Source organism: Loxodonta africana, chromosome X, assembly GCF_030014295.1.
Source record: "Loxodonta africana isolate mLoxAfr1 chromosome X, mLoxAfr1.hap2, whole genome shotgun sequence".
In the NCBI taxonomy this organism is placed as follows: Eukaryota; Metazoa; Chordata; class Mammalia; order Proboscidea; family Elephantidae; genus Loxodonta; species Loxodonta africana.
The window spans coordinates 96566800-96855157 of NC_087369.1; the positions used below are offsets into that span (position 1 = coordinate 96566800).

The 288358-nt window shown below is 37.8% G+C and overlaps 1 protein-coding gene across 2 annotated transcripts; it reads right to left on the reverse strand.

Moving 5' to 3' along the window:
* Positions 1-14079: 14079 nt before the first annotated feature.
* On the reverse strand, positions 14080-174873 carry RPS6KA6 (ribosomal protein S6 kinase A6). 2 transcript variants are annotated; one of them, XM_003412704.4, is made up of 22 exons: positions 174740-174873; positions 129278-129337; positions 118442-118558; positions 103820-103901; positions 102145-102225; positions 100578-100657; positions 84869-84975; positions 84532-84569; positions 75019-75161; positions 72954-73024; positions 72624-72712; positions 71582-71640; positions 69826-69928; positions 69065-69195; positions 68477-68599; positions 67864-67953; positions 66005-66163; positions 61166-61327; positions 44213-44289; positions 42270-42387; positions 19249-19389; positions 14080-18814 (listed from the first exon to the last, which is right to left on the reverse strand). In XM_003412704.4, exons 1-22 carry the CDS (start codon positions 174824-174826, stop codon positions 18689-18691), a joined length of 2244 nt encoding a protein of 747 aa, XP_003412752.2. In that variant the 5' UTR covers positions 174827-174873; the 3' UTR covers positions 14080-18688. The 2 variants fall into 2 exon arrangements, with proteins under 2 accessions (XP_003412752.2, XP_023407186.1); XM_023551418.2 differs by lacking the exon at positions 174740-174873 and adding an exon at positions 172970-173204.
* Positions 174874-288358: the final 113485 nt, after the last annotated feature.

The window sequence follows — 288358 nt, forward strand, 5'->3', positions numbered from 1 at the left end:
CCATTCTTAATTTCTTCTATAACCCAGTAGTTTTTGAGCAAGATGTTGTTCAGTTTTCATGTGTTTGACTTTTTTTCTTTGCTTTTTCTGTTATTGATTTCTACTTTTATGGCCGTATGGTCAGAAAAGATGGTTTGTAATATTTTGATGCTTTGGATTCTGTTAAGGTTTACTTTATGGCCTAGTATGTGGTCTGTTCTAGAGAATGTTCCATGTGCATTGGAAAAGAAAGTATACTTGGCTGCTGTTAGGTGGAGCATTCTGTATATGTCTATGAGATCAAGTTGGTTGGTTGTGGCATTTAGTTCTTCTGTGTCTTTATTGAGCTTTTTTTTGTATGTTCTGTCCTTCACCAAAAGTGGTGTGTTGAAATCTCCTACTATTATTGGGGAGCTGTCTATCTCTCTTTCTAATGCTTTTGGAGTTTGTTTTATGTATTCAATTATGTATTCTGGAGCCCTACCATTGGGTGTGTAAATATTTATTATGGTTGTGTCATGCTGGTGTATTGACTCTTTATCCTTTGTGGTGGATTTTACTTTACTTTATTTTAAAGTCCATTTTGTCAGAAATTGATATTGCCACTCCTGCTCTTTTATTATTTTCTTGATATGTTTTTTTCACCGTTTGAGTTTGTTTGTGTCTTTAAGACTAAGGTATGTCTCTTGTAGGCAACATATAGACAAATCTTTTTTTTTTTTAATCCATTCTGCCACTCTCTCTTTATTGGTGCATTTAGCCCATTTACATTCAGCATAATTATTGATAAGCATGAGTTTAGAGCTATCATTTTGATGTCTTTTTGTGTGTGTGTTGCTGACAGTTTCTTTGTTCCACTTAATTTTCTGTGCTGAGATATTTTCTTCTTTTTCATTGCTGTTGATTTTATATTTGCGGAGTCTTTATGTTTTTCTTGTTTTTTATTTTGGTGTGTAGGATTATTATTTTCCTTTATGGTTACTTTAATGTTTACCCATATTTTTCTAAGTTTAAACCAATCTTTAATTTGTTTATATCGTCTTGACTTCTCCATATGAAAGATGTATGACTACACTTTTTTTTTTGCCCTTTTTCAATGTTTTCATTTTTTGCATATTGATACCTCTGCTTCCCTATTTTCAGTGTTTTGGCTTTGATTTATCTTTGTGACTTCCTTATCTGAGTCGATATCTGGTTGCTCTGTCCTGTGTTCTAGTCTTGGGTTGTTATCTGATGTTATTGCTTTTCTAACTGTAGGACTGCCTTTAGTGTTTCTTTCAATTTTGGTTTTGTTTTGTTTTTGCAGATTCCCTAAACGTCTCTTCATCTGAAAATGGCCTAATTTTGCCATCATATTTGAGAGGCAGTATTGCTGGATATGTAATTCTTGGCTGGCAATTTTTTTCTTTCAAGAGTTTATATGTGTAATCCCATTGCCTTCTTGCCTGTATGGTTTCTACTGAGTAATCTAAGCTTGGTCTTATTGACTCTCCTTTGCTGATGAATCTTTGTTTATCCCTTCCTGCTCTTAAAATTCTCTTTTTCTTTGGTTTTGGCAATTTTGATTATAATATGTCTTTGTGACTTTCTTTTGGGATCTACCTTGTTTAGGGTTTGATGAACATCTTGGATAGATACCTTCTCATCTTTCATGATATTAAGGAAGTTTTCTGCCAACAAGTCTTCAACAATTCTCTCTATATTTTCTGTTATCCTCCCTTGTTCTGGTACTCCAGTCACTCATAGGTTATTCTTCTTTGTAGAGTCCCACATAATTCTTGGGGTTACTTCATTTTTTTTAATTCTTTTATCTGATTTCTCCTCAAATAAATTTGTGTCAGGTGCTTTATCTTCAATTTCACTAATTCTGACTTCCATTGCCTCAGTTCTACTCCTATGACTTTCTATTGTGTTGTCTAGTTCTGAAATTTGTTGCTAATCTTCTGGATTTCTGTTTGCTGTCTCTCTATGGATTCTTGCAACCTGTTAAATTTGTCACTGTGCTCTGCTCTTCTATAATCTTCTTAAGTCCTCTATTGCATTTTCTGTGTGTTCCTTGGCTTCTTTTGCATTTTGCCAGATCTCCTTCCTGATTCCTTGAAGAATTCTGTATATTACTCTTTATATTCTACCTCCAGTAATTCCAGAAAGTTCTCTTCCTCTGTAAGACTTCTTGAATCTTTACTTTGCTGAAGCCTTCATTGTCTGCCTCTATGTAATTTGATATTGACTGTTTTTTCTATGCCATCAATAAGTTATTGTATTTATTTATTTTATGTTTGCTTAGTGTCCTAGCTTCTTGTTCCGTTTTGTTTTTATATGCCTGGATAGGCTGCTCATGTAAAGTAGTTTGATTATTGGTGCCTTTGAAGCTCTAAAGTCCTGTCACCAGGTGGCTAGATCTGTTAATAGGTTTGTGAGACCAGTTCATTTGATTTTCTTGTATGGATTCAGTTCAGGTATCCAGGTAGTCGGTCACCAAGTGTGTGGTGCAGCCACTCACCTAGAGTCCTAGAAGGGCAGGAGTGATTGGTGTAGGCACAGGTACCTGACTGCACAGGGGATCATGCTCTGAGCAAGGCAGTGGGCTGACAGCTGCCCCTGAGTGTCTGTGAGGAAAGTGTGTCCCTGATCTCTAGAGCACATAGGAGAGTGGGTTTTATGGCTGGAATGGACACCCAATGCTGTTGGCTGTAAGGAATGGGAGGCATCACTTATTCTTGGACCCCTGTCATGGGTGGATATGTAGCATGGGTAGAGCCACCAGTTCTCAGGCCCCTGATGTGGCCAGGTGAGGACCCTGCTTAATAGGCAGAGTGGTGTCAAATGTTGCAAACCTGCCACTCCACCATATAGCTGGTACAGTGAAGTTAGGCTTTAGGTAAATACCCTGTCGTACTGTACTAATGAGGACATATGCTGTTGAAACAGGCCCACACATGTCTATTCAGGGGTGCAGCTAAAGCAAAAGGAAGAATTGATGAAGTAAAAGAACTGAACAGAAAATTTCAAAGGGCCTCTCAAGAAGACAAAGTAACGTATTATAATGACATGTGCAAAGAGCTGGAGATGGAAAAACAAAAGGGAAGAACACACTCGGCATTTCTCAAGCTGAAAGAACTGAAGAAAAAATTCAAGCCTCGAGTTGCAATAGTGAAGAATTCCATCGGGAAAATATTAAACGACACAGGAAGCATCAAAAGAAGGTGGAAAGAAGACACAGAGTCATTATGCCAAAAAGAATTCAACCATTTCAAGAGGTGGCATATGATCAGGAACCAATGTTACTGAAGGAAGAAGTCCAAGCTGCTCTGAAGGCATTGGCGAAAAACAAGGCTCCAGAAATTGATGGAATATCAATTGAGTTGTTTCAACAAACAGATGCAGCGCTGGGGAAGTGCTCATTTGTCTATGCCAAGAAATATGGAAGACAGCTTCCTGGCCAACTGACTGGAAGAGATCCATATTTATGCCTGTTGCCAAGAAAGGTGATCCAACTGAATGTGGAAATTATAGAATAATATCATAAATATCACACGCAAGCAAAATTTTGCTGAAGATCATTTAAAAACAGCTGCAGCAGTATATCAACAGGGAACTACCAGAAATTCAGGCTGGTTTCAGAAGGGGACGTGGAACCAGGGATATCATTGCTGATGTTAGATGGATCCTGGCTGAAAGCAGAGACTACCAGAAGGATGTTTACCTGTGTTTTATTGACTATGCAAAGGCATTCGACTGTGTGGATCATAACAAACTATGGATAACACTGCAAAGAATGGGAATTACAGAACACTTAATTGTGCTCATGAGGAATCTTTACGTAGATCAAGAGGCAGTTGTTCGGACAGAAAAAGGGGATACTGACTGGTTTAAAGTCAGGAAAGGTGTGCATCAGGGTTGTATTCTTTCACCATACCTATTTAATCTGTATGCTGAACAAATAATCCGAGAAGCTGGACTATGTGAAGAAGAACGGGACATCAGGATTGGAGGAAGACTCATTAACAACCTGCGTTATGCAGATGACACAACCTTGCTTGCTGAAAGTGAAGAGGATTTGAAGCACTTACTAATAAAGATCAAAGACCGCAGCCTTCAGTATGGACTGCACCTCAACATAAAGAAAACAAAAATCCTCACAACTGGACCAATGAGCAACATCATGAGAAACAGAGAAAAGATTGAAGTTGTCAAGGATTTCATTTTACTTGGATCCACCATCAACAGCCATGGAAGCAGCAGTCAAGAAATCAAAAGATGCATTGCATTGGGCAAATCTGCTGCAAAGGACCTCTTCAAAGTGTTGAAGAGCAAAGATGTCACCCTGAAGACTAAGGTGCACCTGACCCAAGCCATGGTATTTTCAATCAGATCATATGCATGTGAAAGCTGGACAATGAATAAGGAAGACCGAAGAAGAGTTGACGCCTTTGAAGTGTGGTGTTGATGAAGAATATTGAATATACCATGGACTGCCAAAAGAACGAACAAATCTGTCTTGGACGAAGTGCAGCCAGAATGCTCCTTAGAGGCAAGGATGGCGAGACTGCATCTTACATACTTTGGACATGTTATCAGGAGGGATGAGTCCCTGGAGAAGGACATCATGCTTGGCAGAGTACAGGGTCAGCGGAAAAGAGGAAGACCCTCAACGAGGTAGATTGACATAGTGGCTGCAACAATGAGCTCGAGCATGACAATGATTGTAAGGATGGCGCAGGACCGGGCAGCATTTCATTCTGTTGTGCATAGGGTCGCTATGAGTTGGACCCGACTCAACGGCACCTAACAATCCTTATAGAAGCTGATCACCAGGTCTTTCTTCCATGGCACTGCTGGGTGGGTTTGAACTGCTAACCTTTAGGTTAGTAGTAGGAGCACAAACCATTTGTGCCACCCATGAACCTCAGTGTAGACCTACTGGTGACAAATTCTCTTAGTTTTCCTTTACCCAGAAATGTCTTGATTTCCTCTTCATTCTTGAAGAATATTTCACTCGAGCGTTTCTGGTTGACATTAATTCTTTCAGCACTTGAAAAATCTGCCACTTCCTTCTGGCCTCCATGGTTTCTGATGAGGTATCTGTTATCATTTTAATTATTTTTCATCAAGATGTAATTTTTGCTCTGGATGTTTTGAAGATTTTTTTCCTTTGTATTTATTTTCAGAAGTTTAATTATGATGTGCCTTGATGTGAATTTCTTTGGGTTTATCCTGTGTGGGGTTTGCTCATCTTCTTAAACCTGTAGGCTTATGTTTCTTGCTAAATGTGGAGATTTTTCAGCTTTATTTCTTTTAGTAGTTTTCTAGCTCTCTTCTCTTTCCCCTCTCCTTCCTGACTCCACTAACACAATGCTGAGATCTTTTGTTATAGTCACACAAGTACCTGGGGCTCTGTTGATTTTTTTCCAGTCTATTTTCTCTCTGTTGTAGAAATTGGGTAATTTATTTTGTTGTATCTTCCAATTCATTGATTCTTCCCTCTGTCTTCATTCTGCTGTTGAACTCATTAGTTTTTTATTTCAGTTGTTTATATTTTTCAGTTTCGAAGTTTTCATTTGGTTCTTCATATCTTCTATTTCTTTGCTGAAACTTATTTTTTTTTAAATTTTGTGTCTACTGCGTGCATAATTGTCCATGGATGCTTTAAAATTTTTGTCATATAATTTTAACATCTCTGTCGTCTAGCATCTATTGTTTGTCTTTTTTAATTCAGTTTGAGTTCTTCCTGGCTCTTGGTATGATGAGTGACATTTTTATTGAAATGTGGATATTTTGGCTATTATGTTATGAGACTGAATTTTATTTAAACCTTATGCTTTAGCTGGCTTTGTATGACACTGTTCCAGCAGGGGGAGGACAGCACCACTTCATTATTGATTAATGCCATGTGGGGGGCAGAAATCTAGGTTCCCCAATCGGCTCCCTTGACATTGGGGAAGGAAGATCCTCATTCTTGCTGGGCAGTGATATGACTTCTAGCTACCCGTTAGGACTCCATTCATACCTCCCTACCTGGGAGGAATATGAGTGCCTCATTACTGTCCCCCATGTAGAGGATGGGGTTATCACATTATCACTGGGCAATTGTAAAAGTCCTGACTTTCCACTAGGTGTCCTCCAACACTTCAGTATGGAGGGTGAAGAGTGCCTCGTTACTACCACATGCTTGTAAAACCCCAGCCTCTCCATGTGGTTGCCACTGACACCTTAGTGGGGAAGTTCATTACCATTTGGTGGGGATGAAAATACTGGCTCCCTAACCCACATTTTCTGAAACCTCCCTGTTGGGGGAATTTCAGGTGCTTCATTACGGCATGGTTACGGTTGAAATCTAAGCTCTCTACCAGGCCTTTCTAGCAGAGGTGAGGGTGGATCTGCAGCTTTTTCTGTGGTAATTGGCAGGAGTGGAGCAGTCATTATCAAAAGTTTTCTGTCTTGCTAGGTTGCCTTTCATGGTACTTTGACATAGAGAGCAGGTTTTCATTGGGGCTTTTTTCTTCTGTGCTCATTGGTATTTCTGAGTTTCCAGCTCCTCTAGAACTCAGTCTGGGATACATAAGGCAAAAAGAAAACCCAAGGAAAACTTCACCATGTTGTTCTTCAGATTCAAAAGTCCCTAGCCAGTCTTCTTCTTTCCACCTTTCAGAGTCTTCTTACGTTTGTTTTCTATATAATGTCTAGTGTTTTCAGTCGTACTGGGTGGGAGGAATAGGGAAAAGTATGTCTTCTACCTCTTCCCAGAAGAAGAAATATTTTCTGAATTTACTTTATGCATTTAATTTGGCGTAAGACCCAGGTACCATTTTGTTAAAAAAAAAAAAGGTGGATTTATCATACTTTCCTTAAAAAGCAAAATGAAAGGAAATGATCTATTTTTTTTTCCCGATTTCTACTTTTGTACACTATTTCCAGAAGACACTCCTCTAGGGTACAATGACCCCACGTGCCTTTCAGTTTGTCATACTGTGGGGGCTTGCGTGTTGTGATGATGGAAGCAATGCCACCAGTATTCAGATACCAGCAGGGTCACCCACGGAGGACAGGTTACAACTGAGCTTCCAGACTAAGACAGATTAGGAAGAAGGACCTGGCAGTCTACTTCTGAAAAGAATTAGCCAGTGAAAACCTTATGAATAGCAGTGGAACATTGTCTGATATAGTGCCAGAATATGAGCCCCCCCAGGTTGGAGGGCACTTAAAAGACAACTGGGGAAGAGCTGCCTCCTCAAAGTAGTGTCAAGCTTAGTGATGTGCATGGAGTCAAGCTTTAGGGACATTCATTTGCTGATGTGGCACTACTCAAAATGAGAAGAAACTGTTGCAAACATCCATTAATAATTGGAACCTGGAATGTATGAAGCATGAATCTAGGAAAACTGGAAATTGTCAAAAATGAAATGGAACACATAAACATCGATATCCTAGGAATCAGTGAGGTGAACTGGACTGGTATTGGCCATTTTGAAATGGACAATCATATAGTCTACTATGCTGGGAATGACAACTTGAAGAGGAATGGTGTTGCGTTCATTATCAAAAAGAACATTTCAAGACCTATCCTGAAGTACATTACTGTCAGTGACAGGACAATATCGATGTACCTACAAGGAAGACCAGTTAATACAATTATTATTCAAATTACACACCAACCACTAAGGCCAAAGATGAAGAAAATTGAAGATTTTTATCAGTTTCTACAGTCTGAAATTGATAAATATGCAATCAGGATACATTGGTAATTACTGGTGATTGTAATGTGACAGTTGGAAACAAAGAAGGATAGGTATTTGGGAAATACGGCCTTGGTGACAGAAACAATGCCAGAGATTGAATTATAGAATTTTGCAAGACCAATGACTGCTTCATTGCAAATACCTTTTTTCACCAACATAAACAGTGACTATACATGTGGACCTTGCCAGAAGGAATACAGAGATATCAAATTGACTACATCTGTGGAAAGAGATGATGGAAAAGCTCAATATCATCAGTCAAAACAAGGCCAGGGGCCGACTGTGGAATGTGGACCTTGCCAGAAGGAATACAGAGATATCAAATTGACTACATCTGTGGAAAGAGATGATGGAAAAGCTCAATATCATCAGTCAAAACAAGGCCAGGGGCCGACTGTGGAATAGACCATCAATTGCTCATATGCAAGTTCAAGCTGAAACTGAAGAAAATCAGAGCAAGTCCATGAGAGCCAAAATATGACCTTGAGTATATCCCACCTGAATTTAGAAGCCATCTGAAGAATAAATTTGATGCATTGAACACTAGTGACAGAAGACCAGACGAGTTGTGGAATGACATCGAGGACATCATACATGAAGAAAGCAAGAGGTCATTGAAAAGACAGGAAAGAAAGAAAAGGCATCCAAGACGGATGTCAGAGGAGACTCTGAAACTTGCTCTTGAACGTCAAGCAGCTAAAGCAAAAGGAAGAATTGATGAAGTAAAAGAACTAAAGATTTCAAAGGGTGGCTTGAGAAGACAAAGTAAAGCATTATAATGACATGTGCAAGGAGCTGGAGATCGAAAACCAAAAGGGAAGAACATGCTCAGAGATTCTCAGGCTGAAAGAACTGAAGAAAAGATTCAAGCCTCGAGTTGCAATAGTGAAGGATTCCATCGGGAAAATACTAAACGATGCAGGAAGCATCAAAAGAAGATGAAAGGAATACAAGAGTCATTACACCAAAAAGAATTAGTCGAAGTTCAACCATTTCAAGAGGAAGCATATGATCAGGAACCGATATTACTGAAGGAAGAGGTCCAAGCTGCACTGAAGGCACTGACAAAAAACAAGGCTCCAGGAATTGCTGGAATATCAATTGAGATGCTTCAACAAACAGACACATCACTGGAAGTGCTCACTCGTCTATGCCAAGAAATTTGGAAGACAGCTACCTGGCCAACCGACTGGAAGAGATCCAAATTTATGCTATTTCCAAGAAAGGTGATCCAACCGAATGTGGAAATTATTGAACAATATCATTAATATCACACGGAAGCATAATTTTGCTGAAGATCATTCAAACCTGGCTGCAGCAGTATATCAACAGGGAACTGCCAGAAATTCAGGCTAGATTCAGAAGAGGATGTAGAAACAGGGATGTCATTGCTGATACCAGGTGGATCCTGGCTGAAAGCAGAGAATACCAGAAGGATGTTTACCTGTGTTTTATTAACTATGCAAAAGCATTCGACTGTGTGAATCGTAACAAATTATGGATAACATTGCAAAGAATGGGAATTCCAGGGCACTTAACTGTGCTCATGAGGAACCTGTACATAAATCAAGAGGCAGCTGTTCTGACAGAACAAGGCGATACCGAGTGGTTTAAAGTCAAGAAAGGTGCACGTCAGGGTTGTATCCTTTCACCATACCTATTCAATCTGTATGCTGAGCAAATAATCTGAGAAGCTGTAATACATGAAGAAGAATGGGGTATCAGGATTGGAGGAAGACACATTAACAAACTGCAATATGCAGATGACACAACCTTGCTTGCAGAAAGTGAAGAGGACTCGAAGCACTTACTGATTCAGACCAAAGACTACAGCCTTCGGTATGGATTACACCCCAACATAAGGAAAACAAAAATCCTCACAAACGGACCAATAAGCAACATCAGGATTAATGGAGAAATCATCGAAGTTGTCAAAGGTTTCATTTTACTTGGATCCACAATCAATGCCCATGGAAGTGGAGGTTGAGAAATGAAATGATGTACTGCATTGGGCAAATCTGTTGCAAAAAAACCCTCTTTGAAGTTTTAAAAAGCAAAGACGTCACTTTGAGGACTAAGGAGCACCTGATCCAAGTAATGGTATTTTCAGCCGTATCATATGCATGTGAAAGCCGGACAGTGAATAAGGAAATCATAAGAAGAATTGACACCTTTGAATTATGGTGTTGGTAAAGAATATTGAATATACCATAGACTGCCAGAAGAACGAACGCATCTATCTTGGAAGAAGTACAACCAGAATGCTCCTTAGAGGCAAGGATGGCGAGACTGCGTCTTACATACTTTGGACATGTTGTCAGGAGGGATCAGTCCCTGGAGAAGGACATCATGCTTGGCAGAGTACAGGGTCAGCGGAAAAGAGGAAGACCCTCAACGAGGTGGACTGACACAGTGGTGCAACAATGAGCTCAAGCATAACAATTGTAAGGATTGTGCAGGACTGGGCAGCGTTTTGTTCTGTTGTGCATAGGGTCGCTATGAATCGGAACCGACTCGATGGCACCTGACAACATGACATTGCCTAAAACATGAACCAAAAAGGTCTTTATGCATTTGTTTCAAAATCATGGTAACAGACATTACCCAGTTCAATGTCCCTTGTGTAAGGTCCTCCTAAATTACTTTAAAAATTTTAGTATCAGCAAAAAGTATCTCTTAAAGCATCGGCATGATTCCTGTCACAAAATTATAGCGTAACCTGATGAGCTTCTCCTCTTGCCTTTTCTGTCAGGAAGCTCAGAGGTAAATTTAATGTTGAACTAAATTATCTGTCAGCCCTGGAGATTGGCCTACTTCTCAATTTTAAGTTTTTTTTGTGTTTCATTTGAACATCCTTATTATATACATGCTTATTAATATAAACAATCTTGTATCTCTCTTAGAAGTAGACAGAATAAAATTAGTAATAGTGTCTGGCATAGAGATACACCTTTGTTGAGAAAAAAAATGTGTCCATTAATAGGAAATGTAATTTTGTTAGAAACTGAATAAACAAAGGATGTCAAGTACAGTGTCTTACTCTAAAATACTTAAAAAAAAAAAAAACTAAAATATCTATTTTTGAAAAATATACCAAATGTATCTGAAGTCCTAAAAGTGGAAGGAGAAAGACAGTTAAAGCCTGGGTCCTAACAAATGCTTAGGCAGAGAGAGTTCTAGAGGGAGAGATCCAGAAAGAGCTGTCATATGCTTGAGTAGAGCAGGTTCTAGGTTCTAGAATTCACTAGTAAAAGAACAGAGACACCACATAAAAAGATAGGTCCCCAGCATTTTCAATCTATCGTTCAAAATTAAGAGGAGGGTATTAGCGGAATTATAGAAAACAAACAAATCATGGTCTGCTGCTTTTACTCCTCACCCTATTCTCCATGTCAACCTAAGAAAATTCAACCATGTATAGTCTGAATTATTTCAGGGCCCAACTGACCAAAACATTCATTCCCTGATTTAGTTGCTCAAAAGAAAAATACGGAATGAAGTAATACTTTAATGCAGGTAAGTTTCTTAAAGGATTATGTTGTGTATGGTGATCATATTTTACTAAGGAGTTGTGGGATGGAAGGAATGAAAGACATAGGAGCAGAATAGAGATTAAAAAGAGATGGCAAGTGGGAAAGCAATTTCTTCAGATTTCCCAAAGTTGGCCTAGTATCTGTCTAATCTCTAAGATCTACAAGATACAGGGATTCTTCAACTACAAAAAGACAAATAATCCAATTAAAACATGGGCAAAGTATATGAGGCAGCTCTTCCCCAGTCATCTTTTCAGCGCCTTCCAACCTGGGGGGCTCATCTTCCAGCACTATATCAGACAATGTTTCGCTGTTATTCATAAGGTTTTCACTGGCTAATTCCTTCCAGAAATAGGCTGTCAGGTCCTTCTTCCTAGTCTGTCTTAGTCTGGAAGCTCAGCTGAAACTTGTCCTCTATGGGTGACCCTGTTGGTATCTGAATACTAGTGGCATAGCTTCCAGCATCACAGCCACACACAAGCCCCCACAGTACGACAAACCGACAGCCTAGAAAATCCAATGGGATAGTTCTACTCTGGGGTTGCTGAGTTGCTGAATGGGGTTGCTGAATTGAAAGTCCACTTGAAAATACCTGACAGCAATAACAACATCACAAGATAATTTCATAAGGTAGATGGATAGACTGTAACTACAGAAAATGGTTTTTCTGTGTACTAGGGCTCAGCTGTCAGAAAACCAAATGGAAAAATTTGACATATCCGTAAAAACAAAAACAAAAAATTATGAAATACCTAAAATTAAACTTAATGAAAGTGTAGGACCTAGATGAAGAGAGCTATAACATTTTCTTGAAAAATTTCAAATTTCTCCTAAAATGGAAAGCCCTGTTCTTATATAAAGAGTATTATAAAAACTCCCATTTATCCCAAATTCCCAAATGTAACAAATCTAAAAAAAAAACAAAAAACTTCAATGTTATTTTTTTAAAATGAGATAAAAATAGTTTAAGTCCAAATGGAAGAATTAATGTCTGAAAATATTTAAGAAACCTATGCAAATAAGAATGTAGCAAGAGGATTAGCCTTACCAGATACTAAAATACACAGTAAAACCATCAGAATAGATAGGTAGATGATAGACGGATAGACAGAAAAATATATAAATAAGCAGGAGAGCATAATCAAGTCAGAAACAGGCCTGAGTATATATATTCAGAATCTAGTATTTGACATATGTGGTCTTTTAATTCTGAGTGAAAATGACTTTTTAGATAAATCAAGTTAGCTTAATTTGCTATCCATATGGAAAAAAATAAATACATGGCCCTATCTCACAACATAAACAAAATAAATTCAAAATGGAATAATGATCTAAATGTCAAAAAGTAAAATATACTACTATTAGAAGGAAGATTAAGTTAAAAAAAATTTTTTTTTCATCTTAAGCAAGATAGGAAGTACAGATAACATAGTATCTGTCCTGGAAAAACAGGAGAAGTACATGGAGATTTTGATCACCAGGTTCCAAATGCATTTCTGAGTCTCATATAGAATCAAGTTTCTGTGTTTATAATACATGCAGCTGTTACGATAACTAAACATAGCCTAAAATGTATATTTGCTTTTGGCTAAGTTTCTGTTATTCTCGTTGATTCCAAACTTAAAAGATTTTTGCCACTACTTAGAAACTATAGTTTTAATTTGTCCTCGCTACAGAAAAGGTCCTCCTTAACTTGCAGACACATGCATTTTTTTCTTAATATGTCCTGAAATTATTATATGTCTTCATCCTCATTTTCTTGAATTTCCTTCACTTACAAGAACATTAAAATAGTAATCTTAAAGTGGGAAAAATATTACAATTGAGGAAATATCAAGGTATTTGGACAAATAATATCCTGAAACTTTTATAATTGGCTTCTGAAGAATGTATAACAACTTTCAATAAATTGTGCAGTTAGCTATACATGTTTAATAAAAGCTGACACAAAGTTTTATATCAATAATAAAGCAAGGTCAATTGTAAAGTGTTAGAAAGTTGCAGCCTTTTTATTTAGTACCCAGAGAATGCCAGTTATTAACATGATATCTCGATAATTGTTGCTCATAGAGTTTTAACAAGAACAAAAAATATAATTTCTATGTCATCTTTGGCATGTTGTAAATTCAAAACGATAGCCATTTTAGCAGCACTGTGAGGGAATAAAAACACTGTAAAATGCACTACTTCAGATTAGGTCTTATATAATGAAAACTGTAGTACAATGAAAACTCTTTTAAAGTCAAAAGAAACAGTGCTTTAAACGAAAACAATTATAAATTATTGCATAAAATCCATAATATAGCCAGAGAAAGAAAACACCATTTAATACCATTTCTGTCTTGAGAAGTGCAATAAAATGCCATAAATATATTTTTATATCAGAAAAATAAGTATAGAAATTCCAAAGTGCTTGGGAAGTATTGGCAATTTTTTTTTAAATATGGCTATAGCATACTATGCTCTCTCTGCATAAAGCTTATGTAACTCATGACTAACACCACTACTTCCTGTTTTAAAAAATCAAACACAGAAAAAACATATTCCCCTTTTTTTGTACTCTGGAATTTAATGCAAGATAAATTTTGATTTCCAAACCATGCTGGCATTTGGATATTTAGTTAAGGTTTCATGTATAACATTTAAAATGGCTGCTCCTTGCTAGATGGCTTTCCTGATGTTAAAAATAACCTTATCATTTAAAACCACACACAACTTTTTTTTTTTGCTGTGTTATCAATTTCAGATGGAGCAAATTTGAAAAGATATTTATATCAAATGTGACCTAACCAATATTAGTTGACAGGAAAGAAAAAAGCAAATAAATCTAATTGGTCACATTAGGAATATTTATTAAACTAATGCACTGAGTACATTCTCTAGAACTGTCACTATCACATAAAATTAGATGCTTAATATCTTCTGAAGAGTAAATTAATTCAGTAACTAGACAACGAGAACGAAAGCAAAACAGACATCCAAAGAAGCTAAACTGTTTGGGGTTTATAAACGTGAATACGGAACAAACCCTAAGTTGCCAATTGTATATACGTGTATTTATTTCTAAGCATTTAGCTTAAATCTTCTGCTGCTCAATAAACTGAGAGGTACTTAATGTGCCAATAAATGTAAGCAAGCTTGAATTTCTGTATTTTAAGTTTGTTTTTATGACTTTGTTATGTCTTCGTTTTTCTCCATCTTTCAAAGAAACTTGTGCCTCTAATGTAAGACTTAGTGTACTTTCAAGTATAATTCCCCCATGCATTAGCAACCAGATTGAATTCTGGGTGAACATCAAACATTATCATTTTATTCAAATTATATGATGGACTTCATTGCATTGTAAGACTAAAACAGGAACACTACATCCATAGGAGTATAGTGTATGCCACTGTGCATAGAAAGAAAGATAGCATATTACTGATATACTGTTAATTTTAGCAATCATTGATCTTGAAACACAAGGCCAGACATGCCTGAGTAAGCTTTGACTTGTAAGCAATTGTTCTAAAGCAGTTTAATTGCAGTTGGCCAATCTATACTTAATACTGCTTTTATTCTTGTGGAGAAATAACATCACAATAAATAGAATCTCGGTCCTGAAATCTAGACAATGGATATGGAGACAGACTCTGCCGACAGTTTGCATTCAATATTCCTTTGCTCTTGTTTCTCTATGCATACAACAGAAATAGGGACTGGTGAGAAAACTCCTTGTGTTATAGGTTGTGTACTGTGAAAAAAAAGAACACAGATATATATAGGCTTAAAAACAACGTATGTAAATGACCAGGGATCTCTGCCTCCCTACACCACCATTTTGTCATAGAAGTTCATTGTGATTAAAAAGCTTAGAACTTTTTACCAGGAAATGTGCATTGAGAAGTAGAGAGGAAAGAGTTATGCAAACAAGAAAGTTTGTTAGATAAACTGACCCTGGGGCATATTTTGTAAGTTTTTTGCCCCAAAATATCTCCCTTGATAATAACTGAATTTAAAATTATTCTCATTTTGGTTACAATACCTGAAACTCCAGCAACTAGAAACTCATTTGGATTGATGGGCATGTTCCTTGAAAAAAAAAATGACAATTACCTGTTAGCCACTGACAGAAAAAATATAATTCAGTCAAATATCTTCCCTTTTACCTTTTTAGCTGAAAATATCTGCTATGAAATAATGAAAGTTCTGATCTTGGGAAGGGGTATACAGTGTAGGTCCTTCTGGAGTACAGAATCCTTCTAGGGATACGGTAAGCCTGAATGGAGTGCCGCCGTGAAGTGCTTAGATAGGTTAGCACGAGGGGGCTGGAAAGCCAGAAGAAAGAGAACGCAGAGATTGCCAAAGACAAACTTTGCCTAGTTTAAAGTTTTCCTGTCGACCAAGGCAAGCAGTTCTTCTTCTTCATATATGAAGGGCCTTTTACTCTCTGGAAAATACTATTCCATCAGCATAAATTAGTTTTTGTGGGCAATACTATTTTAACATGTTTCAATGGGAGAGGCATTAAAAATACCAAGCATCTGTTCTTAAGTTTGTGGGCTGCCTAAACATGAAATCCCTTTGAGCTAACTAGAGGTGCTATCAAAAATGTTTTACCATGATTAATTACCAATAGCAATAAATATTTAGGCATTTCTGGGCCTAACCAATTGGCTAAAGTTTGATCTTCATGGATGAAGTAAAACCATTGTTTTCTCCCCTCCCCCCACCACGATATCATCACTAGCTCTACATTCTAATTTTCTTGCAAATGGTTTTCTGAGTTTATTCACAGTAAAATGTGCTTTAGGACACAGATTGTTAGTTTATCTGAGCAAACCTGATGTTTTCCCTTTGAGTAAAATAAGTTTATAACCTCTTCCTTCCAGAATAACAATAAAAACTCCAAACTGTGGCATCGTTACATGCTACCAAGAACCCTTAACTAGAAAGAAAAGCAATGCGAAATAACTGTATGAATCCACTAGAAACCATGGTACCCTAAAGTCTTACAGAAAGGATTAACTTGTACTGGTTACACATTTAGAGAAGCTCCACTGAAAAATGCCCTATTTAAATCTACATTTGTGGCTATGGGTTTCTAGTCAAATCAGACCTGCACAGGCATATGAGAGTATAGTTTGAAGCTTTCCCTTATAATAAAGTTACCCCTTGCTGTTGTTGTCAAGCTGGTATGTGTGGACTTTCCAGCAGAAAATGGTCACACAATTATTGGGTACATCCACTAGCATACCTGTGTATCTTTTACACATTGTCCATTCACACTGGGTGATGAGGAATCATACTGTTCACTGTTCAATTCTGAGAGTGTTCCTTTCACAATAGGATTATATGACATGACCCTCTGAGCAAGTTAAATAAAAATTAATTAGGATAATCTACTTTTAAAAATCACTGATGATAGCTTGGAAAGTATTTTGCGATCATTTTCATGTCCCAATTTTACTTCCCCTAATTTTTTAAATTTTATTACTAGAAAAGTATACATGGAAATAGTATCTGTTTTGCAAATTTCAACATCAAACTGGTAATTCTGAGTTTGTCTTATCAATTCTGAAAGGAAGAAGGCATAGCAGCACAAACAAGCTAATGATAGGAGAAAAATAAGTCACAGTATATGGATAAAATTGTTACATGCAAGTACTTCCAGTACTAAAGCAAAATGAGGAAAGAAAAAACCAAATGAGGACATAAAAAGCCATAAGAAATGAAACCAATGTAACTATTTCTAAGTAATGTTTTCCAGTGGAACTAGATGTTCTTTAATGTCTTTCAAACACCCCAAAATCAGGATACATACTTTTACAGATCACACCCAAAAAACAGATCTTTGTGCATGGGGTATATATCACTTACATTATAAAGAGAGTATGTGTATTTTCTTTTATTAAATATCAAAGTTAAAGGTCTCCCAGTCTAAAATGAACACTTCAACACTCAGTAATAAACTCTCTCTCTCGCTGAATTAAGCAAAATAAAACATACAGCAAACAGAACACCTAGTACACACAAATACTTAACTTATGTTCGCTAAGCAAAACTGTGATATCTTCCAGCTTACATTCATGAGTTCCTTCTGTCAGTTGTAGTAGTAATAGTAGTAGTATTAGTAGTAGTAGTAATGGTATTTTCTTCAGCAACACAAAAAGATTATTTGAGAGTCCATCATTTAGAGAAAACAGTACATACTCAAGAACGGTTCTGAATCATAAATTCAATCAGAAGACCAATTTGACCAGATCCTTTTTTTATAAATGATTTTTAAATGTGTTTAAATTTTATGTATGCCATTAATATTATTTCCAATTTAAAATGTTAATCTACCTTCTTGAAAATGTTAGTTTACTTTGACTATGTAGATTATGTAGCATTATCTAAATTTACTGAAATGCATTATACTATATCATATGTGCTAAATGCACAAATCCACTACAGTAAAATTTCAACTATACTAGCATAGGATTCAAGTTAGATTAATCAACTGTAATTCGAAACACGTGGAAATCAGAAAAAGAACAGTGTAGTTCATTATAAATGGGAAAGATGACTGAATCCAATTGGTTACCCTGAAATTCAGCTTATATAACACCAATGTAGTGTTAACACCATGTACTTTATTTTCAAAGGCTTAATTATGACCTATTTTGGTAGATGACAACATCAATATAAAGCCTTTGGTTAAAAAATTCCTCTTTCACTACAACTCTATTAGGTGTAAAATTTACAGAAGCCTTAACTGTTTATATCTAGATGAGGCCATTTATGTAAAATATACAGGTCTCTCTGCACATATTGTCTCTAACTCAATTCTGTAAAACACTGCCACCAAGCGTATCAGGAGTTTTCACGTTAGTAAAAATGTATTTTGTTCTGGCATTGAAATATTACATCTATATTTTAGTAACTCCCCAGAACCCAGTGCCGTAACTACAGGGAGTCAAATGAATGGAGTCTACTGTTTGTGCACAATAACAAGCTTCTACAGTACTTACTTGTTCTTCTTTTTTTTAAAAGCCTATCCATCAGGATCTTGTGTTAAAAATACTGACATTGCTTGGCATTATACTATTATATATGCATCTTGATTATTGGTAATGGTTCCCCAAACCATTATTGTATGAAACCAGAAAAACTATTTAAGTATCTTTATTTGAAAAGGATTTTAGAAGTCAGTGTGCATAGAAGTTGTTAGGACCTTGCAAACATACCAAGTATATACTTAAACACTTGGGCACTACTGCAAAACAACAGAGTATAAATACTATGGACCTGTGTATATATATTTTTTTCAATCCCAATTCCCCTAATAAAGGGGGCTTAAATAGAATATTCAAGTAATGTAGCTGAAAACTATGCTTTTGGATAAATGTTTAGGCAAAAAGCCACACATTTAATCTTCTCTTCATCCAGTCTGGCTGAGGAGCACTACACATCTTATAGACCAGTTGATGTTCGCTTTTTCATGCTCCGTCGTTGAGCTAAGCTTGAAGCAGCAACAGGCTCTAGGACTGGCTGAAAGGTCTTGTGACTCAGAGCTGAATATGTGGCAACTACTGCTCCCTAAAATAACAAAAAAAAACATTAAAAATTGAATTAAAATCTCTGAAGGTAAAAAATCTTCCACATTTTATTATCAGACATTTAATAAGCACAAAACTATTCTTCCCAGGGAAATGACTGAGTACACTTGATCTGAACACTGATGCTCCCTTTATGAATTAATACCTGATTACTTGTATATTTTTCATTTTAGTAACTATGTTTCCTAATTTTTTTTTAAACACTAAAATTTTAGGCAGTAGAAAAGAAAGTTGAGAAGAGTCCATGGTTGTTATCTAAAAAATAAACCAAAACAAAAAATTTATAAATCTACCTTTAAAAAAAACAAAGATACTTTAAGGTAATTATCTAAATGTCATTAGTGAAAGACATACAATAGATTTACTAGGTATCAAGTATTTAGATGGCACATTAAAATACATTTGACGGTTTACCTTAATAATATGTGATGCATCATTTCTATTTGGCTGATCAGCCGGCAACTGGTCTCTGTGGGTTATCCATGAGTGTTTTAGTATTTGTTCTGTAGTGTACCGCAAATGTGGGTCCATATGAAGCATATGGGAAAGTAAATCCTATATCAAAATGAAATATATATACGTATGTATCTATATATAAATGTACTATATATCAGTAAAGCTTTCAATAAAATTTATCATTACACATTTTCTCAAAATGTGAAAGCAAGCTTTGCAATCTATTTTACTGACCTACACTTAGGGAAAAAAAAAAACCTATATTCTGCACAGTTAACTGCCAAAAAAAAATCCTGAAACAGATTTTCCAAAATATAGTAAATGCTTATTTATAATTTAAAAATCATGGGATGGCAAATTAGTGGAATTATAATGTGGTTAGTGAAGGAGGAGGAAAATGTAAAGCATCAGGAGTTATCCTGGAATGTACTAATGGCCAAGAAGAGAAATGAGCTATAGAATTTTACTATAATCTGAGCTCCAAGGTGAAAAGGTATGTGTATACAGGTACAAGGGAGGGTTCCAGGTGGTTAAGCCAGTCAACAACTGTGGGATTACCATATAAAATATGAAAACAAGGCAAAACATATATCCAATGTAAGCAGCTGACTGCGAATATAGCAGTGGTCAGAGTATCACAAGCTTTTCATCAAAGTAACTGTTGCTGCTGCTGTGTGTCATCAAATCGATTCTGACTCGTAGCAACCCTATAGGACAGAGTAGAACTGCCTCATAGGGTTTCCTAAGCTGTAACCTTTATGGGAGCAAATGGTCAGGTCTCTTTTCCCGTGGAGCCACTGGTAAGTTCAAAATGCTGGCCTTTTGGTTAGCGGCTGAGCGCTTAACCACTGTGGCACAGGGCTCCTAAAGTAACTGTGAATACACTTATTTTATCTACGTTATAGTAAAAAGTTGTGAATTTAACATAAATGCATAGCAAAAACACAATTTTAAATATATTAAATTATGTAATACTTCAAAAATAAACTCTCTACTGAACATCTTTCAGAGAAAGAAGTAAACTCTCCTTAACAAGCACCTTCTAATATAGAAACAAAACCATCATTTGCGAACTTTTCATCATAACAGAAGCAGTGATGCTAAACAAAAGATTTTAAGTAGTAACATCGCATTTTTGAAAACTAATGTAATTGGCTGAAACTATGTGAGGGAGTAGGACAACTGATTAAAAAATCTACTTGAAGAAGAACGATATATAAAAATAAATGAAAAAGTAATATAATAAACAACAGACCCAGAACTGACACATATATTAAAATTTGCAGTCAAGAACATTAAAACAGATATTATAACTATACCAGATGTTCAAAAAGTTAAATGGAGACCTAGAAGAGATTTAAAAAAACAAATAAAATTCTAGAGATAAAAACTAAAATATGAGATAAACTACGAGATAAATGAACTGAATGGGATTAACAGCAGATTAGATATGGTAGAAGAAAAGACTGGTGAAGATACAGCAATAAACCTTATTCAAAAAGAAACACAGGCAGTAAAGCAAACAAAAGAACAGAGCATCAGTGAGCTGTGGGAAATGTTCAGATGGCCTAACATATGTGTAACTGGAGTCCCAAAAGGAAGGTAGAGGGAGAAAAATATCTGAAGAAAACTCCCTCAAAATTTTCAAATTTGATGAAGACTATAAACCCACCTGGAAACCCTGGTGCCATAATGGTTAAGTGCTACGGCTGTTAACCAAAAGGCTGGCAGTTCAAATCCACCAGGTGCTCCTTGGAAACTCTATGGGGGCAGGTCTACTCTGTCCTATAGGGTCACTTTGAGTCAGAATCAACTCGACGGCAACAGGTTTTGTTTTGTTTTTTATAAACCCACAGATCCATGAAGTCCAAATACAAGAAACGTAAAGGAAAATACATCAAGACACATAATAATCAGAAAATATCAAAAGCAGCTGGGGGTGGGGGTAGGACATATACATCACGTATGGAGGAAGAAAAAGATTGCAGAAAATTTTACATGAGAAGACAGTGGAGCAATATCTTTAAAGTACTGAAAAAAATCAATTAGAATTTTATATCAAGTGAACATATCTTATAAAAACAAAGGGGAAATACTTTGCAAACATACAAAAGCTGAAACAACTCATCACCAGTAGACCCATGCTACAAGATATGTTAAAGGAAGTCCTTCGGGAGAAGGTATACAATTCCAGATGGAAATATGGATCTACACAAAGCAATGAAGAGCACTGGAAATGGTAACTATGTCATTTATTTCTAAATATTTAAATCTATGTACAAGGTAACTGATTATACAAAAATAACAACAATGTAGTATGGGACAGATAACATACATATAAATAAAATGTATGATAGGGCGATGGTTAATGTTATATGTCAACCCAGCTAGACTATGATTCTCAGTGGTTTGGCAGACACTGGCTTGTTCTTCCATAATGTAATATAATGTAATCAACTTCCACAATGTGGTCTGATGTGATTAGCCAACCAGGTGAGATAGATTCCTTGGTGATGTGGCCTACTTCCAGAATATAAACAGGTAATCTGGCAAAGCTCACTCTTTCTCAGTCCTGCGCTCTTCTCCTTGCCTGTCCTTTGGATCTTAGAACATAAGTCTGTAGAAGTCTCTGGCTTGCTGCCTGACCTGGAGATTTTGGAATTGCCAGCCTCTGCAACCCACGAGCCAGCAGAAGTCCTTTTCCTGACCCCGGACCTAGGACTTTGGGGCTTGCAAGTCCCCCACAACTGCATGAGCCATTTCCTTGAAGTAAATCAATGTTTCTCTCTCTACAGAGAAAGAGAGTACATGTGTGTGTTGTACACACAGATATGTTTCACTGGTTTTGCTCCTCTAGAGAACCCAATTAAGACAGACAATAATAGTATGAAATGGGACAAATGGAATTACAGTATTATAAGGTTTTTGTACCATAAGGGAAGTGCTATAATATCACTTGAAGACAGACTGTTAAAAGAGGCATACTATAAACCCTAAAGCAGCTACTAAAATTATAAAACAAAGGGTTATAGCAAGCAAGCCAACAAAGGAGTTAAAATGGCATTAACAAAAAATAATCAAAAAAGGAAGATAAAAATAAAAAAAATGGAGCAAAGAATAGATCAGGCAAAAGAAGATTGGAGTGGCTATATTACCAAAAAAAAAAAAAACCCAAACCCATTGCTGTTGGATCGATTCCAACACATAGGGACCCTATAGGAGAGAATAGAACTGCCCCATAGGGTTTCCAAGGGGTGGCTGGTGGATTTGAACAGCTGACCTTTTGCTTAGCAGCTGTAGCTCTTAACCACTACACCACCAGGATTTCCGTGTGGCTATATTAGACAATGTAAATTTCAAAACAAAAAAATATAACCAGGGATAAAGAAGGTCATTTCATAATGATAAAGAGGTAAATCAGTTAAGAGAACAAAACTTATAAACATTGGTGTATCTAACAAGATGTCAAAATACATAAAGCAAAAACGGATAGGCAGGGCAAGACGGCAGAGTAAACAGTTGTTTCCATTTATCCCCCTGCAACTAACTCACTGAATGGATAGAAACAGGTACAGACTGAGAGCTCAGAGCTCCTGATGGCAGTTGAAGCATTAGAGAGCTAAGGTGAGTCATGAAACGGGAGAGGAGGAGTGGAGAGTTTCTGGCCAAGTGCATCTGGAGGAATGGACTCATTGCAGCCATTCTGGGACAGGGATGGTAAAACCATGAACAGAGAATGCAGGACGGAGCTAAACAGAGGTAAGTGTAGCACGATTAAGGTGGCACAGATTGGCTAGGGGAGCTCATAAGCCATGCACTTGGGAAGGGGCATAGAGAAGCCAAGAGGCTGTGGATGAATGCTATTGAATCTTGTGAGACCCGAGGCCAACAGTCTCTAAGACCCCGGGGCAGCAGAACAGCTATGGGATCCACCCATCACCCAGAGTGAGAAAAATACATCAAACAGGCAACACAACAGGAAATAACTGGCCTCCTACCCACAACTAGGCATTTTGGGAGAGCCTGTTCAGGAATACCTGGGAAGGAAGGATATAAGGGGCTCCCTTCCATCAGCTCACGAAAAATGAGCACCATCACTTCTACCTGTAGCCACTGGAAAAGTCCCAAGCATGCACAATCAGTCACAGAGGGAAAGCCATACCCCAAGCCTATAAAGGGAAGAGAAAGAATCCAGCCCCAGGAGAAAGAATCCAGCTCCAGGAGTGTGACTGTCTCGTGAAGGCTTCAGCCAAATCCACCAAAGATGGGGGGACCCTCACACTAGTAAAGTCAGCCACCTTAGGGGAAACCAGCAAGAGTAAGCACCCAGAGACTTAAAGCTTTCCAAAACACCTAAAACCTGTGTTGACGAACTAGAAACCAATTAAAAACCCAAACCAAACACACTGCCGTCAAGTCGATTCTGTCTCATAGCAACCCTACAGGACAGAGTAGAGCTGCCCCACAGTTTCCAAGGAGCACCTGGTAGATTCGAATTGCTGACCTTTTGGTTAGCAGACATAGCTCTTAACTACTACACCAAACCCACTGCCGTCAAGTCAATTCTGACTTATAGTGACCTATAGGAAAGAGAACTGCCCCATAGGGTTTCCAAGGAGTGACTGGTGGATTCAAACTGCTGACCTTTTGGTTAGCAGCTGAGCTCTTAACCACTGTACCACCAGGGCCCTGAACCCAATAGTAATAGACATGAATCCTCAGAAAGATCCTCAGACAGAAATGTTGACTTAACACTGAAAGACAAAAAGTGCTAGAGTGTCCCCTAGTGAAACTTAGGAGAAAACAGTGGAGGTAAATCTAAGAAATTCCTTGAAATAAATGAAATTCTGAAATTTCAATTACCACAATAAGATATTAAAATGCCACATGGTCAAAAAATAAATAAATAAAACATACACGATCACAAGAGAAGAAGGCTCAATGAAAAGAAAAACATGAAGAAGTGGAAATTTCTCCTACAGAAAACAGGATAATGGAAAAAATAGAACAGTTCCAGACAATAGTGCTAAATGTATTTAAAGAAAGCAAAGAACACACAGAAAACAAACTAATGGAGATCAGGAAACAAACAAACAAAAACTCAAGGAGATGGAAAACAAAATAAAAAAAGAAATAATGGAACTGAAGACAAAAATAATTGAATTAGAAAACGCAAGAGAAACATTCAAAAATAGATTTGAGCAAACAGAAGATAAAATAAGTGAGCTAGAACACAGAGTAAACAAACTTATTAAGTCTGCAAAGAAAAAAGAAAAGTGAGCAAAGCCAAATGGAAATGTGGGATTCAATTAAGAAATCTAACATTACAGTTTTTGGAATTCCAGAGCATCATGATAATAATAAAGGCAAAGAAATAATTTTGCAAGAGATAATCATAAAGGATTTCCTAGACTTGAATTAAGAACCAAGCCTGCAAATGCAGGAAGCTACAAGAACTCCAAATAGAAGAAATACAAGATCCATTGCCCAAGACACATTGTTTAAAATTCTTGAAAACCAAAGACAAGGAGAGAATTCTGCGAGTAACAGGAGAAAAGCGCAATATAACATATCAAGGGTCCACCATAAGAATTAGTGTGATTTTTCCCCAAAAACCCTGGAAGCCAGAACACAATGGCGCAACATATATAAAATACTGAAGGAAAACAATTTCCAACCAAGAATTCTTTACCCAGCAAAAGCGTAATTCAAAAATGAGGGGGAAATCAACACATTCCCAAATAAACAGAATCTGTGAGAATTTGCCAGTACCAGACCACCAGCTCTGCAAGCATCACTTAAGGGATATCCCAAAATAGGAAAGAAAGAGCATTAAATAAATATTCAAATCTACACATGGGAAATAAAAGTAAAAATCAAACAGAGAGAAGGATCTCCAAAAAACGTAACAGCATAACAGCATGGGTAAATATAGGCACAAGTATACGATATTTTCAGAAAATGAGCAGAATAGTTAAGTTTCAAAAGCTGTAAAAATGGCTTGGGGGTGGTGTCTGACCTCCTCCAACCCTACAAGGGGGAAGGAGAACCAAGATCAACAGCGCAAGCAAGGCTAACTTCCCTGAGGCGGAGGCCAGACAAGCCTCCTCTCTCCACCATCTTTACCAATTCTGACACCAACCATCCCTCCCACAGCACTCTCTACTTCTTTGCTGGATTCAATAATTCATTGCAATGGCCACACGGAACTCACAGACCATACTCACAACTACAGCGTTTATTAGGAGAGTAACAGTTACAATTCAGGATCAGGAACACTCAGGACACAGTCCTTCCATCAGGATATCCTCTTCCCAACCATGCTCACAAACACGTCTCTCCCTGGCCCTATGCCTCTCTCCAAAGGCATTCAGATTTCTCTCTCCACGGGCCAGGAGGCCCACTGCACCATCTCCTGCTGCTGGGTCTCTCACGCCACTGCTTTTCACTGTCTTCAGGGTTACAACTTGCTCTTTCTTTGTCTCCTGCTCCCAGGAGCTTCTCAGCACAGGGATTCTGGGTCCAAAAGATGAGTTCTCTCCTCCTGGCTGTTCTTTCTTGGTGGTGGTAGGATCTTCCCCTCTGCTCTGGAATTGGCTCTCTTTTAAGGCAAAACTGACCAATTCCCTTGGTGGACCACAATTACCCATCACACAGTCCCACCCAATCACCTGGGTGGGAGTCACAAGATGATGGTTAGAAAGGCCACAAAAGCAATGCGACATCAAGTATGTTAAGAAGTAAGTAAAGATTAACACTATCTGATACAGGAAATATAATGATATCACTGGAGACTCACCAACAGAAAAGGGGGAGAGAGGAGTGAAATAGGAATAGTTGTACTATATTAACGTTGTATGCTACTTCTTCTTTGTATGTTAAACTTTCTTGCAATTACAAGCTGTGTAATGTAATATTTGTGGGAAACGCTAAGAAAACACCTAAAAAAATACACAAAAGAAATAATGGAAGAAAGACTCATCAAAAAAATAGCTAAAAAAATCAGAAAAATGAGAATAAAATGTCAAAGAAGATATAAGACACTAGAAAAACAATAAGCAAAATGAATGAAGTAGATACTTCGTTTTCAATAACAACTTTAAATGTAAATGATCTAAACTTCCCTTGCAAAAGGCGGAAAGTGACAGAATGGATTGAAAAAAAAACAACAAAAAACAAACACATGATCCATCCTTTTGCTTCCCACAAGGAACACACTTTAGACATAAAGACACGGACTGAAAATAAAAGGATAGAAAAAATATTCCATGCAACCAGTAACCAAAAAAGAGCAGGAATGGCCATACTGATATCAGATAAAATATATTCTAAATAAAAATCTTTTACAATATATAAAGAGGGACATTACATAACAATAAGTGGGTGAATACATTAAGAATACATAACATTTATAAATATATAGGCACCTAACATCAATGCTCCAAAATACATGAAACAAATACTGATAAATACGAAAGGAGAAATAGATAACTCCACAATAATAGTTGGGAACTTCAGTACACCACTTTCAATTCTAGACAGAACAGCTAAAAAGAAGATCACTACTGACAGTGAGGACTTAAATAAAACCATAAGCCACCTGACCTAAAGGACATATATAGAATACTCCACCCATTAGTATCACAATATACATTTTTCCCAGAGCACCTTGATCATTTTCCAGGACAGGTCATTTTCTAGGTCACAAGTCTCAACAAATTTAAAAACACTGAAATCATACAAAGCATCTTCTCTTACCACAACGGTTTGAAACTAGAAATCAACAACAGGAAAAATATGGAAAAAAAATTATGTGGGAACTAACACACTACTAAAAGCTATTGAGTTACAGAAGAAATCAAAAAGTGAAAAAAATACTTAGAATCAACCTAAAAACAAAACAGAACATATCAAAACCTTTGGGATACAGCAGAACCAGTGCTCAGAAGGAAATTCATAGCACTATAAAAAAAAATTTTTTTTTATATGTATACACTAAAAAAGAAGGGCCCGAAATCAGTAACTTAAACCAACAACTTGAACAAACAGAAAAGGAAGAATAGAAGCTTAAAGCTACGATTAAAAAAAAAAAAAAAGAAATAATGAAGATCAGGGGAAAAATAAACAAAATAAAGAAACAATAGAAGAGTCAACAAAACCAGAAGTTGGTTCTTTGAAAGAATCAATAAAATAGACTTCACTGAGGAATTTTACCAAACATTCAGAGAAGAGCTGACACCAATTTTATTCAAGCTCTTTGAAAACACAGAAGAGGAAAAATACTCCTTAATTCATTCTATTAAGCTAGCATCACTAAAACCAGGAAAAGACATCACAAAAAAAGAAAATTACCGACCAATATTCCACAAGAATATAGATGCAAACATTTTTAACAAAATTCTAGCCAACAGATTACATCAACACATCAAAAAAAAAATCATGCACCAATTCAAGGGGAATTCATACCAGGTATGCAAGGGTGGTTCAACATTAGAAAATCAATGTAATTCACTACATATAAAAGAAAGGAAAAGAACCACACAATGATATCAATTAATGCAGAAAAGGAATTTGATAAAATCCAACACCCTTTCCTGATACAAACTCTCAGCAAAATAGGAGTCTAAAGGAAATGTCTCAACATAATTAAGGGCATATACACAAAACCAATAGCCAACATTATTCTCAGTGAAGACCGGGAGCCTTTCCCTTGAGAACAGGAATGAGACAAAGATGCTCATTATCACCACTCTTCTTCAATATTGGACTGAAGGCCTAGCCAGATTAATAATGAAAGAAAGAGAAATGAAAGGTATTCAAACTGGAAAGGAAGTAAAACTATCCTTATTTGCAGATGACAGGATGGTACACACAGAAAATCATAAAGACTGCACAAGAAAACTGCTGGAACTAATAGAAGAGTTCAGTAACACTGCAGGGTACAAGATCGACATACAAAAATCAGGTGTCTCCTTTACACTAACAAAGAGTATGCCTAAAAAGAAATCAAGAAAGCAATACCATTTATGATAGCCACAAAAACAATAAAATACCTAGTAATTAACCTAACCAGGCACATAAAAGACTTAGATAATGAAAATTACAAAACACTACTACAAGAAACTACAAGAGACCTACATAAACAGAAAGACATTCCATGCCCATGGACTAGAAGACTTAATACAGTGAAAATATCAATATTAGTTAAGGCGATCTACAAATACAACACAATCCCGATACAAATCCCAACAGCATTCTTTATGGAAATGGAAAAACTAATGGCCACCTTCCTAAAGAAAGTAAAGAGGCCCTGAATAACCAAAGTACTATTGAAGGAGAATGGAACACTCCTCAATATCAAAACATACTATACAGTCACTGTATTCAAAACAGCCTGGTATTGGTTCAGTGACAGACATATAGTCTAGTGGAACAGAATTGAGAACCCAGGAATAAATTCATGCATTTATGAACAACTGATATTCAACAACATGTCAAAATTCAATCACCGGCGAAGAAACAGTCTCTTTAATAAATGGCGCTGGAAAAACTGGTTATCCACATGCAGAAAAATGAAACAAGATCCATACCTCACACCATACACAAAAACTAACTCATAATGGATCAAAGACCTATATATTAAACCAAAAACTATAAAGTTCCTGGAAGACAACTATTGAACCTAATTTTTTGTAAAAATAGGCCAACCCACTGCCATCTAGTCGATTCCGACTCATAGTGACCCTATAAGAGAGAGTAGAACTGCCCCATAGAGTTTCCAAGGAGCACCTGGTGGATTTGAACTGCCAACCCTTTGGTTAGCAGCCGTAGCACTTAACCACTATGCCATCCGGGTTTCCAAAAATAGGCCAGCAAACATAAAAATGCACGAAGAGCAGAAAACAAATTAGGTAACTGGGACCTCACAAAAATTAAACACTTATGCTCATCAAAAGACTATCAAAAAAGTAAAAATACGACCTACAGAATGAGAAAAAATCTTTGGAACAATATGTCCAATAAAGACCTAATCTCTAAAGTATACAGAAAACTTCAACTCAACACAAAAAGACAACCAATCCAACTAAAAATTGGGCAAAGGACATGAACAGACACTTCATCAAAGAGGAAACACAAGCGGCCAATACACACATGAAAAGACGCTCGAGATCGTAAGTCACTAGAGTGATACAAAACCATAATGAGATACCATCTCATCCCAGCTAAAATAGCACTAAAAAAAAAAAAAACAGACAAGTGTTGGTGAGGATATGGGAAGACTGGAACCCTTATTCATTGCTGGTGGGACTGTAAAATGGTACACCCACTATGGAAAACAGTGCGGTACTTCCTTAAAAAAATAGAAATGGAACTACATTATGATCCAGCAATCCCACTCCTAGATACATACCCTGGTGACCTAATAGAAGTGACACGAACAGACATATGTACACCTATGTTCATTGGAGGATTATTCACAACGGCAAAAAAAATGGAAACAATCTAAGCACTCTTCAACAGATGAATGGATAAGCAAAAGGTGATACACACATCACATACAACAGAATACTATACAACCGTAAAGAACAATAAAGAGTCTGTGAAACATATTATAACAAGCATCCACCTGGAGGGCATAATGATAAGTGAAATAAATCAATCACATAAGGGCAAATATTGTATGACCTCACTTTTAAAAGAAGACAAGAATAGATACACAGACCAAAGTTCATTGGTGGGTACCAGGAATGGTGGTGGTGGCGGCAGGGGGATTCACTCTCTAGACTGTAGATACTTGTTATTTTTGGTGATGGAAAAACTTCCACAGAATGTGGGTGTAATGAGCACAGCATGACCAAAGTAAATGATGCCATTAAGAAATGCACAAGAGAAAAGGATGATTGTGCTAAAGAATATGACATATATAATTTTTTTATTGTGCTTTAAGTCAAAGTTTAGAATTCAAGTCAGTTTCTCATAAAAAAAGTATACACACATTTTTATGTGACTCTAATTGCTCTCCCTATAATGTGACAGCACACTCCTCTCCACTCTGTAATTCTCATGTCCATTCAACCAACTCCTGTCCCAGTCTGCCTTCTCATTTCATCTCTGGACAGGAGCTGTCCACATAATCTCATGTATCTACTTGAGCTAAGAAGCACATTCCTCACCAGTATCATTTCATGTCTTATAGCCCAGTCTAATCTTTGTCTGAAGAGTTGGCCTCAGGAATGGTTTTAATTTTGGGCTAACAGAGTCTGGGGACCATGTCCTCTGGAGTCCCTCTGGTCTCAGTCAGACCATTAAGTCTGGTCTTTTTACTAGAATTTGAATTCTGAATCCCACCTTTCTCTTGCTCCATCAGGGATTCTTTATTGTGTTGCCTGTCAGGGCAGTCATTGCTGGTAACCAGGCACCACCTGTTCTTCCAGTCTCAGGCTGATGTGGTCTCAGGTTTATATGCCCCTTTCTGTCTCTTGGGCTCATATTTTACTTGTGTCTTTGTTTTCTTCATTCTCCTTTGCTACGGGTGGGTTTAGACCAATTGATGCATCTCAGACGGCCTCCAGCTAGCTCACCAGACACCACTCACCAATGTGGGAGGCAGAAAGTTTTCCTAATAAACTTTGTTACGCCAACTGACCTAGATGTCCCCTGAAACCATGGTCCCCAGACCCCTGCCCCTGCTATTCTGTCCCTCAAAGAGTTTGGTTGTATTCAGCAAACTTCTTAGCTTTTGCTTTAGTCCAGTTGTGCTGACTTCCACTTTATTGTGTACTTGAGCTTCCCTTCACATAAAATAATTCTTGCCTACTATCTAGTTAGTAGGACTTGAAGCACTTACTAATGAAGATCAAAGACCACAGCCTTCAGTATGGATTACACCTCAACATAAAGAAAACAAAAATCCTCACAACTGGACCAATGGGCAACATCATGATAAATGGAGAAAAGAGTGAAGTTGTCAAGGATTTCATTTTACTTGGATCCACAATCAACAGCCGTGGAAGCAGCAGTCGAGAAATCAAAAGACGCACTGCATTGGGCAAATCTGCTGCAAAGGACCTCTTCAAAGTGTTGAAGAGCAAAGATGTCACCCTGAAGACTAAGGTGTGCCTGACCCAAGCCATGGTATTTTCAATCAGATCATATGCATGTGAAAGCTGGACAATGAATAAGGAAGACCGAAGAAAAGTTGACGCCTTCGAAGTGTGGTGTTGGCGAAGAATATTGAATATACCATGGACTGCCAAAAGAACGAACAAATCTGTCTTGGAAGAAGTGCGGCCAGAATGCTCCTTAGAGGCAAGGATGGCGAGACTGCGTCTTACATACTTTGGACATGTTGTCAGGAGGGATGAGACCCTGGAGAAGGACATCATGCCTGGCAGAGTACAGGGTCAGCGGAAAAGAGGAAGACCCTCAACGAGGTGGACTGACACAGTGGCTGCAACAAGGAGCTTAAGCATAACAACGATTGTAAGGATGGCGCAGGACCGGGCAGTGTTTCGTTCTGTTGTGCATAGGGTCGCTATGAGTCGGAACCGACTCAACGGCACCTAACAACAACAAACATCTAGTTAGTGAATACCCCTCTTCCCCCGCCCCCATGCACCCTTGTAACCAGCAAAGCATGTTTTCTCCTGTGTTTAACCCTTTTCTTGAGTTCTTATAATAGTGGTCTGACATGATATTTGCCCTTTTACTACTACTACTGACTAATTTCACTCAGCATAATGCCTTCCAGATTCCTCCATGTTATGAGATGTTTCCTGGATTCATTGTTGTTCCTTATATTGCATAATATTCCATTGTGTGAATATAACACAATTGTTTATCCATTCATCCACTGATGGGCACCTTGGTTGTTTCCATCTTTTTGCTATTGTAAACAGCACTGCAATGAACATGGGTGTGCACGTATCAGCATGTGAGGGCTCTTATTTCTCTAGGATATATTCCAAGGAGTGGGACTACTGGATCATATGGTTGTTCTATTTCTAGCTTTTTAAGGAAGTGCCAAATTGATTTCCAAAGTGGTTGTGTACCCTTTTACATTTCTACCAGCAGTATATGTGTTCCAGTCTCTCCACAACGTCTCCAATATTTATTATTTTGTGTTTTTTGGACTAATGCTAGCTTTGTTGGGGTCAGATGGTGTCTCACTGTAGTTTTGATTCGCATTTCTCTAATGGCTAATGATTGTGAGCATTTCCTCATGTAACTGTTAGCAGCCTGAATGTCTTCTTTGGTAAAGTGCCTGTTCATATCATTTGCCCATTTTTTAAATTGGGTTATTTGTCTTTTTGTTGTTGAGGTTTTGGAGTATCTTGTAGATTTTAGAGATCAGATGCTGATCAGATATGTCATAGCCAAAATTTTTTTCCTGGTCTGAAGGCTGTTTTGCTCTTTTGGTGAAGTTTTTTGATGAGCTTAAGTTTTTTATTTTTAGAAGCTCTCCAGACCAGACCAAACCAAACCCACTGCTGTCGAGCTGATTCTGACTCATAGCGACCCTATAGGGCAAAGTAGAACTGCCCCACAGAGTTTCCAAGGAGTGCCTGGCAGATTTGAACTGCTGAGCTCTTGGTTAGCAGCTTGAATCCACCAGGTGCTACTTGGATACTGTGCGGGGCAGTTCTACTCTGTCCTATAGGGTCGCTATGAGTCGGAATCGACTTGACGGCAATGGGATAGGAGCTCTCGGTTATCTAGTTTCTCTTCTGGTGTTTCTGAATTGTTAGTTATGGTCCTTACTCTGTTTATGCCACGTATTAGGGCTCCTGGCATTGACCCTATTTTTTCTTCCATGATCTTTATCGTTTTATGCTTTATATTTAGGTCTTTGATTCATTTTGAGTTAGTTTTTGTGCATGGTGTGAGGTATGGGTCTTGTTTCATTTTTTTGTAGATGGATATCCAGTTATACCAGTGCCATTTTTTAAAGAGACTCTCTTTTCCCTGTTTAGCAGACTTTGGGCCTTTGTCAAATATCAGCTGCTCATAAGTAGATGAATTTACATCTGGATTCTCAATTCTGTTCCACTGGTCTATCTAATCTGTTGTTGTACCAGTGCCAGGCTGTCTTGACTACTGTGGCGGTGTAATAGGTTCTAAAATTAGGTAGTGTGTGGCCTCTCACTTTGTTCTTCTTCTTCAGTAATGCTTTAGTTATCTGGGGTCTCTTCCCTTTCCATATGAAGTTGGTGATTTGTTTCTCCATCTCATTAAAAAATGCCATTTGAATCTGGATTGAGATTGCATTGTATCTATAGATTGCTTTGGGTAGAATAGACATTTTCACAATGTTGAGTCTTCCGGTCCATGAGCAAGGTATGTATGTTCTTCCACTTATGTAGGTCTCTTTTGGTTTCTTGCAGCAGTGTCTTGTAGTTTTCTTTGTACAGGTCTTTTACGTCTCTGGTTAGATTTATTCCTACGTATTTTATCTTCTTGGGGGCTACTGTAAATGGTATCATAATTTGGAAACACCAACAATAACCCAAAATGAGTATATGGTCACATATGTCGGTGTATAGGCATATATGTGTACAGGTAGGTACAGGTAAGTACGGATGTGTGCACAGATGAAGTATCTGTATATACATGTACATACAAATATGTATGAAATGCATAGATAATCATACAGGACACAGTTACAGATACTTTCCAAATGTAACCGAACACCTTGCAAAAATGGTTTACTGAGTTTGAAAGCTTAGGACCTTAGTCTCATGGGACAACTCAGTCAGTTGGCATAATATAGTTCACAAAGTTCATGTTCTACACCCTAGTGTGGTAAGTAGCATCCGGGGTCTTAAGAGCTTGCTAGTGGCCATGAAAGATACACCTATTGGTCTGTACTCATTAGAAGCAAAAGAGAAATAAGAAAATGAAAGTCTCAGTGAACAAACCAGTCTACAAGGCTAACATCTACCCTGAGACCAGAAGAACTAGATGGTGCCCAGCTACCACTACTGACTGTTCTGATCAGTGCCACAATAAATGGACTCAGATAGAATGGGAGGAAAAAGTGTAAAATAACCCAAATTCTTAAAAAGTCTAGACTTCCTGGACCAGTTGAGACTGGAGGACTCCCTGAGACTATTGCCCTGAGATATTCTTTAAACCTTGAACCAAAACTATTCCCTGAGGTCACCTTTTAGTGAAACAACAGATTGGCACATAGAAAAAAGGATATTACCCATGAATATGGAGCTCTATTAAAAAAAATCTATATGAGACCAAAAGATCAAAAATTCCTCTAAAGCAAAGATGACAAGAAGGGGCAGGGAAACAAGTGTACTAGAAATGGAACAGAACACAATTAATGGGAATGTTGACACATTGTGAAAAACGTAACAAATGTCACTGTATAACTAGTGTAGAAATTTTCAAATGGGAACCTAATCTTCTGTGTAAACTTTCACTGAAAACACAACGTTATTTTTTTTAAAAAAGGATAGAACTGAAAGCAAAGACAAATTCATAATTATATTTGGAATCAGAAAGTAGGTGTTGCTATAGAGTCTACAGATATTAATAGGATAGGAATGAAATATTTAAAATATGCCAATAAATTCAAGAATGGACCAATTCTTTAAAAGAAAAAAATTCCAATGCCCACTCAAGGGGAAACAGATAACCTAAATAGCTATATATCTATTAAATAAATTGAATTAACAGTTAAAAACCTTCCAATAAAGAAAACTCCATGCCCAGATGGCTTCACTGGTGAATTCTAACATGTAAGAGGTAATCCCAATTCTAAATAACTCTTCCAGAAAACTGAAGAGGAGGATTATTTCCCAATTCAACTCAATGAAGCCAATAATACCCTGATACCAAAGCCAAAGACATTCCAAGAAAACTACAGAACAATATTCCTCTTGAACACAGACATAAAAATTTCTAAACAAAATTGTAGCAAACCAAATCTGGCAATATATACAAAAGGTAATGATACATCATGATTAAGTGATGTTTATACTAGGGATGTAAGATTGGTTTAACATTTTAAAATCAATGTAATTCAGCATAATAACAAACCAAAAAAGAAAAATCATGTGATCATCTCAACAGATGCAGAAAAAGCATTTGACAAAATCAAATCTAACTCTAACAAATTTTTCATCAAAATAGGAATGGAAGGGAACTTCCTCATAATTTAATTAAAAGCATCTATGTAAAACCTACAGCTAACTTCATACTTAATGGTGCGAGAGTAAATCCTTCCGCCCTAATAAAGGAAACAAGCAAACTTCACTTCTACAACATTGTACTGGAAGTTCTAGCCACTGAAAGAAAGAAAAAGAAAAAAGACATCTGTACTAGAAAGAAAGAATTAAAACTGTCTTTATTCACAGATAATATGGTTGTCTATGTAGAAAAACTGATGGAACCTACAAATTGCTGTTGTTAGTTTCTGTCAAGTTGATTCTAACTCATGGCAACCAGAAGTGTGCAGAGTAAAACAGTTCCATAGAGTTTTCAAAGCTGTGTTTTTTCAGAAGCAGATCACCAAGCTTGCCTTCTGAGGTGCCTCTGGGTGGGTTCAAACCATCAACCTTTAGCCTAGCAGTTGAGTGCTTAACCATTTGCACCACCCAGGAACAGCAAGCTACAAAAAAAAAAAAAAAAAACCTCTTTGCCGCTGGGTCTATTCTGACTAATAGCAACCCTACAGGATAGAGTAGAACTGCTCCATAAGGTTGCCAAGGCTATAAATCTTTAGGTAAGCAGATGGCCATGTCTTTCTCCAATGGAGCAGCCGGGAGGTTCAAACCGCCAACCTTCCAGTTAGCAGCAGACCACTTAGTCACTGCACCAGAGCTCCAATCTACAAATAAGCTACTAGAATTAATAAGTGAGTTTAGCACAATTGCAACATATAGTATCAATATAGGAAAAAATCAACTGTATTTCTACAAACTAGTACTAAACATTTGGAAAGTAAAATTAAAAGAAAATATCATTTACAATAGCTTCAGAAAGAGGAAACACTTAGGAAAAAAATTTTTTTTAAACTATCCTTTAAAAGATTGCAAGACCTGTACACTGAAAACTATAAAACACTGCTGAGAGAAAACAAAACAACCTGAATGTCCATCAACAGATCGATGGATGAACAAAGTGTGGTACAATACAATGGGATAAGCTTTTCAGTGATGAATAGGAATAAACTATTGAGTGTATCCTCTAACAACATTGTTGAATCTCAAAATAATTATGCTGAGTGACAGAAGCAAGACAAAAAAAAAGAGTATATACTGTATGGTTCCATTTGTAAAATTTTCTAGAAAATATAAACTAATCTATAATGTCAGACAGCAGGCCACTGGTTCCTGGTAATGAAGAGGGTGGGGATTGGGAGTTGGGGTGTAGAGCAAGAGTGAAGGATTACATAGGAGCATGAGGAAACTTTTGCGGGTGACTGATAAGTTCATTATTTTGATTGTGGTGTGTATATACGTCATAACATTAAATTAAATACTTTATACATGTGCATTTTATTGTGTATCAATTACACCTCAATAAAACAACTTTTAAAAAATCAACAATCTAGCCCAAAAGAATAGGTTCCTCTACTCCTGCTCACCGAAGTATGTTTTAACAAATAAATTAACTCTACAGGCTAAACATTAATATGAGGAAAAAAAAAAGTACTACTTTGCTAATAATTAAACCTTATCGGACCTTTTTGTACTTGCCTGAGGATTCAGAGGGATTACTGAAAGGTTCAGGTAGTGATGAAAGTTAAGGAAACTGGTGTCTGCAAATTTTGAAATATACTGCTATACTTTAAATTCTACTCATGATGGCCTTTATTGATAATGGTAAATTAAAAACTTAACATTTGATTGCCAGAGTGTTTTATACATTCTTCACAATAACACCTAATGCTTACTGAGCAGTTACTACTAATATTAACCTATTTAACACCGGTAACAACCCTGAGGAAGGTACTATTAACTGCCTTCACTTTACAGATGTGGGAACTGAGGCAGAAAGAAGTTAAGCAACGTTCCCAAGGTCACATAGCTAGAAAGTAGCAAAGCCAGGATATGAACCCAGGAAATCTCAGGATCTTGCTCTGAATTACTAAACTATACTACTTTACATTCTTCCCCATTAAACGGATTATTGATACTTGAAATTTACATAATCATTACTGCTTTTTTAAAAAAGTAATACCTATCATATGCACGCAGTAAGTACCCAATAAATATTTATAGCATTGAGCCAACATTCATGAAAAATATCAACATCCCTGTTCCAATAAAAAAAATTATAATGAAGTGTTTTTTTTTTACAATAAAGTGTAACAACATTGAGTTTTGTTATATATTCATTGAACAAATTTAAATAAAATTAAGGACAATTAAAACTAGGGTGGCCATATAATTTATGATCTAAACCAGAACAATTAACAGTGAAAGGCATAAACCATGACTGTCCCATGAAAACGGTGACGTATGGTCAACCTAGTTAAAGCAAAAATTATATAAGTACTCTTGAGGTAAAATTCAGCTAAAACTTATACACACGTTGGTAAATGTTCCACAGATGCTTTAACATTTTAACATGGTCAGTTTATACTTGCAAACAGACTGATTGCTAACATCGAAGTGGATTTTCCTGATGTGTAACTTAAAACGATAATGTAGTAAATGGGGCCATATCCTAAATTTAAAAAAAAAAATTATAATCATTGTTTCCTAGGAAAGATATGAACAGAATGTTTATTAGTTTATGATATCAAATGGCTTCACAGCAGAAATATCAACATTTAATTACTTTCTTTTAAAGAATTTGAAGTAGTTTTAATTGAACATAATTTGTCTTTTTTTTTTTTTCAACCCTCAGCAATATATAGCAAGATCTTCTTGGCAGAATGACAAGCAGAGGGTGGATGACAAATGAAAGAACAAAAGTATCATTATCTTAAGTAATATTCATTGAATTTTCTTGATAGCTAACATAAGAGGAAAATGTGCTCACCCACAAGTTCACAAAAATCTGTCACTTCCATATGAATAATTTTCTGTTTTTTTTTTTTCCAAATTGCATATGATAGTATTGGCCAGTTCTTAAAATAGAAAGATACTGAGCTATGACAAGAATGATCACTCATGTAATCAGCTGAGTGTTTGGTTAGAGTGCCTATTTGGAAGAAGGGCATTACTAGACAAACTGATTAACTTAATTTAACCTGGACCACAAAGCTCTATTAATTATATCTATTTTAATTAAAATAAGTAAAAATCCAAATACTTTGAAAATACATGAATACCTGAGAGTGGTAATTTTCTTCTTCTTCTCACAGTACTTAGATGGCACACTCATTAAAGTCTGGAAACTAATGATAATAATTCATCACCTCTATTTTCCAATTTTAATCATGTGACTAAGATAAAATTTTTTTTCCATTACAGTTATTATTCATTATACCATAATCATTTTAATTTGGGCAAATGTGTTACAATTCATACTTCCTCAGGATAACTGAGGCTCATACACACTTAAGCAACACTTTCTACCTTGATTGCAAAAAATAATTATACCCCATAATAAAACCAAGAGAAGAGTTCTAATTATTGCATTTTCTAATTTATCTTCCTGGCCTGCGTTTACACTCTGTAATCTTACTCTAGCATAATTTGGCACAAGGCATTTGAAACCTATGATATTAGAAGTACTAGCAAGATTTTAGTGTCATATTTTAGCTGTAAAACTGCTCTGTAGTAGAGAGAGTGCACAGAGTAACAAGATTCGTATATTTAATTTAAAGGAGCCCTGGTGGCATGGTGGTTAAAGTGCTTGGCTACTAATCGAAAGGTCAGTGATTTGAACCCACCCAGCAGCTCCATGGGAGAAAAGACCTGCAATCTGCTCCTGTAAGGACTGTAGCCTAGGAAACCTTATGGGGCAGTTCTACTCCATCATGTAGGGTTGCTATGAGTTGGAGACTATTATTTGGCTGAAGGGTGAACCTCAGGAGTGACTTCATTACTGAGATATAAGGGTGTCTGGGGGCCATACTCTCGGGGTTTCTCCAGTCTCTTTCAGACCAGTATGTCTGGTCGTTTTTTTTTTTTTTTTTTTTTTGTGTGTGTGTGTTAGAATTTTGTTCTACACTTTTCTCCAGCTCTGTCTGGGACCTTCTATTGTGATCCCTGTCAGAGCAGTTGGTGGTGGCAGCCGGGCACCATCTAGTGCTGTGCTTATTTTTACTATGAATCCACGCCATGAAAATTTTACCTATACTCTTGCTTCTTCTACTTTTGTTTACAAGATTTTTCTCCTTGTCTCCTCCATTTCATGAAAGAGAAGCAGCAATGCCAATGTTCTCAAAAACTGGGGTTTAGAAGTAAGGGGTTAGCTGGAACTACTGCAGCAATAAGACACACAAAGCCAATGTGACTTTTACTATCACCTCCAGCCCATTTAACTGAATGAACAAAGTCGATGAGCACTGCATGGAAATGAAGCAAATGGAATCTTCTATAGGAACTCACTAATAGCAAGAAAAGCATTCAAAAGGGAAAAGTAGCTTGTTAGGTACTAAAATTAAGTAAAACTATTATTATGAAAGGGACAGGGAATGCCATAGTTCTCACAACTAAAGGGTACTAGTTAAGGGGTTATGGGCAACTGAACTCATGGGGACCAGAATGAATCTACTCTATGGCAACTGGTCTGGTTTTTGGTAGGGGCAACTGAACACTAGTTTTCCTTTTTGACTAATTTAAAACAGACAAAAAAAAAACCAAACTGTTGAAATATACAAGAGTTTTCTTAAAACGGTTCACATAAATTCTTTCGCTCAGTAATCTGCCACCTTTTTTTCAGAAAAGCTTAGAAGATAGAACTAAAGTCACTTAATTCAGAAAAAGGGATTGCATGAAAGAAATTGTCAGATCTCAACAATATATCCCAGTATCTTTTCCTATGTGAATTTCTCCAGATTACCAGACTAGAAGAGAGGTGAGGATAAAAACAAATTTTAATGTGTACTTTTTTTTTTACTTTTAGACAGACCCAAACATAAACCATATGAACACTGAAAACAGAAAATCTAAGCATGATTCACATTACAGTCACTGTTGTCAAGGTTTTTGTTTTTGTTTTTAAGAAACATAGAGGTATCACATGCGTGGCTTTAAGCATTGGAATTGATCCTTAAAGAATTTTTCTTTTTTGAAGCACAAACTGACTAGAAAATGCGTAAGTAATGAAAAATATTAGTGGCTTCAACCACTTCACAAAGGGAAGTCTGATAAATGATAAATAAGCCAAATTACATAGAAACAGAAATTTGGAGTTAGAAGAATCCAAGGGAGAATTTAGACACCACATTTTATAGATTAGATAACTGAGGCTCAGAGAGATTATTCAACTCTTTGCTCAAACAGCTAGTTCGTAGGAGATCAAAGTACAAAATTAGTAGAAGATCACAGACCCAGTTTCCTGGCTCTAATCGGGTGTTCCTCCTACTACACCACATAGCATGCTTGTTTTATGGCTAAGATCCAAACACTAGCCCTTCTCTGTTTTTCTAATGCTTTAAAGGTAATGACAATCAAATTCCTTATTTATTTATCCTACAATGATCAGGATATTACACATACTCCTCAATACACCCTACAGATTAGGTAGTGTTCTAAGAAAATTCAGTCTAAAAGTTAGCAAATATTAACTATAAGCAATTTTTTTTGTCTTAAAATTTATCTACTTCAAATTGCAGCCTAGTTTCAGGTCCCTATAAGCCACACGCAGATAACTTTGGGTTTTTGCTTTAAAACTTACAATTTAAAAATTATAAATGTAAGACATTAGTACTCAAGTTTTGACTGACTACTTTTTTCCTAAATTATGTCAGTCCAGTTACTCTGAACCTGAACTATCCAATACAGAGGCCACTAGCCACGTGTCTACCGAGCACTGAAAATGTGGGTAGTCCAAATTGAGATAGGCTGTATGTGTAAAATTCACACCAGATTTGAAGACTTAGTACAAAAGTAATGTAAAATATCTCATTATTCTTTTACATTGATTAGATGCTGAAATTATAATATTTTGGATACACTGGGTTAAATAAAATATATTATTAAAATTAATTTCACGTTTCTTTTTAGTTTTTTAATGTGGCTACTAGGAATTTTAAAATTGCATATGTGGCTTGCATTATATTTCTATTGAACAGCTCTAAAATGTCAGTAATAAATATCTAGTTGCTACTGACAAATGGTCCATCTACAGTAGCCCCTCTCCCATCCAAAGTTTTGCTTTCCTCGGTTTCAGTTACCTGCGGTCAACTGCAGTTCCAAAATGTTAAATGATTATCTAGCACGATGAAATCTCACACTGTCCCCACCATCATTCATATAGCTTTTATTACAGTATATTGCTATAATTGTTGTATTTTATTATTATTGTTATTAATCTGTTACTGTGCCTAATTTATAAATTAAACTTTATCACAGGTATGTATGTACAGGACAACCATAGTATATATATAGGGCTTGGTACTATCCACAGTTTCAGGCATTCATGGGAGGTTTTGGAATGTATCCCCTACAGATAAAGGGAGACTACTGTATTTTCTAAGAATAAGTTAACATTGCAAAAACTTAGCACATAATCTATAGTCAATTTCTGTGCTAAAGGAGAAATCATAATATGGAAAATCAACTTTAGTTTGCTTTAAAACTGCATTTTTCCAGTAAATTACATTTTTGAAAGTAATTTATATTCCCCGAACACATATGACCTGATAAGAAAAGGAAGGTTGCCAGGAAGCACAGAAGAAAATAAGGTGCCTTTTACCTTATTTGATCCACACATGGTAGTGAGCTGACTTAATTAAAAACAAATACTAACATATGATACTGTTGGATACACTGCAAATAGATACTAGGAAAAATAAAGATATTAACAACACGAATGCAACAAAACATATTTATAATACATACCTTTGCTCCATCTGAAATATTGTCCCAGTTTCCACCACTCAAAGAGAACTTTCCATTACCTATACGCAGCAGTATCTCTTCAGGAGTATCATTGGGGCCATTAGCAAATGGAGTATAGCTATTAAAAATAAATAATTTTAATGGACATGAGGGGAGAATATACATAAAATCTGACTGAAAGTGGTAAATATAAGACTACATGCAAATGTTTCTATAGCAAATTAAGAGCATCATGTAATATCTTCCTTCACTCCTAATATCAAATTTTACATTTCAAACAATGAACTTAATTCTAACCAATTACTTAATAAAACTGACATCTCGTCTACACCTATAGCTTTTTCTTTCAACTTTGATGAGTTAATCAATGCAAATTAAAATAAGGGTGGCTTTTAAAGTAAAGCAAAACCAGGACAGAATAAAACATGAAAATTTTGTATTCTTCCAAGTGTGAGTTAGAAAACCATATATACCTACTATAAAGAAAATGTTAATTTTATATTTTCATAATGTATTTATTGTATTCATTTAAATTTACTCATTAGCATTCTATCAATACTATCAGTGGAAACAGGCTAACAATACTTTTAATTAATGTCTATGAAAAATGTGTTGGTTAAATAAATTGTTATAATACAATAAAAAAACTCTATAACCACTAAAATTATTATGTAGATCAATATTCATAGACAGGGAAGATAAATACATTATATAAAGAGAAAGCACTTAAGAAGAAGGAAATATAGAATGACAAAAAGTGATAGTTTTGGTATCATTTTAACAGACAGAACTGAAATTGCTGTTCAAATTTGAGAATGGGAAGATAGATTTATGGTGAAAAGTATGAGATGTCTTAATACCTGAATGTCCTAATTCCTTCAGGTAACAATTAAGTTGTGATGACACTACACATACACACACACACGCACACAAAGGTTTATGTTTTGTTTTTGAAGTAAGTATATGAAAGCAGCAAGCTGAAAATGGTATCCAGTGTTTTGAAACCAATAATGCTGATTGCTTTTGATACTTGTAGCTGTCTGAACTTTAACACTTGCTGTGGTCTATAACTATTTTATATAAGTTTATAATATATCTAAAAGTATACAGAATACACTGACATACATTATCACCAAGCCAATAAATAATTCAGAGTCACCATTTTATAACATATTTATAAAGCTCCTGATATGTCAAGCATATTTTAATTATACTAAATGCACCTAAGAACGTTATAATTACATTATAATTCTTCTAATTGTTAAATGTAATCATTTTGTCTACTACAGCTCTCAGAATAAATTCTACAGTCATAAGGGTTTCACTTCTAAATAAAAGTGCTACTCATTAAGAGTAAAATCTCACTTGTACTATTTGTAAATTACCAACATTAACAACATCCAATTGTTATTGAATTTTTTGATTATGTCTTTATCCTTTGAAGGAAAGGCATTCTGTGTGTTTCTGTTTAGTATTCTGTTACCATTTAGATTTGTTATAAAGTAAAAAAAAAAAAATTTTTTTTTTAACCCTATAAATCTCTGTTGCCAGGAAAGAAAAGGTTAAAGTACCGTTTTTTTTTTTTTTTTTTTAATTAACTCAACATCAACAAGTTCAGTGGGCAACTTCTCTTTGAAACATATAATTAATTTACTATCAAGTAAACATTTTAAAAAAGTAATGTACTCAATTAAAAAAAATCAAAATAAAATGTATTCTTTATTTTTAAGTTTTAGTTTCAGCTGAAAACTGCCTTTTAATACATCTAAGTCAATGGTACCTTATTATAAACCTTACTTTTTTAATTTATAAGCAAAAAACAAAATTTTCAAATATTAACAGCATTTTCCCTAAGGTTATTCTCATCTGTCCTCTTTCTAGATGAAGATATACAGGTGAAATTCAAATAACAATGTAAATACTTCTAAATATGAGTTTCTTACCCAGCCAACATTGTGTAAAAAAGGACTCCCAAACTCCAAATATCGCATGCAGCATCATATCCCTGTTGCATAAGAACCTGAGAAAAAAATACTCATTATCTGGTATGACTCAGTATAAATAATTTTCTCATCCAAATGTTCGTGATATACAATCTTAGATTCTTTTTTTAATCTTTTAGAAAATACATTAACTCAATGTTAAAGGCAAAGTTTCTGGCTGTTAGCAAGCATTGAATAAATGTATATTAATAAGATGATTAAGTAATGTGGGTCTGCAAAAAACAACCTTGTAAGACGTGATCCACAACCTCGATGAGCTTTCAGTCCTCCTCTTAGGAAAACCAGATATTCAGCCATCAAAACTTAACACTAACATGTACAGAAAGTTTAGTGACTCAGAATAAACAATTTTCTCATCCAAATGTTCATGATATAAAACCTTAGATTCTTTTAAACTTTTAGAAAATACATTAACTAAACATTAAAGGCAAAGTCTGCTACTAGAAAGCATTGAATATGTTTGATAATGTTGACACTGACTCTATGAAGTAGATATTATTACTATCATTTTAAAGATGAGGAATTTGAGCAAATGTTAAGTAACTTGCCCAACATTACAAAACTAGTAAGTGACTGGAGCAGACATTCTTACTCTAGAACTTCCTTACAACATAAGAGATGGTAAGAAAATAAACAATCTTACACAAGGTGGATAAATTTATATTTTACATATAAGACTTATGTCTTCAAAAGAGCACTATATTTCTGGACCACAAATACACTTTTGATAAATTCTGAAAGGTTTCATTAATTTTTCATATAATTTGGGTAGCTGTTTTCTTGTTATTTTGGCCAGTGTTAATAAAAATGAAATAATATCTTTCTTACATATTCATGTGAGTTTTCTCTATAAAGTTAATAGACTTTGTTAGAAAAATAGAGATGAAATGAGGCCTTTTTTTTCATTTAGAAAAACAGGCCCACTACTAAAGCCTCCAGGCATAGGAAAAAAATAGAAACACTACTAATGCATTAACACTGGGGACTGCATAACCAATAGCACGGGATTTTCATTTATAAAACATAAAAATATTAATGTTTGGCTTTGACAGTTGCCAGACATGAATAATGAGTATGCAGCTAAAGTACAATTCAATATAGAGAAATATAGTTCTGATACAGGCTACAACATGGATGAACCTGGTAAACATTATGCTGAGCAAAATAAATCAGACACAAAAGGACAAATATGGTATGGTCTCTTTTACATAAAATATCTAGAATAAGCAAATACATGGAGACCAAAGTTTATTAGTGGTTACCAGGGAAACCCTGGTGGCGTAGTGGTTAAGAGTTCGGCTGCCAACCAAAAGGTCAGCAGTTCAAATCCACCAGGTGCTCCTTGGAAACCCTATGGGGCAGTTCTACTCTGTCCTACAGGGTTGCTATGAGTAGAAATTGACTTGACGGCAATGGGATTTTTTTTTTGAGGGGCGGGGGTTAAGGGTAGGTGGGAGGGGGAAATGGAGAGGTATTCCTTAAGGAGTACTGAGTTGCTGTTAAGGACGATGAAAAACATTTGGAAATGGATAGCGGTGATGGCTGTATGACATGGTAACCATAATATACGTGTAAAAAGGAAATGGTGAATGTTTTGTTGTATACATTTCATCACAATAAATTTTTTCTAAAAAAAGAACACACATATGCACAAAATTGAGAAGCTGAGGGGGCATTCACAAAACATATATAAGTGGCGGAGACTACTACAAAACGTATATAACTAGCAGGGACTACAAAGGGTCTAACCAATAATGACGTACAGCTAAACCAGTCACATCATGGTAAACCTAAGTTGGCAAATTCTAGTAAAATATAAAACCATCCTTTTTTTCTGTATCTCTTTCCTTTTATCATATGTTACTGTCCTGGTGATTGCCATGCTTTCCCTGGTTCCCTCAGAACGACATTCTAATACACAGTCATGGTTAAAGGTCACAACTTAGGATCTCGTTAGACAGGTGAGGATTAACCAGCAAGTCAGCTATGGGTATCTTATATCCCCATAACCTTCCTCATTTATTTAATGAGAAGGGCAGAGTTGAGGAGGAGGTGTCACAATGCTTAATAAGGGGCAACCGTGAAAAACTTGTTTTAGATTTATTACGTACTTAAACCCATTTGGTATGGGAAAAGAAGAGGCAGTCTACTTTTGTTGTAAAGCTGGTTATCATTGCCCTATAATCGTAAAAAAATGCAGCAATAAAAAAACAAAAAACAAGGTAGGGCTGTGGGTTACAGAGGGTGTGTTTGACACCTTACCTGCATCAAGTTAAATACAAAGATAGAAGTCAGAATTAAAGTGATTAGTGCCATAACCTTCTCTCTTTCTTGGTTTCGCAAATAAGCAAAAGTAACACGTAGACAGCACTGGGTGGGTTAACATGTACAGAAATTCCCCACTCCCTTTGCTTTAAAGTTCAAATTAATTCACATTTGGGGCAGAACACACAGTAGCCTAGAACCAGAGCAAAGCAGGGTAATTTCATATTTATTAAAGAGCTGCAGACATAGCATTCCTCAACTTTATTTTAAGCTATTTTAATTCAGGAACATGTTTAGGTCTCAGTAGGCATTAAATATCAGTTTAATAATGTAATATAATAGAACTGTCTTTATGGAAGTATAAACTTTGAGTGGGGTATATTAACTTCTGGGACATAATGATAGTAGAAAAGCATACTGACTCAGTAAATCTTAAGAGGCTGATAGAGGAACTAATAAAAAGAAGACTCGGCAGAGTAGCAGGATACAAGATCAACATTAAAAAACATCAGTTGGATTCCTATACACCAACAAAGAGAACTCTGAAAAGGAAATCAGGAAAACAAAACCATTTATAATAGCCCCTAAAAAGACAAAATATTTAGGAATAAATCTAACCAGGGATGTAAAAGACCTACACAAAGAAAACTACAAAACATTATAGCCAGAAACCAAGAGACCTACATATGTGGAAAAACATACCATGCTCATAGATCGGAAGACTCACCATTGTGAAAACGTCAACCCTACACAAAGCAATCTATAGATATAAAGCAATCACAATCTATATACCAGCAGCATTCTTTAACAAGATAGAAAAACTAATCACTAACTATATGGAAAGGAAAGATGCCCCAGATAAACAACGCATTATTGGAAAAAAAGAACACAGTAGGAGGCATCACACTACCTGATCTCAGAACCGACTACACAGCCACAGTAGTGAAAACAGCCTGGTACTGGTACAAAGACAGATACATAGGACAATGGAACAGAATCAAGATCCCAGACATAAATCCATCTACCTATGGTCAGCTGATCTTTGACAAAGGCCCAAAGTCCATTAAATGGGGAAAAGACAGTCTTTAACAGATGGTGCTGGCAAAACTGGATGTCCATCTGTAAAACAATGAAACAGGACCCATACCTCACAGCATATACAAAAACTAACTCAAAATGGATCAAAGACCTAAAGATAAAACCTAAAACGACAAATCTCATGGGAGAAAAGGCATAAATACAATAAAAACTGTAACTAACAATGCACAAACACCAGAAGAAACACTAAATAATTGGGGACTCCTAAAAATTTAACACTTATACTCATCAAAAGACTTCACCAGAACAGTAAAACGAGAACCCACTGACTGGGAAAATTTTTTTGGCTATGACATATCCAACAAGTGTCTAATTTCTAAAATCTACAGAATACTTCAGTACCTTAATAACAAAAAGACAAATAATCCAATTAAAAATAGGGAAAAGGTATAAACAGACACTTCACCAAAGAAGACATTCAGTTGACTAACAGACACTTGAGGAAATGCTCATGATCATTAACCATTAGAGAAATACAAATCAAAACTACAATGAGATACCATCTCACCCCGACATTACTGCCACTAAAAAAAAAAAAGAAAGAAAAGAAAAGAACAAATGTTGGAGAGGTTGCAGGAGACTGGAACTCTTATGCACTGCTAGGGGGAATATAAAACAGTACAACCACAATGGAAAATGATATGGTGCCTCCTTAAAAAGCTAGAAAAGGAAATACCATATGATCCAGTAATCCCACTCCTAGGAATATATCCTAGAGAATTAAGAGCCATCATATGAATAGATATATACACAACAGTGTTTACTGCAGCATTATTCACAATAGCAAAAAGGTGGAAGGAACCTAAGTGTCCATCAAGAGATGAATGGATAAACAAATTATAGTATGTACACACAAGGGAATACTATGCAACAATAAAGAACAACGATGAATCCTCAAAACATCTCACAACATGGATGAATATGGAGGGCATTATGTTGAGTGAACTGGCAATCACAAAAGCACAAATACTGTAATAAGACCACTGTTTAAAAAACCCAAGAAAGGTTTACACACACACACACATACACACACACACAGACAAAACCAATCTTTGATGGTTACGAGGCAGGGGAGAAATGGGGAGGGGAAATCACTAACTAGATAGTAGACAAGTGTTTACTTTTCTGAAGGGAAAGACAACACACAACATAGAGGACATCAGCATAACCTGACTAAAGTTATGTCATAGAAGCTTCCTAGACACATCCATATACCTTAAGGGACCGAGTTACTGGGTGTAATGGCTGGGAACCACAGTGTCAGGGGGACATCTGCTTTAATTGGCATAACATAGTTCATAAGGAAGATGTCCTCCATCCTACTCAAGTGAGTAGTGTCTAGGGTCTTAAAAGCTTGTGAGCAGCCATCTAAGGTACATCTATTGGTCCCATCCTTTCTGGAGCAAAGGAGAATGAAGAGAACCAAAGACACAGGAAAATATTAGCCAAAGGACTAATGGACCACATGAACCACAGCCTCTACCAGCCTGAGCCTTGAAGTACTAGAGGGTGCCTGACTACTAGCACCAACCGCTCTAACAGAGATCACAATAGAGAGTCCTGGACAGAGCAGGAGAAAAATGTAGAACAAAATTCAAATACACACACACACACACACACACACAAAAAAAAAAACCAGACTTACTGGTATGATAGAGACTGGAAGAACCCCTGACAGTATGCCCCCTCGACACATTTTAACTCAGAACTGAACCCACTTCTGAAGTCCACGTTTCAGCCAAAGCTTAGACAGGCCTATAAAACAAACAATAATACACATGAGGAATGTTTCTTATTTCAATCAAGTATATGAGACCAAATGGGCAACACCTGCCCAGAAGCAAAAAATCAGAATGCATGAAGGGACAAGAAAACTGGACAAATGGACATAGGGAATCCGGGTAGAAAGGGAAAGAGGGAGAGCACTGACAGAATCTGGGGACTGTAACCCATGTCACAAAACAATTTGTGAATAAATATTTTTTTAATTTTTATTGTGCTTTAAATGAAAGTTTACAAATCATCAGTTTCTCATACAAAAATTTATAGACACCTTACTATAAACTCCTAGTTGCTCTCCCTCTAATGAGACAGAACACTCCATTCCTCCACTCTCTATTTTCATGTCCATTCAGCCAGCTCCTGACTCCCTCTACCCTTTCATCTCCCCTCCAGACAGGAGCTGCCCACATAGTCTCATGTGTCTACTTGATCCCAAAAGCTCACTCTTCACCAGTGTCATTTTCTATCCCATAGTCCAGTCCAACCCCTGTCTGAAGAGTTGGCTTTGGGAATAGCTCCTGACTTGGGCTAACAGGAGTCTGGGGACCATGACCTCCGGGGTCCTTCTAGTCTCAGTCAGACCATTAAGTCTGGTCATTTTACCAGAATTTGAGGTCTGTTTTTTTTTTTTTTTTTATCCCACTGCTCTCCTGCTCCCTTAGGGGGTTCTCAGTTGTGTTCTCTGTCAGGGCAGTATTTGGTTGTAGCCAGGCACAATCTGGTTCTTCTGGTCTCAGGCTGATATAGTCTCTGGTTTATGTGACCCTTTCAGTCTCCTGGGCTTGTAATTACCTTGTGTCTTTGGTTTTCTTCATTCTCCTTTGCTCCAGGTGGGTTGAGACCAATTGATGCATCTTAGATGGCCACTTGCTACCTTTTAAGACTCCAGATACCAGTCTCCAAAGTGGGATGCAGAATGTTTTCTTAACAGATTTTATTATGCCAAGTGACTTAGATGTCGCCTGAAACCATGGTCCCCAATCCCCCACCCCTACTGCGCTAGACTTCGAAGCATTCAGTTTATTCAGAGAACTTCTTTGCTTTTGGTTTAGTCCAGTTCTGCTAACCTCTTTTGTACCGTGTGTTCTCTTTCCCTTCACCTAAAATAGTTCTTATCTACTAATTAGTGAAAACCCCTCTCCCTTCTGCCCTCCGCACTCTCATAACCATCACAGAATATTTTCTTCTCCGTTGAAACTATTTCTCGAGTTCTTATAATAGTAGTCTCATACAATACTTGTCCTTTTGCAACTGACTAATTTCACTCGGCATAATGCCTTCCAGATTCCTCCATGTTATGAAATGTTTCTCAGATTCATCATTGTTCTTTACCAATGCATAGTATTCCATTGTGTGAATATACCATAATTTATTTGTCCATTTATCTGTTGATGGGCACCTTGGTTGCTTCCATCTTTTTGCTATTGTAAACACTGCTGCAATGAACATGAGTGTGCATATATCTGTTCGTGTTAAGGCACTTATTTCTCTAGGATATATTCCAAGGAGTCAGACTACTGGATCGTATGGTAGTTCTATTTCTAGCTTTTTAAGGAAACACCAAATCGATGTCCAAAGTGGTTGCACCATTTCAAATTCCCACAAGCAGTGTATAAGTGTTCCAGTCTCTCCATAACCTCTCTAACATTTATTGTGCTTTTTGGATTAATGCCAGCCTTGTTGGAGTGAGATGGAATCTCACTGTAGTTTTGACTGGCATTTCTCTAATGGCTAATGATAGTGAGATGCTGATAGGAAACATCATAGCTAAAAACTTTTTCCCAATCTGTGGGTAATTCTTTTACTCTTTTGGTGAAGTCTTTGGATGAGCATAAGTGTTTGATTTTTAGGAGCTCCCAGTTATCTGGTTTCTCTTCTGCATTGTTAGTAATGTTTTGTATACTATTGATGCCATGTATTAGGACTCCCAGTGTTGACCCTATTTTTTCTTCCATCATCTTTATTGTTTTAGATTTTATATTAGGTCTTTGATCCACATTGAGTTAGTTTTTGTGCACAGTGTGAGGTATGGGTCTTGTTTCATTTTTTTTGCAGATGGATATACAGTTACGCCAGCACCATTTGTTAAACAGACTGTCTTCCCCATTTAATGGACTTAGGGCCTTTGTCAAATATCAACTGTTCATATGTGGATGGATTTATGTCTATGTTCTCAATTCTGTTCCATTGGTCTATGTATCTGTTGTTGTACCATTACCAGGCTCTTTTGACTACTGTAGCAGTATAATAGGTTCTAAAATCAGGTAGAGTGAGGCCTCCCAATTTATTCTTCTTTTTCACTAATGCTTTACTTTTTACTTATCTGGGCCTCTTCCCTTGCATATGAAGTTGGTGACTTGTTTCTCCATCTCATTAAAAAATATTGTTGGAATTTGTATTAGAATTGCATTGTATCTATAGATGGCTTTTGGTAGAATAGACATTTTTACAACGTTAAGTCTTCCTATCCATGAGCAAGGTATGTTTTTCAACTTATGTAGTCTCTTTTGGTTTCTTGCAATAGTGTCTGTAGGTTTCTTTGTATAGGTCTTTTACATCTCTTCTAAGATTTACTCCTAAGTATTTTATCTTCTATGGGGCTATTGTAAATGGTATTGATTTGGCGATTTCCTCTTTGATGTTCTTTTTGTTGTGTAGAGGAATCCAACTGATTTTTGTATGTTTATCTTGTATCCTGACACTCTGCTGAAAACTATTAGTTCCAGTAGTTTTCTTCAAGATTCTTTAGGTTTTTTTTGTGTGTGTATAAGATCATATCTTCTGCAAATAGAGATATTTTACTTCTTCCTTACCAATCTGGTTGTCCTTTATTTCTTTATCTAGCCTAATTGCTCTGGCCAGGACCTCCAGCACAATGATGAAAAAGAGTGGTGATAAAGGGCATCCTTGCCTGGGTCCCGATTTCAAGGGAAATGCTTTCAGACTCTCTCCATTTAGGTTGATATTGGCTGTTGGCTTTGTATATATGCCCTTTTTTTTGCTGAGGAATTTTCCTTCTATTCCTATTTTGCTGAGAGTTTTTATCATGAATGGGTATTGAACTTTGTCAAATGACTTTTCTGCATCAATTGATAAAATTATGTGATTATTGTCTTTTGTTTTATTTATATGATAGATTATATTAATTGTTTTTCTAATGTTGAACCAGCCCTGCATACCTAGTACGAATCCCACTTGGTCATGGTGAATTATTTTTTGATATGATGTTGAATTCAACTGACTAGAATTTTGCTGAGGGTTTTTGCATCTAAGTTCAAGAGGGATATAGGTCTGTTTTTGTGTTAGTTTAGGTAAGTAGTGTGTTTCTAGAAATTCATTCATTTCTCCTAGGTTTTCAATTTTTTTAGAGTACAATTTTTCATACTAATCTGATATGATTGTTTTGATTTCAGTTGGGTCTGTTGTAATATCGCCGATCTCATTTCTTATTCAGATTATTTCCTTTCCATCCTGTTTTTCTTTTGTCAGTTTGGCCAATGGATTATCAATTATGTCAATTTTTTCAAAGAACCAGTTTATGGTCTTGTTAACTCAATCGTTTTTCTGTTCTCTATTTCATTTAATTCTGCTCTAATTTTCATTATTTGCTTTCTTTAATTGCTCTCTATTTGTTCAGGCTGCAGGGATAATTCTTTGATTTTGGCCTTTTCTTCTTTTCCTATGTGTTTATTGATATAAATTGACCTCTGAGCACTGCTTTACCTGTGTTCCAAAGGTTCTAATAGGAAGTGTTTTCATTCTCATTGGATTCTATGAATTTCTTTATTCCATCCTTTGTGTCTTCTACAACCCAGTCTTTTTTGAGCAGGGTATTGTTCAGTTTCCAAGTGTTTGATTTCTTTTCCCTGCTTTTCCTGTTACTGATTTCTACTTTTATGGCCTTATGGTCAGAGAAGATTCTTTGTGATATTTTTAGATGTTTTGGATTCTGCTGAGGCTTGCTTTATGACCTAATATGTGGTCTATTACAGAGAATATTCCATGTGTACTAGAAAAGAAAGTATACTTGGCTGCTGTTGGGTGGGGTGCTCTGTATGTGTCTATGAGGTCAAGTTGTCTGATTGTGGCATTTAGATCTCCTGTGTCTTTATTGAGCTTCTTTCTGGATGTTCTGTCCTTCACTGAAAATGGTTTGTTGAAGTCTCCTACTATTATTGTGGAGCTATCTATCTCACTTTTCACTGCTTTTGGAGTTTGTATTATGATTATTGTAGCCCTGTCACTGGGTGCATTAATATTTAATACGGTTATATTCTCCTGGTATATTGTCACTTTAATCATTACATAGTGTCCTTCCTTATTCTTTGTTGTGGATTTAACTTTAAATTCTATTTTGTCAGAAATCAATATCGCCACTCCTGCTCTTTTTTGATTGTTGTTTGCTTGATACATTTTTTTCCATCCTTTGAGTTTTAGTTTGTTTTTGTCTCTAAGTCTGAAGTGTGCCTCCTGTAGGTATCATATATAGATGGGTCATGTTTTTTTTATCCATTCTGCCACTCTCTGTCTCTTTATTGGTGTATTTAGTCTATTAATATTCAGCATAATTATGGATAGGTAGGAGTTTAGTGCTGCCATTTTACAGTCTTTTTTGTGTGTTGTTGACTGTTTTTCTCACTTAGTTTTTTGTGCTGAGTAGTTTATCTTTACATATTGTCTTTTCCTCTTATTTGCTGTGGTTGATGTTGTTTCTGCTCAGTTTTTTTCTTGTATTTTATTTTGATCAGTAGGATTGTTAGTCTCCTTTGTGGTTACCTTAATATTTACCCCTATTTTTCCAAGTTTAAACCTAACTTTTATTTCTTTATATCGCCTTGTCTTCTCTATATGAAAGATCTATGACTACATTTCTTAGTCTGTCTTTATTGTTTTAATGTTGTCTTCTTTTACATAATGACATTGCTCTGTCCCTGTTTTGAGCTTTTTTATCTTGATTTATTTTTGTGATTTCTCTATTTGGATTGACATCCAATTGCTCTATCCAGTGTTCCAGTCTTGGGTTGATATCTGATATCATTTATTTTCTAAGCAGAGAATTCCCTTTAGTATTTCTTGTAGTTTTGGTTTGGTTTTTACGAATTCCCTGAACTTCTGTTTATCTGGAAATGTCCTAATTTCACCTTCATATTTGAGAGACAGTTTTGGTGGATATATGATTCTTGGTTGGCAATTTTTTTTTCCTTCAAATTTTTATATAAGTAATTCCATTGCCTTTTTGCCTGCATGGTTTCTGACAAGTAGTCTGAGCTTATTCTTATTGGCTCTCCTTTGTAGGTGACTTTTCATTTATCCCTATCTGCTGTTAAAATTCACTATCTTTGGTTTTGGCAAGTTTAATTATAATATGTCTCGGTGACTTTCTTTTCAGATCTACCTCATGTGGAGTTTGATGAGCATCTTGGATAGTATCTTCTCATCTTTCATGATATATGGAAAGCTTACTGTTAAAAACTTCAACAATTATTTCTGTATTTTCTGTTATCCCTTCCTGTTCTGGTACTCCAATCACTAGTAGGTTGTTTCTCTTGATAGAGTCCCACATGATTCTTAGCTTTTCTTCATTTTGTAGAATTCTTTTTTCTGATTTTTCTTCAAATGTATTGGTACCAAGTGCTTTATCTTCAATCTCACCAGTGCTGCATTCCACTTGCTAAATTCTGGTCCTCTGCCTTTCTATTGAGTTGTCTAATTCTGTAATTTTATTGTTAATCTTCTGAATTTCTGATGGCTGTCTCTCAATGGATTCTTGCAGCTTATTAAATTTTTCATTATGTTTTCAAATATGCATTTTAATTTCATCAACTGGTTTATCTCTGTGTTTCTTGGCTTGTTCTGCGTTTTGCCTGATCTCTTTCCTGATCTTGTTTCTGATGTCTTGAAAAGTTCTACATATTAATCTTTTGATTGTGCATCCAGTAATTCCAGGAAGTCACCTTCATCCAGAAGATCCCTTCTTTGTTTTGAGAGCTTGTTGAAGCAATCTTGGTTGGCTTCTTTATGTGAATTGATATTGACTGTTGTCTCTGAGCCATCTATAAGTTATTGTATATTGTTTGTTTACTATACCCTAGCTCCTTGCTTTGTATTGTTTTGATCTGCCCAAACAGGTTGCTTGAGTGAGCTAGCTTGATTATTTTTGCCTTTGAAGTTCGAACGTCCTGTCACCAGATGGCTAAAGTTGTTATCAGGTATATCAACCTAGGAGTCTATTCACCCTTCTTGTATGGATTCAGCTCAGGTATCCAGGTAGCTGGTCATCAAGTGTGTGGTACAGGCTCTGTCGTACAATCTTAGAGGGGCAGGGGTAATTGGTGTAGGTACCGGTATCTGGTTGCAGCAGGGTGTCATGCTCTGAACAAGGCAGGGGTGTGACAACCATCCCCCAAGTGTCTGTGAGGAAAGTGTGTCCCTGTTCCCTAGAGCACACAGGTGGGTGGGTTTTGCTGACGTACCACAGTACCCAGTGCTTTTGGTTGTAAGGACTGGAAGGTACCAGTTATCCTTGGACCTCTGTTGCGGGTGGCTGGGTGACCTGAGTGGAGCCTCCAGTCCTTAGGCCCCTGATGTGGGAAGGTGAGTGCCCTGTTTAATAGCTAAAGCGGTGTCAAACATCAAAAACCCACCTCTCCACCACACAGCTGAAACAGTTGCAGTCTGCCAACAAGGGCCTATTCTCCTGAAATAGGCCCACACAGGTCCATGCAGGGGGAAAATGTATTCAAAGTCCATGGACCACTTATGCCTGGACAGGAACCACTTCTGTCCTGAGCTCCCCAGGTTAGTGGAGCTTGCAGATTGTCTTTTCTCCCAATTGTGAATTTACTCATTTTCCAAGGCTGGGAGAATGGTTCAAAGTGCTCAGCAGGACCTATCTCAAGCCCAGGGAAATCAACAGCCACTGAAGCCAGCTTGGGGGCTGGGGGTGTGGTAAAATATACGCAAATACTTATCTTTTGCCAAGAACATCGTTCTTCTCTGGTTCCATAGGTGTGAGTAGGCTGTGCGGCTGGCTGTTTCTCCCTGAGGAAGCTGCAGCCAAATGCTACCAACAGCCCGCAGCAGTCGCTTCCAGGAATGGTGCCTGAGGGTTCCCAGTGATTCAGGTCCAACAACTCCTCTCTGCTTCTGAACCATCTCTCCCTCCCCTTGCCGATCAGTACATCTTCTAACTTTGCCTTTGATGTTCAGGGCTCCTAGCTTGTCATAAATATAATCATTTGACTTGATTTTTTGGTCTTTGTTGTATGAGTGATCACCAGAAGTGTCTGACTATTCCGCCATCTTGGCCACGCTGTGTTGTAAATAAATTTTTCAACGAGAAACTAATGTGCCCTGTAAACTTTCACCTAAAACACAATAAAATTTTTTTAAAAAAGAGGTTGATAGAAGACCAGAGGCTGGTCAAGATGGTGAAGTGAGTGGTTGCTCCCATTTATCCCCCAGCAACTAACCCACAGAAGAAGGAATAACAACAGACTGAGATCTCAGATCTCTGGATAGTACCTGAGGTGTTTGAGCAGAGATGAGTCCAGAAACAGGGGAGACAATGAGCAAGGGTGGCACAGAAGGTGGGAGAACCAACCTGCTAGCATCTGAAGCACTCACTCACTGCATCCATTTTGGAATTGGGTCTGGCAACACACTGAACAAATGGCACAGAATGGGAGCTGAACTGAGGAAGCTAGAGCCCCATTTTTAAGGCAACGCAGAATGGCCGTGGCAGTTCATGGACCACGCACTTGGAGGGGGCAAAGGAAGACCTTGGTGCTGTGAAAGAGTGCTGCTGAATCTTGCTGAGGCCTGAGGCAGATGGGCACTAGGACCAGCTGGTACGGAAAAAGCACCAGGACAAGGGGGTAGTTCAGACAGGCCACACAGAGGGAAATGACTGACTCCCTGCCCACAACGGAATACCATGGGAAAGCCTGTGCAGGGGTGCCCATGAGGGAACGACATAGAGTACTCACCATCTTCACCATAGGAAAGCCAAACACCACCACTTATATTAGTGTCTGCAGCCAACTAAAATCCCCCATGCATGCATGTGTACTGAACTCCAGAGGCCACAGACCCAGAGCTCTTGAATTAATGCTGAGAAAAACCTAAGGATAAGAGTGCCTCTAATGGTTTGTGGGAGAATATAGTGGTGGTGCAGTGCTTAAGAGCTCAGCTGCTTACCAAAAGGTCGGCAGTTTAAATCCACCAGCTGCTCCTTGGAAACCTTCTACTCTGTCCTATAGGGTTGCTATGAGTCAGAATCAACTCGATGGCAATGGGTTTGTTTTTGTTTGTTTGTTTAAATCAACCAAGCATAATTAGAGAATTTTCAAAAATCAGAAAATAGAATTTAAACTAAATAAAAGATAGCAAAATTGCCCAAGTTCAACAAAAAATAGTAAAACACACAAAATCATCCGAAGAGGGACCAATCAAAATGAAAACTTGGAGAAGAGAAAATTCCCCCTATGGATGACAGGCTAATGCAAAAAATTAATAATTTTCAGACAATGATGCTAAATATGTTTTAAGAAACCAAAAAGCACACAGAAAACAAACTATCAGAAGTCAGGAAACAAATGGAGGGACAAGATAAGAGACTCAACAAGAAAACTGAAAACATCAAAAACAAAACAAAACCAAAGAGAACTACTGGAACTGAAGAATAAAGCAACTGAATCAGAAAAAGCAAGAGGAATATTCAATAGATTCAATCAGAGAGAAAATGGGATAAGTGAACTAGAAGACAGAATAACTGAACTTACCAAGCTTCAAGAAAAAAAAGAGAAAAGACCAAAGAAAAGCAAACGGATGGTACCTTGCTACCACCCCTGATCAATCTGACAAGGGCACAATAGATGATCCTGGTTTGAATGAGAGAAAAATGTAGAACAAAACCCAAATTCTTAAAAAAGGCCAGGCTAACTGTACCACCTGAGACCAGGGGACTCCATGAGACTATCACCCTGAGGTGCTCTTTAAACCTTGAACCAAAACTATTCCCTGAGATCACCTTTTAGCAGAAAAGTAGAGTGACACACAAAATAAAGGCTATTACCTGTTAGATCAGTGCTCTACTAAAAAAAAAAAAAAAACTGTATGAGTCCAAAAGGTCAACATTTAATCCAAAGCAAGGATGAGATGATAAGGGGGCAGGGAAACTAGAGTACTGGAAATGGAACAACCAGAATACCATTAAGGAGAATGTTGACACAATGTGGAAAATGTAACTAATGTCATCAATCAATTTGTTTGCAAATTGTCAAAAGGAAACATAACTTGCTGTGTAAACTTTCACCAAAAATACAATAAAATGCTATTAAAAAAAAAAGAGATTGAGAGAATTGACACATATGAAAAAGAGTGAGTGGATATTCCCTCCTTATTGTTAAGGCAAAATTGTAGTAATTAGTTTAACTGTTATCAAACAAGAACTTTTTGTATGCTGTGATGAAATAATAAATGTATATCCTCATAAACATTATTATTTATTGAAATATCTGCATGGATGCTTGAATCTATTTTTAGCTTAAAAGAGAATGCATCTTATATACTTCGTTACTATTTTTTTAAAGGACTGAAATTTTAGAAACACACAAAAAGAGACCTCTGTATTTCATTTATAACATTTTATGAATATTCACGGATTGATAACAGGGGCTTTAGCGCTAGATAATAAAAAGTATCAAGGCTTTTTGAAAATACAAATACTAGCCGCCAACAGTAGCTCAGAAATGACCCCCACACATCCACCTGAAAATCTGCATTATCGCAATGGTGAGAGTGTCTTACTAAAATGGACATCTGTTAGGGTGAAAAACATCAACGGACTTTAGTCTACTCTGTAGATTTGTACTCATTTAAAAATGTTCACCTAACCATTACTCTTAACACAGATAAACTGTATATTTTAATATCATTTTAATGTCTGTTTTTGAGATGTTCATTTGAGACACATTCACCCCTAACCTTTTTCCAGTGATAATTTCCTGTAATACCAAGGGGTCCAGGTCTGTAAGACTGATATTAAGAATGTGGCCATTAAATGCATATTCTATACTCTTTTTTGGTATACTCTGCTAAGTCTACTGCATAATTGGTTAGAATGTTTATGATGACCATAGATTCTAGATTTAACAGAAGAGTCTTAATTTCAAATATTGTGTCCCGCTATTTCTATAAAACGATTAAAATGTCCTAGAAAGGTTAATATTTTGATATTAAAATTATATCTCTTGTACCTTGGGAGCAGTAGAATAAACCACTTGTTAGGTTATATGTCTCAATTTTAGTCTGGGGAAATACAGTTTCTATATGTTGTAATGTGATAAAAACTTATTTGTATGCTCATAATTCTAGGAATTTCATTAAAATAGACTAAATTATATCATCTGGTTATGCACAAAATTCCTTAGAGGGCACATTTCTTATCATAAAAAAGTCTATAAAGAAGATATTATGCTTAAGAAAGATTTAGTATATTTGAAAATGAGAATTTTTCTTATTAGAAAAATAGTTATTTCTCTACATTTCTATTTTTATTAGAAAATTATTATATCTAATAACAAAACAATTATTTCTATGTCTACTTTAAAATACAGATTCATTGATATTTACATCTAATGGCTTATATTATCTTTCATGTGCAGTATCATCGTGAAATGGCTAGTATCTGCTATAAAAATAAAATCAGAAAACATGCACATGTTTAATAGGAATGCATCCTCAAACACTTTTCCTTTTTCTTTTTCCTTGACTTGGACAATACAATTTTTCAAACCTGAATATTTTCAGATTTTTGGTTTGTGTTGTACATGTGATGATTTATATCAGTTAGTAATATCTGTAACATATAAGAAAACTTCCCGACTTAGAAACAAAACTTATAGTCTGTATGACCAATGCCATCCCTGATTGACTTTCCACCAATTCTACTTCCATTGTTGAAGGGTTTGCTACTGTCAAAGTTCCTATCCCCATTATCAGAACTATCTGTTAGAGATTCTCAAGTATGAAATTTGTACCCTTGACCCTCCCCAGCCTCACTCTTCCTGATTCATCCCCCTAAGATCTGTGCATGAATGTAATTTGCCAAGAAAAATTCTACTTCTAATTAAAAAAAAAAAAACTATGAAGTTGTTTTCTCTCTTCTTTTCCTAAACAAAGCAAAAACTAGGAGTTATAAGATCCTAGAGACAATCACGGATGACACTGGCCATACAGACACTTTAAAAGTATTCTTTGTAAGGCAAGACCTGCCCTTATACATTATGTATAACGCTAACCTACATAAATTATCTCAGGTTCTGCACAAACTAGAACATCTAAAAATCTATCCTGGCTTTACTAACTGAATGACTGTTCTTGAGTAAGTTATTTAAAGCACTTTGAGCCTCACTTTCCTCATTAGAATATTTAATATGTTAAAGTTGTGATTATCTGTACTTTCCCTCCTAGCTCTAAAATTATATGTATAGTTCTGAGAATGGTACAAAACCTGAGAGAATAGAATACTCTGATAATCACATTCAAGTTGGTTGCAGACGCCAGTTACTAGTCTGAATATTTACATTAGGAGTTATCAAAATTCAATGATTTATGAAGTTTTCTAGTTAAATAAAGGACAAGATAACTCAGTTTTTACTGGTCTACCTTAACATATGTATCAGATCATATACATTCAAATAAAGGAGAAACATGAAAGGCAAGTACTCAAGTTTTAAAGAATACCTCAGGTGCTACAAAATTTGCAGTGTAGCATGGAGTCAAGAGAAGTCCATTTTCACCCCGAAGTTGTTTTGCAAACCCAAAATCACAGATCTTTATGGAATCTGCATTGGCTGATTCATCCATGTATAAGATATTACTAGGTTTAAGATCACGATGAACAACCTTGAACATAAAGGGAAAAAAAAACCATTAAGCTTCTATAGTCAACTTAATAACTATGAAATAAAACATTTTAAGTTAACATATTTCTACAGGAAGGGCATTTCCCACTTAAAATTTTTGAAAATGGACAAAGTAGGAGGATGTATATTTCCTATTTTAAAACATAATATACAGCTACAGTAATCAAAACAGCCTGGCAATGGTATAACAACAGACACACAGACCAATGGGATAGAATTGAGAGTCTAGAAATAAACCCACACATTCATGGTCAACTGATTTTTGTCAAGGGTGCTATGTCCATTCGATGGAGAAAGAAAAGTGAGACTCTTCAAAAAATGGTGCTGGGAAAATTGGATTTCCATATGCAGAAAAATTAAACAGGATCCACGACTCACATCATACACAAAACAAATGCAAAACAGATTCAGGACCTAAATGTAAAAACTAAAACCATAAAATTCTTAGAAGAACAAACAGGGGCAACACTTACTGTCAACCCTTGCTTTCAACCATGGATTGTCTAATACAATAACAAAAGCACAAAGAGCAAAAGACAAAATAAATAAATGGGACTTCATAAAAATTTAAAACTTTTGTCCATCAAAAGACTACCAAAAGGGTAAAAGGTCAAGCTACCAACTGTGAGAATATCTTCAGAAACCATATATCTGACAAGACTCTAATATCCAAAATATACATAAAACTTTGACAACTTAAAAACAAAAAGACAAATAAACCAATCATAAAATAAACAAAAGGATTTGAATAGACATTTCGCCAAAAAGGACATTCAAATGGCCACCAAACACATAAAAAGTTGCTCAGCATCATTAGCCATCAGAGACGCAAATCAAAACCATAATGAGATACCATTTCACTCTCACTAGGATGGCTAAGATTAAAAAAAAAAAAAGATGTTGGTGAGGATGTGGGAAAATTGGAACTCTTATCCATTGCTGGTGGGAATGCAAAACAGTACAGCTGTTGTGGAAAACAATGTAGTGTTTCTCAAAAACCTAAAATTAGAACTAACATATGACTCAGAAATTATACCTTAGGTATATACCGAAAAGACTTGAAAGCAGAGACTCAAAAAAAGACTTCTACAGCAATGTCCTTCGTGGCACTATTTACAACAGCCAAAATGTGGAAACAACCTCAAGGTCCATCAACAGATGAATGGATAAATGGAATGAGGTACAAATACACATGAGAAATGAAGTCTTGATATATGCTACAGTATAGATGGAACTAGAAGACACCATGCTGAGTGAAACAAGTCAATCACAAAAGGACAAATATTGTATGACCTCACTTATATAAAAGGAAAAGAGAAGGCAAATGTATTGAGATCAAAGTTTATTAGTGGCGACCAGGGGCAGGAGGGAGGAGGAAAAGGGGGGTTAACGGTGATGGAAAAATTGCATTAAGGATAGGGTTGCACAGCCAATTATTGTAACTTCGGTCAATATGTTGTATACCTGTAAAAAGCTGAATTGGCAAAAGTTGTGTGATAGATATATTTACAACAACGCCCCCCTCCAAAAAAAAATAGTAGCTGTTGAGGCTGCTTATGTACAACCAAACACTTCACGGGGTTTGGTTACTTGGTTTGGAGGTTTAGGGTCATGGATTCATGGGATATCCCAGTTAATCGGCCTAATAACATGTTTAGTGCTTCTGTTCTGCCTCCTAGTTCATTGTGTGTGCTTCTGTTCTACATTCTAGTTCATTGTGTAGTGCCTGGGGTCTAAAAGGTTTGCAAGCCGCCATCCAAAGCACAACAATTAGTCTCTATTCACCTGGAGCAACAGAGGAAGAAGGAGAAGCAGGAACAGGGGGAGAATATGTAATGCGTGGCTAATTGCCTCCATGAACAACTGCCTCCTTTGCCATGAGACCAGAAAAACTGGATGGTGCCCAGCTACCACTACTGAACATTTTGATCAATGAATCCATATAAGAATCCTGCTAAAAAGGGGAAAAATGCAGAACAGAATTTCAAATTCTCATAGACTCCAGACTTTTTGGAGCCATGAAGGGTAGATGAGCCCCTGAAACTATTGCCCTGCGAAATCTTTAAACCTTAAACCCAAGATATTCCCTGACATTATCTTAAAATGGAACAAAAGTTTATCTTAACAACTAAAAAAGGTCTACTTTGAGCAATAAGCTCTTTTAAGAACTATCTACATGGGATTAAACTGAAAACAGCAACTCTAAAGTTTAGACAGGAACCTTATGGGGCAGTAAGTTTATGTTACTGATTGAGGAACTACTCAGAAAACGAGGGTGGGAATGTTTGCACAACTTGAAGAATGTAATCAATGTCACTAAATTGTACATGTAGAGTCTGTTGAATTGGTATATGTTTTACTGTGTATATTCTCAATTACAACAGCAAACTAAATAAAATTTAGGGGAAAAAATTGAGAATGATTTTGTCTAAACCTAACAGTCTGAAGCATACACAGAAAATTATCTCTGTTAGATACATGCTTCAGTTTCTACTCAAGCGACCAGATTTATCACTTCCAATCTCAAAGTATTAACATTCAAATCTCAGTTCCACTTCTGGATATGATAGACTATCTACCATTCCCCCTCCCAACAGTAAATAACTATAAAACCTGGACATACTACATAAATAAACTAACTGAAGGTACTGAAGAATGAACAGAAACAAATAGATTGTGGTGTGGAGGTCATGTTTCGTTGTAGGAAGGAAGATGGAGAGCTATAGGAGAAGGTTCCCGTATCTGTGGCTTTTAGCTTGGGGCTATATATAGTCCCTATGACACATATGGTAGTGAGGACACATGCAGAAAAACCCAGTCTTTTTGGACTGGAGGACCAGAAAAGAGCCAGAACTGACCAGTGGACCACAAATGTTTGGGAGGTTTGAAGTAGTTCAAATAAAGACAAGAGATATGAACAGAGAACAGAGCTCCTGCTCATATGAAACAGAGTTTACAGTTTGAGCCCAGTCAAGAAAATTATTCACTAAAACAAAGGTAACACATTGGAGAAAAATAATAAAAAATCTCCACGACTTAATATTTATAATTCTCAGATACAATCCAAAATTACCTGATACACAAATAACAAAAAACAGTCTTAAGAAAAAAGGAAATCAATCAAGCCCGACTCTGAGATAAATCACATGTTGGAACTAATAGTCGAGGATTTCGAAGTAACTATTGTAACTATCTTTGAAGAAGTAAATCAAAACACATTTTCAATGCATGAAAATCCCAGTAGAAAAACGGGAAGTTGTAGCAGAAAAACAGAAACGAAAAACAACTAAATAGAAATACTAGAACTGAAAAAAAAAATTCTGAAATTCTCTATGTGATAATTTTCCTACTACTACTGACTCCTGCATTTAATCTAGTGCTACTTTTAATCAGCAGTTTACTACAATGGAAGACATTTCAGGTTGATAACCAAGTCTTACTCATCTTTGAATCTGTAATACCTTTTCATGGTTAACATGTAGAAATACTCAATAAATGTCTGTTGTTAATTTGTTTAATTGATTTAAGAACGTGACAGTTTCTAGAATAATAAACTAAAAAAAAGATGCTTATCCTTTTCTAAAAAATTCTGGTTGTAATTTATTAAAAAGAGTGCTGATAAAGACAGTCAAGAATTTAAATTATAATAAAGTTACTCCTTTAGTATTATACAATTTGTATTTTGAAATATTGAAAAAAAGTACTCCACTAAACTACACACAATTGGGTAATTTTTTTTAATTACAAGAAGGATCCTTGTAAAATTTTTACTGTGCTAATTCTGAATTGTCTATTTTTTAAATGATTATAGTTAAGTGGATATATGTCGAGTATTGTAACTGATTAAAACTTAAGTTTTTAAGTTTTTTGCTACTCTGTTCCCCTTTATAAACTAAAACCCATTGCCATTGAGTCAATTCCGACTCATAGTGACCCTATAGGACAGAGTAGAACTGCCCCATAGGGTTTCCAAGGAGCGCCTGGTGGATTCGATCTGCTGACCTTTTGGTTGGCAGCCATAGCTCTTAACCACTACGTCACCAAGGTTTCCTTCCCTTTTACCGCTATGTATAATAAGAGTTGACTTTTTTTGTACTTCATTTGCCTTCTTTATGCAGAGACAGGGAGCAAAAAAAAAAAAACCAAAAAACAAGCCTACCCCCCTTTCCCTCACACAATATATTAATACTTTAGATGTTTAGAATCCAATTTTTTTTACTGCATTTGGGGAAGGGGTAGGCAAGTGTCAAGATATACTGTCCTTTTACTGCCAGAACGGCAAGTGCTAAGTATAGTGTAATTTGAATGATATTCATAATGTGTCCCTGGATAATTTTTCTATGTTTCACTTTTAAGTTTGATCAGGTTTAGTATGTTTAAAATCAAGGTTAGGTACATTCATATAATTCAAACCACTTTAAAAACTAATATCCTATTAAATATGGGCCAACAGGCAGATAGAATTAATAGAGCATTAGCCAATTCCCCAAATCCTTAACCTTCACTATATTATGCATTTGATTAAGGTATCCTCTATAAAAATATGTAAGTAATAGAAAAAGCAATACATTTTAGGTGGTATTATCTCCTGTATATAAATTTAAGAAGATACAGATCAGATCCCAGAATTGAAGGGAAGAATATAACTACAACTTACTCCTTGACAATGTAGATAGTCAACTGTTTTAGTTATTACATACAGTACATCACTAGCCTCGCGTTCTGAGAAACATTTTTGTTTGAGAATACGGTCAAGTAGCTCTCCTCCTTTCATCAAATCCGTAACAAGGTAAACATATCTACCATCATCATAGACCTAAAAAAGAATGTATTTTAAAAATGTTACTATTTACAATTTCAATTCTAAAATGCTTAAATTATATTTACTTTGCTTTCCTAGTGAACCACTAGTATTAAAAAAACAACATTAACAACAACAACAAAAAAAACATTATTCCTTCACTGTTAATGTAGTGCTGGCTGTACTGAAGACTGAATTGGCTAAACAACCTTCTACACAGTCCTGTGAAACCATGTTAAACATATAATTTTATTAACTTTTAAAGATGTAGGTTACACTTCATTAAAAAATATATATATGGAAAAATAGAACTCTGAGCCTCTCAAAGGAGCCCTGGTGGCACAGTGGTTAACACTCCGCTGCTAACCAAAAGGTTGGCAGTTCAAACCCACCAGCTGCTCTGAGAGAGAAAAATGTGGCAGTCTGCTTCCATAAAGATTTACAGCCTTGGCAACCCTATGGGGCAGTTCTACCACAACCTATTGGGTCATTATGAGTCGGAATCTACTCAAGAGCAGTACATTTGGATCTTGGTTTGGTGCCTCTCAAATGATATTTATCTCATTTTCATAGCCATTTCTCTTCCCTACTAAAAGTAAGCTTCTTTAGGGCAGTAAATATATTATTTGTTTTTTAATACTCTCCCCTGCAGTCCATTATCTGACATAGGGCCCTACATTTTTATTGAACTCAGATACTGTATTAATGAGAATATTTGCACCCATTTTACTCAGGGCTTGTGGTATTTGTATGTATTCCTAAACTACTGTTTAAGCATAGCAAATTAAAACGTATTTCATGCTATCTGAAACAAACTGATCAAGGTTATTGTTTTGTCTGCCTTCTCTAAAGGGAAAGTAGCATTATCTTCTTACATGCAAAGGCAGCATTCAGTTCAGTAATATATATTAACATGAGTTATACATTAATTTTACAAACCTACAGATTAATATTTTTTCACTCAAAGAACAATCCATAATGCTCTTGCTAATTGCTGTATAGTCAAGAAAGGAAAATCATCTAGAATTTGGCGGATTCCCGATCTCTCATATCTTCTATATTTACAGTATGACAGAATAATAAATGGTGCTAGTTATAATGTTACCAGTTAACCAGCCGGAATATATTAAAGTAATAAGGACACTTTCATATATTAAACATTATACAGTAGTCCCCCCATATCTGCGGTTTCACGTTCTGCAGTTTGTTACCGAAGGTCAACCATGGTCCGAAAATGTTAAATGAGCAGTGTGATGAAATCTCGTGCTGTACCACTCCATCCTGCCCTGGGATCACATTCACATAACTTTATCACAGTATATTGTTATAATTGTTCTATTTTATTATTAGGTAATGCTGTTAATCTCTTACTGTGTCTAATTTATAGTTTAAACTTTATCGTAGGTATGTATGTATAGGACAAAACAGTATACACAGGATTTGGTACTATCCCAGATTTCATGCATCCACGAGGGGTCTTGGAACATATCCCCCCATGAGGAGGGAGGACTACTGTAGTTCCTTTTTGGCATTTTCTAGGAAAGGTAGGAGTACAGAATCAAAGGGAAAAAGAAGTGAGGTGCAAATTTAAGGGTCTTGATATTTTGTGGCTTGGAACTAAATATACAAAGACATAAAAAATTTCAAGAAGAAAAATAAAGTACCAGGTCATAACTTCATTAGCTTAGCTGACACCTAGATTTTAAAATACCTACATCCTTTAAAGTGATAACGTTGGGGTGTTGTCCATAGCGCATCAAAATTTCAATTTCTTCGGAGGGGTCTCTCTTACTTTTGTCAATGATCTAAGAAATAATAACATGAGAAAAATCTCTGAGGAAAATAATTTCTTTTTCTAAAAGTAAATGAGATATTTTCCATTTGGTTATATTTTTAAACAAATACTTAAAAACTCAAGAATGACACTTCATATTATTTTAACATTTGAAAATTTCCTACAAGTAAAACTGAACAGAAAAAAAATAAGCCAGAGCACTTTCTTTAACATTATATTTCACTTAACTGAAACCATACTTAATGATGTAATCTAAATGTGATTGTAATTGTCACAATGGCTCAATCTTAACATATTACATTAAAATAAAGACTATTCAAAAGCAAAGCATCCACAAAATATACTGTTCCTCCAAAATAAAGCCTTAGAAAGATATTCAAGATAAAAATCTTAAGGCTTAGAGTTCTTTCTCAGCATTTTATATTTCCTACCTCTACTTGTCCCACTGAGAATGTCTGTCAGATAATCAATGCGTAATTTCAACTACATATATAAAAGAAACAAAAATAAAAAGTTAGGCTTGGAGACATTACCTTCACTGCAAATTCCATGTTGTTAGTTGTATGTATGCATCGCTTGCAAACAGAATAGGAGCCAACCCCGATATCCTCTTTCACCTCATATACCTCACTAAATTGTGCAGCATTTCCATTTATCTGTTTGTAAACAATTGAAATACTAAGGAGAATGAAATATTTTCCATAGTTTATCATCTCTCACAAATATACATTGACTATAAATCTTAAAAAATGAAAAATAACTCATTCCAGAGAAGTTTTATCAATATATATAAATGGTTTAATCAGATTCTGAGCCAATCCCAAATTCTGGGCTCTCTGGATCCTCAAGGTCAATGCCATAAATCAACTAATTTATCCATCATCATTACATTTTCATGCCAAAAGAAACAAAAAAATATGTAATTAAGGGTTTACTGTTCTTTTGTTGTAAAACATAGGGACATCTTTAATTTGTAATTATACCCAGAGCTAAACAAAGAAGTTAAAAATCACCTTAAAAGCTATTGTAAATCCATTAGTTTTTAAATTAGCTTTTCTCTTTAATCAGAGAAAAAATTATCCCTAAACTGAAACTGAATGATGTGATGAACTGGCATTTACCTGGACAATTGGTAGTACACTTGCACTTGTGATAGGAGTGATTTTATATTCTTCTGCAACAGATGTTGCAACAAAGCTGAATCCTTTGAAGAGTTGATGAGCATTAGCACTGGCTGGCAAACCAGGAGAATCTAATGTTCAAATAATTATATTTTATTAGAATTACACAGAATTTTATGATATAAAATGTCAGCATTTCTTTGAATATCAAGGAAACTACCTAAGGTCACCATCTGATATACTATATTTTATATTTAATTTATGGTATATTAATTGTCCACCCCTTCCCCCCCCACTACCATGTACACTCCATGTGGGTAGTAATTTTTAAGTATTCTGTTCACTGCTACAACCTCATTCCTTAGAACATAGCAGGCATTCAACATTTGTTGAATGAATGTATAGAACAGATACCATTAAAAGTAAACTGAGTTAAATAAACTGTTAAGAGTCAGTGTGATTTATCTCATGCTTTACCTCCTATCCTCTAATGCATTAGCATGTCAAAGGACTTATAAAAGAAAAAAACTTTTACCCTTTGCCTTAGTCCCTGCTTCCATGATAAATATTTCCCACTTAAAGCCTCTACTTGACAGGTCCCCAGGGAATATTATACATAAGATCCACACTTCCATAAAGGGCAAACCAACCCTCTATGCAAACTTACCATTATTTTAATTTTTACCTAAAGATCTAGATTACCTTTTTTTTAACCACTTAAATGAATAGAAGCTCTGATTTTACACATAAATATGCACTACCTTTAGGTGTTTTTGCAGTAAATTCAGGATCAAAGCAAAAAGTATCATCTGGTTTTCCAGAAGCAGGTTTAAAAGGAGGTTGAACTTCTCTTTTATATAATTTCTAGAATAAGCAACAGGGTACAAGAAAAATATATCAGCCCTTATACCTTCTAAGGGAAAACAGAACATACTATTCATGGTCTTTAACAGGACACTCACAATTTCATAACAGTAATTTCAGCAGGCTTTAGATACCTGTTAACCAAATTCTAAAATTTGAGGGATAATCTACAAATCAAATAAGGTCAGGAAACAATAGCAGTGATGGCACAGGTTGCATTTATAAGGAATAAGGATGTCCAATTTTGGTCATCAAAAACCGATAATATACCCGTACAGAATATATCACAATATTACCATGCAGAAATAACATTCAGGGATTTCAAAATCAACAATTAGATTATCTTGAAGCAGTATATATTTCATCTAAAATATTTTGTTTTCACATAAAATACAGATTAAAAGTACTGTTTAGGGCTTCTATTACAGTATTCACACAATCATGCCTAACAATCTAATTTTCTAAAATTTATACTTTTTTGAAAGACACAGAAAATATAAGATATGGAAACCTACCTTTTTATGAAACCTAATTCTTCAAAAGCTCACAGTCGTACAGTGGGGAAAAATTTAATAGGGAATTATTTTAAAACAATTTAAATATCTTAATTATTTAAATTAAGAACAATGAACATAAACTGTTTAGATGTAAGAATAACAGGGAAAACTTTTTTTTCCCCAATTATCCAGTTAAGAATAAAAGAAGAGTAGAGAAGCAGTAGGAATAAAAAAAATACCAGGAGATACAAGGACACCAAAAGAGAGATGCACACAGATATGACAAGGGCAGACTCCCATGCAGCATCTCCACTGAGTGATCTTTTAACACTAATGGCTTATGCTTTGCTGCAGTCTTACAATTACAAAAAATAAATAAAAATATTGCCTACAAAAACTTGTTCCATAAGCCAAATGAAATAATCATTTGGTCAGTGAACTAGGCTCTCTGGTCCTCTGCTAGAAATCAAAATAGTGACTTTTTTCCTTTTAAAAAAGTTCAATACCAGTGCCAGAACCAGATAACAAAACATGCTTAATTATGATGATTAATATGCATAAAATACATAAAGATGTTTTGTAAAAGAAACAAGAAAAAAGTGAACTTTTCTAAAAAATGCTTATTTGGGAGTTTTTTTTTTTTTTTTTTAGGACTCAATTAAAAAAAATCACTATACATGACTTATCAAAATTTCATGTTTCTATCTTCATGTCCTGTTTTAAATTTTAGTAAAATATCTATAAAAAGATATTAATGTCTTAATAAACTTACTTTGTTCTAATACATGACAAAAAACAGTTTGAAATTAACACCTTAGATTCTTCACAACTCATTTTCTATAAATATCTATGATCTCATTCATCCCATTTTCCCTTTCCCTTCCTCCTCCACATTCCCCAACCCAGAACAGGGACAGATCATTAACCATGCTTAACAGATAAAACAGATGAGAAGTAAAATATTTACTTATTATTACGCATACATATACTGATTCAAGATAACTGCCATGATATGCTACACTTATAAATAAAAAGCTCACACTAAATATAAAACAAATGGCTTAAGTTCATCAGCAAAGTCCATATATTATCACTTACTCTTTAGTTTTTTGTTTGTATACCATAAAGTTACTCAGTAACTGTCTACTGCACTTACATTCCAGTCAATATTTGCAAAAAAAAGATGTCTTTTGATTTCCTCAACTCCTTCTGAACCTATAAAATAGAAAGAATTTTTAATGAATTTTTTATCTTGCTATCTGCCTTCCAGACTGTTATCTGTAAACAGGAGTATACATATTTCATAGGTTCCTTGCAGTGAAAATTCTATGATTTCTTATCTTACATTTTATTAACAGATCTTTCACTTTACTATGATAAAAATAACTGATGTTCATATTGAATTACATAGGTTATCATGAATACTGAAGTACCTTCTAAATAAAATCAAAATTATTTGCAACATAACATTAAAATTTAAGTATATTTTTTCTTATTATTCTATACTTATGATGTCATATCTACGTGCCAAATTATGAAGTACAGAGCAACAAAGTAATCTCAAAATTTTAACACAAGGACATAAATAGGATAATAGGATCATATCAGTATCTAGGGAAAGGCTACCAGAAAGTGGTCAAATAGTGGGCAGTAACGGAAACATAGTATTTACCTTGAGGAATACTAGGAGGGACAAAATAAATACCTTCAAATATCTAAGATGATTACCTATAAGAGGAAGAATTCTGTGAATTCTTTCAAAAAAGGTCATCCATATATAAAATACATAATGTTATGTATGAAACAGATGTTTTAACTAGACCACTCCATTTCTTAAATCATGTTCATAAGAGTTTACTGTTTCAGGAATCTTTGCATATACAAATGCAAAATTCTAGGTATAAATTAGTATAGCAGCAAATGAACTTAAATCAGAAAACAAAGTTATAATTATCCCCCAAAATAAACAGTACCCACCCACTGCCGTGGAGTCGATTCTAACTCATAGCGACCCCACAGGGTTTCCAAGGCTATAAATCTCTACAGAAGCAGACTGCCACATCTTTTTCCCACAGAGCCGCTGGTGGTTTCGAACTGCCGACCTTTCAGTTAGCAGTCGATCGCTTTAATCACTACACCACCAGGGCCCCTTAAAATATACAGTATATTGTTATAAGAGACGAGACAAGTAACTATACCCAGTCTATTTGCTGGATTTCTTTTGAATAACATCCTTAGGAGGCTTTGTGCTTCAGCACTAAGAAACTGAGGCATTCCAAGTTTTGCTCTGGAAAAGAAGATTTTAGAAAATTTCACTTAATCTAGCAATACTTCAAAGTTGACAAATAAATCTAAAAAAAAAATCAGAGTGTTTTCAAATGGCAAATAATGTCCCCTATATGGTAGGACAAAGTAACAAAACAGTGTAAAAAATGTTCTTTGGTGTCAATTTATAATAACATTAAACTTCTAAAAACTGAAAATAAGGATTTTTTCCCCCAAGAGAAAAAGATATTGTGTATACTTACTTCAGTATCATATTCATGGTCTCATTTCTGTCTTTACCTTGAAATGGCAGAGTACCAGTAAGCATTTCAAACTAAAACAAAAATATAACCACAACAGTCCATTTAGCACAACTTATAATAAAATGCTTTGGAAAAAGAGACTTGTTAATACATTATCCTCAAATCATGCAGGATCTACATGATAATGGGTCAAAATGGGACCAGAAAACTAGGCCATGTAAGGAAAACTAGGTCCAGTTTCCTACTATATGTAGCTCAACTACACAGGTGAGTTTTAGCAAACGGAACCAATTTTTTCAGTTCTATATAATTTGGCTAAATTCCCAAACCCAAAGCAATTTGGAAACAGACACAAGGCATTCTTCTTTTAAGATATGCTTTTAAGGCAAACATTTAACAATAAAGGAAACCGAAAAATAAGCACCCAACAATTCCAAACTCACACATGTCCAAGACAGAATTAACCATTCTCACTACACCAAAAACCGGAACCAAAAAAGAGAGATAAGAGAAGTTGCAAAACACACACACACGTATAATATATATATTATATATATATATATATATAAAGTATATATATAATATATATAGCCAATATTTTAAAAACACACACACACAAAATAAATATATATGTAGCCAATATTTTTAAAAAGGGAAAAATTGAGATAGTTGTATACAACTAAAGGAAAACATTTTCCCCAAGAGATTTAATTGCAACACAGATAAATAAAATTTTTAAAAACTGGCATATAAAAGAAAAGACTAGGTCTAAAAATGAAGATCATTACAGTTCATTAAAGAGAAAAGTTTTTATATCCCTAATATTTAAAACTCAAACATTCAATAAAGGATTTGGTCACAGTCCTTTGCTCATTTATCTGAATTCACAATCTTAGTTAGCTCATCCATTCAATTCTCTCCTATATTCTGAAGACTCCTAAATGTGCTGTTCTAATCTTAATCTCTCTCAAACTCTAGTTTTCCCTCCGAAACCTGTAGTAATGGTCTCAACTGGGGAATGGAGGAGTAGGGATGGGTGGGAATCACGGAAAGGGAAAGAAGAAACAATTGTGTATTGGAATCAATCTTTCTCAAACTTGAGTCCCCTACTCTCCTGCCCCCTCAAAAAAAAAAAACCCTCCTCATTCAGGAGTCAAACTAATTCTTTAAACCTTTGCTAATATGATTGCAATATTCTCCTTTTTGACATATTACCTATTTTAATTTTATCTATCTTCAGGGCCTAATTTAAGTTCTACCTCCTCCAAGAAACCTTCCTTTCCTACACAAATTTATATGAATTCCTCCCTGAACTCCTATGGTGCTTCCAGATGATTTATTTAGTTATTCAACTGTTCCCCCAATCAGACTATATGCTTTCTTAGGTCAGGGAAAATGCCAAATATTATATTTCTTTGTAATCGATTCCTATATAATGTGTCATCTAGTGATAATAAGCATGCAAAATGAATTATCAGACTTCAAAAGTAAATTGTATTTGATTCAATAGATATTCATTATCATCCTATTTATGATTGCCAAGTATATGCTTAATCTCATGCCAAATCAGTCAGTGAGAATTAAACATTTACTAAATACCCACTATGCCAGGTACTGTGGAGATGAAGCGTAGTATAAGGCATGATCCCTGTCCTCAAGAGGATTACAATTCTTCTAGGGGCACACTTGAAATAATTTAACAGTAAAATGGTAAGACGATAAATTCTGTGACAGCTAATTAAAATATAAATGCTAAAGCATTCTGAAATCTATAATCTGTCAGATCTTACTCCATTTTTAAATATGAATAGCCTATGTAACAAGACTAACATTGACCTTTTCACCAGGAACTTTAAAAGAAATCAAAATACAAAAATCTTAATTACTATTGTATAGTAGCTAGGCAATCACATGTTTTTAAAATGATAATCATAAATTATCAGAACCATTTTCTTACTAGACACATCTCAAAACATACTAAATTTCAGTAGTAAGTTAATTTAAGTTAAATTCTAAATAATATTCATTTTCTGTGGGCATAATTAAGAAAAATAACACTACTTACCATAAGCACACCAAATGACCACCAGTCAGCACTCTGGGAATGGCCTCGCCTATTTACTACTTCTGGAGCCATGTACTCTACTGTACCGCAAAATGAGTAAGCCTTCTTTTCTTGGTCTACTGACTCCTTGCTGAGTCCAAAATCTGTAATAACCATGTTACAAAAAATATTATATGAAGAACTTCAGAAAATAAACATCAAAAGAAACAAAATAATGATTTCAAAACTATTCATGGTTGGCCTACAATTACTCTTAAGCAAGCTCCTGTGAGACCAATAACAGAAAGCAGCCTATATCTTATCACAGGACACTTTAAGAGCATTTAAAATTTACTCAGTTAAATATCCTCAAAATACAAGCTCTCAGGTCTGTACTAGAATATAATACAACAATTTTGAAGGGACAACCATTAAATAAAGATTGTCATATTAATCTAAGTTTTAAGATGATACAGAGACAGCAACTGACACTTTAATTAAAAAGTAAATTTTGTTATGGCTCTGGTGACCTTTCATTTTTGTTTAAGGCCTTCAAAGAGCTATAAACATCTAAACACGAAAATCAATCTTATTCCTATATGTTAGCAATGAACAATGTGAAAATTAAAACAATGTCAAAATTAAAAAGTACCATTTATAATACCACCAAAAAATATGAAATACACAGGTATAATATATAACAAAATATATGCAAGACTTGTATGCTGAAAACTAGAAATGTTGATGAAAGAAAGAAAAATAGACCTAAATAAATGAAAAAAAGATACATCATGTTCATGGGTTGGAAGATTCAATGCTGTTAGGATGTCAATTCTCTCAAAACTAATCTATAGAATCAATGCAACTCCAATCAAAATCCCAGTAAGATTTCTTTTGTAGAAATCAATAAGCTGATTCTAAAATTTACATGAAATAGCAAAAAAAGAAGAAAAAAATTGAAGGACTCATACTACCTGACTCTAGGACTTATTGTAGAGGCTACAGTAATAAGGACAGCATGGTATTGGAGAAATGCTAGACATACAGATCAATGAGAAAGAATAATGTCCAGGAATAGGCTCACATATACAGTCAGTTCTGCTATAATACTTATTTTAAAAATGTACATTTGTTCCAATGTGATTGCTACATTGTGAAACAATTTGAACATAACACAAATATCATGTTTGCTTATATATAATTTTATCTGCAAGAAACACTGAACTGAGCCAAGTAGGAAGACACAAAATGCATAAATGTACACACCTCAAACATCTACCAGGCACTTCAGTTCATTGTGTGTGTTATGAACCACTGCCATCCATATCTAGTGTTATAATTTTCCTTCTAATATCAGATAACCAGCCTTCTGCCACTTCACAATAACTTACAAGATGCAATCCTTCTAATGCCCATTAATAAAAAAATTTAAAAAAAATGCCCATCACCACAGTAAATTTCAGGTCTTTTTCAAAGTGCCATATTTACTGTAGTATGTATGTATTTTTTAACCATTTAGCATGTATAAAACAGTTTTTACTGGGTTCCTATCATTTTTTTTAGTGTTGTCACTGATGAAATATTTTAGTGTTATATGCACCTAACCCAATTTTCCCCTTAAGTTGTGTGGCTTTTACTGTGTGATTATGCACAGTCTGGTGATTTTTAACATCACAATATATTACATTTAGCAGAGATGACTGTACATTGTCAACTAGTTTCTGACAAAGGTACAAAAACAAATTCCTTGGAGAAAGGGCAATCATTTCAACAAATGGTGCTAGAACGACAGGATAAAAACAAAAAAAATCAAACCCATGGCCACCTAGTCAATTCCGACTGATAGCGACCCTATAGGACAGAGCAGAACTGCCCCACAGGGTTTCCAAGGAATGGCTGGAGGATTTGAACTGCCTACCTTCTGGTTAGCAGCCAAGCTCTTAACCACTGCAAGATACTGATATACAAAAAGCCATTCTAATATGATGTACAAACATTAACTCAAAATTGATTATAGACCTAAATGTAAAACATAAAACTTTAAAACTTCCAAGAAATATAGGATAAAATCTCTGTGATCTTCATTTGACAAAGATTTCTTAGATACAACATCAAAAGTATAACACCGAAAAGGAAAAAACTTGACAAACTGGACTTGATCAAAATAAACTGTTCTTAAAAAGATACTGTTAAGAAAATAGACAAGAAGATACAGACTGGGAGAAAACACTTGCAAATTACATATCTGATAAAGGAATTGAATTCAGAGTCTATAAAGAAGTCTCAAAATTCACTAATAAGAAAATAATCTAAGTTTTCAAAAATGGAGAATAGATATGAATGGACACTTCTCCAAAGAAGATATATGGATGGGAAGTAAGTACATGAAAAGATGCTAAATGTCATTAGCTAAAATGCAAATTAAAACTACAATGATATACCACTGCATGCCTATTAGAATAGCTAAAAAAAAGAAAAAAAAACTGACAGTACCAGTATTGGCAAGGATGAGGAGCAACTGGAGATCTCATACATTGCTGGTGGGAATACAAAATGGTACTCTGGAAACTCTGAGAAACAGTTTGGAGGTTTCTCATTAAGTTAAACATATACTTATCATATGACCAAATAATCCTACTCCTTGGGTATTTACTTAAGTGAGATAAAGTATGTTCACATAAAAACCTGTACACAAATGCTTATAGCAACTTTATTTATCATCGGTCAAACCAGGAAACCACCAAAATGGCCCTTAATTGGGAAAAGGATAAACAAACAATGGTACCACCATAAAATGAAATTATACTCAACAATAAAAAGGAATTATTACACATAACTACATAAATGAATCTCAAATGCACTATGCTAAATAAATGAAGCTGGACTCAAAAGGCTATATCCTGTATGGTTCTATTAATATAACATTGTAGAAAAGGGAAAACTACAGGGGCAGAAAGCAGATCAGTGGCTGTCTGGGGGTATCTGACTTACAGTAAGGGAATTTTTGCAAGTGATGACTCTATTTTATATCTTCATTTTGGTGGTGGTTACAAGACTGTGCATTTGTCAAAACACACAGAACTATACACAAAGAAAAGTGAATTTAAAAAATTAAACATTTTATTTAGAGATAACTGTAGATTCTCATGCAATTATAAGAAATAATACAGAGATCCTGTTTACCTAGTTTCCCCCAATGGCAACATCTTGCAAAATTACAGTATAATATCATTACCAGGTTATTGATATTGGTGCAGTCAAGACGGAAGATATTTCCATAACCACAAGGGTCAGAAGAGTAAGTTTTTCTGTATGTAAGTTAACCTTAATTTTAAAAGTGAAAAAAGCTATTAAGCCCTATATTGCTATTTTACAATAAAATACCAATATTAACACTTAATTTTAGGGCCCCTGAAAACTGATTTACTAACCATGCTCAACATTTTAGTTTAAAAAATCACTTACCCTTATATAATAACTGAATGCACTGTAAATTTTAGTATAATTAAAAAAACCTTCAATGTACTAACTACTATGTTCTTTATATTATGAGAAGTTTTAAACTGGATGTTCTATTTAGAAAATTAATTTAACAAGACCTAATTTTTTTTTTAATAGTCAAGGCGTGTTTAGCTGAATATTAACAACATACTTCGTAGAAAAGAACATTGGCTTCGTTGGCCATTCCAGGGAAAAGTGGGAAGAGGAAGAAAATTTTCGTATGCTCGTTACCTTTCGGAGATTTATGCCATTTCACAGAGTTCCTTTGCTGTACTCTTTCTGACAAGACTGCTACTTAAAATTTACAATATTAAGAGTGAGCTACAAGATTAAATGAGACGTTTGTTACACAATGGTTTTTCCAAGCCACTAATTTGAAAATAAAACGTACAAATCAGCTATATAAAGTGTTGTTTTTTTGGGGGGGGAGGGGGTGCAGAAATTTACATCTACGTAACTTTAAATGACTCTTTCTACAAGACTTTGCATTTTAAAAAGTATGCCCCCACCAAAACAAACAAACTCATTGACATCTAGCCCATTCCAACTCACAGCAACACTACAGGAGAGAGCAGAACTGCCCCCACAGGTTTCCAAGGAGTGGCTGGATTTGAACTGCTGGCCTTGTGGTTAGCAGCCAAGCTCTTACCCACTGTACCACCAGGGCTCCAAAAGTATGCCCAGAACACAATAAAGTTATGAGCATTTGCTGTAAGTAAAAATAAGCTCAATGATTTTCAAATAACCTTAAAATGACTTAAGTTATTTTCTTATATTTTTTCTCTTATTCAGTCCAAATACTGTGTGATTTAAATTTCTGCCACTGTACATTTTCTCTTCCCTCTATAGAAATTACTCATTAATTATGTTCCTCAGAAAATACATTACAGTAAGAACAGACAGTTAAATAAATTCTGCATTAAATTTATATTTTTTAGTGGAGTACTATCAGTAAATATTTTTTCTAAACCAGGAAAGTCATATTACATAGTTAGTTTTTATAAATATGAGGGGTGATTTCTGGAAAAAAAAAGTCACAAGGGCAATATAAAAATATTCTAGCAAGTACACATATAATTTGGGGGTATTCTCTCTCATCCTGCTGATCTGCTGCTTTTAAATAATAATCTCAATACGAGGTCAGTAGGGCTCAAAGGACAAAGTCATACCAGGAATCTTTCAATATTGCACTGCCATTCCAGAGTGGTCTGCTAAACATTACATTCATTCCTTTTGTGTGGAAGACTTTTAAAGGACAGGTGAAAAGAAAGGTATTGTCCCTTTTCTAAGATTATTTTGCACATTGATGTAAGCATGCCGGGGAAGATCCTGCCTACAGGAGCCATTCCTAAATTACCCAGCAATTCCACTCCTAGGTATTCTGAAATATTTAATGTTATGGATTGAATTGTGTCTGCCAAAAATGTGTATCAACTTGGCTAGGCCATGATTTCCAGTATTGTGTGACTGTCCACCATTTTGTCACCTGATGTGATTTTCCCATGTGTTGTAAATCCTACCTCTATGATGTTAATGAGATGGGATTAGGGGAAATGATGCTAATGAGACAGGCAGGACTCAATCTACAAGATAAGGTTGTGTCTTCAGACCTGGGGTTCCTGCTTCAGAAACTCTTAGACTAGGGGAAGATTGATGACAAGGACCTTCACCCAGAGCAAACAGAAAGAGAAAGCCTTCCCCTGGAGCTGGCACCCTGAATTTCAGCTTCTAGCCTCCTAAACTGAGAATAAACTTCTGTTTGTTAAAGCCATCCACTTGTGGTATTTATGTTATAGAAGCACTAGATAACGGGCAGAATTTGGTACCGGAAGAGTGAGGTGCTGCTCTAACAGATATCTAAAATGTGGAAGCAGTTTTGAAACTGTGAAAGGGCAGAGACTGGAAGAGTTTTAAAGTGCCTAACAGTAAAAAAGCCTAGATTGCCTTGAAGAGTCTATTGGTGGAATTATGGACTTCAAAGACAATTCTGGTGAGGACCCAGAAGGAAGTAAGGAGAGCTGTTACACTAGAGAAGGTAAAGACATCAAGCAGCAGCAACAGAGAAATGGCAGCAGCAGAACCAGGAGACCAGTGTGAGCCAGAGAGCTGAGAGCCTTTGTGCAGGAGGCTTCCTGGCAGACTGGGGTGCCTCCGAGCACTCATCAGTGGAGCTAGGCTTACAGGCCCACAGAGCAAGAGAGAGAGCTGGGTACCTTCTGGCTGAAGTTTACTGGAGAAGTTTCCTCCAGGCACTTATCGGTGGCGCTAAAGAGCTTTGGAACACTTGCCCCAGCAGGGTAGGTGTGGGCGGTGAGGCATGAGGGGCCAAGAGATCAAGGAATCAGGAAATAGAAGCTGAAGATACAAGAACACGGGAAGCAGAGCTGTCTCAGTTGCAAAGGGTAGGGCCACAACCTCTAGGGTCTCAAAGGGTGGATTTGCCACTCAAATGGACTAGGAGAATGCAGCTGCCCAAATGTGAGGGAGCCAAGTTGCTGTTCCAATGGACCTGGAGGGCAGAACTGAAGCCCAGGGCGGAAGGGCCTAAACTCAGAATCTGGAGAATGTGGCCAATACCTAGAGTCTGGAGGACAGGGCCTTTGTGTAAATGATCTCAGAGAACAGAGGATTATTTTCAAGCCTTGAGAGCTAATGTAATGTGTTCTGCTGACTTGCTTGGTGCCTATTATACCTTCTTTCCCTCCAATTTCTCCCATTTGTAATGGAAGTGTCTACCTTGTGCCTATGCCACCACTATACTTTGGAAGCAGATAACTTGTTTTCTAGATTTCACAGATGAAGAGCAATTTTGCAGAAGATGAGATTTTGGACATGGAGCTGATTTAAGACTTACTATGATATGATATGATGGGAAACCCCAGTGGCATATTGGTTAAGAACTATGGCTGCTAACCAAAAGGTCAGCAGTTTGAATATGGTAACATGGGGTGAATGTGTTTTATATGCGGCAAGGTCAAGAATTTTGGGGGGGCCAAAGGGTTGAATATTACGGATTCAACTGTGTCCTTCAAAAATGTATATCACCTTGGCTAGGCCACGATTCTTAGTATTGTGTGATTCTCCACCATTTTGTCATCTGATGTGATTTTCCTGTGTGTTATAGATTTTACCTCTATGATGTTAATGGGAAACCCTGGTGGCATAGTGGTTAAGTGCTACTGCTGCTAACCAAAGGGTCAGCAGTTTGAATCCGCCAGGCGCTTCTTGGAAACTCTATGGGGCAATTCTACTCTGTCCTATAGGGTCGCTATGAGTCAGAATCGACTCAACGGCACTGGGGCTGGGTTTATGATATTAGTGAGGTGGGATGAGCAGAACTTATGTTAACGAGACAGGCAAGACTCAATCTACAAGATTAGGTTGTGTCTTAAGTAAATTTCTTTTGAGATATAAAAGACAGAAGGGATCAGTGAGACACAGAAGACTTCATACCACCAAGAAAGCAGTGCTGGGAGCAGAGTACGGCCTTTGGACCTGGGATTCCTGCACTAAGAAACTCCTAGACTAGGGGAAGACTGATGACAAGGACCTAGCCCAGAGCAAACAGAAGTCTTCCCCTTGGAGCTAGAACCCTGAATTTGGACTTCTAGCCTCCTAAACTGTGAGAGAATAAATTTATCTTTGTTAAAGCCATCCACCTGTGGTATTTCTGTTATAGCACCACTAGATAACTAACTAGGATACATAACTAGGACACAAAAGATCTGAAAGCATGGACTCAAACAATTACATGTACAGCAATGTTCACTGAAGCTTTATTCAGAATATCTAAAATATAGAAACAAAAAAAAATATCCATCAACCCATGAATGGATAAGCAAAATGTGGTTTATGTGCAAGATGGAATATTACTAAGCCATAAAGAGAAATGAAGTCCTGATGGATGGTACAACATGGATGAACCTTGAAAACATTATGCTGAGTGGAGTAAGTCACTCGCCAAAAGACAAATACTATATATGGTGGTTACCAGAGGTGGGAGAGAAGGGGAGCTTTTGCTCAGGGCCTTTGAGTTTATGTTAATGGTGGTGGTATAATTGGGAAAAAGAGAGAATGATTGCAGAACTTGACGAATGTAATCAAATTACCAGAATAAATACAAAATGACTTGACATGATTATTCACCCAATTAACCTTAATGTAGAAGAGAGATATAGGTATGGTTTACTCTTCTCTTTTTCCCATCTTCCTTCCTCACCCTTGACAAAAAATTATAATTTATTAAGAAAAATATGAAAGAAAGTGAATTCTAATTAGCTTTGCAATTAAAGTTCAAGTGCTGTAAAATAAAAAAAAATTAGACATTATATAGTCTCAAAACTCATGTTATCTTTTCATATTTTTTGGTTTTCCTCCTCTTCTTCCAAACCTTTTGAACCCACGTAATTTCTTTTATATGTGAAAAAGGGAATCAGGCTATGACTCAGTAAGATTAACTAAAATTTATTTGAATATTGTCACATTTCAGCTTTCAAGGTAGCAGCTTAATATGTTATTTTCACACTGAAATCATATACTTAGGAATCTAAAGCAACTTAGGAGCCCTGGTGACACAGTGGTTAAGCATTCAGCTGCTAACCAAAAGGCTGGCAGCTCAAATTCACCAGCCGATCCTTGGAAACCCTGTGGGGCAGTCCTACTCTGTCCTATAGTGTCGCTATGAGTCAGAATCGACTCAATGGCAACAGGTTTGGTTTTCTGTTTTTCACCCAAAATTCTCTGTAAAGACCACATCTTCATTTTAGTTCTTTTTTACATTCTGATCATGGAATACAGAATTTACTATTTATTTAAAGCATATGTAGCCTTTTGAGATTGGCTTTTTCTCTCAGCATCATTCCTTTGAGATCCATCCAAGTTGTTGGATACATCAACAGTTTGTTCCTTTTTATGGCTGAGTAGTATTTCATTGTATGGATGTGCCACAGTTTGTTTAACCATTAACCCTTTGAAGGACTTTTGGGTCATATCCAGTCTTGAGCTATTATAAATAAAGTTACCATGAACATTTAAGCACAGGTTTTGGTTTGAATGTAAGTTTTCACTTCTCTAGGATTAATGCCCAGGAGCACAACAGTTGTATGGTTCTATTTATATAACATTCACAAAATGGTGATTATAGAGATGTGAAACAGATAAGTGGCTTCCAGGAGTTAAGGAAAGGGAGAGAGAGTGTGACTATAAAGGGGCAGTACAAGGGAGTTCCTCTGTGGTTGCAAAGTAGTTCTGTATCTTGATGTGGTTATGATATATAAATTTATGTAAGTGACGAAATGTCAAAGAATTATACACAAAGACATATAAGAAACGACTATGTCAAACACTGGTGAAATCAAAGTCTTTAGTCCAGTTAATTGTATTGAACCCATCGATTTCCTTGGTTTATAATTCACTGCAGTTTTGTAAAATGTCACCATTGGGAGAAGCTGGGTAATGTGTACACAAGACTCTATGTACTATTTTTGCAACTTCTTGTGAGCCTATAATTATTTCAAAATAAAGAATTTTTTTACAAAATGGTATAATAAGGATACTTATTATAAGATAAAATTTTTTTTTTTTATTATAAGAGTGCTGTGAGGATTAACACAGCGTGTTTTACATAGTAAACCCTCAGTAAACAAAACAAATATATTTACAAATAAAAAGCAAAATAAACTTCTGATTGTGAAATACATGGTTTAAAAGTTTACATTTCACTATATTTCAAGCGTTATGACTACTTACAATAAATCATTCAGTCTAGACTAAATCTAAGATGATATACTTTACCTAAAAAACCAAATGTCATTTCTTAATTAGAATAGTGACTATATTGTATATATATTTAAAATTACAATTAGAATATATTGTGACTTATCTAACCTTTAAGCAAACTTCAGTTCACTAAATCAATAAATAAAATACAAATCAAAACCAAGAAAGAAAGAAAATAGCCTTAGACAAACACATATTAAAATAAAGAAAAATATAAAGCACTGGTCTTAAGGTATGATAAGAAAATATACATACCTGTTAACTTGATATGTCCTATTTCATCAAGCAAAATGCTGGAAATCAAAATTCACATTCAACAAGATGTAATATAATAATTTATGTGAAACATTTACATAAGAATCATCATAAACTTACAATAGGTCAATATCTATTTGATACACTGGAAATTTTTCAATTAATTTAAAATTGATGGGTGTATTATGAAGGTTACTGTTTATGACTAAATTTCATATAATTACATAATTCATATAAAATTTCAAATAATCTTTAAAATAAATGACTTAATAGAGAATGCCAAAAGTAGTTAAAGAAGTACAGACAACAGGGATACATAAGGAGAATATAGCTTTACTTTTCTGGCTTCAGGTCTCTATATACAATTCCTAATTGGTGCAGATGATCCAGAGCAAGGGCCAGTTCTGCGAGGTAGAATTTCACGTCTTCCTCTGTAAACAGAACCTAGAATGAAATAATAATTTATCATTTGGTATTTCTTTCAAATTGTGAATATTTAAAAAATTTACTTCTTTAAAAACCAGTGGATAGATAAAACCTAGGTAAATAATAAGAAAATACGCAAAATACATTATTATTTGCTGGCATAACTATAGGGTGTACCAGAGAAGTAAGATTTCTAGACAGATGAAACTAACTTCATTAAGAATCCATCTCTTCGACATTAACCATTTTAATATAAATCTTCCTAAACATTACGCAGTCTGCAGACCTTCTTATACTGAATGCACTGTAAAGGATTTACCTTTTTTTAATGACTCAGTGTCATAAAACCAATATAGATTTTAGTACTGTGCTAAAATATAGTGACGTTCTATATATTTGAAGTATATAGAACATTTTGTTTTAGAGCTGATAATTTCACTATTTCTACTGTTTTCTCTTTCACCGTCTATGATCACTTCTTACAAATTTCACTTTTAGCAGCTCTACTAACTCAAAGCTTCTAATATACCAATATAAGTTGTTAAATTAGTAATCCTAGTACTACACACAATTCTAAACCCATTTCTGACCTCAGGGGTAGTTCCAGGCCTCTTCTGTTAGTGAAGTACATGCGTTCAATGGCACTTTATTTCTCAACCTTTTTGTACCTGAGAGTTGAGCTGCTATGATGAAATGAAAAGAGCACTGAACTTGGGAGTCAAAAGTAGCACTGTAACCTTAGACAAGTTACGTAGCCCTCTGAGTCTCAGTTTCTAAATCTGTACAATAGGGACAATAAAAACAAATAGCATCTGCTATATCTTCCTAACAAGGCTGTTGTGAGAATCAAACTAGATTACTGAGGGGGCAGGGGGAGGGAGCTTTGTAATCTGTGAAATGCTATGCGTGCAATTATGAGTTATTATTATTACAGGTTTATGCCCATATCCATTTCATAAATGAGTGTTAATTTACACACACCATTGGGTACTACTCAATCATTAGGTGTAATTTTTAAGATTTTTTAAGGGATTCAGATTGGCAAAAACATTTTTCTAGAAATTAGTTATTTTCATTAAAGAATTAAACCCCCTTGATTATTAAGAAGGCTCAAAACCTGAATCAAATACCATAAAAATCTTCCAACCCACCTGCCCATGTGGAGTCATGTTTGCTGCATTATACACTACAGATTCAGGCTATTAATAAAACTGCAGAGCATAAGTAAAGATAACTTTCCATATCCTATCTACTTTTAAAAGAGATCTATAGAAAAACAAAGATTGTTCATTATCTAAGTTTCAGGAAAGTTATTTTGAGTATAATAATGGTAAAAGTATAAGAACATTATTTTCATTTAGACTTTATTAAGAACAAAAACATTTCTTATTTAACTTCTGAGGAAGGACAATCAAAATGTTCACTGAGACCTAGCACATTTAAAAAAAAAGTAAATAAAAAGCTTTTGAAATTCTAAACTAAGGAAGAAACTTTGCCTAGGTCACAGTTTATGGGAAACCTATCCTCTTGTCATGAAGTTGACTCATGAAAGAGGCAAAGAAAAAACTAAGTAGCCATTATGTGCCAGGCACTTTACATTCATTATGTTATAATCTTCCAAATACCCCTATAAAGTAGATATTATCACCATTTCACATATCTGGAAACAAATTCAGAGTGGTTAAGTAACTTGCTCAAAAATATAGGATATTAAGAAGCAGACCCAGGATATGAACTCAGTTATACTTGTCCCTGGAGTCTCTGCATGTTGTGCTTGGCTGCTAGCTGAAAGGATTGAGGCTCAATTCTACCCATAGGTGCCTCAAATGAAAGGTCTGGCAATCTACTTCGGAAATCTCACCCACTAAGAACTCTATAAGACACAGTTCTACTCTGACACATATGGGGTCACCATGAGTTGGAACTGACTTGACGGTAACTGCTTTGGTTTTGTTTTGTACTTGTCCATAAGAACTACTTCTTCCCCAGAAACCCCTTCTGCCATATGCTATTCAAAACTTTTTTTGAAGCTTTAGGTTCATTCTCAATAATGAATCATTACTCATCCTACCCATAAATCCCCTCCCCTAAAAAATAAAAATCATCAAAAATTCCAGTACCCTAAAATAAGCACCGCTAACCTTTGTCCTTCAAATTGTTCATTTATGTATATGTATGTGTGCGCGCACGCGCATGTTTTAACAGAGTTGAGGTCATACTGTATATCCTATTTAGTGGCCTCCTTTCCTCCCCACTTAATATTACATCATAAGCATTTTCCCATATCTTTGAAACTTATTTATAAACACTGCTTTGAACAGCTGCACAATATCAACCATACTTATTGACCATAATTTATCTAAACATATCCCCTTCTGGATGTTTAGGCCAGTTTCAGTTTTTCACTATTTTAAATAACTCTGTGATATGCATAAAACTTTACTGATATTTACGGTTTTTCGTCAGAATAAAATCTTTAGAAATAGAACAGAAAATACTGGGTCAAGGAGCACAAATCATCATAAAGGTTCTTGACATCTATAGCAAAAATTTATTTTCCAAAAAGATTACAATAATTTTTACTCCCATCAGCAGTTATGAAAGCATTTGTCTTACCACATCCATAACAGCATTGAATGTTAACCTTTAAAAAACTTTTCAAATTTGATATAAAAAGGCACCAATCTTGTTTTATTTTTAAATTTTAATTCTTAAACTGAACATTGTTTTAATATCACCTGGACATTCTATTTTTTTCCATCAATTATCCAGTAATTATTTTTCCTATTTTATATTACTGACTGTTTTTTCAACTGGTACAAGCTTTTTAAATATTAAAAATGTCAGTTCTCCATCATATTAGTTGAAAATATTTTCCCATTAGTCAATTGAGCTATATTTTCTTATAGGATAGTTTTTTTCAAGATTTAACTCTTTAATGTAAGTGAAATTTATTTTCATATACGGTAGAGATGACACTTTAAAATTATTTTTTTCTGAAATATCTAGACAATTTCTTGAGTTCTATTTATTGATCAATCTCTTCATGACTGAGTTGTGATTTTTCCTTTACCATAATAATATATGTTAAGTCATATATGCCAGTATATTTGTGAGCCATAAAATATGTGTCTAATCTTGTGTTGATACTATGGTATTTTGCTGATATCCACTTTATAAAGTCCTAAACAAGTAGTAGGGCAAGCGTAGGAGCCCTGGTAGTGCAGTGGTTAAGCACTTGACTTATAACTGAAAGGTTGGCAGTTTAAACCCACCAGTTGCTCCATGGCAGGAAGATGTGACAATCTGTTTCTGTAAAATTACAGCCTTGGAAATCCTATGGGGCAGCTCTACTCTGTCTTATAGGGTCTCTATTAGTTGGAATCAACTTGACAGTAATCGATTTTTGGGCAAGGGTAGGGTGTTTGCATCTTTCAAAGTTTCTTAGTTCTTCTCACTTTCCTATATAAACTGTAAAATCAGTGTCAATTCCAAACAAACAAAACTTTCTATTAGGACTTTCTTTGTAATTTTGTTAAGCCTATAAGGGTCACTCTGGAAGAACTGACAGCTTCACAGCAATAATCAACCACTATATTTTCTTGGTATTAGCAAAGTAAGTCATGGCTTAAGAGGTACATGCATTTGTGTATAATAGGGGAGAGAAATTTAGGTAGGTACTTTTCACTTTAAAATATGTGTGTATATGTATACATACACATGCACACACATACATATATATGATGTCTAATGTCTTGTGGTATGTCATATATTTTGTCCTGTGAGGAAATATATATATATATCTCACATGTATTATGAATCTTTAACACAAAAAAATATACTTTTAAAGTCTTTTTTCTAAGGCATAAAGAATAAGCCCTCATTTTGGATCCTTCAAAAATAATTTTTTTACAAACAAGTGAAGTATATAACAAACAACTACTTATTAAAAGGCTATCTATAGAAGTAACCTTTATATAAATTTTTTAAAAGTCTGTTTGACAAATATACTAATTTTGTCTTTTGGGAAATGCATTTAAAATGCTTGCTCTTACCTAATATTCCAGATTTAGGAATCAAAACTTACTGACTGCATCTCTGTGCTAGTATGGGTTTAGATAGTCCCACATCGAGAATGGAGGTCTGAAGAGTTTAAAAAAAAATTAGAAATGACTACAAGTAAGCATTTCTCAAACACATTCTTGACACTTTTAGAATCTAACATAAGAAATCATGAATGTTGCAGCCTTGTTTAACTGTTGTCCCTCTATGCCTCGAGATCAGCTTTTAAAAAAAGGCCCTTTAAAGACATTCCTTGGAAGGGTTCTAGATATACCCTACCACACACTGAATTCTGTTCTACAGTGAACAATATACCAAGATCACAGTCTATGCTCATGCATGGCACATTCTGCACTGGAGGTAGACAGATATAAGCCAGAGACCTTAGCCACTTAAGCACTGACTAGCATCCCAGAACCATACTGTTCCTTTTCATAGCAAGTTCCAGAGTTCTGGGATTCAACAATAGTTCCCCACACTTACAATTTTAAATTCTAGAAGATGTTGAACCTCTCTTACCCAATTAAAATGCTACTCCCACCCATACTACCACTTTGAGACAAAATGGAATAAATGGAGACATGATTTAATCTCCCACCTGAAACAACTAAAACACAGGACAAAATACATGAAATAACACTTTTCAAGACAGGAGACATCAGGCAACAAAGGACAGTGAAACAAATGAGGTGAGCCCTACAACTGCCTTAGCTTACTACCTGGAAAGAGTTTCTACCCAGCAGTACAAACAGGGCTGAGTCATGTGTAGCCCAGAAGACTTCCTGAGTTGAAGAGACACAGCTGAAAGTCTGGTGATAGAGTACCAGAGAAGAGAGAATTGCACAGAAAGAGAACTCTGGAGATAACTAAACAGTTCCCCTAAAGTATTCAGTAAAGCAATGCTCAGTGCATGTGAGTGAATAAAATACCTACAACCTAGAAAAGAACCAACTGAAAGGATTTGAGGGAATAATCCATGAAACTAACACAAGGCCAGGAATAGTTCCTATTCCTACCAGGCAGAGCAGAAATCCTCATAATTCACAGGGCATCAGATAGAGTATTTAGAAGGGTTTTGCATCAGTTAGTGGAGCAAAATTAACCTTCAGCAAAATGCTCCTCTGTTCCAGTCTAACAAAATTTAAAAGAAATACCTGAAAGTGTCAAACTATTAACATGTTACTTAACCACATTCTAGAACAAAACTCAGCAATATTTATAGGAAAAAATATTTTGAATACCTAAAAAGATAAATTTCACAATGTCTGTCATTCAATCAAAGAACTGCCAAGTATGGATCTGAGGAAACTACTTGAGTTCAGGAAAAGAGCAATCCAAAAGGATTAAAAGAAACAATGACCCTCTAAAATGGCTAGGATTAAAAAAAAAAAAAAAAGAAAACAACAGATGTTGGTGAAGATATGGAGAATTCAGACCCCTCATCCATTGCTGGTGGGATTGTAAAAAGGTACAACCACTTTGGAAAAGCAGTTTGGAAAGCAGTTTGGCAGTTCCTCAAAAAGTTAAATACAGAATTGCCATATGATTCAGCAATCCCACCGCTAAGTACATACCCCCAAAAACTGAAAGCAGAAACATAAATTGACATTTGTATACCAGTGTTCACTGTAGCGCTATTCACAATAGTTAAAAGATAGGAAGAGCCTAAATGTCCATGAACAGATGAAAGGATAAACAAAATGTGGTACATACAATAATGGAATATTAGTCATAAAGAGAAATGAAGCCCTGGTACACGCTACAACACAGATTGAACCTTAAAAGCATTATGCCTAGTGAAATAAATCAGTCACAAAAGGACAGATATTAAGACGATCCCACTTATATGAACTATCTGGAATAGAAAAGTATATACAAACCAAATTTCATTAGTAGTTACCAAGAATGGATAGCAAGGAGTGGGAAAGAGGGACTCACTGATTAGGGGGCACTGAGCTTCTGTTAGAGGTAACAGAAAGGTTTGGAAATGGATAATGGTGATGACTGAACACTATGATGGATATAATTAATGTCACTGAATTGTATGTGTAAGAAATGTTAAAATGACATATATTTTTTCCACATAAACTTACCATAATGAAAAAAAGAAGAAAAGGAAAGAATGAATCCACAGAGTTCACAAAGGGCCACAATAGGCCCACTTTCCAAAAGCTAAAGTAAAAAGCTCATAGCTCATAGTGTGTTTGTTAGAGTACTCAGAAGGGTCATGCTGTAGTATTGAGGAAAATTTAACCCTAAACTAAATGCTGTTCTGGTCCCACATAACAAACCTACATAACAAACCAAAAAGATCAAGATGTTTCTAAGAAACTGAATCACATCCTAGAACAAAGCTCAATACTACAGCTAGCATGCAAAAAAAAAAAAATTAAATTCACAGTATCTGCCATCTAATAAAAATTACCATGCATGCAAAGAGGTGAGAAAGTAAGACCTACAATGAGAAGTTAATTAATCTCAGTCAACCCAGAAATGACAAAAATGATAGAATGAGTAGAAAAGGACATTTTAAAATTTATTATAACTGTATCCCATATGTTCAAGTAGAGAAAAGATTTAGCATGCTAAGTGGAAACAAGGAAGAAGTAAAAACAAGTGGCAAATCATCTTCTAGAGATGAAACCTACAATGTCTGTAAATAAATATGTAATGGAATGGATTAAAGAAAGATTGGATATTGTAGTAATTTAGTGAACATAATGAGATAATTGAAATTATCCAAAAAAAAAAAAAACAGAAAGCCCTGAAAAAAACATTACCAGTTTATCAGCGAACCATGAGACAACTTTAAGAAGTCATACGTTTATCATACGTGTGTGTGTGTGTGTGTGTGTGTGTGTGTGTATACACACGCCATGTACAACAGTACAAAATACTGCCTGGTCCTGCACCATCTTCATGATCTTTGCTATGTTTGAGCCCACTGTTCCAGTCACGGTCAGTCCATCTCATTGAGGGGTTTCCTCTTTTTCATATGAGAATTGGTTCATTTGAATTATGGTGTTGGCAAAGAATATTGAATATACCATGGACTGCCAGAAGAATGAACAAATCTGTCTTGGAGGAAGTACAGCCAGAATGCTCCTTAGAACCGAGGATGGGGAGACTTTGTCTCACTTACTTTGGACATGTTATTAGGGGGACTAGTTCCCGGAGAAGGACATCATCTTGGTAAAGCAGAGTGTCAGCAAAAAAGAGGAAGCCCTAAATGAGATGGACCAACACAGTGGCTGCAATAATGGACTCAAACATAGCAAAGATTGTGAGGATGGTGCAGGACCAGGCAGTGTTTTCTACTGTTGTACACTGGGTCGCTATGAGTCGAAACCAACTTGATGGCACCTAATAACTGTATATATACATATATATTACTGTCTTTGCCTTCTTTTAAGGTTTTCTCTTTATCATTGGATTTAAGCAATTTGATTATGATCCCTTTGGTATAGTCTTCTTTGTGTTTCGTGTGTTTGGGATTCATTGAATATCTTGGAACCATGAGCTTATAGTTTTCATCAAATATGGAATATTTACTTCTGTTATTTCTTCAAATATTTTTTCTGTCCCTCCCTTTCTTTCATCTCATTACCAGTCTTAAAATATATATACATACATATATATATATATATGTATCTGTACACACACACACACGTATAGATACATATATGGAAAATATGTATATATATCCATATGTAATACAAATATGGAAAATTTACTTCCGCTATTTCTTCAGATATTTTTTCTGTCCCTCCCTTTCTTTCTTCTTATTACCAGTCTTAAATATATATATATATATATATATCTATACACACACATATGTATAGATACATACATACATATTTAAGACTGGTAATGAGAAGAAAGGGATAGAAAAATATTTGAAGAAATAATGGAAGTAAATTTTCCATATTTGATGAAAACTATAAGCTCATGTTCCAAGATATTCAATGAATCCCAAACACATGAAACACAAAGACTATACCAAAGGGATCACAATCAAATTGCTTAAATCCAGTGATAAAGAGAAAACCTTAAAAGAAGGCAAAGACATTAAGACACATTGTTTACAGAGGAACAAAGACAAAAGACAGTAGATTTTAATACACACAATGCAAGTGAGAAGACAGTGAGGCAACATCATTAAAGTACTGAAAGAAAAGAATTGTCAACTTAGAATTCTTTATCCAATGAAAATAACTTTCAAAAGCAGAAACAAAATAAAGACTTCTGCAGACCAAAAAAAAGAACTGATCACACCAGAGCTGACTAATAAGAAATGTTAAAGGAAGTCCTTTAAGCAGAAGAAAATGATACTACAAATATGGATATAAAAGACTTTATTATTTGAATCTCTTTAAAAGATAACTGACTACTTAAAGCAAAAATAATAATGTATCACAAAATGCAATACAAGAAAAGCACAAAGGCAGGGGAGTGAGAAATTCAAGTGTATGGCTGTAAAGTTGTTATATTACACATGAAGTAGTATAGTTATCACCTGAAAATAGACAGGGATGAGTTAAAACATGGGCCAGTGAACTTTTTACATAAAGGGCCAAATAGTAAATATTTTCAGGTTTCCAAGCTTTATACCCCTGCTGCAACTACACAACTTTGCCACTGAACTACAAATAGTAAATGGGTGTAGCTGTGTTCCAATAAAATATTATTAACAAAACAGGTGACTGGCCAGATTTGGCCTACGGGCCACAGTCTGCTGACCTCAGAGTTAAAGATTTATGCTAGAAACCCTAAAACAATTACTAAAATAACACAACAAAATGTTATATGTGACAATCCATCAACATATAGAAAATATTATAAAAATAATAAACTGTAAAGAAGGTAAAAAAAAGGACAAAGAATAGCTGAAACACATAGAAAGCAAACAGCAAGATGGCAGATTTAAACCCAACTCTATCAATAATCACATTAAATGTAAAAAGTCTAACACAACAATGAAAAAGCACAGATTTTCAGATTTGATAAAAAGGAAAGGCAACTATATGCTGCCCAAGATACTTTAAATATAAAGACACAAACAGGTTAAAGTAAAATGATGGAAAAAGATATATCAAGCCAACACTAATTAAAAACAGTACTCACAGGGAAATTTTATAACACTAAACACTTACATTAGAAAAGAAGAGCTCTCAAATCAATAATTTTGGCCTCTACTTCAAGAAACCAAAAACAAAAAGCAAGTGAAACCCAAAGTAAAGAGAACCAAAAAAAAAAAAAATCCCATTGCTGTTAAGTTGATACCAACTCATAGCGACCATATAGGACAAAGAAGAACTGATCCATAGGGTTTCCAAGGAGTGGCTGGTGGATTCAAACTGCCAACCTTTTGGTTAGCACCCAAGCTCCTAACAACTGTGCCACCAGTGCTCCAAAGGAAGGAGAAGAAAGGAAATAATAACACCCAAAGGTGAAAATAATGAAATATAAAACAGAAATACAATAGGCTCCCAGGGACCCTTTTAACTTGGTACTGAAGTCACTCCTGAGGGTCACCTTTCAGCCAAAGATTAGACAGGCCTATAAAACAAAATGATACTAAATGGGCACACCAGCTCAGGGACAAGGACAAGAAGGCAAGAGGGGACAGGAAAGCTAGTAATGGGGAACTTAAGGTCGAGAAGGGGAGAGTCTTGACATGTCGTGGGGTTGGCAACCAATGTCAGAAAACAATATGTATATCAATAAACTAAAAACTAGTTTGCTGGTAAACTTTCATCTAAAGTACAATAAAAAAAAAGAAAAGAAAAAAAAGGAAATGTAATAGAGAAAAATCAACAAACCAAAAAACCAAAGCTGATTCTTTGAGAAGAACAACAGAATTCATAAACTTCTAGTTAGGTTAAGCAGGACAATAAGAGAGAAGACACACATTGCCAACATCAGGTGATCAATGGAGTTTTAAGTTCAGGTCCCTTGGACAGTGGGTCCAGTGGTTCCCTGAACCCATCCTGTAGTGATTTCCACAGCTCCACAATACATAATTAAAATAGACAATCAGCAAACAGCAGCATTCCCACATTGGTTCCCTGGCATATGGAGTGAAGGCTATTACGGTAGCAAAGACCAGGTGGAAGCCACTACTTAGGAAAATAGTAAACCAAAAGCAATCCCGTATTCCTGGAGGGACTGCAGAGATTAGTGCCACCATTAAGGACTTCAAGCACGAAGGGGTTGTGATTTCTTCTACATACCTACTCAGCACGCCTATCTGGCCTGTGTAGAAAACAAATGGATCTTATAGAGTGACACTGGATTATCGTAAACTTAACCAGGTGGTGACTTCAGTTGCAGCTGTTCCAGATGTGGTTTCATTGATAAAGAAAATTAACAGGTCTCCTGGTACCTGGTATGCTGCTACTGATCTAGTTAATATTTTTTTTTCTAGATTCCTGTTAGTAAAGACCACCAGAAGCAGTTTTCCTTCAGCTGGCAAGGCCAGTAATACACTTTCACTGTCCTACCACAGAGGCATACCAATGCTCCATCCCTATGTTATAATTTAATCTGCAGGGACCTTTCCTTTCCACAAGACATCACACTACTACTTTACTTTCATACCATCATGCTGATTGGACCTAGTAAGCAAGAAGTAGCCACTACTCTAGACATACTGGTAAGACACCTGCATGCCTGAGGGTGGGAAACAAACACAACAAAAACTTAGGGACCTTCCACCTCAGTGAAATTTCTAGGCATCCAGTGGTTTGGGGCATGTTGAGATATCCCTTCTAAGGTGAAGAATAAATTGTTGATTCTGGCCCCTTCTACAACAAAAAAGGAGGCACACCACCTAGTGGGCCTCTTTGGATTTTGGAGGTAACATATTCCTCACTGGGTGTGCTACTCTATCCCATTTACCGAGTGGCCCAGAAAGCTGCTAGTTTTGAGTGGGGTAAATATAAGAGAAGGCTCTACAATAGGTCTGGGCTGCCACGCAAGCTGCTGTATCACTAGGGCCACATGATCTGGCATATCCAATGGTGCTTGAAATGTCAGTGGTGGATAGAGATGCTGTTTGGAGTCTTTGGCAGGCCCTACTGGCGAATCACTGCACTGAACCTTAGGATTTTGGGGCAACACCCTGCCATCCTCTGCAGATAACTACTCTCCTTTTGAGAAACAACTTCTGTTTTGCTACTGGCCGTTAGTAGAAACTGAATCCTTAACAATGGGCCACCAAGTTACCATGCAACCTGAGCTAGCCATCATGAACTGAATGTTGTCTTATCCACAAAGTCATAAATTTGGATGTGCACAGCAACACTCCATCATCAAATGGAAGTGGTATATATAAGATTGGTCTAGAGCAGGCACTGAAGGCAAAAAAAAAATTATATATGGAAGTGTCCCAAAAGCCCATCGTCCCCACTCCTGTTACATTACCTTCTCTCTCCCAGCCTGTACCTATAGCTTCATGGGGAGTTCCCTAAAATCAGTTTACTGAGGAAAAGAAAACTCAGGCCTGGTTTACAGATGGTTGTCTGCGATATGCAGGCACCACTCAAAAGTGAACACTACAGCACCAAGCCCCTTTCTGGGACTTTCCTGAAGGACAAGGGTGAAGGGCAATCCTCATAGTGGTAAGAACTTCAAGCAGTGCACCTGGTTATTCATTTCAATTGGAAAGAGAAATTGCCAGAGGTATGAGTATATATCAATTCTTATGCTGTGGCCATGGAAGGAACACGGTGGAAAAATTGGTGACAAGGAGGTCTGGGGAAGAGATATGTGGATACACTTCTCTGAATGAGCAAAAAATGTAAAGTTATTTGTGTCCCATAATGCTCACCAAAGGGTGTCCTCAGCAGAGGGGTATTTTAACAATCGAGTGGATAGGATGACGTGTTCTGTGGATACCAATCAGCTTCTTTCCCCCAGTCACTCCTGGTCTTGCCCCATGGGCTCATGGACAAAGTGGCCATAGTGGTAGGGATGGAGGTTATGCATGGGCTCAGCAACATGGACTTCCACTCACCACAGCTGACCTGACTACAGCCACTGCTGAGTGCCCAATGTACCAGCAGAAGAAACCAACACTGATTCCTCAACACGGCAATATTACCCGGGGCGATCAGTCGGCAATGTGGTAACAGGTTGATTACACTGGTCCACTTCCAGCCTAGACGGGGTAGTGTTTTGTTCTTACTGGAATAGACACACTAGATATGGATTTGCCTTCCCTACCTGTAATACTTCTGCAAAACTACCATCTGTGGACTTACAGAACACCTTATCCACCATCATGGTATTCCATACAGCATTGCCTCGGATCATGGAACCCACTTCACGGCAAATGAAGTGTGGCAATGGGCCCATGCCCATAGAATTCACTGATCTTACCATATTCCCCATCATCCTGAAGCAGCTGGCTTGATAGAATGGTAGAATGACCTTTTGAAAACCCAGCTACTGTGCCGATTAGGTGGTAATGGTCTCCAGGAGGTTTCATGGGCTCTAAATTAGCATCTAATATAAGGTGCTGTTTCTCCCATAGCCAGGATTCATGGGTTCAGGATCAAGGGGTAGAAATAAGAGTTGTAGCAATAACTATTACTCCTAGTGATCCACTGGCAAAAACATTTGCTTCCTGTCACCATGAACCTATGATCTGCTGGTCTAGAGGTCTTAATTAAAAAAGAGAAATTCTGCCACCAGGAGACAATGATTCCATAGAACTGGAAGTTAAGAATGCAACCTGGCTACTTTGGGCTCCTCCTGCCTCTCAATCAACAGGCAAATAAAGGAGTTACTATATTGTCTGGTATTATTGATTCTCATCACCAAGGAGAAATTGGGCTCTTATTACACAATGGAGATAAAAAAGAGTATGTCTGGAATATAGGCCTTCCCTTAGAGCATCTCTTAGAACTACCATGCACTGTGATTAAGTCAATGGAAAACTATAAACCAATTTCCTCAAGGCTACTAACGTGTATGGGTGCCAGGTTGACAAGGGCTGGACTGTGAAGGTTAAATTTATGTGTAAACTTGGCTAGGCTATGGTGCCCAGTTGTTTGGTCAAACACTAGTGTAGTTGCTGTCACGGAGTTATTTGTTATCAGGTGCTGTCAAGTATGTACAGCAGAACGAAACACTGCTTGGTCCTGAACCATCCGCACAATCTTTTTTATGCTTGAGCCCATTGTTGCAGTCACTGTGTCTATTCATCTCATTGAGGGTCTTCATCTTTTTCACTGACCCTCTACTTTACCAAGCATGATGTCCTTTTCCAAGGACTGGTCCCTTCTGGAGTTCTCATGGAGTAGTTACATGCAATTAAATCAGCTGGCCTTAAGTAAAGCAGATTACCCTCCATAATGGAAATGAAGAAGTGAAAGTCTTTATTTGCAGACAACATGATTGTCTTTGTAGAAAAGCCTATGGAGTCTACAAAACAGCTATTAGAAGTAATAAGCAAGTTTATTTAGGTTGTGATATAGGTCAATAAAAAAAATCAATTGTATTCCCATTCAATTTGAAATTAAAATTAAGAAATCAATTTCACTTACAATAGCATTTAAAAAAATAGGATATACTTAAGACACAAATCTGACAAAGGATGTACAAGACCTGTGTAATGGAAACTACAAAACATTGCTGAGAAAAATTAAAAAACACCTAAAAAAGTGGAAAAAGATATGATCAAAATTGGAAGACTCAATATTATAAAATGTCAATTCTCTGCAAACTAATCAATAGATTCAATGCAATACCAATCAAAATCTCAGCAGGACTTTTTGTAGAAAGTGAAAAAGCTGATTCTAAAATTGATATGGAAATGTAAAGGACCTACAAGAGACAAAACAATTTTGCAAAAAAAGAACAATGCTCAAGGATTTCCACTTCCTGACTTCAAGACACATTATAAAGTTACAGTAATCAAGATAGCGGAGCATTAGAGTGAAGAAAGACAAAGAGATCAATGGCACAGAATACAGAGTTCAGAAATAGGCCCAAACATATCTTCCAACTGATTTTCAACAAAAATGAAAAGTAATTCAATGGAAGAAGGATAGTCTGTCCAAATGATGGTGTTAAAACAATTGGATATCCATATCCCAAATGAACTTCAATACCCATCCAGCATCACATACGAAATGATCTCAAAATCGTCCATAAACCTAAGCATGAAACTATAAAATCCCTAGAAAACACGGGAGAACATCTTTGTGACCTGGAATTAGGCAAATATTTCTCAAACAGGACACCAAAAACACAATTCATAAAAGGAAAAGCTATAAATTGGACTTCATTAAAATTAAGAACTTCTGCTCTTCAAAACATACTGTTAGGAGAGAGGAAAAAACAAGCCACAGACTGGAAGAAAATATTTGCCAACAATATATATGATAAAGGACTTATATCCAAAATATATAAAGAACTCTCAAAACTCAATATTAACAAACAACCCAATAAAAATGGCAAAGGATTTAAACAGACACCTTACCAAAGAAGATACATAGATGGCAAATAAGCACATGAAAAGATGCTCAAACATCATTAGTCATTAGGATAATGCAATTTAAAACCACAGTAGGATGCCACTACACAGTTATTAGAATATCCAAAATTAAAAAGAGACTGACCATACCAGGTATTGGCAAGGATGTGGAACAACTGGAACTCTCATACACTGCTGGTGGGAATGGGAAAATTGTATAACCACTTTGGAAAATATTTGGCAGTGTCTTTTAAAAGTTAAAGCATATCACCCAATCATTATACTCCTAGGTATTTGCCCATGAGAAATGAAAACATATGTCCATACAATGACTTGTACATGAATGTTAATAGCAGCTTTATTGGTAATACTCAAAACTGCAAACAATCCAAATATCCATCAACAGGTAAATAAACAAATCGTGGTATATCCATAGAATGGAATACTACTCAGTAATAAAAAGGAATGAATTACTGATACATGGAACATAGATGAACTTGAAAATAATTATGCCCCATCAACAAATCCAGCCCCACCCCCAAAAAGAGTACATACTATATGATTCTATTTACATAAAGTCCTAGAAAATGCAAATCAAATAATGATAGAAAGCAGAAAACTTTTGGGGAGTAATGGATATGTTCATTATTTTGATGGTGATCATGGTTTCACAGGCATATATACAAATGTCAAATTTTACACTTTAATATGTACAGTTTATTGTATGTCAATAATACCTTCATAAAGTTTTTTTTTTTTTTTTAACAATTTCAACACTACTCCCAGAGGCTTGAGTAGCCAAAGTCTTAGGCTTGCCCCTATCTACTTCATCCAGTTATTTATATTATTCTTGTGCCTAAAAGAATAATGAGCAGCACAATGAGATGTTTTAAATGGCAGGCAGAAAGAAAATGCTATTAACTATCACATCCACTAAAAAAAAAAAAAAAGGTACTATGTAATGAAACAAGCAGAATAATTACCATTTAAAATTTCTATTAAAAAAGTAATTAACAAAAGAACAGAAATTTTTCTTAGCTCTGTTTAAATATAGTAAAAATTTACAGATACTCACCTCTTTAGATAATCTTGTGAAGACATCTCCTCCCCTGAGAAAATCCAATATTAAGTATAACTTCCCTTCAGTCTGAAAGGCTAATTAGAAATTAGAAAGTAGTAACGGAATAATCTTAAAGAAAAAGCTAACTATATGTTTTAATTAATACATCTGTTTAGAATGTTATCACAAAGCAGTGTAAAGCACTTAAGTGTTTACTCACATGGTCCATTACTGGATACCATTATCTCAAAACTAAATCCAGTGTTAAAGTCAGGGATGAAAATAGCTATAAACCTCTTCCCAGAATATAATCAACCTTGCATGTGGCTTTACACAGAAAATTTTACCACCGTAATTTTCCTGATCATGAAGCCTCATGTCCTTACTACAGTTCCCTAAACTCTGAATGCCTCCTCCACCACTTATTGAAAATTAAATCTTCAAAGCTCAACAAAAATACCAACTCCTCTAATTAGCTTTCCAGGATCTCCCCCTTTTCTCATTTCCTTACAACATCTTCAACCTCTTCTCGATCCAAATAAACTGCTACTACTTTTGAGATCTCATTGTACTTTACTTATACCACCTTTATGGTACTTATCCCATTCCGAATTATACAATTAAGTTGTTTATATATCTATCTGTGTTCCATATAGATTATAAATTCTTTGAGATCAGAAATTATGTTTGTTTCATTTTCATAGTCCCACTGCATTTAATTCAATGTTTTGCACGCAACAGGAGTGCACTGATTATGTACAAATTGATCTAATGGCATACTGGAGATCCAAGGAAGGAGGTCTTTTGATGTAACTATTTTCAATCCTATCCAGGTAACAAGGACTGAAAAAATAATGGTCAGGAATTTATTTGAGGTTTTTAATACAGATAATTGGGTATATATTTTAATGCATTATTTGTAAAAGTTACACTAAAAATAAAATCAATAGCTACTACTTTTTTAAATCTAGAAAATTGAAAGGGATGTAGTAGATTCTATCAAATGGTTTAATGATACATAATACCTTTTAGTTCCCTAGGGAAATCAAAATCCACAATCTCATCATCACATATTAAATTAGCAGTGGAGCTCTGATTCAAATTCAGAACTGTTTGACTCTAAAGCTCACGCATTTTCATTATATCTACTGTTTCTCACTGGCATTCCTTTTCTAAGTATAAAAAAGAATAACTCAAATAGAGTAGTATAACTACATAGTCATCTTCAAGAAAACCAGGAAATAAGATTAATATCAGCATTACGAATGTACGAGGAGCATATCCAAACATAAGAATGTTTATCATAGTAGTTTATTACCTAAGATTACCAGCGGTACAGTTTAGTAGAGTAGAAATACTACCAGACAAGTAATCAGAAAACAATTACTATCATGCTACTTTAGACAAGTTAGCCAACTTAGACGAAGGAAAGATAGCTAAAAGCTGAATACTGATACCTATTTAGATAGATACGTTTATATATTTAAATGTGTTAAATCAGTGTTGGGAGTATTTATGTCCTTTCATTGCCTGTAAGGAAATCTTAATTCTCTAATTCCATAAATAAAAAAAGATTACATACCATAGTGCAATTTGACAATAAATGGGTGATTTACTTCCACCAGTATATCCCTCTCCATCTTAGTCCGAACTCTGTCTCGAACTAAAAATTACATTAGGGTAGAAAATATTACTTTTGTATTTAAGTTCAAAAAATTTTTTCATCAAATAACAACATATTCTAAGAGGAAAAACTTTTATTCATTTGAATATTTATAAATATTTTATATATTTACATAAACTATAAAGCAAGCCTATTCAAGTTAGCTGGCTTTAAAATTGGAAAATGTGACCTTCAATAATTTACCAGACAAAAAGTACAATAATAAAAACTACAACTTCCTAAGTGTCTAAATTTGCAGTATATGTATTCCTTGATAACCAAAACCAAACCAAACCTATTGCCGTTAAGTCGATTCCAACTCATAGCAACCCTACAGGAAAGAGCAGAACTGCCCCATGTGGTTTCCAAGAAGTAGCTGGTGGATTTGAACTGCCAACCTTTTGGTTAGCAGCCAAGCTCTTAATCACTGTGCCACCATAAAGTCAACAAATTTAGTATATATCTAATAATCCACTTCTAGAGATGAGTGAAAATAACTTGAGCAGGTATTTGCCTAATATGCATGCATTATATATTTCCTTTATGTGCTCAAATGAAGTTAGGGATTAAAATGGATCATGTTGTTGTTGGGTGCCGTCGAGTCAACTTCGACTCGTAGTAACCCTGTATGACAGAGTAGAACTGCTCCATGGGGTTTTCTAAGCTGTAATCTTTACGGCAGCAGATCGCCAGGTCTTTCTCTCATGGAGCTGCTGGGTGGGTCCAAACCGCCAACCTATCAGTTAGCAGCCAAGCACTTAACTGTTGCACCACCCAAAACCAAACCAAACCCACTGCCATCGAGTCGATTCCGACTCATAGCAACCCTATAGGATGGAGTAGAACTTTCCCATAGGGTTTCCAGGGCTGTAAATCTTTATGGAACCAGATTGCCCCATCTTTCTTCCATGGAGCAGCTGGTGAGTTTGAACCGCTGACCTTTTGGTTATCAGCTGAGTGTTTTAACTACCGTGTCACTAAAAAAAAAAAAAAAAAAATTTTTTTTTTAAAACTGTGTCACTAGGGCTCCTTAAATTGAACATAAAACTCATTGCCACCTCATAGGACAAAGTAGAACTGCCCCATAGGGTTTCCAAGGCTATAAATCTTCACGGAAGCAGACTGCTACATCTTTCTCCCGTTCAGCTGCTGGTGGGTTTCAACCATCAACTTTTTCGTTAGCAGCTGAATGCTTTACCACTGTGGCACCAGGGCTCCTCAAATTGAACATATTGGTATTGTTATCAGAGCCTAGAAGACAGTGTATGTGGTGGTTGTACGCCCTCAATATGCAATACTGACAGAGACAAAACAGAAAAAAAAGGATCTTGAAAGAAAATAGTCTATCCTAATAAAATTAAGTTCATTTTTAACTAAATGTAATATGTCACTTTTTCCAGCTTTTTTTTTTTCACCAAGGTAAACTCCCACTAAATTAAGCCTGTGGCAATATCAAACCTAGAAAAGACACTGGCTAGAAAACTGTAAGCATTGCCATGGGAAGAAACTAAATCTATTCATCTTATACAAGTAACACACATTTTTTAAAACAAGCTTTACCAAATTCTATCTTTATAAACTTCTAATTTTCTACCTTTCAAAGAAGCTTTTTTCAACACCTTCATTGCATAGAGTTGCCCAGCATCAGGACCAGTCTTCTTCCTAACAAGAAAAACCTAATGGAGAATAAGAAGGGAAAAAAAAGTAAAATTCACAGTTCACGCTGTTCTTCCTATATACACACACTACCACACACACACATATATTTGCATTATTTCTAATTTTATAAAGATATACATTCTTCAATAAATTACATATTAAAATTACATTCTTAATATTTTCTCACTTTTGTTCATTTGGAAACCCTGGTGGCATAGTGGTTAAGTGTTATAGCTGCTAACCAAGAGGTCAGCAGTTCAAATCCACCAGGTGCTCCTTGGAAGCTCTATGGGGCAGTTCTACTCTGTCCTATAGGGTCACTATGAGTTGGAATCGACTTGACAGCACTGAGGTTTGGTTTTTTTGTTTTGTTTTGTTCATTTAGTAAAGCACACTCTGCATACATACTATTGTAGAAAACAAATTAAATAGATGATATAGTCCCAGACTTTGAGAAATCTGTGATACAACAAACAACACACCAGAATACTATTTTGAGCTGGAAACCTCCTTTTCAGACCCAAGCCCCTTTTTGTTACCTTGATAAAGAGCAAATGAATGTTATAACTGTTAGTCTGACATCTTCATTTCTATTTCCTTATTGATCTGTTTTAGAAGTTATCAGGCATTATATTTTCTAATAAGAAATCAGAGGCAATTCTTACCTCTCTGCAGGTGAAATAATCAAGATGGCAAATTATTTCAATAAACAAATGAAAGTTAAACTCTTTAAAGTTACCAAGCAAGTTTAAGTATGACTCATTGAAAGCAAAGTTTTTAAAAACCCTTAATCACTAAAACAAATATGAGTGTATTACATTTGTGTAAGAGTTGGTTATTTACTAGGAAAGGGCTGTTTTATTTTTTAAAGTAATTAGTAAAACTAGTTTGCTACCTCAACCTGCCACCTCCAGCCCTAATAGATTCTAATTAAGTGTTAAAATTAAAGATTACAAATTCAATAGTTAAATAAATTGTGGTATATTCACACAATGGAATACTACGCATCTATAAGGAACAGTGACGAATCTGTGAAACATTTCATAACATGGAGGAACCTGGAAGGCATTATGCTGAGTGAAATTAGTCAGCTGCAAAAGGACAAATATTGTATAAGACCACTATTATAAGATTTTGAGAAATAGTATAAACTGAGAAGAACAGATACTTTTGTGGTTACAAGAGGGGGGAGGGAGGGAAGGTAGGAGAGGGTTATTTACTGATTAGTTAGTAGATAAGAACTACTTTAGGTGAAGGGAAGGACAATACTCAATACAGGGAAAGTCAGCTCAACTGGACTGGACCAAAAGCAAAGAAGTTTCTGGGATAAACTGAATGCTTCAAAGGTCAGCGGAGCAAGGGAAGGGGTTTGGGGACTATGGCTTAAGGGGACTTCTAAGTCAATTGGTAAAATAATACCATTATGAAAAGATTCTGCATCCCACTTTGAAATGTGGTGTCTGGGGTCTTAAATGCTAACAAGCTGCCATCTAAGATGCAGCAATTGGTCTCAACTCACCTGGATCAAAGGAGAATGAAGAATACCAAGGTCACATGGTAACTATGAGCCCAAGAGACAGAAAGGGCCACATGAACTGGAGACTTACATCATCCTGAGACCAGAAGAACTAGATGGTGCCTGGCCACAACCGATGACTGCCCTGACAGGGAGCACAACAGAGAACCCCTGAGGGAGCAGGAGATCAGTGAGATGCAGACCCCAAATTCTCATAAAAAGACCAGACTTAATGGTCTGACTGAGACTAGAGGAATCCCGGCGGTCATGGTCCCCAAACCTTCTGTTGGCCTAGGACAGGAACCATTCCTGAAGACAACTCGTCAGACATGGAAGGGACTGGACAATGGGTAGGTGAGAGATGCTGATGAAGAGTGAGCTACTTGTATCAGGTGGACACTTGAGACTTTGTTGGCATCTCCTGTCTGGAGGGGAGATAGGAGGGTAGAGAGGGTTAGAAACTGGCAAAATTGTCACGAAAGGAGAGACTGGAAGGGCTGACTCATTAGGGGGAGAATGAGTGGGAGTATGGAGTAAGGTGTATATAAGCTTATATGTGACAAACTGACTTGATTTGTAAACGTTCACTTAAAGTTCAATAAAAATTATTTAAAAAAAAGATTAAAAATTCAATCAAGTAGCCAAGTTATTCACATAAAATTGCAGATGGGAGATCTGTTAAGTAATTTTTGCCTTGCCTCTTTGCCAAAGTATAGCTCAAAGCCCTTTATTCCAGATCTGGAGGGTTTAATTTAAAATCTATGACCGTGGTATTTGTACCATTTAGCAGATTCACCCATTAAGGGACGAATGACAAATCTACCTGTATCCCTATACCTCATGGAATCTCTTGTTTCTTCCCTCCTTAAGGTAAATCTTTGTGCCAAACCTAAACTCAGGGACCATTTCAGGTCTAGAGTTTTCACACTAGTCTAGGCCAATGCTTCTCACAGTTTCTGTGGAGAGGAACCAGTATTTTTTTTCCTGTCCTCTAATCCATCACAGATCATACTTTTTTGAAAGATAATCAAAATTATTTAGAAAAATAAAAAAACTCATACAAAATTTTAATCGTTTTTCTTAAACTCATAGATTCCACAAATATAAAATTACTCTATCAAATTGCTATAAAAATCTGTAAAAGCTTATTCTCAGTTTCTGAAGATGTATCATAGTGAACCAGTAACAAACAGTTCATAGACCACTCTTGGAGTACACTAATCAAGAGAGTTCACTTGTTAAAAAATGGTTATTTTTGCAACATATAAATATCTTTGGAGAGGAGATTGAGCCAAGATGGCAGATTAGTCAAATACATCTTACTATCCCTTTACAGCAAAGGCCCAAAAAACTAAGTGAAACAAATGCAGACAACAATCCTGGAATCCTGAACATCAAAAAGGAAGCATAAAGAATTGAATAGAACACCAACTGGAGGGAAAAATTGAATGAATACAGTGAGCAAGGAGTAACACAAAGTGGAGGGGCTCTACCAACCGCCCCAGCTCAGTGTGGCCATCTTTTGACAATGCCAGAAGCAACCCTGGGGGTGGAACACGCGGAGACAACCCCACAGCAGTCCCATAAGAGACAGAGAAACTACACAGGCATAGAGAGAAGCAAGAGCAGGGAGAAAGCCAACATCCAGAACTAGATACCCGCAAGCGACGGCCACTGACCTTGGGGGGCGAGTGGAGTGCATGAGGTGGTAGAGATGCAGAGTGACGGTAGGAGGTCTCCCATCCACACATACCTGGCACGTTCAATCCTCCTCACACTTGGTCAGGAGCAGGTCTTGACTGCTGGCTGCACTGGACATGACAGGCATGGGCACTCACATCCACTAACTGAAGGAATGCACTTCCCCTACTCCGACCCTCCTGATTGGAAGCAGCAGGGTATCAAATACCTAGGACACCCTGCCTGACCAGGGACCATAACACAAGGCCCTTCCACCCAGCCCTGTTTACCACCCGCCTCTGCCCACCTGACAAACAGTGGTGGGCACACTCCTATACGCATGCCTGCCCACTACCTACACTGTACTCCAGGGCTCACAGCTTGGTGAAGACTGTGCATACCCATGCATGGGTGTGCCCTACGCCAGTACCCAGCCCAGCCTCGTGATGGATGGCAGAAGCATGACTGTATAAGTGCCTACACATCACTCTCTACCCTCCCCTGTCCAGCAAATGCTGCTGGTGGCATATCTGTGCGCATGCCCACTGTTCCCTCTCCCCATCCAGTGAGAGGTTCAGGTGGCACAACCCTGTGTGCATTTGCCCACCACTCCCCCCACCCCCTTCACCCAGCAAGAGGTGCCAGCACCATGATCATGCATACATCCACCTGCTGCTCCCTGCCCCCAACCCCCACCTAGTGAGAAGTGACAACAACAAAGCTGTGCCCAGGCCTGCCCACCACTCCCTCCCCCTCCACCTGTCTAGGAAGAGGCACCAGTGGCACAACTGTGTATGTGCCCACTGCCTCCTTCCCCCTCCCATCCACCCAAAAAGAGGCATGGGTGGTATGACCCCACATGTGCCCATTTGCTGCTACCCCCTGCCCGCTTCCCCTGGCAAGAGGTGCAGGCGTCGTGACTATTCGTATGCCCATCTAACACTCCCTCCTCCCTCCCCCTGCCCAGTGAAAGGTGCTGGGGGCGCAACTGCATGTGTACCAGCCCACCACTCCCCCGTCCTTCTACGCCTCCCCCCACCCAGCCTGAGGTGGAATCAGTGCGACCGTGCACACCCTGCCACCACCAACCCTCCCTACCGTCCACCTACCCTTACCTGCCGAATGGCAGTGATCATGCCCTCACTCGCACAACATACTCACCACACCTGCCCCCGCCTACTCAGTGCGGACCACTATCTACTCCCGTACCACTGGACTGACAACAGATGGTGGCCAAGCCTTGCCCAAACCGTCCTCAGCCACTCAGCAAGACCAGCGAACAGAGACCCACGCTCACACATCCGGCCACTGCCACACCCACCCAAAGAGAGGTGGTGAGTGATCAGAGTAGAAACCTGCACCACCTGCCTGGATACATCAAAACAAAAGAAAAAATTACAATGCAGCAAACAATTATACAATAAATAAATAAATATAACAACAATTTAATGCCTCAGAGACAACAGACAATATCAAATCACCTAAAGAAGCAGGACAAGATGGCCCAAAGGACCAAAATAAAGAACCAGAAAACATCACTGAGGAAGAAGAGGTAATCAAACTATAGGATAAGGAATTCAAAAATCTTATACATAGAGCCCTCCAAGAGATCAAGGAAAACACATGACAAAACCAAGGAAAAATAGACAAAATCAAGGAAAACACAGACAAAACAGTAGAAGAATTCAAGAAAACAATACAAAGAACAAAATGACAAAATAAATAGATAATTAAAAACCATACAAAAACAGCTATCAGAAATCCAAAACAGTAATACTAAAATCTCAGATAGACAACTCAATGAAAGGACAGAGTTGAACTGAAGCAATGGAAGGCCAAAGCAGCAAAACAGAAGACAAATCCCTTGACATTATGTTCTTTGAGGAACAATCAGAAAAAGAGTAAACAAAAATGAAGAATGCCTAAGAGTTATACGGGACACTATCAAGAGGAATAATCTACGCATGGTCAGAATCCCAGAACAGGAGGAAACAATAAAAAGCACAGAGAGAATATCTGAAGATTTGCTAGCAGAAAACTTCCCTAATATCATGAAGGACGAGAAGATACCCATCGAAGAAGTACAATGATGAACCTCATACAGGATATATTCCAAAAGAAAATCACCAAGACATAAACTCTCCAAAACCAAAGACAAGGAAAGCCTACTGAGAACAGATAGGGAAAAGCGAAAAATCATCTACAAAGGGAAACCAATAAGAATAAATTCTAACTTCTTTGCAGAACTCACGTAGACAAGGAGGCAATGAAGTGAAATATACAAAACCCTGAGAGAAAAAAAAACTTGCCAACCAAGAACGATATATCCAGCAAAACTGTCTCTCAAATATGATGGCAAAATTAGGACATTTCCAGACAAAGAGAAATGAAGGGAATTTGTAAAAACCAGACCAACCTTACAAGAAATATTAAAAGGGGTCCTATGGACAGAGAACCAACAACATAAGACAACAACCTGAGATTAAGACGCATGACAGCATCAGCTAGATACCAACCCAGATAAGAATTCTCAAAAACAAAATAATGCTAAAAGACTGAAAACAGGGAACCAGAGATGTCAATCTGTAAATGATGACAACTTCAAAACAAAAAAAAGGGGAATAAATGGTATAGTTATAGAACTTCCACATGGAGAGGAAGTCAAGCCAATACCAAGAAATAAAAGACTGCTTTAAACTTTGGGAGACAAAGGTGAATCTTAGGGTAACCACAAAGAAAATCAACAAACCTACTCACCAAAATAAAAAAAGAGAAAACCATAAAGACTCAGTAAACATGAAATTAAGAACAATAAAGGAAATGAAAAGAAAATCCATAAACAAAAGGAATTCAGCATAGGAGAGTAAAAAAAAAAAAAAAAGAGTAGGAGGAACAAAAAAAAAACATCAGTACTACAAAAAAAGGCACTGCAAAATGACAGCAATAAATTCACACCCATCAATAATCGCACTGAATGTAAATGGATTAAATGCACCAGTAAAGAGACCGAAGGTGGCAGAATGGATTGAAAAACATGACCCATCAACATGCTGTCTACAAGAGACACATCTTAGACACAAAGACATAAATAAACTAAAAATCAAAGGACAGAAAAAAATATATCAAGCAAACAATAACCAAAAAAGAGCTGAAGTAGCAATATTAATCTCTGACAAAATAGACTTTTTAAGGCAAAATCTACCATTAAAAACAAAGAAGGACATTATACAATGATTAAAGGGTCAATCCCCCAAGATAACATAACCATAATAAATATAACACATCCAATGACAGGGCTCCAATACATAAACTGTAACAGCATTGAAAAGAGAAACAATTTCACAATAACAGTAGTTGACTTTAACACACTACTCTTGGTAAAAAAAAAAAAAAAATTTTCTTGGTAAAGGACAGAAAAACTAGAAAGAAACTCAATAAAGATACAGGAGATGTAAATACCACAATAAACCAATTCAACCTCATAGAACACATGAAGAAATGCTCATGATCATTAACAATTAGAGAGATGCAAATTAAAACTACAATGAGATACCATATCACCCCAACATCAATGGCACTAATAATAAAAAAAAACAGAAAACAAATGCTGGAGAGGTTCTGGGGAGACAAACTTTTAATATACTACTGGTGGGAACGTAAAATGGTTCAACTGCTATATAAAACTATATGGCACTTCCTTAAAAAGCTAGAAATAGAAATACCACATGATCCAGCAATCCCACTCCTAGGTATATATACCCTAGAGAAATAAGAGCTGTGACACGAATAAATATATGCACACCCACGTTTACTGCAGCATTATTCAAAATAACAAAAAGATGTAAACAACCTAAGTACCCATCAACAGATGAATCGATAAACTGTGGTACGTACATACAATGGAATACTATGAAATGATAAAGAATAATGACGAATCCGTGAAACATCTCACAACATGGATGAATTTGGAGGATATTATGCTGAGTGAGGAACCCTGGTGGCACAGTGGTTAAGAGCTTGACTGTTAACCAAAAGGTCGGCAGCTCGAATCCAACAACCCAACTTTAAGGATTGTGCCTTAAAGTCTATTTTGTCAGAGATCAGTATTGCTACTCCAGATCTTTTTTGATTATTGTTTGCTTAATAAATTTTTTTTTCAATCCAATCCACTCCTTGGAAACCCTATAGGGCAGTTCTACTCTGTCCTATAGGGTTCCCATGAGTCAGAATCAACTCAACGGCAATGGGCTTTTGGAACGCTGAGTGAAATATGCCAAACACAGAAGGATAAATATTGTTATGAGACCACCACTATAAAAAAAAAAAAAGAAGGAAAGAAAGAAAAGGTTTATACACAAGCAAAAAAAATTTGATGGCTACCAGAGACGGGAGGGCAAGGGAGCGTAAATTATTAAATAGACAGAAGACACGTGTTAATACAGGTGAAAGGAAAGGTAATACACTATATGGGGCAAATCAGCACGTGACAAAGGCAAATGAAGTCAAGGAAAGGAACACAAGAATAAAGGGCAACTACGCAAATTACTATAACACAGACAATCCTTCAACAACAGTATTAATAAACAATAATTTACAAAGGGATGCACAGGTAGTAGGTATGCTAAAGAGGCATGGAAGGGTGGAAGAGAGCACACTCACTTGCAGATATAGGTTAGGGTGTAGATATCGCTACAAACATATTTGTACATGTTGCATGTATTCTAATATAGATGATAGAACACACAAAGGGCACAGTCATGGAAACTTCTTATGCACAACCAAACACCTCCCGGAATGAAGATACTAGGCTGGAAGTCTAAGGACCATAGATTCAGGGGCATCTACATCAACTGGCATAAAATAGTACATAAAAACAATGCTCTAAAGGGCGGGGGTTTGGGGACCATGGTTTAAGGGGACTTCTAACTCAATTGGCAAAATAATTCTATTATGAAAACATTCTGCATCCCACTTTGAAATGTGGCGTCTGGGGTCTTAAATGCTAACAAGCTGCCATCTAAGATGCATCAATTGGTCTCAACCCACCTGGAGCAAAGGAGAATGAAGAACACCAAGCTCACACGACAACTAAGAGCCCAAGAAACAGAAAGGGCCACAGGAACCAGAGACCTACATCATCCTGAGACCAGAAGAACTAGTTGGTGCCTGGCCACAATCGATGACTGCCCTGACAGGGAGCACAACAGAGAACCCCTGAGGGAGCAGGAGATCAGTGGGATGCAGACCCCAAATTCTCATAAAAAGACCATACTTAATGGTCTGACTGAGACTAGAGGAATCCCGGCGGTCATGGTCCCCAAACCTTCTGTTGGCACAGGACAGGAACCATCCCCGAAGACAACTCATCAGACATGAAAGGGACTGGACAGTGGGTAGGTGAGAGATGCTGATGAAGAGTGAGCTAATTATATCAAGTGGTCACTTGAGACTGTGTTGGCATCTCCTGTCTGGAGGGGGGATGGGAGGATAGAGAGAGTTGGAAGTTGGCAAAATTGTCACGAAAGGAGAGACTGGAAGGGCTGACTCATTAGGGGGAGAGCAAGTGGGAGTACGGAGTAAGGTGTATATAAACTTATATGTGACAGTCTGACTTGATTTGTAAACGTTCACGTGAAGCTCAATAAAAGTTAATTAAAAAAAAAAACAATGCTCTACATCTTACTTTTGTGAGTAGTGTATGGGATTTTAAAAGCTTCCAAGTGCCCATCTAAGATACAACTAGTGGTCTCTTCCCATCCAAAGAAAAGGAGAGTGAAGAAAACCAAAGACTCAAGGGAGCAATTAGTCCAAAAGACTAATGGACCGCATGCACCACAGCCTACGTGACCTCAAGACCAGAAGAACTAGATGGTACCCAGCTAACACTACTGACCTCTCTGACCAGATCATAATAGAGGGCCCCTGACAGAGCTGGAGAAAAATGTAGTACAAAAAATCAAATTCATAAAAAAAAAGGCCAAACTTACTGGCCTGATAGATACTGGAGGAATCCCCAAGCCTATGGCCCTAGGTCACTTCTCTGACTAGGAACTGCAGCCATTTCCAGGAACCACGTTACAGCCAAGCAATAAGTAAAAAACCTATTGCCGTCGAGTCGATTACGACTCATAGCGACCCTATAGGACAGATAGGTCTATAAAATAAAAAATAACACTTGCAAAGAATGTGCTCCATAGAACAAACAATTATACGAGACCAAAAGGGCAATATTTACCTAAAAGTAAAGATGGTAAGGCAGGAAAAGGTAGGAAAACCAGAGGAAAGGAAACAGGGAGCCTAGGGCAGAAACAGGGAGAGCGCTGATACAGTGTTGGGATTGAAACCCATGTCATGGAACACTTCACGTACAATTTGTCAAATGTGAAACTAGTTTGGTCTGTAAACTTTCACCTGAAACACAATAAAATATTTTAAACAGTATATCTGGAGAAAAGAAGAGTTTAAACCAAATCAGAAATTTTGCAGATCACCACAAAGAGTTCTGTATTGAAAACTACTATCCTGTATAATTCTGTCTTCTCTGAGGCCTAGTCTGAACTCCGAGCAGATTTTCCCAAACAATGCAAAACCCTAAGAAATTGTGTGAATCTCGCCACGGAAGATTTCTGTGGTTTCATTCCATGGAATTATTTTTACTGGATTTGAATTTGGTAACTATATTCCTAAAAGCCCAGGATTTTTTTTCCCACTAATGAAAGCTGTAATAATTCAAGCAAAGGGTATCAAATTTAACATACCTTTAGTGTTCTTTGGAGTCCCTGGGTGGTGCAAATGGTTAACACGCTCAGCTGCTAACCAAAAGATTCCACCCAGAGGTGACTTGGAAGAAAGGCTTGGCAATCTGCCTCCAAAAAAAATCAGCCATTGGAAATCCTATAGAACACAGCTCTACTCTGACACACATGGGGTTGCCATGAGTCAGAATCAACTCAATAGCAAAATTTTTAATCACAGAAGAATATCATTCAATATGAGTTAGACAGAATACAGACACAAACTGGATTACCATGGGGTCTTAAGTGTCCTATAATGCTTATTTGTTAAGCTAAGCAAGCTACAACCCCAAGTGCATATTCAAAAAAAAAACAAACTTTTTTTTTGAATATTACTCATCTGTTTTTTCAGTATTGGACAAACGGACTTGCATACAGCTAATTTAAAAGGCAGTCTACCAGCTTTTTAAAGTACGCTTTGAATGGATTTTGTACCTGTGCCTGATTTGATAACATCATGCACTGGCCATCTTGAAAAATACTGCTTCACTGAGTTATGCTTATCAGAAAAGTCTTCAAAGTATTAGGAACATGTCAAGTTCACACTGGCAAATAAAATTTTTCCAAATTTCTTGATTGAAAGCTCAAATTCTATAATTGGCAAAAAAACTGTCAGTTGTTTTCCATGGAGTAACAGGTTCACACTGTCCATTCTTGACAAAGCAACTACTAAATATTCAAGCCTAAATAACTATAGTTTGTCAGTCATTCTTTCAAGTAAAAATAATGTTCCATGAAAAAAGCAGACAGGTTAGCTCACAACTCAAAAAAGTGCATAAGTACTTAGCTTTGAGATAAGCATCCTACTTTGGTATGGAGCTAAAGTGCATTATGTGTACTTCTAATCTAATCACACAGAATATTAAAACTAAGTATACTCAAGCTGAAATTTAATAAATCTAATAATTTTAATGCCTCACCAAGGACATTCTTAAGTAAAACTTGCATTTTTAATAACTCCAAGTGTGCAGCAGTAAAGAATACAATTACTACTGGTACAGTTTGTAGTCACTGCCTTAATTGTGCCTTGTGCCAAGGCACCAACAGTTTTACAAATAACATCTTAGTATCACTATTAAAATAGTTTTTACCTTTAAGAGCCCCTGAAAGAGTCTAAGGGATGTCCAGGGGTAGGCAGACCACACTTTTAGAACCACTGTTCTAGAACAAAGCCCACTGTGGGGCTGACAAGAGGAAGGATAGAAGCAGTCAAGGAAGAAAGAAACGGACAGTCCAGGCTTTCAAGAAGACAGTGCTGTACAAAGCAGTCATCCCCCGCACCCCCCCGCCCCCGCACACACACTATTTCTACTAACTTTCCATAGTGTCATGATACGGCATTTAATAGAAACCATCACTCACAGTCTGAAGAAGTAATGGTTTATTGTTCATTGTCTGTTTGGTTCTTTTCAGGTCTCATGGATTAACAGATGTGAACATTCCTAGTATGAGAAATCGACGTCTCCCTCTGCCCTCTTCCCATGATTAACCACAGAAGAAGGTGCATTGCTTCAAACTACTGTATGTAACAACAACAAAAATTTATACTGATAGGTTTCTTTTCAGTCACCCTAATCCAATTCTGGAAAATTGTGCCCACAAGAAAACTGAGTGAGTGAGTTACTTCAATATACTTTTCTCTGGATCACATGGACTTTTATATTTGCCAGTTAAGGTACTCAATAAGTATCTGTTGAAGTGAACTGAAAAAATCACACAGCTTTAAATGCTGATTGAAGAGAACGGACCAAATGCAGGAAATGTTAAGACATAAACACAAACAAAAATTGATCACTTGATAGTTGATCAATTACTTAAGAGCACAAAGGTTCAATTTTTGAATCACTCATTTTAAGTCTTAAAGTTACAGGCTTTATGATCACAAAAGCAAAAATATTCCTTTCTTCAAAATCCTTAAATGTTAAAATGTATGCTTTGTGTAAATATCATTTGGCATTTGAAATATAAAGAAGCCTAATCTGACAATTTCAAACATTTTTTCTTGTGTTTTGCTTGGTTTACTTTTAAAATAATTAATATATTATTTTTTGGTATACTATATTTCACTCCATATATTAACGATCATTAGTAAACATTACACTTGTTGATCTTAGAACAGAATTTTATACGCAACTTTTATGATGGTAATGCATGGTTCTTTTAAAGTACATATTACAATTGACTTTAGTGAGGGTTTTGCCTGCATTAAATAAACAGAGCCATTTAATGTCTTAAGGCTTTACATGGGCTAAAACCCCATTTATTACATTTTAACAATGGAACTTTTACAGAAAAACTCTAAGATTCTGTAGCCCGATGTTTCTTGGAATTGCTCCTACACTTGTCTGATTCATAGCCTTGGCCAGATTCCTGAATAGGTTCAGCATATAATAAGTCCACACCCACACAATGCCTACGCAAATGATGTAATACTGACTAGCAAGTATGTTTACATCCAAGGAAGCAAAAAACAAAAAAAACAAAAGCCTCCTCCTTAATATTTCTTTGGTCGGTGAACTGCATAAAGATCACTATTCTGTATTTTAATACTAGAAATAGCAGAAGGCTTTGATGATACCCTTGTTATCTCAAAGTTCCTACACAGAAAAAGCTGAGTATTTCCTGAATTTAAGGACTACATTGGCAACCTGTCACGGTGGTGCTGTATTTAATGAGAAGCTGTTACTGTGAAGACATTCCATTATGTTATATAGTATCCTCTTTATGAAGACCCAAGAGAAATTTCTCTAATATGTTTAACCTGTTTCTACCTTACAGATACTATCAATAATCATATAATTGAATGCATCAGCTTCTTTGTAATGGCTGCCAGAAAACTTCTAGGCCCTTATGCCATGCATTTGTGAACAAATGAATGTACTCCTCGCATTATCCAGTCTTTCCTACTCTCATTTTTCCCCAGTTCCATCATCTCCATTTATCTTTAATTTTATTTTGTTTAGTATTCATCTATGAAAGCCTTAAATCCTTTCTGGAACAAAGTAGGGCAGAAATAAATACATATATGAATAAATACATACATCATATGACAAAACAATTACTTTTAATGACTTGAAAATTTTGCCTGATGAGATTTTATTTAAGTCAAATATTTAAGCATTTGGGATATAAAGAACATTATCTCTATTCTTCTAAAATGAACACCATAAAACTAACTACATAACATACAATAGTTAAAGCAATATTGTACTTTTAGAAACTTAAAACAAAGGTGTGTTAAAGGCACGTGACTACTCTACAGGTCAGTTTTATGAACACTACCCACTCCCTCAACGAGGTGGATTGACACTGTGGCTGCAGCAATGAGCTCAAGCATAACAACAACTGTGAGGATGGCTCAGGACCAGGCAGTGTTTCGTTCTGTCGTGCACTGGATCGCTCTGAGTCGGAACTGACCTGACGACACCTAACAACAACAACAACACCCACTCCCTAATCTGTTAACAACTTCTTCTAGTTTTGCTCTCTCCAGCACAACTGTTCAAGTCCTATCTCCTTGTCTTCATATATTCCCTGTACTACCTCACCGCCAAGCCTTAATCCATCTTTGTTTGCCCTTTTGTGTCTTGAAAATGTTTCTCTATATTTCATGTGTTGTATTTTGTACCACATAGTTACCAAGTTGGTTGAAAACAATGTCTATTTTATATTCACCAATGCTGTTTGTACAACTGCTGTGCACACACTGGGTATTCAGTAAATGTCTTTGTTTTAAAATATTCCAGAGCACTACGAATAATCACTATCCTGCTCAATTGCCTTATTTCTCCCCTTTGAACATAAAACTCGGCCACTCTGAAATTAATAGTTTCTTCTTATCTTTCTCTTCCTCAGTTGTCGTTGTTGCTGTTTTCCTAAATGTTCATGTCTTAGATGTTAGGAGAACGTGTGATAATGCTCATGTCCTAGATGTTAGGTATACAAAGGTCAGGAACAAGACCTGCATACTTCTTTGCCAAGAACCATGTCATTGAGCATTTAATAAACAACTCTAATAATGAGTGTAAGTTAATCTTTCTCAATTTGTCTTTCTCTCTTGAAATTTAAGCTCCCTGAAGGCATGAGTTTCACACAACCCATATATCACCTAGTGCCCACCCTTGCTGTACTTTACATACATACTGCTTTAACAGATGATAGATTAATTGATACATAAGTTCTGATTTCTATGATAGAGCTAAGGAATGTAGATGAAATCACCAGGAGAGGGCAAGCTGTGTTTATGTGAACATGAAGACAAGGAAAACCATTTTATCTAAAAAGCAAACTACCTCGATTTAGGCAGCTAATAAACAGCATGCTATATGTTGTTCTAAAGAAATCAGTAGGCCCAGGGGATTGAGAAACTTTGATTATTACAGAGAAGTATAAAGAAATGGGAATGAAAGTATAAAAGAAATAAAAGGAGTAAAATGAGAGTTACCTTTGTGTGCATCTTTTTGAGAAGTTTGGAAATGGCACATTTATCAGATTTCTATGTATGTCAAAAATTTTTTGCTAAATGTTTAGCAGAGAAAACAAATGAGGGGGTAAAAGCATTCATTACCTTTCCAAATGATCCCTGACCAAGAACCTTGAGCAATTCAAACTGTGCAGGATCTGCTTTCTCATATCCTTCCTTAACGTGATGAGTAATATGGATTTCTTTAAAATCTCCTTCTTCCTGTTAAAAGAAATTCAAACAATACTCAAGTCCAGTTGCAAAATCTTAAGATCAGCTCCATACAGAAAGAATAGCCTATCTCACAGACGAAGTTCCCCATAATACCAGAAACCATATAATACCCAACTCCCTCAACCTACACCAGACAGAGTTTTATGGGCTAAGAGTATTCCTATTTTCCCATTTTCTAACATATACAGATAAACCAGCACCACTTTTCCTGTTATATAATTCCATTTAAATAGAAATATGTGAAATCTATGTTTCAGCCTTCCCTTCCAAATGCATGGCAATAGAAGGAAAGTGTTAATAACCAAGTCTCAAGAACAACACTGGAGTGTGATGAGGTGGATGCAGAGAAAATCAAGAGGTAGATAAAACCTTGTAACTTGTAAGGCATGACAAAAAATGTGAACCTCAAGAGCTCTTTTAAATAGTATTTCACCAGACTCTTTTAAGTAGTCAATGATATGCAAGTATTTAAATGTCCAACTAGCCACATTAATAAGAAACTGACATATACATACACAAATTACAAAGTGCAAACAAATGTTTATAGGCCATTGCCCTATTTTTATTCAAAATTTGTACATAAATTATATGCCAGATTTTTCCTACAACCTGGTTCAGGCATAAAGGAAGCCACCTAGGGAGTTTCTTCTGATCCTTGATGCAGGACTCCACTCAGCTGTGATTACTACACTCCAGTGAGTTGTAATTCTAGTCCCTAGAGAAGTACAGTCCAAACCCAGTGCCATTGAGTCGATTCCGACTCATAGCGACCCTAAAAAAATAGGATTAAAAAAAAAAAAGATGTATTACATATCACAAAATACCAGAGTTGGAAGGAATATCTTATCCAGCCCTCTGAATATACAGAGGAAAAACTAAGACCTACAGAATTTAAGTTCACATGACTGATTAATCAAAATATCTGAAAGTCTTGATAGCTTTCTATTCTACCATATTGATTCTGATTGGGAAGACAAGAATGCTATCAATCAATTCAACAAATAGTTAAGTTCCAACATCCAAGCAATCCACCCTTCAATTAACTGATTAATCAGTGATGACTGTGGACAAAGGAGATAAGAGTGTGGTCCCAAATGAGCTAAGTTTCATGGCAGCTCAAGTAATAGCATCCACGTCACACGGGTAGTCAGTCATTCATTCTCTCAAGAGGGGTATCTAGGCAGAGGAATTTTTGCTTTGGATATTGGGAACCACCACTAAGTCATTCAGAAATGAAAAATAATCAGCTGTGAAAGTTATGTCAATGGATTTTTTAAACTCATCAAAAAAAGTATTTTCCTAGTAGTCAGTGATTTTATAAATATTTAAATTTGCTATGGGAGTGAGTTTCCCCATTTGAAAGGGGCCATTTTTTTAATGTCAAGAACCTCTTTTAATGCAAATACATATGCTTTGTAGATCACATTTTGAAATTTTATTTAATCATGGCACATCTGTATGCACCTTTGCAATCTAAAATATGTATACCAAAAGCTGATCATATACTCTTAATATTATGGTTAGCTGAGTTTTTGCCGCATATTATGAATAAATTACTGGTCTTCAAAGCATGGAATACAGCAAAAACATACTTCTTGGAAGTTTTCTCCAGTGGAAAGATCACTAGAGGAAGAGTCAACAGACTTTGGTTTTGCTCCTAGGTTTGCTACTCACAAGCCTTGGCCAAATCACAAATTACTCTCAACTTCAATTTTCTCACATGTAAAAAAAAGGGATTATGTTAGATGGGCCTCGAAGGTCTCCCCCAGATCTGTGATTCTACGTTGAACACAATCCACTATTTTCATGGTTAGGCAGGCATTTCAGTGCCTGTCATGCTTAAGATCATCATTAGAAACATGGATCATAATGACATCAGTTTTTTATTAAAATGTTCAGACCTAACAAACAACTGCTCACTACTTAGTTTCACAAAACCTGAGAAAGTCTTACAAAAGAAAATGTCTGTTCAATGCTCCTTCTTCCCTTTATTAAAATCCATGTATGCTCATCATTGTAAAAATGCAAAAGAATGTCTGTTCAATGCCCCTTCTTCTCTTTATTAAAATACATGTATGCTCATCATTGTAAAAATGCAATACATCTTCCATTTTCACCAGCATTACCCTAAAAGTTTCTAACATGAAAATGCTACCAGATGAGACAAAGCCCACTTTTCCCAGTAGGCAGCTACCACATAATAGTAACACTGTATCCTAACAACTTATTATCTTGTCTTTCTCTCTAATTAGACTGTGAGCTTCTTGAAAGTGTACATTATCTCATTCATCTCTGCATTCCCAATGCCTAGCACAATACAGTAAAGCCTGTGAAAGTCAGAACCTGTGCAAGGCAAAAAACCTGTCAGAGAAGGAAACTCAAATATTTTCCACCAAAATGGGAGATAGAAAAGTGGTAAGACTGCACACTGTCAAAGATGGAAAACTTGCAAAACCTGGAAGAACAAGGTAGTCCCATCCAGTTCCAGCTCTCACAGGTTTCACTACATTTGTTTAATCTTATGAGAGCAGAAAGCCAAAGAATTCCATTCAATTTCATAAAAGGGGAATGAAAAAAATACATTTTTAAAAAGGAAAAGTAAAATTTACCAATAGGAAGCCTCAAATTATTTTTAAACACCTTATACGTAAAACAGGAAAACATAAATACAAAATTTAGCTTTTAAATGTACAAAGGAAACAGGGAAGCAGAAGACTCATTTTGGATAATGGAAATGTGTCAAATTTGAATATAACTAAAATGTTATGGCACTATTACAAAATTTAATCAGATAACCATTTTTTTAAGAGTGTAAGGACTGTAATTTTTTTCCAGATTATTCATGGTCAGTATTCTTATTACACTGTGATGTACTTACACAAATAAAGGGCATAATGACCCTATAACCTTTGCTTTAAAAAAAGTAGCCAATATTAATGATTGACAATGTGCCTCTTTTGCATAAAGATATATATGTTCCTGGGCAAACAACTGCTATGCACTGTACCACTATCTTATGGCTAGTTTGCCTTTATGTAGACCATGGTTTTCAATACAACAGCTGCACATAAGGATCACTTAGAGAAGACAGATGAACTTAAAACACTTGTTTAGGTCCCAACCCCTAGAGATTCTGATGCTCAGGCATCTGTATTTTTTTAAATCTCCCCAGGTGATTTTGATACATGGCCAGGATTGAAGAACACTATTGAGGTGCTTCCAAGATACATGAAGACATAGATTTACACACACACAAACGTATATATACTATACACTCATACATACACACACACATATATATACATGCATTCATTTATATATATATAATATATACACAGGGGCTGGTGGTTTGATGGTTAAGCACTAGGCTGCGAACTGAAAGGCTGGCAGTTCCAAACCACCCAGTGGCTCCGTGGGAGAAAGACCTATGATCTACTCCCATAAAAATTACAGCCTAGAAAACCCCATGAGGCAGTTCTACTCTGTCACATGGGGTCGCTATGAGTTGAAATAAACCTAACGACAATAATAATATATACATACATCCATACATATACATGGCTATTTATTACAGAGGTGGATTATCATTTGTGGGAAACCCTGGTGGCACAGTGGTTAAGTGCTATTGCTGCTAACCAAAAGGTTGGCAGTTCAAATCCACCAGGTGCTCCTTGGAAACTGTATGGTGCAGTTTTACTCTGTCCTATAGGATTACTATGAGTCAGAATCCACTCGATGGCAATGGGTTCATTATCATTTGTATGTTACTAGCTCTTTTTTACTGCAAACGTATCTAATACTCTCCTGTGTCACCACTTCCACTATTGTCGTTCATATTTCATCTGCTCCACCCCCCATTCTTGTCTATTGCCTAACATTTCCCAGCTTCTCAGCACTATAATGATGTTTACTATTAGTTATGTCTTTTTGTCACCTGCAACCCTCCCTCCCCCTTCCATCTCACATTCTTTAGGTCCTGCCCCGTTCCAAAAGTTTGAGAGTGGCAGAAATCTGGCTCCAAATAAGGTGGTAATCTTATCAGTGATCCATTGGTTTTTTTCCTAAGAGTAAATCATCCTCGAAGTAATTTCGCTATCCTGGTATAATAATATATGGTTATATCATCTTATTTTTGCGCCTGACCCAAGCCAGGGTGTTTTTAATCACCTCATATGCATGCGAAAGCTGTACAATCAATGAGGAAGACCAAAGAATAATTGATGTCTTTGAGTTATGGTGTTAGCGAAGAATGTTGAATATACCATTGACTGCCAAATGAACAAATCTTGTCGTGAAAGAAGTACAGCCAGAATGCTCCTTGGAAGCAAGGATGGCAAGACTGCATCTCACATACTTTGGACATGTTGTCAGGAGAGATCAGTCCCCGGAGAATGACATCTTGCTTAGTAGAGGGTCAGCGAAAAAGAGGAAGACCCTCAATGAGATGGACTGACACAGTGGTTGCAACAATAGGCACAAGCATAAAAATGATCATGAGGATGGTGCAGGACTGGGCAGTGTTTTGTTCTGTTGTACACAGGATCGCTATGAATTGGAACCCACTCAACAGCACCGAACAACAACAACACACCCATTTAAGATCAAAGATATAAGGATCAACTGAGGACTCTGACCATATGAAAGAACTCTGAAAAACACAAAATATTTATAAGAATTGATGTTATTGAACTTACTTATTTATCTTTGCCCCCCTCATGGTGCACACGGTGCAGCTTATAGTGGCTCCCCCTTATAGTGGTTATCTGACAATTTTTAGTTCAATAGTAAGTAAGCACTGTACTGCAAGGGAAGAACAATAATGATGCACACAGCAAGTTTAATGTCCATCAGAAAAAATTAAGACAAAGAGGAGGAGGAAATATTCACCATACAAGAAGCAGGCATCCCCACTTTGGTCTACTGCCTACTTTATGGCTCCATATGAGGTTAACTAAATAAAACTCACATGTAAAACTGTATTTTTTAAAAGGATTATTATGAGAGACACATGTCAAGAATGGTTTTTAAAATTAGAAATCTAGGGCTTAAAACATGAGGAAATCAATTTATGTACATTTTTGGTTAAATGTAATATTTACATGTCTGAATGATAAAATATAAATTGATTTAGAGAGTAAACATACTGCTGGCCTTGTACTAATGGTATCAACAAAGAATCCAATTCCTAAGATACTGGTGGCATTAAGAAATGTGTATTTTATTTCAGGGAACAAACACTCCATGCTTTAAAAGTAAATACAAAAAAAATTTTTTTTTTAAATACAAGTTATCATAAATTACCAAATATAAGACCCACCCAGAACCCAGTGCCATCGAGTCGAATCGGACTCATAGCGACCCCATATGACAGAGTAGAACTGTCCCATAGAGTTTCCAAGGAGCGCCATATAAGACAGATATACTTATTTTGACAACGTATAAAAAATTAACTCATGCTAACCATCTCCTAAAGAATAAGAATCATTAACACACTTTTTCAAATCTTGACGTCGCTGGGAAAAGTAGTGAACTGGGTGGTGAAATGTGGTATCAGGTATCTTTTATCAGTGATCTATTACTTAACACCAAACGTAAAAGCTGTCTGGAATAATGGTACAATGGTTCATAATCTATACATATTAAAACTATGCTGACTATAATTCAGCTTTGCTGCTCATATGCTACATATATAAGGAGTCTGGGAAGCTTTTTATTTTGCTTGGTTTAACTGAAGAAAAGAGATCAAATGACCATGAAATCTAAAGCACCAATAAGCAGGATGGAATGAATTGGTGAATCATTCAATCATAAAACAACATCAGGCCACAAAGACAATACCAAAAGTTCAAAATTTTAAAGAACATTCTGTAAAGAATCTATGTGCCATACAGTCTTTACCATTCTCCATTATTAAAAATAAAAATACATTCAAGCACAAAAACACATGGCTGGCAGCATCACCTTGGAATAGCTAACCACCACTAACACAACAACAAAAAATCCTTTATGTGAAAACAAAGCGATGATAAATTTATATTGTTAGTGTTTCCTATCTCCCATATAGCATTATTGACACAAAATTAGTATCTTAACTATGACAAGCTGAAATCACAAGGTTTTAAGTACAGGTAATTCAGGTCACAAACTAAATCCAATTCCTGGAAATGATTCTAGGTTACTCTCCAAAAATTCAGACTACCTGACTAGCCACTGAAGTTGACTGTAAAGGTAAATCAGATTAGCATCTAACACTATATATTTTTACTGTCTTTTTATTTTTTTTTCCTATCCAAAGCTATATTTCCTGACTCATGTTTTGTTAAAATTAGAGAGGTAAATATTTGACAATCTCTCAATGTATATATATGCCTATGTGTTTTTGGTGTCTACACACACACAAATATGTATTTCCTTCCTCCTGTAGTGTGGGGCATGGTATCTGCCTGTTAACTTATTAGTACTAAAGTAAATGGCACCTTTACCCACTGCCTTTTGCATTTCTTAACACTCCTTATCATTTGTTAACAAGCGACATAAATACTACTATGCCTTACAGTGTATGTGATCTGTTAATAAATCTACAGATGCTTTTATAGTTTAAATATATTTATACTTAAATATAATAATAGTAATTAATATTAAGAAAAATTCAAAAGCTAAAATGACAGCATTTTATCCTATGAAAGAGAAAGGAGCGTAGTTACACGGTCACCATCTGCAGAAATAGTTGATTTTTACACAGAATATTTCAAAGAACTCTTGGCCAAAACCCAATTTAAATCTCTCTGCTGGTTCCTATCTCAGAAAAATTCACTTCTGAACCAATTTCAGGGGGGAAAATATAATTCCCACCTCAAGGTTAATTTTATCCACAACTAAATAAAGATGGCATTCTCCTTATTTCCCACTTATTTGAATCTACACAATACACAGCATAATTAACATGAGACATAATAGTGCTACAAAAAGGCTACTGGAAAAAGAAAAGTCTACTGGGTCATAATTCTTGATTCTGCTACTTGCTAGTATTATGACCTTATATAAATCACAACCTCTCCAGGTCCCTGCTGTGTACACTAATCTATACAATGAAGACTTTAGAAAATATTATCTCTGAAGCCCCTTCCAGCTTAAAAGTTTTTATAATTCTTTGAAAAATTATCTATAGATATGTCGATCATAAAATAAAATAAATGGAGATGCCTATCTTAAACCAAACCAAACCCACCGCCATCGAGTCAATTCTGACTCATAGTGACTCTATAGGACAGAGTAGAACTGCCCCACAGGGTTTCCAAGGCTGTAAATCTTTACGAAAGCAGACTGCCACATCTTTCTCCTGCAAAGCGACTAGTGGGTTCGAACTGCTGACCTTTCAGTTAGCAGCTGAGTGCTTTAAACACTGCACCACCAGGACTCCCTATGCCTATATTAGGCCCTCATTAAAATCTTTTTTTACTCTTCTATAAAAAAGATCTTGTGAAGGAAACAATCAAAATGTCCACTGACAGATGAATGGATAAACAAAACGTGGTATACATACAATGGATTTTTATGCAGCCGTAAAGAGAAATGAAGTCCTGATGCATACCATAACATGGAGGAACCTTGACAACATTATGCTGAACGAAATGAGTCAGTCGCAAAAGGACAAATACTGTATGATCTCACTTATATGAAATAAACACACAGAAACCAAACATTATTAATGGTTACCAGAGGTAGGAAGGAGGGGGAAACGGGGAGTTTTTGTTTGGAGGGGATTGAGTTTATGTTCACGGTAGTGGAATATTTTGGAGAAGAATGGCGACAATGGTGGCACAACATGAAAAACATAATGTCACTGAGTTGAAAATGTGGAAGTTATTGTGCTGGCAAATGTTCTGGTGTGTATATTTTCATTACAACAAAAAAGAAAAAGATCATGTAAAATGAGAGGCTAGTATAAGCCTTGCAAAAATGGCCTAATACCTAAGTAGTCTTTAGAATGAGAATAGAAACTTCTGAAATAATTTAGATGTGATCCTTTCTGAAAGCAAGAAAATGGGTTTTAAATGAGCTCAAACATTAACCTTCTGGTTAAATATTTCCAAGTTAAACCTTTTTTACCACGAAGTTGAAGACACTCATATGTATTTAATTTAGAGGATTCTGTAATCCAAATAATATACTGGCAAGTAAAAATTTCATCAATTACACTTAAAATAGGTGAATTTTATGGTATGAAGATTATATTGCAATAAAGTCATTTGAAAAAAAAGAAACTTCATGCACGAGAATTTCTGATAGGAAATCCTGTCCTATTTTTTGAACTGCAATTGATTTATCAATAATTAAATTTGCTTAATATCAACTCATTTGAATAATTTCTTTAACTGACATAACCTTTTTTCCTTTCCCATTATTTTCTTTCCTTAAATGCTAATAAACAAAAAAAAAAAAACAGACCGGTTACCACCAAGTCGATACTGACTCATAGCAACCCTACAGGGCAGAGCAGAACTGTCTCATACTTTCCAAGCAGCACCTGGTGGATTCAAACTGCTGGCCTTTTGGTTAGCAGCCATAGCGCTCAGCCACTGCGCCACCAGGGCTTCCATATGCTAACGCTGGTGTTTAGTAAGTTAATAAGAGCACTCACAAGGCCAACAGATGAATGGATAAACAAAATGTGTTACATACATATAATGGAATACTACTCAGCTAGTAAGAGAAAAGGAGCCTTTATACATGCTACAATATGGACGGAGCTTGAGGATATTATGCTGAGTGAAATAAGCCAATCATAAAAAGACAAATATCGTATGGCCTCACTTATATAAAAAGACAACAACAGGCAAATGTATAGAGACCAAAGTTTATTAGTGGTTACAAGGGGCGGGAGGGAGGGGGAATGGAGGAGTTACTGCTTATGGAGTACTGAGTTTCAGTGTACAATAATGGAAAAATCACATTGATTAAGGGTAGAGCTGCACAGCCGATTAATGTAATTGCTGTCAATAAATTGTACACCCGTAAAAAGTTGAATTGCCAAACGTTGTGTGATAGATATATCTACAACAACAACAAAAGAGTAGCTGCCGAGGCAACTTACATACAACCAAACACCTTATGGGATTTGGTTCCTTGGTTTGGGGGTTGAGAATCATGGTTTCATGAGACATACCTTTTTTTTTTTTTTTTAGTCACCTTTATTTTTTTTTAATTGTGCTTTAAGTGAAAGTTTACAATGCAAGTAAGTTTCTCATACAAAAACTTATACACACATTGTTATGTGGACCTAGTTGCTCAACCTACAACGTGACAGCACATTCCTTCTCTCTACCCTGTACTTCCCGTGCCCATCCAACCAGCCTCTGTCCCCCTCTACCTTTTCATCTCACCTCCAGATAGGAGCTGCCCACATAGTCTCATGTGTCTACTTGAGCTAAGAAGCACACTTCTCACTAGTATCATTTTACGTCTTACAGTCCAGTCTAATCTTTGTCTGAAGAGTTGGCTTCAAGAATGGTTTTACTTTTGGGCTAACAGAGAGTCCGGGGGCCATGACCTGTGGGGTCCCTCCAGTCTTAGTCAGACCATTAAGTCTGGTCTTTTTATGAGAATTGGAGGTCTGCATCCCACTTTTCTCCTTCTCCATCAGGGATTCTCTGTTGTGTTCCCAGGGCAGTCACTAGTGGTAGCTGGATACCATCTAGTTCTTCTTGTCTCAGGCTGATGAAGTCTCTGGTTTATATGGCCCTTTCTTTCTCTTGGGCTCATATCTTCCTTGTGTATTTGGTGTTCTTCATTTTCCTTTTTCCAGGTAGGCTGAGACCAATTGATGCATCTTAGATGGCTGCTTGCTAGCTTTTAAGACCCCAGATGCCACTTACTGAAGTGGGATGCAGAACATTTTCTTAATATACTTTGTTATGCCAATTGACCTAGAGAGACATACCAGTTAATTGGCCTAATGATGTGTTTAGTGCTCCTGTTCTACCTCCTGCTTCATTGCGTAGGGCCTGGGATCTCAAAAGCTTATAAATGGCCACCCAAGGCACAACAACTGGTCTCTATTCGCCTGGAGCAACAGATGAAGAAGGAGAGTCAGGAATAGGAGGAGGAAATAAAATGTGTGGCTAATTACCTTGATGAACAAGTATCTCCATTGCCATGGGACCAAAAGAACTGGATTGTGCCTAGCTACCATTACTGAACATTTTGATTGAAGATTTCATAGAAGAATCCTGATCCAAAGGGGGAAAATGCAGAACAGAATTTAAAATTCTCATGAAATCCAGACTTTTTGGAGCCATGGAGGCTGAATAAACCCCTGAAACTATTACCCTGAGATAATCTTTAAACCTTAAACCAAAAATATTCCCTGAAGTCTTCTTAAAACCAAACAACAGTTTAGCTTAACTAGTAAAGAATGTCTGTGTTGAGCACTGTGCTTTTTTAAAGATCTATCTATATGAGATGAAACTGACAGCAGTAACTAGAAAGATTAGATAGAAAACTTAGGAGGCAGTGAGTCTATATTAACAGAGGAGGAAGAATTAGGAAAAGGAGGGTAAGAATGGTTGCACAACTTGAAGAATGTAATCAATGTCACAGGATTGTGCACGTAGAAATTGTTGAATTTGGGTATGTTCTGCTGTGTACCTTCTCAATAGCAACAAAAATAAAATATATATATATATTTTTTTAAAAAAGAGTACTTACACTGCTAGAATCTGCTTCTCCTTCTTCCATTGGTTCATCAACCATTTTAAGACCATTTACCTGAAAAATATTGTTCAAAAATTGAAGTTTGGGAATACTAAAACAATAGCAATAACTAAGAAAAATATAACTATAGTCATTCCTCTTCACAATCTAACAAGATCAATACTTAAACATAGAGGGTACTTAGAAGAGGAGCACTGTTAATATGGTTTCCAGATTGCCCTTGAAAACCCTTGATTTTCAGAACTTTATGTTTCATTTCAGATTGTTTAGAGCTTTGCTATTATGGATGACGATATACTAAATTATACTAAATATATGACTTATGTACTTCCATTAAGATAGTCTCTCACCAAATATTTATGAGACAAAAAAAAATGGCCACAGAGAAAATCCATTGTGGGGATATATCCAAAGCAAATTAGGATGAGAACAGTTAGATTTGCATATAATTATAGCATTGTAAATTATTCTTTCATTCAGCTTAATTAAATTTTATGAGATGTTATACAGAAGAAAAATAAACTATAAACAAGAGATAAAAGTGGTCATGAAAATAAAACTGTTAACATACAAAGCTCAGTAGGTAATAATACTTATTCTTTACTACTTCAGGAAATAGTATACAGGATTTAGATCAGAGGTGGGCAAACTATATTTTTATAATTGAAATTTTACTGGAACAAAGTCATAACATTTTGTTTACATATTATCTATGGCCTAAAATATTTACTACCTGGCCCTTTACAGAAAAAATCTGCCAAATCCTAATGAAGGTGTCTGAAAATTAAGCAAGAGCAACATGGTCTAGAAAAAAAATAAGTTTTACCACTGCACATCTGTAAGAGGTGCACAGGAAAGTTTTTTTTTTTTTTAAGGGCAAATTAAATAGAGCTTCTGGTTTTTTTTCTAGTAGGTGACAGCCAAGATGAAGTAAGTCGACTTACCCTATCTCTCCCCTGATTATAAACTAAAAACTCTGAAATAAAAAAGAAACTACCTGAAAACTGAACAATAGCAAGTAAATTAGGGAGGGAGATCAAAACTTGAGGAATAACTAGCACTTTGATGAATTTCCTGGGTTATCTCCTCGCTTTGACCCAAGGACAGCCTGAGTCATGGAACTCCACAGTGGGCAAGAAAAATAAAAATCCCAACAGAAACCCAACTTTTTGGTCAGTAGACCAGGAAAAGATGCACATAAGAGCCAGTGAGTATAGGGAGAACACCCAGTTTTGGGGTTATTTTTCACTTTTTTTTTTCCTTTTTCTGACTCCCAGTCCTACTCCAAGGCAAGCCTATATCAAGAGAAAGCCTATGACTCTGGCCATAGGAACCAGGTAAAAAGACACCTGTGATATAAAAAGTGTGGGAGTCGTCATCAACATATGTTTTTTCCCCCATCACTTCACCCCCAGCACAGTCTCGACAGCACAAAGCTGCATAATAGCAAGAAAGGTTAAGACTCAGAAAAACCTATATTTTTTGGCAAAGGAACCAGGAATAGGGGCCCCTGGGAACCGGAAACTGTGAAAGAAATCACAGCAAGGACAGAATGGGAGAAGGAGATCCCCCAATTCTGTATATAAACTGACACAGGCCCCAGTCTTGATGTTAAACTGCACATGTATAGAATAGAACTAAAGAAGCATAACAAAAGTTTTGACTGAACTACAATATCAACCACTGTTTAAATCTCAGACTAACCACTGAGTGACGTATATGCAAGCGGCTGACTTAAAGAGCATAGCAGACATGAAAACTGAATTAACACTGGAAGCATTATCCAGAGAGGCTGAGATAGAACTTGGAGTCTGAATCTACCCAGGTACATTGATTGCAAAAGCAAAAAAAAAAAAAAGTAAAGGGGAAATTCTTCGGAGTATTTTAACAGGACCTAGAGTCTCACAACATAACATTCAAATGGCATACAATTGAAAATTACTCAACATACAAAAAAACAAGAAAAAACACCCAAATAGAAAAATGTGACCAATTTTCAAGAGAAAAGGAAAATCGAGATGACTGATGTTGAAATTATCTGACAAAGACTTTAAAGAAGTTATTATAACTGCTCCTTTGGATAAACACATCTGAATGGAATAATTAAAATTTCTCAGAAATATAAACTATAAAAGAAACCAAACATAAATAATTTTAGAACCAAAACATAATATATGATTTTTTAAAAAATACTCTATGGGCCCTATGAAAGAATGGAGATGACAGAGGAAATAATAAACTTGAAAATAGATCAACATAAATTATGCAATATGAAAATGAGAGAAAAAAAGTTTTAAAACAAATGAACAGAGCCTCAGGGACATATGGAACAATATCAAAAGGGCTAACATCCATGTCACTGGGATCTCACAAAAAGAATAACAGATTGGTCCAGAAAAAAATTGTTAAAGAATAGATGAAAATCTAGTGAAAGGCATAAATTTACAGATTCAAGAAGTTCAGTGCACCCCAAACACGATAAAATTAAAGAAAGCTACCCCAAGACACCTCTTAATTAAACTCTACTAAACTAAAGAAGATCAAAGACCACAGCCCTCAGTATGGATTACACCTCAACATAAAGAAAACAAAAATCCTCACAACTGGACCAATAAGTAACATCATGATAAAAGGAGAAAAGACTGAAGTTGTCAAGGATTTCATTTTACTTGGATCCACAATCAACAGCCATGAAGCGGCAGTCAAGAGATCAAACGACACATTGCATTGGGCAAATCGGCTGCAAAAGACCTCTTTAAAGTGTTGAAAAGCAAAGACGTCACCCTGAAGACTAAGGTGCGCCTGACCCAAGCCATGGTGTTTTCTATCACCTCATATCATGGGAAAGCTGGACGATGAATAAGGAAGACTAAAGAAGAATTGACGCCTTTGAATTGTGGTGTTGGTGAAGAATACTGAATAATACCATGGACTGCCAGAAAAATGAACAAATCTATCTTCCAATGGTTGTGTTTGGCTGCTAACCAAAAGGTCAGCAGTTCGAATCCACCAGGGGCTCCTTGGAAACCCTATGGGGGCAGTTCTACTCTGTCTTATGGGGTCGCTATGAGATGGAATCTACTCAATAGCAATGTTTTTTGTTTGTTTGTTTGTTTGTTGTCTTGGAAGAAGTACAGCCAGAATGCTCCCAAAAAGCTAGGATGGCGAGACTATGTCTCACACCCTTTGGACATGTTATCAGGAGGGATCAGTCCCTGGAGAAGGACATCATACTTGGTAAAGTAGAGAGTCAGTGAAAAAGAGAAAGACTCTCAATGAGATGGACTGACACAGTAGCTGCAACAATGGGCTCAAGCATAACAATGGTTGTGAGGATGCAGCAGGACTGGGCAGTGTTTCGTTCTGTTGGGCATAGGGTCGCTATGAGTTGGAATTGACTCTAGGGCACCTAACAACAGCATCTTTCTTCTAAAAACTTCAATGAGAACCAAATAAAGTCACCAATGATGTCTATTTTGCTAATGAACGCATCAGCCCTCATTGATATGTCTGCAGCATTTTCCAGTTGACCACTCTATCATTTGAATCTCTTGTCTTCTGTGATATTACACTCTCATTTTCTTTTACTTGGATTTCTCTGACTTGTTTTTTTCAGTCTCCTTGAAACACTGTAGATTCTCAGGAAATGAACTTGGTTTATCTTCTCATCTCACTGCACATTCTATCCCCAGGCATCTCATTCACTGACATGACTCACATTCACTCAAAGAATATTCTTCTGAGTTCCCAATCCATAAATCCAACTTCTTACTTGACATTTCCACTTAGTTATCTCTATGTCTCTCAAAAATAACCAATCTAAAAAGGAATTAGTTATTTTCCCCACACATATCTGCTCTTCCTCCAGAGTTTCAATAAATGATACCACCAACTACCATCTTTACCTCAACAGGACATAAAGAGTATGGGGACTGAAAAAAAAATAAAACTGTGACATATTCGTCATTATACAGAAAGAGAAGCATTCAATAAAACAGTCCACAAACATTATTAAGACAGAATCCTAACAACTGAAATTGTACTACAAAATGACTCTGAGAATTGTCCATAAAAAAACCACTACTTTCCTGTTTACTTCCTATTCATACCATATTATTACTAATTTAACATAAAGCTGTTGGCCTGAAAAACTAGAAATAAAAGGAATCTGAATGAGTCAAAAAGATCATCGTATCTGGTAAATTGTTTCAGCCACCAGAAATGGGCTTTAAAAACAGAATACCCTATTACTTTCATCTCACCTATTCTTAACAAGGTACCAAGTTTTTAACATACGACTATTCATTCCTATGGAAAACCACAATATTCACTGCTACTTACTAAAATTTAAATCATTTTCAGCCATGTGAAAACAAGAATACTTTGAGAATTCTCTAAGACAATAAACCTTTATTTTAAAAATAAAAATCTGTAATTTGAGAAGACAAGCAGACATATTGCTTCCCCCCAATTAAATGTCAAATGAGGAAGAAATAATTTTCTATGGAACATTCTAGAAAGTATATAAACAATTATAAAGGTAGTAATAATTTATTAAGACATTTCAAAACCAAAGTGAACAGACTCGCATATCAAAGCCTAATATAGGATTATTTTAAATTTTCTCAGAAAACAGGGAAATAAATCATTTAAGTATTTGAGCAGACAGAAATACTAAACTGAGTTGTTGCACTCTTCCGATCTCAGAAAATCACATGGGTCACTACAAATCTATAATTTTCCCACTACTATTAACAAAAGCATCTCATCAAAGAAAATTCAACTGAGAAAGAAAAAAACAAAACAAAACATGTTTTTCCCCTTCAGATTTTTAGTACTGGAGGTAGTGTGGGAAAGTGAACATATAAATACATATAGTTTTGTAAAGGGGCTTACCGTTATCTGGCCATGATAACTCTACTGACCATACATCTATTCTTCAGTATTACACAAAAGTGTAATGGTTTTGGGTAAAAGATATACTGGAGAGGGAAGTGGAGAGACAAGTAAGGGAGAACAAGGTAGAAGGTAAATGAGAAGAAATATGGGTAAATGATTAACAATACACATACTAGACATCAGTCTTCATGACAAATTTGGTAGTATTATAAACATAATCACAATCTCCATGATCCCTAAAACACATCCATAGAACAAAAGCATTATATTTATATAGCACCTAATATTTAAAAATACTTATTAAGTTCAAATTCTAAAGAAAATGTTGTCACCCTCAATAATCAGCTTCACATTTACATGTAAACACTGATGACATTCCTAAAGAAAAATTCTTCAATTATTTTTTACTTCATTTAAATAACTACAGTGAATAATTATCTGAACTTAGAGGTGGGTGCACATCTGTCCTGATGGTGCAGTGGTTAAGAGTTCAGCTGCTATACAAAAGGTTGGAAGTTCAGATCTACCAGCTGCTCCTTGGAGACCCTATGGAGCAGTTCTCCTCTGTCCTATTAGTCAGAATCAGCTCAACAGCAATGGGTTTGGTTTTTGGTTTTATATGTTGAATGAGGCCTATGACAAAATAAAACAAAAAAACCTCCAATTGATCAATGTAGGACACAGATTCCAGGACGTCCCCTCATGATCCTAGCTTCTTGGTGTTCAAGCCTTTACATAATCATCTCCCTTTGTGTACAGGAGTACCTGTGACTTGCTATTGACCAACAGAATATGACAAACGTGATGGGAATTCACTTCCATAATTACATTACATAAGACTCTAGTGACTCTCCTTGCTGGCTTATTGAAGTAAATAGTAATGCTGAGTCCACAAAGCAAGGAACTGTGGGTATCTTCTAGGAGCTGCAAGAGGCCTCTGGTAGCTGAAGGCAGCCTCTAAGAGTTCAGGGAGGTCTCCAGCCAACGATCAGCAAGAAGCCAAGGACTCCAGTCTTACAACCAGAAGGAAATGAATTATATCAACATAAGGGAGCTTAGAAGTGGATTCTTCCCCAGTTGAGTCTCCAGATAAGAATATAAAACACACACACACACACACACACGCAAACATTGCCATTGAGTCAATTCTAACTCATAGTGACCCTACAGGACAGATTAGAACTGTCTGCTGATAGGGTTACCAAGGCTGTAAATCTTTACAGAAGCAGACTGCCACATCTTTCTCCTGCATAGCAGCTGGTGGGTTTAAACTGCCAACCTTTCAGTCCGTAGTTGAGCGCTTTAACCACTGTGCTACCAGGACTCCTTAGATAAGAATGTAGGTCTGCCAAAACCTTGATTACAGCTTTGTGGGACCCGAAGGAAAGAATCTAGCTAGGCCATGTCCAGACACCTGACTCAGAAAATGCAAAATGTTAAATGCATCTAATTTTAAGCTGCTAAGTTTGTGGTAGTATGTCATACAATAATATATACCTAAGAAGAAATGGGAGCAAGATGGTGGTGTAAGCAGCTGAATGCTCCTATCCCCCCACAACAACAAAAAAGAAAAGAAATTGGTAGTGAAAATAACAGACTCAGAATTCTGGAAACCAAAGAGTTACAGCATCTAAGCGAACAATAAGGCAAGAGTAAGGCAACATTAAAACAATAGGAAAGCTTGTCCCCCTGTGGTTTATGCTCTTCCCCCTCCCTGCCTCCATAGCAGTGGGGGCTGTGACAGACCAGAGCAGCCAGTTGGGAACTGTGAACCGCGCTCCCCTTTGGCCCAGGAGTGTGAAAAACAGACTTAGCTTTTGTGACTGACTGTTGATTTTTCATGACTGACTGGGGGCTGCCTCAACACTGAGGCACAAAAACCTCCCAGAACAGCCAGTCTCTAAACCCCCATGGGAAGAGGGACAAGAGGGGGGCAGGGCAATGTGTAATGCCTGCAGGCTGTAACCGTCCTAAATAACTGGAGATTAATTAGTGTGACTGAAGCAAACAATAGGCCTCTAAAACACGAAGAAAGGCTGGTGTGAGAGTTTCCTGAAAAGCTAGAATTTTAAAAGCAATGTGTAGTAATACAAAACGGCAGATAAGTTGTAAAGGTCCATGCCTCCACCAAAACACATATTACCCAGGAAAGGGCAGTTGGAATTAAGTACTTTGAGATATGGAAATAGATCAGACACTTAAAACAACCAGAAAAGTGATTACTGAAGGGATAAGCTGCTGATCTTTCCCAGATAACCACATGTGCTAACCAGCTACCATATCCCATTCCTCAGTGGGGATGGTGGCCCGTGTTCCCAGGCCACCTGGCTAGTTCCAGGGCAGGCAGTGGAAACCCTGAACCCCAAGGTTTTGGGGTTGCAGTCTGCACAAAAGGGTTGGTTAGGTGGTGCCCTGAGAGACAGGTTCAGACAAATGCAGAGATTTTTGCCCTTTCACAACAGTGGTTTGTCCCTGCTGGTAGATTCAAAGGACCAGTGTACCTTCAGTGGAATCAGCCTTGAAACCGACTGCAGAGACAACAAAATTATCACGCACATTTTGCAAAAATTAGCTGGGAAAAAGCCCTAAAAGGTGACTGTTGCCTACCCCAAGTAACAAGATCAATTCCTAAGGACTGGGAGAATCAGGTATTTTCTGTATTCTGATTTTTTTCTCCATGACGTACAAGAAAAATCTCCTTCTGAATACTAGGAGGGCATGGGTTCTGAATCAGAGTTCTTAATATCCACACATGTTTTGGAGGGCAGTCTTCTCAATAATAGTTAGAGGAGATTGCTGAGCAGACAGTTATAGTCTTCAAGGATTAGGAAAAAACCAAACAATTGTAATCCCTGGAGAAGGAGAAGATTCTGATTTCCAGAGTTACTACATTATAATATTCAAATGATCCAGTTTCAAAACAAAGAGGAATGGATGGACCAATCAAAATAACAATACAAAGAGACAGACAGTAGCCATATGGAAGTCAGCATAATGGGCAGATTAGAGGACTTTATAACAAAATATGAAATATCCTCAAAGAACTAAAAGAAAACACTAACTAAAGAGAATCACAAAGTAAAACGAGAACTTAAACAAATAGATAGAAACCATAAGAAAGAAACAAACAGAAATACTGGAGTGGATGAATACAGTAACTGGGGAAAAAACACATTGGAAGGACTCAACAACAGATTTGAGTTGGAGAAGAAGGAATTAGTGAGTTAGAGCATAAGGCAATCAAAACTACTTTGTCTCAATAGCGACAACAGAAAAGAACAAAGAAAAATAAGTGAAGAAAAATGGAATTGCTGGACACCATTAAGCGACCCATCATATATATCATGGGAATTCCAGAAGGAAAATAAAGAGGCAGAAAGAACACGTGAAGAAATAAGAGCAGAAAACTTTCCCTATTTAATGAAGGACATGAATAAACAAACCACAAAGATCAATGAACTCCAAATAGAATAAACCAAAAGAGGTCCAAACAGAGACACATTTTAATTATACTTCTGAAACCCAAAGATAAAGAATACTGAAAGTAGCCAGAGAGAAGTAAACTGTCATATAAACCAACCCAAAACCAGTGCCGTCGAATATAAAGGGACCCTATATAACATTAGTGGAAACCCTGGTGGTGTAATGGTTAAGTGCTATGGCTGCTAACCAAACGGTCCGCAGTTTCAATCTGCCAGGCGCTCCTTGGAAACTCTACGGGGCAGTTCTACTCTGTCCTGTAGGGTTGCTATGAGTCAGAATCGACTCAACAGCAATGGGTTGGTTTATATAACATTAAATGTCGATTTCTCCTCAGAAACTTTGTAGGCCAGAAAGAAATGAAATGGCATATTTAAAGTACTGAAAGACCTGTCAACCAAGAATTATCCGTCAAAGCTGTCCTTCAAAAGTGAGGGTGAAATTAAGACATTCCTAGATAAACAGATAAAAATGTTGTTGTTGTTGTTAGGTGCCATCGAGTCGGTTCAAACTCATAGCGATCCTATGTACAACAGAACAAAACACTGCCCTGCCCTGTGTCATCCTCACAATTGTTGCTATGCTTGAGCCCACTGTTGCACTCACTGTGTCAATCCACCTCATTGAGGGCGTTCCTCTTTTTCAGTGACCCTCTACTTTACCAAGCATGATGTCCTTCTCCAGGGACTGATTCCTTCTGATAATGTCAAAATTATGTGAGATGAAGTCTTGCTATCCTTATTTCCAAGGAGCACTCTGGCTATACTTCTTCCAAGACAAACTTTTTCGTTCTTTTGGCAGCCTGCAGTATATTCAATATTCTTCACGAACACCACAATTCAAAGATGTCATTCTTCAGTCTTCCTTATTAACTGTCCAGCTTTTCCATGCATATGAGGCAACTGAAAACACCATGGCTAGGGTCAGGTGCACCTTAGTCCTCGACACTTTAAAGAGATCTCTTGGAGCCAATTTGCCCAATGCAATGGGTCTTCTGATTTCTTGACTGCTGCTTCCGTGGGTATTGATTGTGGATCCAAGTAAAATGAAATCCCCGCAATCTTTTCTCCATTTCTCATGATGTTGCTTACTGGTGCAGTTGTGAGGATTTTTGTTTTCTTGATGTTGAGGTGTAATCCATGTTGAAGGCTGTGGTCTTTGATCTTCATCAGCAAGTGCTTCAAGTCCTCACAACTTTCAGCAAGCAAGGTTGTGTCACCTACAGAATGCAGGTTGTTAATGAGTCTTCCTCCAATACTGATGTCCTGTTCTTCATATAGTCCAGTTTCTTGGATTATTTGCTCAACCAACAGACTGAATAGGTATGGTGAAAGGATACAACCTTGACGCACACCTTTCCTGACTTTAAACCACGCAGTATCCCCTTGTTCTGTTTGAACCACTGCCTCTTGATCCATGTACAGATTCCTCATGAGCATAACTTAGTTTCCAGAATTCCCATTCTCTGCAATGTTATCCATAATTTGTTATGATCCACACAGTTGAATGCCTTAGCATAGTCAATAAAACACAGGTAAACATCTTTCTGGTATTCTCTGCTTTCTGCCAGGATCCATCTGACATCAGCAATGATATCCCTGGTTCCATGTCGTCTTCCAAATCCAGCTTGAATTTATGGCAGCTCCCTGTCAATAAACTGCTGCAGCCACTTTTGAATAATCTTTAGCAAAATTTTGCTTGCATGTGATATTAATGATATTGTTTGATAATTTCCGCATTCGGTTGGATCACCTTTCTTGGCAACAGGCATAAATATGGATCTCTTTCAGTCAGTTGGCCAGGTAGCTGTCTTTCAGATTTTGTGGCATAGGCAAGTGAGCACTTCCAGCCCTGCATCCACTTGTTAAAACATCTCAATTGGTATTCCTTAAATTCCTGGAGCTTTGTTTTTCACCAGTGCCTTCGGTGCAGCTTGGACTTCTTCCTTCGGTACCATTGGTTCTTGATCATATGTTACCTCCTGAAATGGCTGAACATCGACCAATTCTTTTTGATATAGTGACTCTGTATATTCCTTCCACCTTCTTTTGATGCTTCCTGCGTCATTTAATATTTTCCCCATAGAATCCTTCAGTATTGGAACTTGAGGCTTGAATTTTTTCTTCAGTTCTTTCAGCTTAAGAAATGCTAAGCATGTTCTTCCCTTTTGATTTTCTATATCCGGGTCTTTATGCACATCATCATAATGCTTTACTTAGTCTTCTCAAGCTGCCCTTTGAAATCTACTGTTCAGCTCTTTTACATCATCATTTTTTCGTTTTGCTACTCGACGTTCAAGAGCAAGTTTCAGAGTCTCTTACAATATCCATTTAGGTCTTTTCTCTCTCTTCTGTCGAATTTTAATGACCTCTTGCTTTCTTCATGTATGATGTCTTTGATGTCGTTCCAAAACTCATACGGTCTTCGGTCCTTAGTGTTCAATGCGTCAAATCTACCCTTGAGATGATCTCTAAATTCAGATGGGAGATACTCAAGTCATACTTCGGCTCTCGTGGACTTGTTCCAATTTTCTTCATTTTCAACTTGAACTTGCATATGAGTAATTGACGGTCTGATCCACAGTCAGCCCCTGGTCTTGTTCTGACTAATAATATCGAGTTTTTCCACCATCTCTATCCACATATGTAGTCGATTTGATTCCCGTGTATTCCATCTGGCAAGGCCCATGTGTATAGTCACCATTTATGTTGGTGAGAAAAGGTATCTGTAATGAGGAAGTCACTGGTCTTGCAAAATTCAGTCATGCGATCTCTGGCATCATTTCTATCACCAAAGCCGTATTTTCCAACTACCAATCCTTCTTCTTTGTTTCCAACTTTCACATTCCAATCACCAGTAATTATCAGTGCATCCTGATTGCATGTTCAATGTCAGACTGCAGAAGTTAGTAAAAATCTTCAATTTCTTCCTCTTTGGCCTTAGTGGTTGGTGCATAACTTTGAATAATAGTCGTATTAACTGGTCTTCTTTGTAGGCATATGGATATTATTCTGGAAACCCTGGTGGCATAGTGGTTAAGCATTACGGCTGCTAACCAAGAGGTCGGCAGTTCAAGTCTTCCTGGTGCTCTCTGAAAACTCTATGGGGCAGTTCTACTCTGTCCTATAGGGTCACTATGAATCAGAATCGACTTGACGGCAGCGGGCTTGGTTTTTTTGGTTTGGATATTATCCTATCACTGACGGTGTTATACTTCAGGATAGATCTTGAAATGTTCTTTTTTGATGATGAATACAATGCCATTCCTCTTCAAGCTGTCATTCTCAGCACAGTAGACATGATTGTCCAATTCAAAGTGACCAATACCAGTCCATTTCAGCTCACTAATGCCTAGAATATTAATCATTATGCATTCCATTTTATTTTTCAGGATTTCTAGTTTTCCTAGATTTGTACTGGGTACATTCCATCTTCTGATTATTAATGGATGTTTACAGCTGTTTCTTTTCATTTTGAGTCATGCCACATCAGCAAATCAATGTCCCAAAAGCTTGACTCAATCCATGTCATAAAGGTCAACTCTACTTTGAGGAGGCAGCTCTTCCCCAGTTGTCTTTTGAGTGCCTTCCAACCTGAGGGGCTCATCTTCTGGCACTATATCAGACAATGTTCCACTGCTATTCATAAGGGTTTCACTGGCTAATACTTTTCAGAAGTAGACTGCCAGGTTCTTCTTCCTAGTCTGTCTTAGTCTGGAAGCTCATCTGAAATCTGTCTGCCCTTGGTGACCCTACTGGTATTTGAATACCGGTGGCACAGCTTCCAGCATCACAGCAACACACAAGCCCCCACAGTATGACAAACTAACAGATGCATGGGGGGCTGTGCCTTAAGATCAGAAATAGGACAAAAATTCCCACTCTAACCACTGCTTTTAACCACTGCTATTGAATATTGTACTCGAAGCCCCAGCCAGAGCTGTAAGGAAAGAAAAAGAAATAAAAGATAGCCAAATTGGGAAGGAAAAAGTAAAACGATCCCTATTTGCAGATGACATGATCCTATAAATAGCAACTTTCAAAGAATCTATAAGAAAGCTTGGAGAGCTAATAAATGAATTCAGCAAACCTGTTGGGCAAAAGATCAGCAAACAAAAATCACTTGGGTTTCTATACACCAGCCACAAAAAATTTGAAAAAGAAAACAATTTCATTTACATACAGTACACTCTAAAAAATAAAATACCTAGGAATAAATTTGACCAGGGACGTGAAAAATGTATATGGTGAAAACTATAAAATGTTGCTTAAAAATTTAAAAGAAGACCAAAATAAATAGGAAGACATTCAGTATTTTTGGATGGAAAGACTCAATATTGTTAAGATGTCAATACTACCCACACGATCTACAGATTCAATGCAATCTCAATCAAAATTAAAACAGTTTTCACAAAATAATAAACATTGGAGAGGCTGTGGAGAGATTGGAAAACTTATACACTGCTGGTGGGAATGTCAAATGGTACAACCACTTTGGAAATAGATTTGGCACCTCCTTAAAAAGCTAGAAATAGAACTACCATAAAAAAAAATCCAGCAATCCCTCTCCTCGGAATATATCCTAGAGAAATAAGACTCTTTACACAAACAGATATATGCACACCCATGTTTACTGCATCACTGTTTACAACGGCAAAAAGATGGAAGCAACCAAGGTGCCCATCAACAGATGAATGGATAAATTATGGTATATTCACACAATGGAATACTATGCATCGATAAAGAACAGTGAGGAATCTGTGAAACATTTCATAACATAAAGGAACCTGGAAGGCATTATGCTGAATGAAATCAGTCAGTTGCAAAAAGACAAATGTTGTATAAGACCAGTATTATAAGAACTTGAGAGAGAGTTTAAACTGAGAAGAAAACACTCTTTTGTGGTTATGAGAGGGAGGAGGGAGGGTACGAGGGGGTATTCACTAATTAGACAGTAGATAAGAACTACTTTAGGTGAAGGGAAAGACAACACACAATACAGGGGAGGTCAGCACAACGGGACTAACACAGCAAAGAAGTTTCCTGAATAAACTGAATGCTTCGAAGGCCAGTGTAGCAGGGGCAGGGGTTTGGGGACAATGGTTTCAGGGGACATCTAAGTCAACTGGCATAATAAAATCTATTAACAAAACATTCTGCATCCCACTATGAAGAGTGGTATCTGGGGTCTTAAACACTAGCATGCAGCAATCTAAGATGCATCAATGAGTCTCAACGCACCTGGATCAAAGGAGAATGAAGAACACCAAGGACACAAGGCGATTACAAGCCCAAGAGACAGAAAGGGCCACATGAACCAGAAACTACATCATCCTGAGACCAGAAGAACTAGGTGATGCCCGGCCACAACTGATGACTGCCCTGACAGGGAACACAACAGAGAATCCCTGAGGGAGCAGAAGAGCAGTGGGATGCAGACCCCAAATTCTCATTAAAAGACCAGACTTAATGGTCTGACTGAGACTAGAAGGACCCCAGTGATCATGGCCCCCAGACCCTCTGTTGACCCAGGACAGGAACCATTCCCGAAGCCAACTCTTCAGACACGGATTGGAATGGATAATGGGCTGGAGAGGGATGCTGGTAAGGAGTGAGCTTCTTGGATCAGGTGGACACTTGAGACTATGCTGGTATCTCCTGCCTGGAGAGGAGATGAGAGGGTAGAGGGGGTTAGAAGCTGGTGAAATGGATATGAAAAAAGAGAGTGGAGGGAGAGAGTGGGCTGTCTCATTAGGGGGAGAGTAATTGGGAATATGTAGCAAGGTGTATGTAAGTTTTTGTGAGAGACTGACTTGATTTGTAAACTTTCACTTAAAGCACAATAAAAATTATAAAAAATTAAAACAGTTTTCTTTACAAAAATGGAAATGCTAGTCCTCAAATTTATATTAAACTGCAAGGGGCCCAAAATACCTAAAGAACAAAGGAAGTAGTACCCATATTTTCCAATTTTAAAACATATTATAAAGCTACAGTAATCAAAACAGTCTGTCAGTAGTATGATAATAGACACACAGACCAACGGATAGGACTTCAGAGTCCAGAAATGAACCCATACATCTATGGTCAATTGATTTTTTTACAACCATGCTAAGTCCATGCAGTGGGGAAAGAACTGTCTCTTTAATAAATGGTGCTGGGGAATTCTGGGAAGATGGCAGTGTAAACAGACCATCATTCCAACCCTCCCAAACAAATACAACATGGAAGTGGTGCTCAGCTTTGAGGGACTCTGAATCCGGGAACAGAAGAAAGCAGCGGGGAACTGCAGACAGGGAAGAATCAATGAATCAACAACTCACATACGGTAGGAAAATCACTTCTCTCACCATCCTTGCCCCTCCCCAGCCATGCAGGCTGCCGGCTGCTGTGAACTGGGGTAGTGGTCCCAGCAAAACATCCTCCTTCCCTAACCACCACAGCCCCTGCCTGTACAAAGAGACAGACTCCAAGCTTCTTCCCTAAAATTAACACGGCAGACCTCTCCAGAGTTTCGTTTGGAGTGTGCCAGGACCTCCCCTACCTGGACAGTCAGTTACAAGCCCACCGTGAATTGCTACAGAAGGCCCATAAAGTGGAGTCTGTTCTACAACCAACATTCTACCTGCCTCCCTGTGCACCCCATAGCTCAGGTCTCTGAAACCAACAGTACAGACCTCCCAGGGGAGTCAGTTCAAGTCTGTCTGTTCCCCCTTTCAGTCAGTTCTGAGGACTGCTGACTGAGTCTGCTGTGTGCTAGGAAGCAAGCATCTTTCATGGAGGCTATAATTTTTTTTTTTATAACCACAGCCAACATAATACAAGGAGGGCTCTGACAGCAACAAGGCAAATCTCCCCAGGGGTACATTTGGAGTGTGCTAGTAACTCCCCCACCCAGACACTGTCAGCTGCAAGCCTATTGTGAATTGCTACAGAAGCCTACTGTGAATTGCTAGAGAAGGCCCTCTCAGTTAAGACATCCCATGGAAAATACACTACTGGCCTCTCTGTGCACCCCATAGCTCCGGATTCTGAAACCAATAAGACAGACCCCTCTCAGAGTCAGTTCAGGTCATCTTCTCCCCCTTTCAGTCAGTGCTGAGGACTGCTGACTTAGGCTGTTGTGTGCTAAGAAGCAGGTATCTTTAAGTGGAGGCTACACCCACAGCCAACATACTACAGGAAGGGCTCTGATAGTAACAAGGCAGCAAAAGTACTTCCCAGGAAGTCCATTTGGAGCATGACAGCCTTTCACGCACCCAGAAACTGTCACTTGCAAGCCTTCTGTGAACTGCTACAGAAGGCTCCTGCAGTGGAGTCTGCTCCCATAGGCAACACTGTACCTGCCTCCCTGAGCACCCCGTAGCTCTGGCCTCTGAAATCAACAGCACAAAGCTCTCTGAGAGTCAACTACAGTTAGTCTACCCCCACATCTGATTGTCACTGAGGACTGTTGACTGAGGTTGAAGCTACACCCACAGCCAGCAATCTACCTGGGGGACCCCGATATTAACAATGCAGACCTCCATGGGAATATGACCAGAGCGGGACACCCCCACTCCCACCTGGTAATTGTTGGCTGTCAGGCTGTTACAAACTGTTACAAAAGGCCCCTCCAGGGGCGTCTACTCCCATAGCACTATACCTGCCGCCCTGTGCACCCCATAACTTGAGCCTCTGAAACCAATAGGACAGACCACTCTGGAGATCAGTGTGGGCCTGTCTGCTCCCCCTTACAGTCAGCGCTGTGGACTGATGATCGAGGCTGCTGTGTGCTAGGTAATAGGCATCTTGAGTGGAGTCTATACCACATCCAACAAACTACAAGGTGGGCTCTGATAGCTACACGGCAAATCTCCCTGAGGGTCCATTCGTCATAACTACCCCTCCCCCAACCAGTAACTGTCAGCTGCTGGACTGATACAAACTCCTACACAAGGATCCCTACAGTGGAGTCAGGAGATGGGTCTCCTAAATGGAGTCTGCTCCCCACCACAGGGCCACTGGGGCTATGAAACCAATAAGAGAGATCTCTTGGTGGTTCTTCTGGGGAGTGCCAAACCCTCCTCCTGAAATGAGGCAAGTCTGCCTGTGATTCGCCTGAATATAATATAAGATATAAGCAGCCCCCACAGAGCAGGGAAGAAAGCCTCAGACAAAACCAAAGGGCAGCACCCAGTCCTGAAGGGGGCTTGCTGGGTGTGGGTTTTCCAACTAAAAACGTGATTGCAGAAACAGAGACGGGATGGGAATAAAAAACAGAAAGAGGGAACAGTGCCCCCTGGTGGGCAGACTGGTTAGTACACAATACATCACCTGAATGGCAGTGCCCACTTGTGGACAGACTGACCACAGCGTGTGCTCGGGTGTGCTTGGGAGAGACTAAAAGTTGAAAACCAAGATCTGGAGCATTCAAATCCTATATTAAACCAGGAAGGGAGAAGGAGCTATCATAGAGAGGGAGAGGAAATGGTAAGCAAAGGCTGAAGGCTCTGCTCGCCTCAGAGTTTCTTGCAGAAAGTAATAAGGGCAAAAGCAAATACTAGTGAAAACTGAAAAAGTTAACACCCTCAGAAATTTCAATGACCCCCTAAAAAAATCACAAGACACATAAAGAACAGGAAACAATGGCACATCCAAATGAAAATGACAAAAGGAATGAAAGTACATCTAGGGATGACCAAACAACGAAAAAAAAATGGAAGAATATAATACAACAACATTAAACATAATTAAAGAACTAAAGGGAAACACAGACAAAAAGCTAAAAGAAATAAAGTTAACAATGTAAGAACAAAATGAGGATCTAAAAAAAGAGGTATTGCAACTGAAAGGGATAATAACCAAAATGAGAAACACAACAGAAGGACTTACGAACAGATTTAATCAAGCAGAAGAAAGAATAGGATAAGACAGTTAAAATTACAGATGCTAAAGAGCCACAAGAACGGAGGCTCAAGGAGGCTACACACAGTTTAATGGAGTTATGAGACAACAACAAGAGTCTAACGTACATATATGAGAATTCCAGAAAAAGGTGAGGGAAAGGGACAGAAAGAATGTTTGAAGAAATAATCACAGAAAATTTCCCCTATCTAATGAAGAACATGAATCTACAAATCCAAGAAGCTAAAAGAACCCCAAGATGGATAAACCCAAAGAAATCTACACCACGACACATCATAATTATGCTCTCAAAAATTAAAGATAAAGAGATTCCTAAAATTAGTGAGAGAGAAGAAACAGTCACATAAAAATGATCCCCAATACAATTGTGTCAATTTTTCCTCAGAAACACTGGAGGTGAGAAGGCAATGCAATGATATATTTAACGTACTAAAAGAAAAAACTGTCAACCAAGAATACTACGCTCAGTGAAACTATCCTTCAAGAATGAGGGTGAAATTAAAGCATTCCCAAACAGAAGCTGAGAAAGTTAATATCAAGCAGACCTGCCCTAAAAAAAAAAAATAATAATACTAATGGGAGTTCTGTAGATGGAAGGGAAAAGACACTAGAAAGAAATTCAAAATGAAAGCTCTGTAATAAAGGGAAATGTATAGACAAATATAAGTGCTAGTAATAGGTATTCATGCTTGGTAATTCTAAATGTTTTGTCCTTCATGTTGTTTAATAATGGCAAGGATAAAATTATGTTACAGGGCACATGAAATATAAAGACATAAGTGTTAATAACAAGAAAAAGGGTAAGATGAATGGTACGAATATAGAATTTCTTGTATGTTATTACAGTTGGTACCGACTTACCCTAGAATATTATAAATACAAGTTGTTAAATGCAATATTCATGGTAACAACTAAGAAAATATCTAAACAACATACATGAAAGGAAATGAGAGGAAACCAAAATGCTCACTACAATAAACCAACAAAACACAAAACTAAGCAGCAGTAAAGGATGAAGACAAAGCTGAAGACACCCAAAAAGACAACAAAATGGCAGAAGTCACTTCTTATCAGTAATTACAGTGAATGTAAATGGACTAAATACTCCAATCAAAAGGCAGAGAGTGGCAGAAAGGAAAAAAAAATTATCCGACTGAATACTGTTACATGGGACACACCTTAGATCCAGGACACAAACAGGTTGAAAGTAAGTGCAAGGATGCAAAACTATTCCATACAAATAATAACCAAAAGAGAGCTGGACTGGCAATCTTAATATCAGACAAAGTATACTTTAAGACAAAACCCATTAGAAGAGAGAAAGATGAACATTACACAGTCATAAAAAGGTTACTTAATCAAGAAGACTTAACAATCATAAATATATATGCACCCAACATTGGGACATTTAGATGTATACAGCAAATACTGATAGAACTGAAGGGAGAAATAGATAGTACCACATTAATAGTTGGGGATTTCAATACCGGACAGGACATGCCGAAAGATCAACAAGGAAACAGAGGGCCTGAATGACACTATAAACCAACTAAACTTGACAGACATATATAGAACCCAAACCCTGCTCCTGTCACATCAATTCCAACTCACAGTGACCACATAGGGTTTTCAAGGCTGTAAATCCCTACAGAAGCAGACTGTCACATCTTTCTCCTGTGGAGCCGCTGGTAGTTCGAACTGCTGACCTTTCAGTTAGCAGTCCATCACTTTAACCACTGCGCCACAAGGCCTCCTTATATATAGAATAGTCCACCCAAAAACAGCACAATATACATTCTGTAGTATAGACCACATATTAGGGCACAAAGCAAATACCGATAAATTTTAAATGACTGAAATCATACGAAGTATCTTCCCTGATCACAACAGAGTGAAGCTAGAAATCAATAATGGAAAAAGACCTGGACAATACACAAACATAAGGAAATTAAACAACACACGATTAACCTACCAATCAGTCAAGGAAGAAATCAAAACAGAGTCATGAATTTCTTAGTGTCAAGTGAAAATGAAAGCACAACATAGCAAAACTTACAGTACAGTACTCAGAGGAAAAATTACAGTAATGAATGCCTACATAAAAAATAAGACCTCGACAACTACAGGAACAAGAAAGAGAACAGTAAACTAAGCCTAAACATATCATAAGAAAGGAAATAACAAAGATTAGAGCAGAAATAAATAAAATCAAAAACAGAAAAACAATAATCAATAAAACCAAAAGTTGGCTCTTTAAAAAGATCAATAAAATCGACAAACCTTTAGCTAGACTGACGAAGGAAAAAAAGACAAAAGATGCAAATAAACAAAATAAGAAATGAAAGAGGGGATATTACAACTGAACCGAGAGAAATAAAGAAAATTGTGACAGAATATCATGAACAACTGTACGGCAAAAAACTGGATAACCTAGATGAAATGCACAAATTCTCAGAAGCAAACAACCTACGCAAAGTGACTCAAGATGAAACAGAAAGTATCAACAGACCCATAACAAGTGAAGAGATGGAGGCAGTGATCAAAAATCTCACAAGAGGAAAAAAAATCATGGAGCATATGGCTTCACTGGGGAATTCTACCAAATATTTAGAGAAGAATTGACACCAATACTGTTTAAACATTTCCAAAAAATAGAGAAGGAAGATAGACTCCATAATTCATTCTATGAAGCAAACATAACCCTGATACCAAAACCAGACAAACACACAAGAAAACTACAGGCCAATATCTCTTAAGAACACAGATGCAAAAATCCTCAACAAAATACTAGTGAACAAAATCCAACAGAATATTAAGAGTCATACATCATGGCCAAGCAGGGTTTATTCCAGGAATCCAGGGATGATTCAACATTAGAAATCAATCAACGTAATAATTCACATCAACAGAAAAAAGGGAAAGAACCACATGATCATCTCTATCAATACAGAAAAAGCATTTGATGAAACCCAACATCCTTTCTTGATGAAAACTCTAAAGAAGATTGGAATAGAGACGAAATTCCTCAATATGATTCAGGGCATATATGAAAGACCAACAGCTGACACTATACTTAACGGAGAAAGACTGAAAGCTTTCCCCTTGAAATTGAGAAGAAGACAACTGTGCCCGCTTTCACCACCTCTATTTGATATTGTGTTAGAAGTCCTAGTCAGAGCAATAAGACATGAAAAAGAAATGAAAGTATTTAGATTGGAAAAGAAGTAAATTTATCTCTATTCGCAGATAATATGATCCTATGTATGTTGTTGTTGTTAGGTGTTGTCAAGTAGGTTCCAAGTCATAGCAACCCTATGTACAACAGAATGAAAGATTGCCAGGTGCTGCACCATCCTCACAATCGTTGCTATGTTTGAGCCCATTGTTGCTGCCACTATGTCAATCCATCTCCTTGAGGGTCTTCCTCTTTTTGACTGACCCTCTGCTTTATCAAGCATAAAGTCCTTCTCCAGGGACTGGTTCCTCCTAATAAAATGTCCAAAGTATGTAAGACAAAGTCTCAACATCCTCCCTTCTAAGAAGCATTCTGGCTGTTCTTCCAAGACAGATTTATTGGTTCTTCTTGCAGTCCATGGTATATTCAATATTCTTCGCTAACACCATAATTAAAATGGATCCTATATATAGAAAATCTCAGTCTATAAGAAAACTTCTAGAGCTAATAGAAGAATTTAGCAAAGTTGCAGGGTACATGGTCAACAAACAAAAATCAGCTCAGTCTCCATATACCAGCAATGAGAAATCTGAAAGGGAAATTAGGGGCAAAATTCCACTTACAATAGCATCTAAGAGAATAAAATAGCTAGGAATAAATCTAACCAGGGATGTGAAGGACATATACAATGAAAACTACAAAACACTGCTGAAAGAAATAAAAGAAGACTTGAATAAATGGCAACATGTTCCATGGTCATGGATTGGACGACTTAATGATGTTAAGATGTCAATACTACCCAAAGTTATCTATACAGTCAAAGCAATCCTGATCAAAATTCCAATAGCCTTCTTTACAGAAATAGAAAAACCAATTCCCAACTTTATACAGAAAGGCAAGAGGCCCCATTTAGCTAAAGCAAAATTAAAAGAGAAGAACAAAGTAGGAAGACTCACACTTCCTGATTTTAAAACATACTATATAGTCACAGTGATGAAAAGACCCTGGTACTGATATAACAACAAACACATAGACCAATGGAATAGAATTGAGCATCCAGAAATAAACCCACACATCTATGGTCAGCTGATTTTTGACAAAAGTGCTAAATCCATTTAATGGGGAAGAAGAGTCTCTTCAATAAATGGTGCCGGGAGAACTGGATTTCCACATGCAGAAAAATGAAGCAGGAGTCATGGCTCATACCACACACAAAAACAAATTCAAAATGGATTAAAGATCTAAATGTGCAATCTAAAACCATAAAATTCTTAGAAGAAAAAGCAGAGGCAATGCTAGCAGGCCTTGCTTTTAACAAGGGATTATCTAAAATAATTACAAAAGCACAAACAGCAAAAGACATAATAAATGGGATTTCATAAAAATAAAAAAAAAAAAAACCTTTGTTCATCAAAGGACTTTACCAAAAAAGTAAAAAGACAAACCACCAACAGGGAGAATATCTTCGGAAACCATATATCCGACTAGAATCTAAAAACCAAAATATATATAAAACTTTGACAACGTAACAAAAAGACAACCCAACCATAAAATGCGCAAAGGACTTGAATAGACATTTCACCAAAGAGGACATTCAAATGGCCACCAAACCCATGAAAAGATGCTCAGCATCATTAGCCATCAGAAAGATGCAAATCAAAACCATAAGGAAATACCATTTCCTTCCTCCTAAGATAGTTAAAATAAAAAAAGAAAATAACAAATGTTACCAAGAATGTTGGGAACCTGGAACCCTTATTCATTGCTGGCGGGAATGCAAAACTGTACAGCTGTTGTGGAAAACAGTGTGGCAGTTGCTCAAAATATTAAAAATGGAGCTACCATTTGTTCCAGCAATTCACTCCTAGAGACTTGAAACCAGAGACTCAAACAGAAACTGTACACCAATGTTCATTGCAGTACTACTCACAATAGCCAAAAGGTGGAAACAACCTAAATAACCATCAACAGATGAATGGATAAAAAAAAATGTGGTACACACATACAATAGAATACTACTCAGCCAGCAGAAGAAATGAAGTCTTATACATGCTACAGTATGTATAGAACTAGAAAACATGCTGAGCAAAATAAGTCAATCACAAAAAAATATATATTGCATAACCTCACGTATATAAAAAGATGGCTGCTAACAAAAAGGTTGGCAGTTCAAATCCACCGGCCCTTCCTTGGAAACCCTATGGGGCAGTTCTACTCTGTCCTATAGGGTTGCTATGACTTGGAATCAACTTCATGGCAACAGGTTTTATATAAAAAAATAAACAGCAAATGTATAGAGAAGAAAGTTTATTAGTGGTTACCAGGGGCAGGACAGAGAAGGAAGTAAAAAGGGAGGGATTAATGGTGATGGAAATATCACGTTAAGGATAGGGTTGCACAGCAGAATACTGTAACTGCTGTCAACAAATTGTACACCTGTAAAAAGTTGAATTGGCAAAAGTTTTATGATAGATATACCTACATTAAAAAAAAAAGAGAGAGAGTAGCTGCTGAGGTTGTTTATGTACAACCAAAAACCTCACGGGATTTGGTTCCTTGGTTTGGAGGTTTAGGGTCATAGTTTCATGGGGCATCCCAGTTAATTGGCCAAATTAAAATGTTTAGTGCTTCTGTTCCACCTGCTAGTTCATTAAGGAGTGCCTGGTGTCTTAAAAGCTTGTAAGTGGAGGGCAGAGCCAACATGGCGCTACAAACAGAAGCACCATGCTGTTCCTCTAGAGCAAAGACCCGAAAAACTAAGTAAAACAGATACAAACCTTAATCCTGGAACCCTAAGCGTTAAACGAAGGGATGAAGTACTCAATCAAGCACCGAATGGAATAAGAAACACGGAACAGAGAATGAGGAGTGCTCACCGAGGGGGTGTCCCCTACCAGCTAACACGGCACAGACTTACCATCTTGGACTTCAGCCACCAAAATCAGCGGACAGGGAGTTCGGGAAGGCAACTTCATGGAGCTACCAACAGGAGACAGAGCACCTGGTAACCAGGGATACACACTTTCCCAACCCCTACCCTTCTTCCCTGTACATGGCCTCTGCAGCTTTCACAACAGGTCACAGTCGCTCAGCCAAAGAGACGTCAGCAACTTGCCACTCAGATTCACCCTGCCCCCAATGGTTGGCTCCTTCAGTGCCATTTTTGTTGTTTTGGGGGCTTTTTGTTTGTTTGTTTCTTCTCTCTCTCACTTCCCTCCTTTCCCTTCTCCTGCCCAGCTAGCACCATGTGCCCCTTCCTGACAGGCCATGCCATACCACTCGGCTAGAGAGCCACTGGCACACAGATTCCTGGGTCCATGCCACCCCACCAGCAGGCTCCCTCAGTGCCATTTCTTTTTCAGTTTCTTATCCCTCTCCCTTCCTTTCCTTTCTCCCACCTACCTAACCACATGAGCCATCTCCACCCTTCAATGGGCTGCACCACATCGTCTGGCTAGAGAGCCACTGGCACAGGGCTTCTCCAGGTCCCCACAACGCCACCAGCATGTGCCCTCAGTGCCAATTTTTTTTCCATTTCTTATCTCTCTCTCCCTTCCTTTCCTTTCTCCTGCCCACATAGCCATGTGTGCCGTCTCCACTCCTTCTTGACAGGCTGTGCCACACCACTTGGCTATAGAGCCACCAGCACACGGCTTCCCCAGGTCCGTGCCACCCCATCAACAGGGTCCCTCAGTACCATTTTTTATTTTATTTATTTTTTCTTCTGTTTCTTATCTCTCTCACCTTCCCTCCTCTCCTTTCTCCTGCCCACCTAGCCAGGTGGTGCCATTTCTGCCCCTTATTGACAGGCTGTACTACACTATCCAGCTAGAGAGCTACCAGCACATGGCTTCCCCAGGTCTGCACCACCCCACCAGCAGGATCCCTCAGTGCCATTTCTTTTTTGGTTTCTTTTCTCTTCCTCCATTTTTCCACCCACCTAGCTGTGTTTGCCATCTCCACCTCTTCCTGACAGGCTGTGCCAAACTACTCTGATAGAGCGCCATCGCAAAAGGCTTCCCCCACGTCCGTGCCATCCCACCAGTAGGCTCCGAGTGCCATTTTTTTCCCTTCAGTTTCTTATCTCCCTCCCTTTCCTTTCTCCAGTCCACCAAGTGCCGAATGCCATTAGTGCCCCTTCTTGACAAGCTGTGCCACATCACTCAGCTAGACAGCCATTGACATGCGGCCTCCCTGGGTCTGTGACACTCCACTGGCAAGCTCCCTAAGCATTTTTTTTTCAGTTTCTTCTCTCTCTTTTTTTCCTTTCGTTTCTCCAGCCCGCCTAGCTGCATGTGCCATCCTCACCCCACCTTGACTGGCTGTGCTACACCACTTGGCTAGAAAGCCACTAGCACATGGCCTACCCAAGCCCATGCCACTCCTACTGGCTGGCTCCTTCAGCACACTTTTTTTGTTTGTTTTGGCTTTTCTTTTTGTTGTTGTTTCTCTTCTCTCCCTTCCTTTCCTTTCTCCCATCCACCTGGCCCCGAGTGCCGCTCCCTCCCTTCTTTGCAGGATGTGCTGTACCACTCAGCTAGAGAGCCTCTGGAACATGGCCTCCTCAGGTCTGTGCCACCTCCAAAGGCTGGCTCCATCACTGCATTTTTATTTTTCTTTATCTTTCCCCTTCTCCCTCCCATCTACACTCCCTCCCATTTGCACTGCCTCTGCCCTTTCTTCATGAGCCATGCCGCACTGTTCAGAAAGACAGACATCAGCTCGCTGCCACTCCAATTCCACCCTGCCCCCAAAAGACGGCTCCCCAAGCACCATATTTTTTGTTGTTGTTTTCGTTTTTTTTTTGTTGTTGTTTTTCTTTTTTTATTTCTTCTCTCTCTTTTCTCTCTTATCTTCCCTTTCTCCACCCTACCTAGTCCTGTACACCACCCACGAACATTCTCAACAGGCGAGGCTACACCACTTGGCTAGACATCCTTCATTTTTTTGGTTGTTCGTTTGTTTTGGCTTGTTTCTCTCTCTTTTTCTCTCACCAAATTAGCTCCACATATGACATCCTCTCCCTTCACTCATGCCTATTTGGATTGTGCGCAGAGCGTCACACCACCAAATGGTACAGGCGCGGACCACTGGATCCCACTCTGAACTGCCCCCTGGCCCTACTGTTGGACACGGTACATGCCGCAAATGACACTCCCGCTCATGTCCCCCCTGCTGGACCTGCCCTACTGCACCATAGCTGAGTGACTGGCCCTCCTCTCCTAGACAGGTGGTGAGAAATATCGTGCCCACAGACAAGCAAGCAACAAATAACATCAGCCTGCCTGCCCAGACATAAAAAGCAGGATTAAAAAAACTACAATAAATAAGTGAAGAAAATAATTCCTGAATGTCCCAAAGACAGCAGACAATATCTAAAAAAAAAAAAAAAAAAAAACCCAGGACAGGATGGTTTCCACAAAGCAACGAAATTAAACACAAAACAACCTTCTTGTAGAAGACAAGACACTGGAATTACCTAATAGGGAATTCAAAACTCTAACATTCAGGGTCCTCCAAGAGATGAAGGAAAATATGGATCACAATAAGAAAAAAATAGACAATGTCATGAAAAATACAGACAAAATCAGGGAAAACACAAACAAAGCAATGGAAGAATTCTATAAAATAATACAGAAACAAAATGTCAAAATAAACAGACAACTAAAAATCATACAAAAATAGCAATAAGAAATCCAAAAGCTAATAACAAGATTTCAGAAACGGACAGTGCAATAGAAGATTTAGGAGCAAATTTGAAACACTGGAAGACAGGATCAGTGAAACTGAAGACAAAACCTGGGATACCACTTTCTTTGAGGAAAAATCAGAGAAAAGAATGAAGAAAAATGAAGAAGCCCTGAGAACAATGTGGGATATAATCAAAAGCAAACATCTGCATTTGATCAGAGTTCCAGAACAGAGGAAGAAAACAGAAAACACAGAGAAGATCAATGAAAATTTGCTGACAAAAAACTTCTCTAATACCATAAAAGATGAAAAGCTGACCATGAAGAAGCTCAATGAACCCCATACAGGACAGACCCCAAAACAAAGTCACCAAGACCTATCATAAGCACATTCACTAAAACCAAAAACAAAGAAAGAATCCTGAGAGCAGTGCCAAGAAAACAAAAAGTCACATCCAAATAGGAAACAATAAGACTAAGCTCTGATTGGCCTTTTTTTTTTTTATTTTTCTGATTGCTCGGCAGAAACCATGCAGGTAAGTAAACAATGGGAAGACATATATAAAACCTTGAAAGGAAAAAATGACCAACCAAAAATAACATATCCTGCTAAACTCATGCTCAAATATGATGGCGAAATTAGGACATTTCCAGATAAATAGAAATTAAGGGAATATGTAAAAACCAAACAAAACTTATGAGAATTACTAAAGGGAGTGTTTCGGTTACAGAAACAACAACAGACAGCAATCTGAATCTAGGACACAGGAACAGTATCAGCCAGATACCAACCTAGGTAATGCACTTCCGAGAATAAAACAAAACTAAAAGATTTACAACAGGGAGCCAGGGAGGTCAATCTATAAATAACAACATCAGAACAATAAAAGAGGGAATAAACACTGTAGGTACAGAACTTTCAAACAGAGAGGAAGTCAAGGTGGTATCAAGTAATGAAAGACTGGTTTAAACTTACGAAGATGGGGTAGATTTCAAGGTAACTACAAAGAAAGTTAACAAACCTACCCATCAAAACTAAGAAGAAAAACAAAGTCTCAAAAAACACACAATTCACAAAAATGAAAGTAACAAACAGAAGAAATTAAGCACAGAAGAGTAAAAGGAACAAAGAAAACGTCATCACCACAAAAAGGACACTACAAAATTACAACAATAAAATCACACCTAACAATAATCATGATGAACTTAAATGGCTTAAATGCACCCATAAGGATATGGAGAGTGACAGAATGGGTAAGAAAACATAACCCATCAATATGCTGTGTAAAGACACACCTTAGAAACAAAGACGCAAATATATTAAAAGTCAAAGGAAGGAAAAAAAAAATCAAGCAAACAACAACCAAAAAAGCAAGAGTGGTAATACTAATCTCAGATAAGAGAGACTTTAAAACTAACTCCACCAAAAAAGACAAGGAAGGACATTATATAATAAAGGGACAATCCACCATGTAGCCATAACCATAATACATATCTATGCACCAAATGACAGTGCTCCAAAATACATAAAACAAACTATAACAGCACTGAAAAGAGAAAGTGACACTTCCACAATACTAGTAGGAGACTTCATTCTCGTTAAAGGACAGAATATCAAGAAAGAAACTCAACAAAGATGCAGAAGACCTAAAGGCCATAATCAACCAACCTGACAGCACAGACACATATAAAACACTCCACCCAAAAACAGCAAAGTATACATTTTTTTCAATGCACGTGCAACATTCTCCAGAACAGACTGCATCTTAGGCCACAAGGCAACCCTCAACAAAATCCAAAGCATTGAGATAATGCAAAGCATCTTCTCTGATCACAACACCACAAAAGTGGAAATTAATAATAGGAAGAGCAAGGCAAAAAAATTGAATACATGGAAACTGAATAACTCCCTTCCTAGAAACCATTGGGTAAAAGAAGAAGTCAAAGATGGAATCAAAAAATTCCTATAATAAGGGAGGTGGAGCCAAGATGGCGGAATAGAGAGATGCTTCCAGCAAGCACTCTTTACAGCAAACACCCAAAAAAACAAGTGAAACGAGAATATTTATCACAAGCTAGGAGCCCTGAGCATCAAAAGAAAGCTTAGAAAATGAACAGAGGGGCAGGGGGAGGAAGAGATGGTTCAGAAGTGGAGAGGAGTTACCAGACCTGAATCGTGGGGAGCCCTCAGGAACTATTCCCAGAGCGGCAGCGGTGGGCTGGTACTAGCGTTCAGTCGCAGTTTCCTCACGGAGAAGCAGCCAGCCACACGGCCTACAGACACCTCCAGAACCAGAGAAGAACAGTGCTCTCGGCAAAAGCTAAGTACTTGCGTATATTTTACCGCGGCCCCCCACCCACAAGCCGGCTTCAGCAGCTGATTTCCCTGGGCCTGAAATAGGCCCTGTTGACTGCCTAGAGCCATCCTCCCAGCTCTGGAGAAAGAAAAAATTTGCAATTGGGAGAAAAGATAATTTGCCAGCTCCACTAACCAGGGGAGCTCACAATAGCAGCGGCTCCAGTCCAGGCATAAACCGCCCATAGACTTTGAGCACCTTTCCCTTCTGCATGGACCTGTGTGGGGCTATTTCAGGAGAATAGGCCCTTGTTGGCAGAGTCCAACCATTTCAGCCGTGCGGTGGAAAGGTGGGTGTTTGATGTTTGACGCTGCATGGCCTACTAAAGAGGGTCCTCACCTATCCACATCAGGGGCCTAAGGACTGGTAGCTCCACTCAGGTCACCCAGCCACCCACGATAGGGGTCCAAGAATAACTGGCACCTCCCAGTCCCTACAACCAAAAACATTAGGTGCCTATGGTCCGTCTGCAGAACCCACCCACCTGCATGCTCTAGGGAACAGGGAAGCACTTTCCTCAGAGACACCCAGGGGTCAGTTCTCAGCTCCCTGCCTTGTTCAGAGTGTGATCCCCTGCTACAATCAGATACCGGCATATACACCAATCACCCCTGCCCTTTTAAGACTGTAGGACAGAGCCTGTACCACACACTTGATGATCAGTTACCTGGAAACCTGAGGTGAATTGATGCAAGAAAAGAGAATGGACTCCTAGACTGGTATACCAGGTAACAACTCTAGCCATCTGGGGACACGACGTCAGAGCTCCAAAGGCAAAAATAATGAAGCTAGCTCACTCAAGCAACCAATTTGGGCATATCAAAACAAAGCAAAGCAAGGAGATATGACACAGTAAGCAAGCGTAAACTAATAAAATAACGAACAGATGGCTCGGAGACAACAGTCAATACCAATTCAAGTTAAGAAACAGACCATGATCACCTCAACAAGCTCTCAAAACAAAGAATCTGGGAATCTTCAAGATGAAAGTGCATTCCTGGAATTACCAGAGGCAGAATACAAAAGATTAATATACATAACCCTTCAAGACATCAAGGAAATCAGGCAATGCACAGAACAAGCCACGGAACACACAGATAAAGCAACTGAAAAAATTAGAAAGATTATTCAGGAACATAATGAAAAATATAATAAGCCGGAAAAATCCATAGACAGAAAGCAATGAGAAATTCAGAAGATTAACAATAAAATTACAGAATTAGACAACTCAATAGAAAGTCAGAGGAGCAGAATTGAGCAAGTAGAAGCCAGAATTTCTGAACTTGAAGGTAAATCACATAGCACCAAAACATTTGAAGAAAAATCACATAAAAAATTAAAAAAAATTAAGAAACCTCAAGAATCATGTGGGACTATATCAAGAGAAATAACCTACGAGTTATTGGAGTACTAGAGCAGGGAGGGATAACAGAAAATACAGAGAGAATTGTTGAAGATTTGCTGGCAGAAAACTTTCCCGATATCGTAAAAGATGAGAATATATCTATCCAAGACGCTCACTGAACTCCACAAAAGGTAGATGTTGAAAGAAAGTCACCAAGACATATTATAATCAAACTTGTCAAAACCAAAGATATAGAGAGAATTTAAAGAGCAGCTAGGGAAAAACGAATAGTCATCCGCAAAGGAGAGCCAATAAGAGTAAGTTCAACTACTCGGCAGAAACCATGCAAGCAAGAAGGCAATAGGATAACTTATTTTAAAAAAAATTGAAGGAAAAAAATTGCCTGCCAAGAATCATATCCAGCAAAACTGTCTGTTAAATATGAAGGTGAAATTAGGACACTTCCAGATAAACACAAGATTAGAGAATTTGTAAAACCCAAACCTAAACTAAAGAAATACTAAAGGGAGTTCTTTGGTTAGACAATCAATAACATCAGGTATCAACCCAAGACTAAAACACTGGACATAACAATCAGATGTCAACCCAGACAGGGAAATAAAAAAAAAGCAAGATTAAAAATAAAAGCTCAAAACAGGGTAGCAGCGATGTTGTTATATGAAAGAAGAAAACATTAAAACAATAAAGAGGGACTAAGGAATGTAATCACAGATCTTCTATATGGAGAGCAAGATAAGGCGATACAAAGGAATAAAAGTTAGGTTTAAATTTAGAAAAATAGGGGTAAATAATAAGGTAGCCACAAAGGAGATAAACTATCCTACTCATCAAAATAAAATACAAGGGAAAAAGAGACTCAGCAGAAACAAAATAAACAACAACGAATATGAGGAAAGGACAATAAATAAAGATAATCTACTCAGCACGTAACATTAAGTGGAAAAAAGAAACTGTCAACAAAACACAAATGAAGACGTCAAACCGATAGCACTAAATTCATACCTATCCCTAACTACGTTGAATGTACATGGACTAAATGCACCAATAAAGAGACAGAGAGTGGCAGAATGGATTAAAAAAAACAAGATCTGTCTATATGCTGCATACAAGAGACACACCTTAGACTTAGAGACACAAACTAAAACTCAAAGGATGGAAAAAATATATCAAACAAACAATCAAAAAAGAGGAATAGCAATATTAATTTCTGTCAAAATAGACTTTAAAATTAAAACCACCATAAAGCATAGGAAGAAAACTATATAATGATTAAGGGGACAATATACCAAGAAGATATAACCATACTAAATAATGAGACACCCAATAACAGGGCTGCAAGATACATAAAACAATCATCATTGAAAAGTGAGATAGACAACTCCACAATAACAGTAGAAGACTTCAACACACCTCTTTTGGTGAAGGACAGGACATCCAGAAAGAAGCTCAATAAAGACACGGAAGATCTAAATGCCACAATCAACCAACTTAACCTCGTAGACATATACAGAACACTCCACCCAAGAGCAGCCAAGTATACTTTCTTTTCTACAGCACATTGAACATTCTCTAGAATAGACCACATATTAGGTCATAAAGCAAGCCTTAGCAGAATCCAAAACACTGAAATACTACAAAGCATCTTCTCTGACCATAAGGCCATAAAAGTGGAAATCAGTAACAGACAAAGCAGGGGAAAGAAATCAAACACTCGGAAACTAAACAATACCCTGCTCAAAAAAGACTGGATTATAGAAGACAATAAGGATGGAATAAAGAAATTCAGAGAATCCAATGAGAATGAAAACACTTCCTATCAGAATCTTTGGGACACAGCAAAAGCAGTGCTCAGAGGTCAATTTATATCAATAAATGCACACATCCAAAAAGAAGAAAGGGCCAAAATCAAAGAATTATCCCTACAACTTGAACAAACAGAAAGAGAGCAACAAAAGAAACCCTCAGGCACCAGAAGAAAACAAATAATCAAAATTAGAACAGAACTAAATAACAAAACAGAAAAACAACTGAAAGATTTAATAAGACCAAAAGCTGGTTCTTTGAAAAGATCAACAAAATTGATAAACCACTGGCCAACCTGACAAAAGAAAAACAGGAAAGGAAGCAAATAACCTGAATAAGAAATGAGATGGATGATATTTCAACAGACCCAACTGAAATTAAAAGAATCATATCAGATTACTATGAAAAATTGTACTGTAAGAAATTTGAAAACCTGGAAGAAATGGATGAATTCCTAGAAACATACTACCTACCTACACTAACACAAACAGAGGTAGAACATCTAAATAGACCCATAACAAAAATAGAGATTGAAAAGGTAATCAAAAAACTCCCAACAAACAAAAGCCGAGGCCAGGAGGGCTTCAAGCAGAGATCTACCAAACTTTCAGAGAAGAGTTAACACCACTACTACTAAAGGTATTTCAGAGCATAGTAAAGGACGGAATTCTACCATGCTCGTTATATGAAGCCAGCATATCCCTAATACCAAAACCAGGTAAAGATACCACAAAAAAAAAAAGAAAATTATAGACCTATATCCCTCATGAGGAAACCCTGGTGACGTAGTGGTTAAGTGCTACGGCTGCTAACCAAAGGGTCGGCAGTTCGAATCTGCCAGGCGCTCCTTGGAAACACTATGGTGCAGTTCTACTCTGTCCTATAGGGTCGCTATGAGTCGGAATCGACTCGATGGCACTGGGTTTGGTTTTGTTTTGGTATCCCTCGTGAACTTACATGCAAAAATCATCAAAAAATTCTAGCCAATAGAATTCAACAATGTATCAAAAAAATAATTCACCATGGCCAAGAGGGATTCATACCAGGTATGCAGGGATGGTTCAACATTAGAAAAACAATTAATGTAATCCACCACATAAATAAAACAAAAGATAAAAATTACATGATTTCATCAATTGATGCAGAAAAGGCATTTGACAAAGTTCAACACCCATTCATGATAAAAACTCTCAACAAAATAGGAACAGAAGGAAAATTCCTCCACATAATAAAGGGTACAAAGCCAACAGCCGACATCATCCTAAATGGAGAGAGCCTCAAAGCATTCCACTTGAGATCAGGAACCAGACAAGGATGCCCTTTATCATCGCTCTTATTCAACATTGTGCTGGAGGCCCTACCCAGAGCAATTAGGCTAGGTAAAGAAATAAAGGACATTCAGATTGTCAAGGAGTAAGTAAAATTATCTCTATTTGAAGACGACCTGATCTTATACACAGAAAACCCCAAGGAATCCTCAAGAAAACTACTGAAACTAATCAGAGTATCAGGATACAAGATAAACATACAAAAATCAGTTGGATTCCTCTACATCAACAAGAAGAACATCGAAGGCGGAATCACCAAATCAATACCATTTACAATAGCCCCCAAGAAGATAAAATATTTAGGAACAAATCCCACCAGAGATGTAAAAGACTTATACAAAGAAAACTACAATACACTTCTGCAAGAAACCAAAAGAGACCTACGTAAGTGGAAAAACATACTTTGCTCATGGATAGGAAGATTTAACAGTATAAAAATGTCTATTCTACCAAAAGTGATCTATAGATTTAATGCAATTCCAATCCAAATTCCAACGACATTCTTTAATGAGATGGAGTAACAAATCACCAACTTCGTATGGAAGGGAAAGGGACCCCGGATAAGTAAAGCATTCCTGAAAAAGAGGAACAAAGTGGGAGGCCTTACTCTACCTGATTTTAGAATGTATTATACCACCACAGTAGCCAAAACAGCCTGGTACTGGTACAACAACAGATTCATAGACCAATGGAACAGAATTGAGAATCCACACACAAATCCATCCGCATATGAGCAGTTGATATTTCACAAAGGCCCCAAAACAGTTAAATGGGGAAAAGACAGTCTTTTTAACAAATGGTGCTGGCATAACTGGATATCCATTTGCAAAAAAATGAAACAAGACCCATACCTCACTCCATGCACAAAAACGAGCTCAAAATGAATCAAAGACCTAAATATAAAATCTAAAACAATTAAGATCATGGAAGAAAAAATAGGGACAATGTTAGGAGCCCTAATACATGCCATAAGCAGTATACAAAACATCATCAACAATGCAGGACAAAAAGTAGCAGCCGTAACATTTAACCACTACACCACCAGGGTTTCCTTAGACATAACAAGTATATTTAAAACGAAAGGATAGAAAAAATATATATATCAAGCAAACAATAACCAAAAAGAGGAGTGGCAGTATTAATCTCTGATAAAACAGACTTTAAGGCAAAATCCACCATAAAAGATAAGGAAGGACATTATATAATGATAAAGGATTAATCCACAAAGAGGACATAACCATAATAAATACATATGCACCCAATGAAAGGGCATCAAAATACAGAAAACAAACTCTAACTATATTGAAAAGAGAAATAGACAATCACACCACTTTCAGTAAAGAACAAAACAGCTAGAAAGAAACTCAACAAAAGCACAGAAGACCTAACTGCCACAATCAACCAACTTGACCTCACAGACATATACAGAACACTCTATTTAACAACAGCAAAGTATACATTCTTTTCCAATGCACATGGATCATTCTTCAGAATAGACCACATTTTAGGCCACAAAGCAAGCCTCGATTAAAAACTAAAACATTGATATAATACAAAGTATTTTCTCTGACTACAGTGCTAAAATAAATGAAATCAATTAATAGGAAGAGCAAAGACAAAAATCAAATACAGGGAAAGTAACACCTTACCTAAAAACCAATGGGTAACAGAAGAAATCAAAGACGAAAAAAAAAAAATTCCTAGAATCAAATGAGAATGAAAACATGTCTTAACAAAACCTTTGGGACACAGCAGCAAAGGCAGTGCTCAGAGGATAATTTATACGAATATACGCATACATCAAAAAAGAAGGGCAAAATCAAAACATTAACTCTACAACTCAAATAAAAAGACAGCAGCAAAAGAAGCCCACAGTCACTAAAAGAAAGGAAATAATAAAAATTACAGCAGAAAAAAATGAAATAGGAACAGAAAAACAATAGAAAGAATTAACAAGGCTAGAAGTTGGTTCTTTGAAAGGATCAGCAAAATCAACAAATCACTGGCCAAATTGACAAAAGAAAACCTAGAGAAGAAGGAAATAACCCAAATAAGAAATGAGAAAAGTTACATTATGATGGAACCAACAGAAATAAAAAGGATTAAAACAGAATACTGTGAAAGAGTGTACTCTAACAAATTGGAAAACCTAGAGGAAATGGAAAAATTTCTAGAAACACACAACCTACCTAAACTAACACAAACTGAGATAGGAAATCCAAACAGATCCATAACAAAAGAGATTGCAAAGGTAATAAAAAAGAAAAAAAAAAAAACTCCCAACAGCAACCAAAAAAAAAAAAGGCCTGGCCCAGACAGCTACACTGGAGAACTCAAGAGAACATTCAGAGAACAGTGCACATCAATACTACTCAAACTATTTCAGAGCATAGAAAAGGAAGAAATACTCCCAAAATCATTCTATGAAGCTAACATAACCCTGATACCAAAGCCAGGCAAAACGCCAACAATAAAAGAAAATCACAGACCAATACCCCTCGTGAACACAGACACAAAAATTCTCAACAAAGTTCTCACCAATAGAATTCAATAACATAGCAAAAAAATAATACATCATGACCAAGTGGGATTCATACCAAGTTCAACATTAGAAAATAAATCAACATAAACCACAACATAAATAAAACAGAAGGAAAGAATCACATGATCATCTCAATTGATGCAAAAAAAAAAAAGCATTTGTTGAAGTCCAACACCCATTCCTGTTAAAAACTCTCAGCAAAATAGGAACAGAAGGCAAATTGCTCAACACAATAAAGGGCATTTATACAAAACAAACAGCCAAATTATTCTCAATGGAGAGAGGCTAAAAACATCCTACCTGAGAACGGAAACCAGATAAGGATACCCTTCATTACCCCTCTTATCCAACACTGTACTGGAAGTCCTAGCTAGATCAATAAAGCAAGAAAAAGAAACAAAGGGCATACAAATTGGTTAAGGAACAGTAGAACTATCCCTATTCACAGACATATGATCCTATGTATAGAAAATCTCAAAGACTCCACAAGAAAGCTTCTGGAACTAATAGAGGGATTCAGCAAAGTAGCAGGATACAAGATCAACATACAAAAAATCAGTTGAATTCTTACACAACAACAAAGAGAACGTCAAAAAGGAAATCAGGAAAACAGTACCATTTACAATAGCCCCCGTAAGATAAAAACACTTTGGAATAAATTTAACCAAGGATTACAAAGGCCTATACAAAGAAAACTACAAAACAGTACTGCAAGAAACCAAAAGAAACCTACATAAATGCAAAAGCATACCATGCTTATGGATAGGTAGACTCAACATTGTGAAAGTGTTCATACTACCCAAAGTGATCTACAGATACAATGCAATCCCAATCCAAATTGAAGCAACATTCTTTACCAAGATGGAAAAACTAATCAACTTTATTTGGAAAATAAAGAAGCCCCGGATAAGAAAAGCAAGATTGAAGAATAAAGTAGGATGCCTCACATTACCTGATCTCAGAACATACTATACAGCTACCGTAGTCAAAACAGCCTGGTACTGTACAATAACAACAGACACAAAGACCAAGGGAACAGAATTGAGAACCCAGACATAAACCCATCCACCTATGGTCAACTTATCTTCAGCAATGGCCTAAAGTCCATTAAATGAGGAAAAGACAGTCTCTTCAGTAAATGATGCTGGCAAAACTGGATGTCTATCTACAAAAAATTAAAAAAAAAACAGGACCCATTCCTCACACCATACATAAAAACTAACTCAAACTGGATCAAAGACTGAAATATAGAACTATAAAGATCATGGATGAAAAAATAAGGCCAACACTAGGAGCCCTAATATATGGCACAAATAGAGTACCAAACATAACTAAAAACACACACACAGCACAAGATGAACTAGATACATGGGACCTCCTGAAAATTAAACACTTATATGTTCAACAAAAGAATTCCCCAGAAGAGTCAAAAAAAGAACCTACAGACTGGGAAAAAAAATTTGGCTACGACATATCCAACATGGGACTAATCTTAAAAATTTATAGAAAACTTCAACATTTCAACAATAAAAAAACAAACAATCCAATTAAGAAATGGGCGAAGGAATGAACACTTTACCACAGAAGACATTCAGGTGGCTAACAAACATATAAAGAAATGCCCATGATCATTAGCTATTAGGGAGATGCAAATCAAAACTACAATGAGATACCATCTCACACCAACATTACTGGCACTAGTCAAAAAGAAAGAATAACAAATGCTGGAGAGGCTGCAGGGTGACTGGAACTCATACACTGTTGGTGGGAATGTAAAATGGTACAACTTTAAAGAAAATGGTATGGTGTGTCCTGAAAAACCTAGAAATAGAAATACCATACGATCCAGCAATCCCACTCCTGGGTATACACCCTAAGGAAATAAAAGCCATGGCACAAATAAACATATGCACACCCATGTTCATTGCAGAACTATTCATAATAGTAAAAAGATGGAAACAACCTAAGCGCCCATCAACAGATGAATGGATTAACAAACTGTGGTACACACACACAATAGAACACTACGCAACAATAAATAATGACGAATCCTTGAAACATCTCATAACATGGATGAATTTGGAGGACATTATGTTAAGTGAAATAAGTCAATCACAAAAGGGCAAATACTGTGTGAGACCACTACTATAAAATAACAGCAACAAGTTTACACACAGGTAAAAAAGGAAAAAAACATTCTTTGATGGTTACCAGGGACAGGAGAGGAACGGAGGGAAAATTACCAATTAGAAAGAAGACAGTTAATACTGGTGAAGGGAAAAACCATACATTATATGGGGGAAGTCAGTACAACATGATCAAGGCAAGAGAGAACACTAAGAGGAATGTAAGAATAAAGAGCAACTACAGTAACTACTAGAGCTTAGACAATCCTATAGCAACAGTATTAACAATAATTTACCAATGGATAAATAGGTAAATAGATACGCAAAAAGGTGTGGGAGTATGTAAAGGAACACACCCACCAGTAAATATAGGTTTGATGGTAGATGTTTCTACACACATGATTGTAGGCGTGGCTCATATTGAGAATACTGGGGGTAAAGTCAGAGAAACCTCCTAGACATAACCAAACATCTCACTGGATGAATTCCAAGGCTAGAAAACAAAGAACCATATTTGGGGGACATCAACTGGCACAACATAGTATATAAAGTCAATGTTTTGCATCCTACTTTGGTGAATAGCGTTTGGTGAGTAGATTGCAAGTGGCCATCTAAGATACGACTACTGGTATCTTTCTGTTTGGAGTAAGGGGGAGTGCAGGAGATAAGGATTCAAGTCAGCAATTAGTCCAAAGAACTATCAACCACATGAACAATCACATAAGATAAACAATAACATAGGAGAGTAACCTACTCCTCAGAACAATCAATTATAAGAAGGCAGTAAGGGGTAGGTAAACAGGACAAAAGAAAATGAGGAAACCAGGGCAGAAATGGGGAGAGTGCTAACACATTGTGGGGAATGAAATTAAGGTCATGAAACACATTAGGTACAAACTATCGAATGGGAAACTAATTTGCTCTGTAAACGTTTACCTAAAGCACAATTAAAAAAAAAAAAAAGGAACAACAGAATAAAACACAAAGAAAAACACTATGCTTCACAGAAAATTTCCCTTAGGGTTAACTGCTAGCTTAGGAATTGATTTCTTTCTCTCTTTTTTTTTTTCCTTGTTGCATACTGAGAACTATATGAGTATTCTCTATTTATTTTAGCATAGAGCTGTGGCTCTTTACTCTTTATCACAATCACCTCAGGAATGATGCCTAGGCCCCCTCCAGATCAATTAAATCTGAATCTCTGAGACTGGGGCACTGACATGGGTAATTTTTAAAGCTCCTAGGTAATTCTAATATACAGCCAAAGTTAAGAACTACCTACCCAGAGGAAACTCAAAGCTCAATGTATAATTCAACTATATTTTAAATGTGTAGTAGACCCTTAGACCCTGCTTACCTGTGTTCTATTTCACCCTATACCCCCATCCTCCATCCTTTCCATATACCTTCTACTTTAACTTGTTTTGCTTTATTTTGATTATCAAAATAGTTTATTATTAGATTGTATTTCATATACTTTGTGAAGTGAAGCAAAGCTTAACAGTAAAACACATATACACACAAGCACACAGAGCAAGACCTACTAAAATGTATAGATACAGCAGACATGGGTTGAAATCCAGCAGTAAAATCAGTTACAGAGAATGCCTCTGGGGCAATTCAAAAAACATCTCTATTATCTGCAAAAGCCAGATGAATGTTAGCTCTAAATCTCTCTCCCATTCAACTACTTTCCCACCTAAAAACAAAATATACAAGAAAAAAAAATCAGCAAGAACAGTAAATAATCCTTGGGATAACATAAATGAATAAACGTATAGCAAAATATGACAAAGTGCTAAAAGCCTTACCTCCAGATTCCAACTGCTTAGCAAATCTTCAGATCTGCTGCTAAGACAAAGACAATGATAGCACCCACCAAAACAAAAATTATAAGAAGGAAAAAAATTCCTGTATTTCTTCCTCAAAATTATAGATGAGAGAAACTATGATAGGGATGGTATTAAAACAACAAAATGGCCACAAGAAAGCAACGGCAACATTGTTAGGTGTTACTATGGAACTAATCAAAGTAGGGAAATATAGAGGCCCTGCCCTGAAAGAACTGACCTGAATATCTCCACACCTGACTGGTTTAAAGGAAGACAGACTTGGAGGAACTGAGAAGGCACCCCATGGAAGAGGGGCCAGGGCCCTTCTGACACCTCCTGACTTTTCTATTCCTAATAAACCTGATGAAAACACAAAAAATACAGATGTCCCTGTTCTCTTTTCCATGTTCTGAATGGAGCACTGGTCACTATATTCAGAGCGGCCCTCTGTATCCATAGGCTGCCGCTATTTAAGATGAATATGGGAGAAACAGGAATTACAGGCCTAAGACCCATTAAAAAGCATGAAAAACCTTTTATCTAATAATAAGTATATTCATCTTCGATAGTAAAGATTTTAGGCAAGACAAGCATGACCAGAGATCTTTAGAGTGGTTTGCTCTTACTCAAAACATTAGAGAAGAATGCTTCAAAGGCCAGCGTAGCAGGGGCAGGGGTCTGGGGACCATGGTTTCAGGGGACATCTAAGTCCATTGACATAATAAAATCTATTAAGAAAACATTCTGCATCCCACTTTGAAGAGTGGCATCTGGGTCTTAAACGCTAGCAAACAGCCATCTAAGATGCATCAATTGCTCTCAAACCACCTGGATCAAAGGAGAATGAAGAACACCACGGACACACGCAATTAAAAGCCCAAGAGACAGAAAGGGCCACATGAACCAGAGACTACATCATCCTGATACCAGAAGAACTACATGGTGCCTGGCTACAACCAATGACTGCCCTGACAGGGAACACAACAGAGAACCCCTGAGGGAGGAGGAGAGCAGTGGGATGAAGACCCCAAATCCTCATAAGACCAGACTTGATGGTCTGACTGAGACTGGAAGGACCCCGTTGGTCATGGCCTCCAGACCTTCTGTTGGCCCAGGACAGGAACCATTTTCGAAGCCAACTCTTCAGACATGGATTGGACTGGACAATGGGTTAGAGAGGGATGATGGTGAGGAGCGAGCTTCTTGGACCAGGTGGACACTTGAGACTATGGTGGCATCTCCTGCCTGGAGGGGAGATGAGAGGGTGGAGGGGGTTAGAAGCTGGTGAAATGGACACGAAAAGAGAGAGTGGGGGGAGAGAGCGGGTTGTCTCATTAGGGGGAGAGTAATTGGGAGTGTGTAGTAAGGTGTATATGGGTTTTTGTGTGAGAGACTGACTTGATTTGTAAACTTTCACTTAAAGCACAATAAAAAATTATAAAAAAAAAATTAAGAGAAGGGAAGTTCTTTCTATCTCCCTATCCTGCAAAGACCTATTTATCTTTGTGTTAGTTCAGTGCCTAGCATAGAGCCTTATTTTGGCTGTTGTTGTTGTTAGGTGCTGTCAAGTTGGTTCTGACTCATAGGGACCCTATGTACAACAGAATGAAACACTGCCTGGTCCTGTGCCATCCTCACAATCGTTGTTATGCTTGAGTCCACTGTTGCAGCCACTGTGTCTTTTGAGTTCCTTCCAACCTGGGGGGCTCATCTTCCAGCACTATATCAAACACTGTTCCACTGCTATTCATAAGGGTTTCACTGGCTAATTCTTTTCAGAAGTAGACTGCCAGGTCCTTCTTCCTAGTCTGTCTTAGTCTGGAAGCTCAGCTGAAACCTGTCCACCATGGGTGACCCTGCTGGTATCTGAATACCAGTGGCATAGCTTCCGGCATCACAGCAACACGCAAGCCCCACAGTACAACAAACTGACAGATGTGTGGGGATATGTTGCTTAAGCACACATTACATATCTATTAAACCAAATTAATTCTACCACAACATTCCTAATGTTAGCTGTTTTTTATCCTTCTTTCTCACTCCCCAACATCTACTCAGTTGCCAAATTATAACTATTCTATCTCTGCAACGTCCTTTTCTCTCCCTTCTGTACTACTTCAAAAATCTCATTACTATTTCCGCTAACTAACGCAATAGCCTCCTTCCTCATCTTCAGTCTCTCCCCATCCGAATCCATCCAATACGCTGCCATCAGTTATTTTTCAAAACACAGATCTGATCATGCACTCATGTCCTCAAAAACCTTCAATGGCTTCCATTCACAATATGAAATTGAACCCTTAAACTGGATTTTAAATCCCCATACAATCTGGGCCTAATGTATCTTTGGTAGCTTCTCCACTTCATTTCATACTCTCACACCAGATCATATGCCCTGACAATATCAAATTCCTTTTTCCTCCCAGAATACTACCGCATCTTTGCTTATATTGCCCCCATCCATCTGAAATATGCTCCCTTCATCTCTGCCTGTTAATATATTACTCGTTGTCTAATCCCCTGTTCATATTGTACCTCCTTCACAAGGCCTTATCAGAGCCATCCTTTCTAAACCTCCACTACCACCATCCCATTGTTGGTGGTCCTGTGCCTCGTGTAATAACAATTTCTGCATGTGCCTACAGGTATCTTCCCCCCATAGAAGTGAGGTGGGACTCAGGGTAATGTATCTTTATGCATTTCGCATTACAGCACTATGTACTGCATAGCCTTGTACTCAAAAAACACTTGATGAATTGAACCAATTCCTAATATGACAAAAGTTCAGAGTAGAAAAACAAAATTAAATGTCAATGAAACACCTCATTAGCCAGTTATAACAAATGAAATTAAAGTACCAATGTTTTAATATAATATGCAATTTGAAAACTTTATTATCAACTCCTCCATAAGGAAACAAGCACTTCCTCATCAAGAAAATAAATAAAAATGGCATCAATTCATGAAAAGCTCATTTTACTAAAACAGGCAATTCTTTGTGACCCATGCACAGGAGTGGTCAATATCTACCCCACCTCCTCAAGTAACACCTCTTTCCTGATCCTGACAGAATTCAGGCAAGAGCTAAAATTGTGGCTGCCTGAGAAGTGATGCCCTTTGAAGTCCCTGTTCCCAACAGACCTAATTGAGACAGTCCCTGCAAGAGCTCTCACCACCAAAGCCTCCTATTTATCCTATTTCTCCTATTCCAAAAATCCTCTTCCCAGGAGCCAACAGAGCCCATGTCTCCCTTTTTCAGGCCCATTCTCTACCTCACACTGGAACCAATCTAGATCTTTGTTGAAATCTTGGGAAAGTTTTCCCATAGGACAATTTTATAAACAGTAGTTAGATTTTCATTATTATACCTCTCTATTGTGGACCTAGTGGCGCAGTGGTTAGGACCTCGGCTGCTAACCAAAAGGTTGGCAGTTCAAATTCAACCAGCCGCACCTCGGAAACCCTATGGGGCACCTTCTACTCTGTCCTATAGGGTCGCTATGAGTTGGAGTCAACTAACAGCAACGGGTTTGGTTCTCTTTTTTTTTTTTTTTTTGGTATTGTATACTTTTTTTTTTTTTTTTTATACTGGTCTGAAAATGTAACTACCCTTAATAACTTTTTTCCTATGAGAAAACATGTTAAGTATCTCAAACCAATTTACAGACTTCTAAATTTTTATTCAACAGTTAACAACTGCCCATGCAAACAAAACAGGTAAAATGTACTGAAAAAGACTTCAAATATATGGTAGTGTCTATGACCTTTATAACCTTTAATCTTATGAAGATTCGACACACACAAAGAAAGTGACAGAAATTATTTCCTTCGCCTTTAAAGTTAACAGATTCTTCTATTTTCTTTAAGGATTCTAACACCTTTTTAAAAATGTATACTACAATGAAAACACCCTTAGTTCTAAAAACTATCATCATTGCTTCTACTCAAAGGTTATCACTTCTAAAGCCAGCAGTAACAAACATGTAACCAAAATAAAAATAAATTCTGGGAAGTAAAATTATTTCCTTCTTAGCAAAATACCCTTAAAAAGAAAATAAGCTTTAATTACTAACTAGATCTGTTCATATGCAGCATTTAGTTTTCGCCTAGAATATATTTCAGTCATTTGCAGGGTTAAATCTAACTAACAATAAATGTTTTAGACGAAGAAGGCAAAAACACCATATTCATCTTTCCTTTCACTTCATAGGGATTAACAATTTCCACTGGAGTATTTTTCCAAATTGCTGAAGTAGAGAGATCCATTGTTAAATCTCTACAATATCAAAAACATACTTCGAACAATAAAAAATTCATGTAGTAATTACAATTAAAAACACACTAAACTCACAAGTTAACAAAAATGAATAAAATAGTAGGCATGCAAAAGGCTTCCTACCCCCATTCCATCCTTATATCAAAGCATTTAACTATTTTTATAAACTAAATGTCTGTGATTATAAATCAATAAATTATATACATAAATAAAACAAAATTCCTGTCTTCTTGAATAGTTTTGCTAGAGAATCCCTACAACTAGGAAAGTGTGCCCATTTTCCAAAGAGAATTAGCTCCTCCCCATTTATCTTGTTCTTAGAAATACAGAATGTTAAAACATATTTCTGAACTGTTTAGTTCACTAATAAATAAAACATTTCCACGAAGTACAGAGGGCTCAACTTTAAGCTACCTGCCAACTTATTTCCACTACATTTCTTCTTAAATGTTATTCTAGAATGTAATCTTAAACGCAGTTTAGTTGGAAATTATACCAACGAGAAAGAAAGAGAGACAAAGTAAACACATGATAGTCCAAAGTGTGTTTTTAAAGATGAAGCAAGTTCTTGAAGATAAAGTTGCTCCTTGAGCTGTCGAAGATTGTGCGTCTTACCTCAAAACATGCTACTGTGAAACAATCTGGCATTCAACAACTATTTTAAAGAGGTGTATGGTGGCCTCTACTGGAGTAGCATGTTGTCAACTGATTAGTTATCAGAAGTGTATCTGGCTTTCTATCACAAAAGAAATGTTATTTGTGTTTAAACGCCGCCCGCTTTTATAATAACAGCAAGAGCAACAAGGAAAAAGTACCTGTGTACACTTAAGTTCTCACTGTCCAGCTGACCAAAACCCAACCAGAACAGTTTTCAGAAGTATGAAGAGCAAGCGAAAAGAGAAGCGAACCAAAACATTTTGGATGAACCTTGCTAAGTCTTTCCAAAGATTGCTCTTCTAAGGGACTGGGGTATACTTCTCCGTCTTTTTTCACGAACCAACCGGGTAAGGACAGCGACTGGGAAAGGAAAAAGGGGCGGGAGGAAGGGGGTGGTAGAACTAAAAGGTCCAGAGAGGAGGCCAGCGCAACCTCACCGGAATGTATAAAGAAACCAAAGTCAAAAAAAAAAGCAAAAAGCTACAGTGACATGAGAAAGCTAAGTTATCAGGGAGCACTCCTTCCTATGTGCAAATGTCTCAGAGTTATTTTGTCACCTTGGTGTGTTTTTGCGCTGGATTTGTAAAACGCTTGGGATTCAACAGCGAGCTGGAGTCAGCAGCTGTTCCCCAAAGTATTTCAGAGGAGCAATCCGGCCGTAGCGGAGAAAGAAGGACGTACAGAGTAGGGCGCCGCACCTGGTGAGTCCCTCAGTCCCACTCGAGGTCGGAGAGTGAAGAAACTTAAATCACAGTAACTCCAGCCTGGACCGCGAAGCAGGCGCTCCGCCCAGGCCAAGTCCGAGGAGCACTCAGTACCCACGCCCGAGTCAGCCGTCTCGTCCCCGCCCATTCCCTAGCGAAGGCGCAGCCTAGGCAGCGTGTTCTCTGCCGCCCGGCAGCCTGAAGGGGGCTTGCCCTGACAGCCCGCTTCCCAGCCCCACGCCCCTTCTCCATCGGTCCCCGGCCAGGGTACTGAGTAAAGAAGTGACTCCAGCCCATCTCCGCCACCACACTAACCTCGCTGTTGCTCGCACCGGGGCTGCCGCCGCCAAACACCTCCATTTCTTGGTCCCAGGGCTCGTCCCGAGGAGCGAACCGTAGCATCGCCCCTTCAGGAGCACTCGAGCAGGAGCTGCCGACCGCCGTCGCGGCCGCGCATCCTGTCTATTGAGCTTGCCCGCAGCCGCCGCCGCTGTGACCCTTGGCCCGGCCTTCGGCGACCGCTGCCCTCGCCGCGGGGTCCCTCAGAAACTGGGAGCGGGGGGCCCCCGCCGCCACAGACTGCTGCTCTCCATAGAGAAGACAACTCTGTCCTGCCTCTCCGAGAGCTGTCGATAGGCTCGTGCTCACCACTGCCGCCGCCGCGACTGCCGCTTGGCGGTGACTCCCCCACCCCGCTTCCTCAGGCCCCCTCCCCGCTCGCCGCTCTGTCAATATGGCGGCAGCAGCGGCGTTACCTGTGCGGCGCCTGGAACCCCCCACGGCGGCGGCACAGCGGCGTCACCCGGACGTCAACGGAGATTCCCCTGCTTGGGCTGAAGGGGGGGGGTGGGGTGGGAAAGAGGGACGGGGGCGGATGCGGGGGACCCAGTGGAGGGAGGTGGGAGACAGGGGAGGGGGGCGTGCTGGGCGGGGGAGGCGGGTGAAGAGTAGTAAAAGCCACTGCTAGCGCCTCAGTAAACCTGCCCACTCCACGGAGCATGCGCGGCGCTGTTCACACATGCTCAGCAGGCCCTCTCAAATCTACGGAACAACTTTGCCAGCGGGAGGATTCCCGAAAAGGGTAGAGGAACTGGGCAACCCTCCTTAGCGTTTGAGGAGCCAGTGTCTGGGAGGACTCCGTGCGTATCTGCTGGGGGGGCTCACAAAAGCAGGTGTCCTGTACACCAAACCACATCTATTCGGTACTCCGTAACAAATAGTAACAAAATTCCCATTGCACTCCAGAGATTCCCGCTCACAGCAACCCCACAGGACAGAAAAGAACTGCCCCACTGGTTCTCCAAGGCTGTAATTTTTAAGGGAGTAGACTACCACATCTTTCTTCCGCAGAGCGGCTGGTGGGTTAGAGTTAGCAGCCAAGCGCTTAACCGCTGTGCCACCAGGGCTCCGTATACAAATACTTGGACAGAGATATGTTAGCTTCTTAGAAGCTGGAGATAAGCGGAAAATACACTGAGTTCACCTGCACTCCTTACCCACCCATCCTGCAGAGGTTTGTCTTTCTCAAGGTGCTCCACACCTTCTGAACTTCCCACTAGTTGCCCTCATACCATTGATTACATACAGTGTTTCTAGTGTTTACACACACGCACCCCAATTATTGGACTCTGCTTGTGGCAACGAGGGCAGAGTGTCTGAAGCTAACCCCACCCCCACCCTGCTCTTAAATACTGGATCTGTAGTTCCAGTAATTGTCATTTTCTAGCTCTTTCAAATCTAACCTTTACGGCTTTGCTATTCTAAGCCATCCACCGTACTAGGTGCTAGAGATACAACGGAGATGAAGTACCGTCTCGTTCAGGGGTATGATCAAGATCCTTCTCATCAAAACACTTCGGAACCCAAGGTGGAAAAGCCATAGCCTCTCTGACACTTCAAAGAGCAACTGTTACAGCTCAGTACCTTGAGAGGTTTCTAATGTTTTATGTAAAACGCACACACCTCCCTTCCCCCTTCTACACCTGAACTATGTCCTCCATTTATTTCACCACCTAGCATCCAGCGCTAGAGTTGTACAGGGGACCACAGAGTATAACAATGAGTTGCAAATAAGGATCAACAATAGTGCCCATCTAATACTCTGCTTAAAACCCAAGGAGAAAATGAGCTTCGTGAACATGATTCTGTAAAAGCTTTGAAAAGAGTCACAGTAGTGGGTGGATAAGGCTCTAAATAGTGAAAATGTGTGTGTGTGTGTGTGCGTGTGTGTACAGTAGTGTTTGGCTAAACTGACAGTGTTCTTAACTAAGGCCAATCCTTTTGAGCATTGCATCTCATCCCCTCCTGCCTATTCAAAGGCTTTGTTCATCAGTTCTCTCCCTTCTCTTGCATATAATCTATTTTCCTCCCTCTGCTGGACCTTTCCAATCAGCAAAAAGCATGCTGTTATTATCCTCAACTTGATCAATTATTAGCATTGAATGCAGTTCAAATGAGTCCTTCTTTCTTGAAACATTTTCATTTGGCCTCCAGAACAAAACAATCATTTTACCCCTACCCCCATTGACCACTCCTTCTCAGTCTCCCTTGTCTAGATCATCCTTCATCTTTCCAATCTCTGACTGTTAGACCTTCAGGACTCAGTACTCTGATCTCTGTTTTCTGCAACATCCTAGGTATTCCTATATCCCATCCAATCTCAAGGCTTTAAGTTCAATCTGTATGCTGAGGATTCCCAAATTTTTATCTCCAAACACACACTCTTCAAGTCAAGACTTGTATATACAACTTCCTATTCGTGTTCTCTACTTGGATATCTAATGGATATCTTAACATATTCAAGACCAAATTCTTGATTCAAACCCACAAACTTGCTCCCCACCCCTAGTTTTCTCCAGTGCAATTAATGACCCCACCATCAGCGTAGTGGTTAAGAGCTATGGCTGCTAACCAAAAGGTCTGCGGTTTGAATCCCCCAGGAGCTCCTTAGAAACCCTGTGGGGCAGTTCTACTCTGTCCTATAGGGTCGCTGTGAGTTGGAATCTACTCAACGGCAGTGGCTAGATTGGTTTTTATCTGCCTAGGTTACTGCTCAAATATCACTTCAGAGAGTCCTTCCATTCCCATCCTATCTAACACACCATCCCCATAACTCTCTATAACATCACCCTGTTTTTTTTTTAATAACATTAATCAACATGTGATATGTATTCATTTATTTGTTTATTCTCTCCAGGACGTCACATAATGCCTGGAGCATACTGGGGCTCATTAAATATTTTCTGAGAGACTGAATTTGCCCTTTGATATTGTTATGTGCATTTGATAAATACACTGCATCACCAGTATTAAGAAGCTTCCTCAGTATGAGTCTATCAAATTGTTTCATTTATAATTTTTTCATATATAAATTTTAACCTTCATATGTGTTCATTCAACATTCACCTTAATATACACACATATAACCAAAAAAAAACCAAACCCACTGCCATCGAGTCAATTCCAACTCATAGCGACCCTACAGGACAAAGTAGAACCACCCCATACAGTTTCCAAGGAACGCCTGCCGGATTTGAACTGCCGACCTCTTGGTTAGCAGCTGTAGCACTTAACCACTACACCACCAGGGTTTCCATACATACATATGTATCTCCCATATTAAAAAAAAAATCGAATACTCTTCCTAACTCCATGGTTTTACTCTGTGGTTTCTCCCAACTTCCAATCAGTTCACAAGTCTTTTTAGTTCTATCTCAAAAAGAATTTAAATATGTCTCTCCATCCCCATTGCCACTGCCTTAGTTCAGCCTCTTAGACTATTTCTTTGAACTAATAATATAGCTTCTTAACTGGTCTTTCTGACTCTAAACTTACACTCTATGTCTCTCTTTCCAATTCATCCTCCCCACTGTGCACCTAATTTTTACTAGCCCAGGAGGCCCTTGGACTCTTGGTGAAAAGTGTGATGACTTTTTACTTAAGCACAAAGACAGGTATAAGTAAAGACTCGAGCTTCTCACCAGAGTATACATAGCAAAGATTGCTGCCTTCTCTTCGATCTTTAGGAAATGTTTAGCCTGAAGTTGTCTATATGGCTCTGGATTTCCAATTACAGTAGCAAAGCATTAAAAAAAATACACAATTATCAGCAATATTTTTGTGGTTCTAGAGCTGGGATGTACTGTATCTAGCCTCTAAATGATATATTGTTCGTCATAAAAGATGTTCATACAGACTCTATCACCATTACAGCATGTGTCTTAGTATTTCCAGGACTAGGGAAAGGGTACAACTAAGCCTCCACACTGACTTCCTTACCCCTGTGACAAATGGCACATATTGGATGACCAGGGTCAGGGGTGAAAGTGGGTGGTCATGTAATTTAACAGAAAAAAGTTAACTGACCCATCTGGAGATAAAAGCCAACTCATTTTGGCCTCACTAAATGTGTGTGAAATATGAACCAAGGGCCTTTGATCAGCAGATCACAGACCACCCACAGTTCTTACACTGTGGCTCTGATTTCTGAACTGTGACATATACAAAGTAATGCCTATTGGGGGTATAATTGTATAAAGAGCCACATCGTCTCTCAGACTGACTCTTTCCCAAAATTTTGTAATCCAAATAGTTGGAAAATGGTGAGCCAACACAGACCATAAAAGCACTATATAGAAAAATACTCAAATATTTTATTTTGGAGCTATTCTTAAAAAATGGGGATTCTGTACAGAAACATAGAAAAATTTAAGTACTTAAGTATTAATAAATATTTATTATCTTTAAATAGTACCTTATGAGATCCAGAGAAGTTTCATTCTGTAAAATACTGAATAACATTAAAAACCTCTACAAATCAAATCAAAAAGTTAACAATTCATACATACTTGTGAAGCATAAGCTCATAATTGCCTGCTTGTTGAAATAAATGTGATTAAACAATAAATATGATCATAATTTAATAGTTGTTCCTCTTTGGATACACATATATATGCTATTGCTGTTGTTAGGTGCCATCAAGTTGGTTGTGACTCATAGCAACTCTATGTACAACAGAACAAAACACTCCCCAGTTCTGCACCATCCTCACAATCCTTGCTGTGTTTGAGCTCATTATTGCAGCCACTGTGTCAATCCATCTAGTCCAGGGTCTTCCTCTTTTTCACTGACCTTCTACCTTACCAAGCATGATGTCCTTCTCCAGGGACTGGTCCCTCCTGATAACATGTCCAAAGTACCTGAGACGAGGTCTCTCCATCCTTGCTTCCAAGGAACACTCTGGCTGTACTTCCTCCAAGACAGACTTGTTCATTATTCTGTTAGTCCATGATATATTCAGCTTTTGCATGCATGTGAGGTGATTGAAAATATCATAGCTCAGGTCAAACACACCTTAGTCTTCAAAGTGACATCTTTGCTTTTCAATACATTAAAGAGGTCTTTTGCAGCAGATTTGCCCAGTGCAATGCATTCTTTGATTTCTCGACTGCTGCTCCCATGGGTGTTGATTGTGGATCCAAGTAAAACAAAATCCTTGAAAACTTCAATCTTTTCTCCATTTATCATGATGTTGCTCATTAGTCCAGTTGTGAGGATTTTTGTTTTCTTTATGTTGAGGTGCAGTCTGTGCTGAAACCTGTAGTCTGTGATCTTCATCAGTAAGTTATATACATGTATAATATATATATACACATACATATAAACCAAAAACCAAGCCCATTACCATTGATTCTGACATATGTGTGTGTATACATATATATGTATATAGTTGTTGCTGTTGTTAGGTGCCGTCGAGTTCTGAATCATAGCAACCCTATGTACTACAGAACGAAACACTGCCCAGTCCTGCACCATGCTCACAGTCATTGCTATGCGTGAACCCATTGTTGCAGCCACTGTGTCAGTCCGTCTTGTTGAGGGTCTTCCTCTTCTTCTCTTCTTCTTCACTGACATTGTACTTTACAAGCATGATGTCCTTCTCCAGGGACTGATCCCTCCTGATAACATGTTCAAAGTATATAAGACGTAGTCTCGCCATCCTTGCTTCTAAAGAGCATTCTAGTTGTACTTTTTCCAAGACAGATTGTTCTTTCTTTTGGCTGCCTGTGCAAAATGGTTGTAACCTACAATAAAGCATGTGATTAGAGTTCCCACCACCAAAGTAATGATAAAGGATATCCTGGACCCATCCATACCTGATCACTAGACTCCCTTGGCTTTTAAGGCTTCTAAATAGGATTTATTTTAAACTGAACTGGATAATTTTAAGCTTATAATCATAATTTCATTAAACCATACTCTCAATCAATGGTACGTGTGCATCAGAATCACCTGGAGGGCTGGTCAAAACACAGATTGCGGACTTTCCCCAGTATTTCTGGTTAAGTACATCTAGGTTAAGGTCTGAGTATTTGTATTTCTTTGAAGTTCTCAGGTAATGTTGATGTTGCTGGTCTATGGACCACACTTTGAGAACCATGCTCTAAATTATAATTAGTCAAGGAAAGCAGGAGATAGATATTCAGAAGTGTTTTTGTTCAAAAATCCTAGATAATTCATTCAGATTTCAGATCTTGTGAACTCACAGCCAAAATGAATAGGGACTTAGAAAATAAATGTTAATTTAAAATGCAAAGGAAATCTTACATACAGCAGAACCTCTTTTGAGCCACTTTAAGACCTCATTACATAAAAATAGTTGGCAAGCTAGAAACAACTTATTCTTAGTGTATACAGTTGAATGTAATAAAAATGCCCTTTTTTCTGACACCCTATTTTAAGAGTTCAGCTGAGAAATTGGACAATATTGCACATAGCTTCAGAAAAGGATATATAAATATATACGGGGGAGAAAGAGAGAGACTGGGCAATATAGTGATAGGTGGCAGGTTTATAGGTAACATGGTCAACAAGTCAGAGCTAAGCAGTTTGAAATTAGGAAGATAGGTAGACATTGACAGGGGCAGAGATAGTCCTTGCCCAGTGGGTCAGGACAACTTCAGGTACCTGTGGTCTAGTACCCTGGATAGCTCCCTGGAAGAGAAATTGATTCAAATCTAAGCCCAGCCTCACTAAGTAAGATATTATCTATTTAGAGCTCCACCACTTGGTAGAAATATGAATACTAAAGTAGCCCACAGAATGCCTGAGCGGTGCAAATAGTTAATGCAATTGGCTGCTAACTGAAAGGTTGGACGTTTGAGTCCATCCAGAGCTACTTTGGAAGAAAGACCTGGCAATCTACTGCTGAAAAATCTGTCACTGAAACCCCTATGGACCACAGTTATACTCTGACACACACGGGGTCTCCATAAGTCTAAATCAACTTGACAGCAACAGGTTAATGGCGCCCATATGTTTACATAAAGTTGAGTTCCTGGGAACTAGGGTGTGGAGGATTCTTTTAACTTCCCAAATAATATTTGGATCCCATATCAGATGAAAGGAGCACATATTTTGGCCTAATTTGGAGCAACACAGAGACACTCATAATCTCAAAGTGGCCTATATCAAGGTCCTGACATATATGGACAAAACCTGTTAACCCATTACCATCAAGACAATTCCAACTCACAGCAACACTATAGAACAGAGTAGAACTGCCCTATAGGGTTTCCAAGGCTGTAAATCTTTATGGAAGCATACTGGTAAATCTTTCTCCCAGGGAGTGGCTGGTGGGTTCAAACTGCTGACCTTTCAATTAGAAGCCAAGGACTTAACCACTGTGCCACCAGAGATCCTTATGGACAAAAAACAAGACTTTTTTTAAGTATTGATTTTTTCCACCCTTATTTATACTGAAAATTATTCTCTTCTTGCATTCAGTGATTCAGAATTCATGTAGCTCCTATATTATTTATTGAATTAACCTAAAGTCTAGTTTTGAAAGATTTTCAAAGTTACTTTAATACAAAATAATAATTCCTCAAAATTCTTCTAGGAAGTGTATTCTATATAACCAAGAAAAAGTTCTTCAAAGACAACATAGCTTCTACCTAACTACTCTGCTGGTTACATCTCTAAGTATGATCTAGTATATTTGAATGGAAATTTAATTAAAGCAAGATTAAAACCTATTCTTAATTGGAGGTCCAACAGTGATATTTCTTGTCTTAATGAATTTTAAGCCATTTGAAGAAAAGGAATGTAAGTGAAATAAAGTCTTACTGTAAATGGTAATTATTAAAACTGAATTTAATATCATACCCTAGAAACCCTTTGTTGTTTATCATATGACACTAAATTAGAAAAGTCAATTAAAAACATAATTATTCTGCTTTAAGTCGGGAGATTTAGCAGCCTTTTTAAGAAATAATAAAATATTAACATTGTAGCACATCATAGAATGAGCATAGCTAAGTAATACTATCCACAAGAAGGTATGAGTCCGAAAGAAATTTATATCTTGCCCTCTACTTTAAATTTCTTGAAACGAATTGATTTTTTTTAAGATAATAACCAGAATTCTACTTCAGCCTAGGATGGAGAAAGCTATACAACAACAACTACAACAACAAAGGCAAATAACAAACAAAATCTTGAACTCATCAGAGCTGAAGTCACAGGGAAACCAAGCAGCCTAAAATCCAAAGAAAGACAAACCATCCAAGGAGAGTTAAAATTTTTAATACATTGCTAAAAGCCAATTGTGGGATAGTGAATGAATAATTTCTTTTATAAGGATCAGGACAAAGCTGGTTCCTATGAGGTGAAAGCTAATGATGCCCCAAATGTCCACCTGTTCCAAACTACTGTCCTAGTCTATCATCTCTAACATCAACTACTACTCCTCCCCAGTACTCTCCCTCTTGTCTTTGGGTTCTGTAATTCGCTGCAATGTCGCACAGAACTCACAAACCTTATCTTAAGAAAATGACTAATGCAGTTGTGGAGACTGACAAGTCCCAAATTTGTGGTTCAGGCATCAGGCTGGAGGCTTTTCCCAACCCACGTGGCTACAGGGACGAATGAACCCAAACTGGCAGATCAGATGACAAGATGCTGGCTTACAATACTGTGAAAGCTGGTGAATCAGGTCAGATAGAAGGCTACTGGCTCAAGCTCAAGAACCAGAGGTCAGATGATCACAAACTGGATGCGGGATCCAGAGTGAGAGAGAGAAAACTTCCCCACAGAATTCATATACATTTGATGTGACCACACCCTCAAGGAAACTCCCCCTACTTGAGAAGGTGGTGACATGAGTCACACCCTTTTGTAAGAGTAGTGACTGGGGTAAGAGTGGTGACTTAAGTCACACACTCTAGTAAGGTGGTGACTCAAGACACATCCCTAATCCTGCCTCTTTAACACAACCACAGACATAGAGGCTAGGATTCATAATATGTTACAAAATGCAGGGTAATTGCATCAGATCACAAAATGGAGGATAATCATACAATACTGGGAATCATGGCCTAGCCAAGTTGACACATAACCCCAACCACCACAGGTTCCATACACCTTATTTTCATAGTCCTACTCAATCACTGTGTGTGAGTCACAAAGACTATGGCTAGAAGGGACACATTAAGTAATTCACTGCACCACAAATAGCATGATATTACAGAACTTCTTGAAGCTGCAGACACAAGGGAAGTTGGCATCCACTCTCACGCCGTTCTCCACTGACCTACATCTGGTGATCACAGGAAATACTGGGGGCAAGACAGAAAAACCTTCCTGAACACTGTAGGCTTGGAAGATGGAGACATCAACTGCTATAGGAAAGACAAAAATTCTGCATACATGCTACTGAGTGGTGGCAGGGGAAGAGGACAGCACACACTGTTGCTCCACAGGGAATAGATGAAGACTCACTGCTATTGGAGAAAGGTAAAAGGAAAAAAAAAAATCTAGTCCTAGGGGATGGGCAGAAAGCTGTCCTAGGTCCAGACAATTAAAAGTTTTCTATCAGTGGGAAGGGGCAGCAAACTTTCTTCCTCTAGGCCCCACCAAAGAACACAAGGTAGAATTTGGATGCCATGGGAAGGAGAGGCAGTATAACTGAGAAAACAACACTCCTGAGAACAAGGATAAAATGCCTGTGTAAGACTGAGGCAAGGAGCCCCATTGTCATAGTGGTTAAAGCAACCAGCTGCTAATCAAAAGGTCAGTTGTTTGAACCCACCAGCCATTCTATGGGAGAAAGATATGGCAGTCTGCTCCTTTAAAGATTATAACCTTAGAAACTCTATGTGGCAGTTCTACTCTGTCCTATAGGTTTCTATGAGTCAGAATCGACTCAAGGCAATGGGTTTTGTTTTGGTTGGTCAGACTGAGGCTAAAAAAAGCAAATAATAAAAGTAATATTTCATAAATCATGCATAATAAAAAGCAACAGCAAATTAACTCAATATGGACCAGATCATACAATGTAAAGTTATAAAACTTTTAGAAGAAAATCTTTGTAACTTAGGGTTAAGCAAAGAATTCTTAGTCATGACTGATTCATAAAATATCAACCTGACAAATTGGACCTCACCAAAATTATAAACTTTTGCTTGGTGAAAGATCCTATTAAGAGGTTGAAAAGACTAGAAAAAATATTTGCAAACCACATATCTGACAGACTCATATGCAGAATGTATAAAGACCTCTGTAAACTCAATAGGAAGAAAACAATCCAACCAGAAAATAGGGAAAAGGCTGAACAAGCACTTTACCAAAAAGGATATGTGCACCAATAAACATATGAAAGGATATTCAGCATCATTTCCCATTAGGAAAATGGTAACCATGATAAGATACCACTACACACTTACTGGAAAGGCTAAAATAAAAAACATGGACAGTACCAAATGCTGGCAAGGATATGGAGAAACTGGCTCTCCATGCATTACTAGGGAGAGAGTAAAATTGTACAGCCACTCTGAAAAACAATTTGGCAGTTCCTTATAAAATTAAACATAGACTTACCACTAGTAATTACACTCCTGGGTATTTGTCCTAGAGAAATAAAACTTCTGTTTACACAAAAATCTGTAAAAAAAAAAATTATAGCAGCTTTATTTGTAATAGCAAAAAATGGGGAAAAAAATCAAAGGTCCTTCAGTGAATGCGTGGATAAACGAACTGTGGTACATCCGTACAACAGAATACTGCTTAACGATAAAAAAGAATACACTGTTGATACATGTAACAAAATAATAAATCTCCATGACATTATGCTGAGTGAAAAAATCCAAAGGGATGCATATTGTATGATTCCATTTATATAACATTTTTCCACATTAAGTTTTATATATATATAATTTTATTTAGTAGTTGTTTAGAATATAAACAGCAAAACATACACCAATTCAAGAGTATCTACGGGTACTGTTCAGTGACATTGGGTACATTCTTCAAATTGTGTAAACATTCTCTCTCTCCCTTTCTGAGCTGTTCCTCCCACATAAATATAAATTCATTAATCCCTAATGTTCCTATCTTATCTTTCCAGTTGCTGTTACCAATTTGATCTCATATAGATAGTTCTTAAAAGAGTATGATGCAGCAGGGCCAAGATGGCTGAGTAGTCAGATGCTTCCTGTGGTCCACCTTACAACAAAGACCCCCCCAAATAAGGGAATTGATTATATATGACAATCTAGGGGCTCTGAACATCAAAGGCAAAGTTGAGGAATTGGACTGAGTGGCAGGGGGAAGGAGAGATAGTTCAGAAGCAGTGAGGAGTTGCCAGAACTGAGCTGGTGGGAACCAGCACCCTAGAGGGTGGATCGGCTGGCATGTGCGGTAAGGCAAGCATGTTGCTCGGGACATGTTTTCCACATTGGGAGAGACCGAGTGGCAGAGAGTCTACTCAAGCCTCTGTAACCAGTGAAAAGTGGCAATCAATTGGCAAAAGATAAGTACACGTGTCTAACCTACTGCATGGATCAAAAAACACCACCTTTGGGAAGAACCTCTCTCCCATTTACCTGCCCCCTTCCAGCTCTGCAGCAGGTTCCAGCTGGCTTCAGCAATTGCCCTGTGTCCTGACCTGGAAGTAGGACCCATCGTATGCCCTGAGCCATTCTCCCAGCTTGTTTCATTTTGGAACAAATGAACAAACAACAAAAATAATCTGCCAGCTCCCCTAAACTGGGAACTCAGGGCAGGCACAGCCCCTTTCCCTAGGCACAGGCATAAGGGGGTCCATAAACTTTGAATGCCTTTCACCCCCAGCATAGACCTGTGTGGGTGCATTTCAACAGCATAGACCCTCATTAGCACAGTACAACAGAGTATATACCTGAAGCCTATTTTCAACTGTGTCAGGTACAAGGTGGAGTGGCAGATTAGTGATATTTGATACCTCTCTGCCCATTAACCAGTGTCCTAACCTACTCACTTCTGGGGCCTGAGGACTGGTGGCTCCACCCACACCACCTAGCCAACCGTGACAGTGGACCAAGAATATGTGGACTTTCCCAGTCCTTACAGCCAACAGCATTAGTGTGCCCATACTCTAGATGCAAAACCCACCCACTTATGCACTCTAGGGAACAGGGACATGCTTTCCTCCCAGACACTCAGGGGCAGCCGTCAGCCCCTGCCTTGCTTAGTGCATGAGCCCCTACTGCAGCCAGATACTGGTGTGTACTCCAACCACCCATGCCCAACTAGGACTGTAGGTAACAGCCTGCACCACACACTTGGTGACCGACTACCTGGACACATGAGTTGAATCCATACAAGAAAAGTAAATAGACTCAAAGGCTCAAATACCTAGTAACACCTCTAATTACCTGGTATCAGGATGTGAGAGCTTCAAAGAAGCCAATAATCAAGGTAGTTCATACGACCAGCCTACTTGGGCATATCAAAACAAAACAAAACAAGAAGCTAGGACACAGTAATCAAACATAAAATAAATAAATACAATAACTTATTGATGGCTCAGAGACAACAGTCAGTATCAAATCACATAAACAGGCAGACCATGATGTCTTCAACAAATGCCCAAAACAAAGACTCAACAAACTTTCTGGAGGAAGATAACTTCTTGGAATTACAGGAGGTAGAATTCAAAAGATTAATATACAGAGATCTTCAAGAGATCAGGAAGGAGATCAGGCAAAATGCAGAACAAGCCAAGGAACACACAGACAAAGCAAAAGAGGAACTTAAGATTATAGAATAACACAATGACAAATTTAGCAGGCTGCAAGAATCCATAGAGAGACAGCAAACAGAAATCCAGTAACGCTTCAGAATTAGACAACTCAATAGAAAGTAGTAGGAGCAGAATTGAGGCAATGGAAGTCAAATTAGTGAGACTGAAGATAAAACACTTGACACAACATTATATGAGGAAAAATCTCATAAAAGAATTTTAGAAAAATGAAGAAAGCCTAAGAATTATGGAAGACTCTACCAAGAGGAATAACCTACGAGTGACTGGAGTACAAGAACGGGGAAATAACAGAAAATATAAAGATACATGTTGAAGATTTGTTCGGAGAAAATTTCCCTGATATCATGAAACATGAGAAGATATCTATCCAAGAAGCTCATCAAACCCCACATAAGATAGATCCCAAAAGAAAGTCACCAAGACATATTATAAACAAACTTGCCAAAATCAAAGATAAAGAAGGAATTTTAAAAGTGGCCAGGGATAAATGAAAAGTCATCTACACAGGACAGTCAATAAGACTAAGCTCGGACTACTCAGCAGAAACCATGCAGGCAAGAAGGCAATGGGATGAAATATATAAAGTCTTGAAGGAAAAAAAAAATTGCTAGCCAAGAATTACATATCCTGCAAAACTGTCTCTCAAATATGATGGTGAAATTAGGGTATTTCCAGATAAACAGAAGTTTAGGAAATTTGTAAAAGCCAAACCAAAATTACAAGAAATACTACAGGGAATAGTTAGAAAATCAATAACATTAGATAACAACCCAAGACTAGAACACAGACAAAGCTACCAGATATCAATGCAGATAGGGGAGTCACAAATAAATCAAAGCTAAAACACCGAAAATAGGGAAACAGAGACATCAATATGTAAAAGATGACAACATTAAAACAAAAAAGAGGGACTAAATAATGTAGTCATAAATCTGTCATATGCAGGGGAAGTCTAGGCAATGTAAAGAAATAAAAGATTGGTTTAAACTTAGAAATATAGAGGTGAATATTAAGGTAACCAAAAAGAAAACTAATAATCGTTCACGTCAAAATAAAAAAGAAGAAAAACAAAAAGACTCAGCAAATTCAAAACCAACAAAAAGGAAAATACATAAAGAAAAAAAAAAACTCAGCACAGAAAATAATGTGGAACAAAGAAACTGTCAACAACACACACACACACACAAACACATCAAAATGACGGAACTAAACTCATACCTATCAATAATAATGCTCACATAAATGCACTAAATACACCAATAAAGAGACAGACAGTGGCAGAATGGATAAAAAAAATATCCATCTATATGCTGCCTAAAACAGACACACCTTAGACTTAAAGACAAATTAAAAGTCAAAGTATGGAAAAAATATATCAAGCAAACAACAATCAAAAAAACGTAGGAGTGCCAGTATTAATCTCTGACAAAAGAATATTCACCTCTAGATTTTTAAGTTTAAACCAGTCTTTTATTTCTTTATATTGCCTTGACTTCCCCTCCATATGACAGATTTTTTACTACATTATTTAGTCCTTCTTTTTTGTTTAAATGTAAAGTCCACTTTAAAGTAAAATCTACCACAAAGGATAAGGAAGAACACTACATAATGATTAGAGGGTCAATACACCAGGAAGAAATAATCATAATAAATATTAACACACCCAATGACAGGGCTCCAAAACACATAAACAAACTCTGACAGCATTAAAAAGAGAAATAGACAGTTCTACAATAATAGTAGGAGACTTCAACATACCACTTTCGGAGAACAGAACATCCAGAAAGAAACTCAATAAAAACATGGAAGATCTAATTTTCAGAATCAACCAACTTGATCTGATAGACATATATAAAATACTCTACCCAGCAGCGGCCAGGTATACTTTCTTTTCCAACACACATGGAAAATTCTTCAGAACAGACCACATATTAGGTCTTAAAGTAAGCCTTAGCAGAATCCAAAGCATTGAAATATTACAAAGCATCTTTTCCGAATATAAAGCCATAAATGTAGAAATCAATAAAAGAAAAACAAAGAAAACAAATCAAACATATGGAAACAGAACAACTCCTTGCACAAAAACTAATGAGTTATAGAAGAAATTAAGGATGGAATAAAGAAATTCACAGAATCAAATGAGAATGGAAACTTATGCTACCAGAACCTTTGGGACACAGCAAAAGCAGTGCTCAGAGATCAGTTTATAGCAATAAATGCACACATACAAAAAGAAGGGACAAAATCAAAGCATTAACCCTACAACTCGAACAAACACAGAGCAGCAAAAGAAGACTTCAGGTACCAGAAGAAAGCAAAAAATAAAAATAAGAGTGGAATTAAATGAAATAGAGAATAGAAAAACAATTGAAAGAGTTAAGAAGACCAAAAGCTGATTCTCTGAAAAGATCACCAAAACGGACAAACCATTGGCCAAACTGACAAAAGAAAAACAAGAGAGGAAGCAAATAACCCAAATAAGAAATGAGATGGTCAATATCACAACAGACCCAAGTGAAATTAAAAGAATCAGAATACTATGAAAAATTGTACTCTAACAAATATAAAAACCTAGAAGAAATGGACAGATTTCTAGAAATACACTACCTACCTAAACTAACACAAACAGAGGTAGAACAGCTAAATAAAACCTGTAACAAAAGAAGACATTGAAAAGGTAATTTAAAAACTCCAACCAAAAAAGCCCTGACCCTGATGACTTCACTGGAGAATCCTACCAAACTTTCAGAGAAGAGTTAACACTGCTACTACTAAAGGTATTTCAGAGCATAGAAAAAGATGTAATACTCCCAAACTCATTGCATGAAGCCAGCATAACACTAATGCCAAAACGAGGTATAAAAAAAAAAAAAAACACCACAAAAAAAGCAATTGCAGACCAAATCCCTTATGAACACAGACGCAAAAACCTCAACAAAATTCTAGCCAATAGAATTCAACAACATATCGAAAAAAATAATTCACCATCATCAAGATGGATTCATACCAGGTATGCAGGGATGGCTCAACATTAGAAAAACAATTAATGTAATCTATCAAAAAAATTTTTTTTTCATATAAGTAAAACAAAAGACAAGAACCACATGATCTTATCAACTGAAAGCAGAAAAGGCATTTGACGAAGTTTAACACCCATTCATGGTAAAAACTTTCAGCAAAATAGGAATAGAAGGAAAATACCCCAGCATAATAAAGGGCATTTATAAAAAGACAACAGCCAACATAATCCTAAATTGAGAGAGTCTGAAAGCATTTCCCTTGAGATCAGGAACCAGGCAAGGATGCTGTTTATCACCACTCTTATTCAACATTCTGCTAGCGGTCCTAGCCAGAGCAATTAGGCTAGATAAAGAAATAACGGGCATCCAGATTGGTAAGGAAGAAGTAAAAGTATCTCTATTTGCAGATGACATGATTTTATACACAGAAAACCCTAAAGAATACTCAAGAAAACTACTGAAACTAATAGAAGAGTTCAGCAGACTATCAGGATACAAGATAAACATACAAAAATCAGTTGGATTCCTCTACACCAACAAAAAGCACATCGAGGAGGAAATCACCAAATCAATACTATTTACAGTAGCCCCCAAGAAGATAAAATACTTAGGAATAAATATTACCAAAGATGTAAAAGACCTATACAAAGAAAACTACAAGACACTACTGCAAAAAACCAAAACAGACCCACTAAAGTACAAAAACATACCTTGCTCATGGATAGGAAGACTTAACATTGTAAAAATGTCTATTCTACCAAAAGCCATCTATAGATACAATGCAATTCTGATCCAAATTCCAATGACATTTTTTAATGAGATGGAGAAACAAATCACCAACTTCACATGGAAGGGGAAGAGGCCCCAGATAAGTAAAGCATTACTGAAAAACAAGAACAAAGTGGGAGGCCTCACACTACCTGATTTTAGAACTTTTTATACAACCACAGTATCAAAACAGCCTGGTACTGGTACAACAAGAGATACATAGACTAATGGAACAGAATTGAGAATCCAGACATAAATCCATCCACATATGAGCAGCAGATATTTGACAAAGGCCGAAAGCCAGTTACTTGGGGAAAAGACAGTCTTTTTTAACAAATGGTGCCATCTGCAAAAAAAATGAAACCAGGCACGTACCTCATACCATGCACAAGAACTAACTCAAAATGGATCAAAGACCTAAATATAAAATCTAAAACTATAAAGATCACGGAAGAAAAAATAGGGACAATGCTAGGAGCTTTAATACATAGCATAAACAGTATACAAAACATTACTAACAATGCACAAACACCAGAAGAGAAACTAGACAACTGGGAGGTACTAAAAATCAAACACTTATGCTCATCCGAGGACTTCACTAAAGAACAAAAAGATTACCTGCAGACCAGGAAAAACTTTTTGTTGACAAAAAATCCAATCAGCGTCTGATCTCTAAAATCTACATGATACTTCAAAAACTCAACAACAAAAAGCAAATAACCCAATTAAAAAGTGGGCAAAGGATTTGACCAGGCACTTCATCAAAGAAGACATGCAGGCAGCTAACAGATACATGAGGAGATGCTCACGATCACTAGCTATTAGAGAAATGCAAATAAAAATATTAATGAGATACTGTCTCACTCCAACAAGGCTGGCATAAATTAAAAAAAAATGTTGGATAATAAAGGGCATTTATACAAAGCCAACAGCCAACATCACCCTAAATGGAGAGAGCCTGAAAACATTCCCATTGAGATCGGGAACCAGACAAGGATGCCCTTTATCACCATTCTTATTCAACATTGTGCTGGAAGTCCTAGCCAGAGCAATTAGACTAGATAAAGAAATAAAGGGCATCTAGAGTGGCAAGAAAGAAGTCAAAGTATGTCTATTTGCAGATGACATGATCTTATACACAGAAAACCCTAAGGAATCCTCCAGAAAACTACTGAAACTAATAGAAGAGTTCAGCAGAGTATCGGGATACATGATAAACTTACAAAAATCAGTTGGATTTTTCTACACCAACAAAAAGAACATCGAGGAGGAAATCACCAAATCTAAGCCATTTACAGTAGCCCCTGAGAAGATAAAACACTCAGGAATAAATCTTACCAGAGATGTAAAAGACTTATACAAAGAAAACTACAGTACACTTCTCCAAGAAACCAAAAGAGACTTACATAAGTGGAAGAACATACCTTGCTCGTGGATAGGAAGATTTAACATTATAAAAATGTCTATTCTACCAAAAGCGATCTATACATTTAATGCAATTCCGATCCAAATCCCAAGGACATTCTTTAACAAGATGGAGAAACAAATCACCAAGTTCATATGGAAGGGAAAGAGGCCCCGGATAAATAAGGCATTACTGAAAAAGAAGAACAGAGTGGGAGGCCTTACTTTACCTGATTTTAGAACCTATTATATCACCACAGTAGTCAAAACAACCTGGTACTGGTACAACAACAGATACGTGGACTAATGGAACAGAGTTGAGAATCCAGACATAAATCCATCCATATATGAGCAGTTGATATATGACAAAGGCCCCAAAACAGTTAAATGGGGAAAAGTCTTTTTAACAAATAGTGCTTGCGTAACTGGATATCCATCTGCAAAGAAATGAAACAAGACCCATACCTCACTCCATGCACAAAAACTAACTCAAAATGGATTGAAGACCTAAATATAAAATCTAAAATGATAAAGATCAAGGAAGAAAAAATAGGGACAATGTTAGGAGCCCTAATACATGGCATAAACAGTATACAAAACATTATAAAGAATATAGAAGAAAAACTAGATAACTGGGAGCTCCTAAAAATCAAACAATTATGGTCATCCAAAGACTTCACCAAAAGACTAAAAAGACTACCTACAGACTGGGAAAAAGTTTTTAGCTATGACATTTCTGATCAGCACCTGATCTCTAAAATCTACATGATACTGCAAAAACTCAACTGCAAAAAGACAAATAACCCAATTAAAAAATGGGCAAAAGATATGAATAGACACTTCACTAAAGAAGACATTGAGGTAGCCAACAGATATATGAGGTAATGTTCACGATCATTAGCCATTAGAGAAATGCAGATCAAAACTACAATGAGATTTTCTCTCATTCCAGCAGGGCTGGCATTAATCCAAAAAACACAAACTAATAAATGTTGGAGAGGCTGTGGAGAGATTGGAACACTTATACACTGCTGGTGGGAATGTCAAATGGTACAACCACTTTGGAAATCAATTTGGCGCTTCCTTCAAAAGCTAGAAATAGAACACCATACGATCCAACAATCCCACTCCTTGGAATATATCCTAGAGAAATAAGAGCCTTTACACGAACAGATATATGCACACCCATGTTTATTGCAGCGCTGTTTACAATAGCAAAAAGGTGGTAGCAACCAAGATGCCCATCAACAGATGAAGGGATAAATAAATTATGGTATATTCACACAATGGAATACTATGCATCGATAAAGAAGAACAATGATTCCACAAAACATCTCGTAATATGGAGGAACCAGGAAGGCATTATGCTGAGTGAAATTAGTCAGTTGCAAAAGGACAAATATTGTGTAAGACCACTATTATAAGAACTTGAGAAACAGTTTAAACTGAGAAGAAAACATTCTTTTGTGGTGGGGGGGGGGAGGGAGAGAGGGTTGGAGAGGGGCATTCACTAATTAGATAGTAGATAAGAACTACTTTAGGTGAAGGGAAAGACAGCACACAATACATGGGAGGTCAGCACAATTGGACTAAACCAAAAGCAAAGCAGTTTCCTGAATAAACTGAATGCTTCGAAGGCCAGTGTAGCAGGCAGGGGTCTGGGGACCATGGTTTCATGGGACATCTAATGAATTGGCATAATAAAATCTATTAAGAAAACATTCTGCATCCCATTTTCAAGAGTGGCGTCTGGGGTCTTAAAAGCCAGCAAGCAGCCATCTAAGATGCATCAATTGGTCTCAGCCCACCTGGATCAAAGGAGAATGAAGAACACCAAGGACACAAGGCAATTACGAGCCCAAGAGACTGAAACGGCCACATGAACCAGCAACTACATCATCCAGAGACCAGAAGAACTAGAGGGTGCCCAGCTACAACCGATGACTGCCCTGACAGGGAACACAACAGAGAATCCCTGAGGGAGCAGGAGAGTAGTGGGATGCAGACCCCAAATTCTCATAAGACCAGACTTAATGGTCTTAGACTGGAAGGACCCCTGTGGTCATGGCCCCCAGACCTTCTGTTGGCCCAGGACAGGAACCATTCCCAAAGCCAACGCTTCAGACATGGATTGGACTGGACAATGGGTTGGAGAGAGATGCTGGTGAGGAGTGAGCTCCTTGGATCAGGTGGACACTTGAGACTATGTTGGCATCTCCTGCCTGGAGGGGAGATGAGAGGGTGGAGGGGGTTAGAAGCTGGTGAAAAGGACACGAAAAGAGAGAGCGGAGGGAGAGAGCGGGCTGCCTCATTAGGGGGAGAGTAATTGGGAGTGTGTAGCAAGGTATATATGGGTTTTTGTGTGAGAGACTGACTTGATTTGTGAACTATCACTTAAAGCACAATAAAAATTATTTTAAAAAATGTTGGCGATATTGTGAAGAGACTAGAACATTTATACACTGCTGGTGGGATTGTAAAATGCTACAACCACTTTGGAAATAAATTTGGTACTTCCTTATAAGGCTAGAAATAGAACTACCGTGCGATCCAGCAATCCCACTCCTTGGAGTACATCCTAGAGAAATAAGAGCCTTTACATGATCAGATATATACACACCCATGTTCATTGTAGCACTGTTTACAACAGCAAAAAGATAGAAGCAACTAAGGTGCCCATGAACAGATGAACGGATAAACAAATTATGGTATACTTACATAATGGAATACTACAGAATGATTAAGAACAATGATGAATCCTTGAAACATATCATAACACGGAGGAATCTGGAAGGTATTATGCCAAGTAAAATGAGTCAGTTGCAAAAGGACAAATATTGTATGAGACCACAATTATAAGAACTCAAGAAATAGTTTTAACACAGAAGAACATACTCCTTGATAGTTAGGAGTGTGGGGAGGGAGGGAGAGGGGTATTCAGTAATTAGATAGTATATAAGAACAATTTTAGGTGAAAGGAAAGACAACACACAATACATGACTGGTCAGCAAAACTGGACTAAACCAAAAGCAAAGAAGCTTCCTAAATACAACCGAATTGTTTGAAGCCCAGAGTAGCAGGGATGGGGGTCTCGGGACCATGCTTTCAGGGGACATCTAGGTTAACTGGCATAACAAAATGTGTTAAGAATACTTTCTGTGTCCCACTTTGGTGAGTGGTGTCTGGGGTCTTCGACGCTAACAAACAGCCATCTAAGGTGCATCAGTTTGTCTCAACCCACCTGGAGCAAAGGAGAATGAAAAACACCAAAGATACAAGGTAACTATGAGCCCAAGAGACAGAAAGGGTCACATAAACCAGAGACTCCATCAGCCTGAGACCAGAAGAACTAGATGGTACCTGGCTACAATTAATGACAGCCCTGACAGCGAACACAGCAGAGAATCCCTGATGGAGCACTAGAACGGTGGGATGAGACCTCAAATTCTTGTAAAAAGACCAGACTTAATGGTCTGAGACTAGAGGGACCTTGGAGGTCATGGTCCCTGGACTATCTGTTAGCCAAAGCCTAGAACCGTTCCCAGACCCAACTCTTCAGACAGGGGTTGGACTGGATGGACTCTAAGACAGAAAATGATACTGGTGAGGAGTGAGCTTCTTGGCTCAAGTAGACACATGAGACTATGGGGCAGCTTCTGTCTGGAAGCGAACTGAGAAGGCTGAGGGGGACAGGAGCTGGTTGAACGGACATGGGGAATACAGGGTGGAGAGGAGGAGTGTGCTGTATCATTAGGTGGAAAGCAGCTAGGAGTACATAGCAAGGTGTATATAAGTTTTTGTATGAGAGACTGACTTGAATTGTAAACTTTCACTTAAAGCACAATTTAAAAAAACAGTTGGATTCCTCTACATCAACAAAGAGAACATCAAAGAGGAAATCACCCCATCAATACCATTTACATAGCCCCCAAGAAAATAAAATACTAGGAATAAATCTAAGCAGAGATGTAAAAGACCTATACAAAGAAACCTACAAGACACTACTGCAAGAAACCAAAAGAGACCTACATAAGTGGAAAAACATACCTTGCTCACAGATAGGAAGACTCAAAATTTGAAAATGTCTATCCTAGCCAAAGCTATCTACAAATACAACACAATCCCGACCCGAATTCCAATGGCACTTTTTAACGAAATGGAGAAACAAATCACCACCTTCACAGGGAAAGGGAAAAGGCCCCAGATAAGTAAAGCATTACTGAAGAAGAAGGACAAAGTGGGAGGCCTCATGCTACCTGATTTTAGAACCTATTATACTGCCATGGTAGTCAAAACAGCTTGATACTGGTACAACAACACATACATAAACCAGTGGAAGAGAATTGAGAATCCAGATGTAAACTCATCCACCTATGAGCAGCTGATATTTGACAAAGCTCAAAGTCTGTTAAATGTGGAAAAGACTGTCTTTTTAACAAATGGTGCTGGCATAACTGGATATCCACCGGCAAAAAAAATGAAACCAGACCCATACTTCATATACCATGTACAAAAACTAACTCAAAATGGATTAAAGACCTAAATATAAAATGATAAAGATTATGAAAGAAAAAATAGGGACAATGCTAGGAGCCCTAATACATGGCATAAACAGAATAGAAAACATTACTAACGATGCACAAACACCAGATAAGAAACTTGATGACTGGGAGCTCCTAAAAATCAAACACTTATGCTCATCCAAAGACTTCATCAAAAGAGTAAAAAGACGACCTACAGACTGGGAAAAAAATTGTAGGTTACGACAAATCCGATCAGTGTCTAATCTCTAAAATCTACATGTTACTGCAAAAACTCAACAACAAAAAAGACAAATAACCCAATTAAAAAATGGGCCAAGGATATGAACAGGGACTTCACCAGAGAAGACATTCAGGCAGCTACCAGATACGTGAGGAAATGCTCACGATCATTAGCTATTAGAGAAATACAAATCAAACTACACTGAGATACATCTCACCACAACAAGGCTAGCATTAATCCAAAAGATACAAAATAATAAATGTTGGAGAGGTTGTGGAGGGACTAGAACACTTACACACTGCTGGTGGGAATGTAAAATGGTACGACCACTTTGGAAATTGATTTGGCTCTTCCTTAAAAAGCTAGAAATAGAACTACCATAGGATCCAGCAATTCCACTCCTTGGAATGTAAGAGCCAATACATGAATAGGTATATGCACTATATATACACAAATGTTCATTGCAGCACTGTTCACGTTAGAAAAAGATGGAAACAACCTGGGTGCTCATCAACGGATGAATAAATAAACAAAATTATGGTATATTCACACAATGCAGTACTATGCAACGATAAAGAACAACGATGATTCCACAAAACATCTCGTAACATGGAGGAATCTGGAGGGCATTATGCTGAGTGAAATTACTTGCAAAAGGAAAAGCTATGTATGAGACCACTATTATAAGAACTCAAGAAAAGTTTTAAACACAAAAGAATGCATTCTTTGATGGTTAAGAGGATGGGAAGGGAGGGAGAGGGATATTCATTAACTAGTTAGTAGACAAGAATTATCTTAGGTGAAGGGAAGGACAACAAACGATACAGGGGAAGTCAGCACAACTGGACTAAACCAAACGCTAAGAAGTTTCCTGAACATAACCAAACACTTCAAGAGACAGTGTAGCAGGGGCTGGGGTCTGGGGACCATAGTTCAGGGGACAGCTAGGTCATTTGCCATAACAATGTCTATTAAGAAAATGTTCTCCATCCCACTTTCGTGGGTGGCATCTGGGTCTTACAACTTACAAGCAGCCATCTAAGGTGCATCAATTGGTCCCAACACACCTGGAGCAAAAGAAAACGAAGAGCACTGCAGACACAAGTAAAATGTTAGCCCAAGAGACAGAAAGGGCCACATAAACCAGAGACTCCATCAACCTGAGACCAGAAGATGGTGCCCAGCTACCACTAATGACCACTCTGACAGGGAACACAACAGAGAGTCCCTGAGTGAGCAGGAGAAAAGTGAGGTGCAGAACTCAAATTCTGCTAAAAATATCAGACCTAATGGTTTGAATGAGACTGGAGGAACCTTGGGAGACATGGCCCCCAACTCTCTGTTAACCCACAACTAAAACCACTCCCGGGGCCAACTTTTCAGACAAGGAATAGACTAGACTGTAAGACATAAAATGATACTCCTGAAGAGGGTACTTCTTATTTTAGGTAGATACATGAGACCAAATGGGCTAAATGGGCAGCTCCTGTCCGGAGGTGAGACGAGGAGGCAGAAAGGGTCAGGAACTGGTTGAATGGACATGGAAATCCTGGGTGGAATGGAGGAGTATGCTGTCACATTATAGAGAGAGCAACTAGGTCACATAACAATGTACGTTTACTTTTTTGTATGAGAAACTAACTCAAGGTGTAAACTTTCACTTAAAGAATAATTTAAACAGAAAAAAAAAAGAGTATGATGCTCAAGGCAGACATTTTTTACTAACCTACTGTCGTTGAGTCAATTCCAACTTATAGCGACCCTATAGGACAGAGTAGAACTGCCTGATAGAGTTTCCAAGGAGTGCCTGGCGGATTCGAACTGCTGACCTCTTGGTTAGTAGCCGTAGCACTTAACTGCTACGCCACCGGGGTTTAGTTAAGCTAAACTACTGTTTGGTTTTAAGAAGACTTGAGGGGATATTTTTGTTTTAAGTTTTAAAGATTATCTCAGGGCAGTAATTTCAGGGGTTCATCAAACCTTCATGGCTCCAGAAAGTCTGAAGTCCCTGAGAATTTGAAATTTTCTTGCACATGTTCCCCCTTTTGATAAGTATTCTTTTATGGAATTTTTGATCAAAATGTTCAGTATGGGTAGCCAGGCACCATCCAGTTCTTCTGGTTTCATGGCAAATGAGGCAATTAATTGTTCATGGAGGCAATTAACCACACATTCCACATCCTCCTCCTGTTCTTGACTCTCCTTCTTCCTCTGTTGCTCCAGAAGCATAGAAACCAATTGTTGTGTGTTGCATGGCCACTTGAAAGCTTTTAAGACACCAGGCACTACTCAATGAACTAGGAGGTAGAACAGAAGTAACAAACATGTTATTAGGCCAATTAACTGGTATTTAATTGGCAATTAACTGAGAATTGCCTAAATTCAGTTTCCCATGAAACTGTTAACCCTAAACCTTCAAGCCAAGAAACCAAATCCCATGAGGTTTTTGGTTGTACACAAGAAGCTTTAGCAGCTACTCTTTTTTTTTTTGTCATTGTTGTAAATATGTCTATCACACTTTTACCAATTCAACTTTTTACAGGTGTACAATTTATTGACAGCAATTGCAATACCGTGATTTTACATAAATCACATGTGCCCTCTGTGTTTGTTTGCCAGCTGTGCCCTCCTTCCACGAGGCACCCTCACAAGTGCTTTCATGCCAATCCTCTTCTACATATTGCTGTAAAAAATTAGCATAGCCTGCTTACAAAAAGAAAACCTCTTTGACTCCAATATCGTACTAAATTTAAATAAAATGTGGTTTCACTTGAAAACTGGGGAAAAAAAGTTGGTGTTAAATATTTAGAAATGTAAAACTTATTCAGAGAATTGCCTAAATTCTCAACTTCTACTTTAGTTTATGGTAGTCTGAACAATAACTGCAGTAGTGCTAATTAATAAAATGCATAATATACTTATTCTTGATAAGAAACTAATTGCTTGAAAATAAATAGCAATTTTAAATTGTCCTTATGAGAACAAGCTTATTAGGAAAGGGGAAAAGATGACGGAGATTTTAAGCTGGCCCTTGTAGTTACTGACGTGGTATTGTATCAAAAATGTGTAGTAGTGAAAAAGAAGGCTCTAAAATAAGCATGTAAGATGGCAGCAAGTCAAATAATACAGAGCATACTAACAAGCAGCTACAAACAGTGGTGGCTGAATAGTTACAGTTCTCCACACAAACATGAATCTTTACTCCAACATCAGTTAATTGAAACTATGAGCAGAAGCGAGGCAACAATATTCTTTTAGGCTGAACAGTGTTATAAAGCACTAGAAAATGCAACATAATTAATTTATCATCATTACTTAGCAAATTAGGAACCCAGGAAAGAAAATCAACCCAGATAATGTGACTACGGAGCAAAGTTGTAGATTCAAAGAATTTAGAATTTTAAAGATGAGGACGTCTGCATAACCCCCAAAAAGCAAATTGCATGGCTATTTTAATTGTGATCCAGTGTACTCAATACAAATCAGCAATAGGATGGATATGCATTTGCACTAGTTAACCAACAAAATGCACACTCCATCCCCAACTACCCCCCCACCAAATACTAGGCATTTTATGCATTATCATTTATAATCCTCACAACTACTCCGTGAAATAGGTTTAAGTATATAAATTTAAAAACTGGGGAAATGGAAGCCAAGTGAGTTTAAGTAACTTGCCCAAGGTCATACAGCTAACATGTGGTGCAAGTCATGATTTAAATACAAGTCTGTCAGATGCTACACCATAGTGCTTCTAGTTGATGAGAGAAAGGATATATAGAGAAGTAGTCATTAAACAACTTTCAGTGAATAGATGCCACCCTTACATTTATTATGTTACAAAGTTTTATTTGGGATCTAATTTGGAATACTTACTATGTGACTTTGAAAAAATTTTTTTTTTAACTTTCTAGGCCCAATTTTCCTCTTTGTAGAAAAAAAATGCAACTCTATGAAAACTTTCTTATCCTACTCTATGGAAGACTTTCCTTGGTACTTCAATCTTTACTATGCATGTAATTTCATCAAAGCTTCTTGCCTTCAAAAAGCTCATGATTTAGTGAGGAAAATAGATACAAATAAGTGCAATAACAGAGGTATGTATAAAGTAGAGAGGTAACACGAAAAATTAATATATGTTCATCAAATGATTATTTACTGAGCACTTACTATGTGCTAGACCCTGTGCTGGAGAATGGATATAAACAGTGGTGAGAAAAAATAGACATGGCTCCACCATTTTATAGCCTACATTGTAATGGGGGAATCAGAAAATAATCAAATATGCTCACAATAAATGTATGTATACAAACTATAAGTACCATGAAGGAAAGGTAAGTGATCCTATGAGAACAAAAAAGCAAAGGGGTTTGACCTAATCTGTCTAGTTAAGAAGGCTTCAGAGAGAAGTGTTTTAGTTAAGTTCCTTAACATTCTTTGGCTTGTAGATGACCCCCCCATGGCATCTGGTTTACCCCCATGTGTATGTTCTGTGTCTATCCTGTTCTTTTTTATAACTCAAAAGTTATTAGGTTTAAGTCTACATAAATCACAGTCCCATCTGCCCTGAGATCAGAAGAACTAGATGGTGCCTGCTATCACTACTGACCGTTATAATCAGGGCCATAATAGATGGATTCTGATAGAAGGGGAGAAAAATGTGGAACAGAACTCAAATTCTCAAAAAATCCAGGCTTACTGGAACTGTTGAGACTACAGGACTCCCGAGACTATTGCCCTGAGATACTCCATAAACCTTAAACAAAAACTATCCCCTGAGGGCAACTTTTAGCTAAATAACAGATTGCTTCATAAAATAAATAAGATTACCAATGCGGTGCTGTGCACCTTTAAAAAATCATCTATATGAGACCAAAGGGTCAACAATTACTGTAAGGCAAAAAAAAAAGGGTAAGGGGACAGGGAAACAAGATTACTGTAAACAAAACAAAAGGGAATTATTGAGAATTTTCAAATACTGTGAAAAATGTAACCAATGTCTTTGAACAAAATGTGTACTAATTGTTAAATGGGAACCTAACCTGCTGTGTAAACTTTCACCAAAAAGGTAATAAAGTATTACTTTTTAAAAAGTGCTTAGGTTTATGATCCACCTTAATCTGATTGATATGACTTCATTATTAGAACAAAAGAAAAAACCCCTATTTCCAAACAGGGTCATATTTACAGGTATAGAGCAAGGATTTCAACATACTGTTAGGGGGACACAATTCAATCTAAGGCTATGGCAGAAACTCAGGAGTCATTTGAATATATAAGGAGGGTGTCTTAGTTTCTTTGTGCTGCTATAATAAAACCTGTTGCCGTCGAGTCGATTCCAACTCATAGCGACCCTATAGGACAGAGTAGAACTGCCCCATATGGTTTCCAAGGAGCGCCTGGTAGATTTGAACTGCTGACCTTTTGGTTAGCGGCCGTAGCTCTTATCCACTATGCTACCAGGGTTTCCAATACTGCAAATGGGTGACTTTAACAAACAGAAATTTATTTTTTCGCAGTTTAGGAGGCTAGAAATCCAAATTCAGGGCAGTGGCTCTGGGAGAAAGCTCTTTCTGTCTGCTCTGGGGGAAAATCCTTCTCTCAGCTTCTTAAGGGTTCATTTTGGCTTCCTTGGCAATCTCCATGTGGCATGTATCTTCCTCTCCATTTGTGCTTGCTTCTATGTCTGAGTTGCTCTTTTTATCACTCAGAAATGATTGGATTTTGGACATACCCTACTGATGTGGCCCCATTAACACAACAAAGAAACCCTAGTCCCAAAAGGGATTATAACCACAGGTATGGAGGTCAGGACTCCAAAATATATTTTGGAGGAACACAATTCAATCTATAACAGAAGGGAAGAGAGAGGTAGCGGGAATGGTTTATACAAAGATGAAATTTTAGTTTTATGTCTATACTTAATATGTAAATGATGAAATATCAGAAGATGGGTTTGGAGAGGTAAGCAGATATCGGTTCGCAGAGGGACTTATACGCTAAGGAGGTTGGCTTTAATACTGATGGTGATGTGAAGTCTTCCAAGATTTTTAAGCCAGGAGGTTACATAATCAGACATATGTGTTATGAAGATCATCTTCCCTTTCTTCAAAATCTAACTTAAATCTTAAATTCCAAAAGGCCTTCTTTGATTCTCCCATCTTCTAGTAAGAGTAAATATTTTCCATCTCCACGCTCTGACAACATACAGTCTGCTGTCCATCAGTACTACTGACATAGGAGTCTGTCTCCCACATTAGACTGTGAACTTCTGAAAGTCAAGAAATACCTTGGTGTCTTCTGTAGCATGTCTGCAGGTAAAGGAATTTTTGAGGAGCCAGAGAGATCAAAAGAGAAAAGTGTCAGAGGTTTTGCAAGGTGAACTCCCAGTCTAGGTCCAGAAAGTGAGTCAAGGAGACCAACTGGAGGCCCTTGAAACAGTCGAGATGAGAAACAATGAACAACTGAACTGGTAGCAGTGAAGGAAAAAAACAAAGAGGAGGGAACAGATTCAAGAGATTTATTCATGCGTGGATGCAATAATTCGTTCAACAAATATTTTTTGAGAACCTTCTATGTGCCAATGACCAAGTCAGCTTTGGAAGATACATGGCTGAACAAGATAGATATGGTTCACGTCCCAGTGAAGCTAGATGCAGTATAACATGGTGTGGTTCAGCACACTGGCTCTAGAATTGATGAGATTTGAACCCAGGTTACATTACTCACTAGTTGTGTGACATAAAGCATGTTATCTTTCAAAGCCTCATTTATGAAATACAGATACAAATATCACTTTTCTTATAATATATTATATTATATATAATATATATATATTCCCCCACATGTCTGTCAGTTTGTCCTACTGTGGGGGCTTGCGTGTTGCTGTGATGCTGGAAGCTATGCCACCAGTATTCAGATATCAGCAGGGTCACCCATGGAGGACAGGTTTCAGCTGAGCTTCCAGACTAAGACAGAGTAGGAAGAAGGACCTGGCAGCCTACATCTGAAAAGCATTAGCCAGTGAAAACCTTATGCATAGCAGCTGAACACTGTTTGATATACTGCTGGAAGATGAGACTCCAGGTTGGAAGGCACTCAAAAGATGACTGAGGAAGAGCTGCCTCCTCAAAGTAGAGTCGACCTTAATGACGTGGATGGAGTAAAGCTTTCAGGACCTTCTTTTGCTGATGTGGCACGACTTAAAATGAGAAGAAACAGCTGCAAACATCCATTAATAATCAGAACCTGGAATGTATGAAGTATGAATCCAGGAAAATTGGAAATCGTCAAAAATGAAATGGAATGCATAAACATCGATATCCTAGGCATTACTGAGCTGAAATGGACTGATATTGGCCATTTTGAATCGGGCAATCATATAGTCTACTAAGCTGGGAATGACAACTTGAAGAGAAATGGTGTTGCATTCATTGTCAAAAAGAACGTTTCAAGATCTATCCTGAAGTGTAATGCTGTCAGTGATAGGATAATATCCATACGCTTACAAGGAAGACCAATTAATATGACTATTATTCAAATTTACGCACCAACCACTAGGGCCAAAGATGAAGAAATACGAGATTTTTATCAGCTGCTTCAGTCTGAAATTGATCGAACATGCAATCAAGATGCATTGATAATTACTGGCGACTGGAATGTGAAAGTTGGAAAAACAAAGAAGAAGGATCAGTAGTTGGAAAATATGGCCTTGGTGATAGAAACAATGCCGGAGATCGAATGATAGAATTTTGCAAGACCAACGACTTCTTCATTACAAATACCTTCTTTCACAAGCATAAACGGCGACTATACACATGGACCTCGCCATATGGAACACACAGAAATCAAATTGACTACATCTGTGGAAAGAGACGATGGAAAAGCTCAATATCCTCAGTCAAAACAAGGCCAGGGGCCGACTGTGGAACAGACCATCAATTGCTCATATGCAAGTTCAAGCAGAAACTGAAGAAAATCAGAGCAAGTCCACAAGAGCCAAAATATGACCTTGAGTATATCCCACCTGAATTTAGAGACAATCTCAAGAATAGATTTGATGCATTGAACACCAGAGACCAAAGACCAGACGAGTTGTGGAATGACGTCAAGGACATCATCCGTGAAGAAAGCAAGAGGTCACTGAAAAGACAGGAAAGAAAGAAAAGACCAAGGTGGATGTCAGAGGAGACTCTGAAACTTGCTCTTGAGTGTCGAGCAGCTAAAGCAAAAGGAAGAATTGATGAAGTAAAAGAACTGAACAGAAGATTTCAAAGGGCCTCTTGGGAAGACAAAATAAAGTATTACAATGACATGTGCAAAGAGCTGGAGATGGAAAACCAAAGGGGAAGAACAAGCTCTGCATTTCTCAAGATGAAAGAACTGAAGAAAAAATTAAAAACTCGAGTTGTAATAGTGAAGGATTCCATGGGGAAAATATTAAATGATGCAGAAAGCATCAAAAGAAGATGAAAGGAATACATGGAGTCATTATACCAAAAAGAATTAGTCAATATTCAACCATTTCAAGAGGTGGCATATGATCAGGAACCAATGGTACTGAAGGAAGAAGTCCAAGCTGCTCTGAAGGCATTGGCAAAAAAAAAAGCTCCAAGAATTGATGGAATATCCATTGAGATGTTTCAACAAACAGATGCAGCTCTGGAGGTGCTCACTCATCTATGCCAAGAAATAGGGAAGACAGCTTCCTGGCCAACTGATTGGAAGAGATCCATATTTATGCCTATTCCCAAGAAAGGTGATCCAACCAAATGTGGAAATTATAGAACAATATCATTAATATTACACACAAGCAAAATTCTGCAGAAGATCATTCAAAAACAGCTGCAGCAGTATATCGACAGGGAACTGCCAGAAATTCAGGCCAGTTTCAGAAGAGAACGTGGAACCAGGGATATCATTGCTGATGTTAGAGGGATCTTGGCTGAAAGCAGAGAATACCAGAAGGATGTTTAGCTGTGTTTTATTGATCACGCAAAGGCATTTGACTCTGTGGATCATAACAAACTATGTATAACACTGCAAAGAATGGGAATTCCAGAACAGTTAATTGTGCTCATGAGGAATCTTTACATAGATGAAGAGGCAGTTGTTTGGACAGAACAAGGGGATACTGATTGGTTTAAAGTCAGGAAAGGTGTGTGGCAGGGTTGTATTCTTTCACCATACCTATTTAATCTGTATGCTGAAGAAATAATCCGAGATGCTGAACTATATGAAGAAGAACGGGGCATCAGGATTGGAGGAAGACTCATTAACAACCTGCGTTATGCAGATGACAGAACCTTGCTTGCTGAAAATGAAGAGGACTTGAAGCACTTACTAATGAAGATCAGAGACCACAGCCATCAGTATGGATTACACCTCAACATAAAGAAAACAAAAATCCTCACAACTGGACCAATGAGCAACATCATGATAAGCAGAGAAAAGACTGAAGTTGTCAAGAATTTCATTTTACTTGGATCCACAATCAATAGCCATGGAAGCAGCAGCCAAGAAATCAAAAGACGCATTGCATTGGGCAAATCTGCTGTAAAGGACCTCTTCAAAGTGTTGAACAGCAAAGATGTCACCCTGAAGACTAAGGTGCACCTGACCCAAGCCATGATATTATCAATCAGATCATATGCATGTGAAAGCTGGGCAATGAATAAGGAAGACCGAAGAAGAGTTGACGTCTTTGAATTGTGGTGTTGGAGAAGAATGTTGAATATACCATGGACTGCCAAAAGAACGAACAATTCTGTCTTAGAAGTACAACCAGAATGCTCCTTAGAAGCAAGGATGGCGATACTGCATCTTACATACTTTGGACATGTTGTCAGGAGGGATGAGTCCCTGGAGAAGGACATCATTCTTGGCAGAGTACAGGATCAGCAGAAAAGAGGAAGACCCTCAACGAGGTGGATTGACAAAGTGGCTGCAACAACAAACTCAAGCATAACAACGATTGTAAGGATGGGTCAGGACCGGGCAGTGTTTCGTTCTGTTGTGCATAGGGTCGCTATGAGTTGGAACCGACTCAACGGCACCTAACAACAACAACAACATAATATATTATCTATAAATATTAGTAAGAGCTATTACTGATGAGTAATACAAAAGTAAAATACAGAGAGCCCTGAAAGTTTTTGACAGGAGATTCTAACATAGTGGAAGGAATGGGGATAGGAAAAGCCTTTCTAAGGAACGAAAGGGGGCATTTAGATTGGGCCCCCAAGGATGAATAGGCATGCCAAAAACCCAAACCAAACCCAGTGCCCTCGAGTTGATTCTGACTCATAGCGACCCTATAGGACAGAGTAGAACTGCCCCATAGAGTTTCCAAGGAGCGCCTGGCAGATTCGAACTGCTGACCCTTTGGTTTGCAGCTGTAGCACTTAACCACTACACCACCGGGGTTTCCGAATAGGCATTAGCTAAGCAAAATCTGGAACATGGGGAAGAAAGTAGAACCTTAAGGTAGAAAAAGGGTTAGTGTGACATGGAAAACTTAAAATGAGATTGGAAATATGGATGGAACTTGTAGCCCATTGAAAAGTATCTGGATTTAATTTTGAGTACATTAAGAATCCAGGGAAGATTTTCAAAGCAAGGAGATGGGATGATCACACTTGCACAGAACTGACTGAACTTGCTAACTGGTTGGGGGAATGAGGAAATGGAGGAGTTAAAGATAACTACCAGTTTTCTAACACAAATGACTGGGTTAAAGATGAGGTCATTAACAGAGAACACAATACCAACAGAAGGATTTTTATGGTGGGGGAAAATAATGAATTAGGTTTGTGACATATTGAATTTGAGGCGATTGAAGAATTTCACGTAAAGAAGTTAACCAGGGATTTGCAAATTTGTGTTTAGAGCCTAGGAGAGTGGTCTGGTTGACAATATTGACTTAGGAGTCATGGTGTATGTCTTGGTCATCTAGTGCTGCTGTAACAGAAATCCCACAAGTGGATGGCTTTAACAAAGAGAAGTTTATTCTCTCACAGTCCAGTAGGCTAGAAGTCGGAATTCAGGGCGCTGGCTCCAGGGGATGAGAAGGAAGAAAGATCCTTGTCATCAGTCTTCTCTTGGACTAGGAGCTTCTCTGCACAGGAACCCCGGGTCCAAAGGACACACTCTGCTCCCAGTGCTTCTTTCTTGGTGGTATGAGGTCCCCACGTCTCTCTGTTCTCCTTTCTCTCTACATCTCAAAAGACATTGGCCCAAGACACTATCCAATCCTGTAGGTCTCATCAACACAACAGCCACTAATCCATCTCATTACATCATAGTGATAGGATCTACAACACATAGGGAAATCACATCATATGACAAAACAGTAGACAATCACATAACACCGGGAATCATGACCTAGCCAATTTGATACACATATTTTTTGGAGACACAGTTCAATCCACAAGAGTGTATAATGATGTGTTTGAAGCTGTAGGAGTAGATGATGAAGAGAATCAGAGACAGAAAAGAGTGTGTGTGCGTGTGTGTAGAGTGAAAGGAAAAGAATATCTACATCTAAGGCATGTTCATAGAAAGAGGAGTTGTCATAGAAGATTGATGAAGGGTCAGAAAGTTATGAAGGAAACTCAAAGGTACGCTGTAAGAGAAGCTAAGATGGGTGAAATGCAGTCTCTGTCAAGGACAAATTTTATCTCTCCTGACAGTGATACGATTATACAATAGATTTGTGACTTCAACTATACCAAATTAAAAAAGTGTTGCAGATTTCATGTTATACTACATATTATTCAATCTCCAATTATAAAATCAGATATTTAAAAAATGACTATGAATGTCAACTGGAAAAATAATTCATTGTAACAGAAAACTAAATAGTTAAATGGAATAATCCCCCCAAATTAATAGTGCCCTGTATTTCTGTAATACTTTATCCTTTGAAAAGCTCTTAAATGTGTATTGTTTCATTTGAGCTTTAGGACAACACTGTGAGATATTTTAATACTAAAAGTTTTACAACCCTGTTACCAGGAACAGTGCTATGGTAACACAGACTTCTATTACCTAAAATTCTTTCCAAAAATCTACTGATAGACCTACTTTCTCATATGGTCAACCTGCACTAAAGTCTTTTCATTAAGGCAGCAGCTCTTTGCCTATTCAGAGAAATCTCAAAGGTGGGAACTTTATCTTTATTTACTTTTAAAGCATTCATACAACCTTTTCAGTATTGCAGAGTGTGGAAAAGTGTTACATAGGAGGCAAACTTCTGATTTGCCCTGCTGTATTTAAAGCTCATCTCCCCTGGTCTGACTTGGGTGGATACGTGGAACAGCTGCCTGAACCACCCCTCCCACCCCTATATGATATCATTCCAACTATTTGAAGACTTGCAGTTAAGTTAACCCTTCAGTTCTTCTAGGCTTCTTTTACAGGGGCAATTTTCTAAGGCTTTCAAAAGAATCATTTTGGCTAGCTTCCACTTGTCCTTCTGTAAAAACTCCACTTCTCACTTAAACCATAGATGCTGAAAGTGAATACATTATTCCACATGGAAAACATGGTAAAAACTTAATAAAGACAATACCAAGAATGTTACATTTCAGCCCCTTTATGCATTTAATATATCTTAATATAATGTTCACCATTTTTTACCATATAACATTCTTATTACTGGCATTTTTGACCTATGACTCCCACAGTTCCAAAGCAATTATTTGCTATACTTATATATAAGCTTGTACTCGTTTCTGTAATCTGGTATTCCTCCCTAATTGAGTTGCCTTTAACAGACTTCGTCTCGTTTATTTTTACCCACTTCAGCTTGTCAAAGCTGTTTAGAATCCAAATCTTATTCCACCTCCCCAACCTCCTACCTCCACAAAGACAGAATTCATTGAACTTGTGTAAGTTACTTAGAGAAGGTCTCTAACATAATAACCTATTTGATAGGTCTGCACATAGTTATGACATGAAGACATGCAAAATTTTCTACACCTCTGCCTCTTACAGTCTAATAAACCCCAAAGTTTTATTTCTAGATACTCTTACCTGATTCTTGGATCTCTGGTGGTGTTTGAAGAATGGAAGCCAACAGCATAGACTTAAATTGGAGTCAGATCTACAGCCAGATGCTCTACAGTGTGTTTTTCTAGAATGCATCACGCCTCAAGGTATGTTCTGTCTGTAAGCGCGTTGCCACCCCTGGCGTACAGCCTAAAAAAAATAAAAATGTGACTGGGGGGAGAGCAGTGGTGGAACTGAGAAATATGTCAATTCAATATGTGGGGAGCAGGATAGGCTGGGTGGGGAAAGAAGTTCCCAGAATAGGAGATCTCCTTTTAACCCTTGCTCTCTGGGGATGCAGAGAGAGTTTTATGCTGGCTGTAATACAAAAAATAAGCAACTCTTTAAAGTCACCTCTTTCTCTTGGACAAGACGAATAAAATGCAGAATGAAGACTGAGTCAGACTCCACCCCCTACAAAGGCTAGGTTTTACATATCCCCGAGGCATTGAAGGGGAAAACAGAACTAGTTATTCCCTTTTCCTCTATTTTCTCCGGGGATATTCACTTCCTTTTTCTTACAATTTCTGGCATACTCATCTCAGAACTGCTTCTATTTTGGGGCAGTTCCTGATGTAAATATACCCTTCCACCTCAGTCCAGACCTTCTGGGCCACCAGCCAATTGGCCATGTTCTTCTATCAATAATTAGATTGTCCCTAATTATACAACATTTAGATGCTACAAATATCAACATGAGTTAACTTGGATTGTGAACCCAATTGACAGCACCCAGTATGTCATAAGCTTTCAATACATATTAAGTCATAATAAACCAGTTTATTATTATGTCATCATAGGTTTGTGGTGAAATTTAAAACAGATTATATTAAAGTATTAGAGGTTTTAGGAGATTAAAGTATTTACTAATTAAAAAGGTACTTAACACTTCACTTCTTATGGTATAGATTTAGGGAAAGTTAATTTGCAATTTCAAGCACTTGGATTTATGTGGAACAGAGTACAGCTGGAGTCTGATACTGAAGTTTTATTTGATTTATTTATAATTTATATTCCACTTACTTTTCAAAATGATTCAAGGAAGCTGACGTTGAATTAGAGATGTGTTTTTGTCAATTAAATATTAAAGTATTTGGCTCAAATATCCAGAAAAGAATGATTCTAGATATTTCCACCATTTCCGTTTTTACTTAAATGCCCCCGAAATTACTAACTTGTTTGGGGGCATTTAAGTAACATAATAAACATGGCCTCAGTGACAGAAACAATGCTGGAGATCACATGATGGAATTTTGCAAGACCAATGACTTCTTCATTCCAAATACCTTTTTTCAACAACATAAACCTGACTATACACATGGACATCACCAGATAGAATACATAGGAATCAAATCAACTACATCTGTGGAAAGAGATGATGGAAAAGCTCAATATCATCACTCAGAACGAGGTCAGGGGCCGACCGTGCAACAGACCATCAATTGCTCCTACGCAACTTCAAGCTGAAGCTGAAGAAAATTGGAACAAGTCCACGAGAGCAAAAGTACGACCTTGAGTATATCCCACAAGAATTTAGAGACCATCTCAAGAATAGATTTGATACATTGAACACTAATGACCAAAGACTGGGAGAGTTGTAGAATGTATGAGGACATCATACATGAAGAAAACAAAGAGGTCATTAAAAAGATAGGAAAGAAAGAAAAGACCAAAATGGACGTCAAAAGAGACTCTGAAACTTGCTGTTGAATGTCAAATGGAAGAAGTGATAAAGTAAAAGAGCTGAACAGAAGATTTCAGAGGGTGGCTCAAGAAGACAAAGTAAAGTATTATAATGACATGTACAAAGACCTGGAGATAGGAAACCAAAAGGGAAGAACATGTTTGGTATCTCTCAAGCTGAAGAAAAAATTCAAGCCTCATGTTGTGATACTGAAGGATTCTACAGGGAAAATATTAAATGATACAGGATGCATCAAAAGAATATGGAAGGAATACACAGAGTCACTATACCAAAAAGAATTGGTCGACATTCAACCATTTCAGAACGTAGTATATGATCAGGAACTGATGGTACTGAAGAAAGAGGTCCAAGCTGCGCTGAAGGCATTGGTGAAAAACAAGGCTCCAGGAGCTGATGGAATAAAAATTGAGATGTTTCAACAAAAGGATACAGTGCTATAAGTGCTCACTTGTTAATGCCAAGAAACTTGGAAGACAGGTACCCAGCCAACCAAATGGAAGAGATCCATATTTGCACCTACTCCAAAGAAAGACGATCCAACCAAATGTGGAAATTATCAAACAATATCATTAATATCACACACAAGTAAAATTTTGTGGAAGATCATTCAAAAGCGGCTACAGCAGTATACTGACAGGGAACTGCCAGAAATTCAAGCTGGATTTAGAAGAGGGTGTAGAACCAGGGATATCATTGCTGATGTCAGATGGATCCTGGCTGACAGCAGAGAATAACACAAAGATGTTTACCTATGTTTCATTGACTCTGCAAAGTCATTAGACTGTGTGGATCATAACATATTATGGATAACATTGTGAAGCGTGGGAATTCCAGGCACTTAATTGTACTCATGAGGAACCTGTACATAGATCAAGAAGTAGTTGTTTGAACTGAACAAGGAGTTACAGTGTAATTTAATGTCAGGAAAGGTGTGTGTCAGGATTGTATCCTTTCACCATGCTTATTCAATCTGTGTGCTGAACAAATAATACAAGAAGCTGGACTATACGAAGCAGAATGGGGCATCAGGATTGAAGGAAGACTCATTAACAGCCTGCTTTATGCACATGGCACAACCTTGCTTGCTGAAAGTGAAGAGGACTTGAAGCACTTACTCATGAAGATCAAAGACCACAGCCTTCAGTATGGATCACACCTCAACATAAAGAAAACAAAAATCCTCACAACTGGACCAATAAGCAACATCATGATAAATGGAGGAAAGATTGAAGTTGTCAAGGATTTCATTTTACTTGGATCTGCAATCAACACCCATAGAAGCAGCAGTCAAGAAATCAAGACACATTGCATTGGGAGAAATCTGCTGCAAAGGACCTCTTTAAAGTGTTGAAGACCAAAGGTCTCACCTTGAAGACCAAGGTGCACCTGATCCAAGCTGTGATATTTTCAATCACCTCATATGCATGTGAAAGCTGGACAGTGAATAAGGAAGACCAAAGAAGAGTTGATGCCTTTGAACTGTGGTGTTGGCTCCTTCAATGTCATATTTTTCCCCTTCTACCTTTCCCTTCTCCCCCCATCTAGGCTCTGTACTGCCACCACCACTTCCTAATAGGCCATGCTACACTGCTTGGAGAGAGAGACATGACCTTGCTGCCACCCCAATTTCTTTTTATTTATTTTTCTTTTTCCCTTTTTCTTTTGCTTCCAGTTCTCTTTCTTCTTTCTCTCCTTGCTCTCACCAACTTAGCTCCACACATCACATTCTCTCCCTTCCCTTCTCCCTGTCTACACCGCATGCCATGTGCCACATCCCCAAGCAGCACAAGTGCAGACACCAGGACGCCACCCTGCACTGCTCTCCAGCCACGCCCATAGGCCCCAGTATGTGTTGCAAATGATCCATCTCTGCTTCTCCCCTCCCCCACCACTGGACCTGCCCTGCTGCACCATAGCTGACCAACTGGCCCTGTCCACCTGGACAAGGTGGTGAGAAATATCATGCCCACAGATGAGCAAGCAACAAAGCATGTCCAGCCTGCCTGCCCAGAAATAACCAAATAAAACAAAAGAGCAGGATGAAACAAACAAATCTACAATCCATAAGCAAAGAAAATAATTTCTGAGTGTCCCAGAGACAGCAGACAATATCAAAACATCCTAAAAAAAAAAGACAGGATGGCTCCAGAAAATGACCAAAATAAAACACCAGAGGACCTTCCTGTAGAAGAAAAGTCACTAGAACTACCTGATAGGGAACTTACAACTCTGATATTCAGGTGTCTCCAAGAGATGAAGGAAAATGCAGACAAATTGAGAAAAAAAATAGACAAAATCACGGAAAATAAAGACAAAATCAGAGAAAACACAAAGCAATGGAAGACTTTAGGAAAATAATACAGGGAAAAAATATCAAAATAAATAATCAAGTAGAAATCATACAAAAACAGAAATTAGAAATTCAAAAGATAAACGATAAGATTTCAGAAATGGACAGTGCCATGGAAGGTTTTAAGGAGCAAATTTGAAACAACAGCAGACAGCATAAGTGAAATTGAAGACCAATCCTTGGATACCACTTTGCTTGAGAAAAAAATCAGAGAAAAGAATGAAGAAAAATTAAGAAACCCTGAGAACGATGTGGGATACAATGAAAAGCAAAACTCTGTGTGTAATTGGAGTTCAAGAACAGGGGAGAAATCAGAGAACACAGAGAGGAAAACTGAAGACTTGCTGACAGAAAATCTCCTTGATAATATGAAAAATAAAAAGCTGACCATTGAAGAAACTCAATGAACCCCATATAGGAGAGACCCCAAAAGAAAGTCACCAAGATGTATCATAATCACACTCTCTAAAACCAAAGACAAAGACAGACTCCTGAGAGCAGCTTGAGAAAAATGAAAAGTTACATACAAAGGGGACATCATAAGACTAATCTCGGATTACTTGGCAGAAAACGTGCAGGCAAGAAGGCAATGAGAAGACATATATAAAACCTTGAAAGAAAAAAATTGCCAACCAAAAATAATATATCCTGCAAAACTCCTGCTCAAATATGATGGTAATATTAGGACTTTTCCAGATAAACAGAAATTAAGGGAATACGTAAAAACCAAACCAAATTTATGAGAATTATTAAAGGGAGTCCTTCAGTTACAGAAACAACACCAGACAATGACATGAATCTAGGACACAGAAGAGCATAAGCCAGATAACGACCTAGGTCATGCACTCTCAAAGATAGCACAAAACTAAAAGATTTACAGCAGGGAACCAGAAAAGTCAATCTGTAAATGACAACAATGTCAGAACAATAAAGCAAGGAATAAAAGGTATAGATACAAAACTTTCAAACGGAGAGGATGTCAAAGCACTATTAAGTAAAAAAAAAAGACTGGTTTTAAACTTAGGAAGATGGGACAAATTGCAAGGTAATCAAAAAGAAATTGAAGAAATTTACTCATCACAATAAAGAAAAAATGTAAAGCCTCAGTAAAAATAAAATCTACAAAAGTGAGAGAAACGTAAAAAAAAAATCCATAGATAAAAGGAATTCAGCACAGGAGAGTAAGAGGCACAAAGAATACTTCAGCACCACAAAAAAAGTATTACAAAACAACAGCAATAAACATACACCTATCAATAATCACACTGAATGTAAATGTCTTAAATCTATCCATAAAGAGAGTGAGAGAATGGATTAGATAAAAACAGGATGCATCAATATGCTGTCTACAAGAGACACACCTTAGAAACAAATGATACTAAAAATATTAAATAACAAAAGAGGGAAAAAATATATCAAGTAAACAGCAACCAAAAAAAGGTAAGAGTGGTGATTCTAATCACAGATAAAATAGACTTTATAATAAAATCCACCATAAAAGACAAGAAAGGACATTATATAATGATTAAAGGGACAATCCACAATGAGGCCATAACTATAATAAGTATCTACACAGCCAACGACAGGGCTCTGAAGTACATAAAACAAACTCTAACAGCACCAAAAAGAGAAATAGATATCACACCACTTTCGGTAAATGACGTAACACCTAGAAAGAAACTCCACAAAGATAGAGAAGATATAAACACCACAGTCAACCCAGTTGACCTCATAGACATGCATAGAACACTCCACCACACAGCTGCAAGGTACACATTCTTTTCCAACGCACATGGAATGATCTCCAGAATAGACCACATCTGAGGCCACAAAGCAACCTTCAACAAAATCCATAACATTGAGATAACACAAAGCATCTTCTCTGATCACAATGCTATAAAAGTAGAAATTAATAAAAGGAAGAGCAAGGGGAAAAAATCAATTACATGGAAACTGAATAACACCCTGCTGAAAAACCACTGGGTAATAGAAGAAATCAGAGGTGTAAAAAAAATTGCTAGAATCAAATGAGAATGAAAACACATCATACCAATACCTTTGGGAAATAGCAAAGGCAGTGCTCAGAGGTCAATTTATAGCAATAGATGCACACATCAAAAAAGAAGAAAGGAACAAAATCAAAACATTAGCTACACAAGTCAAACAAATGGAAAGAGACCAGCAAAAGAAGCCCACATCCAGCAGAAGAAAAGAAATAATAAAGATCAGAGAAGGAATAAATGAAATAGGGAATAGAAAAGCAATAGATGAATCAACGAAACCAAAAGTTTGTTCTTTGAAAATACCAACAAAATCAACAAACCATTGGCCAAAGTAACAAAAGAAAAACAGGAGAGTACACAAATAACCCAAATAAGAAATTACAACAGACTCAACTGAAATAAAAAGGATCATAAGAGAGTACAATGAAAAACTACACTCCAACAAATTTGAAAACCTAGGGAAAATGGACAAATTTCTAGAAATACACTACCTACCTAAACTAACACAAACTGGGGTCAAAAATCTGAACAGACCCAAACAAGAGAAGAGATTGAAAATGTAATAAAGAAATAACCACAAAAAAAGCCCTGGCCCAGATGGCTTCCCTGGAGAATTCTACCAAACATTTAGAGCAGAGCTTGCATCAGTACTACTCAAATTATTTCAGAACATAGAAAAGGAAGGGATACTTCTGAATTCACTCTCTAAAGCCAGCATAACCCTGATATCAAAACCAGGCAAAGACAAAAAGAAAAGAAAAGAAAAGAACAAACCAGTATCTCTCATGAATATAAACGTAAAAATTCTCAACAAAATCTAGCCAATAGAGTTCAACATCATATCAGAAAAACAATACACCACAACCGAGTGGGATTCCTACCAGGTATATAAGGGTGGTTCAGCATTAGAAAATCAATGTAATCCACCACATAAAATAAAAGAATCACATGATCATCTTAATTGATGTAGAAAAGGCATTCGATAAATTCCAACACCTATTCCTGATAAAAACCCTCAATAAAATAGACAGAGAAGGAAAATTTCTCAACATACTAAAGGACATCTATACAAAAGCAACAGCCAACATCAATCTCAATGGAGAGAGGCTAAAAACATTCCCCTTGAGTACAGGAACAAGACAAGAATGCCCTTTATCACCATTCCTATTTAACAATGTGTTGGAAGTCCACACGGTTTTTTTGGAAGTCCTAGGTAGAGCAATAAGGCAAGAAAAAGAAATAAAGGGCAACCAAATTGGTAAGGAAGAAGTAAAACTGTCCCTATTTTTGGATATGACACTATATATCGAGAACCCAAAAGACTTCACAGGAAAACTACTGGAACTAATACAGTGAGCAGAGTAGAGAATACAAGATAAAATACAAAAATCAGTTGGATTCCTGTACACCAATAAAGAGAACTACAAAAAAGAAAACAGGAAAGCAACACCATTTATAATGTTCCCTAAAAAAATAAAATACTTAGGAATAATTTAACCAGGGACGTAAAAGACCTATACAAAGAAAACTAGAAAACACTACTGCAAGAAACCAAAAGAGACCACGGAAACACATACCATGGTCATGGATATGTAGACTCATCATTGTGAAAATGTCAGTTTTACCCATAGAAATCTACAAATAAAATGCAATCCAGATCCAAATATCAACAGAATTCTTTAAAGTGATGGAAAATCTAATCATTAACTTTATATGGAAAAGAAAGAAATCTTGGATAAGTAAAGCACTATTGAAGAAGAATAAAGTAGGAGGACTTGCACTACCTGACCTCAGAACAGCCTGGTACTGGTACAGCGACAGACACATTAATCAATGGAACAGAATCAAGAACCCAGATGTAAATCCATCCATCTGTCGTCACCTGATCTTCGACAAAGCCCCAAAGTCAATTAAATGGGGAGAAGACAGTCTTTTTAACAAATGATGCTGACAAAACTGGATGCCCATCTGCAAAAAAATAAGAACCATACCTCACACCACATGCAAAAACTAATTCAAAATGGATCAAAGACCTAAATATATAACCAAAAACTATAAAGATCATAGAAAAAAAATACAGTGGAAGTTAGAGGCCCTAATACACAGCATAAACAGGATACAATCCATAACTAACAATACACAAACACCAGAAGATAAGCTAGATAACTGGTATCTTCTAAAAATTAAACACGCTTATCAAGAGTCTTCACCAAAAGAGTAAAAGGAGAACCTACAGACTGGGAAAAAAAATTGGCTATGACAAATCTGACAAAGGTCTAATCTCTAAAATATATAGGAAAACCCAACACCTCTACAACAAAAGGATAAGTATTCTAATTAAAAAATGGGCAAAAGAAGTGAACAGACACTTTACCAAAGATATTCAGGTGGCTAACAGACAGATGAGGAAACGTTCCTGATCATTAGCCGTTAGAGAAATGCAAATCAAAAAACAGAAAATAACAAATGTTAGAGAGGCTGTGGGGACATTGGTACTCTTATGCCCTGCTGGTGGGAATGGAAAGTGGTACAATTTTGGAAAATGATATAGCGTTTCCTTAGAAAGCTAGAAATAGAAATACCATACGATCCAGCAATCCCACCCCTAGGAATATATCCTAGAGAAATAAGAGCCATCACATGAATAGACATATGTACACCCATGGTCATTGCAGCATTATTTACAATAGCAAAAAGATGGAAACAACCTAAGTGCCCATCAACAGACGAATGGATAAACAAACTATGGTACATTCACACAATGGAATACAACGCAGTGATAAAGAACAATGATGAATCTGGGAAACATCTCACAACGTGGATGACTCTGGAGGGTATTAATTACGCTGAGTGAAATAAGTCAATTACAAAAGGAGAAATACTGTATGAGACCACTATTATGAAAACTCATGAAAAGTTTACATTCAGAAAGAAATACTCTTTGATGGTTATGGGGGGTGGGGAAGGAAAACACTAGACAATAGATAAGGGGTAAGTTTGGTGAAGGGTAAGACAGTACACAATATCGGGGAAGCCAGCACAACCTGACCAAGGCAAGGTCATGGAAGCTTCATAGACACATCCAAACTCCCTGAGGGACTGAATTACTGGGCTGAGAGCTGGGGAGTATGGTCTCGGGGGACATCTAGCTCAATTGGCATAACAGTTTATAAAGAAAATGTTCTACATCCTACTTTGGTGAGTAGCGTCTGGGCTCTTATAAGCCTGTGAGCGGCCGTCTAAGATACTCCTCTGGTCCCACCCCATCTGGAGCAAGGGAGAATAAAGAAAACCAAAGACACAAGGGAAAGATTACTCCAAAGGACTAATGGACCCCAACTACCATAGCCTCTACCAGACTGAGTCCAGCACAACTAGATGGTGCCCGGCTACCACTGCCGACTGCTCTGACAGGGGTAACAATAGAGAGTCCTGGACAGAGCTGGAGAAAAATGTAGGACAAAATTTTAATTCACATTAAAAAAAAAGACCAGACTTACTGTTCTGACAGAGACTGGAGAAACCCCAAGAGTATGGCCCCCAGACACCCTTTTAATTCAGTACTGGAGTCACTCCTGAAGCTCACCCTTCAGCCAAAGATTAGACAGGCCCATAAAACAAAATGTAACTAAATGGGCACACCAACCTAGTGGCAAGGATGAGAAGGGAGGAGGGGACAGGAAAGCTGGCAATGGGGAACCCAAGGTTGAGAAGGGGGGAGCGTTGACATGTGGTAGGATTGGCAATCAATGTCAGAAAACAATATGTGCATTGTTTAATGAGAAACTAATTTGCTTTGTAAGCCTTTACCTAAAGCACATATACAAAAAGAAAGTTGACATAATCCATCCCCAAGCAGCTTATAGGTCTCATTTTTTTCAAAATCAGAGTAACCAGGATACATAGAGACCATGGCACTGGCTCCACACTAACAAAACTTAGAAGAAACACAAACATATCCTCAAGCCCAGGGGAATTATACGCCCAGAACCCAGTGCATGGTCCACTCCAGACTCATGCTGCTAATGCTATCACGGGCCACGGCAGAAACTCAGCAGTATCTGAGAGACATGAGAAAACCTTAAACTCACCTCACCAGAATGCTCTCAGTCTGTGCCCGTCTCAGTTCCCAACACATGAGCTTAAACCTCAGCTGGTTGCTGAGTGAAATAAGTCAGTCACAAAAGAATATTATATGATCCCACTTATATGAACAGGCAAGTGTATAGAAACTAGAGTTTATTAGTAGTTACCAGGGGTGAGTGTGGGAGGGAGGGAGGGAGAAAAGAGGATTCAATGCTTAGGGGACACTGAGCTTCTGTTAAGGGTGATGGTATAATTTGGGAATGGGAAATGGTGATAGTTGAACATGATGAACATAATTAAAGTCACTGAATTGTACATGTGAAGATTGTTGAAATATCAAATGTTTGGTTACATGTGTATTTACCACAATAAAAAAAAAAAACTCAATTGGCAAAGAAAAAGAAAAACAGGTTTTATACTTTTAAAAGAAACATTTAGTGATAACGGGAAATGGAAGTATCCCTTCATCTTAGGGAGTGGATAAATGAAAGAACATTTTTTTCCATCAAACTAATATGTCCCTATCTCCTTCCTTTTCAACTTTCCCCAATAATGTAACGTAATAGTAAAAATATAGTTTTCCCCATTAGAGGTAAATATTATTACTTCTATTATATGATAGTATCTTTTTTTTTCATTCTTCAAAGGTACCCTTTGAAAACACCTCTTCGCATTAGCTGTTAGAATCAATTACCAAGTCCACCAAATTCATGATTTTAGTGACCTTGGACTGAAGTAATAGTTGGCTATAAGCTTTGAGGCTGATATGAATAAAAGCAACGGAAATACCACCCAATTTTATAGACAAGAATGGTTGGGTTTGAAGAAGAAGAAAAATAAAAGGAGAAAAGAAAAAAAATAGCCCAGGCAACGTACTAGATGATAATAATAATAATATGACATCATTAAATCCTCAAAACTCTACTAAGTAGATAATATCATCCCCGTTTTGTAGATATGAAATTTAGAGATATTATTGCCCAGAGCTAATTGTGGCATAGCTTAAGCTAGAATCAGTATCTGCCTGAGTCCAAAGGCTATGTATGCTCTTTCTACTACTCACCTCTGGGGTAAAGGAAGAACATAGTGAAGAATGAAGCAAACACACCCATACACATACACACAGATGCTAATTTTCCACAGAGTGGCTACTTGTTCCCACTATTCTACTCTGCCCCAACAATCAAACAAAATAATATGGTTCCTCTATTCAGTTTTAACGTATATTTTACGTCATTGAACTCCTTCTCAATAAATTATGTTTATAAAAATTGATGATTTTTCATGTTTCTGGAGTCATAAACAAGGGTCAGAAAAAATGAATTCCAAGGACTAAGGCTTAGAACTATTAGTTCCAAACATTAAATACCATTAGTATTCCAAGACCAAAACTTAGCCTGTGTTTATAATGTAATCATTTATACTGTCATATAAACTCTTGGTAATCTATTCCAAAACTCCAATTAAAGAAAAACATTGTCAGGCTAAATTATAAATGATTAACCATGAGCTAACATGGCTGTAGCATTAAAATTCTAGCACCACTGCAAAATCAACTGAAGGTCTTTATTGATTCTGTACATTGGTTGATGGCTTGATGGTTTTGGTTAATGACTAAAAGATTTTACAGCCAGAGCACGCACATAATAACAACGAAATATTTCAATCTTTAACAACTTTCTGGAGGCACAGGTCTACTCAACCTTGAAAACAACTCTTATTTAATCCTACTACTCCCTCTGGCAACCACCTTATTTCCTTTCATGGTCAAACTCTTCGAATGATCTGCATGAGCTTTCTTCTCTTTCTATATAATCTCTCCGATTTTACCTCCACTTTACCTCACCAGAGTCACGGCTTTCTCAGAGTTCACAAATGAACTCCTTGTTAAGAAATCCACATTCTCTCTTCACGGTCTATTATTGTCAATCACCTCCACCTTGAAACTCTTTCTTCCTTTGACTTCCACAAAAGTATGTATCTTGATTCTTTCCCCTCCTCCCTAAATATTCATTCTTCGTTTACTTCACTAGTTATTTTTCCTTCTATAGTTTTCTGAGGAGTTGGTTTTTCATGTCCCTGCTCTTTTTCTCACTCTTTATCTGAGACAAGTTCATTCACTTTTATGGCTTCTTCCTTCAGGCTACTTCCAGTCTCATACTTGCTATCAAAAATGCTTACATGACTATTAATCATTATACTGATTCCTCTAGTTAAAACAGAACTTATCATATTTTCCCCATAAAAAGTCCCTTTTCTCTCTCTCTTACTCCATTTTAACAACATTCTTTCATCTATGATTTACCACTTTTTTACCCATTATATCAAGTCAGTTACTAAGAGCTATCAAATACTTCCCCTCCCACTATTCTTGTACCTCTAAATCAATTGGGCACACCTGCTCAAGCCATACCATGAGTGATATACAAAGCTACCACCAGCATTTTAGTTGTGCCTCCAGAATTTTGCTAAGTGTAAATCTTATGCTTTACTGCTCTCTATGTCATCTCAGATCATTGCTATTGACATCCTTTCTCTGCTTAGACTCTACCACTGAAATCTTACTTTCAAGGACTTGGTATTTTAAGATTTAACATTTGTCTCTCTCCAGGACATGATTTCCATCTTTGTTCTTCTGACATTTACATGCACTAAAGGCTACTGCTGTTGTGACATATTTCAAGAATCTTGGACTACAACTCCTTTGGAAACAAAATTGGGGAAAAAATAGATTAGTCAAAGAGATTTTCAGGCCTTTCCTCTCTTAATGTCTCTATCTATCTAGCCTAGCTCCCATTACCCTTCATTTCAATTATTATCTCGCCAGTTTCCTCATCTTTCTTGTTCCATTGTCTTTATGTAGCATCCACCTGATAAAACTCAAACCATGTTTCAGTCCAGTTGTCCACCTCTCTACCACTGCTATTCTGGGCTCTGGGAGGTTGTTGGAGAAAATTAAAGATTGCTGCAATGCAAATTCTTGGTCTCTAATCTCCACTTTCTTTATGTTGATGTGTAATTCATACGAAGGCTGTAGTCTTTGATCTTCATCAGTAAGTTCTTCAAGTCATCTTCACTTTTGGCAAGCAAGGTTATATCATCTGCATATCATAGGTTGTTAATGAGTCTTCCTCCAATCCTGATGCCACATTCTTCTTCATATTGTTCAGCTTCTCAGATTATTTGCTCAGCATGCAGATTGAATAATATGGTGAAAGGATACAACCCCAATGCACACCTTTTCTGATTTTAAACTGTGCAGTATCCCCTCGTTCTGTCCCAAAGCCTGCCTCTTAATCTACACACAGGTTCCACACGACCACAATTAAGTGTTCTGGAATTCCCATTCTTTGCAATGTTATCCATAATTTGTTATGATCCACACAGACAAATGCCTTTGCATAGTCAATAAAACACAGATAAACATCCTTCTGGCATTCTCTGCTTTCAGTCAAGATCCATCTGACATCAGCAATGATATCTCTTGTTCCATGTCCTCTTATGAACCTGGCTGGAATTTCTGGCAGTTGCCTGTTAATGTACTGCTGCAACCATTTTTGAATTATCTTTAGCAAAATGTTTTCTTGCGTATTATATTAATGATATTGTTCAATAATATCAGCATTCTGTTGGATCATCTTTTTTTTGGAATGGGCACAAACATGAATCTCTTCCAGTTTGTTGGCCAGGAAGCTGGCTTCCAAATTTGTTGGTATAGACAAGTGAATGCTTCCAGTGTTGCATCTGTTTGTTGAAGCATCCCAATTGGTATTCTGTCAATTCCTGGACTTTGCTCTCCTCCAATGCCTTCAGTGCAGCTTGCACTTCTTTCTTCAGTATCATCAGTACTTGATCATATACTACCTCCTGAAATAGTAGACCATTGACTAATTTGTTTTTTTGACAGCGACTCTGTGTATTCTTTCCATCTTCTTTTGATGCTTCCTGGGTCATTCAATATTTTGCCCATAGAATCCTTCAACATTGCATCTCGAGGCTTGAATTCTGTCTTCAGTTCTTTCAGCTTGAGAAATGCTGAGCGCTAAGCATTTTCTTCCCTTTCGGTTTTCTACCTCTAGGTTTTTGTACATGTCATTATAATACTTTACCTCATCTTCTCGAGCCAGTCTTTGAAATCCTCAGTTCTTCTACTTCATCATTTTTTTCTGTTTGCTTTAGCTACTCTGTACTCAAGAGCAAGTTTCAGAATCTCTTCTCACATCATTTTGGTCTTTTCTGTCTTTTTAATGACCTTTAGCTTTCTTCATGTTTGATGTCCTGGATGTCATCCCACAACTATTCTAGTCTTCAGTCATTAGTGTTTAGTGCATCAAATCTATTTTTGAGATGGTCTCTAAATTTGGGTGGGATATTCAAGAGAGTACTTTGGCTCTCGTGAATATGTTTTAATTTTCTTCAGCTTCAGCATGAACTTCCATATGAGCAATTGATAATCTGATTCACAGTTGGTCCCTGATCTTGTCCTAACCAATGATATTGAGCTTCTCCGTCACCTCTTTGCACAGACGTAGTCGATTTGATTCCTGTGTATTCCATCTAGTGAGGTCTATACGTATAGCCAACATTTGTGTCATTGAAAACAGGTATTTCTCATGAAGAAGTCAAAGACTACAGCCTTCGGTATAGATTACGCCTCAACATAAAGGAAACAAAAATCCTCACAACTAAACCAATAAGCAACATTACAACAAATGGAGAAAATGCTGAAGTTGGCAATGATTTCATCTTACTTGGATCCACAATCAACGCCCATGGAAGCAGCAGTCAAGAAGTCAAAGACATATTGCATTGGGAAAATCTGCTGCAAATGACCACTTAAAATATTTTTAAAAAACGAGTATTTTTCTTTGATGACCAAGGTGTGCCTGACCCAGGCCATGGTCTTCTCAATTGCCTCATATGTGTGCAAAAACTGAACAATGAAAAAGGAAGACCGAAGAATTGACACATTTAAATTATGGTGTTAGTGAAGAATGTCGTGGGTTGACAGCCAGTACAAACAAATTTGTCTTTGAGGAAGTACAGCCAGAATGCTCCTTAGAAGTGAGGATGGCGAGGCTTTTTCTTGCATACTTTGGACACATTATCAGGAAGGCCCAATCTCTGGAGAAGGACGTCATATATGGTAAAGTAGAGGATCAGCAAAAAAGAGGAAAACCCTTAACAAGATGGAATGACAGAGTAGCAGCAACAATGGGCTCAAACACAGCAATGATTGTGAGGATGGCGCAGGACTAGCCAACATTTCATTCTGTTATACATAGGGTAGCTATTAGTCAAAGCTGACTGGATGGCACCTAACCACAAAACAACAATCTCAACTTGCTGTGAATGCCAACTTGGAATCCTCCCATCTCCCCCTCTATTAGCAGCTGTTTCAAACCTTCTTACCCTTCTACCAGCTCACAATCCCAGCCTCATAGTCTCTTTAGATAAAGTGTCATATGAGACTGCTCAAACTTTCTGCCATGCCACCTACAAACATACTGGCTCTGGTCAGCACCCAGTCTCTCTTTGTTCCTTCCTGTCACAATGGAACTGGTGACCCACCTCTGGTCTAAGGTTAATAATCCACATATGCTCTTGATCCTATTGCTTCTTGCTTTCTCAGAGTTGGCACTCTATCAAGTCTCCCACCCCAAACACTCTCTCCCTCTCTTTTTTCTCTTTCCTGTATTTTAACCTTTCCCTCCCTATTAATTCTTTACAACAGCACTAAAACATGCTTCAGTCTCTATCTTAAGAAAAAAAAAAACACCTAAACACCATGGCTTCCCACCCCCTCCAGTTATTGTAATATTTGTTGCATCTGCAAAGCTTTTATAAGTTATCGACACTCATTGTTTTAGTGTTTCCCCTTTCATTCATTCTTCCACCTATTATAACCTTGTTTCCACTCCAATGATCCTTTGAAATTGCCAAAGTCAACAAAGACCAACTCATTATTGAATCCAATGGTCACATTGACCTGTCCTTATTGAAATGCCCATTCTTCTTTTTTTGGTTTCTAACACACCACTTTCTCCTCCTTTTCCTATCTAACTATTGCTCTGTGTCTTTTTTGAGGAGAGCTCTACTTCCTTGGAAAGTCTCTTAAATGTTGGTGAGCTTTTTTCATTTTACACACTCTACCCATGTGATCTTATTCCTACATACTAATGAATCACAATTTCATTTCCAACTAAGCTATTAGACATCTCTGCTTGAATTTCCCTTGGGCTACTCTGATTTTTTTTTACTCTGATTTAACATGTCCAAAACTGAACTTATCAACTTCCAATCTCCAACCCAAAACCGCTCAAAGTGCTCCCCTCTATTTAATCCTATTCTCAATAAATGGCCTCATTATTTACCTTGTTGCTCCAAGTCAGAATTAGATTTCAGCCTTGACTCCTCCTTCTTCTTCACTGAACTTCCCACCATTCCCTAGACAAGGTCAGACATTTTACAACTCTGTGCTTTTGCAAATAATGCTCTCTCTTCTTCCTCTTTAAGTCTTCTTTTTCTCTTCTCTTTCAGCCCCTGCCCATATGATACCTAGGCCTCCATTGTCCTTATATTGTCTCCCCAGTTGCCCAAGTTCCCCACCCAAACCTATTTAATTGGTACAGCCATCTACTCATCTTACTCAAATTTACTCTTGCAGATTTGATATTGAGCACCCCTCAAGGACTTCACTCCTCTGAGCTTCCATAGCAGCCTATTCATAACTCTGCTTTTGTTGTATTTATAGGATACTTAATACAGTACAACATCAACACTTAAAAATGGTTGTTGAGTAAATCTTTAAAGCTTAACAGAATCAAGAAGGCAGACATAAAGAAAAACTAGGGGAAATTATCAAAGAGGTTCGGGTAGGGAAAGGTAGAAACATCCAATCTATACAAGATAGAGGTATTTCCTTCATCTTTCCACATTAACATTTTAAATTATCTTTTTTATCATTATATATATATATATAAAACGTACTTATTGCGGGATTATTAGAAAACACAAAGAAATTTTAAAAAGAAAATAATCTCCCAATGATATCATTTTTTAAAATTATTTTTAAATATCTTCATGACAAAAAGTTATGAAGAATATAGTAAACTTGTATACACCCATAATCCATTGATTATTGTTCCTCAATAATTCTTAGAGACTTCACATCTTTTCTCCTATAGTTTTCATTCCCATTTTTAACCTAATGCTCAAAAACTTGTTTTTAACCAGCCAAGATCCATCCTGCTTTAGAATAAATTTGTTTTTTCTCTGCAAAGTCTTTGATGATCATAGAAGACAACTGATAAGTAGCTCCCTTTTATCTATATAAACCCTCTTCATTTTCTTGCATCTAGCAGTTACATTATCTCTTATCTTTCTCTTCTCTACAAAGAATAGTTTTAATGGTGTTAGGGCCTAGCCTCCATCTCCTTGATTATTTCAGTCCTTACTTGGCTTACAGGATGAGAACCTGCATTTTAACAAAGCACCAGGAATGCTTTTGTCTTTTCCAATCTATTTAGAATCATGCATAGGCAATGTCTCCCCCATCCCTCCCCCCCCATTAATTCATGCCTGAAAATGAGGGTGTTCAGGGGTTAAAAAAATACTAATAAATTACTCATGGTATATAATTTCCAGCTCTTTATCAGTATCACTCTTCTTCATAGCCAGATTTCATGCAAAGGCAACATTTTAAAACTCATATTGAGGGATTTCTGTAAACTGATTGATTTCCTACTAACTCACTCTGCTGGGTTAAGGCTGATCCCCCCACCCCTCGGCTTCCATATCCACCTATACTATAGAGATAAAAGCGTTTCTTGACACTCCATAAACTCGTATTGCTCTCACACGTGGCTTTTCACAAAGAAGCTTGTAAACCAACCCAAAACTTTTGACCAAATTGTTTCAGATTAATTGATATCATACTCCACTCTTCCTCAAGATATTTCTTCTCAGCTTCACACTCAATGCTCACAGGAAAGGAAATGTCCTTGTGTCCTGTGAGCCAGGCTGGTTTATACTTCTCTTTCTTTTCTGTAAACATGAAAGAAAGGATCCTGAAAGGTAGAGGAGGTGGCCTGTGGTTGTTAAGTCTTCTTTCACTACCATGGAAATCCTTTGTTCAATAAAGCCTGAAGAAAATAGATGCCACATACAGAGGACAACGCATTAGACTAGGCTAGTATACTCAGCTAAGCTATAAGAGAGGAAAAGGGGCTTTGTAGCCTTGTGTTTACATCTTCTTCCCCTTTTCTCTTTCAGCCCTTGCCCATATGATGCCTAGGCTTCTATTTCCTTTATATTACCTCCCCAACTGCCCAAATTCCCCACCCAAACCTGTTTAGCTGGGATAGCCATCTATGCTCTGGACTTTTCTCTTCCTGTTGCTCACTAACAATACTCACCTACTTGTGTTCTATCTTCTCAAGGCCTTGCTAGGTGATTAAAACTAATCTGAGAAAATAACCCATGTTAAGATATTAACAGATGATAAAGGCCTGATGGGCTTTTGCTCAGAAGTAGCAAATTAGGACTGTGATAAGAGCCTTCAATATTTTTCTAACCCCAAAGTGTGACACCTTCAGGTACTATGGAAGATTTTTAAGTATCCCTTAAATCATATTCCATAGACAACAGCTAGAATCCCTTCAGCTTCTGTTGTAAATTGATAGCCACACAGTCTCGTTTTTCTTTCATTTTTATTCTTATCCATCAAACCCTATCCCCTGTCAGTTACAGTCACTGACAGGAAAGGACATCTATAGTTCATCAAATGTTACCTAGGGACATCTCCTCCCTTTCTTCTCCTCTCTAATAATGTGATTCTCCCTGTTTGGCGAGTGCTTAAGTGCCTGGACAAAGAAGGTTGTGTTATTAATTATGTATATATACTCAAGAGGCCTCTGCAATAGACTCTTTTTATAAACTGAAAGAATAAGTAAACCAGTAAAAGGATCACATTGTTTAGCACTTAGGGCAGATGGACACTCTGGGTTCAGTGCCCCTTTCAATCTCGCACTCCTGGCAATGCCCAATTAGTGCTTGTGTATTGCAAGGAAAGGCCAAATGTGAATGTACCTAGCCAGGCCTCTGCACAGCCTTTGCAGAGATCCACTCACTGCTATACTAATGAAATCATTAGGTTACACTCAGTGACTTACATATATGCTAGAAATGGCATTTTAAAATGTTAATACCAAACCCATTTGAGAACTGCTCATATGCTCAATTGAAATCACTGAAGTCCAAAGTATGCTTAATTATTTCCCATAAATACAATTCTGAAAGCTCCTTTTGTTTATTTCAAGTGAAGAAAATCCATTTTCTCCCTGCTATTAACTTAAATAGTGGATGGGAAAAGTTTTTTTTAATTTATTTTTATCTTTTATTATTTTACTTCATATTTTTCTAGATTAAGCTCCAGTTTACAGAACAGCAAGCATAGAAATTCTAAAATGAAATGTCATACAAATCATCCAAACAGGGTTTTTGAAGGAAAAATATTTGGTAGCATTAAGCACAACAATGTCTCCTTAGTGAAGAGTTAAATGGGCTGATTTTATAGACTGTCATCCATTGCTTTCGAAATTACTTCTGTGTTTATACTTGCCATGAATCACTATTAGCTCTCCATCTCCCTTCCTGCCTCTAGGTCTCTTTTCTCCTTCATACGCCTACACAATTATTCATAGTCCACATTGTCAAAGTCTAAATAATCATTCTTTTTCAGCTGCTGTAACCATGCCACTTGTTTTTTCTGAGTCATAGCAGCCAGCTAAAGGTTCTAGAATTCTTCCTGCCCATCGGCCTAATTACTGACCAAGCACTGCATCAGAAATTGCAATAAGTAATCACACAGAAGAAGCAAAATGTATCAATTCGCTTGGGAGGGGGCGCACAAATAGGCAGTGATTATGAAGCATGTTTCCCTCAGCATTTAGCTGATATTTCTACTTAAATGAGCAGCTTCTTAAAAGTCTGCCATAGGTTTTTACCTGAGATATGGAGTGCATTTTTTACCAGCATTTCTTAGCACCTGGAAAAAGGAATAATGTCTTGTTGCATTAAAAATGAAAATGCTAATGCACACATGAGTAACGTTTTTCTCTGAACAGTGTATACTAACTCAAACTATGTGAAATCATTTACTGACACATGTACTGATTTAAATCTAAATATCCTTTAAAATTAACAGTCTAGTCAACATTCCTGGGGAAGAATATGACCATGAAGGCAAATATTATTGTCTCCCTTGAAGAAATATTCCCCACAATTGGTGAAAATCTTAGATTTTTAATCAAAACTAGAAATCTGGCTTAAGCTCTGATTTGACAAGTACGTCACAAAATATATAAATTGCCTAACTCAAGCTTTTTATCCCAAGAAGCTTAGTGCATACACAAACATGTATTCCAAGAGTTTCACTATTTGGGTAATGGGTGAGATTCAAGCTTTCATTTTGGTTGGTGGCTCTGGGTATCCAGCCTGGAAGGAAAAGTTGTAGTTTTAGAAGCAACAGTTGTTTGGGAATAGTTATAATATTTAATTGCTTTCTAGATTTTATTTATTGTTTCCATGACTGTAATTCCTTAGTCTCACTTAAAGGGTAGACTCTGAAGTTAGAAACAGAGAGGCCCCAGAGGAAATGCTGGATTGAAAATAGGGGCACCTGGCTCGCTGACACCTCCTACCTTCTACCTCCTTTCCCCTACTTGCAAAGTAATAGGAGAAAATCACTTAACTGCACTGTGCCTGCTACTTCACTCTATATAACACTGGCCATAGAAGAAAGTGCTGCACATCTTAGGTACTTGAAAACTCCAATCTGTATCATGTAATCAATAAATACTTGTTGACAAGAGTGTCAATTTTCCAAGGAAATCACAACCTCCAACTGATTCCTCACACTGCAATTTTGTCCCTCTGGTTTTGTTTTCTCAAATTACAACTGGGGTCTACTCCCTAGAGCTGTAGGAAACATCAGATGACTCATACTTGAAAAGACCTAAGGATAAAAAGCAGTCCACAAACTAGAATCCCTTGTTTCTGAGTGTGCCTAAAAGCAGAGTTTACGGTAACCAGATATGGAACAATAGAGAGACGTAGACAAAGTAGCTCATTATTCATCACTTAAAGGCAGTCATAAAAGAGGGCACATTTTCATTAACAGTGGGTTGAATCATTTTGAAAACCTGAGCTACGCAATTCATATTCAGTGCCTGCTCTGCCCTGCTATGCTAAGTGAATTCTGCAGGATGAGTAGATCACTGTTAAAAAAAATTCCAATTGAGATTCTATTTTTTGTGAGCCCATACCAAAAGCTCAAAACTTCAAAGGATGTTAATTTTGATCAGTTTTTTAGCAGTATAAAAGCTTTTGTGGAGCCCAAAGATATTAGTTTCAGATGTGTTAAAAAATTAATCACAACTAAAATAATTTTGAAGCTCTTAATTCTTCTCCCCTTGCTCACTTTTCCCTAGGCTGTGTTATCCCATGATATGCTAGCTGCCATTGCTTTCTATCCACCCCCATTCCCAGTCCCTTCCATTTCAGATCTCCCTTCCTCCCAATTTTAAATTTCAATGTCTTCTTATTCAAGTCCCTTTTCAATCTAGTCTGTAGTCCTTGAATTCTGATAGCTTTCAGATGCTTCATTTCCTTTTTTTTTCTTTTTGAATAATCATGATTTTCTCCTCCTTTCTTCCAGAACAATTTATTTTTGAGAGGAGGGATAGGTAAAGAAGACACATCAATATTTTATTTCCTTCCCTGTATCTTATGATTTTATATATGTATGTGTATGTGTATGTGTATATATACATATATATATAGAGAGAGAGAGAGAGAGCCTTGGTGGCTCAGTGGTTAAAGAAATTGCTAACTGAAAGGTACACTGTGGGGGTGTGTGTATATATATACACACACACACACATACATTTGTACATATGTATTTATATGTGTATTTATATATATAATAAATATATATATTAAGCAATAGGTTGCCTACCAAAAGGTTGGCAGTTAGAATCTACTAGTCACTCCTTGGAAACCCTATGGGGTAGTTCTATTCTGTCTTATAGGGTTGCTATGAGTCAGAATCAACTGAACAGCAACGGGTATATATATATACATATATATATATACACACACACACACACACACATACTGTGGGGGTGATTATATATATGCACATACATATACACATAGATACATATCTACATACACACACACACACACACACACACATATGCATTTAGAAATCTCCAACTCTCCTGGCAATAAATTTCTGTCTCTACTTCCTGTATAGATCATCATGTTCCTCCTTGTTCTCGGCATCTTTATTATTTATCTTTACATTTTCTGCAACAATCCCTTCTTGTGTTTTTCTCATTCTTGGAAACTTCTTATTACTTAAATCCATTTTACTATCTGTAATTTCAAGCTATAGTGCTTTACTGCTGAGAGGTTTCATGACTCATTTGCTGACACACTCAATCTAGGCTAACTGGTTTGGTTGAAATGAGAACTAATTTAGAATAAGAAAGCAAAGACAACCTTTTTCATCACTTTTTAATATTTTTTTCTGGATGAGTTTTGGCTGAACCCTTAGTCAGAAAGCAGATGATAAAAGTTTCTAGAGATATTGTTTTAGTTATCTTTTACAGTGATATAATATACTATCAACCTTGCATCATCAATCACAATCTCTTATGGAGAAGAACAACAGCCGGGGTAGAACAGAATGAGTCAATGTGCCCTATTTTATTTCCCCTATGGCTTTTTCCTCCTGGTTTTCTCTTTTTAATAGTATTCTTAGTCATTAATAATACTAATAATAACAACTGTCTCAAAATAGCCCTGGTGGTGCGTGGCTAAGAGCTCATTGATTATTGAAAGTATTCCAGAAAAACCACAGTAAATCTATTTTAAACTCTAGCTATTCTCTGGTTAAGTATTTATTTAAAGGTTATGTTTAATAAAAAGGAAGGGATAGCTTATTCTAAAGCCCACCAATAGAAAGCTGTGTCATATAATAATAGACATTATGGATATCACAGCACTGTCTACAAGAAGCATTAATGAATAACCTTAATTATTTTTTGATGAAAATTGAAATTTTACACAAGGTCTAGCATTAAAGGGCAGGAGCTGGGCTGGCCAGTGATCAGAAGGGAAAGGCAAGTAAGGCACCTGTTTAGAAAAGTATTCACATGGGAAGTCCAATGAGGATTTCCAGAAGAATCAAAATAGAAGCTATTCAGATTATAACTGCTCCAAGATGGCTATCAGGAAGATAGGCATTCAATTATAAAATTTTACAATTTGGGGCAAGCATCTGGGGAAAAAAAACACTAAAACTAAATATTATAGCACTGAAGCAACATGCTTTAAACAAAAAAGAAAACTTATTTAACAGACAATGATTTAAATGTTACCCATTGGGCTATCTGGACAAGAGTTTGCTATTCAAACCCATTAGACTCCTGAAAGTACTAGGCTACTGCAAAACATTCCTTGGGAATACTGTAATAACCAGCACTAAGAAAGCATTGCTTCACATTCCAACATGTGGGCATTTTACCATCTACCATGTAATTCTAGGGAATATTCACTCAAACTAAGACAAGAATAATGTTATGAGTGGTGAATGAAGTCAATTTTAAAGTAGCCAAAATAGGCGCCTGCTTATCTGGTGTGATTTAAGGGGCATTGGAAAAGGCATCTGCCCCTAACTACCTTATCCTTAGGGATTCATTAACTTAAGGGTTTCAAAGCTGATAGGTTTCAGCACTCCCATACCCCACACCAAATTAAAATTCATTTATTCCTGAGGAGGGTCAAGGGTCAATCATTTTGCAAAATTACCAGTTATTAATACCCTAGTACTTTATCAGCTATATTTCCAAATGTGGCCACTAGTTGAGGGAACTACACTCTATGGTAGAAAGAATCCCTAGGGTAAGATTGCAGCAGGTAAGGACATTAAAATAAAGGAAAAAAGAAGAAAACCTTCCTTACTTTATTTGTCACTTGGCCAAAAGGTTTGTTCTGGCTACAGTCATGGATAATAAACCAAAAACCAAATCCATTACCATCAAGTTGAGTCTGACTTATAGCAACCCTATAGGACAGAGTAGAACTGGCCCATAGAGTTTCCAAGGCTGTAGACTTTACAGAAGCAGATTGCCACATCTTTATCTAGCAGAGAGGCTGGTGGGTTCAAACTGCTGACCTTTACAAGAGCAGCCAAAATGTTTAACCACTATGTCACCAGGGCTCTGAGCGCCTGGTGGATTCGAACTGTTGACGTTTTGGTTAGCAGCCATATCACTTAACTGCTATGCCACCAGGGTTTCCCTTTAGTCATGGACAATAGATGAAACAAGTTTCCTGTGGATGCGTATGAGTAGAATTAAGAGCATGAGAACAGGGGTTACTCTGTAAGGAAAGGGAGGACATTTCTCCATTAAAAAGAGGAGAATTTGAAAGGATACAGAGTGAAAAAAAAGATTCAAGGTGGAAAGAAGAAAAAGTTGAAGAGGCTTATTTATTCAAACATCTATTTGACAATGCCAGTATAAGGACTATTTAGAGGGAGAGTGATGAGGGTGAAGTTGGAGTATTGGATTTAAGGATACTAGAAATAGTTTGGAAGTGTGAAAGATTTATAAAGAATCTCAACTTTCTCTGGTGACACTTGACTGCTCAGAAATAGGAATAGAGAAAACAGATAGCAGGGTCAGACCACTAAATGACAAAATACCATATGTCTCACCTGCAAACTGCTATTGGAGAAATGGATTTACACATAGAAACAGAGAGGAAGAGTAATGAATATTGAGAATTTAAATGCCCCCGAACTGTTATACTTGAAGTAAACCTTTTAGAGAAAGTCTGATTAAAATCTATGTAAGAGTGTCGGGAAAATTATCAGCTCTACATCACTAAAATGAGGAGTGGAAGATGGTGTACTTTTTCCTTGATTATACTATGACAGTGTAATAGCAAAATAAACCCAGAAAACTAAGGTTTACTTTTGAGCTATATTGGTTTAGTAAAGGTTTTAAACGTTAAGCTACGTTGAATTATTTTATGGCTACGAAAAGATACCTTGCTTAAAGACACTGAAGAGTTTTATAATTTAGGATAGTGATAGTCATGAAAATAATAGTTCAAATTCTTTGGAAATTCATGAAAATTAAAAGGCCATATATTCTTTAGAAAAATTGAAATATGCCATTTTGTTTTAAAAGTTACCATGACTGAAGCACATATTTAACTTAAAAGAATATGTGGCAATTCTTAAATTACATTTGGTCAAAATAAGGGTAATGGTTCCAAGATTTACCAGCAAATTAAGAGATTGACACATAAGAAATATAGAGTTGATTTAAGAGGCAAAACCTTACCACATTTGGTTCACCAGCAATCTCTCAAACATAAGCTGATAAAAGAGTTCTGACTGTTTCAGATCACCTTTATAAACTGCACAGAGAAGGAACAAACAAAATCAACAAGCAACAAACCAATAAAGTTTGGCCAAGAGACAAAGAATTTGGCCACTGAGCCAAACCTCCAATTGAAATATTCAGATGTGGCTACCAAGCTTCGTATCTATATGGTACTTCACATTTACAAAGCACTTTTACAAACATCATCTGTGTTAGTCATCACATTCACCCGTTTAAGATTGGTTTCCCATAGACTAAGTAACTTGCCCAAGATCACAGGAACAGAGCCAGAACATGAAACCTGACCTACAGGTTCCAAGTCCCTCTCGTTTGTTTCAGTTTTCTCTCAACAGCTACATTAAAACAAAACAAAACAAAAACCTTATGTAAAACAAATAAGTACGTAGATTTGGCAAAAGGAAAGAGTAATTTCCAGACATCAGCGTGGTAACTACAGAGGGTTCACAAAAATCCTGGCTATAGATTATGTCCCAGTGACAAGGTAGCATTTATGGACGCTATTTCATCTTACCAGGATATTCTTAGTCCAAAATCAGACCATTGGGATAATACTGTACAACTGAGTTCATGTTGAAGCAGTAGTTAAGAGCTTGGCTGTTAACCAAAAGGTTGGCAGTTTGAATTCATCGGCTGTTCCTTGGAAGCCTTATGGGACAGTTCTTTTCTGTCCTATAGGGTCACTATGAGTTAGATTTGACTTGATGGCAATGAGTTTGTTTTGTTTTGTTTTGTTTTGTTTTAGTTCATGTTATGAAGAATTTACACCAGATTAGTCACAGAACTTTTTATTTATGTTTTTTGACCACTATAACAACAATAGCACAAACCAAAGAACAATAATTTTCTCATTCTGATTACACCGAGAGCAACAGTGAACCCTCTTAGGAGACACCTTCTTCTTGGGTACTTGTATTTGGGTCTATTCTCACCATTAATAATTCAAGAGGACCAGAGTTTCCAATAACAACTCTGCTCTTTGCTAATTTTGGGTGAGTGACTTAACATTTGTAAGCTATACTTTTCTCTACCCGAAATGGGGAATGCAGTGGGGGTGAATGGCTATAGGTTACATGAAAATACCTAGTATATAATATGTAATTTTTATAAAATTAATTATTTTTATAGTCTGTAGATCAGAGAAGAGACACCCTTTTGAGCCTAAACAGGAAGTAGGAGGGGGCAGAACTAAGGCAATTCTCTCTCCTTATAAGCATAGTGGCACTGAATATAGTTGATATTAAAATAACATGAAGTATTGCCCCCACCCCCCCTCTTATACATGGGTCTCTGCAATTAAGAACTAATGCTGAAAACCATTGGGAAGCCAGCAGGAAGCAATATCAATTAGGACCAATGTATGTACTTACCAAGCATTAGTTCTTTAGTAAAGGTTTTCTAAAACCAGTTACCCAAGCTAGGTCTGCTCTCGTAAGATTTGGGGGTCTAGATTTTGGAATAAATTAACTATACTCCCTAATTGTCTGAAGTTTGTTTTATTTACCATCATATGGATCTTTCCCATTCCTTTTTTTTTTTTTTTACCCAAATGGAAAATATCTGCAAAGCAATAAATTCCTATTTTCAACATGCTTGGAAGTTTCATAAAATTTCAGTTCTGAAAAGAAATGAAAATCTCATCTTTCTCAGTGGTATGAAATTACCTGTAGTCCCCAAGGCCTGAAAACTCTTGACGAACATGACACTTGTAGAAATTTATCCATACATCTTTGAAACAAAGTTAACTCTGTGGTTGAGTACATTTGACAGATTTAAAGTTCAGGTAATCCATTATAACAAGTTTCAATAGGAACTGTGGAGCAGAGATAACTGTAGAGACCCTAACAACTCCAGAGGATAATACCTTACTCAATTGCAACTACTGAAAGCAGTAGATAGAAGGCAAAATTTAATTCCACCAAATTAGAAACTGGCCAAGACAATGCCTCTGGGATTTTATCAGCTTTAAATGACCAAAGAACATACTGCCTTTAATAGTCAAGTATTGCTTAGAAATTTGCTAGAGTAACTGCTCTGAAATGATTTACAAGTAACCTACATGAAGTAGCCCATGCAGTGTGGTACACTCCCCTGCATTTTTAATTCTGCATGCATTATATTATTGTCAAGAAAAAATGTACATAGATAGAATGCATCATTTAATCACGTGGGTGGTCATACCATGCATTACACCCCAGGCTTGCTGATGATTTTTTAAATATCTGACTGATGTGGCAGCTTAGAAACTGATTGAATGCTTGTAGCTTCAAGTTGCAAAAATCAATTTTGCACTGATTTACCAGATTGCTTTGGCGTGGGAGACACAGAGCAATCAATGGTGATTTCAGAAGCCTCTTTGTCATGGGGACCTAAAGGAGTTATAATCAGTCTGAAGCAAGGAGCAGCCACTGCTGCTGGTATTAGCATCGAGTTTTCAGTTTCTTTGGTGCTGAAACATTCTGATACAAACAGAAGGAAGAAGCCTTGGGGGCATGAAATACACAGCTAGAAAAGAATGATGTATACATTAAATAAGTTAGTGAATTGGTGCTTAAAAATGAAAACAGGAGATTTATAAAGAAAACACGGTTTATATTCTAAATACCACACAAGTGAATTGGAAATTTTATGGAGGACTCAAAGGGAAATACTAGAACTGGTGGCTGGAGAGGTGGGGAGAGAATGGTCGAAGAAGAAATTTCTGTAATTGGTATTTGGAAGAATTTTTAACTTATGGGAGGCTCATATGTGTAATTGTAGCTGGGAAGGAAAATGAGGGCAGAAGGAGAAACTCATTTTTATATTAAGTACTTTGCAGAATTCATCAAGTAGGTTTGTAATATACACTTAACAACATCTAACAATAAACAACATTTGTAACATAAATGGAAAAGAATATAGGCATTACTATCTATTCATTCCATAGGTTCTTTGCACTGAGACTACTTGAGATACACCATTTCTGAAGGTCTTTGAATATCCTAACAACTCCATAATTATACAGGAATGAACCAGTTAGATCTTATTTTCATGCCTCTTTCTTCTCAAGAATAGCTTCATCACACACTACTCTAAATTTATAGAGAGCTTTTCTTCTGAGAAGCTTAAGTCATGTCAGATATAGTATCATATTTCTTCTATCACCATGAGGTAGCTTAGAGAAATAGAGAAAAGGAAGGAGGGAGGGCAGAGCTGATTATTTCTATAAACATTGGAAGTTCACATGATTTTTAACAATCCGTATAGGTAATTACAGGGAATTGGTAATAAAGTATAGCCCACAATTCAACTCTGACTCCCAAGGCAGGAAGAAAGAATGAGACAGAATGTTCCCTGTGAGCATGTTTTAGGAAACAGAAGTGGCATTTCATCCACAATACACTTATTTCATGAAATGCTTTTCCCAGATAAAGTGAGATTCTACAGAGTAGCTAACAAGAGTGAGTATCTGAACATGAACTTAGAAAGCACAGCTTTTTGCATACTGCCAGATTAACCTTACTTGATTGTACAAATTGGGAAGAAAGAGTTATGTGGAAGAAAGAGTTATGTGAACTACAAATTCCCAGGTCTGAACTGTAACTCTCAGTTTCAGGCACAAAAGCAAACCCCAGTCTAACTCTACCCATTTAGAAACATTCGAGTGCCTTTCGTGTACAAGAAACCAAGGATACAGAGATAACAGATACTACTCCTGCTTGTCTTTTAAGTAATCCATATTGTAATAGTGGGGATAAGACATGCATGCATACAAAAAATGGATAGATAAAATTGAATCAAGAGACAGAAAGCAGTTTGGAGGCTGTTACAACATTGTAGTAACCCAGGTTGAAAGAAAACTAATTAAACCTTGTGGTGGCAGTAGAAAGAGAATGAAGGAGGTAGATATGAAAGGTGATTCAGAAATAGACTCGACTCGACTTGGCAGCCAATTGTATGTGATGAATGGGAGAAGAGAAGGCATAGATGACTCCTGAGAGTTCTTTGTTTGAGTGACTAAGAAGAATGATCATATCATTGATAGAAATCAGTAGGTCAAGAGAAGGAACAGATTCATAAGAGAAATGAAGGCATCTGATTCCAGGCATGATGAATTTCTAACAAAATTTCTCTAATCTTATTTCTATCATCCTTCAAACCAGCGGTCCCTAAAGTTTGTGCAACCCTATCAGTAAATTTTGGGTATGTGACCCAGAATTTGTAGGTTAATTATATTAATTTATCAATCTGTAATTATATTATGCACATTATAAAACCTACACAAAAAGTAGAAAATGTAAAAGAATGAATTAAAAGTAAGCAGTTCCATTATTATTCCCACACGCCAGTAGATTGTTTTGCATAGTCCATGTTGGAGATCCCTTATCTAAACAATTTAGTGACACCTCATTTTCCCAGTTGGCAAAACAGAAAAAAATAATATTGATTTACTTAACCCAAGTTAGTGATAAGAAATTCAGATTATAGGAAAAAAGCATTCTTCGCATTTCTAAGATAAAAAATATATAATAAAATGTCCCATATTAATAATGCTTTCTATCTATCAAGCTTGGGCATCAATTCAAAAGGCAGGGAGGGGCCTATAAACCTGATTGGATTCACATGTGCATCTTACATTACCAAAACCTTACAAAATAGTAAGCTAAGACTCCCCCAAAAAGACAGGCACCAAAAATAGAACAGCAAAAAGTGAGTACCTGTTAAGCACAGTTTCTTTTTTCGCAGTTTGTAAAGGAAGAATTTCAGAGTCTAGGCCATGTTCTCTTCGAAGAAAACAACAGCTTTGTAAGGTATCATCCATTTGAAAAAAAAAAAAAGGCAAAAACTGAGACACCGTTGCTCAGAAGAATTAAATGATTTGCTCGAGGTCACTAAGTGCAGGAGCTCAGATTTGAGCCCAAATCTTGACCTCAAGTTATTCTCTTTTTACTAGACCACAGCTGCCATAAGTCCTTTTGTTTTCAGGCTATTCCAATCCTCTTATCAATGCTTGTTCTCTAAAATGCCACTTGGTCTAACCTAAGCTGCACAGAAGAAAGAAGCAAGATCACTTAAAAGGGATAGGAAAAGTAACAGGTTAATATTTCTCTTGTCTCCCTCCTTTTCTTTCCTAGCTGACTAAGGTTATAGTCTCTCAATTTTCCGGGTATTATTTTTATCATACTGACTCCTGGGTCAGTTTTATGTTAAAAATGGCTTCTTCTGAAACATGAGCTCTGTCTATCGGAATTTGAGTTCCACTTCTGGGGGTGGTCAGGACAGTACAAGTGCTCTAAAACCTGAGGGCGTGTAATTTCTTCTTGAATCCAGATAACTTGAATTGGCAATATAGAGACCATTACATCTTTTAATAGACTAACATGGGTTCACAAAGAACAAGTCAGGTCAAACTAACCTCATTTCCCTTTTTGACAGTATGAATAGCCTGTAAGATCAAATGAATCCGTTTTAGCTAGTACATGTGAATTGAACAAAACATAATCTCTCTGTTTCTAGGACTGACAAACTGTCTTGAAGGAAGAGGAGGATTTATAGCTAGGTGATCAACCATTCTTACAAAAGTATTAATTAATTTACTGATGATAACAGTGGAAAATTAAAAGTCTCTACCCTTTTATTCACATTGTTACCAGGGTCTCAAATGAAAACAGAAAATGAATCCTTTTAAATTTTAAGATGACAAAATCGGGAGAGAGAGCAATCTGAAAGGATGGGTAAAATCTAACCACATTATATTTAAAAAGTAATTAATGTAAAATATCTGATTTAATTTATTAAATTAACTGTACAAGGAAAGCTGCCTTAACAGCAGTTCACATAAAGAGGTCACTGGAGGTTTTTTGTTGATCGTAAGTACAATAAGCCAGTGGTGAAAGGTAGTTGCTGAAAAACAATCCAAAAACAACAGCAAACACACACACACCATACACACACAGACACATGCACGCACACACACAAAGCTAATGCTGTTTGACAGCACCCAGGATCAAGCTATTAAACTGTTCTCTGAATGGATCATACCAAATCTACTATGTCAATTTTTTTTGGAAAGGGGGACATTTGAAGGACATTGACAAACTGGAATGCAAATGAAGGCAGAAAATCATCCCTGAGAAAAGAGACTGGAGGTGGGAGAGGATTGCGCCCAGGACCTGGTAACAATCTTCAAAAATGTTAAGTTCTGTGGAATAAGGATTGAATTTATTCTCCTTTGCTAAGGCAAAAATCTAAATCATCAATGAATAGCACTCTTAGTGTTTTAATTAACTGAAACATGAGACATATATGAAATAATACACATCAGATCTCCCCATCGCGTAAGTCACTACCTGATTTTACATGATGCACTTTTGTAACTTTCACTTATTCTTTCAGGTATTATAGTTGTATGCTATTGTTTAGTTTTAAATAATAGTGACATATCTCAAGAGCTAGAGAACTTCAAAGTTAGAGAAGATGCCAAATTGCCTTCTACCGTCAGGAAGTCACTTGATTTGAGAGAGAAACTGAGCTATTCCTGTAGTTGTGGGTAGATTGAAGGACTGCTAACATCCAGCAGTGGGAAGAAGAGTGGGTAGGTAGAGTCTGCCCCAATATGTCTGTGCTCAATAACTTCCTTAAAGGTTACCCGTAGCAGATTGAAGGCCCCAGAGAAATCACAGGGTGTTCTCTCGCTTTCAATATTTGGGTAATGGGAAATAACAAGGGAAGTCTGAGAACGGAAGAGTAGTCACTTAGAGGTCAGCCTGAGGGTGCTTGTATGAAAGAGGAGGCACAAGGCTACCCCTGGCTTCTTAACCTTGGAGGAGGGGGTGGCTGCTGAGAGAAATGGAATATCTGTGTATTTACACATGTATGCTTCAGGTCTTTTAGTACCAGTTGGTAAAATGCCTTCTTCCCTTTCTATCTGCCCACAGGGTGCCTCAAAGTTACAGCCCCAGGGAGATCAATCCCACTTATATTCTAGTGACAGCTCTGCCCACTTACTTGTGAAGAGTAAATGCCCATTATCATCTTACCTTAACAACCAGAGTGGAGCTTGAAAAGAATGATTGAAGAGATAATATCTGCTCAATCTGAGTCTCTTAGTGTCTGAGTGTCAATCCCGGTGTCCTTTTCTAGAAACAGCAAGCATGCTTCAAATGGCTGTAATCAGAAGTCAGCCTAGTGGCCCTCACAAGGGCTGTGAGGGCTACTTGTTTACTGCCTCAGCTCTGCAGGAATAAAAATCAGTGAGTTTAGCAAGGTTATCAACTTGAACAGCAGAAATCGACATTTTCTTGTTAAACAAAGTAATGACCAGCAACTCTCTGTTAGGAAAGACAGGAGTGACTGGCTACTAAAAAAAAAAAAAAAAGAAAAGAAAGAAAGTTGAATTCTAGAAAGCTCTACAAATACACTGAGTATCAGTTGGTGAAATGCCTTCCTCCTTTTCTATTCGCCCGAGGGATGCCTCAGAGTTATAGCCCCAGGAAGATCAGTCCCACAGGAATAGCCTGTGGCAAGTTCATCCATCACTCTGGGAGCTTCCATACCAATTCTAAGACCACAGTTGCAAAAACTACTCACCACAGAGAACTTGGCCCTTCACATGGGCATCCAAAGTCAGCCAGCCTGCTGCAGTGGGAGGGCACAGAATGAGAAGGCAGGAGCTCTGGATTTTTTTAGTTCCACTCATGTTGTGCCCTTGAGCAAGTTCTTTCACCTCCATTACCGGATCTAACCACCTCACAGAGGTACTAGAAGAATCCAATGAAATCATGAATGTGGAAGCACTTTGAAAAGCATAAAGCATTGTACAAGTGTGAGGGATTGTTATCAAAAAAGGACTCATGCCATCCCTTCAGGTATCACACTCAAGACTTTCTCAGCTTTGGCACAGGATTTCCAACTCCCTGACTGCTCCCTCCAATCCCTTCCTGGCTTGGGAGTAGAGGCTTTCTCCTTCCTATCTCTTGCCAGCGTCCTCCTTAATGAGGCCAGCTGAATGTAGTTATTTTTCATCAGCTCTAGTCGCTCCTAGAGAGGCCCAGTATTCCTCAGGAAAATGCTTTACCCTTCTATAAACACCAACAACTCTTCAGGCACAATCTATCCATGTGGTAAGTGTAAGGTAGGGGAGAAAGAAAACTGGAGCAATCTACAGCTCCAGGGAGAAATCTGTGATTTGAGTGAGATTTTGAGGAACTCTCCATGCTCGGAGTAGACACCACACACACACACACACACATACACACATGTGTGCACACACCTCTAATGAAAGACTCGGCCACTCCATATACCACAATGTGATTGCTGCTCTCTGCTTCTGATCCTGTGCTGGCCACTCTGAATGTTTGCCTGCTCTCTACTACCTATGAGGATTCTAATTCAGTGCTGCCCATTTATACCCTCCTGTGTGTGGCACAACTCCAGGAATCTCTGTTCCCACCAATAATAAGTTAGAACTCTCAAATCTTTGGCCACGTCTGATTTAGCCCTGTGTATGTAGATATTAAGGAGCCCTGGTAGTGCATTGGTTAAAGTGCTCAGCTGCTAACCAAAAGTTTGGCAGTTCAAACTCATCAGCTGCTCCTCAAGAGAAAGATGTGGCAGTCTGCTTCCATAAAGATTACAGCCTTGGCAGTTCTACTCTGTCCTATAGGGTAGCTATGAGTCGAAACTGACTCAAGGGCAACAGGTTTTTTGATTTTTGTTTTTTTAAATGTAGATAGTAAGGAGCCCTGGTGGCACAGTGGTTAAAGTGCTCAGCTGCTAACCAAAAGGCTGGTAGTTTGATCCTGTAGGTAGCTATGAGTCAGACTTGATGGCAACAGGTTTAGTTTTTTGTTTTGTTTTGTTTTATGTAAGCATTATATCAGTGTTGTCAGCTTCCTAACTGGGGTTCAGACTTGCCCTCAAAATCAAGAAGCTGCTGTCTGATGTCTGCTGTCCAGATCCTGTGTCTAGGTTCCTCAATTCCCACAGCCAACTCTGTGTGCCAGTGAGGCAGAAGAAGCATTCTGGAAGACAAGCGTCACTCACAGGCCAAGAATGGGGGGAAAGAAGTCAAGGCCCACAGAAAGAAGTGCACAAGTTATAATGGACCCAAAGAGAAAAGCAAAGGTTAGAGATCTGGGTGCAATATTAAAATAGAGGAAACAAGATATGGACAGAGTTAAAAAAAGGCAGTAGGCTTAATGTCTACAGATCGAGGCTTGGCACAAGAGCACATACCAAAGCAGGGTCCTAACATACAAGCAGAATTTGGTAACTCAACAGTCTAACTGGCATGGACAGAAGTGATGTCTAAAGATAAGACACGGGAAAACCGGGTACAAACTGGGCCTAAGAATAGTAGCCTAATCTCTGGTACACCCAGCTGGCTCCTCACAGTAGGGAAGCCATAGTACATCTAAAATTCTTAGGCTGGGAGTAAAAATTTTCAACATCCTATCTGATATGGGGAAACCCTGGTGGTGTAGTGGTTAAGTGCTACGGCTGCTAACCAAAGGGTCAACAGTTTGAATCCGCCAGGCGCTCCTTGGAAACTCTATGGGACAGTTCTACTCTGTCCTATGGGGTTGCTATGAATTGGAATTGACTCGACGGCACTGGGTCTGGGGCATCTGATATGGAAGAACAAGGACCCCTAAAGGAAGTAGGGCTATGCATGGGTTCAGAATTGGCATTCAAGCACAGTACAGAATTCTGGGGGGTGTTATATTAGGTCTAACTAAATATTGGGGCAAATGCCCTACCTGAATAGAATATAGAGGTTGCCTTTCTCATATGATGTCCTGTTACATTCAGTGCTGGAGACATGGCTTGTTAGCAAAATATTCTCTCTCTTTCCCTTCATGCTCTCTGCTACTTCTTGCTCCTTTACCTTAGTACTTATTCAAGTTTAAGCTTGTTTGTCCCAGAGTATAACTCAGGATTTGGTATGATATGCCAGGAAAGAGCTCTGTTATGGTTAATGTACTCCCCATCACATGTAAATGGCCAGAGGGAGAGAAGAATAGCAATAGCCAATGCTATTGATTCTTGGCAAGACTTGCCATGGAAAAATTGGTTCCTACCAGAGGTGTCTGGGAATTATATCTGATCTACACCATACTTCTCATTCACAAAAACAACCATAAGCTTCCCTGTTCTCCATGGAGATGGGAACAGATGAAAGGCATTTGGCAGAGTAAGGTCCAGTTGGTAGCAAGACACTGTGCCAAGGGCTGAAGGTGTGAAATTGTGTCCAGATTTTGCAATAGATGTGTAAAGAGAATCACAGGAAAAGAATTAAATCTATTCTCAAGTGGCTCAATTTCAAATAATACCCATGCAAAGTCGTCCTTGTAGTAACTGGCAAAGTGCCTACTTAGCAGAGAGCCTGGCACATAGTAGGCACTCAATAAATGGTTGTTGATTAAATGAATCATAAATTACTCACTAAAGCAGCCAGACAAAACTTTCCAAGCTCTTTAATTACAGCTGTTAAAAGGATGCAAAGTTGTAGTAAAGTTACTCAGATGTTGAATCAACTTCTTTGAGAAGTAATTTCACATAGTTGAAGTTTTATTTTTTCCTCTCATGATTTAAAGGCCTTAATTCTGTACAACTGTTTTCTTAGGTGTAATGGGGAAAACCATCTAAGATCCACTGAGATTAGAGAGCAATGAAGGCAAATAACCAAAGGTAGGAAGGAACCCATACTTCTTAGATTGGAAGAGAACTATCCCTCACCTTATTAATAAGTCTATAAAAGTTTGTTCTTGCAAAAAGCAATGGCTATATTCTTGGATTTCTAAAGTCAACAATTACTTTTCCAAAATCTCTTTATTCAATTCAATCTGAGCTCCATTCCCAACCTACAATATTCTAATTCTTTAATATGCCCTGCTACATGAAGCAAAATAAGAAGACACTGGTGTAAGTTAAGGCATACGCTGGTTCTGGAGGGAAGCAAGGTCCAGAGTCTTAGAGGTCTGAAAGTTGTCAAGAAGATCACATATATGCAGGATCATTTTGTTTTAATCTGAAGGCAGTAGCTATTTGTTTCTGTTAATTTTAATTTACTTGCTGGGTGTGGTTGTACAGGTGTGGATCACAGCCAGAAGAAATCAAAAAGCCTGCAAGTGAATTATTCTCTTCCCTGAAATCCAGGAAGAGTGACTCTAGAATTACTTCTATCTCTTTCTATCTGGTCCCTTCTTTTAGAATGAAAAAATAATCACTTAGAGGTCTTCTCCTGACTCTTAGTGCCAACCATTAGGGCCTGGATCTTTGCCAAGCCCACTCTTCTTATTTCCCTGAATTTGCTGCCTTTTCTATGCTTCAGTTCTGCCTCCACTGGCACTTTCACTGTGTTTCTCCTCCTCTCTGACCCCTCCGTTCATTTTTTGTCCTTTCCCTGGTTCCCTGGAATGTGCTGGCCTCACAGAGCTATCGCAAATCACTTTTTCAAAAGTCGTTCTAGAGCTCGGTCTTTTAGGATGCCCTTATAGTACCATAAAGACCAAGTTGACAGAAAAGAATAGACAGGAACAAAATCAAATCCAAATGTTGAGATTTTTCCACCTTCTTACTTAGTATTTTTCTAGTTTCTAAATGGTGTTTTTCTTTATTCTACTTGTGAATTATGGAGATTTGAAGGACATTTCTTATACTGTGTTTTATCTAATGTACGGTGAGAAATGTCTACACTAAGAATGTTCTAAATAAAAGTAACAGCATTAAATACTATAATCAGTTGCATTGGGGGAGGACTTGGGATATTTCTTGAAGAAATTCTTGATGGAGAAGTGTCCCGGTGTAAAGGAAAGAGCACAGAACTAGGAGTTGAGGTATGCATTTTAGTCACAGACCTGTCATTTAATTTCTGCATAATTTTAGGCAAGTTACTCTCTTTCTCCAGTATAACAACAGCAATAATAATAAGAGTAAATATATATTATATATTTACTATGTGTCAAGCACTGTAGGAAACGCTTTATATGCCCTATCCCATTTAATCCTTACAAAACCCTATAAGGTAGAAACTATTTTAATCACCATTTTATAGATTTTTTTTTTTATAGATTAGGTTGCTCAAAGAAGTTGAGAAAATTGTCCAAAATCACACATAGCCAAAGGGCTATGCAGAGTTTCAGAACTGAAGTCCAAGCAGCTAGTATCAGAATCAGGATTCAAACTCAAGTCTATCTGACTCTAGAGATTACACTTTAATTACTATGAAATGCTCCCACATTACAACACTCTATTGAGCCTTAGTTTCCTCATCTGTAAAATGAGGATACTGCATTACTCTCTAAAGTTCCTTCCAGCTCTAACAGGTTAAGAGTCTTCGATCAAAGGAATATTGAGAACTCCAGTGCCAGCTGAAATGATAGCAAATAAAAGCCAAAAAAGACGTGTCAATTCTTTTCCTCACATCATATGGAAAGGGCTGTGTCATGCCTCTGCTTTTCTTAGTGATGTTGAGAAGAAGGAGGCATGTGTAACATCAGTAAGGTTTTGAGTTACTAGGTCAAAGGGAGAGAAAAGCCTAGCATTTCCATCAGAAGACTGAAGTTCTGGAGGAAACATGTGGCTGCTCGGTTTAGGGATCTAATAAGTTTGTGAGGAGGGGAATGGACATTTTCTTCTGAGAGTGGAGGAAACAAGTCCCTGAGTAAAGTGGTAAACAATAACAATGTAGCAAAAAAAAAAAAAAAAAAACCTCTGAATCAACTGAAGAGAATTCAGTGAGGCTTGACTTTCAAGGAGGGAGAGTCTTGGTATATTAATCTCACTGTCATAAATAACTAATTACTACCAAGGAGTAACATTCCATAAAAGAAATCCATGTCTTTGGTTGACATATCAAAAAGACATAGCACACTGGTGAGGCCAAGAGTTATTCTGGGAGTTATTCTCCCTCTACATTCTCTTCCTTTAAGATCTTGTCCACTAACATGGCTTCAACTATTGCATCTATGTGAATGACTCCCAAATCTGTATCTGCAGTCCTATCCAGCCACTCTAACTCCAAATCTGTATCTCAGCTGCCTTCTGGACAGTTCTACTCTGATATTTCTATGCCACTTCAAACCCATTAAATGTCAAATCAGATTCATTATCTTCTGTTCCACTCCAGCTCTCACTAAGTGAGAAAAATGCTTTGATATCTATGAGGGCAAGTAAAAATATGAAATATTATTTTTATTTGTCAATGTCAATGACAGCATTGGTTTCTCAGGCACGTAGGCCTGGGGTTTTGGAGTAATTCTCCATATCTAGGCACATACTAAGCCCTATAGATTCTTTCCTTGTGAAGCTCCTGTATCTATTTCTTCCTTTCCATTCTTATCATCATCACCTCCAGGCTGATGGATTCCAAATCTTTATCTCTAACCTTACTCAAATCAGTATAAAGACGTGAAGTGCCTGGCACACTGTAGGTGACCAAAAAATGTTAGTTGTCTCCCCCACTTTCAAGTACTAGACATCTCCACTTAGATATTCTTCTGGCGTCTGAAACTCAGCATGTTCTGAACTGAATGAATTTCCTACCTTAAATCAATTTCTTCTGACTTCCTAATTTTGACACCATAGTCTACTCAGTCACTCAAGTCAGAAACCTGGGAGTGACTTATCTTTGAATCCTTTTCCTTTCTTGATACATACTTCTAATTTTTCATTCTCTTACCAGTTCCGTCTCTTGTTTTTCTTTCTAATATACCCCCATCTCTAAATCCTCACAAAATTTCCCTGGGTGGTGCAAATGGTTAAGTGATTGGCTACTAACTGAAAGGCTGGCAGTTCGAATCCACCAAAAGATTACAGCCACCGTGTAAAAATAGCATGGCAGGGACATATGACCTCCTCTAACTTCACAAGGGGGAGGGAGAATCACCATCAGCCTCAGCCCAAGGTTGATTCCTATGAAGCGGATGTCTGACATACCTCTTCTCCAAATTTTTCACCAATTCTGACACCAGCCATCCCTTCCACAGCACTCTCTGCTTCATTCGTTACAATGGCTGCACAGAACTAACAGACGATACTTATGATTTGAGGGTTTATTAGGGAAGTAACAGGTTACAATTCAGGATCAGGTACGATTCAGGATACAGTTTTTCGGTCAGCACAGCTTCTCGGCTGTTACACAGGCAGGCCTCTCCCTGGCCCTTGGTGTCTTGGGCTCTCAGGCCTCTTGGGCCAGCCCGGCCTCTGCCCTGCTTGGGCAAGTGTTACAAAGCTCTTTAGCTCCACTGGGTAAGTGCCTAGATGCTCCCCACTCCACAAGTAAGCCTCAGCCAGAAGATGCTCAGATGTCTGACTCCGTGGGTCAGCAAGCCTAGTTCTGCCAACAAGTGCCTGGAGGTACTCCACTCCACCAGCAAGCCTCCTGCCCAAATGTCCTCAGTTTTCTCACTCTGTGGGGAAGCTTACAGCCCTGTCTCCTGCTGGTCTCCTGGTTCTGCTGCCTCCATCTCTCGCCATCTCTGGTGTTACAACTCTGTCTCTGTCTCCTGGGTCTAGGAGGTTCTCAATGCAGGGATCCTGGGTCCAAAGGACATGCTCTACTCCTAGTTCTTCTTTCTTAGTGGTAGTGAGGTCCCCTCCCCTTTTCTGCCTCTGGGATGGCTCATTTTAAGTCTAGCAGGATGGTATAATGGATCAATCCCTTCCTTAGGGTTCCATACAACTTATTTGCATGGCCCCAAGCACCATATTTGTATTATTAGCAAACTGTTCAATCCCCTCAGTGGGCCACAAGTGCCTTATTTGCATAATCCCACTCAGACATTTGATAGGAGTTACAAGATCATAGCAAGAAAGGCCATATAAAATTGATCCACTGCACCACACATTGAAAATCCTATGGAGAGCAGTTTTACTCTGACATACATGGGATCACCATGAGTCAGAATTGACAAGACAGCAACATTTTTTTCCTTTTTCTACATCCTCACAGCCATCAAACTAAAGAAAGGGTTTCTGACTCAGACATACCTAGATATAAATTTAGCATGACAACTTACTGTGTGATTTATTTAGGCTCAGTTTCTCCGCAAAGTGGTGATGAAAAATATGTCATAGAGTTGTTTTCTGGATTAAATGAGATGATTATATGTAAAGCTGTGGTAACAGAGCAACATCTAAAATATTTATTTGCTCCCTCCCCTTCATAAATGAATTACAAATACCTTCTTAGATTGCTTCCCTGACTCCCATCATACCATCTCCAATTTAGCCTATGTCCCTGCCAGATTCATATTCATTAATTAATTTAATTAGACAATAAACATTGACAGCCTATAAAATACTAGGTGGGAACTCTGCTAATCTTCCTTAATCATGCTATACACCTGTAGAAAAATGTTCATTTGTATAAACTCCACTACATGACTTTGGTAGACAATCAACCATTTCAGGAGGTAGCATATGATCAGGAACCAACGGTACTGAAAGAAGAAGTCCAAGCTGCACTGAAGGCATTGGCAAAAAACAAGACTCCAGGAATTGCCAGAATACTGACTGACATGTTTTGACAAACAGATGCAGCACTGGACGTGCTCACTCGCCCATGACAAAATTTGGAAGACAGCTACCTGGCCAACCGACTAGAAAAGATCCATATTTATGCCCGTTTCCAAGAAAGGTGAGCCAACTGAATGCGGAAATTATAGAACAATATCATTAATATCACACGCAAGCAAAACTTTGCTGAAGATCATTCAAAAGCGGCTGCAGCAGTGTATCAACAGGGAACTGCCAGAAATTCAAGTTGGATTCAGTAGAGGATGTGGTATCAGGAATATCATTACTAGTGTCAGATGGATCCTGGCTGAAAGCAGAGAATACCAGAAAGATGTTTACCTGTGTTTTACTGACTATGCAAAGGCATTCGACTGTGTGGATCATAACAAATTATGGATAAGATTTCGAAGAATGGGAATTCCAGAACACTTAATTATGCTCATGAGGAGTCTGTACATAGATCAAGAAGCAGTAGTTCGAACAGAACAAGGGGATACTTTTTGGTTTAAAGTCAGGAAAGGTGTGCATCAGGGTTGTGTCCTTTCACCATACCTATTCAATCTGTATGCTGAGCAAACAATCCGAGAAGCTGGACTATAAGAAGAACAGGGCATCAAGAGCATAGGAAGACTCATTAACAACCAGCGTTATGTGGATGACACTACCTTGCTTGCTGAAAGTGAAGAGGACTTGAAGCACTTACTGATGAAGATCAAAGACTACAGCCTTCAGTATGGATTATGCCTCAAGATAAAGAAAACAAAAATCTTCACAACTGGACCAATAAGCAACATTGTAATAAATGGAGAAAACATTGAAGTTGTCAAGGATTTCATTTTACTTGGATCCACAACCAACACCCATGGAAGTAGCAGTCAAGAAATCAAAAGATGTGAGATGGAGCCAAGATGGTGGAATAGGAAGATGCTTCTGGTGAGCCTTCTTTACAACAGACTGGAAAAAACAAGTGAAACGAGTATATTTATGACAAGCTAGGAGCCCTGAATATCAAAGGCAAGCTTAGAAAATGAAATGAGGGGCAGGGGGAGGAAGAAACGGTTCAGAAGAGGAGAGGAGTTACCAGACCTGAATCGTGGGGAGCCCTCAGACACCATTCCTGGGGGCGGTGGTGCCGTGCTGGTACTAGCGTTTGGCCGCAGTTTCCTCAGGAAGAAGCAGCCAGCTACACAGCCTACTCACACCTCCAGAACCAGAGGAGAACAGCACTCTTGGCAAAAGTTAAGTATTTGCTATAATTTACCACACCCCTCTGCTCCCAAGCTGGCTTCATCAGCTGACTTCCCTGGCCCTGAGATAGGCCTTGCTGAGCACCTAGAGCCATCCTCCTGGCTTGAGAAAGGAGAAAATTTGCAGTTGGGGGAAAGGATAATTTGCTAGCTCCACTAACTGGAGGAGCTCATGGCAGAAGCTGCTCCAGTCCAGGCATAAACTGTCCGTGGACTTTGAGCACCCTTCCCTTCTGCATGGACCTGTGTGGGCCTATTTCGGGAGAATAGGCCCTTGTTGGAAGACTCTAACCATTTCAGATGTGCGATAGAGATGTGGGTGTTTGATGTTTGACATTGCTTTGCCTAATAAACAAGGTCCTCTCCTACCCACATCAGGGACCTAAGGACTGGTAGCTCCACTCAGGTCACCCAGCCACCTGCGACGGGAGTCCAAAGATAACTGGTACCTCCCAGTTCTTACAACCAAAAACTTTGGGTGCCCATGGTCCGTCTGCAGAACCCACCCACCTGCATGCTCTAGGGAACAGGGAAGCGCTTTCCTCAGAGACACTCGGGGATTAGTTCTCAGCCCCCTCCCTTGTTCAAAGTGTGATCCCCTGGTGCAATCAGATACAGGTATATACTCCAATCACCCCTGCCCCTCTAAGACTGTAGGACAGAGCCTGTACCACACACTTGATGATCTGCTACCAGGACACCTGAGCCAAATTCATACAAGAAAAGTGAATGGACTCCTTGACTGATGTACCTGAAAACAGCTCTAGCCATCTGGAGACAGGATGTCAGAGCTCCACAGGTGAAAATAATCAAGCTAGCTCACTCATGCAACCCATAGAGGTATACCAAAACAAAATAAAGCAAGAAGCTACGACACAGTAAGCAAGTGTAAACTAATACAATAACTTATACATGGCTCGGAGACAGCAGACTATATCAAATCACACAAAGAAACAGACCATGATCCCCTCAACAGCCTCTCAAAGTTTAGGGAATTTGGAAAAACCAAACCAAAACTACAAGAAATACTAAGGGGAGTTCTTTGGTTAGAAAATCAATAATATCAGGTATGAACCCAAGACTAGAACACTGGGCAGAGCAACCAGAAGTCAACCCAGACAGGGAAATTGAAAAAAAGAAAACAAGAGTATTTAAAAAAAAAAAGAAGCTCAAAACAGGGTAACATCGATGTTATTATATAAAAGAAGACAAAGTTCAAATAATAAAGAGGGACTAAGAAATGTAATCATAGACCTTTCATATGGAGAGGAAGGTACGGTGATACAAAGAAATAAAAATTAGGTTTAAATTTAGAACAATAGGGGTAAATAATAAGGTAACCACAAAGGAGAGAAACTATCCTACTCATCAAAATAAAATACAAGGGAAAAATACAGACTAAGCAGAAACAAAATCAACAACAACTAATATGAGGAAAGCAGAATATATAAAGAATCTACTCAGCACATAAAAATAAGTGGGAAAAAGGAACTGGCAACAACACACAAAAAAGACATCAAAATGATAGCACTAAATTCATACCTATCCATAATTACCATGAATGTAAATGGACTAAATGCACCAATAAAGAGACAGAGAGTGGCAGAATGGATTAAAAAACAAGATCTTTCTATATGCTGCTTACAAGAGACACACCTTAGACTTAGAGACACAAACAAACTAAAACTCAAAGGATGGAAAAAAATATATCAAGCAAACAACAATCAAAAAAGAGCAGGAGTGGCAATATTAATTTATGAGAAAATAGACTTTAATGTTAAATCCATCAAAAAGGACAAGAACACTATATAATGATTAAAGGAACAATACACCAAGAAGATATAACCATATTAAATATTTATGCACCCAATAACAGGGCTGCAAGGTACATAAAACAAACTCTATCAGCATTGAAAATTGAGATAGACAGTTCCACAATAACGGTAGCAGACTTCACACACACCACTTTCAGTGAAGGACAGGATATCTAGAAAGAAGCTCAATAAAGACACGGAAGATCTAAATGCTACAATTAACCAACTTGACCTCATAGACATATACAGAACATTCAACCCAACAGCAACCAAGTATACTTTCTTTTCTAGTGCACATGGAACATTCTGTAGAATAGACCACATATTAGGTCATAAAGCAAGCCTTAGCAGAATCCAAAACACTGAGATATTACAAAGCATCTTCTCTGACCATAAGGCCATAAAAGTGGAAATCAATAACGGGAAAAGCAGGGAAAAAAAATAAAAAACTTGGAAACTGAAAAATACCCTACTCAAAAAAGACTGGATTATAGAAGACATTGAGGATGGAATAAAGAAATTCACAGAATCCAATGAGAATGAAAACACTCCCTATCAGAAACTTTGGGACACAGCAAAAGTGGTACTCAGAAAAAAAAAAGGCCAATTTATATCAATAAATGCACACATACAAAAAGAAGAAAGGGCCAAAATCAAAGAATTACCCCTACAACTTGAACAAATAGAAAGAGATCAACAAAAGAAACCAACAGGCACCGGAAGAAAACAAATAATAAAAATTAGAGCAGAACTAAATGAAATAGAAAACAGAAAAACAATTGAAAGAATTAACAAGGCCAAAAGCTGTTTTTTTGAAAAAAACAACAAAATTGATAAACCACTGGCCAAACTGACAAAAGAAAAACAGGAGAGAAAGCAAATAACCAAAATAAGAAATGAGATGGGCGATATTACAACAGACCCAACTGAAATTAAAAGAATCATATCAGATTACTACGAAAAATTGTACTGTAAGAAATTTGCAAACCTGGAAGAAATGGATGAATTCCTAGAAACACACTACCTACCTAAACTAACACAAACAGAGGTAGAAGAACTAGATACATCCATAACAAAAGAAGACATTGAAAAGGTAATGAAAAAAACCCCAACAAAAAAAAGCCCTGGCTCTGATGGCTTCACTACAGAATTCTACCAAGCTTTCAGAGAAGAGTTAACATTACTACTACTAAAGGTATTTCAGAGCGTAGAAAAGGATGGAATACTACCAAACACATTCTATGAAGCCACCATGTCCCTGATACCAAAACCAAGTAAAGACGTCACACACAGACAAAAAATTACAGACCTATATCCCTCATGAACTTAGAAGCAAAAATCCTCAACAAAATTCTAGCCAATAGAATTCAACAACATATCAAAAAATAGTTCACCATGACCAAGTGGGATTCATAACAGATATGCAAGGATGGTTTAACATTAGAAAAAGAGTCAATGTAATCCATCATATAAATAAAACAAAAGACAAGAACCACACGATCTTATCGATTGATGCAGAAAAGTCATTTGACAAAGTTCAACACCAATTCATTATAAAAACTCTCAGCAAAATAGGAATAGAAGCAAAATTTCTCAACATAATAAACGGCATTTATAGAAAGCTGATCACCAACATCATCCTAAATGGAGAGAGCCTGAGAGCATTTCCCTTGAGATCAGGAACCAGACAAGGGTGTGCTTTACCACCGCTCTTATTCAACATCGTGCTGGAGGTCCTAGGCAGAGCAATTGGGCTAGATAAAGAAATAAACGGCATCCAGATGGGCAAGGAAGAAGTAAAAGTATCTTTATTTGCAGACGACATGATCTTACACACAGAAAACCCTAGGGAATCCTCAGAAAAGTACTGAAACTAATAGAAGAGTTCAGCTGAGTATCTGGATACAAGATAAACATACAAAACTCAGTTGGATTCCTCTGTTGTTGTTGTTGTTAGGTGCGGTCAAGTCGGTTCCGACTCGTAGCGACCCTACGCAAAACAGAACGAAACACTGCCCGGTCCTGCACCATCCTTAAATCGTTCTTATGTTTGAGCTCATTGTTGCAGCCACTGTGTTAATCCACCTCGTTGAGGGTCTTCCTCTTTTCCACTTACCCTGTACTCTGCCAAGCATGATGTCCTTCTCCAGGGACTGATCTCTCCTGAGAACATATTCAAAGTATGTAAGACGCAGTTTCATGATCCTTGCCTCTAAGCACCATTCTGGCTGCACTTCTTCCAAGACAGATTTGTTCATTCTTTTGGCAGTCCATGGTATATTCAATATTCTTCGCCAACACCACAATTCAAAGGCGTCAATTCTTCTTCGGTCTTCTTTATTCATTGTCCAGCTTTCACATTCATATGATCTCATTGAAAATACCATGGCTTCGATCCAGTGCACCTTAGTCTTCAGGGTGACATCTTTGCTCTCCAACATTTTGAAGAGGTCCTTTGCAGCAGATTTGCCCAATGCAATGCGTCTTTTGATTTCTTGACTGCTGCTTCCATGGCTGTTGATTGTGGATCCAAGTAAAATGAAATCCTTGACAACTTCAATCTTTTCTCTGTTTATCATGATGTTGCTCATTGGTCCAGTTGTGAGGATTTTTGTTTTCTTTATGTTGAGGTGTAATCCATACTGAAGGCTGTGGTCTTTGATCTTCATTAGTAAGTGCTTCAGGTCCTCTTCACTTTTAGCAAGCAAGGTTGTGTCATCTGCATAACACAGGTTGTTAATGAGTCTTCCTCCAATCCTGATGCCCCATTCTTCTTCATATAGTCCAGCTTCATGTATTATTTGCTCAGCAAACAGATTAAATAGGTATGGTAAAAGAATACAACCCTGACGCACACCTTTCCTGACTTTAAACCAATCAGTATCCCCTTGTTCTGTCCGAACAACTGCCTCTTGATCTATGTAAAGGTTCTTCATGAGCACAATTAAGGGTTCTGGAATTCCCATTCTTCACAGTGTTATCCGTAGTTTGTTATGATCCACAGAGTCGAATGCCTTTGCATAGTCAATAAAACACAGGTAAACATCCTTCTGGTATTCTCTTCTTTCAGCCAGGATCCATCTGACATCAGCAATGATATCCCTGGTTCCATGTCCTCTTCTGAAACTGGCCTGAATTTCTGGCAGTTCCCTGTCGATATACTGCTGCAGCTGTTTTTGAATGATCTTCTGCAGAATTTTGCTTGTGTGTAATATTAATGATATTGTTCTATAATTTCCACATTTGGTTGGATCACCTTTCTTGGGAATAGGCATAAATATGGATCTCTTCCAGTCAGTTGGCCAGGAAGCTGTCTTCCCTATTTCTTGGCATAGATGAGTGAGCACCTCCAGTGCTGCATCTGTTTGTTGAAACATCTCAATTGATATTCCAACAATTCCTGGAGCCTTGCTTTTCGTCAATGCCTTCAGAGCAGCTTCGACTTCTTTCTTCAGTATCATCGGTTCCTGATCATATGCCACCTCTTGAAATGGTTGAGTATCGACTAATCCTTTTTGGTATAATGACTGTGTGTATTCCTTCCATCTTCTTTTGATGCTTCCTGCATTATTTAATATTTTCCCCATGGAATCCTTCACTATTGCAACTCGAGGTTTGAATTTTTTCTTCAGTTCTTTCAGCTTGAGAAATGCTGGGCATGTTCTTCCCTTTTGGTTTTTCATCTCCAGCTCTTTGCACATGTCATTATAATACTTTACTTTGTCTTCTGGACAGGCCCTTTGAAATCTTCTGTTCAGTTCTTCTACTTCATCGTTTTTCCTTTTCCTTTAGCTGCTCGACGCTCAAGAGCAAGTTTCAGAGACTTCTCTGACATCTATCTTGGTCTTTTCTTTCTTTCCTGTCTTTTCAGTGACCTCTTGCTTTCTTCATGGATGATGTCCTTGATGTCATTCCACAACTCGTCTGGTCTTCGGTAACTAGTGTTCGGTGTATCAAATCTGTTCTTGAGATGGTCTCTAAATTCAGGTGGGATATACTCAAGGTCATTTTTTGGTTCTCGTGGACTTGCTCTGGTTTTCTTCAGTTTCAGCCAAGACTTGCATATGATGTTCTGTTCCACAGTCAGCCCCGTCCTTGTTCTGACTGATGATATTGAGCTTTCCCATCGTCTCTTTCCACGGATGTAGTCAATTTGATTTCTGTGTGTTCCATCTGGTGAGGTCCATGTGTATAGTCACCATTTATGTTGGTGAAAGAAGGTATTTGCAATGAAGAAGTCGTTGGTCTTGCAAAATTCTATCATGCGATCTCCAGCATTGTTTCTATCACCAAGGCCATATTTTCCAACTACTGATCCTTCCTCTTTGTTTCCAACTTTCGCATTCCAATTATGAGTAATTATCAGTGCATCTTGATTGCATGTTCGATCAATTTCAGACTGCAGCAGCTGATAAAATCCTCTATTTCTTCATCTTTGGCCCTAGTGGTTGGTGTGTAAATTTGAATAATAGTCTTATTAACTGGTCTTCCTTGTAAGCGTATGGATATTATCCTATCAGTGACAGCATTGTACTTGAGGATAGATCTTGAAACATTCTTTTTGACAATGAATGCAACACCATTTCTCTTCGAGTTGTCATTCCCAGCTTAGTAGAGTATATGACTGTCCGATTCAAAATGGCAAATACCAGTCCATTTCAGCTCACTAATGCCTAGGATATCGATGTTTATGCATTCCATTTCACTTTTGACGATTTCCAATTTTCCTAGATTCATACTTTGTACATTCCAGGTTCCAATTATTAATGGATGTTTGCAGCTGTTTCTTCTCATTTTGAGTTGGGCCACATCAGCAAACGAAGGTCCTCAAAGCTTTACTCCATCCACGTCATTAAGGTTGACTCTACTTTGAGGAGGCAGCTCTTCCCCAATCATCTTTTGAGTGCCTTCCAACCTGGGGGGCTCATCCTGCCGCACTATAACAGACAATGTTCTGCTGCTATTCCTAAAGTTTTCACTGGCTAATGCTTTTCAGAAGTAGACTGCCGGGTCCTTCTTCCTAGTCTGTCTTAGTCTGGAAGCTCAGCTGAAACCTGTCCTCCATGGGTGACCCTGCTGGTATCTGAATACTGGTGGCATAGCTTCCAGCATCACAGCACACACAAGCCCCTACAGTACAACAAACTGACAGATACGTGGGTGTAGATTCCCCTACACCAACAAAAACAACATTGAAGAGGAAATCACCAGATCTATACCATTTACAGTAGCCCCCAAGAAGATAAAATACTAAGGAATAAATATTACTGGTGATGTAAAAGACTTATACAAAAAAAACTACAGTACATATCTGGAAGAAACCAAAAGAGACCTACAGATCTGGAAAAACTTACCTTGCTCATGGATAAGAAGACTTAACATTATAAAAATATCTATTCTACCAAAAGCGGTCTATAGATGTTATGCAATTCCGATCCAAATTCCAATGGAATTTTTTAATGAGATGGAGAAACAAATCACTAACTTCATGTGGATGGGGAAGAGGCCCCAGATAAGTAAAGCTTTACTGAAAAAACAGAACAAAGTGGGAGGCCTTACTCTACCTGATTTTAGAACCTATTATACTGCCACAGTATTGAAAACAGCCTGGTACTGGTACAACAACAGATACATAGACCAATGGAACAGAATTGAGAACCCAGACATAAATCCATCCACATATGAGCAGTTGATATATGACAAAGACCCCAAAACAGTTAAATGGGGAATAGACAGTCTTTTTGGTGTTGGCATAAGTGTATACCCATCTGCAAAAAAAATGAAACAAGACCCATACATACTTCACTCCATGCACAAAAATGAGCTCAAAATGGATCAAGGATCTAAATATAAAACCTAAAATGATAAAGATCAAGGAAGAAATGTAGGGACAACGTTAGGAGCCCTAATACATGGCGTAAACAGTGTACAAAACGTTATAAAGAATGTAGAAGGAAAACTAGATAACTGGGAGCCCCTCAAAATCAAACACGTATGCTCATCCAAAGACTTCACCAAAAGAGTAAAAAGACTACCTACAGTCTGGGAAAAAGTTCTTAGCTGTGACATTTCTGATCAGCACCTGATCTCTAAAATCTACATGATACTGCAAAAAGACAAAATCCCAATTCAAAAATGGGCAAAAGATATGAATAGACACTTCATTAAAGAAGACATTCAGGTAGCTAACAGATATTTGAGGAAATGTTCATGATCTTTAGCCATTAGAGAAATGCAGATCAAAACTACAGTGAGATTTCATCTCACTCCAACAGGGCTGGCATTAATCCAAAAAACACAAACTAATAAATGTTGGAGAGGCTGTGGAGAGATTGGAACACTTATACACTGCTGGTGGGAATGTAAAATGGTAAACCACTTTGGAAATCGACTTGGCGCTTCCTTCAAAAGCTAGAAATAGTACTATCATATGATCCAGCCATCCTACTCCTTGGATTACATCCTAGAGAAATAAGAGCCTTTACACGAACAGATATATGCACACCCATGTTTATTGCAGCACTGTTTACAATAGGAAAAAGATGGAAACAATCAAGGTGCCCATCAACAGATGAATGGAAAAATAAATTATGGTATATTCACACAATGGAATATTATGCATCGATAAAGAACAGTGATGAGTACATTAAACATTTTATAACATGGAGAATCTGGAAGGTATTATGCTGAGTGAAATCTGTCAGTTGCAAAAGGACAAATATTGTATAAGACCACTATTATAAGAACCCGAGAAATAGGTTAAACAGAGAAGAAAATATTCTTTGATGGTAAGGAGATGGGGGAGGGAGGGAGGGAGGATGGGAGAGAGGTATTCACTAAATAGGTAGTAGGTAAGAACTACTTTAGGTGAAGGGAAAGACAACACACAATACAGGGGAGGTCAGCACGACTGGACTAAATCAAGAGCAAAAAAGTTTCCTGAATAAACTGAATAGCAGGGATGGGGGTTTGGGGACCATGGTTTCAGGGGACGCCTAAGGCAATTGGCATAATAAAATCTATTAAGAAAACATTCTGCATTCCACTTTGGAGAGTGGCGTCTGGGGTCTTAAACGCAAGCAAGCGGCCATCTAAGATGCATCAGTTGATCTCAACCCACCAGGATCAAAGGAGAATGAAGAATACCAAGGACACAAGGCAATTATAAGCCCAAGAGACAGAAAGGGCAACAAAAACCAGAGACTACATCATCCTGAGACCAGAAGTGCTAGATGGTGCCCAGCTACAACCAATGAGTGCCCTGACAGGGAACACAACAGAGAATCCCTGAGGGAGCAGGAGAGCAGCGGGATGCAGACCCCAAATTCTCATAAGACCAGGCTTAATGGTCTGACTGAGACTGGAAGGACCACTGTGGTTATGGCCCCCAGACCTTCGGTTGGCCCAGGACAGGAACCATTCCCGAAGCCAACTCTTCAGACATGGATTGGACTGGACAATGGTTTGGAGAGGGATGCTAGTGAGGAGTGAGCTTCTTGGTGGACATCTGAGACTGTGTTGGCATCTCCGTCCTGCAGGGGAGATGAGAGGGTGGAGGGTATTAGAAGCTGGCAAAATGGACACGAAAAGAGAGAGTGGAGGGAGGGAGTGTGCTGTCTCATTAGGGGGAGAGGAGTTGGGAGTATGTAGGAAGGTGTATATAAGTTTTTGTGTGAGAGACTGACTTGATTTGTAAACTTTCACTTAAAGTACAATGAAAATTAAAAAAAAGAAATCAAAAGATGTATTGCATTGGGCGAATCTGCTGCAAAAGACCTCTTCAACGTGTTGAAAAGCAAAGATGTCATCTTGAGGACTAAAGTGGGTCTGACCCAAGGCATGGTGTTTTCAATCGCCTCATATGCATTCAAAACCTGGGCAATAAATAAGGAAGACTGAAGAAGATTTGAAGCCTTTGAATTATGGTGCTGGTGAAGAATATTGGATATACCATGGACTGCCAAAATAGTGAACAAATGTGTCTTGGAAGAAGTAAAACCAGAATGCTCCTATGAAGCAAGGATGGCGAGACTATATCTCACATCCTTTGGACATGTTTTCAGGAGGGATCAGTCCTTGAGGACAATCATGTTTGGCAAAGTAGAGGGGCAGTGAAAAAGAGAAAAACCCTCAATGAGATGGATTGAGATGGTGCCTGAAACAATAGGCTCAAGCATAACAATGATTGTGAGGATGGTGCAGTACCAGGCAATGTTTTGTTCTGTTGTACATAGGGTCTCTATGAGTCAGAACTGACCGGACGACACCTGCAAACAACACCTGGCTTTAATACCTTAAAAATATGACTCAACCTTATTTTCCAACCTTTCATCCCAACACTTACCCTCTTTGCTAGTCATACCTTACTCAGTTAGTCCTTACTCGGTAACATAGAATTGTCATTTTTATATCCTTTATGCTACCACTGCCTAGCAGAGTACCTGGAACACAGGGGATACTTGTTACATATTTCTTAAATGAATAGGCTCAGTGGTATTGGTTACCTCTCAAATGATATTCTCATCCTCTTTCTTACACTCACATGACAACCAGTCTTTAAAGGACAGATCATGCCCCACTTCTTGTATAAAGTCTTCCCAGACTATTTCAGCCTTGACTGCTTTCTGGACCTTTTCCAAAACTGCTGTCCGATACTACTTAGCACATTCTTGTAATTGGTCTTATGTCATTTTTTTAAAAGTCTTTAGTATATTTATTTGTACAAAGAGTAAACAAAGTGCATATAGAGTGGCCACAGGTTTGACAATAAACGGAGACCTTGATGATGTTGGGTTATCAAACAAGTTTAAATGACAAGTTTATTGCTGCCATTCAATCAATTCTGAACACTTTTCCAGGCGAGAAAGGTGAAAAGTAATGATACTGAACAAATGCTAGACAGCGTTAACAAAAAGTTTTTCAGACTCTTGGTCATAAAGAGCTTTATGGTTCACACTGAATCAGAGACTAACCATTTCCGATTACCCAGCTACCTCCAAGAAAACCAAAAACTGTTTAGTGGATCCTAAACTCCACAGTGGCTCTAGCTGGGCCTTTTCCTTCAAGTTTTATGTCATAGGGTGACGGTCAAAATAGTCATCGACTCTTGGAGATGGAAGGTAAGTTTAGAAACACTCTAAGAACAGTGCAATGTATGTGGTATATGTTCTGACTGGTTGCGTACAGCATCCAAAACCAATGCTGGAACAGCTTGCCCCGAGGTGGTAGAGTTGTAAAAGGATATACACTGGTATTTCTTTAAAGCACGTATAATAGCATCCAGGTTCTTGGGGTCAATCCTGATTAAAGGTATACTGCTCAGGAAAGCACTGGCACAGGCTTAGTTCTCAAGAGTTAACGTCATGCAGCAGAGTATCTATTCCACAGCTGTCACCTGGTACACAGTTTTCTCAAAAATGGGTATCGCAGGCCACCCAAGGAGACAGGATCTTATGTCATTTTTGTCTGTGTTTGTGTTCCTTGTTTTAGTCTTGCCTTACCAACGTCGCTTAAAGTTCCATATTCTCCTGCCTCTATCTCCCACAGGATTTAACTCCATCCTGGGGGCACACAGTTGACTCTCATTTATCAGCAGATTAGTTGATGCTGACAGTTGAAATAAAGAACTGATGGTTATATGATTATGAGAGCCACCAATTCCCAATCTAAAGAGCAAAGGAAGGTGCATTGGAAGACAGGTAAGCTATGTGAAATTTCAAGTCAAGGCCAGCTATTAACTAGTCACATCCATTACTACATGATAGTCTCTAAAACTTGACAGCTTCACCAGGGTCTGAAATGAAAAATCTGACTCCCGCAGAGTTAGGTGCACTAAAGCAGTAAATGAAGACTTTCAAGTGGTGCTATCTCTTATCAGGGAGGTGATTTGAGAAGACCCTACTACATACAACAGAGTGAGAAACAGTTTTAATTATCTTGGAATCCAGATTTCTGAGGTATAGAGTTAGGGTGACTCACGCAGCCCGTTGGCCTTGAGATGTCTCTTGAGGATTGAGCCTTGAGAAAACTGGTTTCCTAAAGGCACCTTTAAGTCAAACAGTAGCATAGTAAGCAGTTCAGTGGAGACCATTTTGCCTTAGGCATTGGGCTCTTTTGAATAATTATCCATGCGCACTCAGTTTTGAGAAAAAAAAAAAAAAAACTCCAGGGTCAAACTTGAACCTTTGTTTTAGGGTAAATTATTATGTAAACGCTGTTTCCTGGCCTTTTTCCTTGGCTGTGTCACTGAGATAAGGTATAAGAGTCTTTGGAAGACCAACAACAACCAAAAAATATATGTGCAGGTATATATCTACAGGTATGTGTCGCTTAACATCCACTATAAAAAGAAAAAAAAATTTTGTGAAATAGGACTTTATGTGATTTAGATGTTGTGTGAATACCGTGTTATGTACAGGAGAGAAGTGTGCAGGACAGTAACAGGGCTGGCCGGAACTGGCGCTGCTGCCACGCAGGGGGATTGCACTAAAACTTTGGGTCTACCGCCACTGTTACTGCGTGGTTGCCACCCGTTCTCTAGAGCTGTGCCCAAACCCTGCCCGCCTGCCTGCCACAGTGCAGTCGCCATCCGGCGGGCTGCCTCCTGGCCCACATGCCGCTGGCTCCCTTCCCTTCCTTCCTCCCTGCCTCCCTTCTCCAGCCCACCTAATGGGCTTTAAATTCTTCCAGCACCACCCACCCCTCCTCCACCTCCTCCTCTGCCTCTGCCTCCTCCCCTGGCCACCTTTTCTGCTCCTCCATCCCCCCACCACAGCCCGACTGCTCTTCAGCCGCCACCACAGGAGGAGCAGTGGCCTTGGGCCTGGGCATCTTGCACAGGGTGTCCAGGCAAAGGGGAGCAGCAGCCTTGGCAGGGCACCCCCTGGTGGATCTGGCGGTGTGTGCTGAGCCCCTGCCGGAGGCGAGTGCAATGTTACAGGCAGTCATAAGATGGTGCCGGGTCTCCTTTCCCGTGCTGCCACAGGGCAGGAGCCCAGAGAGCTTTTGAGTGACAGATTGGCTTCATACTTAGCAAACTATGTCGGCCAAGTTCCCTTCTCCGTTGATATTTCTGAGCTCTATTTATAACCTTATGGGACCACAGACTTATATGCCATCAGACATTGCCTGAACAGACTTTAAGTGACACATACCTGTATTTATGTAGGCATATATGTGTATAGGTATGTATACGTGGGTATTATATGTGTGTGTGCATATAGGCGTATGTGTATACATGTATGTATGTACATGCATATATATTCATATATATAATAAACCACATAGGAGGCACAGTTACAGATACTTCTTAGACAGAATCAAACACCTCAAGAGATTGGTTTTCTCAGTTTGAGGCTTAGGACCATAGTTCTTATGGTCCTCAGTTAATTGCCATGATACAATTTTGTAGAACAAAAGTGTGTGTTCTACATCCCAGTGTGGTAAGTAGTGTCTAAGGTCTTAAAACGCTGCCAGCAGCCATCTAAGATACAACTACTGGTCACTACTCATCTGGAGCAAAAGAAAAAAAGGAATCCAAAAACTCAAAGAAGAAACTAGTCTACAGGATTAATAGTCTACACAAACCGCAGCCTCCTCTACTGTGATACCAGAATAATTAAATGATGCCCAGCTACCACTACTGACTGTTCTGATCAGGGCTATAATAGATGGATCCTGATATAATCGGAGAGAAATGTGGAACAGAATCTCAAATTCTTTAAAAATCCAGACTAACTGGATGGGTTGAGACTGGAGGACTCCCTGAGACTATTGCCCTGAGATATTGTTTAAAACTTGAACGGAGACACTAACTCCTGAAGTCACTTTTTAGCTAAATAACAAATTGGCTCACAAAATAATTTCATTCATGAATACTTTGCTCCTTTACAAAAAAATCTATACGAGACCAAAGAGTCAACAATTACTTTAAAACAAGATGAGAAGGTAAGGGGACAAAGAAACAAGATTAATGGAAACAGAACAACCAGAACGGAAATAATGACAATGTTCACGCATTGTGAAGAATGTAACCAATGTCACTGAACAATTTGTTTAGGAATTGTTGAATGGGAAACTGAATTGCTATGTAACCTTCACCAAAAACACAATAAAATATTAAAAACAAACAAATAAAGAGTCTTTGGAGGAGCTCTCATCTGTGGAACATTTTGACTCTATAATCAGAAGTATGGAAACCCTGGTGGTGTAGCAGTTAAGTGCTCCAGCTGCTAACCAAAAGGTCGGCAGTTGAATTCACCAGGTGCTCCTTGGAAACTCTATGGAACAGTTCTATTCTGTCCCATAGGGTTGCTATGAGTCGGAATCGACTCGCCAGCAGTGGGATTTTTTTTTGGCGGGGGGGTGGTCAGTTCTACTCTGTTCTGTAGGGTCGCTATGAGTTGGAATTGACTCGACGGCAGTGGGTTTGGTTTTCTGTTTTTTCGGCAGAAGTATTGCCTGATTTGCAAATCGGATATTAAATAAACTTCAATTTCTATTTTTGGCTTAACATGATTTTTTATTTCAACAAGAAGAAAGACAGTGCTGCTTTCAGAGAATTGCTGACAATGGAATGACCAAGGAGTAGTTTTGAAGTAAGCTCAGAGAGGCAACTAAAATAGGAAGGGGTGGCATTAGCAAGGGTTCTAGGTACACAGCTAAGGAAAATATTCACAGGGCAAAGATCCTCCCCGTTGGGAGTTTAAAGAGCACCGGACTGTGAGACAAATCCTGGTTCTGTCACTTTACTAACTGTATGACTTTGGGCAATTCACTTCCCCTCTCCAGGCCTCAATTTCCCTGTCTCTAGGGATATCATTTGTTATGATCCACACAGTCGAATGCCTTTGCATAGTCAGTAAAATACAGATAAACACCTCTCTGGTTTGAACAGAACAAGGGGATACTACATGGTTTAAAATCAGAAAAGGTGTGTGTCAGTGTTGTATCATTTCATCTTACTTATTCAGTCTGTATATATATATATATAATATATATATAACACCCAAACCCATTGCCTTCGAATCGATTCTGACTCATAGCACACAATAGGACAAAGTAGAACGGCCCCATAGGGTTTCCAAGGAGCGGCTGGTGGATTTGAACTGTCGACCTTTTGGTTAGCAGCTGAGCTCTTAAGCACTGTACCACCAATCTGTATGCTGAGCAAATAATCCGGGAAGCTGGGCTATATGAAGAAGAATGGGGCATCAGGATTGGAGGAAGACTAACAACCTGGGATACGCAGATAACACAGCCTTGCTTGATGAAAGTGAAGAGGACTGGAAGTACTTACTAATGAAGGTCAAAGACTATAGCCTTCGGTATGGTTTACACCTCAACATAAATAAAACAAACATTCTCACAACTGGACCAATAAGCAACATCATGATAAACGAAGAAAGGATTGAAGTTGTCAAGGATTTCATTTTACTTGGATCCATAATCAACACCCATTGAAGCAGCAGTCAAGAAATCAAAGTACATATTACCTTGGGCAAACCTGCTGCAAAAGACCTCTAAAGTGTTACAAAGCAAAGATGTCACTTTGAGGACTGAGGTATGCCTGACCTAAGCCATGGTATTTTTTTAATTGCCTCATATGCTGTGAAAACTGGACAACGAATAAGGAAGGCTGTCTTAGTTATCTAGTGCTGGTATAACTCAAATAACTAAAGTGGATGGCTTTAACAAAGAGAAATTTATTCTCCCACAGTCTTGTTGTTGTTCTTAGGTGCTGTCGAGTTGCTTCCGACTCATAGCGACCCTATGCACAACAGAAGGAAACACTTCCCAGTCCTGAGCCATCGTTACAATCGTTGTTATGCTTGAGCTTGTTGTTGCAGCCACTGTGTCAATCCACCTCGTTGAGGGTCTTCCTCTTTTCCGCCGACCCTGTACTCTGCCAAACATGATGTGCTTCTCCAGGGACTGATCCCTCCTGACAACATGTCCAAAGTACGTAAGACACAGTCCCACCATCCTTGCTTCTTAGGAGTGTTCTGGTTGTACTTCTTCCAAGACAGATTTGTTCGTTCTTTTGGCAGTCCATGGCATATTCAATATTCTTCGCCAACACCACAATTCAAAGGCGTCAATTCTTCTTCGGTCTTCCTTATTCATTGTCCAGCTTGCACACGCATATGATCTCATTGAAAATACCATGGCTTGGGTCAGGCACACCTTAGTCTCCAAGGTGATATCTTTGCTCTTCAACACTTTGAAGAGGTCCTTTGCAGCAGATTTGCCCAATGCAATGCATCTTTTGATTTCTTGACTGCTGCTTCCATGGCCGTTGATTGTGGATCCAAGTAAAATGAAATCCTTGACAACTTCAATCTTTTCTCCATTTATCACGATGTTGCTCATTGGTCCATTTGTGAGGATTTTTGCTTTCTTTATCTTGAGGTGCAATACATACTGAAGGTTGTGGTCTTTGATCTTCATTAGTAAGTGCTTCAAGTCCTCTTCACTTTCAGCAAGCAAGGTTGTGTCATCTGCATAACACAGGTTGTTAATGAGTCTTCCTCCAATCCTGATGACCCGTTCTTCTTCATATAGTCCAGCTTCTCATATTATTTGCTCAGCATACAGATTGAATAGGTACAGTGAAAGAATACAACCCTGACGCCCACCTTTCCTGACTTTAAACCAATCAGTATCCCCTTGTTCTGTCCGAACAACTGCCTCTTGATCTATGTAAAGGTTCCTCGTGAGCAAAATTAAGTGTTCTGGAATCCCATTCTTTGCGACGTTATCCATAATTTGTTATGATCCACAGAGTCGAATGCCTTTGCATAGTCAATAAAACACAGGTAAACATCCTTCTGGTATTCTCTGCTTTCAGCCAAGATCCATCTGACATCAGCAATGATATCCCTGGTTCCACGTCCTCTTCTAAAACCGGCCTGAATTTCTGGCAGTTCCTTGTCGATATACTGCTGCAGCCGTTTTTGAATGATCTTCAGCAAAATTTTGCTTACATGTGATATTAATGATATTGTTGTATAATTTCCACATTTGGTTGGATCACTTTACTTGGGAATAGGCATAAATATGTATCTCTTCCAGTCAGTTGGCCAGGAAGCTGTCTTCCATATTTCTTGCCACAGAAGAGTGAGCACCTCCAGCGCTACATCTGTTTGTTGAAACATCTCAATTGATATTCCATCAATTCCTGGAGCCTTGTTTTTCGTCAATGCCTTCAGAGCAGCTTCGACTTCTTCTTTCAGTACCATCGGTTCCTGATCATATGCCACCTCTTGAAATGGTTGAACATCGACTAATTCTTTTTGGTATAATGACTGTGTGTATTCCTTCCATCTTCTTTTGATGCTTCCTGCATTGTTTAATATTTTCCCCATAGAATCCTTCACTGTTGCAACTCGAGGCTGGAATTTTTCCTTCAGTTCTTTCAGCTTGAGAAACCCCAAGTGTGTTCTTCCCTTTTGGTTTTCTATCTCCAGCTCTTTGCACATGTCATTATAATACTTAACTTTGTCTTCTCGAGGAACCCTTTGAAATCTTCTGTTCCGTTCCTTTACTTCATCAATTCTTCCTTTAGCTTTAGATGCTCGACACTCAAGAGCAAGTTTCAGAGCCTCCTCTGACATCCATCTTGGTCTTTTCTTTCTTTCCTGTCTTTTCAATGACCTCTTGCTTTCTTCATGGATGATATCCTTGATGTCATTCCACAACTCGTCTGGTCTTCGGTCACTAGTGTTCAATGCGTCAAACCTATTCTTCAGATGGTCTCTAAATTCAGGTGGGATGTACTCAAGGTCATATTTTGGCTCTTGTGGACTTGCTCTGATTTTCTTCAGTTTCAGCCAGAACTTGCATACGAGCAACTGATGGTCTGTTCCACAGTCGGCCCCTGTCCTTGTTCTGACTGATGATATTGAGCTTTCCCATCATCTCTTTCCAAAGACGTAGTAAATTTGATTTCTGTGTGTTCCATCTGGTGAGGTCCATGTGTATAGTCGCCATTTATGTTGGTGAAAGAAGGTATTTGCAGTGAAGAAGTTGTTGGTCCTGCAGAATTCTATCATTCGATCTCCAGCATTGTTCCTATCACCAAGGCCATATTTTCCAACTACTTGTCCTTCTTCTTTGTTTCCAACTTTCACATTCTACTTACCAGTAATTACCAATGCATCTTGAGTGCGTCTTTGATCAATTTCAGACTGCAGCAGCTGATGAAAATCTTCTATTTCATCGTCTTTGGCCTTAGTGGTTGGTGCGTAAATTTGAATAATAGTCGTATTAACTGGTCTTCCTTGTAGATGCATGGATATTATCCTATCACTGACAGCGTTGTACTTCAGGATAGATCTTGAAACGTTCTTTTTGACGTTGAATGCAACGCCATTCCTCTTCAAATTGTCATTCCCAGCATAGTAGACTATATGATTGTCCAATTCAAAATGGCCAATACCAGTCCATTTCAGCTCACTAATGCCTAGGATATTGATGTTTACGTGTTCCATTTCATTTTTGACAATTTTCCTAGATTCATACTTTGTACATTCGAGGTTCCATTTATTAATGGATGTTTTCAGCTAATTTCTTCTCATTTTGAGTCGTACCACATCAGCAAATAAAGTCCCAAAAGCTGTACTCCATCCACGTCATTAAGGTCGACTCTACTTTGAGGAGGCAGCTCTTCCCCAGTCATCTTTTTTTTTTTTAATAACTTTTATTAAGCTTCAAGTGAACGTTTACAAATCCAATCAGTCTGTCACATATAAGTTTACATACATCTCACTCCCTACTCCCACTTGCTCTCCCGCTCTTGAGTCAGCCCTTTCAGTCTCTCCTTTCTTGACAATTTTGCCGGCTTCCCTCTCTCTCTATCCTCCCATCCCCCCTCCAGACAAGAGTTGCCAACACAATCTCAAGTGTCCACCTGATATAATTAGCTCACTCTTCATCAGCGTCTCTCTCCCACCCGCTGACCAGTCCCTTTCATTTCTGATGAGTTGTCTTCGGGGATGGTTCCTGTCCTGTGTCAACAGAAGGTCTGGGGAGCATGGCTGCCGGGATTCCTCCAGTCTCAGTCAGACCATTAAGTTTGGTCTTTTTATGAGAATTTGGGGTCTGTATCCCACTGATCTCCTGCTCCCTCAGGGGTCCTCTGCTGTGCTCCCTGTCAGGGCAGTCATCGATTGTGGCCGGGCACCAACTAGTTCTTCTGGTCTCAGGATGATGTAGGTCTCTGGTTCATGTGGCCCTTTCTGTCTCTTGGGCTCTTAGCTGTCGTGTGGCCTTGGTGTTCTTCATTTTCCTTTGCTCCAGGTGGGTTGAGACCAATTGCTGCATCTTAGATGGCCGCTTGTTAGCCTTTAAGACCCCAGACGCCACATTTCAAAGTGGGATGCAGAATGATTTCATAATAGAATTATTTTGCCAATTGACTTAGAAGTCCCCACAAACCATGTTCCCCAGACCCCCGCGCTTGCTCCACTGACCTTTGAAGCATTCATTTTATCCCGGAAACTGCTTTTGGTCCAGTCCAATTGAGCTGACCTTCCATGTTTTGAGTGTTGTCTTTCCCTTCACCTAAAGCAGTTCTTATCTACTGAGTAATCAATAAAAAACCCTCTCCCACCCTCCCTCCCTCCCCCCCTCATAACCACAAAAGTATGTGTTCTCCTCAGGTTTACTATTTCTCAAGATCTTATAATAGTGGTCTTATACAATATTTGTCCTTTTGCCTCTAATTTCGCTCAGCATAATGCCTTCCAGGTTCCTCCATGTTATGAAATGTTTCAGAGATTTGTCACTGTTCTTTATCGATGCGTAGTATTCCATTGTGTGAATATACCACAATTTATTTACCCATTCATCCGTTGATGGACACCTTGGTTGCTTCCAACTTTTTGCTATTGTAAACAGAGCTGCAATAAACATGGGTGTGCATATATCTGTTTGTATGAAGGCTCTTGTATCTCTAGGGTATATTCCCAGGAGTGGGATTTCTGGGTTGTATGGTAGTTCTATTTCTAACTGTTTAAGATAACGCCAGATAGATTTCCAAAGTGGTTGTACCATTTTACAATCCCACCAGCAGTGTATGAGAGTTCCAATCTCTCCGCAGCCTCTCCAACATTTATTATTTTGTGTTTTTTGGATTAATGCCAGCCTTGCTGGTGTGAGATGGAATCTCATCGTAGTTTTAATTTGCATTTCTCTAATGGCTAATGATCGAGAGCATTTTCTCATGTATCTGTTGGCTGCCTGAATATCTTCTTTAGTGAAATGTGTGTTCATATCCTTTGCCCACTTCTTGATTGGGTTGTTTGTCTTTTTGTGGTTGAGTTTTGACAGAATCATGTAGATTTTAGAGATCAGGCGCTGGTCGGAGATGTCATAGCTGAAAATTCTTTCCCAATCTGTAGGTGGTCTTTTTACTCTTTTGGAGAAGTCTTTAGATGAGCATAGGTGTTTGATTTTTAGGAGCTCCCAGTTATCGGGTTTCTCTTCATCATTTTTGGTAACGTTTTGTATTCTGTTTATGCCTTGTATTAGGGCTCCTAGGGTAGTCCCAATTTTTTCTTCCATGGTCTTTATCGTTTTAGTCTTTATGTTTAGGTCTTTGATCCACTTGGAGTTAGTTTTTGTGCATGGTGTGTGGTATGGGTCCTGTTTCATTTTTTTGCAAATGGATATCCAGTTATGCCAGCACCATTTGTTAAAAAGGCTATCTTTTCCCCAATTAACTGACACTGGTCCTTTGTCAAATATCAGCTGCTCATACATGGATGGATCTATGTCTGGGTTCTCAGTTCTGTTCCATTGGTCTATGTGTCTGTTGTTGTACCAATACCAGGCTGTTTTGACTACTGTGGCTGTATAATAGGTTCTGAAGTCAGGTAAGGTGAAGCCTCCCACTTTCTTCTTCTTTTTCAGTAGTGCTTTGCTTATCCGGGGCTTCTTTCCCTTCCATATGAAATTGGTGATTTGTTTCTCTATCCCCTTAAAATATGACATTGGAATTTGGATCGGAAGTGCATTAAATGTATAGGTGGCTTTTGGTAGAATAGACATTTTTACTATGTTAAGTCTTCCTATCCATGAGCAGGGTATGTTTTTCCACTTAAGTATGTCCTTTTGAATTTCTTGTAGTAGAGCTTTGTAGTTTTCTTTGTATAGGTCTTTTACATCCTTGGTAAGATTTATTCCTAAGTATCTTATCTTCTTGGGGGCTACTGTGAATGGTATTGATTTGGTTATTTCCTCTTCGGTGTTCTTTTTGTTGATGTAGAGGAATCCAAGTGATTTTTGTATGTTTATTTTATAACCTGAGACTCTTCCAAACTCTTCTATTAGTTTCAGTAGTTTTCTGGAGGATTCCTTAGGGTTTCCTGTGTATATAATCATGTCATCTGCAAATAGTGATAACTTTACTTCTTCCTTGCCAATCCGGATACCTTTTATTTCTTTGTCTAGCCTAATTGCCCTGGCTAAGACTTCCAACATGATGTTGAATAAGAGCGGTGATAAAGGGCATCCTTGTCTGGTTCCCGGTCTCGAGGGAAATGCTTTCAGGTTCTCTCCATTTAGAGTGATATTGGCTGTTGGCTTTGCATAGATGCCCTTTATTATGTTGAGGAATTTTCCTTCAATTCCTATTTTGGTAGGAGTTTTTATCATGAATGTGTGTTGAACTTTGTCAAATGCCTTTTCTGCATCAATTGATAAGATCATGTGGTTTTTGTCTTTTGTTTTATTTATGTGATGGATTACATTAATGGTTATTCTGATATTAAACCAGCCTTGCATACCTGGTATAAATCCCACTTGATCAGGGTGAATTATTTTTTTGATGTGTTGTTGGATTCTATTGGCTAGAATTTTGTTGAGGATTTTTGCATCAATGTTCATGAGGGATATAGGTCTATAATTTTCTTTTTTTGTAATGTCTTTACCTGGTTTTGGTATCAGGGAGATGGTGGCTTCATAGAATGAGTTGGGTAGTATTCCGTCATTTTCTATGCTTTGGAATACCTTTAGTAGTAGTGATGTTAACTCTTCTCTGAAAGTTTGGTAGAACTCTGCAGTGAAGCCGTCCGGGCCAGGGCTTTTTTTTGTTGGGAGTTTTTTGATTACCGTTTCAATCTCTTTTTTTGTTATGGGTCTATTTAGTTGTTCTACTTCTGAATGTGTTAGTTTAGGTAGGTAGTGTTTTTCCAGGAATTCATCCATTTCTTCTAGGTTTTCAAATTTGTTAGAGTACAATTTTTCATAATAATCTGAAAGGATTCTTTTAATTTCATTTGGTTCTGTTGTGATGTGGTCCTTCTCATTTCTTATTCGGGTTATTTGTTTCCTTCCCTGTATTTCTTTAGTCAGCCTAGCCAATGGTTTATCAATTTTCTTAATTTTTTCAAAGAACCAGCTTTTGGCTTTGTTAATTCTTTCAATTGTTCTTCTGTTCTCTAATTCATTTAGTTCAGCTCTAATTTTTATTATTTGTTTTCTTCTGGTGCCTGATGGATTCTTTTGTTGCTCACTTTCTATTTGTTCGAGTTGTAGGGACAGTTCTCTGATTTTGGCTCTTTCTTCTTTTTGTATGTGTGCATTTATTGATATAAATTGGCCTCTGAGCACTGCCTTTGCTGTGTCCCAGAGGTTTTGATAGGAAGTATTTTCATTCTCGTTGCTTTCTATGAATTTCCTTATTCCCTCCTTGATGTCTTCTATAACCCAGTCTTTTTTCAGGAGGGCATTGTTCATTTTCCAAGTATTTGATTTCTTTTCCCTAGTTTTTCTGTTATTGATCTCTAGTTTTATTGCCTTGTGGTCTGAGAAGATGCTTTGTAATATTTCGATGTTTTGGACTCTGCAAAGGTTTGTTTTATGACCTAATATGTGGTCTATTCTAGAGAATGTTCCATGTGAGCTAGAAAAAAAAGTATATTTTGCAGCAGTTGGGTGGAGAGTTCTGTATAAGTCAATGAGGTCAAGTTGGTTGATTGTTGTAATTAGATCTTCCGTGTCTCTGTTGAGCTTCTTACTGGATGTCCTGTCCTTCTCCGAAAGTGGTGTGTTGAAGTCTCCTACTATAATTTCGAGGTATCTATCTCGCTTTTCAATTCTGTTAAAATTTGATTTATGTATCTTGTAGCCCTGTCATTGGGTGCATAAATATTTAATATGGTTATGTCTTCCTGATCAATTGTCCCTTTTATCATTATATAGTGTCCTTCTTTATCCTTTGTGGTGGATTTAAGTCTAAAGTCTATTTTGTCAGAAATTAATATTGCTACTCCTCTTCTTTTTTGCTTATTGTTTGCTTGATATACTTTTTTCCCATCCTTTGAGTTTTAGTTTGTTTGTGTCTCTAAGTCTAAGGTGTGTCTCTTGTAGGCAGCAGCATATAGATGGATCGTGTTTCTTTATCCAGTCCGAGACTCTCTGTCTCTTTATTGGTGCATTTAGTCCATTTACATTCAGGGTAATTATAGATAAATAAGTTTTTAGTGCTGTCATTTTGATGCCTTTTTATGTGTGTTGTTGACAATTTCATTTTTCCCCATACTTTTTTGTGCTGATGCGTTTTTCTTAGTAAATTGTGAGATCCTCATTTTCATAGTGCTTGACTTTATGTTAGTTGAGTCGTTACGTTTTTCTTGGTTTTTATCTTGAGTTATAGAGTTGTTATACCTTTTTGTGGTTACCTTATTATTTACCCCTATTTTTCTAAGTAAAAACCTAACTTGTATCGTTCTATATCGCCTTGTATCACTCTCCATATGGCAGTTCAATGCCTCCTGTGTTTAGTCCCTCTTTTTGATTATTGTGATCTTTTACCTATTGACTTCCATGATTCCCCGTTATGTGTATTTTTTTTTAATTAATCTTAGTTTGTTTGTTTTTGTGATTTCCCTATTTGAGTTGATATCAGGACGTTCTGTTTTGTGACCTTGTGTTGTGCTGATATCTGATATTATTGGTTCTCTGACCAAACAATATCCTTTAGTATTTCTTGTAGCTTTGGTTTGGTTTTTGCAAATTCTCTAAACTTTTGTTTGTCTGTAAATATCTTAATTTCGCCTTCATATTTCAGAGAGAGTTTTGCTGGATATATGATCCTTGGCTGGCAGTTTTTCTCCTTCAGTGTTCTGTATATGTCGTCCCATTCCCTTCTTGCCTGCATGGTTTCTGCTGAGTAGTCAGAACATATTCTTATTGATTCTCCCTTGAAGGAAACCGTTCTTTTCTCCCTGGCTGCTTTTAAAATTTTCTGTTTATCTTTGGTTTTGGTGAGTTTGATAATAATATGTCTTGGTGTTTTTCTTTTTGGATCAATCTTAGATGGGGTTCGATGAGCATCTTGGATAGATATCCTTTCGTCTTTCATGATGTCAGGGAAGTTTTGTGTCAGGAGTTCTTCAACTATTTTCTCTGTGTTTTCTGTCCCTCCTCCCTGTTCTGGGACTCCAATCACCCGCAGGTTATCCTTCTTTATAGAGTCTCACATAATTCTTAGGGTTTCTTCATTTTTTAAAATTCTTTTATCTGATTTTTTTTCAGCTATGTTGGTGTTGATTCCCTGGTCCTCCAGATGTCCCAGTGTGCATTCTAATTGCTCGAGTCTGCTCCTCTGACTTCCTAGTGCGTTGTCTAATTCTGTTATTTTATTGTTAATCTTTTGGATTTCTACATGTTGTCTCTCTATGGATTCTTGCAACTTATTAATTTTTCCAGTATGTTCTTGAATAATCTTTTTGAGTTCTTCAACAGTTTTATCGGTGTGTTCCTTGGCTTTTTCTGCAGTTATCCTAATTTCATTTGTGATATCATTAAGCATTCTGTAAATTAGTTTTTTATATTCTGTATCTGATAATTCCAAGATTGTATCTTCATTTGGGAAAGATTTTGATTCTTTTGTTTGGGGGGTTGGAGAAGCTGTCATGGTCTGCTTCTTTAAGTGGTTTGATATGGATTGTTGTCTCCGAGCCATCACTGGGAAACTAGCTTTTCCAGAAAATCCGCTGCGTCCAGTCCAAATCCCTGTGGGACGGTTCCCCGGCTCGGACGCTGCTCTCTCTGCTCCAAGACCAGTCGCTGCCTCCCGGGGACTTCTTCTACTGGCTGCCTCCAGTCATCTTTTGAGTGCCTTCCAACCTGGGGGGCTCATCCTGCAGCACTATATCAGACAATGTTCTGCTGCTATTCTTAAGGTTTTCACTGGCTAATACTTCTCAGAAGTAGACTGCGGGGTCCTTCCTCCTAGTCTGTCTTAGTCTGGAAGCTCAGCTGAAACCTGTCCTCCATGGGTGACCCTGCTGGTATCTGAATACTGGTGGCATAGCTTCCAGCATCACAGCAACACACAAGTTCCCACAGTATGACAAACTGACAGACACGTGGGGGCCCACAGTCTAGGAGGCTAGAAGTCTGAATTCCGTTTGCCAGCTTCAGTGGAATCCTTTCTGTCTCTGTTGGCTCTGAGGGATGGAAGGTCTTTGTCATCTCAGTTTTTCCTGGTCTAGGTCACTATGAGTCAGAATTGACTTGACAGCAATGGGTTTGGTTTTTTTTTTAGGAGCTTTTTAGCCCCGGAACTCTGGGTTCGGAGGACCCATGCTCCTGGCTCTTCTTGCTTGGTGGTAATGAGGCCTCTCTGTCTCTGTTTGCTTCTCTCTTTTATATCTCAAAAGAGATTGATTTAAGACACAACCTAATCTTGTAGATTGAGTCCTGCCTCATTAACATAACTGCCTCTAATCCTGCCTCATTAACATCATAGAAGTAGGATTTACAACACATAGGAGAATCACATCAGATGATAAAATGGTGGACAATCACACAATACGGGGAATCATGGCCTAGCCAAGTTGACAAATATTTTTGCGGGACTCAATTCAGTCCATGACAAAGACCTAAGAAGAAATGTTGCATTTGAATTATGATGTTGTTGAAGAATACTAAATATACCACAGGCTGCCAGAAGAACAAACAAATCTGTCTTGGAAGAAGCACAGCAAGAATGCTCCTCAGAAACAAGCACAGTGAGACTTGGTCTCACATACTTTGGACATGTTATCAGGAGGGACTGGTCCCTGGAGAAGGACATCATGGTAGGAAAAGTAGATGGTCAGAGAAAAAGAGTAATACCCTGAAGGAGATGGGTTGACACAGTGGCTGCAACAATGAGCTCAAGCACAGCAACGATTGTGAGGATGACTCAGTAAGGGGCAATTGTTTTCTTCTGTTATACATGGAGCTGCTATGAGTCAGAACGGACACAATGGCACATAACAACAACAGTGATATCCTGCATCTCTGATACTCACAGGCCCACTTTTTTAGGCTAGGTTAAATCTAGGACAAAACTCCCTAATTGGTACTCTAATGGAGTAGTGGTTAAGAACCCATTGCCAACGAGTTGATTCCAACTCATAGGGTCCCTATAGGACAAAGTAGAACATCCCCATAGGGTTTCCAAGGAGCTACTGGTGGGTTCGAACTGCTGACGTTTTTGGATAGCAGCTGAGTTCTTAACTACTGTGCCACCAGGACTTCAGTGATTAAGAGCTGGGTTGCAAAGCAAAAGATTGGCAGTTTGAATCTATCGGTGACCCCATGTGACAGAGTAAAACTTCCCCATAGAGCTTTCTAGGCTGTAAACTTTATGGGAGCAGATTGCCAGGTCTTTCTCCCACAGTGCCACTGGGTTAGTTCAAACCCCCAACCTTTTGGTTAGCAGTGGAGTGCTTAACAATTGAGCCACCAGGGCTCCTTAAGCAAGGATTAGGGAAGCATTTATGGAGAGAAGAGGTTAACATTTGAAGTTGGAATCTTTGGGGCAAATAGTCAAGCTTGCTTGACGCATAGGGTAGATTCCTGGGAGAAATGGGCCTTTGAAGATCTTATCCAGGGAAGGACTTGAACGGGGTGAAGCACTGTTCTCAAAAAATAAATACATAAATAAATAAAAATGCAAATATGCCTCCTGGGATGGCAATACATTAGTTCATCAGCACTTTTTAACACCTCAGAGAGATATATAACCAAGGAGCAAAGTGTCCTGAGGGACTGAATGACAGGCATAGGACAAAGCAATAATGATTAGGAAGGATGAGAGAACAAACAAAATTTAGAGAACAGTAGTACAGGGTATATATTGCAAGTGGGCCCTGAGCAGATGGAAGACAGCAGGAGAGCAGCACTGGGCCTTGGGGTGGGGAGATATAAGGACTTTAAGAGTTGGGGTGTGGGGGCTAGGTCCTGAATCAAGTATTGTGATCTGACTGAGAAAATGTCTTTTCTGCTAGCTGGAAATCACACAAGAGAATAATTCTTTAGTATCTGGAAAGGTTTTTTTAAAGACACTTTGAGACCTCTAAGAAGACTTAAGATACCGTTGGGATACAAACATCTCAAGTGTTACTGGGCTCTAGTGTCATCACTTCTTCATAGCTTCCCTTTTTGCATCAGTAAAATGGGGAAAGGCCTGTAATGCCCACCTCCTAAATATGGGATAAGAGAGAGAGAATAAAAGAATCAAATAAGATGGTAGATATTACGGCATTTTCTAAACGATAAAATGCTGGGTCAGTGTAAGGGAGGATGATTATTTTTGATAGTTTTCCTTTTTCCCCCATACTACCTAGCAGAGTGCTGGACATTTTGTTGTAATACTTAATCAAGACTGGTTGAATTGAAATGAATTGCAGTAATTTACATATATGCACAATGGTCATACAGAGCTAAAAATTTCTATCAACAACAACAAAAGTCTTTCTTAAAGAAAGGTAAGGGGCCCTGGTGGCTCATGATTAATCCGAAATTCCAGAAGAAATTTTGAAGCTTGAGAGGGAGGATTTATTTACCTTCACTTTCCTTGTAGCCATTGGAAAATTTATGGCTAGGCTGCTAAAATCCAAATTTTGCCTCAGACTACCATCATTTCCTAATTATATGTAGCTTTTAGAATACTGCTCTATGCTATTTAACTTTAAAGACGTGATCTAGTACAATTTATTTATTGAAACAATTTCTAGTGTTTAATTTTTAATACAAGAAATTGACTAATTATTTTGCTCTAAATGCTTTGTATAATTATTATTGGTTTCACCTTGTTTGGTTATAACTTTGGTGAATTTCTTTGATTATTCCAAGTAGCGTCAATTCCAATTCATGGTGGCTCCATGTGTTAGAGAGTAGAACTGCGGTCCATAGGGTTTCTTTGTTTGTTTAAATATTTTATTGTGTTTCAGGTGAAATGTTACACACCAAATTACTAAGCTCTCATTTAAGAATTTTTACACAAACAGTTCAATAACATTGGTTACATTTTTCACAGTTGTGTCAATATTCTCAATATTACCATTCTGTTTGTTCTGTTTCCATTAATCTAGCTACCCTGCCCCCTCCCTTACCTTCTAATCTTTGTTTTAGGGTAAATGTTGACTGTTTGGTCTCATATTATTGATTGTTTAAGGGAGCTGTTATGGACTGAATTATGTCCCACCAAAAATGTGTGTATCAACTTGGTTAGGCCATGTGTGGTTGTCCTCCATTTTGTGATTGTAATTTTTTGTTGAGAGGTTTAGGGTGAGATTGTAACACCTCCCTGATCCGAGGTAAAGGGAGTTCCCCTGGGGTGTGGCCTGTACCACCTTTTATCTCTCAAGAGACAAAAGGAAAGGGAAGCAAGCAGAGAGTTGGGGACTTCACACCACCAAGAAAGCAGCACGAAGAGCAGAGTGCATCCTTTGGACACAGGGTCCCTGCACCCGAGAAACCCTTCAACCAGGGTAAGATTGAAGACAAGGACCTTTCTCCAGAGCTGATAGAGAAAGCCTTCCCCTGCAGTGGATGCCCTGAAGGTGGACTCGTGACCTACTAGACTGTAAGAAAATAAATTTCTCTTTGTTAAAGCCATCCACTTGTGATATTTCTGTTAAGGCAGCACTAGATAACTGAGACAGGAGCACAGTACTCATGGGTGACATTGTATATTTTATAAGTCAATCTATTATCTGGATGAAAGGCGACCACTGTGAGTGGCTTCAATTCCAAGTTCAAAGGGTATCTTAGGGAGATAGTCTCAGAGGTTCCTCTAGTCTCTATCAGTCCAGTAAGTCTGAAGTTTTTTAGGGATTTGAGCTTTGTTCTACATTTTCTCCCTTTCTATCCAGGAACTTTTATGATGTCCCTGGTCAGAATGGTTGGTATTGGTAGATGGGCACCATGTAGTTCTTCCGGTCTCAGTCTAGATGAGGCCATGCTTCATGTGGACTGGTAGTCCTGTGAACCAACTTCTTTGAGTATTTGCTTTCCTTCATTCTCTTTTGTTCCAGACAAGACCAATAGTTGTATCTTAGACAGTTGCTCACAAGCTTTTAAGACCCCAGAAGCTACTCGCCAAACTAGGATGTAGAACACTATTTTAATGAACTATGTTATGCCAATTAACAGAGGTGTCCCATGAGACTATGGTTTCAAGCCTTCAAACACAGTAAACAAATCTCGCAAGGTATTTAGTTAGGTCTAGGAAGCACTGGGTTGGGTTTTTAGGAAGTATCTGGAAACCCTGGTGGCTTAGTGGTTACGTGCTACAGCTACTAACCAAGATGTTGCAGTTCAAATCCCCCAGGTGCTCCTTGGAAACTCTATGGGGCAGTTCTACTCTGTCCTATAGGGTCGCTATGAGTCAGAATTGACTCGATGGCAGTGGGTTTTTAGGAAGTATCTGTAATTGTTCCTCCTATGGATTTTATTATATGTATGAATATATATGCAGCTGACACAAGCATGTATATACATGTCTACAGATACACCTATACATGCACACCCAAATACTCACATGTGCCTTCCTATACACATATATGCATACATACCTATCTGTGTAACTACACACTGTTTTTTAATTATTATTACTGCTGTTGCAAAACTGTATATCATTTAACGAAACTGTGCCTTATTCCTGGGTACTTCTTGGTGTCTTCATTTACGTTGGACAATTTGGGACTTCACCCGTAATGGGTATTGCCTTACCCATCACCCAAAACAACAAGTGTCTACAATCTAGAAAGTGATTCCTCCTCCCTTTCCCTCCCCTCCCTGTCAGTTTGTTGCACCGTGAGAGCTTGTTGTGTTGCTATCATGCTGGAAGCTATGCCACTAGTATTCAAATATCAGCAGGGTCACCCATAGTGGACAGTCTTCAGCTGAGCTTCTAGGCTAAGACAGACTAGGACGAAGGACCCTGCAGTCTACTTCTGAAAAGAATTAGCCAGTGGAAACCTCATGAATAGCAGTGGAACATTGTCTGGTATAGTGCGGGAAGATGAGCCCCTCAGGTTGGAAGGCACTCAAAATGCGACTGGGAAAGAACTGCCTCCTCAGAGTAGAGTAGACCTTAATGACGTGAATGGAGTTAAGTTTTCGGGACCTTCTTTTGCTGATGTGGCATGTCTCAAAATGAGACAGCTGCAAACATCCATTAATAATCAAAACCTGGCATGCACAAAGTATGAATCTAGGAAAATTGGAAATCGTCAAAAATGAAATGGAACCCATAAACATTGATAGCCTCGGCATTAGTGAGCTGAAATGGACTGGTATTGGCCATTTTGAATCAGAAAATCATATGGTCTACTATGCCGGGAATGACAAATTGAAGAGGGATGGCATTGCATTCATCATTAAAAAGAATATTTCAAGATCTATCGTGAAGTACAAAGCTGTCAGTGGTAGGATAATATCCATATGCCTACAAGGAAAATCAGTTAATATGACTATTATTCAAATTTATGCACCAACCACTAAGGCCAAAGATGAAGAAATTGAAGATTTTTACCAAGTTCTGCAGTCTGAAATTGATTGAACATGCAATTAGGATGCACTGATAATTACTGGTGATTGGAATGCAGAAGTCGGAGACAAAGAAGAAGGATCAGTATTTGGAAAATATGGCCTTGGTGACAGAAACGATGCCCAAGATTACATGATTGAATTTTGCAAGACAAACAACTTTTTCATTGCAAATACTTTTTTCACCAAAATAAATGGTGACTATTTATACATATGGACCTTGCCAGATGGAATACAGAGGAATCAAATTGACCACACCTGTGGAAAGAGATGATGGAAAAGCTCAATATCATCAGTCAGAACAAAGCCAGGGGCTGACTGTGGATCAGACCATTATTTACTCATGTGCAAGTTCAAGTTGAAACAGAAGAAAATTAGAACAAGTCCACAAGAGCCAAAACACAACCTTGAGTATATCCCACCTGAATTTAGAGACCATCTCAAGAATAGATTTGACGCGTTGAACACTAATGACCAAAGACCAGACGAGTTGTGGAATGACATAAAGTATATCATACATGAAGAAAGCAAGAGATCATTAAATAGAGAAACAAAAGACCTAAACAGTGTCAAAAGAGACTCTGAAACTTGCCCTTGAATGTCAAGTGGCTAACACAAAAGGAAATTATGACATGTGCAAAGACCTGGAGATAGACAACCAGAAAGGAAGAACATGTTCAGCATTTCTCAAGCTGAAAGAACTGAAGAAAACATTCAGTCTTCGAGTTGCAATACTGAAGGATTCAATGGGGAAAATATTAAATGACTCAGGAAGCATCAAAAGAAGATATAAGGAATAAACAGAGTCAGTATAACAAAAAGAATTGGTCGACGTTCAACCATTTCAGGAGGTAACATATGATCAGAACCGATGGTACTGAGGGAAGAAGTCAAAGCTGCCCTGAAGCCATTGGCGAAAAACAAGGCTCCAGGAATTGATGGAGTATCAATTGAGATGTTTCAACAATTGGATGTAGCACTGAAAGTGCCCACTTGTCTTTCCCAAGAAATCTGGAAGACAGCTACCTGGTCAACCAACTGGAAAAGATCCATATTTCTGCTATGCCCAAGAAAGATGATCCAACTGAATGCAGAAATTATCCAATAATAGCATTACTATCACATGTAAGCAAAATTTTGCTGAAGATCATTCAAAAGTGGCTGCAGTAGCATATTGACAGGGAACTGCCAGAAATTCAAGTCGGATTCAGAAGAGGACATGAACCAGGAATATCATTGCTGATGTCAGATGGATCCTGGCTGAAAGCAGAGAAAACCGGAAAGATGTTTACCTGTGTTTTATTGATTATGCAAAGGCGTTCAACTGTGTGGACCATAAAAAATTATGAATTACATTTTGGAAAATGGGAATTCTGGAACATTTAATTGTGCTCATGAGGAATCTGTACATGGATCAAGAGGTAGTCATTCAAACAGAACAAGGGGATACTGCATGGTTTAAAGTCAGGAAAGGTGTGTGTCAGGGTTGTATTCTTTTGCCATACTTATTCAATCTGTATGCTGAACAAATAATCTGAGAAGCTGGGCTATATGAAGAACAGGGCAGCAGGACTGGAGGAAAACTCTTTAACAACCTGCTTTATGCAGATGACACAACCTTGCTTGTGGAAAATGAAGAGGACTTGAAGCACTTACTAATGAAGATCAAAGACCACAACCTTCAGTATGGATTACACCTCAATACAAAGAAAACAAAAATCCTCACAACTGGACCAATAAGCAACATCATGATAAATGGAGGAAAGATTGAGGTTGTCAAGGATTTCATTTTACTCAGATCTACAATCAACACCCATGGAAGCAGCAGTCGAGAAATCAAAGGATGCATTGCATTAGGCAAATCTGCTGCAAAAGACCTCTTTAACGTGTTGAAAAGCAAAGATGTCACCTTTAGGACTCAGGTGTGCCTGACCCAAGCCATGGTGTTTTCAATTGTGTCATATGCATGTGCCAGCTGGACAATGAATAAGGAAGACCAAAAAAGAATTGATGCCTTTGAGTTGTGGTGTTGGCGAAGAATATTGAATATACCATGGACTGCCAAAAGAATGAACAAATCTGTCTTGGAAGAAGTACAACCAGAATGCTCCTTAGAAACAAGAATGATGAGACTACATCTCACGTACTTTGGACATGTTGTCAGGAGGGATCAGTCCCTGGAGAAGGAAATCATGCTTGGTAAAGTGGAGGGTCAGCGAAAAAGAGGAAGACCCTCAACAGGATGGATTGACACAGTGGCTGCAAATAATGGGCACAAGCATAGCAACAATTGTGAGGATGATGCAGGACCAGGCAGTGTTTCGTTCTGTTGTGCGTAGGGTTGCTATGAGTCAGAATTGACTCAAGGGCACCTAACAACAACAACACACTCCCCTCCCTTGTAACCATCAAAGAACATTGCTTTCTGTGTGTATACCTATTTTTGACTTTTTATAGATGTTAGACCATGCAATATTTGTCCTTTTGTGGTTGACTTATTTCACTCAGCATAATGTCCTCCAGATTTATCCATGTTATGTTTCTTGGCCTCATCATTGTTCTTTATAATTGTATAGTATTCCACTGTATATATGTACTACACTTTGTTTTCCATTCATCTGCTGATGGGCACTTAGATTGTTTCCATCCTTTTGCAATTGTGAACAATTCTGCAATGAACATAGGAGTGCATATGTCTGTTCGTGTCACTGCTCTTATATTTCCTGGATATATACGTAAGAGTGGAATTGCTGGATCTTAAAGTATTTCTGTTTCTAGCTTTTTGAGGACGTGCCGTACCATTTTTAATAGTGGTCGTACCATTTTATGATCAAATCAGAAGTGTTTAAGAGTTCCAGTCTTCCCACAACCTCGCCAAAATTTGTTTTTTGGGTTTTTTTTTTATCACTACCATTTTTGCAAGGGAGAGGGTGTCTCACTGTAGTTTTGATTTGCATGTCTCTGATGGTTAGTGGGAGCCCCGGTGACTCAGTGGTTAAGAGCTATGGCTGCTAGCCAATTGTTGGCAGTTTGATTCCACCAGCTACTCCTTGGAAATGCTATGGGGCAGTTTTACTCTATCCTGTAGGGTCACTATGAGTTGGAATAGGCCCAGCAACAATGGATTTGGTTTTGGTTTTGTATGGCTAATTATCAAGAGCATCTTTTTCATGTGTTTGTTAGCCGCCTGAATGTCCATTTTGGTGAAGTGCTTGTTCATGTGCCTTGCACATTTTTTTGATTGGATTGTGTCATTTTGTTGTTGAGTCGTTGAAGTTTACCATGTATTTTAGAGATTAGACCCTTATCACATGTGTTGTTGCCAAAGATTTTTTCCCATTCTGTAGGTTCTGTTTTTATTCTTTTGGTAAAGTCTTTTGATGAGCATAAGTATTTAACTTTTAGAAAGATGCTCCAGTTATCTAATTTGTCTTCTGTTGTTCATGCACTTGGAGTTGTGTTTGATAGAAGATTTATGACAAAAAATAGGCCCTTTTGTTTTGTGCCTATGTTATCTTCCAGAAACTTTATAGTTTTAGCTTTAACATTTAGGTCTTTGATCCACTTTGAGTTAGTTTTTCATATAGTGTGAGGCATGGATCCTGTTTCATTCTCCTGCAAACGGATATCCAGTTTTGCCAGTACCATTTGTTTAAGAGACTGTTTCTTCCCCTTTGAATAGACTTTGACCCTTTGTTGAAAACCAGCTTCTCACAGATGGATGGATTTACTTCTGGGTTCTCAGTACCTATACTGTTGGTTTATCTGTCTGATCTACAATCAATGCCCGTGGAAGCAGCAGTCAAGAAATCAAATGACGTATTGCATTGGACAAATCTGCTGCAAAAGACCTCTTTAAAGCATTTTAAAAAGCAAAGATGTCACTTCGAGGACAAAGGTGTGCTTGTCAAAAGCCACGTATGCCTGTGCAAGCTGGACAATGAATAAGGAACACCAAAGAAGAATTGATGGCCTTGAATTATGGTATTGGCAAAGAGTATTTAATATACTATGGACTGCCAGAAGAATTAACAAATCTGTCTTGGAAGAAGTACAGCTAGAATGCTCCTTAGAAGCGAGGATGGTGAGACTTCATCTCATGTACTTTGAACATATTGTCGGGAGGGACCAATCCCTGGGGAAGAATATCATGTTTGGCAAAGTAGAGGGTCATTCAAAAAGTGGAAGATCCTCAATGAAATGGATTGAGTGGCTGCCACAGGCTGCATCAATAGGCTCAAACATAACAACAGTTGTGAGGATGGCACAGGACTGGGCAGTGTTTCGTTCTGTTGTACATAGGGTCGCTATGTCTCACAACTGACTCAACAGCACCTAGCAACACGTGCCTGTCATTGAACCAGTACCAGGTTGTTTTGATTACTGTGGCTGTATAGTAAGTTTTGAGATCAGGAAATGTGAGGCCTCCTACTTTGTTGTTCTTCAATATTGCTTTGGCTGTTCAGGGCCTCTTTCTTTTCCATATAGATTGGATATTAGTTTTTCCATTTCATTGAAGCATATTGCTGGGATTGCATTATATCTCATTTTGGGTAGTACTGACATTTTCATAGTGTTGAGTATTCCCAACCATGAGAATGGAATGTTTTCCTTTTATGTAGATCTCTTTTATTTTCTTGCAGCAGTGTTTTATAGTTTTCCTTGTACAAGTCTTTTATATCCCTAACCAAAAAAAAAAAAAAATCAAACCCAGTGCCATCGAGTTGATTTTGACTCATAGCGACCCTATAGGGCAGAGTAGAACTGCCCCATAGAGTTTCCAAGGAGCGCCTGGCAGATTCAAACTGCCGACCCCTTTGGTTAG

Bases quoted from the DNA above. Each gene is read 5' to 3' on its own strand.
- RPS6KA6 (XM_003412704.4), bottom strand. From the start codon at position 174,826: ATGCTACGGTTCGCTCCTCGGGACGAGCCCTGGGACCAAGAAATGGAG. The intron at 129,338-174,739 runs GTTAGTGTGGTG...AATATTTTTCAG, and splicing joins CCGGTGCGAGCAACAGCGAG to GTAAATGGTCTTAAAATGGT. The intron at 19,390-42,269 runs GTATGTATTATA...ATTTTGATATAG, and splicing joins ATATTTCAGATGGAGCAAAG to GATTTACTTTCCCATATGCT.